Below are 286,815 nucleotides of genomic sequence, written 5' to 3' on the forward strand. Positions count from 1 at the left end.
GTGCGGCGCCAGACGCAGACCTGGAGAGGAGGACTCTGGAGCAGGAGTTTATCTGGGTGGTGGAGGCAGGGGGGTTGGGAAGTGAGAGAGGGAAGAGGTGGGGGCTAATAATGGCTCCTATGGGCTGCCCAGCACTGTGGGGCCCCGCTCTGGACACCCACCACCGTGGGCAACAGGAGCTCGGCCCACCAGGGAGCCCTGGCAGCCGGGGCAGAGCAGGCCGCTCAGGGCTCTCCCACTCAAGGGGTGAGGCAGCTGGGGTACCGGCTGAAGGTGCTCCTGGGGGACAGCAGTTTTCCACACTTGAGCCTGTCACCCAGGGGGCCAAGGAGTCTCCAGCGGTAAGGAAAGTCCCAGCCAGACAGAGCTGGCAGCTGGAAGCCAGGACAGTATGCACTGTGGAAGCTAGGGTGAGGCGCTCTGAGAGCCAGTGCTCCCGGGACCAAGAGAGAGCCACTCGCTCTCCTCCTTGTAACACAGTGGATAGCTGAGCCTTCCCATGGCCTCGAGAAGGTCAAGGGTGCAAGTGATCATTTCTGTCACTCTTATTTCACACCTCTGGTGGACCCTGCAGGCTGACTCATTCCACCAGTGTGCCAGCCCCTCCTTCTGTGCTTGGCCGCATGGGAGTCTCTGGAAAAACTGCCATCGACATCTCCGTGACTCCCTTGCAGCCAGGGATCTGCCAGTGGCCTCAGCTCCTCTGGACAGATGCCTGCCCGAGATTTAAAAGGTGGAAGTGAGCCACCCAAGGTGGTGGAGGATGGGGCTCCTGGTGGGCAGGGAACAGGGGGTCTGGTTGTCCCACAGCAGCACGCTCCAGGGTCTGGGCCTGAGTATCACAGGCGGTGGGGTTTCCATGGCAACGTTCTGGGGCGGGGAGAGTGATTGTCCAGGTCATTGTTAGTGTTGTCCCTGGCCATGGGGCATCCAAGCTTGGTCCCCTGCTGGTCCTGGCTTCTCAGTCCTAGCACCCATGGACAGATTCTCCTCAGCTCAAACCAGAAAGAGTGTTCTGTCGTCTGCAACTAATCAGTGAGACTGGCCCACGTTCAGATTTTGAAATCACCTCTATTGTTTGTCTTGTGTGAAAAAAATACAGGAATGCTTAAGAAAAACAAGTAAAAATCGCACGTAATCCCACCGCCCGGAGGTCATCACTGTGATAATTTTGCATGTTTCCTCCCGGACGTTGGGTTCTGTCCATTTTTTTATACAGTCAAAATGACGGTTTCTAGCACTCTGTGTGAGCTTTGCTCACTTGACACGGATTGTCAAAGTGGCCCAATCGCCTCGTCCACGAGGCCTGCAGCAGCTTCTAGACCAAGGCAGTTTCCTCTCCACCCACTCTTACTGTTTTTTAAACCACATTCTTGAGGTGTAATTGACAAACAGAAGCTGTATATATTTAACACATACAATGTGATGACTTTGGAGACGAGCATACATCGGTGAAACCAGCACCACCATCTGTGCCATAGACACATCCGTGACCTCCAAAAGTTCCCTCCACCTTGTTAGTCATTGTTTTGTGAGTGTGTGTGTGATAAGAATACCTAACATGAGACGGGCCCTCTGAGCAGAGTCGTAAGAACACAGCCCAGCACTATGACCCAGAGGCACAGTGCTGCACGGTAGGGCTCTGGAACGCAGTCAGCTTGAGACGTGGAGGCTCTTTAACATGAGCTTCTTTAACATGACTGCTTAGAATTTGCTTTCAGGCAATCTGCAGAGCTCCATTTCCTCAGGGTCAGCTACTAGAGCTTTCCTGTGTTTGTTTCGTGGTGGCATGTACCCCATCTCCAGCCACTCTTGTAACACTCTGCACTCAGAACAAACCCAAAGTCCACCCACAGCCTACGAGACCCGAGGGGTCTGGCCCTGCTCGCTTCTCCAGCTTCCTCAGCTTCCAGCTTCTCCCGGCTTCTCCTGCTCCAGTCTCACATCCTCCATCGCATCCCTCACACCGCCAAGCTCCCCAGCTCCAGCATCTTGTCAGTCCTGTTCCTCCTGCCCGGAAGGTCTTCTCCGGGCTGCTCGTTTCACTGGCTCCCTCATCCGTTGGATCTCACTTTGAATGCCAGCTCCTAGGACAGGCTCTCCCCGTATCCCCCACCTGAATAGCCCTCCCCGACTCCCCTTGATCCTCTACCACATTATCCCACTCTTCCCTCTGCGTCCTTGTCACCATCTGAGACCATCTCATCTGTCCACTCGCTCATTGTCTGTCTTCCCCAGGAGAATGTCAGCTCCCAGGGGCAGGCAGGGTGTCTGTCTTGTTTATGACTGTACTCCCCGCCATTCCCTGCAAGTTCTTTTAAAAAGACATTTTACATCGTCACGTAACAGTCGATGTATACCGTGCCATACTTGACTTCACCCTTTACTGTCTGTGAACATGCCGCAGTTTCTGAGTACAAGTAACACTGCAGTGAACGTCTCTGTGCGCAGCATCCTTTGTCCCTGCCTCTGATGATCTCGTTAAGCAATAGTCTCAGGAGTGGAAATACTGGATCGAAGAACATGAATATTTTTCAGCCTCCTTCATACACACTGCCATCCTGCGTTCCAGAAAGTCTGAACCCAAGATCTAACGGAAGTCCCATCGTTCCTGACTGTGAGGGCTCAGAGATGGGTCCTTTAGACTAGTGGTGCACGTGGGTCATGTGGGGTCTGATTCATATTCAGATTTTGATGCAGGAGGTGTGGAGCGGAGCTCGAGAAGCTCATTTCTAACCAGCTGCTGGGAGAACTCCTCCAGAGGCCTCAACATCCTGGGCTCAGTGTCCCCATCTGGGCCCCGGGACTGACCCCTGCCCGGCTCTCAGGGCGGCTCTCTCTGAACCCAAGACCATGTAGGACCATCCCAGCACTGCAGGCCAAGGCTGCCCTGGGGACCCTAAAGTCTCATCATCTTCAGGAGGCAGGAAAAACCTCGAAGGGTTTCCTTGAAAGGGCCCTTGAAGGCAACTTGCTGGCATTTTGAGATTTTTCCTCCTAAGATGAACATGGAAGGAACTGCCTAGTGCTAACAAACTTTGGGAAACTTTCCCTTTGGGAAAGCTTTCCTTCACCACGCAGGGGTAGCAAAGCAAGAGCCAGGGCCCCCCAAATTGCTAGCTCCCCGTTAAGAAACGGGTGGGGCTTTTGATTTGGGGCTTTAGGTAGAGGAGGGTACCGTGGCCTTCCTGGTCAGCGTTTTCCCATGGGCCTGCGTCTGGGGCTGCTTCCAGCCGAGGAGACAGAGGGTTTCTCAGATGAGCGTCCTCGGCTGTTTGTCTCCACGGGGGAAGGTGCACTCTGACGTCAGGGAGCCGAGGAGCTGGGCGTGGGAAGCCTCGGTTTCTGGATATTTTCTGGACGCTAGTTTCTCTGTAAAAGGACTTCAAAGTCCTGGGATCAGCATGACTTTAGTGGGAGCCCAGCGGGAGCCCATCTGGACTTGAACAATTTGCTAATTCCATTTGGCTCTAGAGCTCAAGGGGTCACAGGTCACAGAAACAAGCCTTTACCTATGAGTGTCACTAAGGACCCAGGGCCCTGGGGATGTGGGCCTTGAGTTTTAGCCCATCTCTGCTGGGTTCTCTAAAGGGGAACCGACGGCGGGGCTGATGTGAACTCAGAGCCGGTCCCACCTTGGCCCGGCCAGGCACCCCATCTCCCACCTGGGAAACGGGGAGCAGTTAGGGCTGGAATCCTGGGGAAGAGAAGTTCTTTTTCTGTTGGGCTGCTGATGGGTGCTGAGGCCAGCCCGGGAGTGGCGGTGGAGAGCTCCCCCTGAGCAGGACAGCAGCACAGAGGGCAGGCAGCCAAGCCAAGAGGCTGGGAGGGCCGATCCCTGCTGATGGCGTCGAGCACCCAGGTACAGCCTCACCTGAAGCTCTCTGCCTTTAGACGGCCTAGTTACAGAAATCGTTCTCTCCTGCTTTGTTCGTTTGCTAGTTCAAGCCCCTTGGGTTTCTGCCACAGGCTATCAAAAGAATCCTGGGGCCGGGTCGGCGAAATAGTGGTTAAACTCCTGCACTCCTCTTCAGCGGCCCCAGGTTTGCAGGTTTGGACCCCAGGTGCAGACACTCACATCGCTCATCAGCCCATGCTGTGGCAGGTGTCCCGCCCAGAAAATAGCGGAAAATTGGCACAGATGTTAGCTCAGGGCCAATCTTCCTCACAACAAAAAAGGAAAAGAATAAAGCTTCTGAATGAAGGGGCACCCTGACCTCCTGCCCGTCTCCCACTGAGCGGGTACTGAGCGGGGGGCCTGGCTCTGAACGCAGTGAGGGGAATGAAAGGGCTGACGTGAGGGAGACCGGGGTGGGAGGCCGACACTGTGGACACAGGAGGCTGGGAAGGCTCCTCTGAGGAGGTGACGTCGGAGCTGAGCCTTGTCTGGGCCATGTTTGTAGCTTCTGGAAACCTGAGGCTTTAACCTCTGGGCTGAATGTGCATATGGGACACGCCTTGTCCCAAGTCCCCTCGGCTCAGCCTCCTGCCTCCCTTGTCGCACCCCCACCCCAGGAAGAGCCCTCCTTCGTGGGCCCACATTCCAAATACAAACCGACCCATCCAGGAGCCATCCACACCCCAAGCACCTCCTTTCTTGGACACTCACACTCAGGGCCACGGGCCCCCTGCCCCAGCTCCTTCTTGGGTATGATGTTTAGAGCGCCGCCACTGACAAGAGACTTCTGTGTGAAACCCAGGGTCTGGCGAGATTGTGTCACCCCCATATTTTGAGGCTGGTGGAGGTGATGGAAAGCGAGGAGACACTATTCATCATCAGTGAATATGTGCGCGGAGGCAACCTGCTGGACCACCTGATGGAGCACGGCGCCCTGACGGAGGAGGAGGCGCGAGGCCGGTTCCGGCAGCTCGTCTCTGCTCTCCAGTACTGCCACCGCCGGGGCGTCATACACCGGGACCTGAAGCCGGAGAACGTGCTCCTGGACCCGGCGGGGAGCGCGAAGCTGGCCGACTTCGGCTTCTGCAGCCTGGACCCTGGCGGGCCGCTGAGCACGTTCTGCGGCACCCCCGGCTACATGGCCCCGGAGGTCATGCGGCTGCAACCCTACGCCGGCCCCCCGGCCGACGTCTGGAGCCTCGGCGTGCTGCTCCACGCCATGCTTGCCGGGTCCCTGCCATTCTGGGGGGAGGACTTCGACGCCATACAGCGCAGCACGCTCAGGGGGGCTTACTCGCCGCCCAGGCTGGTGTCGTGCCAGTGCGCCCAGCTGCTCAGAGGCCTGCTGACCCTCGACCCTGGGAAGAGGAAGACTTTGGAGGAGGTGATGTTTGACCCGTGGGTCAACTGGAGCCAGCCGAGGCTGAGGCCTTACAGGGAGCCGCCTGCTGACACGATGGCCACCTGGGGGACCAACGAGATGCTGAAGGCCTATCAGCCGCAGGGGGGTGGCCACGCCAGCCCCCCGAGCTCCCTCCCATCCAACAAGGCCCAGTGCTGCCGTGCTTCACCACACTGCACGGCGTGGCGGAGGGCCTTGGAGCCCCGCGGCCGGCGCGCTGGCAGTGAGCCAGTTCTGCCTACCTGGCTCCGGGAGGCTGGCCGTCAGCAGCCCAGCAAGAAGCCGCAGTCAGGGCCGAAGGCCGCCGAGCCTGATGGTACTCTGCCCAGCCTGGACTGGGGCCCCGCTACCCCCAGCCCGGCCCCCCCATGGGACCCCGGGGCCGTCCCCCCATTGACAGCGCCCGCACCACACGTGGGGCCCAGGAGGGAAGCTGCCGAGGAGAGTCCCGGCAGGCGGGGCAGCCCCACGGTGTGACCCCGGCCTCGCCATCTGGCCACAACCAGGGCCGAGGGGGCGCCTCCTGGAGACTGCTCAAGGCGCTCCGAGGTCTGTGCTGCTGCCTGCCAATCAGGATCGGGTCTGGCAAGCGGAACAGGGTGTGGCCCCAGTGAGGTCCCAGCAGGTCCGGTCCCAGCGCAAAGGTCCAGCTGTCCCCTGCATTGTCCGCGCACAGTGAGCAAGTCGCAGAATCCGGAGCTGGCCCCGGGCGTGGGGCTTCGGCCAGAGGGAGACGCCTTCTGCTGTGAGTGGGGGCCGTGCAAGAAGGACACGCGTGTGTGCCAAGACGCGGGTGAGAGGACTCGCTCCAGCAACCGGGGAGCTGTGCCAACCGCGGCGGCGCTCTCTGCAGAGATTCAACTCGGAAGGGACTTGGCCCCTCTGGGACCCTCCAAAGCATCGCGTCCAAACACTCGGGGAACCTAGAGGACGGCCTGGAGCCACCTGGGGGACACGAGGAGAGGCCACCCTCGCTACCGCTCTGCCCCTTGGCCCCACTGAGGTGGAACCTCAGAGCCTGGACTGCTTTTCCCAGAGGACAGCTTCCCTCCCCGTCCTCTCCGTCTCTTCTTCCACGTTGAGGGGCTGACGGTCGGGTCTCGGAAAGTCCTCGGTTTTCCAAGTCTTGTAATAAACTTGCTGCTGCAGAAAGCTGTGTCACAGATGCTCCGTTTTGCACCCTCCTTATGCAGAGCGGCGGCTGGGCGGGCTCCAGGTTGAGACGCGTGTAGGGATGTAGCACGAGGAGGAGATCAGAACAACTAGGTGGAGAAGTGACTCAGAATTCTTGGGGTAACGCTCCTAGCAACTAATGCGGGTCTGAAGGGACACGGCTGGGAGCCACAGTGGAGGGCAGAAAGGCAGTGACCGTGGCTAACACTAGCTGACGTTTCCAGAAGCAGCACGGGAAACTTCGAGCCTGTGGCTTTTATGACTACAAGCAAGAGGTCCAGATAGGGTAACCGAGTCCGTGAGCCACCCTTGGGGGGTCGGGGTGGCAGGGTGTGGGCCCCCGAGCGGCCTCAGGTCACTTCCACGTGCAGATGGGTCTTCCGACTGTATCGCAGGACTTGGCCCTGGGCACTGGGACGATTTCTCCTTTTGATGACGGTGATGCGGAGCAGGCCCCTAAGAGCGCTAACAAGGTGTGGGCTGTTCGGACAGCTGCAGGTTCCAGGGGAGGTGACAGGAAGCCAGACATCCTGGGGCTCCAGAGGGAGGGTCAACCATCAGGGAGCTTCCGCAGGGGCTCCTCAGAAGCCTGAGGATGGCCAGGAGGCCGCTGGCTGCTGCTCGCGAGGCCGGTGGCACTGTGTGCAGTCTTTCCACGTGCTCACGAGACGGCTCGGGACGGTCCCAGCAGGAGAGTGGGCAGAGATTTCCCTGCGCCCACGGAGTGCAGGGCCAGGGCCAGGAAGAGGAGGGCTGCGGACATGCTGGGAGGCTTGTTGCTCCCCGTTCGGGTCCCCCGCTGTGGTTTTCTTTACACCTAACAGCCCAGAGTTTGGTCCTCCGGTGGTGCTCTCCCGGCATCTGTCCAGGGCCCCCCTTCCCTTCAGGGCCAGTCCCACTGCTTCAGTGGGCTTTCGGACCCTCTGTGACCTCTCCCCAGCGGCCCTTTGCACTCCCACCTCCTCCCTGGGCTTTACTCACACTGACTGGTTCGGTTTTCCACAAATCCTCTGCCCGTGAGGCTCCCCCTCGGTGAAGCCCACATGCTGGGCGCTTGGCCAGACTCACGGGCTCCCCGAGGGGAATGAGGCATGGATCCCGCTGGAAGAGCACAGCCCAGCTGGGAAGAGAAGGCGGGGACCCAACAGGAGGACAGTCCCCTGTGCCGGGGACAGAGGCAGGACGTGCCCAGCTCAGCACACGCTCACCCCCTGCTGGCAGTCTAAAGGGAGGTGGCACCTAGTGGGGAGGGCTGCAGGCTCTGACCGCAGCAATCGGAGGAGGCGTCCCAGACAGAAGGAGGCTGCGGTGGTGGGCACGTACAAGACAGAGGCAGGCGCGAGGCTTGGGGGGACGTGGACCAGCACCCCCTTGTTTCTGGGACCACTTCCGCTGGTGCATTGTGCTCTGCGTCTCCGAACTTCGATATCCCCCAGCTCAGGCCTGGAAAGCAGTCAGCTCTTACAAAGGGTGACTTCTGTTGTTCAGAGCTTCTCCAATGTCTGCAGTGTCTGAAAGCAGCCAGCCCAAAATAACCCTCATGCCAAAGAGACGTATCTTGGGGTGGCCACTTCAATTCCCCCACAGTGGAAAAGATTCTTCCTGGGCTAACGTCTCTCCACTCTTCCTTTTTCCTTTCTTCCCAAAGCCCCAGTGCGTGGTAGTACACTGTAGTCATAAGTCCTTCCAGTTCTGTGTGAGCCACAGCCTCAGCGTGGCTCCTGACAGACGGCTGGTGTGGTTCTGAGACTGGGAAATGAACCCGGGCCTCAGAAGCGGTGAGATCGCTGAACCTGAACCCAACGCGTCAGGGCTGCTCAGAGTGCGTGTTGTTGAATGAAGAGGCAGATGACCGAGTGAGTGGCTGCCCCCTTCCCTCCTTTCGCGTCACGACGAGACTCGCGTGCACTGAGTGCAGACGGCATCTCCTGTCTTTGCCGAAAGGCTTCCCCAGAGAGCTTTGTGTCCCAACAGGAGGGGCTCCGGGAGCCCTCTGCAGCAGGCCCAGCGAGGAGGGACATTCCATGTGACACGACCAGGCCATGTGCCCCAACAGCCAGGGTGGCCACCGTGGAGACAGTTGGCAACGGTGCCAGCACGTGTCATGACACGGGCAGTGCCGCTGCCCGCTCCAGGGCGAAGAGGCCCAGAAGGTTCCTTCCGTGAATGTTCCCTCGTCAAAGATGTTCGTGGCAGAACAGTCAATGCGCTCTGGATCAGGCAGAAGGCAGCGAGCGTCCTCCAGAACCGTAGACACGGTCCCACCGGAGCCGCTGGCCCTCTTTACACGCTTCTGCTGTGCCCTTGGTGACAGTTACGAACTCTTGGACAGAGGATTTTCAAAAAGGGAGGACGAGCTTAGGATGAGAATCACGCATCCCAAAGGCTCCGTGGATCCTGCATGGTGTGAGTCCTTGGTGGTGCTGAGTCGGGGCGAGTCCATGCTCCCACGTCAGGCAGCTCACCTGCTGGGAACTGCCCAGCCTCCCCTCCCGGGAGCACCAGGGGTGGCCGTGGGGACGCCCCTATCCGTGAGATCCGGAATCCTGGAGCCTTCATTCCCCTGAGGCATTTCTCAGCCTCCACAATGAGCCCAGCCTGGAGCAAATTCTCCCACCTGCCCAAAAAATGAAAGGGGTCAGGTCTCAGGGGGAGGGAAACCAGAGTGTGTGCAGGGAGACAGCCAGCCAGGAGGGGAAGGGGCAGGGAGCAGGGGGAGTCAGGGCCCCGGGGAGGGCGGAGTATGGCTCTCCACCACAACCGCTGAAGAACTGCGGGTTTCTCAGGACGGAACGGCGGAGCCCAAATGACAGAGCTCCTGTCCCTGGAGTCTGGGCTGGTGGAGAGGGCGTGCAGCGCAAATAAGGGACTGGCCTGTCTCCAAGGCCCTTCAGCCATCAGGAGACGCCAGGACCCTGAGATCTGACTGTCCCTCTCTGTTAAGGCAAGTCCAGAAACTCCTCCTGTGGGGCAGTGCGGTCAGCAGAGTGAGGAGTGTCCTGCAGGTGACACAGCCCCAGGACGCATGCACTTCTGTTAGTCGGTGCTTGTCCTTCCACAGGAAGCACCCACACAGCTCAGCCCGCTGCCTGGTCCCGGGACGGATGTCAGCAGAGTTCAGCAGAGAGCCGCTTGCTCAGGGCTTGGTGTGTGCGAGGCTCCTGGAGGGGAGAAAGCGGGGGTCAAGAGACCCAGGCCGCAGCGTCAGGGAGGCAACCGGAGAGGCTCCTGGGAGGAGGCCTGAGGGCAACAACTGCCTGGATGACAGCACAAAACGTGTCTCCCCTCCTCCAGAACCTGGGGTTGGCTATGCAGGCCCCACCCACACGACTGCAGGCACGGAGAAGTGCCGCTGTGTGCAGGACACAGCGTATAGAAGCCGGGACGAGGGACGGGACACATGCTTCCTGTCCAAATGACATTTTGGAGGGAAATGTTTGACACTTTCTTCTTCCCTCCTTCCCAGCTGAGCCTCAGAGGCCAGCAGCGCCTCAGCCTCCAGGCTGAAGTTCACCGGGGAGGGTGGGGCCTGGGGAGCAGCTGCGGCCACGGCCAGGAGGTGCTGGAGCAGGGCCAGCACACAGTGGGTCTGTTTCCATAGAGGGCTGTGGAGTGAGGACAGAGGGGAGAACGTGATGGCGTGTGTGGGACTTCAACAGAGAGCACTGACAAAGAACGTCCAGGCCACAGGGAGCCACGGTGGGAGCCGGAGCAGAGGAGCGACAGGAATGGACACGGGGCTCCCCCACACAGTGCTCCAGCCCTCTAGCCAGGTGTGCACAGCAGAGCAGGATGACAAGAACAGACACTCTACTGATGAGCACTAACTGAGAGCGGGTGAGGGGCCAGGCCCGTTTTCAGCCCTTGGTGTCGATGACTTCATTCTGTCCTCACGCGATAAGTCTGCGTGGTGGGGACCACCACTGTCCTGTTTGTGCAAACAGGCAAAGCGACCCCCCGAGGTCACCCTGCTGGTCGCAGTGTCCCCGGGTCCCTGTGTAGCAGCTCTGGGCCGTCGTGTCCAGCGGGCCGGTGTGCTCGCTGCCTCCTGGTGTGTGTCTGGGAAGATCGTCAGCATCCCGGGCTCACTGTCCCCATCTGTGCCCCGGGAGTGACTCCTGCCCGGCTCTCAGGGCGGCTCTCTCTGACCCCAAGACCATGTAGGACCGTCCCAGCACTGCAGGCCGAGGCTGCCCTGGGGACCCTCATAGTCTCGTCATCTTCAGGAGGCAGGAAAAACCTCGAAGGGTTTCCTTGAAGGGCCCCTTTAAGCCTACGTGCTGGCATTTTGAGTTTTTTCCTCCTGAGATGAACATGGAAGGAACTGCCTAGTGCTGACAAACTTTGGGAAACTTCCCAGCACTTTGGGATTCCCCTTCCCTTTCAGTCCTGGATCAGCCTCTCACCTTGAAAGGACATGCAACAGTCCCTTCGGCCAGGCACCCCGCTGGGGACATTTAATGTCCCTCGGCCACATGCAGCAGGTCAGGAAGAGGGCAGAATCCCTGGCTCCATGTCCCATGTCCCTCCCCAGACCCGGCTGAGCCGCTGGTCCTCACTGCCCCCAGGGTCCCCACTCTGGACAGAGGCCAGCCTCGGGGCTCCCAGGGCCCTCCAGCCTCTGTGCCAGTAGCCCTTTCTTACCTGGGCCATCGCCCCACAGGGTGGGGGTGGCTCCACTCCTGGGTCACTCCTGGGGACCAGCCCCCAGCAGCCTCCTCTGTTGGATGCTAGGACCCTCCTGCCCCCAGAGGGAGGCAAACTCCAGGAAGGGTGGTGCTCAGGCCCTCCTCCGGGCTCAGCACGGCCCTCGGAGCATCCCTGAGGGCTCTGAGGACAATCTCAGAGGCCTGGACAGGCAGGGCTCACCAGCGGCCACCTCGCCTCAGCCCAACTCCAGAAGGTTCTGCTCCTGTTTCAAAAGGAGGGTTTCCACCTCCAACAAGAATCAACAGGGGCTGGAAACCAAGTGCATGTAATCAGACCATCTCCCTCCCAGACCCGAGCCTGGCAGGTCCACCTGCCTTCTCGCTCATCTGCCCAGCTGCCTGTGGATGTCACAAACTCACCTGGCCCAAGGTGTCTGTTTGTCTGTCGCCGCGTCTCTCCACCCACATCTCATCCCTCAGCTCATCCTGGTGGCTCCACCTGCAGAATCGCCCAGAATCTGCTCTTTCCCCATGCCCCACTGCCCCCACCTGGGCCAAACCACACCAGCCCTCCCTCTAATGCCTATGGTCCCTTGCTGCGCCCGCACCTCCAGTCTGCTCTCCACACACCACAGCCTGACCACGTCAGCTCACATCCTCCTCTGCTCCACACCTTCCGTGGCCACCCTCCAGGCAAAGCCCGGCCCTGCCAGGCCCTGATCACGAGCCGACCTCATTTCCTGCCACCCCGCTCCCTCCTGCCCATCCCACTCCAGCCGACCGGCCTCCCCATCTTCTCTCACACACCAAGACCATTCCTGCCCTTGCTCTTGCTGGTCCTTCCTCTTAGAACACTCTTGATGTCCACACGGCTCCCTCACCTCCTCCAGATCGTTGATCAAATGTCATCTCCTCAGTGAGGCTTTCCCTGACCTCCCCTTCTCACCACCTGAGCCCTGGGCAGGCTCAGTCTGTCTGCATGTGACACGTTCCCCCCACCACCTGTGAGCCCCCAGGAGCAGGCCAGAATGCCAGGGTTTGAATCCTAGCTCTGCCACTTACCAGCTGTGTGACTTTGGACAAGGTGCTTAACCTCTCTGTGCCTCCATTTCCTCCTATGTAAAATGTACCTTCACTCTAGGTCACTGTGGAAGCTAATGAGTTAATACGTACAAACTGTCTGGAATGCAGAGACGTCCGTTAGCCATTATTCGAATCGTTATGGTGTGCTGTGGACCAAGGCTTCCTGGCCAGTGGTCCGAAGACCTGGGCTGTGATCCACCTCTGCCGCTACTCTCCACGTGGCCTTGGGTGAGTCCCTTTCTGTAAAAGCTATTTCCTACAGCTGCAAAACATGGGGATTGTCCCGGCGGTGGCCTGAGCCCCTGGGACGGTTTTAAAACATGTCCACATGTCTCCTTTTTTCAAAAGGTGGGGCTGAACGCCCCTTTTCTGGACACAGTGACTTGTTTGTAAAGAATAGGATGTGGCAGAAGTGATGATGGGTGATTTCTGGTTGTGACATTGCTGCCCGCCTTGCTCTCCTAGACTGCTCCCTCGGGGAGAGGCCAGCAGTCATTTTGTGAGGATGCTCACATGGCCCACGGAAAGGAGGTGTGGGAGGACTGAGGCCTCCTGCCAGCCGCGTGAGGGTGAACCAGCTCAGGGGCAGGTCCTCCACCAGCAGCCACAAGGGCGAGCCAGCTCAGGGGTGGGTCTTCCCACCCCAGTCGAGAGTTCAGATAATGCAGCCCCCACTAACAGCAAGCCTCACGGATACTCTCGGCCAGGCCTCCTCAGCAACTGCAAACACAGTAAATTCTTATTAAGGCTCCAAGCCACTCATCTGGCTGATTTGCAGTGCAGCCACAGACTACAAACAACCCCTCCCCTCTGACCCTGCAGACTCCTGTGAGCCCCTTCTTCCGCCCCCAGCCCCAGCCTGAGCCCTGGGCACCTCCACTAGATGCCATTTTGTGCCATGCTGTGGTGGTGACCTACATGTAAAGTGGAAGACGATTGACACAGACGTTAGCTCAGGGCTAATCTTTCTCAGCAAAAAGAAAAAACAAACAAAAAATGTGCAATTGCCATATAACCCAGAAACTCCACTTGTACATACATGCCCAGGAGAAATGATAACGTATGTTCAAGACAAAGCAGAGACAGAGAGCAGGTTAGTGCCGCCAGGGGCAGGGAGGGAGGGAGCCAAGACCGCTGAGGGGTGGGGTTCTTCCCGTGGTGATGGAAACTTTCTAGAAGCGGACAGTGATGATGACTACACAACATCGTGAAGGGACCATAGCCACTGAATCACACATCTTAAAATGTTTTAAATGGTGGGTTTTATGTTATATGAATTTATCTCAATATGAAAATATATTGGAAAAAAATCAGTGACTTTAAAAATAAAAATCTGAAGCATGTAGTCAAGCACAGAAAGCCGGGACACGGGGGAGGGGGCGGGATTAGCAAAAGGAACACATAGGCCCAAGGAACCAACCAGACAGCAGGCCACGCCCACAGCCACGTGGGAGGTGGCACCTGATGGAAGGGCGCTCTGCCCCAGAGGGCACAGGCAGACGGTGAGCGCGCGGGGCTGGGGCAAGAGTGACTCACAGTAAAAAGTAACCTTAGGTTCCAGCCTCACACCATTCACAGAGTCAAATTCAGATACACAAATGAGCTCAACGAGCAAACAAAGCTGCTAAACGAGCAGAAAACAGGAGCGTCTGTCCGTGTTCCTGCGCAGGGAAGGCCGAGGACTGCACTAAGACCAGGGACCCGCTTGCAGGCCTCGGCCCCTGCAGTGCCGGCAGGCAGCTGAGCACGGCTGGGTGCCGGGCGTGTGTGCCCAGGACCTGACGGCCCTGCCGCCAGGGGACACTTCTGAGGAGGGAGCAGAGCTGCCAGAGGTCCTGTGGGAAGCAGCAGAAACCAAAATTCTCTGACCTGCTGTCGGATAAGGTCAGGTTATATCACCCAGCTCTTTTGTGAGGATGCTCACATGGCCCACAGGGCCCACCCCAAATGCATGACTCTGACCCTGTGGTCCAGCCCAAACCTCCAGGTCACAGGCTGGGTGAGCCAGCCTTCAGTTTGTCTACTTCCAGCCCTCCCATACCATCAACGGTAATGTGTAGGAATCCTATGTTAGCTGTTTAAACAGGGCTTGAGACCATGTTTACATTCCCATATCAGGGGCACAAAGCTCAGACAGGTGAAGCAATTTCCCCCATGTCACACAGCTGGCTGGTATCACAGTGAAGACTATAAACCTCCTGTCCTGTCTTTTCGTATGCCCGGCCCAGCCCCATGTTCCAGATTTGGGCGTGTGGTTTGTCAGGCAAGTCCTAAGAACTCACATGCCCGAGTGTGCTTCCCGTCACACTGGGCACACGGCAGGCAGGGCACTCATTCCAGACTGAGCCCTTCGGTTTGAGTGGAATTGACCTTTGGAAATGACCAAAAACATCCAAAGCCTAGTCTGGTAAATGCCGTGGACAATCAATCATAGCTTGCTATTTATTTTTACCCTGCTCTCGTTGCAAATGGGTTTGAGGTGATTTTAAAAAGGTACGTGAACAGGAAAATATAAAGTAAACGAGGAAAGGGGGAAATGAAAGTCTGAACTGAAACAGGGCAAAGTCGGTACATAAAAAGCTTGCGCTATAGTGCTAGAAGTGGGCTGCAGATGTGATCCTGAGCTTCCTAGAGGCCAAGGCAAAGAGGGAAAATGGGCAGCCTTGAGGTGCTCAGATTCCACAAGATAAAAACAAGCTGACTGTCCAGAAGCACAGGCTTTCCTGAATTTGAGATTTGAAGGTAATTTCTCTTGTGGTTCCAGATAAAGGGTCTTATGGAACAAGGGGACAGTGTGCTGACATCATCCCTACACAGTGAGCTTCTGCAGCTCGTTTTTGAACGGCATCCTCAAAGCACACAGTTGGTATCACACCAAAATGTAGTTCAGTAAACTCACTCCGCCAGGCGGGGTCAGTCTGGCAATACTGGTTTGTCATGAAAAAGGGGTGATGAAGGAACAAGCTCATAGTGCAGAAATTCGACAGCAAATTCGACAGACACCGCTGGAGGCAAGATTGTCCTGCCCCTGGAGGAGATGCCTGGGAGGAGGGGCAGTGTGCACCTGGATGAGAAGTTTCTATCATGTTTCTTTTTAGAAAAAGAAGGTCTTAGCTTATGATGCTGTGTCTCTTGTCTGGGCCAGCGCCTGTCATGGTCACTGACCCTGAGGAACTTCCGGCTGTGTAGACCAGGCAGCCAGAAGAGGTGAAACACTTGGGTCTGGGAGCCCAGCAGCCCGGGGCACAAATCTAGCACTGCAGCTCTGTGGCTCGGGCGAGTTCGATCGCCGCTTGGAAGTGAGTCTCCTCCTCTCTAGCACGCAGGCTGGTAACAGCAGCACCTGGTCCGCGGGTGGACAGGGAGCCCAGAGATGGAGCAGGTGGTGCCAGTCCATCGTGGGTGCTGGAGAGGCTCAGGCTCTCACAAAAGCACAGGAGACTGCAACAGGAGTCTGGTGGAGGAAGTCTGACCTGTGTCCTGGCGTGGACCCGGGACACTCTCTCTGAACCAGGATCCTGAGCTCAGTCCTGGGATTCCTCGGGTCCTCAGGCCCTGCAGGAACCAGCCCTTTCAGGCCTGCAGGCTTCTCTGAGCAGATCAGGGGCCACCTGCCAGACTGACAAGCCTGGGAAGGAATTTTACTTGAAGTTCATTAACATTTTTCTCCCACTTCTTGAGGATTTGCTTTGCCAGTTGGGAGGAATGTTATCTCTGGTGAGATGAGAGTGGGGCCCCTGGGTGAGCTGAGCCCCCTTGCTCCAAGTGATCCCTGTGAAATGCTGAGCTTGCACACACACACCGACCAGGCCCTGCACCCCCTCCGGGCCCAAGGCATCGGAGCCGTTGGCTCAAGCCCCCAAGAGCTGTCCTCTCGGTGCCTTTGTGAGCTGCAGAGGTGGGAAATCCCAGTGCCTGGGCTGCCTGCAGGGCCCATGGTGATAGAGCCACACATGTTCAACTTGTGATACAGCTGCTCACGGCTCACCTGCTGGCTCATCCTCAGAACACTTGCCAGGGATCACAGCCCTATCAAGTCAGCACTGCACCTGCCCGATTTTACAGATGAGGAAACTGAGGCACGCCTGCAGCCCAGGACTCAAGTGCAGGCAGGTGACTGGCGGCCACCCCCCCCACCCCCCCCACCCCCGCTCTGGATCTCCACACCTGTGTGCAGGAGCCGGCCTGGGCTCTCAAACTGGTGTTGGCTGCTGTGGGGGCCTGTGGGATGCACTTACGTGGGCAGGAGTGGCTCGTAGCCATCGAGCGAGTGAGCTGGCCCTCAAGCCCAGCTCCGCCCATCCACAGCGCAGCCCCTCTGTCCTCCCAGGGGCTCCCATTCAGAGCTGTGCCACCCACTGGGGCAGCCACCACCTTCCGGGGCTATTTGAATTCAGCTTTAATTAAATCAGATGATAAATCCAATTCCGTGGTCGCACCAGCTCTGTTTCCTGCTCCATAGCCGCCTCTGGCCACCCTATTGGGCAGTGTAGTTGTAGAACGTTTCCAGCATCCCAGAAAAGCTCTGCTGCATCATGCTGGCTGGGATGGTAGGCCTTTCTACTTGCTGGAGGGGGTTGGGGGCAGTGGGCTTGGTGACAAGGGTACTGGGTTGGGGGGTGACCTGCTCTGCCAGGGGCATCCACAAGTGGAGGCTGTCGAGCCCCAGGTGCATCTGGGCCTCCCCAGGCTTCCTCTGCCTTCCGGCCCTGAGCCAGGCTCACCTGCTAAGCCCTGCGCTTGCCCTCCTGGCCTCAGGGGGTCAGAGTTGAGCAACTGGTTCCAGCAATGCGAGGTCCGCAGTGTCCAGCCAAGCAGGGCTGGGCTGGGCCTCCTGTTTGCAGAGCTCAGCTGCCCCTGCGGCCCCACGGCCAGCTGGGCCTCCCCCCTGTGGAGGCAGCCACACACCCCAGCCTATGCTCGACTCCGTCTGCCCACCCGGGACCCTCCACCCCTTTCCCAGCCAGAGATGGGAAGCTGAGAACAAGGACGTTGGCCCTCCCTGCCCACCCCCCCACCGACAGAGCATCAGCTCTGACCTGTGTGACAGCCTGGCAGAGCCCCTGCTTCCGCAGAGGCCTCCACCTTCTGTGAGCAGGTGTGTGCATTCGCATGTGTGTTTTCGTATTTATGTGTGCATGCATGTGTGTGCCTGTGTTACCCTGGGCTGAGGCTGCCAGGGCCCGGGGCACCATCCTCTTCCTCCCCAGTGTGCGCTGATGGCAGAGGGACCATTTGCATCCAGTGCTGCCCAGCAAGCAAAGGCTGGTTCTGGCACTTTGAAGAATTCATGGCGTAACCTCCAGCAGGCGACACCTGATGGTCCTGGCTAGGGTCCAGCTGTCACTCACTGAGGCCTGGTTTTCTCTTCTCTAAAATGGGGACAGTAAAGGCACCTGCTGCATAGCCCGTGGTGGGATTGAGTGTCAGGCTCTCAGGCCAGCGTCTGCACATGGCGCGTGCTCAGGAACTCTTGGCTGGTGTTGCCTTCTAAGATGCTGATACAGAAGAGCACCTTCCATTACTAAACCCCTCCTGTGCGCTGGGACTCTGCCAGCTCTTGATCTCCTGGAATGCCCCCTATGCCATAAGAGGTGACGCAGCCTTATCCTCGTCAGGCTGAGGAGGAGCCAGAATGTCAGAGAGGTTAACTGGGGGGCCACTCCCATGAGGCTGTCTGGGTTCCCACCCTCGGCACAGCCTCTCCTGGCGTCCCTCAAGGCATCCGAGGCCACGTGGGAAGGACGAGGCCCAGAGCAGACACGTGACTGGTGACTGCCCAGAATGCAGCCTGGAGGAAAGGGCGCTTGGGTCCTTCTCAGTTCTGTGACCACCATGGAGCCCCTACTGTGTGCCAGGCCCCCAGGCTCCCAGTGGGGGAAGAAAGACTCATCCCCGAGACGGCCCCGGGAAGCCCACTGCTGACGGGAGAAGGCAGGGGAGGGACCAGGACAGCCCTGCAGTCCATGGCGGCCGAGAGCACGGATGCCTGGCCGGCCTGTGTGGCACAGGGACAGGCAGCAGGAGGGCCGGGGCCAGGCCAGGCCAAGGGAGTGCACGTGAGGACTCGAGCACTCCGACGTCCTTCTTCTCTAAGATTCTCTACTGCCGCCACCCAGGACCCGAACTCCACAGCCTGAGCCACCGCCTCCTGCAGCTGGGGGAACTCTCTCTGGTGGCACCTGTCTCTCTAGAGGCTCCCATCCTCTGGGGCTAGAGCCACCCCCACCTGGCACTGCCTCGGAGAGAGCTGACCCCTGAGAGAACGAGATCAGGGCTGGATAAACTTTGATGAGATACGGAGAGAAAACGGCGGGTAACGCCGAGTCGGGGCAGCTCGGGGCCCAGGGCTGGGGGCCAGCTGCCCTGCTAGATGCAGCCCCTGCAGACCCTCGGGCTCCCATGGCAATGCTGGCAGGCCTGCGGGGGAGCACGATGCCTGCATTTTCAGATTATTAGCGTTTAAACACGGAAAAGTGAAGGCAGACAAAAGGAGTTTGTTTTGGCATCTCTGACTTTCAGCTTCAGGAAAGTCACAGCCGGGGTTTTCCCAGCATTTGATTCCCCAGGGCCTTGGCCCCGGGGTGGGGGTGGGGGGGGCCTGCTGTGGGGGGGAGGGGCCACAGAGGGGCAGCACCAGGGGCACTGGGTGCAGAGGGAAGGGGGAAGTCACACGACCACTTGTTTTGCCTACAAGACTCCGAATGGCTGGGGTGGCTGAGTTTTATTCACTGCACTACCTGGCGGCCTGAAATACTGCTTTGGGTTTTTCTCTGTTTTGGGTGGTTTTCTTGGCTGTGATTCCTGGTCTAAGAACAGTGGTTCCAGCCCTGGCTCTGCCATCAGGGTGTGGTGTGGCCTTCAGCAGTGCACTTCCCTCTCTGGGCCTCGTCTCACAGCACGTGTACAGTGAGGGCCACGTTACAGAAGCCCCGCCATGTCATTGCAAGATCCTGGGTCATCGTGCGGCACCCGCCGTGGCTCAGCCCACCCCCATGCCAGGAAGCCGGTGGTGCTCTCACCTAAAATGCCCTCTCTCCGCCCCCTCACCTTCAGTTCAGATGCACGTACTTCCAAAGGCTTAAGCTCAGTCCTCCCTTCCTGGGAGAGCTGGCCTGGACCCCTCCAGCCTTCGGCCATCCCTGTGACTCTGCAGCCTGGCCCCACGTTCTGCAAAGAGCAGAGGAGAGGGTCCCCCCGTGGCCTCTCTCTACTTCTGTCAGTTCTTGGCCAGGCCACTTGCCCTCTCTTAGCATCGATCCCTTCATCTGAGGACTAGGGGGACTGTCGTCACCGTGACGTCACAGGAGGAATCTACAAGCTGGTCTGAGACAGCCCTGGCACACCCTCAACGTGTACATGTCGGCACCCATGAGCATGGTCCCCCACCTGCCTCTAGATGCCCTGATGGCCTGCTTGGTCCCACACTCAAGTGGAAGCTCCCAGGACAGCGCCCGCATCTCCTCAGGGCCCTGGGTCAGCAAGAATTCTTGGCGAGGCCCGGCGCCTTCTCTGAAGGCTGCAGGAGCGCTTGGGCAGAGCCAGGACTTGGGTGAGGCAAGCAAGGGGCCGTGGGCGCCCCTTGAGGGGGGCGCCCGCTCCCAGGCGCATGCCTCGCTTGCCTCACCCCAGGTCTGGGCTTGCATTTGGGACCAGAACGAGGAGGTGCAGCCATCTGCTACAGTTGTTCGCTCTGGCTCTGTCCCTGAAGGAACAGGGGTTCCCCATGGAAATGGGGGTGGGCACAGAGCCCCCTCCCCCTGTCAGTTACCCACTGGCTGGACTGGGAGACCTCAGAGCAGGCGCTGTGCAGTCTTGTGCTCCACGCGCTGGCAGAGCCTGGAGCAGAGCCTGCATGCAGTAGGTGCTCAATAAACAAAAGCTGAGCCAACGCACGGGTGAATACACACTCAACTGCTCTTCTATCCATCTGTCCGTGCATCCTTCCACTCACCCAGGGCTCAGGATGCAATGCCCTACCCTACCAAAGAGAGGGACAGCAGTGCCTCTGAGCCCTCACAGGGAGTATGAGTGTGTGTGTGTGTGTGTGTGTGTGTGTGAGTCTTGGCCCCTCTCCCCCACTGCTCTGCAGAAAGGTGACCTGGCAGCCAGGGGCCCTGCCACTGGCCCATCCTGCAGACACCAGCAGGGATGGGGCACGGTCACACCCCGCACAGAGGAATTTCCCCATAATCCAGGAGTACCCACCAGTGGGGCCCGGACCAAGTCAGTTCTTTATCTGTCCCAAGCATCTCTGAGGAAGGCCTTCTTGGGAGTGGACAGTCTTCAGCCTCCAGGGACTAAAGGGCTGCGGTGGGGAATCGCGGCCACTCCTCCTGCGCAGGGAGAGTGGTGAGGGCCCCAGGGGGCCAGCCTTCCCCACTGTGAACTCGGTCCCAGCAAGCCACAGCAGAGGCTGGCATGGGCAGAGGGCGGCCTCAGCCTGCAACTGGGCTGCGTTGCCACCCCCAGTGTCCCTCTAGGTGATGAAGCAGGCAGGTGGCACGGCCGTCGTGGAGCTTTGTGATAATAATAACAAATTACAGCACTGGCTATCCTGAGTGAGTGCTTCCCAGCTCTGCCCCTCGCCCGCTTTGAGCTGGGCGCGCCGACCAGCCTTCGGGGTGGCTCTGAGGAATGTGTGAGACAGCCTATGTAAGGGGCCAAGCATGCTCTGACAGCAGATTCCTTGACGGAACAGGTATTTATTGAGTCTCCTATGTGTCAGGTACATGTCCAGGGGTGTCGATACAGTGAGCAACACATACAGGATGTGACATGGTAATGGGGAGAGTGACCCAACGGAAAAGATCAACCCAGTAAATGCCAGGTGGAGACGGATGCTCCGAGGGCTAGGGAAGGGAGAGGGGCCAGGAGGGTGATGTTCGGACCAGGTGGTCAGGGAGGGCTTTCCTGAGAAGACGACGTGGGAGCAGAGCTGCGAAGGTGCAGAGATCTTGGTGGTGATGAAATAGCTCTGGATCTTGGTAGTGGCGGAATAATTCTGGATCTTGGTGGCAGTAGTTATCTGAACTTATAGTTGTGATAAAATTGCATAGATACACACAAAGTCACACACACAGGTACACAGTGTGTAGAAATGGTGCAGTCTGAATAGATGGGTGAATTGTACCGACGTCGATTTCCTGGTTTTGATATCACTTAGAGTTACGTGAGATGTTGCCATTGGGGAAAACTGGGTGACATGTACATAGACGTCTCTGTACTATTTTTGCAACGTCCTACAAATCTATGATTATTTAAAAATAAAAAGTGTTTTTTTAAAGGGCGATGGGACTGAGATCTTGTCGCTTCAATCTGAGCATGAGCTTCCCGAGGACAGAACCGTCACAGCGAAGCCCGACTCCGCCACACCTCCGCCAGGGCGGGCCACCCCACAGAGGACAGTCAGTCCTCGAGAAAGCGCAGCTGAGTTCAGGGGCAGAGCAGCGTGCAGATGTCCCCAGCGAACACAGCTGGAACAGGAGCCAATGGGCGGGGGAAGAGAATTAGGGGAAATGAAGAGTATGGGTCCAAACACCTCTGAAACATGCAGGTAAACTGCCGCCTGCGTTTCCGTGTCAACAGAGCGTTTTTGGTGCCAGGTCCTCAGTTCTGGTCTGAAAAGCATTGGTGAATGAGGTTGGGATACAAAGCGACAAAGGAAGACGATGACCAGCAGGTCCCCACGGGGGCCAAGGGCTGTCGGCCTTGATGATCATGGGAGCAGCTGGAACTCCAGACATTTGGCAAGAAGAACCGGTTGGAGGTCAAGGCCAAGGACTGTCCCTCGACTCTTCCTCACGCTCAGCACAATAAGGCTGCGATGAGTCGCAGAAGGGAAGGGGCCAGGAGCTGGGATGACCCTGGCTGACCCCAAGGGCTGGGCTAAGTGTACCCTCTCCCAAGGTGGCAGGGAAAGCTGGGAGAGGAGCCAGTCCTACGTGCCAGGGAGGCAAAGCAGGACAGGGACAGAAGGAGAGCAGAGTGGCCTGCCCCGGCCACCGTTTGGGTGCAGAGAGGCCCCCGAGCTCCTTTGCAAGGGATGAGACCACAGGGCATCGCCAGCTGCGCAATGGGGAAGAGAGAGTGCTGGGCAGTCGGCTGCCCCAGGCCACGGGCAAGAAGTTAATGGCTGACCTGCGGCTTCTCGGAGTCCTCCTGACCCCGAAGGGAGGCTGAGTTTTCAGTCATCTTGACGGAAGGACGTGTACCCGGGCCAGGAGAGAGAGCTGCAATTCCCACTGTTCCGGGACAGCCTCACCCACTGCCACCGGGACCAGCTCCGTCCGGGTCCTGCCACCTCTTCCCAGGACCTTCAGCAAAATGTGGGGTGAGAACCTGACACGAGCCAGCCCTGTGACTGTCATCAGCCTGTGCCTGCTCATCATCCCACGTAAGCTGAGCAAACCCCCCGCCTCTGTGTGGAGAGGCCCGGTCACCTGCTGCCCTCGCGCGTCGCTCCACTGAAGGCACTGAGGAACAAAGCTGCATCACCGCTGACGCCCAGGAGATGGAACAGATCCCGCCAGCCTGGGCAGCCCGCTCTGGGCGATACCAAGAGGAAAATCAGATCCCCCGCTGCGGGCTGCAGATGCTCCCGACCTCAGCCCATGCTCTGCCGCAGCATCCCTCCTTCCCTGAGAGGTGTCTGTCCTCGCCAGGGTCACCGCACGTCCACCGGTGTATCAGCACTCGGGCCTAGGTTCCCTCCTGGCTGCGAAGGCAGTGACGTCTGCACCATGAACACATCTTGCCACATGTTTTAAAGATCACCAGGGACATGCATCACTGGGGCCGTAATAACATTCTAGAGACTAAGCAAACAGAACAAGTCAAATTTTCTCCTTTTCTGATGTGTTCTCATGACAGACTGGCTGCAAACAGGCTTTGAAATCCTAATTTTCACCCTCCTGGGATTCTGGGACTTTAAAAGGCTTTGTCACTAACTCCAAACTCAGACACTACACACTGACACACAACTTAAATTATGAACAACACGGGCCCGGAGGATGGACGGCTAGATAACAAGCCTCAGAGGCCTCTGCCCACTGGCCTGACGTTGTTCACTTCACAGCAGCCCGGGGCCTGTTAGCTCACAAGCCTGCGGCACCAGACTCAAATTTTACCCATCCGATAGTTTTAAACACAGCTCAAATAAGCAGATTTTTAAACCATTTACAGGCTGTCTGCTTCATACCCCGGGGAACCGCACCCAACGCCTGGTAGCCGCAGATAATAAAATAAACACAGGAGCTGTAAAGGATTCCAAGTGGCTGCTGCCCTTCATGGCCATGCTCCAGACTCCCCATCCCGCTGCTGAGTGACGTCATCGGACCCGAGCCCGCTCCCCGGCCTCTCTCCTCCCTGGGTGGCTGGACCTCCCTTAGCTGCCAGCCTGTCCACTGCCGTCCAGATGAAGCTCAGTGTGTGCTCCTGCCACCTCTTGATCATGTCTTCTTCTGTGATTAGCCCCCAAATTCCTCAAACTCACTATAGGCTGCCTAGACATTTCTTTTTAAAACAAGTTTTTGGTTTTATTATTTTTCTCTATTGTTTTTCTGTTTTCCATTTCATTGGTTTCTGCTCTTATCTTTATTATTTCCTTTATTCTACTTAATTTGTATTTCATTTGCTCTTCTTTACCTAGTTTCCTGAGATAGAATCAACAGTCATAGATTAGATATCTTTCTTCTTTTCTAATAGAGGTGATTAGTGTCATAAATTTCCTTCTAAATGCTGCTTCGGCTGCATCCCACAAATTTTGATATTTTATGTTTTCCTTGTCATTCAATTCAAAATACTTTCTAATTTCCCTTTTAATTTTTTGACTCACATGTTATTTAGGAGTGTGTTATGTAGTTTCCAATATTTGGAAATTTTCCACTTACTCTTTTGTTATTGATGTATAATTTAATTCTGTTGCAGTCAGAGAACATACTTTGTATGGTATGAAGAATTTTACATTTATTGAGCTGTTTTACGGCCTAGAATGGAATCTTTTTTGGTAGATGTTCTGTGCGCACTTGAATAAAACGCGTCTTTGGCAGTTCTTGGAAGACTGTTCTGCAAACGTCGACTAGGTCACAGAGGTCGGCAGTGTTGCTCTAGTTTTCTGTATCTACTGATTTTTCTTCTACTTGTTCCATGAAATATATATTTTTATGATTCCATTTTGTCTCCTTTGTTGACTTATTAGCTATGAGTGTTTCAGGCGTTTCTGTAGGATTCAGCGTGTGTATCTTTACCTCACCACAGCCTACCTTCACGTGCTCTCTAACGGATGCTTCCACTCCCCTTCTCCCAGCCTTTGTGCTACTGTTGTCGTTCGTTTTAGTTTTACATGTTCTAAACGCCACGCACCAGTTTGGTGGGACCACCATAATAAGGCGCCACACACTGAGTGGCTGACATCACAGAAATGGAGTGTTCCACAGTTCTGGAGGCAGAAGTCCCGGATCAAGGTGCGGACAGGGCCAGGCTCTCCGGAGGCGCTGGGGAGGGATGCGTCCCAGGTCCCTCTCCCAGCTTGTGACGGCTCCTTGGGCACGCCAGCATCACGCCAGTCTTCAGATGGCGTTTTCCTGCGTGCATGTCTTCGTCCAAATCTCCCCTTTTTATAAGGGTGTCAGTTGTGTGGGATTAGGAACCCACCCTGCTCCGGTAAGTCCGCATCCTAACTTAACTAACCACATCTCTCTATTTGCAAATAAGATCGCATTCTGAGGTGCTGGGGGTTAGGACTGCAACATGCGAATCTGAAGGAACAGAATCCAACCCATAACACCACGCAACATATTTTATTACGCTGCTTTAAATGACTTATCTTTCAAAGAGATTTAAAAATAAAAAATAGTCTCTTATACCTGCATGTATCAGTAATTCATTTCTATTGTTGCCAAATACTCTATTATACGGATATATCACATTTTATTTGTTCAAAAGTTGACAGATGTTTGGGTTGTTTCTACTTTTTGGTCATTATGAATAACGCTGTTATGAATATTTGTGTATGAGTTTTTGTGCGGACATAGGTGTTTTTTTCTCTTGGATAGACTCCTAGGAGTAGGACTGCTGGATCATGTGATTTAGCCACTGAGGAGCTGCCAGACTGTTCTCTCCAGCGGCTGCACAATGTCACGTTCCCACCAACAGTGTGTGAGGGCTTCAATTTCTCCACGCCCCCGCCAACAGTTCTTATTGTCTGTTTGATGTTTTTGCTTTGCGTTTTCACGCTGGATAATAATATTGGGCATCTTCATGGACTTATTGGCCATTTGTATATCTTCTTTGGAGAAATGTCTGTACAAATAATTTGCTCATTTTTAATTGGGTTGTCTCTTTTATTGAGTTATAATAGTTCTTTATGTATTCTAGATATCAGATAGATGATTTGCAAAAATGTTGTCCAATTCCATGTCAGTTGTCTTTTCACTTTTTTGTTGATGTACTTTGAAGCACAAAAGTTTTTAATTTTGCTGGAATCCAGTTAATTTGTTCTTTTCTTCCTTGTGCTTTTGGTGTCATTTTGCTTTATATAGGCACAATATTGGGTTTGACTTCATGATCTAATCTGAAATCTTTTTCTTTTAATTAATGAGTTAAGTCCATTTATCTTTATTGATATGACAGATATTTTTCTTTTTATCGAAACTCTTTTGATATTAATGAAAGTTTTGGCTATTGTTCTATTTGCTTCCTTTATATTAAACCTTTATATGATACGCTAGTCTTCTCTTCCATTGGGAAGTTCCAACGTATCTTGGATCACACAGTTTTCTTGTTCTTGGTTTATTTTGCCAGAGTATACTAACTTTTTTTTTTTTTTTTTTTGGTGAGGAAGATTGTCACTGAGCTAACATCTGTGCCAATCTTCCTCTATTTTATGTGGGATGCTGCCACAGTGTGGCTTGACAAGTGGGGCTAGGTCTGCACCTGGGATCCGAACTTGTGAACCCTGGGCAGCCGAAATGGAGTGTGCAAATTTAACCACTACACCATGGGGCTGGCCCCTAGTAACTTCTTTAAGAAAAGGTCATGGGAAGAAAATTTTGAGACCTGCACGTCTGAAATAACTTTAGTTTGCCTTCAAATTCGATTCATTATTTGGCAGGTTTTAGAATTCAAGATACAAAATTATTCATCCTCTAAATTTTGAAAACCCTAACTCTATCTCTTCCAGCATCCAGTGTTCTGAAGAGAAATTTACTTATTCCTTTGAAGGTGACCTCTTCTTTTCAATTCTCTAGAAGGTTTCTGGATTATCTATTACCTTTGACCTGAAAGTTCGCAAGTGTCCGTGTAGGTGTGGGTCTTTTTCTATTCATTTGCTTGGCACTTGATGAGCTCTTTCAATTTAAAGATTCATCTCCTCAGTTCTGGGACATTTTCTTCTATTATTTCTTCAATAATTTCTACTCTTTCATTTTTTGCTATTCTATCTTTCTGGTATACCTATTAGTCAGATGCTGGACATCTGTGTTCACACTTTATTTTCTCTATATACATGGAGATTTCCTCAACTTTATTTTTCAATTCTTTACTCATGGTAATTGTTTTTTTTATTTCTAAGATCTCTTTCTTGTTCTCTGTTTCATTTTTTATGAATAGACTTTATTTTTAGAACCATTTTAGACTTACAGAAAAACTGAAACGCAGTTTCTTATATACCCTACACCCGGTTTATTAACATCTTACATTAGTGTGGTCCATTTGTTACAATTTGATACAATATCATTGCCTTAAGTTCATCCTTTGTTCAGATTTCCTTAGTTTTTACCTAATTCCTTTTTCTGTTCCAGGATCCTCTCCAGGACCCCACACTACATGTATTAATCCTGTCTCCTTAGGCTCCTCTTGGCCGTGATTGTTCCTCAGACTTTCCTTGTCTTAGACGACCTTGACAGTGTTGAGGAGTGCTGGTCGGGTGCTTTAGACTGCTTCTCTTTTGGAAATTGTCCGCTGTTTTCTTCAAGGTTCAACTGAAGTTATTGGTTTTGGGGAGGAACGCCATGGGCGTAAAACACCATTTTCATCACATCATATCAAGGCAACATATTATCACCGTGACCCCGGGTTGAGGTAGAATTTGTCAGTTTTCCCCGCTGTAAAGTGATTCTTTTCCCCCTTTTCTGTAGTGGACTCTGTGGAAGAAAGCCACTATATGCAGCTCACGGTGAAGGAGCGGGAGTTACGCTCCGCTTGCTTGAGGGTGGAGTAGCTACAGAAATTGTTTGGAATTCTTCTGTGGAGGAGATTTGTATCCCCCATTTCTGTATTTATTCAATCATTTATTTCTATCAGTGTGGACTCATGAATATTTCTTGTATATTTTGGATTGTAATCCAATCATTTTTTATTTATTTTTTTTGTTCAAATTGATCTCGCTTTGGCCTTTGGGAGCTCTTTCAGTTGGTTCCTGTGTCCCCTTGACATAGCCTGATCATTGTGTGTGTGTGTGTGTGTGTGTGTGTGTGTTGAGCAATTCCTTCCTTCCTGGCACTAGAAAATGCTCTAGGTTCATCTTGTACGTTTCCCGCCCCAGTCGTAGAATCTGCCATTTCGTGAGAGATCCCTGGTTCATTTTGTTGGAAAATTGTATTGGAAACCAAGATTTGGGCACTAGGTGTGCTTGCTGCTACTGGAGCGTTGTTGCATCCTGGCCCTCTCAGCTGACAGGGCAAAGACATATATGTGTGTATACTAACCTGTGTATATAAACATATCTGTAAATATTTCTATATGGAACCATCTGTACCTATGTTAAGCTAAACATAAGTCCATACTGATGTTTTCAACTCTAATCTGTTACCATATGGGTTATTCTAGCCTCCTCCCCTTGCTTTTCTGTAAATTCCCATTCCGACAGTGAGAAACTTAGCTTCCGCTCTCTGCCATTCAGACACTGTTCAATTCCATGTATGTGTAGAGTAGTATCAGAATTGCTGACCCATATACGTATGGAAAACAACTTTATCAACTAGGTTATGGTGCTTATATGCAATTCGTTTTTCCTTTAGTCTTACAGACTCTACTCGTTTCCAGAGTTATTTAGGTCAGCACCTTTACCCCAGCTGCCTTCAGTGTCGTTTCATATATTTGTAATACATTGGATTTTTTATGTCACAGTCTGCATTCCATTGTAGGATTTCACCAACCTCCTAAGTGATTTTTTTAAAATTTGCATACAATAAGTTTCACTCTTTTTACTGTAAAGTTTTATGGGTTTTGACGAATGAATAATATTGTTTCCATCATTACAGTATTATATAGAATAGTTTCACAGCCCTAAAAAAACAATCCCTGTGTTTCACTCATTCAACCTCCTTTTCTCCCCCTAAACCCCTGGTGATCACTGCTCTTTTTACTGTCTCTATAGTTTTACCTTTTCCAGAATGTCATATAGTTGGACTCATGCAGTAAGTAGCGTTTTCCGACTGGCTTATTTCAATTAGCACTGTGCATTTAAGGTTCACCCATGTCTTTTGGTGCCTTGATAGCTCATTTTTAAAATCACTGAATAATATTCCATTAACAGATACAGCACAATTTGTTAATCTGTTTGCCTGTTGAAGGGCATCTTGGATGTTTCACTTTTTGGTAATTACAAGTAAAGCTGCTACAAACATTTCTGTGTAGATTTTGTTTGGATGTAAGTTTTCTCATCAGTCGGGTAATTATCTAGGAGCACAATTGCTGGATCACGTGGTTAGGCTGCGTTCAGCTTTGTAGGAAGCTGCCAATCTATGTTCCCCAGAGGCTGCCCTGTTTCGCCTCCCCTGCAGCAGTGAGTGAGATTTCCTGCTGCTCCACATCCTTGACCACTTTGGGCGTGGTCAGTGCCTTGGCTTCTAGCCGTTTCTGATGGGCGTGTGGTGGTGGCTCATTGTTGTTTTAATTTACAGTTTCCTAACGGCATATGATGTTGAACGTCTCTTCACAGATTCATGAAATATGTCTCTAACCCTTTCATACATACGTGCTTATTTGCCACCTGCATGTCTTCTTTGGTGAGCTGTCTGCTTAGATCTTTTAGCCACTTTTGACTTGGGTCTCCATTTCATTTTTATTACATTTTGTTCTTGTTTAAGGATGTAACTTTTTTTAAATCTCTTTGAAGAAATTAACTTTTTCTTTTTAGGTTCTCTTCGGTTCCCGAGTTTCTCTCTTTCCTCTGGAGTCAGTTTTTCTGTTTCTCTATTTGGGTCTTTTACTTTCACGTCATGGATTTTCTTCAAATATCCAGTGAGTTCTAGTTCATATTTTTCCCTTTAAACCTTCTCATTGTGGAAAACAAATAACACTGTACTGAAAGGAAAATGAAACACACACGTTCAGCTAAAGGGATTTTTGTCAAGATCGAGAAATAGAACATTGCCAGCACCACGCAAGCCCTTGGATGCCTCCTGTCTGCCGTGTAGTCTAGCTTCCCGCCTGCCTCCCCACCCACCCAGCTTATCACTGTCCTGACTCATCATAATCATCTCCTTTTCTGAAAAAATAGCTTTAACACCATGCAAATAGGCCTCTGTAAACACTGTAGTTGAGTATTCAGCTATCTCTTTAAATTTAAGAATGAGGTAATAAAAAAAAAGCAGGGAAAGATGTATGTATTGGCAGAGCCCTTTGACTGGTCTGCTTCGCTTTGGGGTCATGACACAGGAACCAGCCTTTACGCTGGGAATGCCGGAACAAGGAGGACTTAAATCCCAGGTGACTGCCCGAACCCTCCCCAGAGGGTTGGCTCGGTTTCCTCAGAGCAGCTGCCTCTCAGGACTATCACGGTGGCACCGCGCTGCCTGTCCTCTAGAGGGCACCAGTCCTCTCCCCAAAAGGCCGCCCCGCCATCTCATCTCCCCTGGGAGTTCCAGCTCCTGCCCCCTCTGCAGTGGCATCTGAGGAGACAGTGTCCTCGGGAGAAGCAGTGGCAAGCAGAGCCCAACAGGTGTCTTGTCTCATGGTTTGGAGGACCTATAGGACAACCACATCCTCCAGAGTTCTGGGAGGGGCAGGAATATAAACTTCCTTGCATTTAGTCACTTTAAGTGACACATTAGCTGGCTCAGCATAAGGGCGGGCACCGCAGATGCAAGCAGCAGGGGTACACTAGCTCTTTACAAAGGCGCCTCCCCAAACCGTGCTGAGGAGGCGAGCCTCGGTCTGACGTCTCTGTCTCACGGGCTCTTTTACCTGCCTCTCGTCTCAGGAGTTCCCTAAATCTCCCGCCTGGCTGTGGGGAGCTCTTCTTGCTACAGCCCGTTATGGAGTCGGAAGTAGCCCACCCTCTGTCCAGGGGCATTACCCCTCCTTTACTACCCAGAAGTCTGATATCGTCCAGCTCCTGCCAAGTGGAGGACCAGGTGGGTGGACTGAGCTCCCTCTCAGGGCAGCTCAGGGCCTCTGGCCCCAAAAGTCAGTTCCAATGTCACAGGTTCATTCAAATACTGGTAGTACCATTTGTCCAAGCTAATGAGGCACTGGGAGAAACCCACAAAAGATATGTACAATACGGCAGAATGTAACGGCATGCCAGCTGAAGTGGGGATGTTCCAAATTTTGAGTCTCAACCACTTAAGGCTGTCCAGAATCATTTTGCCAATTGATTGTCCTACTCACTAGGTGGACCCCACATTAACTTCTGCAGCATTTCCCAAATCCTCCCTTTCCTCATTGCTACTTGCAGTGAGTTCAAGGGATGTGGTGGCTGATCGAAAAAAAGATATGGCCATGAGGCAGCAGTGGCGCACTAGGAGCTTTATTTGGGCGACACCGACAGGGTGGCCTGCGGGGAAGGGCTGCGCGCACGAGGCCAGCCAGAGGCTGCAGCGCGGGACCTCCTCCCAGAGCGAGGATTCCTGAGGAAGAGGCGACTTACGCGTCTGGACGATGCTGCTCAGCAGCACAATGGAGAGTATCAGGATGAGAGATTTATGGTTTCATCTTATTTATGGCTAACAGATGTTGGGTGCAGTTTCCTGGGGGAATACAAAGCAGACAGGCTCTAAAGAGCTAAAAGTCTGCTTATTTGAGCTGTGTTTAAAACAACTGGGTATGAAAAATTGGAGTTTGGCACCAGCAGGCTTTTGAGCTTTTGGACCCAGCGTGCTATGAAGATGTAAACAGCAGAGGGTCAACATACAGAGGCTATCTTTGGCTCATTTCTATGGAACAGCCTGATCAGGAAACACAGAAAAGACACCAACCAGCATGTCAGAAAGGAGAGAAGGAATAGCACTATTTTGTCTAGATTAAAAGGATAGAAAGGGAATATTAGAAACAATTTTGTGCCAATAAATTCGACAACTTAAAAAAATTCCTTGTAAAACACAAACTACCAAAGCTCACTCAAGAAGAAACAGATGACCTGAGTAACCCGAAATCTATTTTTTCTCTTCCATTTTTTTTCTTCTCCCAAAAGTCCCCCAGCACATAGTTGTATATTCTAGTTGTGAGTGCCTCTGGCTCTGCTGTGTGGGACACCATGTCAGCATGGCCTGATGAGCGGTGCCATGTCCACGCCCGGGATCCGAACCGGCGAAACCCTGGGCTGCCAAAGGGGAGCAAGCAAACTTAACCACTCGGCCACGGGGCCAGCCCCACCCTATATCTATTTTAAAAAATTGAATTTGTAACTAAAAACCTTCCCACAAAGGAAACTCCAAGCCAAGAAGTCTTTACTAGTGAATTCTAGTAAACATTTAAGGAAGAAATAATGTTAATTCTACACAAACTCTTCGAGAAAATTGAAGAGGAAGGAACACTTGCAAACAAATTCTATGAGACAGCATTATGCTGATACCAACACCAGAAGAAGAAAAAGATGTGAAAATAAGAGAAAAATGAAAATCGCCACTCATGAACTAAGTGCAAACACCTACATTAAAATTTTAGCAAAATGTATCTAACAATGTGCAAGAGGACAGTACATCATGACCAAGTGGAGTTTACCCTAGGAATCCAGGCAGTTAGCATTTCAAAATCAATATAAACCACCATGTTAACAGACTAAAATGGAACAACCATGTGATGTTCTCATGCATACAGAAAAAGCATTTGACAAGATCCACCATCCAGTCCCAATAGAAACTCTCAGCAAATTAGGAAAAAGAAGGGACTTCCTCAACCTGATACACAGCATCTAAAAAACCCTACAGCCCATGCTCTCCTCGATGGAGAAAGACAACGCTTTCCCCTAAGATCAGTGACAGGGCAAAGTGTTTGTTCTTACCACCTTTATTCAACATTGTGCTGGAGATTCTAGCCAGTGCAATAAGGTAAGATAAAAAAAAAAAAAAAAGTCACTCATATGACTTGGAAAAGAAGAATAAAATGGTCTTTATTCACAAACAATGTGATTATTCATGTAGAAAGTTTCATGGAATCTACAGAAGAGCTCTTAGAACTAATGAGTGAGTTTAGCAGAGTTGCAGGACACAATGTCAGAATCAACATCCAACCGTATATCTTTATACTAGGAACAAACAATTGGAAACCTAATTTTTAAAAATAACATTGAAATTATTGCATTTTTACAAATAGCTTTGAAAAAGATGTCTTTTACAATGAAAGCTAAAATTTCTAGGAGAAACTAAAGAAGACCTAAGTTAATCGAAAGATATACTATGCTCATGTTTCAGAAGACCTTCTGTTTTTAAGATATCAATTTTCCCCAAGAGCGATCTGTAAATTTATTGCAATACCAATAAAAATATCAGGAGACTTTTTGCAAAGTTTGACAAGCTGCTTCTAAAATTTACATGGAAATGAAAAGGACCTAGGATAGCCCAAACAACCTGAAAAGTAATGTTGAATTAATTTTTCTTTTTCTTTGAAAAAGGAGAATGTTGGATGACTTACATCAATTAATCATTCAAAGACTTATTATAAAGCTTATCATAGACTTATTAAAGACATTATAAATCACAACTGTGCTATTGACATGGAAACAAATAAATCAATGGAGCAGAACGGAGAAACTAGATAGGCTCACGGACGTATGAATTTTGCCAATGATGCTGAGGAAATTCAAGGAGGAAGGATAATCATTGCAAGAAAGAAATCTTCACAAGAAATCTTTTCAACACCTGGATATGCAAAAAATTAAACCTCTGACTTTACCTCGCACCACATTCAAAAATAACTCAGATTGTAGGCCTAAATGTAAGAGCTAAAACTATAAAACTTCTAGGAGAAAGTCTTAGTGACCTTGAGTCTGGCAAAGATTTTTAAACATGACACAAAAAGCACACACTATAAAAGAAAAAAAATCAGTAAATTGAAATTCTTAAAAACTTTTCCTCTTCAGAAACAGTTTTCAATCTGACATGTAAGGAGTAAGAAAGTCATCACTGCTGACCTCACAAGAAAAAAGAAGAAAGTGAAAATCAACTCTTCTTGGAGCCATGAGTTTCAAGATCACAACTGCTGCCCCCTGAAATTAGAGACAGAGAGGCAGACACAGAGGACCACCATTTACAGGAGCAGAAGCTCCATGGACCTGGCACCAGGGAGGAGCAGTGCACTGGAACTACGGATGCCGGCGGCTCAGAGTGGACAAGATGGAGCGTTAAAACTTCAAGGAGGCCACTCTTATGGGGTCCCTCACACTTTTCTAAGTGTTATCTTCAGAGGCCCTGCCAAGTTGTCACGGTTAGAAAAGAATTCCCTCCTGCCTAAGTCAGGAGGATGGGAAAATTGCCATTTTAAAATATGCCCAAATCACTAGGGCAACTTAAGAAGACCTATTTCAAGAGAAACTGTTTGACAAAAGCGAAAATAACGTGGGAGGAAGAGGTGCCTAACAGGAGCCTGCTTTATGCTTCTGTGTGGAGAAGGGACATCACCGCCGCCTTCTCCAGGCTTCCGTGTGGGGAGGGGAGGTCACCGCCGCCTTCTCCAGTCTCCCGTGTGGGGAGGGGAGGTCACCGCCGCCTTCTCCAGGCTCCCGTGTGGGGAAGGGAGATCACTGCCGCCTTCTCTAGCCTCTGTCTCACTTAAGAGGCAAAAAACAACTAAGAATCAGTTTTCAAGATCGCAGCCCTCGGTCACTGTCTCATTAAAAGACTGAGACTCAATCATACGACTACAGAACGCTCCCCTCTCTCCACACCTCGGAACCACATCAGTAGTTCTCCTGACTAATAATGGAATACAACAAAACAATTCCATGCCTCAGCCATAATTTTAGAAGTACCGTCTTTCGAAACCCGAAGACAACAGAGGAGACAAAAACAAAGACAGCAGAGGAAGTTTTATCCTTGACTTCCACAGCAAACAATAAACACAGCCTCAGCCATTTCAGATCAACACTAAGCCTCACCTAAAGGCCTATTTACCTCAGTTCATCTTTACACAGAGCATCATGTTGGCTCTCAACAAAATTTTCTAGTCATATTACAAACATGAAACACATTTTGAAGAGACAGACCAAGCACCATAACAAGACTTGGACCTGGCAGCAGTATTGAATTACTAGATTTGGAATTTAAAACAACTATGATTAATGTTCTATGGTCTCTAATAAAAAAAATTGACAACATGTAGGAACAGATGGGTAATATAAGCAGAGAAGTGGAAACTCTAAGAAAGAATCAAATGAAATACTAGGAATCAAAAAAATGCTGTAACTGAAATGAAGAATGCCTTTAATTCATAATATACTGGACACCAGTCTAGGAAGGAATCAATGATTTTAAAGATATGTGAATAGAAACTTCCAAAAATGAAATACAAAGAAAAAAAGAATAAAAAAGATGGAGCAGAATATCCAAGTTTCTGTGAGATAATTTCAAAACGTGTAACACGTGCATAATGGGAATACCATAGGAGAAAGAAAGAAACTGAAGAAATATTTGAAGTAATAAGGACTGAGAATTTTCCAAAATTCACTTCACACACCAAACCATAGTTACAGGAAGGCTAGAGAACACCAATGTTGATAAATACCAAAAAATCTATACCCAGACATATCATATTCAACCTGCAGAAATCAGAGACAAGGAGAAAATCTTGAGAAAACCAGAGGGAAAAAACACCTTACCTACAGAGGTGCGAGGATAAGAATTACATCAGACTTCTCTTCAGAACCCATGCAAGCAAGAAAAAGAGAGGTGTGAAATATTCAAAGTGTTGAAAGAAGAAAGCCACCAACGTAGAATTATGTGTCCAGCAAATTATCCTTGAAAAGTGAAGGAGAAATACTTTCTCAGAAAAAAATTGAGGGAAGGTGTCACTGGAAGACTTGACTTGCAAGAAATGTTAAAAGAAATTCTTCAGAGAGAAGGAAAAATATATAGGTCAGAAACTCACACCTACATAAAGAAAGGAACAGAAGGAATAAATGAAGGTAAAATAAAATCTTTCAATTTTCTTATTTTTAATTGATCTAACAGATCACACACACACACACACACATACACACACACAAAGTAAAGAGGGGACACCATTACTGATCCCAAAGACATTAAAAGGATAATGAAGGAACGCTATGAACAACTCTATACCCACCAATTTTATAACTGAAATGAAATGGACCAAGTCCTTGAAAGACACAATCTGCCAAAACCCACACCAGGAGAAACATAATCTGAATAGGCCTATGTCTAAAAGAAACTGAATCAATAATTAATAACCTTCCACAACAGAAAGCACCAGGCCCAGATGGGTTCACTGGTGAATTCTATCAAACATTTAAGAAATAAGTTATGCCAGTTCCCTACAATGTATTCCAAAAATAGAAGCAAAAAGAATACTTCCTAGCTCGTTTTATGAGGTCAGCATTACTCTAATACCAAAACCAAAGACATTACAGGAATGGAAAACTACAGACCAATATTTCTCATGAAGTAGATGCAAAAACCCTCGGCAAAATATTAGCAAATCAAATCCAACAATGCATAAAAAGAATTATATGCCATGACCAAGTGAGATTGATTCTGGATATGCAAGTCTGGTTCAACATTTGAAAATCAGTTAATGCAATCCACCACGTCAACAACCTAAAGAAGAAAAATCACATGGTCATATCAATAGCTAGAGGAGCACTTTACAAAATCCAACACCCATTCATGATGAAACTCTCAGTAAACTAGGAATGGAGAACTTCCTCAACTTGAGAAGGAACATCTACAAAAAGCTAAAATTAGCACTGTACTTAATGTTGAGAAACTACTTGCTTCCCACTAAGATCAGGAACAAGGCAACAATGTCCCTTCTCACTACTCCTAGTCAACATTGTACTGGAAGTCCTAGTTAATGCAATAAGACAAGAAAAGGAAATGAACAGTGTGCAGACCGGGAAGGAAGAAGTAACACTTAATTTGTTTACAGATAACATGATTGTCTATATAGAAAATCGCAAAGAATCAACAACAAAAAAAACCTTCTGGAATGAATAAGGAATTATAGCAAGGTTGTAGAACACAAAGTTTATGTACAAAAGTCAACTGCTTTCTTATATACCAGCACTGAACAACTGGAATCTGAAATTTAAAACACAATACCACTTACATTAACACTCTCCAAAATGAAATACTTAGGTATACATCTAACATATAGATATGGACAAGATCTTTAGGAGGAAAACTATAAAATTCTGATGAAGGAAATCAAAGAAGATCTAAACAAATGGAGAGATGTTCCATTACATGAATAGGAAGACTCGATATTGTCAAGACATCAGTTCTCACCGACTTGATCTATAGATTTGACACAATCCCAATCAAAATCCCAGCAAGTTATCTTATGGATATTAACAAACTGATCCTAGAGTTTATGTGGAGAAGCAAAAGACCTAGAATATCCAACACAATATTGAAGAACAAAATTGGAGACCATCACTATGTGACTTCAATACTTACTATAAAACTACAGTAATCAAGACTGTGTGGCAGTAGTGAACAAATAGACAAATAGATCAATGGAACAGAAGACAGAGCCCAGGAGTAGATGCACAAATGTAGTCTGCTGATCTTTGACAAAGGAGCAAAGGTAATTCAATGGAGAAAGGATAGTCTTTTCCACAAATAGTTCTGGAAAAACTGGACATCCAAATGTAAAAAAATGAATCTATACACAGACGATACATCTTTCACAAAAATTAACTCAAAATGGATCATAGATGTAAATGAAAAACTCAGAACTGTAAAACTTCTAGAAAATAATTTAGGAGAAAATCTAGGTGACCCTGGGTTTGGTGACAACTTTTTAAATATAACATCAAAAGCTCAATATCCGTGAAAAAAATTGACAACTTAGTATTCATCAAAATTAAAAACTGCTCTGCAAAAGATATTGCTAAAAGAATGAAAAAACAAGCCACAGACTTGTGGGAGAAAATCTTGAAAATGCATATCTAATAAAGAACAGGTATTCAAAATATACCCAAAAAACACTCTTAAAACTCAACAATAAGAAAATAAACAATCCAAATTTTTAAATGGGCAACAGATCTGAATAGACACCTCACCAAAGAAGATATACAGATGTCAAATAAGCATATGAAAGATGCTCAACATTATATGTCACCAGGGAATTGTAAATTAAAACAACAGTGAGATACCACTACACACCTATCAGTATGGTGAAAATCTAACACACTAACAACACTAAATGCTGGCAAGGATGTGGGGCAATAGGAACACTCAGTCATTGCTGGTGGAAATGCAAACTGATACAACCACTTTGGAAGACAATTTGGCAGTTTCTTACACACTAAACATAATCTTACCATGCAACCCAGCAATCATATTCCTTGGTATTTCGCCAAAGGTTAACTTATGTTGCCATAAATCGAAAACTTAGGTTCACGCAAAAACCTGCACGTAGATGTTTTTAGCAGCTTTATTTATAGTTGCCAAAACTTGGAAGCAACCAAGAAGTCCTTCAACAGATGAATGGATAAACAAACCATGGGACATCCAGACAATGGACTATTATTCCGTAATAAAAGGAAATGAGCTATCAAGTCACGAAAAGACATGGAGGAACCTTAAATGCATATTGATAAGTGAAAGAAGCCACTGTGAAAAGGCTACCTACTGTATGATTCCAAGTATACGACATTCTGGAAAAGGAAAGCTATGGAAACACTAAAAAGATCAGTGGTTGCCAGGGGCTCAGGGAGGATGATCCTACCGGTGGATCACAGGGGATTTTTAGGGCAATGAAACTATTTTGTTGATACTGTAATGTTGGAAAAATGTCATTATACATTTGTCAAGGCCCATACAATGTACAACACAAAGACCGAGCCCACTGTAAACTGTGGACTTTATTAATAATAACGTACAGTAAGACTTATCAGTTGTAATAAATGGACCACACCAATGTAAGATGCTAATAATAGGGGACACTGTGGGGAGTGGGGAATATACGGGTACTAGCTGTACCTTCCATTCAATTTTTCTATAAAACTAAAACTGCTCCTAAAAATGTCTATTAATTTTTTTAAAGTGTGACAGCCATTCTGTGCCCCCACCTCCCTGGTTAATTTGCTGATTGGCTGCATCTAGAGGCTTCACAGCAGATTGGGGAGTTTCTTAGTGGCAGGGCCTAATCTCCCCAGTCTTAGGTGCCTGGGAAACAAGTCCTATGCAGGAAAAGGACCTGCCTCAAGTCTCCTTCTTAAGACATTTGCCAAATTTGGAAGAAGCATGGGGTGGGAAACTGAAGAGCAGAGTTTAAAACTGCCAAAGGTGGGGCCTGCCCCATGGCTGAGTGATTAAGTTCCCGTGCTCCACTGTGCCAGCCCAGGGTTTTGCTGGTTCAGATCCTGGGCCGGGACACAGTACTGCTCATCAGCCCATGCTGAGGCAGAGTCCCACATAGCACAACCAGAAGAACCCACAACTAGAATATACAACTATGTACTGGGGGGCTTTGGGGAGAAGAAGAAAAATAAAAAAGAAGAAGATTAGCAACAGGTGTTAGCTCATGTGCCAGTCTTTAAAAAAAAAAAACTTCCAAAGGGAAGAACAACTTCCTACATCATTAGGGTGGACAAGACAGACCCGTTGGTCTCTCAGTCCAAAGCTGAGAGTGTATCCTCATTGAGCATTTGAAACCAGATGGTGTCTGATTCTAACTAAAGGGGCAGTCAGCTTCATCCCAGCTTAGTTCTTGATTGAACCAGAAAGGGAAAACATTTTCTGAAAGGGAAAAAATATAATCTTCAGTTACTCTGGTTCCTTCATAAACAGTTTTCAGCATACTGTAAAATTACAATACAGGCAAAGAAACAGGAAAATATAACCAGTAATCAAGAGAAAAAGAAGCCAATATATGTAGACCCACAGATGATCTAGATGTTAGAATAAAGTGACAATGATTTAAAATAACTGTAACGATATGTTAAAGAGGATGAAGGAAAAATGGGCAAAATGGGTGAAAAGAAGGAGAATTTTTACAGAGAAATGGAATATGCAAAGAAAATTCATATGGACATTCCGAAACTGAAAACTTTAATATCTGAAATTAATAGCTCATTGCACAGGCCTCACAGGGAGTGGACACAGGATAAGAGAGAAAGAGTGAACTTTAAGAAAGATCAAATCAGCAGAGAGAGAAAAACAGGAATCAGTGAGGAGGGAAGAAATGGCAGACTACGACTGCTCATGTTAATAACGTCTTCTGTGTTATTTGGTTCTTCTGTGCCATCCATATATAACTCTGAGCACTTGAACACACCTGCTCCTGCCCGACGAAGGGTCCTGTGGGAGCTCAGTGCCCACCTCCGACCCTTCTGCTCATTGTACAGTGGAGGGAGTGTGCGGGGAAAAGAACATGGACTAGAAACCAGGGGCCCTCGGTTTCAGGCTTAGCTCTACCACTAACTTCTCATATGATCAATTTCTTGCCTCCCAAATGAGGGACGATTGATGAGTGCTTTGGCCCAGTGGGGTGAGGCGACTGGCTCTCAAACAACGCAGATTCTCTGGGGCCAGGTTAGGCTTGTTACTACCCAGTTACTACCACCCAGTTCCAGCACCCATACTTCACCTCGGGAGAGCTGTTGTCCCTCCCTCCTACACCCCACTTTGTAATAGAATCAGAACTCCATCAGTGGAGATCATGCAACAGGGATGTGTCAGCCATTAGGACCCTGCGTTCCCATGGCTGGCCCCATTCAGCTCCAGCCTCAGCCAGCACTTGGGGTACACACCCCACCTGCCCCCCCCCCGCCCCCGTCTGGTTCCTGCTGCAGTCTCTCCAGGCCTGGCATGAACGAAGGGTCCTCACCTGCAGTCTGACAGACTTGGGGCAGATCTTCCTTCTCCCCACACCACTGTGTGCATTTGAAAAGTAGTCTAACCTCTCTGAGCCTCAGTTTCCTCATCTGGTAAAATGAGACAGCAACAGCGTGTATCTCTTAGGATCACTTCAAGGATTCAAGCAAATAATGTGTACAAAGGGGCTTGAAGAGCCCCGGCCCTTAGCACAGGTCCAGGCGAACAGAGCCTGATGTAAGAGCTTCTGGGCACTGGAAAGACTATGGTGTGCTCCCCTTCCTAAGTAATTTAAAATAAAAACAATACTAAAGGGGCTGGCCCCGTGGCCTAGTGGTTAAGTTCAGCATGCTCTGCTTCAGTGGCCCAGGTTCGTGGGTTCAGATCCTGGGTGCAGACCTACACCACTCATCAGCCATGCCATGGCAATGATCCACATATAAAGTGGAGGAAGACTGGCACAGACATTAGCTCAGGGCTAATCTTCCTCAGCAAAAACAAAAACAAAAAACTCATTTTTCAACTGTTTTAGAGTCCTAAATGCTTGCTTGTTCAGCTCTGAGACAGGCCTGCAGCCCTGTGAGTGGGGACAGGCAAGGGATGCCTACCTGGGAAATCTGAGCAGAAAGGGCAGGTGCTGCCACCTGCCCCCCTTCCACATCCAACCCTGGCTACCACCCATGGAGCCCCAGAGGGAAGCCAGGGTGGGGCTCAGGCAACCAGTCCCCACGGGCTACAGCCAGTGCCAGGCCCAGCTCAACACCTACCCCAGGGGAGCCTGCCAAGGGACAAGGCTGAGGATGGCTAATGACTGAACCAACCCAAATATTTACAGAGCCTAGGTCCTGCCACTGCCCAGTGACCATGACTCTCTCCCTCACTTGCAACCTGGCTCCACATCACAGAAGACAGAAGAGGGACTTTGGAGCCTACCACACTCCCCGGGGCACTCCTCAAACCGGGACAACTTAGGGAGCCCCTCTGAGGCGCTTTCCTCCTCACCAGAAAGGAAGGAGTCAGCAGCTCCCTCCTCTGGTTGCTGTGAGAAGACTGCCACTGACTGGTCAGCGGCAGTGAAGGTGCTCAACTCGCCTCTCCCAACCCAGCCCTGGGCCTGCGGCCACTCTGGCCTCCTCCTCCGAGACAGCCCTGGGGCTGGCCAGCGGTCTCTTTCCTGGGGCTGGCCAGCGGTCTCTTTCCTGGGGCCATCTCTCTGCTCAGGCTCCCTTGGCCTCCCCTGGCCTCCCCTGAGACTTGGCCCGCCTATTCCAGACCTCCGCCCACCAGCCCCTCCCACTACCCCGCATCTCCCCCAGCTCCCTCTGGTCCTCTTGGCCTCAGTTTAGTCCTCAGCTTCCCATCTGCCCTTCCAGGTTAAGCTGGGGGAGGGCTCACTCAGAAGAAACCCCACCCCTCGTGCCGGCAGCCCCAGCGCAGGGCTCTCTGCATTGCCGGCTTCCCCAGGGGACTGAACTCTCCCACTTTCACAGATGACTTCAGCCTGCGCCCGTCTCTCCCTTCTCTGAAGAGGTTTAGTTACTGTGACCATCAGTGCTGGACTCTGCTCGAAGGCGGAAGGAAAGACGGGGGGAGGAGCTTACCGGGGCCCTGCCCTCGGGGCACAGGGCAGCGCAGGTTTCTACTTTGTTTGGGCCTCACAACCACTCTGGATGGAGTGCGTCTGAACGCACGTTCTTGGACAAGGAACTGACGGTTCAAGAAGGTCAGGTAGCAAGCCTCACCCCACCATCTGGGAAATGACTATGGCAGTAAAGATAAAACGAACTGGGCACCTGTTGTTCCGTTTCGTTCTTTTTGTTTATTTCGCAGAGCAAACTTGTTTAAGATGGGAACTGGCTGTTTAAAAGTTTGGTAGGACGCACACACACAAAACAACACGTGGTGAGGCTTTTGGGGGAGCGGGAGCGGCTTGCGCCACCGCTTAAATTTTCTTCTTGCATCATCATTAGTATTTTGTATTTTTTCAGGAATGTATCTATTTCTCCTACCTTTTAACATTTGTTAACTTATAATAAAATAGTTCCTAATTCCGTCTCTTTTTTCACTCTATTTTATTTTTTATTGAGATATAATTGACATATAACATTAGTTTCAAGTGTACAAAATAATGATTCAATATTTGTATATATTTCGAAATGATCGCCACAATGTCTAGTTAACATTCATCACCATGCGTAGTTACAAAATGTTTTTCTTGTGATGAGAACATGTAAGATCTACTCTCTCAGCAACTTTCAAATATACGATACAGTGTTCTTAACTGTAGTTACCGTGCTGTACATTATCTCCCCATGACTGACTTATTACTGGAAGTTTCTATCTTTTGACCTCCTTCACCATTTCGCCCATCCCCGCTCCCTACTTCTGGCAACCACCAATCTGTTATTCTCCATACCTAGAGTTTGTTTGTTTGTTTTTTAGATTCCACATATAAGTGAGATCATAGTATTTGTCTTTCTCTCTTTGGCTCATTTTACTTAGCATAACGCCCTCAGTGTTTATCCATGTTGTTACAGATGGCAAGATTGTCTTCTTTTTTATCACTGAATAATATTCCAGTGTGTGTGTGTATTTATATCCCCCACATTTTCTCTATGCATTCATCCATGGATGAATAGGTTGCTTCCATATCTTGGTTATTGTAAATAATGCTGCAATGTGCATGGGGGTGCAAATGTCTTTTCAACTTAGTACTTTTGTTTCCTTCAGATAAATCCCCAGAAGTGGGATTGCTGGACCGTATGGTATTTCTTTTTTTAACTTTTTGAGGAAGCTCCATACCGTTTTCCACAGTAGCTGCACCAATTTGCATTCCCACCAATAGTGCACAGTTTCCCTTTTCTCCACGTCCTCATCAACGCTTGTTATTGCTTGTCTTTTTGACAATAGCCGTTCTAGCATGTGTGAGGTGATACTTCACTGTGGTTACATTTCTCTGATGGTTAGTGATGTTAAGCACTTTCTCAGGTGCCTGTTGGCCATGTGTATGTTTTCTTTGGAAAAAAGTCTGTTCAGGTCTTCTGCTCATTTTTTCACCATATTGTTTGCTTTTTTGCTATTGAGTGGTATGAGCTCTTTATGTATTTAAGATATTAAATATATGAGAGGTGGTTAGCCTATCAGATATATGATTTACAAATATTTTCTCCCATTCAGTAGGTTGCTTTTTCATTTGTTGATGGTTCCCTTTCTTTGCAGACACTTTTTAATCTGATGTAATCCCACCTGTTTATTTTTGCTTTTCTTGCCTTTGCTGTCGGTGTCAAATCCAAAAAAATCATCACCAAGACTGATGTCAAGGAGCTTACTGCTATGTTTTATTCTGGAAGTGTTAGGGTTTCCGGTCTTATGTTCAAGTCGTTAATCCACGTTGAATTAATATTTGTGTGTGGTGTAAGATAATGGTCCAGTTTCATTCTTTTGCATATGGCTGTCCAGTTTTCCCAACACTATTTATTGAAGAGACTCTCCTTTCTCCATTGTATATTCTTGGCTTTTTTTTGTTGTAAATTAATTGATCATGTAGGCATGGGTTTATTCCTAGGATTTCTATTTTGTTCCATTGATCTTGTATCTTTTTTTATGCCAATATCATACTGTTTGATTACTATAGCGTTGTAATATGGTTGGAAATGAAGGAGTGTGATGCCTCCAGCTTTGTTTTTCTTTCTCAAGATTGCTTTGGCTATTCAGGGTCTTTTGTGGTTCCACACAAATTTTAGGATTGTTCTATTTCTGTGAAAAATGTGATTGGAATTTTGATAGGAATTGCACTGAATCTGTAGATTGCTTTGGGTAAAATGGACATTTTAACAATATTAATTCTTCTAATCCATGAGTGTGGAATCATAGCTGCCATAATATCATAACACAACACATTACTGATGTGTTTGTGGTGATGCTCGTATAAACAATCCTACTGTGCTGCCAGTCATATGAAAGTATAGCACATACAATTATGTACAGTATATAATACTTGATAATGATAATAAACAACTATGTTACTGGTTTATGTATTTACTATCTATACTTTTTATTATTAGTTTAGGGTGTACTCTCTACTTATAAAAAATGTTTACCGTAAAATAGTATGTCATGTTACACCGGCAGCATCCTCATACATCTTGTGTTTACTGCATCTCTTGATTGCATCGTTATCTATTGTGCTTGATTTAATCTCAAGTTGTTCTGCTCATCATGGCCCCTAAGCATACAAAATCCACTGTTAATGTTGCCAGTAAGAGGCCACATCAAGCAATTGCCCCGGAAATGAAATTAAAAGTGATTAAGGACTACAAAGGTGGAAAATCCGTGATGTTTATTGCTGGCTAGTTAAGCATGTCCCTTTCCACCATAGCTACGATCTTAAAGAACAAGAACAAAGTGACAGAAGCCATTAATGGATCTGCTTATTGAAGGAAATGAGACTAACAAAAACTTGAGAAGGGCCTATACGAGACATGGAGAAACTTCTAATTACCTGGCTTGAAGACCAGACACAGAACTATATCCCTTTCAGTACCACAATGATCACAGCCAAGGCAAAATGTTTGTTTGTGATGTTGAAAGAAAAGGCTGGACCTGACTACGATGTTGAATTTACTGCCAGCTCTGCGTAGTTTAAATGATTCAAGAATCATTATTCATTACATAACATGAAAGTGAGAGGTGAGTCTATGAGTGCTGATGTGAAGGCAGCTGAAGAATTTTTGGAAACTCTGGAAAAGCTGGTTGTGGAGGAAATTACTGCCAGAGCAAATATTCAATATAGGTGAAACCTCCCTATTCTGGAAATGGATGTCATCCATAAAGAGGCCAAGTCAATGTCAGGTTTCAAGGATTTTAAGGACAGGATAACAGTCTTGCTTGGAGGCAATGTTGCAGGCTACAAATGGAAACTGTCATCTGGCACAGTGAGAAGCCCAGCGCCTCCAAGCATATCAGTGAGCACACACTGCCAGTGAACTACAGGAACAGGAAGCAGTCACGGATGACCCAGCTGCTCTTCCAAGACGCCCTCCTGAATTGCTGTGCCAGCAAAACGGAGAAGTACTGATTGGAGAATAACATACCTTTCAAGATTTTGCTTATTGTTGATAAAGCTCCCAGACATCTTCCTTTTATTTGTGATGTTCATCTCAATATCAAAACAATGTTTCTCCCTCCAAACACCACCTCTTTGATCCAACCAATGGATCAAGGAATAATAGCAGTTTTTAAGGCCTGCTATCTGAGGAAGACCTTTGTCCAGGCCATTGCTGCAACTGAGGAAGACACTAAGACACTGATGCAATTCTGGACAGATAACAACATCTATGTCTGCACCAAGAACCTTGCTTGGGCTTGGGGTGATGTCACCAAGGAGAGTATGAGTGACATCTGGAAGAAGATACTCAAGAAGTTTGTCTGTGACTTCAAAGGTTTTGCCAAGAATGATGAGGTTGCAAAAATCAGCAAGACACTTTAACCTGGGTGTGGATGAGGACGATGCTGAGGAGCTCCTAGAGGTGGTTCCTGAGGAGCTGGCTAATGAGGAGTTGTTGGAACTGGAACAGGAACACACAGCTGAAGAACAGGCAAGAGAAAAGGAAATTGCAAAAGAAAAAGAAGAAGAACCCAAGGAAATTCACAGTGAAGGGGTTAGCAGAAGGTTTTTCAACCTCAACAAGCCCCTTAAAAACTTTTAAAACATGAACCCCAATACCAAAATGTTTTCACTAATAGAGAGGAATGTTTATGGTGCATTATCTGCTTATAAGCAAATCTGTGATGAATAAAGAAACAAACCAAGCAAACCACCATGGACAGATTTCTGAAAAGAGTGATACCTCCTCAACGAGAGCCTCAGGCAGGTCCTTCAGGAGATATTGTTATTATAGGAGATGACAGCTCCATGCATGTTATTGTCCCAGAAAACCTTCTAGTAAGACAAGATGTGGAGAGGGAAGGCAGTGATATTGATGATCCTGACCCTGCGTAGGCCTAGGCTAATGTGTGTGTTTGTGTCTTAGTTTTTAACAAAAACGTTTAAAAAGTTAAAAAAAAAAATCTTAATAGATAAAAGCTTATAGAATAAGAATATAAAGAAAGAAACTATTTTGTACAGCTGTACAATGTGTGTTTTAAGCTGTGTTATTACAAAAGAGTCAAAAGTTAAATTGAAAGGTTTATAAAGTGAAAAAGTTACAATAAGCTAAGGTTAACTTATTATTGAAGACAGAAAAATAATGAAAATAATGTCTTTGTAAATTTAGTGTAGCCTCAGTGAACAGTGTTATAAAGTCTGCAGTAGTGACAGTGATGTCCCAGGTCTTCTCATTCACTCACCACCCACTGACTCACCCAGAGCATCTCCAGTCCTGCAAACTGCATTCATGGTAAGTGCCCTATACAGGTGTACCATTTTTTATCTTTTATACCATATTTTTACTGTACCTTTTCTATGTTTAGATGGAAAAAGACTTGTCATTGCGTTAGAATTGCCTTCAGTCTTTAGTACAGTAACAGGATGTACAGGTATGTTATCCCATACAGCCTAGGTGTGGGGTAGCTGTATCATCTAGTCTGTGTAAGTGCACTCTATGATGTTTGCACAACAATGAAATCCCTAATCTCAGAACATATCCCGTCATTAAGCAACACACGACTGTACTTTCATCTTTTAATGTTCACACTAGCTTTATAATTGAATAACACACCACTTTTACAATTAGATTATTTTAAATTTTACTGTATATTTGCCTCTACCAGTGAGACTTATACTTTCATTTGTTTCCCTGTTACTAATAAGTGCCCTTTCATTTCAGCTTAAACAAGTGCTTTCAGGGCCAGCCCCAGTGGCCTAGTGGTTAAGTTCAACGCACTCTGCTTCAGTGGCCCAGGTTTGATGCCCAGGCACGGACCTAACACCACTCTGTTAGTGGCCATGCTGTGCTGCTGGCCCACATACTAAAAAATAGAGGAAGACTGGCATGGATATTAGCTCAGGATGAATCTTCCTCAGGAAAAAAAAAGACCTTTTAACATTTCTTGTAAGGCTGGTCTAGAGGTGATGAACTCCTTTAGCTCTTGCTTGTCTGGAAAACTCTATCTATCACTCAATTCTGAATAACTTTGCTGAGTAGAGTGTTCTTGGCTGGAAGCTTTTTCTTTCAGTACTTTGAATGTATCTCGCCACTCTCTTCTGGCCTGCAAAGTTTCTGCTGAAAATTTGCTCATAGTCTTATGGGGGGTTCCCCTGTACTTCAGTTATCTTTTGCTGCTTTTAGGATTCTCTCTTTGTCTTTAACTTTTAACACTTTAATTATAATCTGTCTTCGTTTGGGTCTTTTTGGGTTCATCTTACTTGGAAATCTCTGGGCTTCCTGGATCTGGATGTCTGTTTCCTTCCCAGGTTAGGGAAGTTTTCAGCCACTATTTTTTCAAATACGTTTTCTGCCCTTTCTCTCTTTCTTCTCCTTCTGGGACTCCTATGATGCAAATGTTGGTCCACTTGATGGTGTCCCATAGGTCCCTCAAGCTATCCTCACTCTTTTTCATTCCTTTTCCTTTTTGCTGCTCTGAGTAGGTGAGTTCCATTGCCCTGTCTTCAAGTTCACTGATCCTTTCTTCTGCTTTATCTTGTCTGTTGTTGAACCCTTCTATAGTACTTTTTACTTCAGTTATTGTATTCTTCAGTCTGTGACTTCTATTTCATATTTCCTTATATTTCCTATTTCTTTGTTGAAATTCTCACTTTGTTCATCCATTCTTCTCCCAACCTTGGTGAGCATCTTTATGACCATTATTTTAAATACTTATCAGGTAAATCGCTTATCTCTATTTTATTAAAGTCTTTTTCTGAGGTTTGATCTTATTCTTTCATTTGGAACACATTCCTCTATTCCTTCATTTTCCTTGGCTTTCTGTCTTGGTTTCTATGCCTTAGATAAAACAACCACCTTGTGCAGTCTTGAAGGATTGGCCTCACATAGGAGATGAAACTTATTGTTCAACCCTGCCCCAGCCCTCAGTTGTCTCTCAAGTCTTTGTGATTGTCTACACAGCCTACTTTATTCTTAGTGGCTCCCAGTAGTTGAGGGTGTGCCAAGACTTGTCAGTGTCCCACAGGGGAGGATCTCAGTCAGCATCTCGATTCAGGCTGATTGGAAGCCAGGTCCTCAGGCAGAAGCTTTTAAAATATGAAAATATACCTCTTCTAGGGAGTGACTGGGAGACCAGCAATTCTGTCTGCTCACTCTGGAGTGATAGACAGTTAAGAACTGTTTCTTTGCTACCATCCCATTGAACCCATGAACACAGCCCCACAGGCCACCAGAGCCAGGCTATCAAGGGATGTGTCCTGTTGGTGGCAGACACAAAAACTGGGGCACCAAACATGTACACAAGCTCTTTTCTTGGGGACACTGATGACCTGGGGCAGGGCAAAGGAAGTGCATGAAGATGGTACCCACTGAATATAGTCAGCTCCTAGATGTGTGTTTCACTGAAGCCTGCCCCTCAGGCCACAGCTATAAAGAAATGCAATTAGGCCTCTCACGATACAGGGGACCCAGAGCTAGGCAAAGGGAGAGCACAAAGATGGTGCCCATTGGCCTCCGTCTCTGGAGCACCTCAGTAGGTCCCTAGCCAACCCAGAAGCCTGCCCCTCAGGCCCAAGTTTCTAGACAAGCAAACAGGCCTCTTTCACAGAAATACTGGGGTGTGTTTCAGTCTGCCATCTCTGCCCTGTGCCCTGGGGGAGAAGCTCAGGCTTGTGAGTTCTTTCTCGATTATGGGTCCCTGCACTGGAGGTTGGGTTTATGATGAGATTGTGTCTCAGACTCTCCCATCCGCTTTGATTTGGGTTTTTTCTCATTTGTTCCATGTGTAAGAGTCTCTCAGATAGTTTTTGTTTTCTTCCCAGAGGACGTTGTTCCACATGCAGCTGTAGATTGGGTATGTCTGTGGGAGGAGGTGAGTTCATTCCCATCTTGAAACAGAACCCCAGTTCCCTCTCTTCATTCTTACATTGTTACTCTGCATTTCCCACTTTTACCCTTGATAAAAGTCTGCCTCTCGTTCATCTTTTCAAAGCATGGGTTTTGGTTTGTTTCTTTTCTCCATTTCGTCATTTCCCCTTCTGTTGCTGTCACTGACTAATTGCCCTGAGGAACTCAAGAGAGGTTTTGGAAGCATTTAACTGTTTCTTGAAATTGTTTTTTGTTGTTGTTGTTATGTTAAGAAATGCAGTGGCTGGCCCAGTGGCATAGTGGTTAAGTTGAGTGTGCTTTGCTTCCGCTGCCCCAGGGTTTGCAGATTTGGATCCCGGACATGGACCTAGCACCATTCATCAAGCCAAACTGTGGCAGCATCCCACATCAAATAGAGGAAGACTGGCACAGATGTTAGCTCAGTGACAATCTTCCTCAAGAAAAAAGAGGATTGGCAACAAATGTTAGCCCAGGGCCAATCTTCCTCACACACACACGAAAAAGAGAGAGACATGCAATCACCAACCACTCTGAACCAGACTGAGCCCCACCACAAGAGCAACACCTGTGCAGATGGGCCAAAAAGTGCCCAAGAGATGATCTTCGCCTCACTTTTAATGTTAAGATCTCTGCCCTGAGAAGAGTTTAGGCCTTACCACCATAACACACAATGTGTACGGAAGCATGTTTTCTAACTGAGCCTGCGCAAGCAAATACCACTTCTCCTTTTTGAATATTCATTTCCCGTCTGAAATAAAAGGCCCCTGCTCTCCTGTGTTCAGAGAAAGCCACGACTTTGGAGATGACTCTTACTTCTGCAAATAAATGCTACTTTGTATAACAACTGCTTCCCGCGGAGAGTCTGATTTTAACTCACCAGGAGGAAGCGAATCCACGTTGGTTTAGTAACATTGTTATGCTGATTTCTGGCCCCTGATCTTTACATCCTTCCTTCTTGTTTGTTTGGGTTTGTGTTATTTTTGGTATGTGCTTAAGTAGAATTCTTGTGTCACTTGCTATGTTAGTTTTCTAGGGCTGCTGTAACAAAGTACCACAGACTGTGGGGCTTAAATGACAGACACGTATTGTCTCACAGTTCTAGAGGCTACAAGTCCAAGATCAAAGTGTCAGCAGGGCTGCTGCTTCTCTTGGCTGTGAGGAGAACCTGTTCTGTGCTTCTCTCCCAGCTCCTGGTGGTTTCTAGCAATCTCCGGAGCTCCTTGGCTTGTGGACACATCACCCAGATCTCTGACTTCATGTTCGCCTGGCCTTCAACCTGTGTGTCCACATCGTCTGCCTCCTTGGTGTGTCTATATCCAAATTTCTCCATTTTTATAAGAACATTAGGCTATTAGGGGCCCCTCCTACTCCTGTATTACCTCATCTTAACTAATTACATTTGCATTGACCCTATTTTCAAATAAGATCACCTTCTAAGGTTCTGGGGGTTAGGATTTCAACATATGAATTTTGGGGGAGCATGGTTCAACCCATAACACTTTGGTTTTTTTGGTTTTTTTTCACAGAGATGTGTTACTCTTTTTTTTTTTTTTTTTTAAGATTGGCACCTGAGCTAACAAGTGTTGCCAATCTTTTTTTTTTTTCTTTTTCTGCTTTATCTCCCCAAACCCACCTGTATACAGTTGTATATCTTAGTTGAAGGTCCTTCTAGTTGTGGGATATGGGATGCCGCCTCAACGTGACCTGACGAGCGGTGCCATGTCTGCGCCCAGGATCCGAACCCTGGGCCGCTGCAGCGGAGCACGCGAACTTAACCACTCGGCCACGGAGCCAGCCCCACAACCCATAACACTTTGTGATGGTTGATTTTATGAGTAATCTTGGCCATGGTGCCCAGATATTTAGTCAAACATTATTCTGGATGTTTTCTTTGAAGGGCTTTTTTGGATGAGATTAACATTTAAATCAGCAGACTGAGTAAAGCAGGTTAAGCTCCATAACGTGTGTGGGCCTCATCCGATCAGTTTTATTGTTCTATGAAGGCCTCAAGAGAGCAAAGACTGACCTCCGCTGAGCAAGAAGGTAATTCTGCCAGCAGACGGCCTTTGGACTAGAACTGCCCCTCTTCCGTGAGCCTCCAGCCTGCCAGTCTATCCCACCAGATTGTGGGCTGGCCATGACTCCACAATTGCACGAGGCAATTCGCTAAAATCAACCTCTCTCTCTCTCTCAGATATGTGTAGGAGATACACATATAGATGTAATCTCCATCCTGTTGGTTCTGTTTCTCTGGAGAACCTGACTAATACACACTTGCTTTTAACTTTTGTTGCTTGATAGGTGTATTTAAAGATATAATTTTCCTCTATGAATGGTTTCAGCTGTGTCCCACAATTTAACATTTAATTCTTACTATTCTTAAATTCATAATTTCTCTTATGATTTCTTACTAATATGTTAGTTTGAAAATATATAAGATTTTGAACCTATCTTTTGCTATTAATTTCTATTTTCATTGCCTTTGGGCTAGAGGATATATTCTGTATCATACTGGGCCCTTGGGATTTATTAAGGCTTCCTTCATGGCCCACTATATTTTTGTAAATGCTCCCAGTTTTCTGAAAAAGAATCACTCAAGCATATTAATTTTATTGTCTTGACCTTCTATATATCCACTTATTTTTTTAATGTTCAATATTTTGGTTTTCGAGAGTGTTTTTAAAAATCTCCAAATACAATTGCTTATTTCTCTCAGCACCTCTGTTAACTATTGATTCATATATTTTGGGTTATACTGTTGGAGGCACATAATATTGTATGATAATTCTATCTTTATACATGATTGATTCTTTTCTCAGTATTTAATGTCCATCTTTATTGTTTACATTTTTCCTTGATTTCCATTTTACCAGTTATTAAAATCACTATCTTAGCTTTCTTTTCATTCAAATTTATAGAGAATTTCTAGCATTCTTTGTTTTCAATCTTTCACTGTTTTGAGTTTTCAAGTTGTCTATAAATAATATATTGTTAGGTTTATTTTTTTATTCTGAGAGTTCTCTCTTTTAATTGGTAAGTTTAACTTAAGTACATTTATTATTTCCATCTTATTCCATAGTTTCAATTAACTGTACTTTCTTCTTGTTTAATTTATAGTTTTACGTATAAGTCCATTTTCAGTTAATTATTTTTACCGACAGTTCCCAACTTATGATGGTTCGACCTATGATTTTTCGACTTTATGATGGTGCAAAAGCGATACGCATTCAGTAGAAACCGCACTTCAAAGTATGAATGTGGATCTTTCTCTGGGCTGGCAATAGCTGGTACATCCTCTCTCGTGATGCTGGGCAGCGGCAGTGAGCACAGCTCCCATCAGCCACATGGTCACGGGTGAGCAGCTGACACACCTGCAACCATCTGTACCCAGACAATCATTCTGTCTTTCACTTTTTGTACAGTATTCAATAAATTACACGAGATACACTTCATTATAAAATAAGCTTTGTGTTAGATGATTTTGCCCAACTGTAGGCTAATGTAAGTGTCCTGAGCACGTTTAGGTAGGCTAGGCTAAGGGATGAAGTTTGGTAGATTAGGTGTATTAAATGTTTTTTTGACTCACGATATTTTCAACTTTCTATAGGTTTATCAGGACATGACCCCGTCATAAGTGGAGAGAGATCAGTATAAGCTGTGAGACATAGGTTGAGGTTCATTTTCTAGCCTATGGATGCCCCGTTGTACCAGCACCACGTGTTGAAAAGGCTCTCCTTCCTCCATTGAATTGCATTTGCACCTTTGTCAAAAATCAGATGGCCGTTGCTGTCTGGGTTTATTTCTGAATTCTCTATTCACCTATGTGTCTCTCCCTCCACCAATATCATAACACACTCTTGATTACTGTAGCTACATTACACGTCATGACACTGGTAGAATGATCCCCCCTAATATATTCTTTTTCTAAAGTGTTTTAGCTATTCAAGGTCCTTTGTCTTTCCATACATATATTTTATAATAAGCTTGTCTGGTGTATGAAAAAAACATGCTGAGATTTTGACAGGAATCGTGTTAAACTTATAGATCAATTCTGGGAAAATTGACATCTTTACTATGTTGACTCTTCCAATATCTCTCCATGTATTTAGGTCTTTAATTTCTTTCATCAGCATTTTGTAAATTTCATCACACAGCCCTGGTACGTGTTTTGTTAAATTTATATCTAAGTACTTCACTTTCTTTAAAGTGACAGGAAGTGGTATTGTGTTGTTACTTTTGGTTTCAGCATGTTCATTGTTAATATATAGAAATGCAATAGATTTTTATGTGCTGCTTATTTATTTTGATGCTCCTTCTTTGCTTTCTGTTAGATCAAGCTTTCTTGGGCTGGCTTAAAAGTTTTGTTCTTGTTTTTTTTTGCCCTTAAGACCATTTCCAGAGACTTTAAATGTTTGTTTTTATAATTTTCACAGGTTTCACTGGGGAACTTGTCAGATCTCCTTACGCTGCGATGCCAGAAGTCATCTCGCCTGAGCTAGTTAACTATCTTGACAGAAAACTCACCTGGGGAATCTTTCACAGGGGCAAAGATGTCCAGCATACTGTCCCTCTCTCAATCCATCATGTCGCACTGCAAGTATCCGGGACACTGGCCTATTACACTAATGGGCAGACGGTCCCAGCCCTGGGCCTGGCTTCCTCCCAGTTCCAAGCAGCCCCACCTGTCCCTTTGCCGGGTCTGTAAGGAGATGGATCCTGCAGGCCCCTCTCAGGCATGCCCCTTTTCTTGTGCTTGCACGTGGGTAACTCAGAGGGTCTGGGTGTCTCCTCTGGCCTGTAAGCAGCAGCCATGGTCCCGACAAGCTGAGTGTAATCACACGTCAGGGCCCCCTTTTCTGCTGACTGACTTGTGCTATACTTCCCGAGACTGCTGGTCTTCATTCTCACGGGCCCTGAGCATCTCAGAACTAGCACCCACCCCAGCAGTAAAGGTCCTTAAAGATCATTTAGTCCAGTGGCTTTCAACCCCAGTCACACATTAAAATGACCTGGGGAGTTTTTAAAATATCAATATCTGGGTCCCCAACCCTAAATCAATTAAACCATCATGTCTGAGGGTGAAACTGGACATAGCTGCTTTGGAAAGCTCCCCAGGAGATTCACATGTACAGCCAGGATTGAGGACCAGTGCTCCCATCTAATCCCTTCATTCTTCTGATGCCCAGAGAAGTGGCTTGCCCAAGCCCACACAGACTTAGATGAAGTTTGACTTTAGACTAATTGTCTTGGCTTTGTCTCGCCGCTATCCCTCTTTATCAGGTCCATCCTAACGTATTTCTGTGTCTCATCCAGTAATGCCTATAAGGCTGGGTCAAGACAGTGCCTCTTGATTACTGCTATTCATGATTATGTAACATCGTTCTTAAACAGCTTCCCCAGCTACACTGTGAGCTCCTTCTGGGCGGAACCAATCTCCTGGGTGCAGCCAGACCTTCTGGGCCTCTGGCCACTTCTGCCACAGGGCCAATGATGGCTCCACACCAGCAGGTGCTCAAAACAGCTGTTCTCCAGGAACCGCGGAGAAGAGACAGCAGCACCCGAGGTGGGGAGTCAGATTTAGACTTGAATCCTGGTTCCACCCAGTAAACCTTCCTGAACCTCAGTTTCTTCCTCTGTAACATGAGCTAAAAACCTCTCCCTTCTCAGCGGGGTTTACCGTGCTGCTCCAGCTTCGGGATCCCTGACTTGCACAGGCTCCTTCCAAGGCCCTGGGAGGGGCTCTCACAGTTTGTAGTCACATTTTTTATTCTTTTCCATAAAGAGAGCCCCCCCCCCAGATGTTGTCAGCTTCAGACCCCACAAAACTTGGATCTGCTCCTCCCCACCCCAGAGTCGCTGTGGGGGCTCCATAAGATTGTTTGTAAAGTGTGGGACATGCAGCAGATGCTCCATAAACTTCCCTCCAGGAAAGTCTAGAAGACGGATGGAGAGACAGAAGCTGGTGTGCTTGTTGCATGCCCCATTTAATGTCCCATACACTGCCATTCAACAACCCAGCTGCCCTTCAAGAGTGGCCTCTGGGGTCCAGACACAGGAGGGAGGGAAGCTAAGGCACCTGGCTCTTGAGGGAGGCCTCGGCAGCCCTGATGTGGCCATGGATCCAGTCGAGGTAGCGGCTGACTTTAGTGTAAACGCCGTAGTTGTGGAGGCGCCCACAGCCTTCACCCCAGCTCACCAGGCCCACCAGGAACCACGTGCCACGGAAGGAGGCGACCATAGGCCCCCCACTGTCACCCTCACAGGCGTCCCTCGTGTCCCCGAGGATGCCGGCGCACAGCATGTTCTCAGAGACTAAGTTGTGCATGGTCCGCACGCACTCGCTATGCGGCACCACAGGGACCTTGATGAAGTTGAGGACGAAGGTGCGGTTTCTCTTGGTCTCACTGCGGTAGCCCCAGCCCGTCACCACTGTCTCCTGCCCAGCTTGGGTGAGCTCGCGCTCTGAAAGGCCGCTGTCCGGGAGGCAGATGGGCACAATGGTCTGCGAGAAGGTGGCAGGCCGGGCCAGGCGGAGCAGTGCGATGTCGTTGTCGCTGCTGCTCTTGCTGTAGTTGGGGTGCATGATGACCTCCTGGATGTCCAGGTCCACCTCCCCATTCTCCCGGCGCCGCAGGTCATACTCCCCTGCAGGGCAGAGGGGCGGTCAGAGTGGGCTTGGGGGAGGCCAACAGGATCACTGCACTCATGCAGGCCCTGGTGGGAGGCAGGAAGTGGGTCCACAGCTGAAGTGGTCACTGCGTGTCCCAGGGACTGTCACGGGGGCCACTTGTCTGTACCTCAGATCCCTATCAAGGGTAGCAGCCCATGGGTGTCAATCCCAAAGGGGCAGTATGCTGGTCTGAATTCAGGACTCGCTCACAGGCGGAGAGTAGGGCCTGGGAAGTAACCAGCAATGGGCAGTGAGCAAGGAAGCCCAAGGCTCCTAGAAACCTAGGACACAGAGCAGAGCCACACAGGAAGGTGGTGACTGCAGCTGGAGAGACACAACTCTCCTGCCAGCAGAGACATGGCCTGAGCACAAGGCAGGGGCACGCCATGATGGGGTGCGAGGTTAAGAGCAGCAAGACCCAGAGAAGAGGGCCAACAGGACCCAGGCAGACTAGGGAAGAAAGATCCGGACCCCACAAAGAGACAAGGTCCTCTCAGGCAAGGCCGATGGATCCTAGAAGGGGCGGGGGGCAGGGAGGAGGCACTGGGAATTCCAAGTGGAGCCCCACTGGAGGCCACTGGCCATTGGTTGTGCTGGAGGTAACAGCAGAGAGTGAATTTGGTCATTCTCAACACAGCTTTTCCTTCTTTTTTGCATAGAGAGTGGAGTGAGAGCCCCTCCAGAAGCTGGTGTAAAGCGGGCTTGGCCTGGGGACCCTGGACTACTGCAGGGAAGCAGCCGCTGTTGTGGCAGACGCCAGGGCCCCGCCGCATGGCTCCACCCTCATCAGTCTATGTGAAGCCTGGCTCTGAGCCGGCCATGTGGCCACCTCGTGGGTCTCTGTGCCTGAGGGTGCTGGAGGCCCACACACGCAGCCTGCCCCACCAGAGAGTGAAGAGGCAAGTGTGTGTGTAACCCCCTTGCCTGCAAACACGTGTGTGTAAGCACCAGGGCCCAGATTGGACAAGGGCACCAGAGAATGCCCTGCCTGCAAGATACCAGGTGTCCCCGTGTCTGGAATTCCACCGCAGCAGAGGCGGGGTGGGGGCACTTGGGCCTCTTCCCCCAAACACCATCCGTAGAGCTCAAGCAGCCCAGAGACCAAGGTCCCCAAACCTGCCACCCTGTCTCTGGTGGCCCTTCCCGCCTGGCTCCAGCCCGCACCGAGCCTGACGATGAGCTTCTTGGAGTCCTCCATGCAGTGGGCCGCTGTCAGCACCCAGGAGGTGTGGATGAGCACCGCCCCACAGGCCAGCTTCCTCTTGGAGTCCAGCAGGATCACCTGGAATGGCGGCGGGGGGGGGGGGGACGTCACAGCACTACCTTCTGACAACTCCCAGTCCGGGCTGGGCCTCACCACAGCCCCTCGCACGGTTCTCAAGCCTGAGTCACTGGCTGCAGAAGGAGGTCTTTCCTGGGTTCCCTGGACATAGGTATGGGAACCATGGGCATGGACTTACAGCCCTCTTCTGGTATCTTCTATTTCTGCATGTTTTACAGAACTGGCCTGTTCCAAGGCATCCCCTGCCTTTGCCCACACTGTCCTGCAGTCATGCTCAGCAGCACCCAGAGACTTCTTCTCACCCTTGGGGTTCAGGCCGAGCCTCGGGTCCTCTGAGAAGCCTTTGAGGCCCCCAGGCTGCCTCGGGTGTCCCCCTCGGGATTCCCTCAGCCCCTGTCCTGCTGGCCGTCCTGGCTCTGGTCCCTCTGGGTTGCTGTGTGTTTAGGGGCCTGTCCCTCCCAGAGCCTGGTGAGCTCCCCAAGGCCTGCCCATCCCCCGCTTCTTGATGTCTCTCCCCCCCAGTGCCCAGCAGAGAGGGGGCCAAATGAGTGCTAGTGCCCATGGTGAGGCTGGAGAGGAACTCAGGGGTCGACCCTCCCTCCCAGCCTTCGCCCACGCAAAACACTTCTCCCATCAGCAGGGCCTCTGCCTGAAACCCCACCAGCAGAGCAGCGTCCGTCCAGCTCTTTGTAAACTACAGCTCTCCTTCCTGCACATTCGCCAAGCACCGGGCCCCCTGCCATGTACCTGGGATACCCCGGCACCCCACCCTGCCCTGGCTGCTCCTCTCCCAGTGGGTTCCCTCCAACTTTCTCTGAATGCCCCCCTTGGCACTCTCCACTCTCCCTACCCAGCAAAGGCAACACGTCCCCTCCCCATCTGTGCATCCTGAGCAGGAAGGGCTCAGTGACCCCTGACCCAGCCGATGAGAGGCGGCTGCCGCCTCATCTCTCACCTGCCAGGGGCTGTCTCCCCATCCGGTCAACTGCCCATTGACGAGCCTCGGATCTATTTGGTCTGCTTGTTCTGTGTCACGTTTCAGGTTCTTGCGCCTCTTCTCAGTTCGCTTGCCCGGCCTCCCACAAGGGAACATCACTGAAAGTAGGGGGAGCTGGTGAGTGCCTGCCGGGCACTACTCCCAAGGCTGCCATCCCATCCTTGTCCACCTCTGGCCTGCAGGCTAGTTGGCCACATTGTAGGGTTAAAGGGGTAAATGATGCTTAGATACTCAATTATATTAACCTGCAAACCCCTCGAGTTAGTCAGTCAGTCAACAAACAGTGCCACCTAATGGCAAAGATCAGACACTGCCTTAGTCACAGCATCATGAGCTTGCTGTGTCTTTGGGCAGGTTGTTAAACCTAATGGAGCTCAGTATACCTCAGGGCTGTTGGGAGCATTCTCTGAGATACATAAGTAAGGTCTCATGCTGGGATGCTGCCAAGCTCCTAACAGAGGTGAGAAACTATGGGGAGGAGGAGGTGGGCATTCCTGGAGAGCCTCAAAGTAGCTCTCAGCATGGTTACGAGGTCCTCTGCCAAGAGGAGAGAGCACATGACAGAGCCCTGAGGGCAGGGAGGTCTGCCAGGGGCTGCCCGTGAGGGGCCCTTCCTGCTAGGCTGAGAGTTGGAGACTTGTTGTAAGAGCAATGGGAAAGCACCAGCCAGGGAACTGCACCGTGCAGAGAATGGAGACACGACAACAGCAACAAAATTCCAGGAGCTGGACAGCAGGTGGACATGGCAAATGACTTGGCCGACTGAGAACGCAAAAACTCCAGCCAGTGACAGGGGATGCCAGAAGCAGAGCTCTGACCACAGGCTCCCAGGAAGCCTCAGGGCTTCTGAAGGACATGGTATGGGGGGCAGGGAGGTGCAGACAGGAATGGTGAGAGTTTGTAAAAGAAGCTGCTAGAGCCATAGACCCCTGTCCCAACCCCTCATCAGTAGCTTGACTCTCCTCTCTCACCCCTGCAGAAGACCACAGGTGTACTCCCTGCAGAGGGTGAACCAGAGACTGTGACCTTGGGACTCCAGGCGCTGCCACAGGAAAGAGTGGCGTGCAAGGCTGACCAGAGGGAGTCACGCAGACATCTGCAGCAGACGCCAGCTCCCCTTCCCCACCCTGCTCCGAGCGGCTGGAAGCCAGGCCAGAACCACCCAAGCCTGAGCTTGGAGGATTCCTCTCCGAAATCGGCCTAAAGTAAAGACCTAAGGGCCTGGGCAGCAGAGGCTCGCCAGTGACCCAGGCCTGCGGGGCCTTGCAGGAAAGCCCACAGGCTGACAGGTCCACCAGGCATGGCTTTGCAACTTCCTGAGAACCTCTACTTATTTCAAACTAAAAAGTTAGAAATTTTTTTCAGTAAAAGGATTGGAACATAAAGTTGTGGGAAGTTCCCCGAAAGAAGAACAAGTCAAAGAGATGGAAAATAGAAAAGATAATAAAAGTAGCAGATCCCCCAAGAAAAGAGATCTGAATACAGGAGGTCCAGAAAGAGAAGAGAGAAAGCAGAGAGGAGATCATCAAAGAAGTAACTGAAGAAACACTCCTCGAAGTGGAAGACACGAATTTCCACATTACAAGGGTCCACCCAGGGCACTGCACAACCAATGAAAGAGACCCCCGGCAAGGGACAGCCCGCTGAAACGCATTATAGGAACTGGAAAACTCTGATTTCTTTGTACATATATAAATTTGACAAAAATTAAAACATATAAAAAGGAAAATAGAAAAGAAGGCAGAATCGTGGGTCCTATCTCTTCTCTGAGAAGCCAGGGTTCAAGGGGGAATGGGTGCTGTGATGGACAGGTGTCTTAAGGAAATGAAGCCATACAACATAGATGGAGGAAGGGGCTGGAGGCCTGGCCCCCTGCATCCTCTCGGAGTTTGGGAGGCGAGCTATGTATGGGTTCAAGCTCCAGGAATTGCCCAAGGTGAGCAGGGGCACCTAGAGGAAGGTGGGCAAGCCGGGAAAAGAGCAGGCGGGATGCTGGCCGGGCGAGGGCAGCCTCCCTCCTGCCGGCTGGCCGCACTGCAGGGGTACCTGGGGGGGCAAGCCCGTCTCCCTTGACTGGGACTCAACCCCGTTCCTCGCTCACCCCCCCGGAGCCTCCCTGCGCCCCGCCGTCCCTCCCGCTCGGGGCTTACCTTCAGGCTCGCACTGCAGGTGGTCGTCCCCGAGCCGGTAGCCGGGCGCGCAGCCGCAGCTGCGCCTGTCCGCCTCTTCCAGGCAGTAGTGCGCGCAGCCGCCGTTGTCCACCGAGCAGTTGGAGAAGCGCGCCTCTGCGCGGACAAGGAGGGGGCGCCGGAGGACACCGGGCACGGGGGCACGGTGGCACGGCGCGCCTGGACCCCCGCCCGGCTGGCCCCCACTCTCGCCGCGCCCCGACGCCCGGCCAGCCCCCGGGACCCCCGCGCCCCCGCCGGGCCGGGCCCGCCCTCTCACCGTGCACGCAGAAGCGGCCCTCCCAGCCCCGGCTGCACTCGCAGCGGAAGCCGCCGATGCCGTCGATGCAGGTGCCCTGCCCGCAGCACGGACTGTCGCACGGGTGCTCCGGGGGCGGCGCCTCGCACTGGTCCCCGTCTGCGACATGGGGTGGGGGTGGGGTGTCACTGCTGTCACCAGCCTCCTCCCAGTCCCCACAGCGGCCCAGAGACCCCGAGGGGGGCGGGTGCCGAAGCCAGCAATGAAGAGCGCACTCACCGTAGTGCTTGGACCAGAAGGCCAGCTGTGGAGAGAAGGGGCAGCGTCAGGGGCGGTCCACCCATCTGCGTATATGGGGAGCCCGCCCGGCGTCTCCCGGTCTGGCTCAGATGGGGCAGGGGAGCCTCTAAGCGGGCAGCGGAGGGAAGGGCTTCCAGACAAAGAGGGATCAACCCCTGCTTGTCGCCAGCCACTGGTACACCTGCCCCCTGAGTAAGGCGAGGCTCCTCGCTGCCCCCTGCTGCCCATCTCCACCCCACATCCTGGGCACAACCTCCCTCCCCTGTGTGGCTGGAAGCCTGCTGTCTGGGCTGTGTCTCCTACCGCAGCAGACTCTGCAGTGGAAGGGACCCAAAACTCCGGCCCAGGCTGCTCTGCCTCCTTCCAGCCCCCATGACTCCTCCCGGCTTTTCCCATCTCAGGCACCTCTGGTCTTTCCCTAAGCCAGTGTTCTTGAAGTTGAGCGAGCACCAGGATCTCGCTGGGGAAACACAGACTGCCGGTTCAGAAGGGCTGGGGCAGCAGGGTGTCTGCTTTTCTAACCAGGTCCTTGGTGGTGCTTCTGCTGCTGGTCCGGGACCACCACACCCTGAGATCCACTGCTTTGCGCCTGTGCCATCAAGCCCCCCCATGGCAGCAGCCCCGTGCATGACATTCACGCCCTGGGAGACCTGGGGTAAGGCGGGGAGCCTGGGAGGGATGCAATGTGCTCAGGTTGCTCCTCAGAAAGTCTTTGTGGCATCTGCTGAGGAGGCCATTTGTGAAAAGAGGCAGTGCGGGGTCTGGTCAAGGAGGAGGCAGCTGAGGGCAGGATAGGAAGCAGACCAGCATTCCCCCTTCAGGCCTGAAAGCCCTGAACAGGAAGGGGACCCCAGATGGTGGCACAACTCCAGGTTCTAGTAGCTGAAGTGAGCCCTTGGGGATGGAGAGGGCCTGAGCCTCATATGAGGAAGCCACCTCCCTTACCACTGCCTCTTTTCGCCTCCACACCCCAGGGCCACCCCCATAGGGCCTGGGGGCCAGAGAGGACACAAACCCTTTCTTCTGATCCCCCGAGCAATCAGATTTTTGTCCCCTGAGAATTTGAACCGAGGCACAGAGTGAGTGTAGTAAACAGACCTCGGGGAGTCTTGGGTCCCTTGCACCCTGATCAGCAGGTGCGTGGGTGGAAGCAGAGATGGCAGCCTTTTGGTCACAGCGAGAGAATGGGGGAGGCAGTGGTGGCCAGGTGGGGTGGAAGGCGGACTGAACTGCCTACAGAGGAGCTGGGTGGGAATCTCAGCCTAAGGCTTCCCCAAACTCTCTTTCCTGGAGCTCATTGCAGAGTTGTTACTTGCAGTCGCGTGTGTCCTGACCAAGACCATAGGGCCAGTATCCTGGTCATTCCACTCGCCCACCCCCAACAAGCTGGGAGGAGAAGGGGCCGGCGCCCATTGCCTCCAAGGACTCCAAGAGGCCCTCAGCAGTCGGGCCCCAACCTCCTCCTCCAGGTCCAGCTGGCCCTCAGCCCACCCCTGAACCTCATCCTCTGAACCCAATTGGGTGGCCTTACTGTGTCGTCCAGATTTTGGAAAATCTCCTGGGCCTCCTCGAAGTCACAGACTTCTTCCCGGCACTCCCGCTCCAGGTTGCCGTCCCGTAGCTCCTCCAAGAACGAGTTGGCGCGCTTGCGGATGCGCAGCACCTGGTGGGCACGCTCACTGCTGGCGAACACTGAGTCTGCTGGGGGAGGGAGCGCACTTTGGTGGAGGGGCCTGGGGTGAGCCCGGCTGGGGAGAGCCTGGGCGCCTTGGGACTTATGACTCCAGGTAACGATGCGCTCCCCTGCTCCTCTGCTCTGCTCTCTTCCTCCACACGAAGCAGACGGCCAGCCATCGGAGGACAGGAGACTTGACCACTGAGGCCTCCCTTTGGACCCCAGCCTGACCTCTGTGTGACCTTGAGCTAGTGTCTTTACCTCTCTAAACTTCAGTTTATTCATCAAAAAAGTGAGGATGAGATAATCTCGTAAAACACAGTACAGTGCTGGCCCAGAAGAGAGCGCCACATGACACGTGCTGTTGTTAAGACTGCAGAGCGAAATCAGGCTCATCCTCCCCTGATACACCTGTGCAGCCCCTCTTGACACCGCCCCTCCACCCTCCCTCCCCTTCCCTCATGGAGCATTTCCCATGCCCCTCCCCTTGGCAGGTACACCTGCAGAGCAGCAGACCTGTCACCTGACATCACCAGATGTCTCCTGGGCTCTGAGCGCTGTCTGTCTTGGGTACAGGGGCACAGCTAGGATGGAGGGAGCAAGTTGTGGGGTGAGCAGGAGAAGCTCAACGGGGGATGCAAAGGCCAGGAAAGGAAGGTATGCCTGAGCAGGGTCCGGACAGATGAACCAAGTGGCCTACAGGTGGGTGTGGGGGGAAGGGCCCCCCAGGCAGACAAGCAGTTCGAGAAGAAGCACAAATGTAAGAAACAGCTGGGTGCGGCTTGGGGTGGACGGGGGGCTGCAGAATAAGCCAGACAGCTGACCCCCCTGCAGCCTCCCCGAGCATCCTGGCCTCCTCGTCTTGGCTATGAGGACCAGGGAAGGGTTGGGGCCGCGGCACCACACATGTGCGTTTCAGGAGGAAAGGCTGTCCTGGGGCAGTGTGGGTGGCGGCCTGGGCCGAAGCTTTCACAGTGGAGGGAGGGAGTGGGTGGAGTGGATGGCCCAGGGGACTCTGTGCCCCACTCCCTAGGGTATAGGAAGGAGCTTAGGAGGACCTGGCTCTGCCGTCACCAGGTCCTCTGCGCTGAGGCCTGCTGCTGTGTTCTGACAGCTGGCCCGGAGCCGGGACTTCTCAGTTACTTCATCCCTGAGGCGCTCTCTCGCCCTGAGTCTCAGAGGAGATGGTGCAAGGTGTGATGGCCTGGGGAGGGTCCTGGGCGAGGAGAGTGGCCTTACCCGGAGGAGCTGGAATGCCGGAAATTCCCCAGATGGTCGTAAACAGTAAGAGGCTTGCGATCTGCCACATTCTGGAGTTGCTGATACCTGTCTGAGGAGGATGTCTGAGCTTCCGGCAGCCCCACCAGCCCCTGCTCTGCCTTCCGCCCCCCAGATGGGAGCTGAATGAAAAGGCCTCCCATGCGTGCTGATTGCCAGGGCCAGAGCTGGGGCCAGGTCCCTGGTCCCTAGACAGACAGCCACCTGGCGCCTCAGTCTCCTTCCCTGTGCGGGGCTGAGTCATGCCACCCAAGTCTGAAGGGTGCAGAGAGAGGGTGGAAAGGCCATGGAGTCCTGGTGTGGAGCAAAGGGGATTGAGCACAGCCGTCCTCCCTGCCCAGCTTTTCGGCCAGGGCTGGGGGCAGGGCCGTTGCTGATCTAATGGCCAGGCTAAGAGAACACTAACATTTACCAGACACTCATGGTGTCTTTCCAGCAATCTGTACGTGGTTCAGAGGGCAGGCCACCAGGCCAGACCGCCTGGTGCAAACCCCAGCTCCAGGACAGCAGTGTTGGGCAAGAGGCCTAACTGCTTTGTGCCTTGGTTTCCTCATTTGTAAAATGGATAGAAAAAAACTGTATGTCTGTCTTACAGGGTTTTTGTGGGAATTAAATGAAGTAATCCACATAAAGCTCTTAAGATACGATTAGCACATAGCAAACACTCAGTAAACATTAGCTATTATTCTCTCAGTTAAGGCTCACAGGCACTCAAGAGGTAGGTATTAATGTTGTCACCCCATTTCATAGCGGGGAAAATTGAGGCTCAAAGACTCCTCTGAGCCTCGCTTATTAAAAACCCACAACCAGAAGGTGGCAGAGCGAGGACTCAAGCCCAGGCCTGTATGGCTCCGGGCCTGGAACCTTAACCCCTGCCCCAAACCACGGGGTGCCGGCAAGGCCACAGAGGTAGGCCTGCAGGCGGGAACCCGAGCAGCCCTCCACTGCCTCCAGACCCCGGGAGTGGGTAGGCCCATCTGACCTCGCTTTCCACCTTCGCTGACTCCCTCTGAGGCTGGTTCTGACATTTGTTTAAATCAGATGCCCAAGGTTTTGGGGGAAGGTGGGGAGATGGAGGGCCCCAGGCTCCAAGCTGCCTCTGGTGATGCCCTGCACCCTGGAGGCCCTCGGCCGGCTCCCACTTCCCTCTCAGGCTGGAAAGAAGGAAGGAGGCGCGTGATGAGTGGGCCCCGTGGGACTGGGGACTGCCCACCAGTGCCTTGACCTGGCCGGTGGCAGAGCCTTGATGTCCCTTTACCCCCAGCTGCAGCCAGCCTCTCAAACCCTGGCTCATGGATCTTCACCTCTGCTTAGCCCTCCTCCGGTCCCCTCACAGACCTGCCTCGAACGGGACTTACTGGGGTGGGCCAGGGAGAAACTGCAAGGTCGCCCTCCTGCCGCCATGACAGCCTGGAACTCGAGTTAATCCGTAACCGCAAATATTTGCTTGTCCCTCAGAACTGAGGCCTCCCTCTCCACAGATAAACAAACAAGCTCCCAGCTCAGGACAGCTTGGTCTGCTCGGAGCCTCCCTCCGCCCAGCAGTGGTGCCATCCAGGAGGGAGGGAGGGAGGGAGCGACAGGCACTGTCAAGACTCTGCACATATGGTCTTGTTTTAACCTCATAGTGCCTGACTGCAGGAGGGACATTGTCCCCATTTTGCAGATGGGGACATTTTTACCCAGAGAGAATGCAGTTTGCCCCAGATCAGCACAGCTGGTAATGGTCCATATTTCACCAAATCCAGGATGCCATTAATTGTAAGGTGCACCTATTTTATGTGCCAGTGTGAAAGAAAAGAAACATAGTCAATTACACAATGACACACCATCCTGATTTCTGATTTTCGTGATGAAAAGATAGGCCTCTCAGGGTCCCTACCATATGTGTGCCTGGCCCTCAGTTGGACTCTCAGCTCAGTAGCTCCCAGCCCTCCCCCGCCCCCACCACCATTCCTGTAACCGCTATTTGCAGATGAGGACACTCAGAAATCTTTTACTCGCCCAAATTCACCCAGCTGGGACGTGGCAGGCCTGGAATAGAACTCAGGTCTTCCTGGCACCTTTTAGTGAGCTTTGTGAACAAGTGAGAAACATAAACGGGGTGCCAGGAAGGCCGCACTCAGTTCACGGCCAGGATGCCAGAGAGGAGGAGTGAGAAGCAGAGGGTCGCCTGGGGTCTTTGCCGGGCATGCCTCAGGCACCTTCCTTCCCGCACCCTCTGTACAGGGGATGCCTCCACCTCTTCCAGACCCTGCCCCCTCCTTGGCGGACTTGACCACACTCCTCAAAGTTGGAGCCCCTGCATGGGTCACGTTACCCCGCCCCACTGGCCTCTGGTGACTACACCGTGAAGTCACCTGACCCAGGGGTCACTCCTCAAGCCCAGCCTCCAGGAATAGGGCCTCAGAGACCTCATTCAGCTGTGAGCACTGGACTCAGGAGATTTTGAGGCCAGGGCCTGGGCATCCATGTTTGGGCTTAAAGCAGAGGAAGCTGATGAGGAGGAAGATGCGGACATGAGAGAGAAGCTGAGACCACCGAGACCTGGAAAGTCCGAGGGAGCAGCAGGGGCGAGCCCCTACCTTGTGATGATGGGGGCACATCCTGGCTTTGGGTTCATGAGAGTCCCCCTGCCCTCCTGGGAAAGCCCCTCTTTCCTTCATTTCCTTAAATTGACTGAAGCAGCTTGTGTTCCTTGCCACCAGACGCCTCCTATTGAGGTACAGCACGTGCCTGGGCTGCAGCCATACAAGACCCTGTGCTGCCCACGGCCTACTCGAGGAGGCCAGAGGAGCATGGCGAAAGTCTGACAAGGCAGGCCCACAGGGAAGAGGGCAGGTGCAGGTACAGAAGGCCATGTTTCCAGAATTCAGAGGAGAGGGAAATCAGCACAAGCTGGGCTGGCCAGGGAAGGCTGCCTGGAGGAGGTGGAGCTTCAGGTGGACATCAGAGGGCAGGCCGGACCCAGGTCATAGAGGGAGGGCCCTCAGATGGGTAGGGAGCAGGAGGCACAGGAGCGGTGGCGGAGGTGTTGGAGGTGGGGAGGCATGGTGGGGGAGGAGGCGGTAACAGAGTTTGGAATGGAGCCTATGGGAAGTGGGGAGGCAGTGGCTGTCTGTGAGGGTCTGCGGCAGCTGCCTAGAGAAGGGGGGACATGGCTCAGGCAGGGAGCACGGAGACTACATGCACGACCAGGCAAGAGGGGTGGCTTACACAGCTGAAGAACTTGTAAAAATGCCTCCTGTGCCATGTTTTTGCTCCAGGTGTCTGCCCCGGTCAGTGTGCCACAGGCATTGCTCTGGGCTCTCCCCACCTCCACTTCACCTCCTGCTACCCCCTCCACCTCGCCTACCAAGTGCAGGGTGTTGTGGGTGTTCCCTGGGACTCGCTCCCTTCTCCCCCTCCCCACCGAACTCCTCACCGTCCACTGCTCCCCAGCCCAGCACAGCTGATCAGTTCCATGTGAAGTCTGCGTAGGGTGCACACACTGAGCCTGAACCTGAATGAGAGACTTTGCCGGAGGCACCCACGTCCACACCAGTCCAGATGCCCAAGCACTGGCACTCAGAAGAGCCAGGGCAGCTGCAGTGGGAGAAGTGGCCAGTGCTGGGTGCCGACCAAGGCCTTGAAGGCAGCCCAGATCAGGTCAGGAGGATTCCTCTTGCAGCGCTCTTCCTGCTTGTCGCCTGCTGGGGCACTGCAGTCGGGGGTGTGCATCATGGCCTCCTCATTGGCTGGCCGGACGGGAGACCCAGGTCACCTCCCTGAACCAGGGAAGGTCCCCACCACCAGCTGTTCCCATGGTCTGCTGGCTCTGAACGGCCGGCATCACCTGGAGAGCGCTGGGGGAGTCCAGGTGTCTCTGCTCACCTGCAGCAGGTTTCCGGCAGGGGCGCCACTCCGCCCGCAGAGGGGTCCAGGCGCTGTTCCAAGGGGTGCCTGTCCCCTTCTTGGTGGACGCTGCTGACTGCCCTTCGCTGCTGGGGTTTCCCTTTCCAGATGTGTCACCCCAAGCGGGCCCAAATTCAGTCAGGCCGACTCCAGAGGCCAGCGCAGGGCCTGGGCCTCACAGCTGGCTGTGATTTAGAGAGAGGAAGGGCGTTTGTGAGCACGGAACTTGCTGTATTTGTGAGGACGCGGGCAAAGGAATGAGAACCCAGGGCGTGGGGTCAAGAGACAGAAAGCCAAACTATCGGATGGCATCGAGCAGTGGAGCGTTCACACCCTCGCCCTGGGGTCTCGCTCACAGGGGTCTAAAGCTCAACTTGGCTCCTTCCTGGCTGGGTTATTTGACTTCCCTGGGCCTCCATGTCCACGTCTGTAAAATGAGGCCGAGAATCACACTCACCTCAGGTGGCGGTTACGAGGATTAAATGAAAGTTTGTACGAGGTGGACAGGGCCTGAGACGTAAGAGGTGATGAGGCAACAACAGTTTCCTCTCTTGGCTGCCCAGATATCCTGGAGAGAAGTGAGGACTACACCAGGCATCTTGGGGATCAGACCCGGGGAAAATGGGTGTCCACTTTCATAAATGCCTGTGAAGGGTGGGAGGAGGTTGACCAGGAAGGAGCAGAGAGGAGAGGACAGCTGCCGTCTGTGTCGCAGCTTAGCAGCCACCAGCTCTGAGCAGCCAGAGTCATCCCTCATCTTCCAGTCTGGGCTGTGTTGGCCCCAACTGTGGAAGTAGGTGCCAGGACCCAACCTGAGCTCCCTTTATGGTTGTGGGCTTGGGGTGAGAGCTGACAGCACTGCCATTCCCTCTTAGGCCATGCCCGCTCCCCTGTGCTGTGCACGCTCTCTGGCATGGAAGCCACGCTGTTCAGGGCTCCCCCTGGGTAGTGCAGGGAGGAGAGAAACCAGAGGCCTTGGGCAGCTCCCAGGTAAGAAGTGGAGATGGATGGATGCAGTCCATGTCAACAGCACAATGACATATTGACTTGTTTTTTTTAAAAATCAGGCTTGAGGTGTAATTTACATGCAATAACATTCACTTCTTTTCCTTTTTTTTGGTAAGGAAGATTGGCCCTGAGCTGACATCTGTGCCAATCTTCCTCTATTTTGTATGTAGGGCACCACCACAGCATGGCTTGATGAGTGGTGTATAGGTCTGTGCCCAGGATCCAAACCTGCAAAACCAGGGCCGCCAAAGGGGAGCACCTGAACCTAACCACCATGCCACCAGGCTGGCCCCTAAAATTCACTCTTTTTAAATGTACAGTTCCATCTGTTTTGACAAATATAAGTACAAGTGTAACCACCACCAGAATCATGATATGGGATATTTCTATCACCCTCAAAAGTTCCTCTGTGCCCTGCTCCCAACTCTTGGCAACCACTGATCTGATTTCTGTTGCTTTTTCTAGAATGGCACATAAATGGAACAGCTTTCTAAGACTGGTTTCTTTCACTCAAGGTAAAGCTTTTGAGATTCACCTGCGCTGATGTGTGTGTCAGCAGTTTCTTTCCTTGCATTGCCGAGTTGTCTCCACGGTATGGATGCACCACAACTTGTTATCTATTCATCACTTCCTGGCTATTATTACATAAAGCTGCTAGAACAGTGCTGTACAGGTCTTTGTGTGGGCTTATGTTTTCATTTCTTTTGGGCAAATATCTAGGAATGGGATTGCTGAGTCATGTGGGAAGACATGTTTACCTCTGTTAAAAAAAGCCAAACTGTTTTCAAAAGTGGCTGTACCGTTTAGCATTCTAACCAGCAACGTATGAGTATTCCAGTGGCTCTGTGTCTTCTCCAGTACTTGGTGCTTTATTATTTTTTTATATTATTTATTTATAAATTATTATTTTTTTCGATTTTTAGCTATTCTAATAGTGTGTGGTAGTATCTCGTTGTAGCTTTAATTTTCGTTTTCCTAATCACTAATGATGTTAAGCATCTTTTCATGTGCTTATTTGCCATTCGTATATCTTCTTTGGTGATGTGTCTGTTTAAATCTTTGGCTTATTTTTTTTTAATTGAGTTTTGAGAATTTTTACATATTCTGGCAACAAGTCCTTTGTTACATAAGTATTTGGCAAAAATTTTCTCTCAGCTTACGCTTTGTCTTTTATTTCTTAAGTGTCTTTTGATGAGCAAATGCTTTTAATTTTGATGAAATCCAATTAGCAATAATTTTTTATGGTTCATGTTTTTGTGTTCTACCTAAGAAATTTTTGCCTCACCCGAGGTCACAAAGATTTTCTCTTATGTTTTCCTCTAGAAGCTTTACAGTTTTAGCTTTTACATTTAGATCTCCAACCCATTTTGGATTTATTAATTTTGATATATGGCGTGAGGCAGGAGTTGATTCATTTTTTCTATATGAATGGTGGCTCCAGCACCGCTTTTTGCAAACACTAAGCTTTCCGCCATGGAATTGCCTTGGTACTTTGTCAGAAATCAATTGACCATACATGCATGTGTCTACTGCTGTACTCTCTTCTGTTCTGTTGATCTATCTGTTCATCCTGTGCCCATATCATCTGTCTTAATTGCCCAATTGCTGTTATAAGCCTCCAGTAAGTCATGAAATGAGGTAGTGTAAGGCCTCCAACTTTGTTCTTTTTCAAAATTATTTTGGCCATTCTAGGTCTTTTGCATTTCTATACACATTTTGGCTTCTATACATATCAGCTTGTCAATTTCTACAAAACAGTGCTTGCTGGGATTTTTATTAGGATTGAGTTGACTCTACAGAACAATCTGGGGAGAAGAGACATCTTAACACTGAGTCTTCTGATCTATTAGCATGGTGTTTCTCTCCATGTATTTAGGTCTTTGTTAGTTTCTCTCACCAATGTTTGGTAGTTTTCAGTATACAGGTCTTGAACATATTTTGTTAAATTTATCCCTACCTACTGCATGTTTTTAAAATGCTATTGTAAATGGCATTTTAAAGATTTCAATTTACAATTGTTTGTTGCTAGTATATAGAATTACAATAGAGTTTTTCATATGGAGGCCTTTTGTCAGTTTTATCGAGATACAATTAACATATAACATTGTATTAGTTTAAGGTGTACAACATAATTTGATATATGTATATATTGATTTGTGTATGTTGATATATGTGTATATTGATTTAATATATGTATATATTGCAAAATGATTATCACAAGCTTAGTTAATATCCATCATCTCACATAGCTACGGTTTTTTTTCTTGTGATGAGAACTTTTAAGATTTACTCTCTTCACAACTTTCATATATATATAAAACAATATTGTTAACTATAATTAACATGCTGTACGTTCCATCCCCAGGACTTACTTATCTTATAACTGCAAGTTGGCACCTTTTGACCACGTTCACCCACTTTCCCCGCTCCCCATCCTCTACCTCTGGCAATCACCAATCTGTTCTCTTAATCTATGAATTCAGATTTTTAGATTCCACATGTAAGTGAGGTCATACTTACTTATTATTTCATGATTCTACAAGCGTGTGCTAGGATGACCACCATCCCAGCTTGTCTGAGGCTATCCTGATTTTAGCAATGAAAGTCCTACATTTGGTAAACTCTTCCCTGGGATGAGACAACTCCCAGTTTTCAGGGATGGGTACAGAAGGTTAGGAGAAAGGTACAAAACTCAAAGCTGACCCCAAAAAGAGGGGCTGAAAACAGCACTGGTTTTAGTGCCAGATGGACACAGCACTTTCCCTAGTTTCTGTTGCCAAGGATGACAACCATGATTTGCAGTTCACGACACAGTAATGGATCATCCATCATTACACCACTCCTATGATGCAACTTAAGTGCACTGTCATCTGGAGCATGAACATCCACGCGGCCTGTGGATTAACTGTTGTGTTTTGTATCAAGACAGTGCTAGTTTAATTTTTAACATGGTGAATATTGTGACCCTGTTTTTTAAGAGTTCAGATAATGAGAATGACTACAATTCCAGTGCCAGCATAAACCAGACATCGTGGTCATTTAGAAGGCTAAATGACTGTGTTATTTTAATGACAGCTGGAATAACACATACACTGGGTTAGGACAGTAAATAATCAAAAAGAGCATACTGCACAATATGCAGGAAAGAATCTGGGACTGGGCATGGTGGAGAGAGGAATATGAAAGCACACGTAGAAACTGATTCTCATGAGTCCCCAGTGAGACAGGCAAGTGCTTCTAAATTAATCAAAAGGATTTTTTTTGGTCTCCCTGAAAGACACCAATTCTCAGTTGAAAACAGTAGCCACCGAGTTCGCCTGTGCATACCACATGAACGAACATATCGCTCCTTTGACTGTTCTCTGAAACTGAGTGAAATTACGTTTCCTCACTCAGAGGCTGTACCTGACATATCCTAGGGGTGAACAAAAGACGACATGTTGGTCACAGATGTGTTGGCCCGTTACAGTGTGGAGCTGATTCTGTCAGATTGTGCCAACAACTACACTTTCTACAGTGTACCACATGCTGAGTCAACTTGTGGCCATAAAACAATGTCTGCCTACCACTCAAGGACTTTGATTGGAAAAATGGAGTTTTAAATTATCTTCCTGATTTCTGCAAAGATTTTAATGAAACTTCAGAAAAAATAAAAGAATGTAGATATCTGAACACAAAGGAGACTTTGCTCATCTGACTGCACAGCTGGCAGAGAGTGTATGTGTAAAGTTTTGCAAATTCTGTTCAGTCTGTGAACTCTAACCAAAGAAAATGAAAAGATCTTACCTGCTGATGCCCTGCACACCTGTACACCACACGGCTCACGGTGTGTGGTTTCCTTCCTGCGGTATTGAGGCTTGCATTGTGACAGGTTCGGTTACTTCTGTTTTCTCCAAACATGCAAAAGCGCTTTATGAGATGTTTGACCTTCTGGAGATGAAAGGAGCTAGTCTCCTTTCGGTGGGTGCCCGCGGGATGACTGCCGTTGCTGCCAGTCGTAGAAGAGATGTGAACAAGCCAGCCTGCCATAAAATCACATTTGCCAAGTGTGGGACAAGAAGAATGTCCCTCTCTAATTTGGAAATATATTGAGAATGAGAACGGAGCGAAGGATTGTAGTCAAACAGAAATTTATAAACTTTTCCTTCAGAACTGTTCGATGATCTGCGAAGAGGCCAGAAGGATCCTAAAAAAGGGTGAACTGACTGCACCTGAGTTGTTCAATGTTATGTGTAGTAGTGACAAAAACTCACATAACGGAAAATGGCTGGGAGAAATAAAGCAAAATATCACTAAAAAAGGACAACCAATTTAAACACAACTCTCTCATTTCTTTACTAAAACTGGGACTTATTTGTAATCCAACTTTAATTTCACAAGTTCAAATGTCTCTGTGCTTTAAAACCATTTTCCCTGAGAGAGAGGTTTAACTTATGACATCCAGTGTGCTTTGAAATGTTTTAAAAGGATGGACATTTTAGACGTGGATATCCTACATGCCAAGTTTATGGATGGGAAGGAGCCATCTGACAAACAGCTGGCCTACCAAACCAGCCTGTAGATACAAAGTAGATGAACACCTTTGGTGAGCTGGAAACTAATCCCTACAAGTATAAAAACTTGCTGTGTTAGTAAGATGCTAAGTCTCCCAGGCCTGGACGATTCTATTGAGATGCCATCACATGGGACTGACAGCGGGAACCAGTGTAATGTGGGCCTAGTGGGAGCAGAGCTGCAAGTGAAAGCCTTTTACGTTTGACCACATTCAGTTTGCTCAGTCCGTAAAAGTGTTTCCTAAAGCTGCAGGTGACGAAACAGAAAGAGGTGAAAATAGCCTCTGTATCACAGAAGAGAAATGTCATGGTTGCTTTTTATTAAATGTTGGTAACATCTGTTTAGTCCCGTTGTATTTACATTCTTTTAAAAAGTCTTACAAGTATGTTTCTATTTTTTAAAAAAAACCTTATTTTTGTAGAGCAGTTTTAGGTTCACAGCAAAATGGAGGGGAAGGTACAGAGATTTCCCACATACTTCCTGCCGCCACACTGTAGTGTCCCCAGTTATCAACATCTCCCACCACAGTGGTACACTTGTTATAATCCCCAAGTCCATAGTTGACCTTAGGGTTCGCTCTTAGTATTGTATATTCTGTGGGCTTGGACAGCTGTATAATGACTTGTACCCATCATTACGGTATCATACAGAGCATCTCCACTGCCTAAAATCATCTGTGCTTTCCCTATTCATCCCTACTGCCCCCCCCCCCCCCCCCCCCCAGCAACCTCTGGCAACTGCTGATCTTTTTGCTGTCTCCATGGTTCTGCCATTTCCAGAATGACATATAATTGGAATCACGCAGTATCATACACCCTTTTACATGGAGGTATCTTAATACAAAATTTGAGTAGCCAATAATGAGTTAAAATAAATTGCTGTATCAGAGGACAGAAAAACACTCCAAAGCTATTTTTATATTTTTCACACATATTATTTGTTTAATTAGTCTATTTATTCTTGCCATTGTTACTAATCTTGTGTTTAAATAATAGCATTTATGTAACAGAAAACTAAATACTACAGAATATATAATTTCAAATAAACACCTTTTTCATATTTTAATATGTGTAATTCTAATATATATGATTTCAAATCAACTGTTTTTTCACATTTCTACGTTAAAGTAACACACGCATACGTATAATTATTTTTACATATTATACTATTATGGTGTAAGACGTGTGTAACTATTTTTTGCATATTACACTATGAGTGGGTTTGGGATCTGGTATGGCTGTGTCCCAGGCTGGATCTCTAAAGTCGGTCCCCCGAATGCGTGTTCTCCCCCCTCCTCTGCCGCGGCTTGTTTAAGCCCCGACAGGCGGAGCCCACTAAGAGCCGATGGCCGCACTCAAGGGGCTCACAGTCTGATGCTGAAGTCAGACGCAAAACAGGCAGGCGGAGAGCAACGGCGAAGGTGCGAAGACGGAGGCTCCCCCGGCTCCCTCTGGGCCAGTCCTCCCCCAGCGCCGAGGAGGCCCTCTGGGCAGGCTTCGTGGAGGAGGCCAGCCTGGCCGGACCGCTGGGCGAAGGCGGCGGGGGTGGCGGTGCTTGGAGTTCCAGGAGGGGCGTGCGAAGAGGGGGCCACACCGGCCCCTGGGCCTGGCCTCTCCCGGCAGGGGACCGGCCCCACGGGCCCGTGCAGACGGGGCTCCCTCCTGGGCCCTCCCTGCGTCCCGGGCCGCCGGCCTCCGGGGTCCAGCCTCCCGCGAGGCCGCCGCGCCGCTCCCACGGCTCCGCGGAGGTCCCGGCCGGCGGGGCTGCTCCCGCGGCGGCGGTGCGCCCAGGTTCCCGCCTCGCCGTGCCCCCTGCCCCGCTGCCGCCCCCGCCGCGATCCCCCACCCCCGCTCCCGCCCCCGCCGCGACCCCCCGCCCCCGCTCCCGCCCCCGCCGCGAACCCCCGCCCCTGCTCCTGCCCCGCTCCCGCCCCCGCCGCGACCCCCCGCCCCCGCTCCTGCCTCGCTGCCCCCGCCGCCGCGCCCCCCTCCCCGCTCCCGCCGCGACTCCCGCCCCCGCCTCCGCCCCCGCCGCGCCCCCCTCCCCGCTCCGGCTCCCGCAGCGCCCCCGCCCGGCACCGCCCCCGCCGGCGTCTGCTGGCCGCGCGCCTCCCGCTGAGTCAGCCGGTGAGTCAGCGCCGCCGCGCCGGCCGCCGCGGGAGCGGGAGGGAGAGGAGCGGGAGGGGCCGGGGAGGAAGGGCAACTTCCAAAGCAGGGTTTGCGCCCTGTGGCCTGCAGGCCACATCCAGCACGACTTACGGTTTTGTTCAGCCCAGGAACTAAGAGTGGTTTTTACATTTTTTGATGGTTGAAAAATATTAGAAGATGAATATTTTGTAACAAATGGAAACTGTATGAAATTCAAATTTCAGTGTCCACGGAAAGTTTTACTGGAACAGCAAGCTCCTTTGTTGCCTAGGTCCGCGGCTGCTTTGCACAACGACAGCAGAGTCGAGCCATTGTGAGAGACGGTATGGCCCCCAAACCTAAACCGCCTACCGTCTGTCCCCTTCAGAAGGTTTGCTGCTGCCCTCCGCAGGGTGCCCTGGCCCCGGCTGCTACGGAGGCAGCTCTGCCTGTGCAGAGCACGTGCTGGGGTGGGCTTCCCACCCTGAGGAGCCCTTCCAGGCCCTCTCAGCTACCCCAGGGTTTGTCAACTGGCAAGACAGCCCTTCTCACCAGCGCCCTCTGTGGGGCTGACCTTGCTGGGCTCTGGGGCAGGGCGCTCCCGGCTGCAGCCTGGGGACCCAGGTTTGTCTCATACTGTCTCTGGGAGCCCTACGGTGTGTGGTGTGGCTGGGTCCCCATGGGGCACATGCTCCCAGCTGAGGGCTTGTTGCTCCTGGTTACTCGCTAACCGGCCAGTCCTCACACAGAGTCTCAAGGAGCTCTGGCCTGCACACGTGTTGCCTGGTGACTCCCAGGAACGTGACATGCCCCATCGTCTGCCGCCTGGGGTAAAGTGTCTTGGTGATCCAGGTTCCAGCCTTATGATAGTTGTGGTTTAAGGCAGTGTTTTTCAAACTTTTTAAAAAAACCTCAACCTTCAGTAAGAAACACATTTTACACGGCAACAATGTTTCACCAAACTATCCACCCCTATTATACCTGATGGACTCTTGCCATTGTCTATGCCATTTCTGTTTTTTAAAAGTGATGATCATGAAACACTAAATTGATTTTGTGACCTACTAACAGGTTGCAACCTATCAGTAGGTCATCCAGACGTGCCTGTTTCTTCTTTTCTTCACTACAAAGCACAGCGGCAGGAAAGGGCCTCCTTCACTTCTTGCCAGGGGCTTCCTGCCTCTCAGTCCCGGTGACTCCACTTGACTTCCTCTGACCTAAGACAGAGCCCCCAACCTCAATGAGCGATAAATACACGGACCTGTGTGTTTGTCCCTGGTGTGCATGAATCCTGTTAACTGTGATTACCTGGGGTGGGGGAGGGGAGGAAGCGGGGGTCCGAAGAGTACTGACTTTTCACTGTACTTTGGTGCTGTTTGAATTTTGTGGCATATAAATGACTTTAAAATGTTTGTTTAAAAACATTTCAAGCCTACAAAAAAGTGTCAGGAACAAATGCAACAGTCCGGTACCCACTCATGCTCCTGCCCCTTCTCTCCCCCAGACTCTCCAACCAGCCTCGGCACCTCCCCCTGGGAGTGGATGAGGCCTCAGAATTCTTAAGATTCCAGGCAGCCCTGACAACTGGTCATGTCAAAACTTGGGTTGAAAATTATAGACTGTCCCCTCCTGACACTGTCTACCAGCACCCAGTCTTTTTATTTTGAAAATCTAGACTTACAAAAAAGTTGCTAATCTAGCACCCTTCACTCATACTGCCCCAGTGTTATGTGGTATAACCGCAGTCCAAGGATCGAAGGCAGGAAATTAACAAGGATAGAATACTATTAACTCATCTACTGACCTATTTCAATTTTGCCAAATGTCCCCCTAACATCCTGTTTCTGGTCCAGGATCCCATTCAGAATCCCACACGGCATTTAGTTGTCACATCTTCGTCTCCTCCAATCTGGGGTGGTTTCTTGGTGTTTCCTTATCACTGCCACACTTTGGCCAGTTATTTTGGAGGACATTCCCCACTTTGGGTTTGTCTGATGTGTTTTCGTTACTAGATTGAGGTTGTGCATTTTGGGCAAGAATACCGCGGAAGCGATGCTGTGCCCTGCTGAGGTAGTGTTGATGTGTCTGGTTACTGGTCATGGTGCCGTGAACCTCTTAGAGTGGGATCTCCCTGAAGTTTCTCCACTGTAAAGTTACTATTTTCTTTTGTAGTTAATAAACATCCTGTGGGGAGATGCTTTATGACATGTAAATATCCTGTTTCTTATACTTTTCCCCGCTCATTTTACCATCCATCAATAATTCCTGCTTGCAACAATTCTTACTGTGTTTTTTAATCAAATGATGATTTTTCTATTTCCATTGTTCTTTCTGCATTTATTAATTGGAATTCTACTGTAAAAAAGAGCGCTCTCTTTCCCCCACTTATTTATTCCATTATCTTTATATCTGTATGAACTCTTGGATATGTATTTCATTCTATAGATTACAATCCATTATTATTACTTATTTGTTTTTGCGCAGATTGTACCAGGTTTGGCTACTGGGAGTCCGTGTGTCCTTTGCGTGCCCCCATCATCCTTTGAGCACTTCCTTACTGTCTAGCACAAGATGTTCCAGGCTCCTCTGGTACTTTCCCTGCACCAGCCCTGGAATCAACTGTTTCTGTAGAAGCCCTGGTTTGTTTCATTAGAGAATGGTATTTAGAAAGGAAGATATAGGCACAGTCAGATTGAGCTTGATAAAATGAAAATGCAGAACTGGGCTGGCCTTGGGGCAGCTCCGGAAGGCACAGGGCAAGCTGTGCATGGCTGGGGGAGGGGGTCTAGGCAGGGAGGGCAGGCTGGCTGCCCCATGTCCGGCTGGGAGCACTGTGAGGTGCGGCCTCCATGCACATACAGGGTGGGTTCAGAGCAGTACTGTCCCTCGTCCCTCGGTGCCCTGGGCTCCACACACAGCTTGCCTCCGGGGTGTGTGCCTGGGCCTCGAGTTGGGAGGGAGAGGACGACGTATTTTCTCCCTTGCATCAGTACTGTGTGATTTTTTTTTTTAAACCATAAGTGTCTATTTTAAAGATAGTAAAGATCTACTTTGCTATTTTTTTCTTTAACAAAATCTATATTTATTGTTTCCTTTTCTCAAACCGAAAGACAACATGGATGGACTGTTGCAGTGGAGTTCACCCACCCCAAATGGGTCTTTGCATGGGGGTCCAGCTGCACTCCAGTTTCGAATGATGAAGGCCTTGGGAGCGCCAGAGGGAGAGGCGCTTTCAAACTCTCCTGATTGTCACCTACAGTAAAAAAATGTATTTTACAACATGTCCTAGCATACAGACTCATATTCAACTTGAACAAAATTTCACAACACAATATTCATTCTTGTTATGTGTGACACTTTCTATTTTCTATTACCCGCTAGTTTGATTTCACAACATACTAATGAACGCAGCAGGACCTGCAGTTAGAAAAACACCCCTCTGGGCCAACCTCTTATTGTGTGAACAGGGAAAGTGAGGCCCTCAGAAGGGGAGTGAGAGCCCAAAATGCTGGGGCTTTTCAGGATGTGTTGACATATGACCTTTAAAACAGTGCTGCATTTTTATAGTTATTGGGGAGAAGTAGGTCTGAATAGTAAGAGTAGATTTTTAAAAAGTCTCAAAAGCTGGATGAAATTTGGCTAAAGGTCTTGAGCCAGAGATTTCTGCCCTTATTCAGCAGCCCCAAATTCCTGATGTTGGAAGGCCTTGGCTGTTTAAAATGCAGTAAGTGTCTCGTCCTTCATCTGTCATTTACCATTACCCAGCAGATACTCACAGATGGTGCCGGGCAGAAGGAGGCCTGCAAGATGGAGGTGTGAGGGCCTGGCCCTCAGAGTGCTTTCATCTGCCAGGGGCAGATGTACAAGCCGCCATGGAGGACCCTGCCGTTACAGAGATGTACAGGCTGGGAGTGGGGGTACTGAGAGGAGCCTGGGGGTCTAGGTCTGGCAGGATGGGAGTGTAATCCTAGGAAAGTCATCTTGCTGAGCCCCAGTTTCCTCCCCTGTCAGATGGGGAAGGTACGACCTGCCTCCCTGAGTGGCAGTGAGGCTGGGGAGGGCCTCCGCGCCTCAGGAGAGCCTGGCGGGGAGGCCTGCAGGAGGAGGAGAGGGGGAGGCATCCTGCAAGGCCTGCAGGCCTGGAGGACCCCAGGGGCTCCTGAGCTGGGTCTGCCTGAGGACTTGGGGCCTGGAGAGCAGGGAGCCATGAGGATGACAAGGAGGGGCTGGAGGCGCACAGGCCCCAGGATGGAGCCTTGTCTGCCTGGCCACACAACAGTTTAAACTTCACCCCATGGGCAGTGGGAGCCACTGAAGTGCTCTCAGAAGGGGAGTGACATGGCCAGGTTTGTATCCTTTCCACTGACTCCAACAGGACAGTCCTGTGGCCTTAAGGAAACTGGCAGTCAAAATCTGACACCGCACAGCGCTTGGGAGATACCCTGTGAGGTGACTCAGGCAGTGAAAAGGGAAGCTGGGGTCTCCAGGGAGCGCCGGAAGCGACAGCGGGAGCAGGCAGGCTGAGGCATGAAGGTGGCCGGCCAGGCGCTGACGGCAGGCCGAATTCCCCCCCGCCCCCCACCCCGGGCTCCGTCCTCGTCCTCGAGGGGCGCCCTGCAGAACCACAATCCCCGCACCCCTCAGGTGGGCCATGCGCTTGAGCACATGAGGTGGGGTGTCAGCGTGAAAAGACATCCGCGGGTGTGTACCAACAGACCCGGGTTCCAGGTATAAATTAGGTGACTTTAGCAAAGTTAGTTAACTTTGCCCCGAACTACAGTCTCCTCACTGTCAAATGGGGGGAGGGGGTGAGAAGGAAGGAGTTAATCTTTAAAGGCTGTTGTAAGCCCCCAATAAGGAGTCACTCTTAATGTGATCTCATATTCTCCTTTTACAGATGAGGAGACTGAGGTCAGAGAGGTTAAGTGACTCACCCAAAGCTACACAGCGGGCAGAAACAGGAGCCCAGTGGTGGTGTGACTCTCTGTGGCCCATGTTCCTTTGGGAGGGTGGCGCTGCGGCAGGCAGCGATCCCCCGGCAAGGCGAGCCACGGCCCACACCCAGCCTGAAGCTACATGTGCCTGTGAACCTAGTCCCAGGGGCCAGAGTGCGCAGCGATGAGTCACCCCAGCCCGCTCCCACATGGAGACCCTCCTCCCCAGCCCGCACGCAGGCTGAGACCCGGTTGCCAAGCAATAAGACACAACATGCATAAATACAATGCCATCCCTTGCTGGACCGCGGCGCAGGGCGCTTGTGCTGCGGTCTTTTCCTTGCTTCTCCCCTCCGCTCCTCAGCCTTCCCTCCAGCTTCCCCTGGGACAGAAGGTTTGATCTTCAGGCGAAGCGCTTCCAGACCCGAGTGAATGCGGACTGCAGTGTGGACTCGAGGGTGGCTGTGGAGTCTGCCTGGGCGATGAATGGGACAAGGCTGCGCCGAGCGGGCGGCAGGAGTGTGGGCTGCAGACAGGGTGGAACGTCACCATTCCGGGTGGGTGGGCGCGCCGAGTGGGGGCATGACTTCAGAGCTGGCCTTGGAGGACGGAGGAAGGCTCCTGCCATGGGAGCACGTGCCCACTGCCCAGGGACGGGAGGAGCTCCTGCTGCTTTGGGAACCTCAGGATGGCGACAGGATCCCGTGGCACCTCTCCTTGAGCCTGCACACCTCGCTTACCTGTGAGTCGGTTTAGCTGCACAACGCCCTGAGGGCGGCTGCCGGAGTGGGCCTCCGCTTGCACACGGGGGGGCTCATGCACCCACTGCGCGCAGGGTAACAACCGTTCGTTTAGGACTCCTCTCCTGCTCAGGCACCGGACCTGGGGCTGCATATCTATCATCCCGTTAACCCTCACAAGGACATTGTATTATTTTTTCCTCAGCAATAAAATTCACCAAATTTTACGTGTACAATTTGATGAGTTTTGACAAAAGTATACAATCTTGCAACCACCGTTGCAATGTTCGTGACATAGAATGTTGCCATCACCCCTCTGTAGACAGTCCCTTACCCTTGGCTCCTGGCAACTACTCACCACGAGTTTTACCTTTTCGAGGCTTTCATGTAAATGGGATCATATAATACGTTAGTTTTCTTGTCTGGCTTCTTTCGCTTAGCATAATGCTTTTGAAATTCATTCATGTTATCATTGGTTTGTTCCTTTCTTTGCTAATTAGTTGATGAATATTTGGGTTGTTTTCCAGTTTGGGGCTATTATGAAAAAAGCAGCTATGAGGTACAAGTCTTTGTGTGGACATGTGTTTTCATTTCTCTTGAGGAAATACCTAGGAGTGGAATTGTTGGTTCATTCAATAGGTATTATCATCATCTCCATTTTATAGATGAAAGATCGAAGCTCAGAGAGGTTAAACAGCTTGCCTGAGCTCACACAGCTTGGCAGAAATTCAAAGCCAAGTCTGACCTCTATGCCAGGTGGTCACCCAGAGGAAATATTTGAGTACATTTTTGAGTTGAAAGTACTCCTTTGGTCAGTAATTACTATAGTACTGTGTACATCGGCTGAATTCAGCTGTGTTCGGGTTGACAGCTTGCATAAATAGACTGACACTGAGCACAAGCTGCTGAGCACAGCATGTGCACAGGGACAGAGGTCACTCTTTGAGGGCATTTCAGCAGTGACTTCAGGAAGCTTAAGGGGCGGGGCTGCAGGGTTCTCATTTGTTTTGTTTTGTTTTGTAAAGGTGGTGTTAGCAAGGTTTCCCCACTGTAAGGTACCATTTTCCCTGTGTAACGAGTAACTCGAGAGGAGAGACTTGCAGAGTATGCATAGTAGTCTCCCCTTATCCACGATGGATGCATTCCAAGACCCCCAGGGGATGCCTGAAACCGTGGATAGTGCTGAACCCTATATGTACTATGTTTTTTCCTATATATACATACCTATGATAAAGGTTGATTTGCAAATTAGGCACAGTAAGAGATTAACAACAATAACTAATAATAAAATAGAACAATTATAACAATATATTGTTATAAAATTTACCACAGATCTTAGCAACCTCAGCATACGATGTTCTTTCCTTAAGTTGAGAACTTTTACCTTTTCACTGAAAGAAAGCACTTTTTTTTTCCAGGTTTTTTTTTAATTGAGTTGATAGGTTACAATCTTGTGAAATTTCAATTGTACATTAACGTTTGTCAGTCATGTTGTAGGTGCACCACTTCACCCTTTGTGCCCACCCCCTACCCCACCTTTCCCCTGGTATCCACTAAACTGTTCTTGGTCCATAGTTTTAAATTCCTCATATGAGTGGAGTCATACACAGATTATCTTTCTCTTGCTGACTTATTTCACTTAACATAATTCTCTCAAGGTCCATCCATGTTATTGCAAATGGAATGATTTTGTTCTGTTTTGCAGCTGAGTAGTATTCCATTGTATATATGTACCACATCTTCTTTATCCATTCGTCTGTTGATGGGCACTTAGGTTGCTTCCAGGTCTTGGCTATTGTAAACAGTGCTGCAATAAACATTGGGGTGCACAGGACTTTTGGGATTGCTGACTTCAGGCTCTTTGGATAAATACCCAGTAGTGGGATGGCTGGATCGTATGGTAGTTCTATTTTTAGTTTTTTGAGGAATCTCCATACTGTTTTCCATAGTGGCTGCACCAGTTTGCATTCCCACCAGCAGTGTATGAGGGTTCCTTTTTCTCCGTAACCTCTCCAACATTTGTTGCTATTAGTTTTAGATATTTTTGTCATTCTAACGGGTGTAAGGTGATATCTTAGTGTAGTTTTGATTTGCATTTCCCTGATGATCAGCGATGATGAGCATCTTTTCATGTGCCTATTGGCCATCAGTATATCTTCTTTGGAGAAATGTCTGTTCATGTCTCCAGCCCATTTTTTGATTGGGTTGTTTGATGTTTTGTGATTGAGTTGCGAGAGTTCTTTATATATTAAGGATATTAAGCCTTTGTCAGATATATGACTTGCAAATATTTTTTCCCAGTTAGTGGGTTGTTTTTTTGCTTCAATCCTGTTTTCATTTGCCTTGAAGAAGCTCTTTAATCTGATGAAGTCCCATTTGTTTATTCTTTCTATTGTTTCCCTTCTCTGAGAAGGCATGGTGTCCGAAAAGATCCTTTTAATACTGATGTCAAAGAGTGTACTGCCTACGTTTTCTTCCAGAAGCCTTATGGTTTCAGGTCTCACCTTTAGGTCTCTGATCCATTTTGAGTTTATTTTGGTGAGTGGTGAAAAAGAATGGTCAATTTTCATTCTTTTACATGTGGCTTTCCAGTTTTCCCAGCACCATTTGTTGAAAAGACTTTCTTTTCTCCATTGTATGCCCTCAGCTCCTTTGTCAAAGATAAGCTGTCCATAGATGTGTGGTTTTATTTCTGGGCTTTCAATTTTGTTCCATTGATCTGTGCACTTGTTTTTGTACCAGTACCATGCTGTTTTGATTACTGTAGCTTTGTAGTATGTTTTGAAGTCAGGGATTGTGATGCCTCCCGTTTTGTTCTTTTTTCTCAGGATTGCTTTAGAAATTCGGGGTCTTTTGTTGCCCCATATGAATTTTAGGATTCTTTGTTCTAATTCTGTAAAGAATGTCATTGGGATTCTGATTGGGATGGCGTTGAATCTGTAGATTGCTTTAGGTAGAATGGACATTTTAACTATGTTTATTCTTCCAATCCATGTACATGGAATGTCTAAAAGAAAGCACTTTATGGCTTCTCTTTGGCATATCCAAATTGCCAGCATCACTACTCTTGTGCTTTGGGGGTGGTATTAAGTAAAATATGGGTTACTTGAACAGAAGCACTGCGATACCGAGACAGTTGATCTGATAACTGAGATGGATACTAAGTGACTAGCAGACAGGTAGCACATACAGCGTGGATCCACTGGACGAAGGGGTGAATCATGTCGGGTTGGGATGGGGTGAGATTTCATCGTGCTACTCAGCACAGCTTGCACTTTAAAATTTATGAATTGTTTATTTGTGGAATTTTCCATTTAATATTTTCAGATCACAGTTGGCCACGGTAACTGAAACCCGAGAAAGTGAAACTGCGGATAAGGGGGCTACTGCTTCCTGTTCCTCATCAAGCTTTCACCCACTGGTGTGAATATGCATTTTGAATTTCCCAACTCCACCATTCCTTTTTCATTTGCTAGCTGGCATTCTTCCGTCAGGAAGAGCTTTCCCTTCTTCCTCATGTATGCTTCTATCAGTATACTTCCTGAGTTATTTTATTATATGGGATATAATCCACTGCTACCATTGTTTTAATGTTCAACACGTCCCTGATTTGGCCAGAGGCAGTCCCTTTAGGCTGACTCCTGTGTCCTTTTAACATGCCCCCGTGACTTTCTGAGCACTTCCTTACTCAGTGTAAGATGGTCCAGGCTCTTGTACTTCTGCACCAGCCCTGGTCTCTTTCAGTGGAGAATGGCAGTCAGAAACCAAGACTGGGGCTCTAGATATACTCGTAGTTCCTGGGCTGTCTGACTCCGAGGCCCCCTCAGGCTACAGGGTTTGAAGGCAGCAGGTTAGGTGAAAGGCAAGGGCATGAGACCGGACTTGTAAGGAAGGGCTTAGGAAAACCTCGCCTCGGCCCGGAAGGGAAGCTTTAATAAGCGCTGGGTTCACTGGGTGGGTGAACCTAGACTAGGCCAACCAGGCAGCGCAGTTTCTCGGCTCAGAAATATCTCTACAAACCTGATACATTTATAAACCTCCTGGGGGGGGGTCACATCTTTGAGCTCTTCTTGCTTTGGTGTGAATTACTTCTGGGGAAGAGGACGTGAGAGGCTGGTTTGCAAGGATGGCGGTGGAGGGTCAGGGAGAGTAGGGGCAGGCGTGGCAGGGGAAAAGCGGTCTCAGGGGCTCCAGATGGCAGATTCTCTCCCACTGCAACAGAAAACTGCACAGATTTCTCCTGGCACAGACCCTGCGCTGTGCCGAAGCCTAACTGGCCAGCTGGCTCATAAAGAGCCTCATCATCCGAGTGAACTCCAGGGATGGTGACTCACATGGGGCCACGATCTCAGAGTTGGTCTCCCTGAAAATAACTGTGCCTTCTGGTGGTGTTCGGGCACCCTCCGTTCTGAAGGACCTGCTGGCTCCACCGCTGACTAGGGGAGGGGCAGCGCTGGGCCTCTTGTGGGCACGGTGGGGGGACAAGTGCTATCTGTCTCTAATGGCTTTCACATGGCTTATCCTATCGGTGCTCACTGCAATCCTGGGGCAGAATGCCTTTTTTTTTTTCTGTCTTCCAGATGAGGACGCTGAGTGAGCCAGGCTGAGAAGAGAGACACTGGCCTCTGCTAACTTTAGTGTTCTTCCTGGTTCAGCCTGGCCATGGCAAGGTGGCTGCTGATTTGAGGGCACAGGCCTCACTGTCTGAGACGGTGTGAGCAGCCTCTGCTGTGTGAAGGGGCCACGGGGTCAGTAGCACTGCTGCCTCGCAGAACACTGAAGCTGGCCCTGCCAGCTTCCGCCAGGGCAGGCATGATGGAGAACCAGGCCTTCAGATGAAGAAAGGACGCCAACCCTTGTGACTTGACTTGTAGGAACCAGCTGCAGAAGGAGCTACATGACACTGGGTTGAGGAGTATGATGAGCCTTAAGGATGAAGATCACTAACTCTTTACCCGTCTCTGCTGGTGTCAGCCCACTGGATGGCGCCCTGAGGGGCTTAGGGTCCTGCAAACCAGCTCTGAGACGAGGCTGGGAGGGCTTGGAGTGAAGGAAGCCAGTGGTTTCAAGAATGACAAGGCTGAACCTGAAGGGTAGAGCACCTGGGGTGCTGGGAGAGGTGGGAGACGCACAAGGCAGGGAGTGGTGGCGTAGGCATTTGGCCACCAGGGAGAGGCTCTGGGACAGAGCATTAGGGAGAGACCGTGAGACATCGGGCAGCAGGGAGGGCTGGCCAGATGGACCCCTGTGCAGGGCCGCTCCATGAGGTGTCCCAGGAGCCTGGTGACAGCAACCCAATCTTTCTCTGCCACTTTTTCCTCATATGCAAATAAAAATAATCCCACTGACCTACTTCTCAGGATGTTTGTGAAAGATAACTAATAAAACATGGTAAATTAAAGAGAGAGGAAGAGACAGAAGGAAAAAAGGGAAGAGGAAGAGAATAAGAAGACAATATAAACAGGAGAAAAGGAAGAAAAGATTATTCTCGTTTTGCTGTCAAGACACAGAAATCAGAAGCTAGGAGCGGACTATGACGGGGATGCTGCAGTGGCGGAGACCGCCAGGAGGGCCCAAGCAAACGGCCAACTTCTAAAAAACAGGTTATTACTGTTAACAATTTGATGTTTTAAAAGCATATCTTTTACTATAAGTCTTAGAATGCACTAATTCAGATAACCCATATGATTTAAGCACGTGTGGGTCTTTTTCCAAAATAGGAAGTTCTCCCCCAACAGCAATCTATAATCTTCCTTTTGCATTGTATCATGGAAGTGAGCAGAATCAGCTCCTGCTGGGACAAGGGCTAAGGAAATGAGAAGGGGCCATTCCTCCCCTGCATGCGTCGCACTTCTCAGAGTGAAGTGAGCATTGCTATCCCACGTGGGCTTGCTCATTCTCCCTCAAACACTAAGGCAAAAGGAAATCTCTCTACTGTGTTCCCCAGCAGCCAAGAAGCCGTCATTAGCTCTATATCCCTTTTGTGAACATCTTTCATTAAAAAGAAATTAGAATAAAGTTAAAATTTTAAGTATAGATACAAGCTACTCAAATTTATGTTTGTAAGTATGAGGGAAGATAAAGCAAAACAACTTATGCTGTGTAAGTGAAAAAAGCAGGATACACAATTGCATGTAGAGGATGATCACAACTATTGAATATCTAAAAATAAAAAACACCAGTACAACAAAGATCCACACAGACAGAAAAGACTGGATGGCAACAGAGCTACAGAAGGAAGGAGGGATGTTGTTCTTGTGTTTTCCACATTTTCTAATATTAATATGTATAATACAATGAGAATATGTAACAAACAATTTAAAAAAATATACGTACTAGCGACTGATAAACGAAAGAATTAGAGATGATCAAGATCATAGAAGATTCAAGACAATCCTCTGTTAGAAATCTATTCATATGGCCTCTTTCCATGCTCAGAAAACTTCTGAGGCAATTCCAAACAGCAGAAATCCCAGAAATGCCTTTTCTTTGGTTGCGGAAGCACTGTGGACTTTTTATCAGAGGACTTACCTTATTAATGTTTTGTTTTTTGAAACAGCAAAGTGAGTTTCCACCCCACCACCTTGGGGATAACAATAACAGACTTTCCACAGGTCCTTGTACAGCACATGGAATGCCTAAGAGGTCCCGCTCCAGCTCCCCAAGTCCTGACTCCATGCATTTCTCAGGGCAGAGGCTGTTGGCTGCTTCACAACAGCCATCCACCCCTCAGCTCCCTCATAACCTGACCTGGATTTCTGTCCAGACATGGCCTGGTAGTGTGCCCAGCCCCGGGGCAAATTTCCTCTGGGCTGAACCCATCACGGTAACGCTGATCCTTCGCAGGCACAGGCATGTGGCCCAGCTCCAGCCAATGTGATGCTATTAGGAGTAGGTTTAGCTACCAGTGACACTTAGCCCTCTCTCATGTGAAAGTACAGAAGAAAGTGGTCCAGACGGGGAAGGGGGTTCTGCTTCCAGCTCCACCATTCCTGTGTGGCCCCCTGTCCTCACTCTTCAAGATGGCCTGTAGGTGTTTCAGGATGGAGGAAAGGATGAAGACAGAGGCGCAAAAGCAGTGGTCCCTTGAGCAAGGGTCTCTCAAGGAAGGTTCTTCGACTGACACCTCCACTGACACTCCCTTTGCCAGTGCTTGGTCACATAGCCCCATTTAGCTGCAAGGGAGGCTGGGAAATGAACTCTATTATGGGGGACCTATATGCTCAGCTAACATTTGATTACTGTGGAAAGAGAAAAATGAACTTGGGGGCACCAGTAGCAGACTTGGCTGCAAAATCAAAAGGGGAGGTCTTCTGGGAGGCTGATGTGAGATTGTCCTCAAGGAAAAGAGAATCCCAAGCACACCTAGCCTCAGACTTTGGTTTCTAATGTCATCCTCCAATAAAAGGAAACAGGGTCCCGTGGAGAAGTGGCTGATTCTAGGATTCGGGCAGGAAATATTCAAGACGAATCTGGTATCTGATGATGCCAGAAAGTAAGGAAGTGCTCAAAAAATTTTAAAAAATTAAAACCCCACAATGATGGGGGTATGTCAAAGGGTCACAGGAATCAATGGAAGGAGCTCCTAATGGCCAAACCTGGAAAAATTTGAGCAAGAAAATAAATAATGTAGTGTTGGATTACAACCCAAACTATAAAACCAATATCTGAGTTGATATTAATTTAAATAAATAATGGCATAAGTAATTGAACAAGAGACAAATTTCCCATGCAGAAGAATTCCAAGGAATTTCTTAGATCCCCTACAGAGTATCTGCAGTGGAGCATAACTCCTTGGGTGCGAGCACAGTGACTGTGCAAAGAGTAGAGTACGGAAAGGGGGAAAGGGAGGGGAGCAACCTGACAAACGATACCTCAAAAGGCAATCGAGGTCAACTTCGACAGTCATAATTCATGTTGACAGTATGTACCTTTGGTAGGCTGTGGTGACAATGACACTTTACCCCTGTGATCTTCATCCCCAAAACCTATAACCCCAGTCTAATCATGAGAAAAATATCAGACAAACCACAGTGGAGGAATAGTCTACAAGATACCTGACAGTGCTCCTCACAAATGTCAAGGTCATCAAAAACAAGGGAAGTCCCAGCAAGAGGCGCATAAGGAGATATGAGGACTAACTGTAATGTGGGGTCCTGGATGGGATCCTGGGACAGAAACAGGACATTAGGTAAAAACTAAGGAAATCTGAATAAAGTATGGACTTGAGGTAATAGTAACATATCAGTATTGGTTAATTGTGACAAACGTACCATACTAATGTAAGATATTAATAGTAGGGGAAATTGGATGTGGGGTGTATGGGAACTCTCTGTACCACTGTCTGAATTTTTCTGTAAGTCTAAAACTGTTCATTAAAAGTTTATTACAGAGAGAGAGAGAGAGAGAGAGAGAGAGAGAGAGAGAGAGTGAATCCTTCTCCTTCCTGTGTGGGAGGTCATATTTTGGAGCTGAGGTATCTTCTGACTGCAGAGATGACCATTCACAGCTCTCAACACCTCTGGACCCATCTATTGGAGTTTTGTTATGTGAGAAAATACACTTTAGTGTTTAAGCCGTTTTGGGTGAGGTGTCCCGTTCCTTGCAGCTGAAGGCATCCCAACTGACAGTGCTCCTAGCCCTTTCACAGCCACTGCTGGGCTCCGGACTTCATCTCCTCACTCAAGGTTTTCAGCCTGCTTCCACACTCTTCCTTCCAGATCTCCTGGTTGCTCTCTTCCTTCTCTGGCTTTGCCCCCTCCCGGCATCCCTCCCAATACCCTGAAGCTAGCAACTCTTGCTATTCCCAGGACAGGGCATGTTTTCCTACGCTTCCAAACTGTGCACACTTGCTTCCTCCTGCCTGCAGTGCCCGCTCCTCCATCCTCATTTCTCTCAGCAAATCACTAGCCCTGACTGAAGTTTCCGCTGACCGTGTGTGGTAGGCGGAAGAGCCCTGCCTGCTGCTAGACATGGCCTGCATAGCCCTGGGTACTGGGAATGCAGTGAGTTGCACTCCTGTGATTAGGTTATATTGTACAACACAGTTGACTTGAAGATGATCTGAGTGGGCCTGATTTAATCATATGAACTCTTTAAAGGCAGAGAGCTTTGTTCTGGCTGGGAGCAGAAGAGGAAGTTAGACAGAGATTCATGTGTGAGGGGTATCTGATGTGCAAGAAATTCTCTGTTGTTGGCTTTGAGGAATGCCGGAAGGCTCTAGAAGCTGACAGCAGGCCCTGGCTGACTGCCTGCAAGGAAATGGGGACCTCAACCCTACAACCACAAGGAACTGAATTCTGCCAACAAGAATGGGGCTGGAAGCAGACCTTTCCCAGGCCTCCAAATGAGAACCCAGCCCAGCTGCCAGCTTGACTGCAGCCTTGTGATATCGAATAGAGAACCCAGCCATGTTGCTGTGCAAACTTCTGACCTGTGAGCTAACAGATAGGAGTTGTTTTAAGCCACCGCGTCTGTAGAAGTCTGTTATGCAGCATTAGAAAATTAACAAACCATACCTCCTCTCTAAGTCCTCCCTCATTCCTTGAGCACACCTGTGACATCTTCCTCTCTGCTGCTGTGGCACCTCATACACATCCCTGCTGCAGGACAAGTCACTTGGTATTATAATGATCCACTTACCAGTCTGCCCTCCTCACAAGATTCTGAGTTCCGGGGAGGTGATGGGGTCTACCACTTTATCATTGCAATCCCAGGCACAGAGTAGGAAGGCAAAACATATCTGTTGAATGAAGGCTTCATCAAGAAAGAGAAAAATCCCAAGGTCACTAATTTGTAATCATATATACTGAAATAACCAAGGATGCTAGAGATTTAATGTGTAAGCAAGAGGAAAGGTCACCAATGTAAAAAGCGAATGGAGGAAAAAAAAGACAATATTATTACTATACCTGTGGGTGTTTCTAAGGAACCAGCATGAATGAAGTCCCTGGTATGGTAGGTGAGCGAAGGAAGGGAAGGAGTGAGCAGAGCTATGAAGAAAAATCCATCTCTATATTACCTAGTAAACAAGCATTTATTGAATGCCTGCTATGTGGTCAGGCCAGGAACTGTGAAAACCAATCCCTCCCTCAAGGATATTGAGGTTCTCCTTTCTGTGGCATACCAGACTTAGAACATTAGAACCCAAAGGAATCTTAAAGAGCTTGATTTTAGGGGCCAGCCCTGTGGCCAAGTGATTAGGTTCCAGTGCTCCACTTCGGCAGCCCAGGGTTTCGAAGGTTTGGATCCTGGGCACAGACATGGCACCGCTCATCAGGCCATGCTGAGGCGGCATCCCACATGGCAAAGCCAGAAGGACCTACAACTAGAATGTACAGCTATGTACTGGGGGGCTTTGGGGAGAAGAAGAAAAAAAGACCTTGATTTTATGTGTATATAAACTTAAACATCTTCCACTTTTTAAACTGGTGGGAGCAAACTGATTTTCTATTTAGCTCTCTATTTTTGTGGTCCTTCGGTATTGGCCCTTTTTCGTGTTGGCTGCCTAATTCTTTGCAGAGCAGATGAACTGTTATTTATCAGCTCAGCCTGATGGTCACTCGGGCTGTTTTTAGGCTTTAACCACTACAAACACCTGTCAATGAACATCTTCCTTCCGGCACCTTTGACATCTCTGCTAATGGGTCTGCAATAAAAATTCCAGGAAAGGGACCCAGGTCTTTTGTTATTACACGACACTCTCTCCCTCAGTTCCTGCCCCACGGATGCCAGCTTCCCTGACCCGCTAGGGCACCTCAGTTAGGGCAGTTGCTTACCTTTGGGCCCGGTGGGTGCCGCTTCCATCTCTCGCATTTCAACTGTTGTGGTCTGGAACAGGCAGGCAGGGAGTGGGATCCATAAAATGTACCAAGAAACCAAGCAGCCATTGAATGAGAGAAAAAATGGTACGGGAAGTTCTAAGGGGTATTGACGGAAAGAGGAGATGGGGCGGGAAAGACGCTTTCTGGATAAGAGTAGGACTGGTTAAAGGCAATCGCAATGCAGGTTAGTCACAACACGGAGGACCTCCAACGCGAGCGCGACGAGCTCGTACTTTATCCTGTGGGCGACGGGGGCCGAAGGAAGGATTCCGTGGAAGAGAATCGGGTTTTAGACTCTGCCCTAGATCCGGGGGTGGAGTGTGAACTCCCCTCCCTGGGCCGAGGTTTCCAAATCGGCTAAACTGGGAAAGTAAGACCTGCTGGGCCCACCTAGAATGGAGGTAAGAACTAAACAGAGAACACCTGTAAAGCTCAGAAGGCCAATCTCCAGGCAGGAGGTTTACGCTTCGGTGACAAGCCGACAATAATTTCAATGTCCTTTAGAAAAGAAATTCTGAAACGAGATCCACAAATTAAGAGGCAGATGGCTTTTCGCCTGCAAACGCCTTGCCACGGGCTCGGAGTGGGCCGTAGCCACCCCTTGCTCGCCGCTCGGCATCTGGACGCCCCACGGGACACCCTTCGGAAGACCTGCTCGGAGCCTCGGCGCCGAAGACTGCCGCAGACGCTGGAGGATCACGGTGCGCGTGCGCGTGAGCGGCGCAGGGGCCCGGAGCCGGCTGCGCGGAGCCAAGGGCGGGGCCGGCCAGGGGCTGAGCCCGCGCTGGGAATCCCCGCACCACCGAGCTGGCGCGGCGACCGAAGCGCAAGGGCGCAGCCAGCCACTGCGCAGGCGCGGACACGCTCCCCTCGGCCTCCGCGCGGTGCTCCAGGCCGGGCGCGCGCCCGCGGCGGGTTCGCCCCCGGCGGGCGGAGGGCTGCGCGCGCTCGAGGGGGCCGGCCGTGACGTGCGTCGCTCTACGCTCGACGTCACGGGTCGGTGTGTAGTGGCGGCCGGGCTGCCCTCAGCGGCGGCGCCTGAGGAGGGCGGTGCGGCCGCTGGGTGCGGCGTTCGGGGGTCGCGCGGCCCGCGGCGGCGACGACGACGAGGACGACGACCGGGAGGCCCGGCACCCTAGCCGCGGAGTCGCCGCCCCAGCTCCTTCTCCGGCCTCCGGCGGCGCCCGGCCTGCGGCTTCCTCCTTTCCTGCCCAGCTTCCCGCGGGCCTCGGGCCGCGGCGGCAAGAAGCACCGGCCGGCTGCGACGGTCCGCGCCCGCCCCCGCCCGGCCCGGGCTGCATGTGAAGGAGGGACGGGCCTGGCCCGCCGCCCGCGCCTGACTGCTCGCGCGCCCCTCCGGCCCCGGGCCGCGGCCTCCCCCGCCCGGGGGGCGCGGTGACAGGCCGCGCGGGGGCGGAGGGGCGGGCTCCAGGCGGCGGCCCCTCCTCGGGCCTGCGGCTGCCGACGTCCCCGCGGAGCGGCCGGTACGTGCCCGTGTGGGGGGCGGGGGTGGGAGCGGGAGTTGCGCGAGGGGGTTGCCCTGCTCCGGGTGGGCGGGCCTCGGGCCCCCTGCGTCGGTCCTGAAGGCCGGTCTGAGCGAAGTGGACGGACTGCTGGGCCGGTGGCTGTCAGACGCGCTCTCGGCAGGGCTTTTCGCGGGGGGACTGCTGCTGGTCCCTGGGAGACCAGGGCTCTTACCTGCTGTAAGCGAACGGGGCTCGTCTGTGCGCGGCCGCGGCGTGGTCGTCTGTTGGTGAGGGTGATTCCCTCCTTTCTGTGCGGAACGCTTAGCTAGCGCTTTCCGCTTACTGCGCGCCCGGCGGGGGTCGTGCATTGTGTCGCTTCGTCTTAGCCCGATGAGGCAGGTGGGTACGGGCCTCCCCATTTTACAGATGAAAAAATGAGGCTCAGAGAAATTAAGGAACTTGCCCAAGGTCATGCAGCTGGTAATCTGAGAGGCCTTGATTTGAATGTGATGTCTTTTCTGTAGGACTGTATTTCTGCATCTTGCAAAAATAAATATTTGAGGAAAATGAGGATGGATGCAGAGTTTCTTCCTGGGAGTAAATTCTAAATTCATAGGTAGATATAATTTACTTGCCTCTGTTTTTTTTTCAATTACTTTTAAAAGATGGTTCCTGGCACCTTTTCCTATTTTGCAGTAGGACTGAACAGAAAAATTTCCCCTCTTATCACAAAGAAATATATTTGATAACACTGCGTATTTCTTGAAAAGTTTCAATTTTACTTGTGCAGTTTGTTCTTAATGCATACAGGGAACTCGCAGTTGGGTTATTTGCTTGAGATTTCCTTATTGCAAAATTTGTTGCTGGATTATGTGGCAATGGCAACACACTTAGTAATTTGTGCGTTGTGTTATGCAATATTTCTGAGTTGTGTCAAAATTTAATGTGTACAATATTGTGTGTGATTACAATATTAATGTGATTTTTTTTCTTTCAATTGTGTGTAGCGACTAATCAGTGTTTATAAACTAACCGACAATTGTCATTTTAGCATTGGCGTGTACTGTTTCTTTGATTATGGTTAATGAAAAAGTAAAGAGCCTTTACCTTTCTCTTTACAAAAGAAATTGTTGATAAATTCCTTTGAGTAATTGAGGCTGTATGCATTGTTGCAAATGTTTAAGAAATCTGTTGGTGACCAATTACTCTATAATTTTCTCTGGTATATTATCAGGTTTAAGGAAATTTGTAGTTGAATGTCTTTGTAATGGCTGTAGACAGAAGGTCAAATTATAGAGTTAACAAGTGGATAGGGCACAGATTTATTTGTTTGGTTAAAAATATAAACATATGTTGAGTCTTGAATTATGTTGAATATGATATCATTATAGAATGGTTATCTAGTCATGCTCTCCATGTGTCTCTTTTAAGAGAACTAGCTGTTAAAGGCTTAATCTTAAATAATTGCGTTATAGACTTAATCTTTTAAGCAGTGTTTTAGGTGGAGCTTTCATTCCTAGTTTATCTTATTGCTACCAAAAGGGTAAGCTATATTTAATAGATGCTGTATTAAGATGAAGTCATGTTTGGTTCTTTACAGTTCCCACAGCTTTGGGTTCAGGTTGACCTTTTTTCCTTGTAGAATTGGAAGTCTCTGGGCTCCCCCTCACCCCTGACTTTTTATTATGAAACAATTTCAAGCATATAGGAAATTGGTAATAGTGAGCATCCATATGATGACCCTCTGGATCCAACAACTGTTGACATCTTGCCATATTTCCTTTATCTGTAAATACGTGTATATTATTTTTGGCTAAACTAGTTGAAGCTAAGCTGTAGACATTTTGACACTTCACCCCTAAATAGGTCAGCATGCATCTCCAAAGGACATTTTCTTATATAGCCAAAATACCATTCTTGTTAAGTTTTTTAGTTAATATTTTCTTATTTATAATTAGTTAATAGTTTCTTATTGATAATTCCTTAATGTAATCTAGTATCCATCCATATTTAAATCTCCCCATTTGTACCGAAAGGTCCTTTATGGCACTTTGCACCCAATCCCACCAAACCAGGATCCCATCAAGGTTTATTCCCTGCTTTTGGTTAAGTTCCTGATCTCTTCTAATCTAGAACACCCTCACCTCCCCCTTTTAAAATGACGTTGATATTTTTTTTTTTTTTTAAAGATTTATTTTTTCCTTTTTCTCCCCAAAGCCCCCCGGTACATAGTTGTGTACTCTTCGCTGTGGGTTCTTCTAGTTGTGGCATGTGGGACGCTGCCTCAGCGTGGTCTGATGAGCAGTGCCATGTCCGCGCCCAGGACCCGAACCAACGAAACACTGGGCCGCCTGCAGCGGAACGCGCGAACCCAACCACTCCGCCACGGGGCCAGCCCCGACGTTGATATTTTTTAAGAGATCAGGCCAGTTGTCTTATAAAATAAGTCACATTCTCAGTTGGTCTGAATTTTTCTCCTATGGTGTCATTTAGTGTGCTCCTCTGTTAACCCTTGTATTAGCTAACTGTGAACTAGGTTTAAAAGGTTGATTAGTTTCAAATTAAATATTTGGGCAAGAATAACTGCTTAGTGATGCTGGTACTTCATATTGCTTCCCATCAGGAGACACATACTGTCAAGTCCCATTTTTTGTGACGCTGAGTTTGATCACTTGGTTATGGGGGTTAAGGTAAGGAATATTTTCCCCACTGCAATTAGCAGGTAATCTGTGGCATGATAAATTTGCACTGTGGTGCTAGCCTATTCTCTGATAATCTTTCACCAATAATCAGCATCTGTTGCTGATCCTTGTCAGGCTAACTTTTGAATTTCAGTGTTAATCTTTTGTTGGTCTATAGATAGAAACACAATCACAGGAATGTAAAATAGCCTATGCAGCTATATTAATCAGATTCTGATTTTGCAGATTTTTAAGATTTTTAGTTATGAATTCAAGTATTTTCTTTTACGAATATAAGTAAACCTGGCTTGAGAAAAATAGGCAAAATTCAATGCCTGTCTTTTCCTGTACTCTCATTCAAGGCACGTGTTTAAGTTTTTCTTAGCCAATATTTGTTGCACAGGAATAACCAGAAATACAATAAGAGAAGAGTGGATTTACTGAAAAACATTTTGAGAAAACTATTTTCTGGTGTCATACAAAGAGCCCTGGCCTGTGAGTCAGAAGATGTAAATTCTAGTCCTAATTCTACCACTATGTGAAGTTCAAGAATTACAACTTTTTAAACTTCACTGCATGTTCTCATTTCATAATGATTAATTTAATATACATTTATGAATTTCTGATAAGGAGGCATGTTGGTTACGTTTAGAGGTGAATCTCATTTTAGTTAAGCTAGACAGAAATAAATCAAATATGTATAATACAAAATTGAATTTATTTCCCAAGTAACTATCTGACACTTAGTTGGTGATTGTTTTATACAAGGGTTCATAGTAGAATTTACTTAAGTAACACCTTCTCATTCATTAAAAATACGATTTAATTCATGGAATAGTTTACATGAAGTTTTTCCATACGTCTCCTTTGTAAGTCAAGATGGACTGTATATATGGAAATAAAAAAGCTTTTTCCTTATTCTCGAGTGTTGTGTGAGGTATATCTCTGTATCTGCTTACACACACACACACACATTTATATGCATCTTGTCTGTGTAATTTTGTCTTTTGTCTTGAATATCCCTGAGATTTATTGGAAATGTTGGTTGACTGCATTTCTCATGGTGGTTAATCACATATTTGTTTTGTAACATCTCTTGTATTGTTGCCTTTATTGTTACTTAACTCTTAGATTGTGCTTAATTTTTTTGTTATGCTTTGTCTTCCCAACTGATAGGATAGAATAAAATCTTGTTTTGAGTCCTTCCTGTAAGTAGCACAGTGCCATTCTTATAAGTTCTCAAGAGTGCTTTGCTTGATAGTCATAGTACCATAAATTTAAAAAGCACTCTGTGGTTTATAAACTTCAGCAGTTTTTTCTAAAGGTAATGTTTCCCCCTATTTCTGCAGTAGTCATTTAGTGTTGACTTTAATAATTAAATAATGACAAATTAAAAGAACAGTTTAAGATATGACTGTATCGTTATTCTTTTGATAATTCCCAAATTAGGTCCCCTCTTTGCCACTACCTCAGGCAGGATGTTCCACAAGCACTGTGCACCTGCCTCTACCATAGTACCTACTGCATTGCCCTATAATGATGTCAGTGTCTTCCATTAGGAAGTTAGCTCTTCAAGGACAGAGGCAGTGTTTTGTGATTTTGGTGCCCCAACACCTAGCACAATGCCTGGAGCTAAATATTTATTAAATGAACAGAGAGTTGACAGAAGGGACCTCCTTTTACAGTGTTCTAAGATTCTTGAAAGGTGATGCCTACCAAGTCACTGATGATTTACAAAATTTTTCTTCTGAATTTACGGTTGAGTTTTCTTTATTCTTTCTTCCGGTATTATTTGTTTTATTTTATTTTGCACACTTAAGCAATTTCTCTATTCTAGGCACTGCTTAAGTAGTACTTTGAAGATATTCATTTAATTCCTATTAACAGCCCAATGAATTAGTTACTATTGTTATACCCATATTACAGATGAGGCAACTGAAGCACAGAGACAATAAATACCTTGGCCATGTTCACACTCGTGCATGGTAGAGCTGGGACAGAATGCAGGCATTCTGGCTTCAGAATCTGTACTCCTAACGACTGCACCCTGCCACCTCTCTGCTTTATCAGGGCAACCAGAATCTTGGATATGCTTTACCAAAGTAATATCATCATCATTCATGGAGTACCGACTATGTCCCAGGGTGGGGAGGGCACTTCCAGCAGGCCCTGAAGAGGAGGCAACAGTTGAACTCAATTAGCAAACCCTATACATTAACTGATTGTGTTTATAATGTTTATTGAAAAAAACATAGAAAAGATACAGAAGAAAATAAAAGTAGTAAGCAGTTAAAAGTATGAACTTAGGAGTCAGAGCTGAATGTGAGTCCCAGCTCTCCTGTTTAACCTCTCTAAGCCTCGTTTTCCTTATCTATAAAATAGATATTAGTACCTAACACAGATTTGTTGTGAGGTTTAAATGAGATATGTTTAGTGTAGTGCCTAGTGTGTAATGTGTTCAAAAAACATTATCAGTTATTGTAAAATCTCCCATAGTCCACAGAGTTCACGTCTATTTTGATGTACATGGAAGCCCTCTTATTTAATGTAATTATATGGTGTTCAGTTTAATTAAAAAAATTAATATGAGAGGAATAAAAATAGCATGTTTTTATCTTAAATACTTTATTTTGTTTAAAAAAACATGGAGGTATAAAGCAGTCTGAGTACATGATCCATCTAGAGTTGTATCATTTTTCCCCTAGTCTTTTACAGTTTACTCACCTATACCTACTTTAATAACAATTTATTTGGTAACTACTTTAATGACAATTTTTTTGGTAACTAGTCTTTGAGTCTAAACATTGAACTTCATTTTCATAGAAATAACAACTCGTTTCACATAATTTCATAGGTTTATGTACTATTAAACTATGTAATTATTTTAACAAGTGTATAAACATATCTAGTTCTTGGTAAGTTGATGGGAGCAGAAATGCACTGGTTTGGTAAAAAATAAGCTTAACTAGTGGTGAATGTTCAGCAGTTTATCAAGACTCTATAGAAAGAATGGAGAGTGCTGGTTAATTTGCCAAATTTGTTAAGGAATTTGGATAAGAAAATATTGTTTCCTTGCCTTCTATCTCTGAGTATATGGATTTATGTATTATACAAATATTTAAACAAAGGATTCAAAGCTACGTAGTCATAATATCTCAATTTTATTTCAGCTCCTTCAGGTTTTTTTTCCATTTGTGTCCACCTCCTGCCCCCCCCCCCCCTTTTTTTTCTTTCAATATTCTGGTTCCTTGGCAATGTGTATAGTTTTTAAATTAGATCTCATTCTCCGTCTTCCATATTTGTCATCGTCTAGCAATATTGTCATCTCTTTGTTATTTTATTTTGCATTCTAGGAGAGATTCTTGGGTTTGACCTCCATAGCCACGTTGAAAATTCTGTTCTTTATACCCTCCAATATGTATTAAAAAATATTTTTCATCTCATGGGTATTTTATTTCTTCAATTGAATCTCTGTTATCTTGGCAATCCTTGATCTTGCTGATTTCCTTTTTCCTCTCATCCTTATTTTGCGTCTCAGTCTGGTCTCTCCTTTGGCTTCTGTTTTTGCTTTATAAAGGCATGTCTTCTGGCATTGAGGCTACCATACAATTTTCTATAAATTTCAAAATGTATCTTGGAAGGAAGGAGAAGTAATATTTGAGCATCTCTTATGTGCCAGAAACTTGACACATTAATTTCGTAGTAATTATGGTAGATTATATTATCCTCACTTTACAGGTGAGGGAACAGGCTCAGAGGTGTTAAGAATCTTGCTCAAATCACAGAGTAGACTTGGGGATTTTTTATGGCTCTTCTAGTTAGAGCAAGGGTTTGCTAGCCTTCTCTTTTGCCTCCACATTGCTTACATACTGTCATTGTATACAGCACTCTCTATGGAACTGTGTGTACTAGAATCTTCCTGGGGTAGGGCCAACATGATTAAAGAAAATATATACTCAATTTCAGATATTATTCTCACCTCTCATCCTTTATAATCGCTAAGTCAAAGAGTTCTGAAAAATACTTGGTTAACTTGCATGATTTTATGTGTACACTAGTGCCCCCCTTATCCTTGGTTTCAGTTACCCACGGTTAACTACAGTCTGAAAATATTAAATGGAAAATTCCAGAAATAAACAATTCATAAGTTTTAAATTGCAAGCCGTTTTGAGTAGCATGGTGAAATCTCGTGCCATCCCATCCCAGATGTGAATCATGCCTTTGTCTGGTGTATCCATGCCATATATGCTAACCCACCTATTACTGAGTAGGCATCTTGGTTGTCGGATCAACTGTCATGGTATTGCAGTGCTTGTGTTCAGGTAACCCTTATTTTACCTAATGGCCCCAAAGCACAAGAGTGGTGATGCTGGCAATTCAGATATGCCAAAGAGAAGCTGTAAAGTGGTTCCTTTAAGTGAAAAGGTGAAAGATCTCGATTTAATAAGGAGAGGAAAAAAATCGTATGCTGAGGTTGCTGAGATCTGTGGTAAGAATGAGTCGTCTATCCATGAAATTGTACCTTGGCTTTGTATCCTGCAACTTTGCTGTAGTTGTCAATTATTTCTAATAGTTTTGCGACGCATTCTTTAGGGTTTTCTGTATGTAAAATCATGTTGTCTGCAAAGAGCAAGAGTCTCACGTCTTCAGTGCGTATTTGGATTCCTTTCATTTCTTTTTCCTGCCTAATTGCTCTGGCCAAAACCTCTAGTACCACGTTGAATAAGAGGCTTGATTATGTTGAGGTATTTTCCTTCTATACCCATTTTATTGAGAGTTTTCATCATAAATGGATGTTGGATCTTGTCAAATGCTTTCTCTGCATCTGTGGAGATGATCACGTGGTTTTTAAATTCCTCCTTTTGTTAACATGGTGTGTCATATTGACTGATTTGCAGATGTTGAACCATCCCTGTGTCCCTGGTATGAATCTCACTTGATCATGGTGTATGATCTTTTTAATTTATTACTGTATTGGGTTTGCCAAAATTTTGTTGAGGATTTTTGCATCTATGCTTATCAGCAATATTGTCCTGTAGTTTTCCTTCTTTGTGTTGTCCTTGTCTGGTTTTGAGATCCGGGTGGTGTTGGCCTCGTAGAATGTGTTAGGAAGTGTTCCATCTTCCTCAATTTTTTGGACTAGTTTGAGAAGAATAGGTAATAAATTGTCTCTGAATGTCTGGTAGAATTCTCCTGAGAAGCCATCTGGTCCTGGACTTTTATTTTTGGGGAGGTTTTTTATTACTATTTCAATCTCTTTACTTGTGATTGATCTATTCAAATTCTCTGTTTATTGTTGATTCAGTTTTGGGAGGTCGTAAGAATCTAAGAATTTATCCATTTCTTCTACATTATCCAGTTTGTTGGCATATAGTTTTTTATAGTATTCTCTTATAATCTTTGGTATTTCTGTGGTATCCGTTGTAATTTCTCCTCTTTCATTTCTAATTTTATTTATTTGAGCCTTCTCTCTTTTTTCTTAGTGAGTCTGGCTAAGGGTTTGTCAGTTTTGTTTATCCTCTCAAAGAGTCAGCTCCTTGTTTCATTGACCCTTTTTGCAGTCTTTTTTGTTTCAATTTCATTTATTTCTGTTCCAATTTTTATTATTTCCCTCCTTCTGCTGAGTGTGGGCTTTGTTTGTTCTTCTTCTTCTAATTCTGTTAGGTGTAGTTTAAGATTGTTTGAGCTTTTTCTTGTTTTGTTATTTTTCTCATTCTGTTAGGTGTAGTTTAAGATAATTTATTTGAGCTTGTTCTTGTTTGTTAACGTGGGCTTGTATTGCTAAAAATTTCCCACTTAGGACCACTTTTGCTGCATCCCATAAGAGTTAGTATGGTGTGTTCTCATTCTCCTTTGCCTCTAAATATTTTTTGATTTCTCCCTTTATTTCTTTGACAACCCATTGGTTGTTCAGTATATCCGTGAAATTGTGAAGAAGGAAAAAGAAATTCATGTTTCCTGTTGGACCTTAAATACATATGTATAGGAAAAAACATAACATTCATGGGGTTTGATCCTATTTGTGGTTTCTGGCATCCATTAGGGGTCTTAGAATGTATCTCCTTTGGATAAGGAGAGACTATTGTATTATATACACTTTTCAGTGGGATGAAAATAAATTGGTTTATTTTAAATAAATGATATGAGAAGTGTGTTTATTTTTCTGGTTTCTAAGAGAGGTAATATGGAAGAGTTTAATGTACTTGATCAGATAGTTGATGAAATTTCTTGAAATAAATATAATGAACATTAGGGATTTTCAGTGTGACTTTTTTAAAATTAAATTTTAGACTGTATCATTCTGAATAGGCTATGAACAATAACCCCCAAATCTCAGTGGCTTAAAATAACAAAGCTTTATTTTTTGCTCATGCTGTGTGTTCATTGAGCGTTGGTTGGGGGACTTCCACTCAACATGTGTCAATGAGTAAGAGGCATAAACTGCAAAAGAGACAAAAAGTTTATTTGAGACACAAATTTAAGTAGAAACTCAGATGTGCTCTGAGGAAGACAAAGGGTGCATGGGTTTATAAAGGCAAAGGACACAGGCCTAGGAAGATTTACGTTGAACAGCTAATGATCGGTTCTGCCATGAGGTGAGCTGACTCGCCAGCTTGTAGTTGGTGCTTGGGTTGTATCTAGGCAGATTGTCCATTCGTGGAATGAGGATGTGTTTCAAGATGTGAGCTCTGCTGTCAGGTAAAGTTCACAAGTTCATTTAATATCTGGTGGTGGACATGGTATGTGTACGTAAGCCTCACTTTCTTAATGGCCTCCCAGCTCCATTTTAGAAGCCTTGACATATGTTACTCTATTTTGTTATCGTCATCCACATTTGTCGTCCTTACTTCGGGTCCAGCTTTGCATCCTCCATTTGGAACCTCACTGTCTGTAACATTACTGGTTGCCAGATGTAAAGAAAAAGACACACCATGTTTTTTCCTTTATCTTATACTCAATACTTCTGACGCTTCTGGTCACCAAATATGTGTGTGTGTAGTTTTCCATCCACCAGGCGATTCTGTGATACCAGCAGGGTGTGCTACAATTTAACTTGATTCTGACACTACCTGGAGATTGTGTCTGATCACACAGGTTAAGGGCTCAGTCCCACAAGACTGCCCTCCTCTTCAGACCCAGTTGGAAGGCCAGGTAGTAACCTGTGCTTCTGACCGACTGGCTATAAATCAGAGGTTCCCATCACTCCCGCCCCCGCTTGGCTTCAATTAATTTGCTCGAATGGCTCACAGAATTCAGGAAAACAGTTGCTAGATGACCAGTTTATTAAAAAGGACATAATTTACTAACAGCCAGATGGAAGAGATACATAGGGCAAAGTATGGGGAAAGGGGTGCAGATTTTCCATGCTCTCTCCAAGTGTGCCACTCTCCTGATGTGCCACTCTCTCAACCCCTCCAGGTGTCTGCCAACCCAGAAGCTCTCTGGACCCAGTCCTTTTGGGCTTCTAAGAGAGGCTTCATTACCTTAGCATGGTTGATTAAATTATTGGCCATTGGTGGTTGAACTTAATCTCTAGTCCCTCCTCCTTCCCAGAGGCCAAGGGATGGGGCTGACAGTTCCAACCTCTAAGCATGTGACTGGTTCCCCCTGGCAGCCAGCCTCCATCACTAGGTGCTTTTCACAAGTCATGCCATTAACTTAAACTCAGGTGTGGTTTAAAAGAATTTGCTATGGATGTCAAAAGACACCTACATTGTTCTTACCACTTAGGAAATTCCAAGGGTTTTAGGAGCTCTGTGCCAGAAATGGGGATGAAGACGAAATACATATTTATTATAAATCACAGTATCACACCAGGACAGAGGGAAAATAGAACTTGTCAAAGCATATGCTGGCTTTTAAAGCTTTAACTTGGAAGAAACATTCACTTCTTCACCCAAAGGTATTGGCCTAAAGAAGTCTTGTGGCTGTACCTGAGTTGAACAGTGAGCTAAGTTCAGTATTTTCATATGCCCAGAAGGAGAAAATCAAGAATTTGTGAAGAGTCGTACCACACAGGCAGTGCTATGGAAAAGGTTTTGAAAATTATTTTTGAAAATTAATTAATAGGAGCCAGTGGGGAAAATATGTAGATATCAGCTTAGCCTAACGAAAACATGACAAAAGCAACAGTTGGCAAAAAATTTTAAGAAATTCCAAGTTGGATACATAGGATACCATGCACAGAATTCGGGGAAATGGAGTGCAAAGTGGTCAGAGGGGCAATTAAGTTAATTGGAGAAGGTTTCCTGAATAAGTTGTTTTGAGATGGATGTTAGGAGTAAGAATTCCTAAAGAGGAGAGAGAGGTGGGCATTCAAGGGATACACAGGAGCCAAGGCTCAGGAACTGGGATCTGTAAAGTCCCTTGGGAAAGCAAGAAGGTTAGATGGACTGAAACGCATGTGTGCCGTGTTATGTTGTGGTCATAAGGAGAGTCAAATTTGAGATTTGTTTATTTAGGTACTTGTTAATAGGCTAGTGATGTACAAAGTGCTTTTAGGTGCTGTAGAAGATATAAAGATAGGTAGGTACTGTTTCCTGCCTTCCAGGAGCTTCCTGTATAATGAAGACACAGCCAGGCACACATGTAATGTTGTTACAAAGCATGTAGATGAAAGAGGTTATGGAAATTGATTTGATGAAAATTGGCTAGCCTTAAAGGTTTTATTTTGAGGTTTGAGGTTCTGGCAATATATACTAACTTGGGAGTTCTGATTAAGAAGTACTGTGTTTGGGCTGGCCTGGTGGCGTAGTGGTTAAGTTCACACGCTCTGCTTAGGCGGCCCCGGGGTTCCCAGATTTGGATCTCAGGAGTGGACCTAACACCGCTTGGCTGTGTCCCACATAAAATAGAAGAAAATTGGCACAGATGTTAGCTCAGGGCCAATCTTCCTCACACACAAAAGAAGTACTATGTTTGATCTTATTTGGGAGTTTTGATTTATATGATAAGCAACAGAAAGTGTTCAGTCCTACCAGCAGAATGAGTGTGCTCAATATGATCCTATTTTGACTATAACCCTGGTCATGATTTTATTATATCAATATTAAAGTATAACTATAGTTTGATATTTTGTCATTTTTAAAATCCAGGGGATTAGTGAGGGGAGCATATTGGTACACAGTAGGCATGCGTTAAATGTTGGTTGAATAAATAAACACATGAGAGGCAATGTAATGTAGAATGTAAAAGTAGATTCTGAACAAGATTATCTGGGTTCCAATCCTGAACTTAATAAATGATAGCTCTTATTATATTTTTTGAGTGTTCACTATGCACTCGTATTGTTCTCAGTGCTTTACAAATATTTCATTTAAATCTTGTAATAATCATTTAAAGTGGGTACAGTTACTGTCCCCATTTTACAGATGAGGAAATGGGCACTGAGAGCCATTGTTATCATTATTGTCAGTGAATGTGGAGTAATGTTTTTGGTAAACCAGTTACGAGTTTTTTCTTTCCAGTGCCTGATAGAAATATTAGAGAGTGATGATCAGGGTATGAAGACCATATTTATATCAGCCTACAATGATTTGAGAGTTTTAAAAAAAGCCTAAATTTGTTGAGTATTGATTTAAGAGCTGCCCTCTTCTCCTTTAAGATAAGTTAATAGGATGTAGAAAAGAATTAAGATTTATAGGCATTTAAAACAAATTCCTCAGCTTCCTCAGTTACGGATTAAGAACTGAGAGGAAAAAAACACAAAACTAAATAGATCAACTTAATTTTTTTGTGTTTATTTATTTATTGAGATCATAATAGTTTATAACGTTGTGAAATTTCACTTGTACATTATTTGTCAATCACCATATAAATGCTCCCGTTCACCCCCTTTCCCCTGGTAACCACTGAACTGTTCTCTTTGTCCATTTGTTTGTTTATCTTCCACATATGAGTGAAATCATGTGGTGCTTGTCTTTGTCTGGCTTGTTTTGCTTAACATAAGAGCCTCAAGGTCCATCCGTGTTGTTGCAAATGGGACGATTTTGTCCTATTTTAAGACTGAGTAGTATTCCATTGTGTATATATATATATACACCACATCTTCTTTATCTAGTCATCAGTCGATGGGCACTTGGGTTGCTTCCACGTCTTGGCTATTGTGAATAATGCTGCAGTGAACATAGGGGAGCATAAGTCTCTTTGAATTGTTGATTTCATGTTCTTTGGATAGATACCCAGTAGTGGGATCGCTGGGTCATATAGTATTTCTATTTTTAATTTTTTGAGGAATCTCCATACTGTTTTCCGTAGTGGCTGCACCAGTTTGCATTCCCACTGGGAGTGTATGAGGGTTCCCTTTTCTCTGCATCCTCCCCAATGTTTGTTATTTTTTGTCTTGGTGGTTATAGCCATTCTAATGAGTGTAAGGTGATATCTTAGTGTAGTTTTGATTTGCATTTCCCTGATGATCAGTGATGATGAGCATCTTTTCATGTGCCTGTTAGCCATCTGTATATCTTCTTTGGAGAAATGTCTCTTCATATCCTCTGTCCATTTCTTGATTGGGTTGTTTTTGTTGTTGTTGAGTTGTGTGAGTTCTTTATATATTATGGAGATTAACCCCTTTTGGATATATGATTTGTAAATATTTTCTCCCAATTGTTGGGTTATCTTTTCATTTTTATCCTGGTTTCCTTTGCCTTCTAGAAGCTCTGTAGTCTGATGGAGTCCCACTTGTTTATTTTTTCATTTGTTTCCCTTGTCTGGGTAGATAAGGTATTTGCAAAGATTCTTTTAAGTCTGATGTCAAAGAGTGTACTGCCTACATTTTATTTCAGAAATTTTATGGTTTCAGGTCTTACCTTCAAGTCTTCTCTCATTTTGAGTCTATTTTTGTGTATGGGGAAAGATAATGGTCTACTTTCATTCTTTTGCATGTGGCTGTCCAGTTTTCCCAGCACCATTTATTGAAGAGATTTTCCTTTGTCCAGTGTATGTTCTTGGGGGGCACCTTTGTCAAAGATTAGCTGTCCGTAGATGTGTGATTTTATTTCTGGGGTTTCAATTCTGTTCCATTGATCTGTGTGCCTGTTTTTGTACCATGCTGTTTTGATTGCTATGGCTTTGTAGTATTTTTTGAAGCCACGGATTGTGATACTTCCAGCTTTGTTCTTTTTTCTCAGTATTACTTTAGCTATTTGGGATCTTTTGTTGCCCCACATGAATTTTAAGACTCTTTGTTCTATTTCTGTGAAGAATGTCATTGGGATTCTGACTGGGATTGCATTGAATCTATAGATTGCTTTAGGTAATATGGACATTTTAACTATGTTTATTCTTCCAATCCATGTGCATGGAATATCTTCCGATTTCTTTATGTCATCCTCAGTTTCTTTCAGTAGTGTTTTGTGGTTTTCATTGAATAGGTCTTTTACTTGCTTGGTTAAATTTATCCCTAGATATTTTATTCTTTTTGTTGCGATTGTAAATGGGATGGTGTTCTTGAGTTCTCTTTCTGTTAGCCCGTTATTAGAGTATAGAAATGAAACTGATTTTTGTAAGTTGATTTTTGTACCCTGCAACATTGCTGTAATTGTTGATCATTTCTAATAGTTTTCTGATGGACTTTTTAGGGTTTTCTATAAATAAAATCATGTCCTGTGCAAAGAGTGAGAGTTTCACTTCTTCATTGCGTATTTGGATTACCTTTATTTCCTTTTCTTGCCTAATTGTTCTGGCCAAAACCTCCAGTACTGTGTTGAATAGGAGGGTTGAGAGTGGGCATCCTTGTCTTGTTCCTCTTCTCAGTGGGATGGCTTTCAATGTTTCCCCATTGAGTATGATGTTGGCTGTGGGTTTGTTATATATGGCCCTTATTATGTTGAGGGACTTTGCTTCTATACCCATTTTATTGAGACTTTTTGTCATAAGTGGATGTTGGATCTTGTCAAATGCTTTCTCTGTATCTATTGAGATGATCATGTGGTTTTTGTTCCTTATTAATGTGGTGTATCACATTGATTGATTTGCGGATGTTGAACCATCCCTGCATCCCTTGTATAAAACCCACTTGATCATGGTGTATGATCTTTTTAATGTATTGCTGTATTGGTTTTGCCAAAATTTTGTTGTGGATTTTTGCATCTGTGTTCATCAGCAATATTGGGCTGTAATTTTCTTTCTTTGTTTTGTCCTTGTCTGGCTTTGGTATCAGGGTGGTGTTGGCTTCATAGAATGTGTTAGGAAGTGTTCCATCTTCCTTAATTTTTTGGAATAGTTTGAGAAGGATAGGTAATAAATCATCTTTGAATGTTTGGTAGAATTCTCAAGGGAAGCTGCCTGGTCCTGGACTTTTCTTTTTGGGGAGGTTTTTGATTATTGTTTCACTCTCTTTTCTTGTGATTGGTCTAGTCAGATTCTCTATTTCTTCTTGATTCAGTTTTGGGAGGTTCTAAGAGTCTAAGAATTTATCCACTGCTATGTTGTCCAGTTTGTTGGTGTATAGTTTTTCATAGTATTCTGTTATAATCTTTTGTATTTCTGTGGTATGCGTTGTAATTTCTCCTCTTTCATTTCTAGTTTTATTTATTTGAAACTTCTCTCTTTTTTTCTTAGTGAGCCTGGCTAAGAGTTTGTTAATTTTACTTATCTTCTTAAAGAAGCAGCTCTTTGTTTCATTGGTGCTTTCTACTGTCTTTTTGTTTCAGTTTCATTTATTTCTGCTCTAATTTTTATTGTTTCCTTCCTTCTACTGACTTTGGGCTTTGTTTGTTCTTCTTTTTTGAATTCTGTTTGATGTAGTTTGAGACTCTTTATTTGGAATTTTTCTTGTTTTTTAAGATAAGCCTGTATTGCAGAGAATTTCCCCCTTAGGAGTGCTTTTACTGTATCCCATATGAGGTGGTATGGTGTGTTTTCATTTCCATTTGTTTCCTGATTTTTTTTTTTATTTCTCCTTTAATTTCTTCAGTGATCTATTGGTTGTTCAGTATCATGTTGTTTAGTCTCCACATCTTTGTCCCTTTCCCAGCTTTTTTCATGTAGTTTATTTCTAGTTTCATAGCATTATGGTTGGAAAAGATGCTTGGTATTATTTCAATCTTCTTAAATTTATTGAAGTTTGCCTTGTTTTCCAACATATGGTCTATCCTTGAGAATGTTCCATGTGCACTTGAGAAGGATGTGTAATCTGTTTTGGTTGGAGTACTCTGTATATATCTATTAAGTTCATCTGGTGTAGTTTTTGGTTTAATTCCACTATCTTCCGGTTGACTTTTTGTCTGGATGATCTATCTATTGGTGTAAGTGGGGTGTTGAGGTCCCCTACTATTATTGTAGTGTTGTGAATATCTCCTTTTAGATTTGTTAATAGTTGCTTTATGTACTTTGGTGCTCTCGTGTTGGGTGCATAGATATTTGTAAGTGTTATATCTTCTTGATGGAGTGTTCCTTTTATCATTATATACTGCCTTCTTTGTCTCTCTTTACCTCTGTTGTCTTGAAGTCTACTTTGTCTAAGTATGGCACCTGCTTTCTTTTGTTTGCCATAAAGTTGGAATATCGCCTTCCATCTCTTCACTCTGAGTCTGTGTTTGTCTTTGCAGCTGAGATGTGTTTCCTGGAGGCAGCATATTGTTGGGTCTTGTTTTTCAATCCATCCTGCACTCTGTGTCTTTTGATTGGAGAATTCAGTGTATTTATATTTAAAGTGATTATTGATAGATGAGGGCCTAATGCTGCCATTTTATCACTGGTTTTTGGTTCTTCTGCATTTCCTTTGTTTCTCATCCTGTGTATTTCAGACTACCAATTTGGTTAGGTAGTTTTATATGCTTGTTTTCTTAGTTTTCTCCTAATTTAAACATTTGTATCTCTCTTCTGATTATTTGTTTCGTGATTAATATGAGGTTTGGATAAAAAAATGTAGATGAGATAGTCCGTTTTCTGATAACCTCTTATTTTCTTAGACTAAGGCATTTTTACCCCTTTCCTCTTCCCCTTCTAAGTGGTTCTTGTCACAACTTATTCCATCTTGTGTTGTGAGTTTGTGTTTCAAATGAGTGTATTATATTTATTTTTGGTGTCTTCCTTCCCTTTATCTTTAATGTTATAATTAAGTGTTGGCTAACCTTTTCTTGTAGAGAGCTGCAATTTTATGATTTTGTCTACCTATTTATCTCCTTTCTGAAGGCTTTGTAACCCCTTTTTATTTTTTGTCAGGTATGAGGGCCTTCATGAGTATTTCTTGTCCAATGAACTCCCTTAGTTTTTATTTATCTGGGAAATCTTTTATTTCTCCATCAAATCTGAAGGATATTTTTGCTGGATAGAGTATTCTTGGCTGAAAGTTTTTGTCTTTCAGAATTTTGAATATGTCATTTCACTCTCTCCTAACTTATAAGGTTTCTGCTGAGAAATCCACTGAAAGATTGATACAGGTTCCTTTGTAAGTTATTTTCTTTTGCCTTGCTGCCCTAAGTATTTTTCTTTGTCGTTGACTTTTGCCAGCGTTACTGCTATATGCCTTGGAGAAGATCTTTTTACATTGATATAGTTAGGAGGTCTGCTGGTTTCATTCACTTGTATTTCCAGCTCCTTCTCCAGGTTTGGGAAGTTCTTAGCTGTTATTTCTTTGAACAAGCTTTCTACTCCATTCTCCTTCTCTTTTCCTTCTGGAATACCTATAATACTTATGTAGCATTTCCTAATTGAGTCAGATGTTTCTTGAAGAATTTCTTCATTTTTTTTTAGTTTTCCCTCCTCACCTGAAGCATTTCTGTGTTTCTGTCCTCCAGACTGCTTATTCGCTCCTCTATAAATCAGCTCTGTTATTCAGGGAGTCCAGATTTTTCTTTGTCTCATCCATTGTGTTTTTCATTTCCAACAGTTCGGATTGGTTTGTTTTTACAGTTTCAATCTCTTTTGTCAAGATATTCCTGAATTCATTGAGCTGTCTTTCTGTATTGTAATTTGTTTTTTATGATAGCTATTTTGAATTTTCTGTCATTTAGATTATAAATTTCTGTGCCTTCAGGATCGATTTCCTGGTGCTTGTCATCTTCCTTCTGGTCTGGAGAGTTAATATATTTTTTCATACTGTTTCATGGTGTGAATTTGTGCTTTGGCATAGTGATAGTATGTGGTCAGAGCTTCCACCTGCTTCCACTGGGTGGGGGTCAAGAGCTGTGTATTCTGAGCCTGCTGTGATCCACGGCTTGCTCACAGCTGCTGCTTCTCTGTCTGTGTGGGTGCTCTGGCTGGCCGGCTGAGCTAGAGCACTGGGCCGGGGGAGAAGCACTTTCTTTTGCCTACTCAATCCCTGGGGTGTTCTCGCTGTGCCCTTGCTATCTGCTCCCCTGGATGCTGGCTTGATGAAGTCACCCTGACAATAACTTCATCATCATCTTTGTGTGGGGCTTTCCCATGGGCTCTGAGGGAACTTGGAGAGCAAAGATGTTTCCATTGAGGGCTGCCCCTCCCCCCTTTCCTCTCAGAGGTGTGCACAGTCCCAAGCCCAGGGTTGCTGCCATTGGGTGAGGGAGAGGAGATTCTCCTTACCTCCTTTCACTTCCTCTGGGCAGTTCAGCACCTCCACCTTCAGATGTATGACTTAATAGTTCTCTCAGACATCTTTTGTGTTGTGTGAGTGTTCTCTGTTGCTTTATGAATATCCTTGTCGTTATATCTTAGGCGGGAGAGTCTAAGGGGAGAGCTCACTCTGCCATGATGCTGACGTCACTCTCCTATATCAGCTTAATTTTAACAAACATTTACATAATTATCACTGTATGTCAGGCATCTTTTAAGCAGTTTGTGACCACTTACTTGTTTAATTCCCATGGCAATTCAGTGATGGTATTATATGAATATAAATCTTCATTTTACAGATAAGGAAACTAAGGCAAAAAGAGGTTGAGTCATCTACATAAGGTCACACAACTAGTGAGTGGCAGATGCAGATTTCAGACCCAGGCACTTTGGCTCCACAGTCCGAGCTCTTAACCACTATCCTTGCTCTTTTTGTTTTTGTGGGGAGCATGACCCATTGAGAGGTAAAATGTGCATGAGTATGAAGTAATCTTAGAGATCACAAATATATTCAATTTCTGTGTAATACTTTAAAAAGGAGAAAAATCAGAATTTATTATTTAGGGCGTAATCTGCCTTTAGCGCTGAGCTGTTTGGAGGGAGAGAAGGGAACTGACATTTCTTAAGTTAGAATTTCTATGTGAGGTCTTTGTGCTGGTGCTATACATATTATCTTATTAAGTGCTTAAAGTAAACCTGGAATATAATTTCTGATATCTTCATTTCATAATCAAGGATATGGATACTCTGCATTCTGAATGGCCAGAGTCACACACAACTACGGCCAGGTTTTGTATACAAGTCTCTGTGTGACTCTAAACATTGTACTGTAATCCTGTGCTTCCCAAGGAAATGTGAAAACTGAAATATGATTTGCCAAATAAACCACGTATTCTTTTGAAATATCAATTCAAGAAATGATAAAACATTTTATTAACTAAAAAGTCTTGTCTTTTAGAACTTGATGAGAGAAAGGAAGCAAATACATCTCAAATATGATGATTATCATAACAACAGGGACCACTAGATGGAAATTAGATTTTTCTCTGCTTTTCTGAGGATGTGTACGTCTGTTTGCAAATGATTGCCACTTTACATGAGGTGTGATCATTCAACCAATTTAAAATTACATATGAGTTATGGCTATTAAGTTATTACTAAGAATTAACCAAATCTCTTATATCTAGGTAACCATTGTTTTCTTTAGTCATTTTAGAAAACTATATATTTATTGTTGTTATTACTTTTATTACTACTTAAAATGTTTTGGGAATACTAAAAATTTGAATTTTATGTAGTTTTGAGTAGAAATTGTGGTACAAAGTTCAAAAAGGTCTCAAAAGATACACAGTGAAAGTCTCTACCCAGTGACCCAGCTCTTAGCCAGAGGTGACTAATGTTATTACAGAAATACCTCTTTGAAACTGTCTTCAGAGTTTTTGAATTCTCCAATTAGGATATGTCTGATCAGTGATGACAGATTTTATTTTTTTCAGAGTCAGAATTTGTTTATAGTCTGGCAAATAAAGGGGCTGCCATTCAGGATAATATCTTTAAAAATCAGAAGCAAGGGGTGGCTGTAAGGTAGTGAGACTTGTGGTGTGTCTCATTAATTGGCTTAAAGTCAGTTGTTAGAGTTGTAGTGCTAGTATCATAATAGAATAAAATTTTTGTAACTTGATTGAGCTTCTTGGATCTGTAGATTGATATTTTTCATGAGATTTGGGAAGCTTTCAACCATTGTTTCTTCAGGTATTTTTCCTGCCCCTTTTAATCATCTCTCCTTCTGGGACACCCATTAAAATATGTTGGCCTTGGGGCCAGCCCCGTGGACAAGTGGTTAATTTTGTGCTCTCCACTTCGGTGGCCCAGGGTTTTGCTGGTTCAGATCCTGGGCGTGAACGTGGCACTGCTCGTCAGGCCACATTGAGGCAGCGTCCCACATGCCACAACTAGAAGGACTCACAACTAAAATAGACAACTACGTACTGGGGGGATATGGGAAGAAAATGCAGGAAAAAAAATATGTTGGCCTGTTTAATGTTCATTTTCCTTCAGTCTTCTTTCTCTCTGTTGTTCAGGTTGGATAATTTCTGTTGATTTTTTTATTGAGTTTAATTCTTTCTTCTGCCATGTGAGAATTATTTTTCTGTCCGTGTAATACATTTTATGTTTGGATATTGTACTTTTCAACTCTAGAATTTCCATTTTAGTTCTTTTTTTTTTGTAGTTTCTTTCTCTATTGAGGTTTCCTATTTGTAGAATCATTTTCATCAGATTTTCCTTTACTTCTCTTAAATATGTTTATAATAGCTGCTTTGAAGTCTTTGCTAATTTCATCATCTGGGCCTCCCCAGACTCAGTTTCTGTTGACTGCTTTTTTATCTTGAGTATGGTTCACACTTTACTCTTTCTTTGCATGTCTTGTAATTTTTTTTCTTTTTTGAGAACTAGACATAATAGATAATATATTGTAGCAGTTCTGGAATTGGATTTTTTTTTGAACCAACTTGTTTCCACTTAATCTGTGGAATGTATTATTCCCACTGCTTGGTTTGCTGCTCTTGTGTTTGCTTAGTTATTTTTGTTTTTCTGTTTGTGTTTTTTTAAGTCAGGTTTCCTAGGGGTTACCCTGTGATCTCATAACTTAGTGCTCAGTCAGTGATGAGGCAGAGGTTGCACTCAAATACCTTAAGCCTGTCAGACTTTACCTGTCTTCTCGTGGATATGTATGAATTGGATGGTGCAAATTTAAGGTAATTTCCAAGTGTGCCTCAATTTTTACTTTGTACCTGGCCCTCTTGGATCTCTACACATGCCCACAGTTTCCTGCTCAGCCAGGGATTTGTAGAGAGTCCATCTAGCACTTTTATGGCTCTCTCATTTTCCAGATCTTTCCATTAAATTTCTAGTTGGTCTTCCTCTCACTACAGAGATGCTGTCTTCCTTCTAGTAGAGCAGCTGGTTTTCCCCATTCGTTTTTGCCCTTTTATGGACAGTGTCATTCAGTGTGGGTTTTCGTCTTTCATACCAAATCAAGTCAACCCCTCTAGCAACACAACTGCTAGGTTTCCAGGCTACCTCTGCCCTGTTGCAAGTTCTTATGCAGACCAAGCTGGGCTAGTGGTAGGAGCATCCCAGGCAAGAAGTCCACAGACTCCCGTTGCCTTACCTGAAGTTCTGGTAGTTTTCCATGAATAAATACTTCTCAATTTGTTGTTTATCTTTTTGGCATTTCCAAATCCACAAAATGGTTATTTTTGGCAATTTGTCCAGTTTTATTCTTATTTGGGGGAGAAGATTTACTGTTGTCTTTATTCTGCAGTAGCTGGAAGTCCAACCAGTAAGTTCTTTTTATTCTGTCTTCAAAATATACCTTGAATCCATCTTTTTTTCTTCATATTCCCTGCTGCCGTGTTATTCCAAATACTTTAATACATCATCATCTCCTTCTGAACCTTAAGTAACTTTATGACTAGCTTTTGCTTCTTTGCCCTCTACCAGTTCGTTCTTTTCTTTAAATAATTTTTTTAGTTTAGAAAAGTTTTAGATTTACAGAAATATTTTAGATAGCACATAGAGTTCTTGTACTCTATGCCTAGTTTCCCTGTTGTTAACATCTTACATTATTATATGTTTATCACAACTATTGAATCAATGTTGACACATCATCATTAACTAAACTCCGTAGTTTATTCTGATTTCATTGTCCTTTCTCTGTTCCAGGGTTTTATCTGAGATGCAGCATTACAGTAGTTTACACATCCCTTTAATCTTCTGGATTGTGGCAGTTTCTCAAAACCGTCCTTGTTTTTAATGACCTTAACAGTTTTGAGAAATATTGATCAGGTATTTCATAGAATGTCTTTCAAATTTCATTTTGGCAGCTATTTTTCTCCTATGTTACTTGGTTTATGAGTTTGGGGAGGAAGACCACAAAGTTAAAGTGCCATTTTCATCAGATTTCATCACATCATATCAGAAGTTGAGTATCAACATGATGTACCACTGTTGGTGTTGGCCTTGGTCCCCTGGCTGAGTGTTTGTTATATTTCTCCATGTTAAATTTATCCTTTCCTCCTTTTACAAATGAAAACACACTATAAGCATTCTCTTTTTGCTTTTTTCGCTCATGTATATATTTTTTCTTTTTCTTTCTTTTTGCTAAGGAAGATTCACCCTGAGCTAACGTCTGTTGCCAGTCTTCCTCTTCTTTTTTCGCTGAGGAGGATTCTCCCTGAGCTAACATCTCTTTCCAATCCTCCTCTTTTTATATGTGAGCCACTGTGACAGCATGGCCGCTGACAGATGAGTGGTGTAGATCCGCGTCTGGGAACCAAACCTGGGCTGCTGAAGCGGAGCAGGCTGAACTTTACCACTAGGCCACTGGGGCTGGCCTTCAAAATAACGTTTTTAACTTTAAGCATTCTTTGCTCAACGTGAATAAATATCCATGTTTTATTACGTGTATCTGTAGTAGTGCAAGTAAATCAACTAAATAACATTCACTGTCTCAATTTATAATGTATTTATCCATTCTATGATTGATGCACATTTTTGGCTATTGTGTTTATTCAGCAGCCACAGTGATATTTAAAAACATAAGACATATCTTATCTCTGCTTATTTATTAGCTTTCCATTGTACTACATATGAAATCCAAACTCCTTTAAGAACATTCTTGCTTGTGACACCAGCTTACCTTTTCAGTTTATCTCTTGCCACTCTCCCTTTGCTCTGTAAAGTATTAACCATACAGTCCTTCCTACAGTTTCTGGACCATGCCAAGCTTTTTGGGCACTTGTATGTGTTGTTTTTTAACCCTGAAAGGTTTTCTCCTGTCTCTTCTTATGGCTGGTACCTTCTCAGTTTTTAGAGATCTTACCTGTTTACTCATTCACTGAGTTTATTTTCTTCATTGGCACTTTATAGTTACTTGTATGTCTTTCTTATTAAAGTGTAAGCCCCAAGAGTAGGGGGACTTTGTTTTGTTTACTACTGTATTTGTGACGTATAGTAGGCGAACACTTAATAAAGTTTTGGGGTTTTGTTTAGAAATTAGTGAATAGTAGTCCTCAAAGCGCATGAAATGGAGGTATTTACAGTGTAAGTAGATCATTTAAGAAACAAAATGAAATCCTACATTTTAAAAGTAAATGGTTGCATTTGAAAGAAAGCACAGTGTAGGATCAGTAAATTTTAGATTTGATTCTTGTTGGAATTTTGCAAAAAGTGAGGGTTTTTTGGGCATTTTTTTAAAATTGTAGTAAAATACAAATAGCATATAATTTACCATCTTAACTATTTTTAAATGTGCAGTTCAGTGGCATTAAGTATGTTCACAGTTGTTGTGCAGCCGTCACCACCATCCATTTCCAGAACTCTTTTCATCTTGCAAAACTGAAACTCTGTACCCCTTAGACAATAACTCCTCTTTTTCCCCTGTCCCCAGCCCCTGGCAGCCACCTTTCTACTTTCTGTCTCTATGAATTTGGCTACTCTAGGTACTTCATATCAGTAGAATCATATAGTATTTGTATTTTGTTGGCTGGCTTATTTCACTTAGCAATAATGTCCTCAGAGTTCATCCATGTTGTAGCATCTGTCAAAATCTCCTTCCTTTTCAATGCTGAATAATAATCCATTGTATGTGTATACCATGTTTTGTTTATCCATTCTTCTGTTGATGGACACTTGGTTTGCTTTCACTTTTTGGCTATTGTGAATAATGCTCCTATGAACATGGATGAAAAATATCTGTTTGAGTCTTTGCTTTCAATTCTTTTGGGTATATACCCAGAAGTGGAATTACTGGATGATATGGTAACTGAATTTTAAAATTTTTGAGGAGCCACCATACTGTTTTCAGTAGTGACTGCACCATTTTATATTCCTACCAAGAGTTTCAATTTCTGCACATCTTTGCCAACATTTGTTATTTTCTGTTTTCTTGATAGTAGTCATCCTAATGTATGTGAGATGGTCTATTGTTGTGGTTTTGATTTGCATTTATTTCTCTAATGATTAGTGATGTTGAGCATCTTTTCATATTCTTATTGGCCATTTGTATATCCTCTTTGGAGAAATGTCTGTTCAAGTCCTTTGCCCATTTTTCGATTGTCTTATTTCCTTTTTTATTGTTGAATTTTAAGAATTCTTTATATATTCTGGGGGCCAGCTCCGTGGCCAAGTGGTTAAGTTTGCGTGCTCCACTGTGGTGGCCCAGGGTTTGGATCCTGGGCGTGGACATGGCACCGCCCGTCAGGCCACGTTCAGGTGGCGTCCCACGTCCCACAACTAGGAGGACCTGCAGCTAAGATATACGACTATGTACTGGGGGCGGGGGTTTTGGGAAATAAAGCAGAGAAAGAAAAAAAAAAGGAAGATTGGCAACAGTTGTTAGCCCAGGTGCCAATCTTTAAAAAAAAAAAAAAAAGAAAATTCTTTATATATTCTGGAAATTAACCTCTTATCAGATAAATGATTTGCAAATATTTCCGCTGATTCCATGAGTTGCATTTTCACTCTGTTGATTGTGTCCTTTGATACACAGAAGTTTAAAATTTTTTAACAGCTTTATTGAGGCATAAGTGATATAAAAAGAACTGCACATATTTAATGTGTACAATTTTATGAGTTTGGACATATACAGACACTTCTCATTCCATCACTACAATCAAGGTAATAGACGTCTCCAACACCTCCAAAAGGTCTTTGTGTCCCCCCCTTTTTTTTGGTGGTGGTAAGAACACGTAACATGAGATCTACCTTCTTAACAAAATTTTAAGTGCCTGATACCTTATTAACTATAGGCACTGTGTTGTACAGCAGATTTCTAGAACATAATCATCTAGCATAACTGGAACTTTATACCCACTGAGTAACAGCTCCCCATTTTCCTCACCCACCAACCTCAGCAACCACTGTTTTATTCTCTGATTTTATGAGTTTGGCTATTTTAGACACCTCATGTAGGTGGAATCATGTAGTAATTGTCTTTCTATGACTATATTATTTCACTTAATATAATGTCCTTCAGGTTCATCCATGAAAAGTTTTTAATTTTGATGAACTCCAGTTTATCTATTTTTTCTTTTGTTGATGGTGATTTTGGTGTCCATCCAAGACATTGTTGCAAAAATCTTGTCGTAAAGCTTTTCTCCTACATTTTCTTTCTTTCTTTCTCTCTCTTTTTTCTTTTTTTTTTGCTTGAGGAAGATTCGCCCTGAGCTAACATCTGTGCCAGTCTTCCTCTATTTTTTATGTGGGTCCCCACTTCAGCATAGCCACTGATGAGTGGTGTAGGTCGGTGCCCAGGAATCAAACCTGGGCTGCTGCTGTGGAGCACGCCAAACTTAACCACTAGGCCAAGGAGCTGATCCCTCCTCTATATTTTCTGCAAGAGCTTTGTAATTTTACCTCTTACATTGAGGTTTATGATTCTTTTTGAGGGAATTTTGTATTTGGTATATGGTAAGGTATGGTCTAACTTCATTTTTTGTGCATGTGGCTGTCAACTTTTCCCATCACCGTATGTTTAAAAAACTGTCCTTTTCCTGTTAGTCTTAGCATCCTTGTTGAAAGTCATTTGACCATGTATGCAAAGATTTAATTCTAGATTCTATTCCATTGGTCTGCCTTTATGCCAGTACTACACTGTTTCGATTACTGTAATTTTGTATTAAATTTTGAAATCAAGAAGCGTGAATCTCTAGTTGTGTTCTCTTTCAAGATTGCTGTGGCTGTTTGGGGTCCCTTGAGACTCCATATGAACTTTTGGATGGGTTTTTCTCTTTCTGCAAAAAATGTCGTTGGAATTTTGATAGGGATTGCACCAAATCTGTAGATCACTTTGGGTAGTATTGACATCTTAACAATATTAAGTCTTCTAATCCATGCATGGGATGTGTTTCCATTATTTATGTCTTTTTAATTTCTTTCACCAATGTTTTGCAGTTTTCATTTTACAAGTCTTTCACCTCCTTGGTTAAGTTAATTCTTAAGTGTTTTTTTTTTTTTTTTGATACTATTGTATAGTCATGCATCGCTTAATGATGGGGATACATTCTCAGAAATGTGTTAGGTGATTTCACTGTTGTGTGAACATCATAGAATGTACTTAATGTAAACCTAGATGGTATAGCTTATACACACCCAGGATATGTGGTTTAGCCTATTGTTCCTAGGCTGCAAACCTGTATGGCATGTTACTGTGCTGAATACTGAAGGCAATTGTAACACAATGGTAAGTCCTTGTGTATCTAAACATACCTAAACATAGAAAAGGTACAGTAAAAATATAGTATAAAAATCTCCATAATATATAAGGAACTCACACAACTGAACAATAAATAAACAACCCGATCAAAAAATGGGCAGAGGAGATGAACAGACCTTTTTCCAAAGAAGATATACAGATGGTCAATAAACACATGAAAAGATGTTCAACATCACTAATCATCAGGGAAATGCAAATCAAAACTACACTAAGATACCACCTTACACCTGTTAAAATGGCTGTAATCACTAAGACTAAAAATAACAAATGTTGGAGAGGGTATGGAGAGGAGGGAACCCTCATACACTTCTGGTGGGAATGCAAACTGGTGCAGCCACTATGGAAAACAGTATGGAGATTCCTCAAAAAACTGAAAATAGAAATACCATATGACCCAGCCATCCCACTACTGGACATCTACCCAAACAACTTGAAATCAACAATCCAAAGTAGCATACACCACCCCTATGTTCATCGCAGCGCTATTCACAATAGCCAAGACATGGAAGCAACCCAAGTGCCCATCGACTGATGATTGGATAAAGAAGATGTGGTACATATAGATAGAATGGAATACTACTCAGTGGGAAAAAAAAGACAAAATCATTCCATTTGCAACAACATGGGAAGACCTAGAGGGAATTCTGCTAAGCGAAATACATAGACAAAGAAAGCAGTTCAGTGGTTACCAGGGGAAGGGGGGTGGGGAGTGGGCTCGGGGGTGAGAGGAGCACTATGTGGACAGTCAAAGAATGATGTACAACTGAAATCTCACATTGATGTAAACTATTATGAACTCAATAAAAAAAAACGAAAGAAAAAATATGGTATAAAGGATAATAAATAGTACTCCTGTATTAGGGCACATGAATGGAGCTTGCAGGACTGGAAGTTGCTCCTCTGGGTGAGTCAGTGAGCAGGTACTGAGGCGGTGTGAAGGCCTAGGACGTTACCGTAACCACTGTGCACTACTGTAGACTTTGTAAACACTGTGCACTTAGGCTGCACTCAATTTATAAACAAATTTTTTTCTTCAATAGCAAATTGATCTTAGCTTACTGTAAGTTTTTTACTTTATACACTTGTAAATTTTTTTAACTTTTTGACTCCTTTGTACTAACACTTAGCTTAAAACACGACCACGTTTTGCAACTGTAAAAAATATTTTGTTTCTTTATATCCCTATTCTGTAAGCTATTTCCCATTTTAAAATTTTAGTTTTACTTTTTTAAACTTTTTTGTTAAAAACTAAGACACACACACACACACGTTAGCCTAGGCCTGCACGGGGTCAGGATCACCAACATCACTTATTTCCACCTCCACATCTTGTCCCAGTGGAAGGTCCTCAGGGGCGCTAACACACATGGGGCTGTCATCTCCTATGCTAACAGTGCCTCTTCTGGAATGCCTCCTGAAGGAACTGCCTGAGGCCCTTCTTGAGGAGGTGACACTCTTCAGAAATATGTCCATGGTGGTTTGCTTGGTTTATTTCTTGTTTTATCATAGTTTTGCTTGTAAGCAGATAATGCACCATGAACATTTCCTCTCTATTAATGAAAACCTTTCAGTGTTGGGGTCCATGTTTTCAAGCTTTTTAAGGAGCTTGTTGAGGTTGCAAAAGTTTCTGCTAAAGCCATCACTGTGAGTTTCCTTGGGGGTTCTTCTTTTCCTTCTCCTGCGGTTTCCTTTTCTCTTGGCCTCTTCTTCAGCTTTGTGTTCCCCTTTAGTTCCAACAACTCCTCACTAGTCGGTTCCTCGGGAAGCACCTGTAGGAGCCCCTCAGCGTCGTCCTCATCCACACCCTGGTCAAGGGGGTTTCCATCTCAACCGCAGCCTTGTTGATTTTTGCAGCCTCCTCATCCTTGGCAAATCCTTTGAAGTCATGGACGAACCTCTTGAGTTCTTCTTCCGGATGCCATTCATACGCTTCTTGGTGACATCACCCCAAGTCCAAGCAAGGTTCTTTGTGCGGTCACGGATGCTGTAATCCTTTCAGAATTGCATCATTGTCTTCCTCAGTTGCAGCAATGGCCTGGTCGAAGGTCCTCCTCACGTAGCAGGCCTTAAAAGCTGCTGTTACTCCTTGATCCCTTGGTTGGATCCAGGAGGTGGTGTTTGGAGGGAGATATCAGAGACGCCACTCTGATGCTGGGATGAAGATCACCAATAAAAGGAGGATGTCTGGGAGCTTTATCAACAGTAAGCCAAATCTTGAAAGGCATGTTATTCTCCAAACAGCACTTCTCCGTTTTGCTGGCACAGCAATTCAGGAGGGCGTCTTGGAAGAGCAGCTGGGTCATCCGTGACTTCTTGCTGTTCCTGTAGTTCACTGGCAGTGTGTGCTCACTGATAGGCTTGGAGGCGCTGGGGTTCTCACTGTGCCAGATCACAAAGGGTCCATTGCCCCCAAGCAAGACTGTTATCTTGTCCTTAAAAGCCTTGAAACCTGGCACTGCCTTGGCCTCCTTATGGATGAAAGTCCTTTCAAGCGCCTGTTTCCAGAGTAGGGAGGTTTCATCCGTACTGAATATTTGCTCTGGCAAGTAATTTGCCTCTACGGTTAGCTTATCTAGAGTTTGCAAAAATTCTTCGGCTGCCTTTACATCAGCACTGACCGACTCAGCGCTCACTTTCATGTTATGTAATGAATAGGCGATTCTTGAATCACATAAACTATTCAGAGTCAGCAGTAAATTCAACATTGTACGAGTCTAGCCTTTTCTTTCAACATCGCAAACAAACTTTTTGCTTTGGCCGAGATCATCATGTGCCAAGAGGGATACACTTCTGCGTCTGGTCTTCAATCCAGGTCACTAGAAGTTTCTCCATGTCTCGTATAGGCCCTTCCCGAGTTTTTGTTAGTCTCCTTGCCTTCAATGAAGCAGATCCTTTAACAGCTTGTGTCGCTTTGTTCTTGTTCTTCAAGATGGTAGCTATGGTGGAATGAGACATGCCTGACTGGCGAGCAGTAACCAGCACTGGTTTTTCACTTTCGTAGTCCTTAGTCACTTTTAATTTCGTTTCCAGGCCAGTCATTCCATGGGGCCTCTTACTGGCAACATTAGCAGTGGAGTTTGTTCCCTTAGGGGCCACGATGAGCACTGGATTAAATGGAGCAGAAGAGCAAATGATGCAAGGCAAACATGGGATGGATGAGACTGCTGCCAGTGTACCACGGCATACTATTTTACAGTAAACTGTTTTTTATAAGTAGAGAATGCACTCTAAAATAACAACAAAAAGTATAGTCAAAATATAAACCGGTAACATAGTCATTTATTATCAGGCATTATGTACTGTACACAATTGTATGTGCTATGCTTTTATACAAGTGGCAGCACAGTAGGTTTGTTTACACCAGCATCACCACAAACATGTGAGTAATGTGTTAAACTACAGTGTTATGATGGCTACAACGTCACTAGGCAATTGGAATTTTTCAGCTCCATTATAATGTTGTGGGACCACCATTGTATATATAAAATGTTGTTGACCTAAATGTTGTTATGTAACACAAGAGTGTAAATGAATTGTTTTCTTAATTTTGTTTTCAGATTGTTCATAGTGTGTAGAAATGTAACTCATTTTTGTGTGTTGATTTTGTATCTTGCAGCTTTGCTGAATTCGTTTATTACCTCCAACATTTTTTGGTGTGTGTGTGTGTAATCTTTAGGCATTTCTACATATAACATCATGTCACCTGCAAATAGAGATAATTTTACTTCTGTCATTCCAATTTGGATTCTTAGTTTTTCTTTTTTAGCCTAATCGCTCTTACTAGAACTTTGAATACAATGTTGAATAGAAGTAGCAGAGTGAGCATCCACATTTTGTTCATAATCTGAGCAAGGAAAAGCTTTCACTGTTTTACCATTGAGTGTGATAGTAGGAATGAGCTTTTCTTATATGGTGTTTATTATGTTTAGGAAGTTATCTTCTCTTGTTAGTTTCTTGAGTCTTTATCATGAAAATATGTTGTATTTCTCTGTATCAATTGAGATGATCATGTGTTTTTTTCCCTTTCATCCTATTCATGTAATATGTTACCTTGATTTTTCATTTGTTGAAGCATCCTTACATTTCGGTAATCAATCCCACTTGGTTGTGGTCTATCATCCTTTTCATATACTACTGAATTTCGTTTGCCGGTAGTTTATTGAGGATTTTTGCATCGATATCCATAAGAGATAATTGGTCTATTGTTTCCCTGTAATGTCTTTGTCTGGCTTTGGTATCAATGTAATGTTGGACTCACCAATGAGTTAGGAAGTGTTCCTTACTCTTCCGTTTTTTGGAAGAATTTCTGTAAGTATTTGATAGAATTCACCAGTGAAACCATCTATCCTGGGCTTTTCTTCTTGGGAGGTTTTTGGTTACTGATTCAGTATCCTTGCTAATTACAGATCTATTCAGATTTTCTCTTTCTTCAGTGTTCAGTCTTGGTAGATTTTGTATTTCTAGAAATTTGTCCATTTCATCTAGGTTATACAATTATTTGTGTATAGTTGTTCATACTACTCTCATGTGATCCTTTTTATTTCTGTAATGTTCCCTCTTTCATTTCTGATTTTAGTTGTTTGAATCTTTCCTTTTTTCTTAAGGGTTTGTTTTGTTGATCTTGGTGAAGAACCAACTCTTGGTTTTATTGATTTTTTTCTTCTATATTTTATTTATCTCTGCTCTAATTTTTATTATTTCTTTCTTTATGCTAGCTTTGGGTTTAGTTTGTTCTTTTTCTAGTTCCTTAAGATGTAGTATTAGGCTTTGATTTGAAATCTTTTTTTAATGTAAGCATCTACTGCTATAAATTTCTCTATTAGCACTACTTTTGTTGCTTCCCATAAGTTTGGTATGTTGTGTTTTTGTTTTCATTTTTTTCAAGATATTTTCTAATTTCCCTTGTGATTTCTTTGACTCATTGGTTATTTAAGAATTTCCTGTTTAATTTCCACATATTTGTGAATTTTCCAGTTTTCCTTCTCCTGATTTCTAGTTTATCCTGTTGTGATTGGAAAAGATACTGTGTCTGATTTCAATCTTATTAAAACTTTTTTTGTGGCCTAACATGGTTTATACTGGAGAATGTTTCATGTGAACTCGAGAAGAATATAAGAATATATATTTTGCTGTTTTGGGGTTGAGTATTTTGTATATGCCTGCTAAGTTCAATTGGTCTATAGTGTTGTTCAGATCCTCTATTTCCTTATTAATCTGTGTGGTGGTTCTATCCATTACTGAAAAGTGAGGTATTGAGTCTCCTATGGTATTGTGTAGCTATGTCTATTCTGTTTAATTCTGTCAGTGTTTGCTTAATACATTTTGGAGCTCTGATATTTGGTGCACATATGTTCATAATTGTCATATCTTCTTCATGAATTGACCCTTTTGTCAATATTTAATGTCCTTATTCATCTCTTGACAAAGTTTTTGACTTACAGTCTGTTTTATCTGATATCAGTGTAGCCATTCCAGCTCTTTTCTGGTTATTATTTGCATGGAATATCTTTTTCTTTCCTTTCCCTTTAAACCTGTTGTGTCCTTAGATCTAAACTGTGTCTGTTGTCACAGCATATGATTGGTTCGTGCTTTTTTAATCCATTCTGCCAACCTGTGCTTGTTGATTGGAGTCTTGAATCCATTAACATTTAAAGTAATTACTGATAGCTAAGGACTTACTTTTGCCATTTTGTTTTCTGTATGTCTTATGTTTTTTTGTCGCTCATTCCCTCCATTACTGTCTTTCTTGGTGTTTAGTTGATTATTTTATAGTGATACATTTTGATTTCTTTGTCACTTCCTTTTTGTATATTCTGTATTTTCTTTGTGGTTAGCGTGGGATTATATATAACAGTTTATTTTTAATTGAAATGAACTTAACTTCGGTCACATACAAAAACTCTATATCCCTGTACAGCTCTGTATGTATGTTCACTGTGTTTGTTATCAGCGTCACAAATTACATCTTTATGCATTGTTTACCCATTAATGTAGATTTATAATTATTTTTGTGCATTTGTCTTTTATATCCTGTAGAAAATAAAAAGTGGAGTTACAAACCAGCATTGCAGTGATGTTGGTTTTTATGTTTGTCCATGTAGTTACTTTTACTGGGGATCTTTATATCTTCATATGTCTTAGAGTTACTGTCTAGTATTCTTTCATTTCAACCTGAAGAACTCCCATTAGCATTTCTGTATGGCACTTCTAATGGTAATGAACTCCGTCAGCTTTTGATGGATATAGAATTCTTGGTTGGCAGTTTTTTTATTTAGCACTTTTAATGTGTTATCTCAGTGCCTTGTGGTTGCCAAGGTGTCTACTGATAATCTTTTGAGAATCCATTGTATGTGATGAGTCACTTTTCTCTGGCTGCTTTCAAGGTTCTCTCTTTGTCTTTCACCAGTTTGATTATATTGTGACTTGGTGATGATTTGTTTGGGTTTATCCTACATAGAATTTATTGAGGGGCTGGCCCACTGATGTAGCGAGTAAGTTCACATGCTCAACTTTGGTGGCCCACGGTTCACAGTTTCAGATCCTGGGTGCAAAACTACACACTGCTCATCAATCCATGCTGTGGTGCCATCCAGCATACAAAATAGAGGAAGATTGGCACAGACGTTAGCTCAGTGACAATCTTTCTCATGCAAAAAAAGAGGTAAATTGGCAACAGATGTTGCTCAGGGCCAATCTTCCTCACCAAAAAAAAAAAAAATATATATATATATATATATATATATATTTTGAACTCCTTGGATTTGTGAATCCATGTCTTCTGTCACATTTAGAAAGTTTTTGGCCATTGTTTCTTCAGATAATCTCTCTTCCGCTTTCACTCTATCTTTTCCTTCTTGGACTCGTATAATGCTTATATTGGTCTGCTCATTGGTGTTTCGTAAGTTCTTAGGCTCTGTTCACTTTTCTTCATTGTGTTTTCTTTCTTTTTCGCAGTGTTGATAATTTTAAATGTCCTATCTTCAAGTTTGCTGGTTCATCTTTTTGCTTAAATCTGCTGTTGAACCCCTTTAGTGTATTTTTCAGCTCCAGAATTTCTATTTGGTTTCTTTTTACAATTCCTATCTTTTTGTTGACAGTCTTATTTTGTTTATATATTGTTTCCCTTGTTTCATTTTTTCTTTGTGTCTGCCTTTTTTTGGTTTTGGTTTTGGTTTTGGTTTTTTAGCTCTTTAAATGTATTTAGGACAGTTGTTTTAAAGCTTTATCCAGTAAGTCCATTGCGTATTCTTCTCTAGGGCTGGTTTCTGCCAGTTTATTTTCTTCCTTTGAATGGACCATGTTTTCCTGTGGGTTTTTTTTTTTTTTTTTTTTTTTGGTATACTTTGTTTTTTTTGTTGAAAATTGGTAATTTGGAAAAACAACCACTTCTCTCCATATTTTCAGACTCGTTCTGTGTCAGACTAGTTCTTCACTAATTAGCTCATTGTGGTCTGGGGCTTAGGATTAGCCCAATGTGAAGTCTTCTGGTCTTCTCAGACCTTTTCTGGGCCTGCCTCTTGCCAAATCTCTGTGTGGCTTTTTGATTCTCCCGTAATCACAGCTGCATTTAGAGGTCTTAAATTCCCAAAGAATCTTACCCCAACTTCTCCTCACAGCCCTAGATGTTCTACTGTATGTGTGTCTACCTGTAGCTCTCGTTCCAGGCACCTGCAGGTCTGTAGGCCCCCTGCAGTTCTCCTGAGTAGTCCTGGCATCTTTGCCATCTGAGCTCCCAGTTAGGTAGAGAGCAGTCCTTCAGGCAGCCCTCAGCTGCTTAGAGCTTTGCAAAGGTCTGCTCTGCTCCCTCTAGGTTGAGGGAGGGAATTGGGAACTGGGCTGCTGCTTCCTCCAGACCAAGACAGCACAGGGAGGGGTGGAGCAAGGTCAAGTAACAAGGCCGCAAAATTTTCTTGTATTTTGAGTGTAGCTTTTACTTGATTTATTTGGTTATTCTAGTCATTTGACTGTTTTCCAGAGTTCTTATAAGGTTATTTTTGTCAGCCTCTGGTTGTTTTTAAATGTTTCCATAGGGGAATGACGGCTTGGAACTTCATAGTCCTTCATGTTGCTGACGTCACTCCTGAGTGTCTCGTCTCTTCATATTGCCTCATAATAGTCTACTATATACATAGACCACATTTTTCTTATCAGTTCCTCAGTTGACGGACATTTGGGTTGGTTCCATTTTTTGGCTTTATAAACTATGCTGTAATTAATCCAGTCACTTTTGAGGGAAAGATACTCTATGCATCAAAAATGCCCTCTCCATTTTATGAAGCATAAGTAATATTCTAGTAAATGTCAATATAAAGATATATATATATTTAAAAATATTTTTATGTATATATTTAGCCATACTTTGGCAGAATGGCATGTGTATTATTAGAAGTGCATCACTTTGTAGCACATGCATCCATGTTTAGTTGTTCTTCATTTTGTCTGGAAATACCAATTGACATTTACAGATATATAAAAAGTTAATTTGTTGCTTTCTATGTTAATTGTCTGTTACTACGTAACTAGTTTCCCCAAAACTCAGGGTTTAAAGCAGCGATCATTTATGATGTTACAGTTTATGTGGAGCAGGAATCTGGGCACAGCTTACCTGGGTGCCCTTGGCTCAGGATTTCTCACAAGGCTGCAGTGAAGGTTTTGGCCAGGCTGTACTCATTGTAAGGCTCAGCTCGGTGACCTCCCTCCCAGTTCGTTCATTTGGCTGTTGGCAGGGCTTAAGTTCTTGTTAGTTGTTGGCTGAGACGTCAAATCTTTGCCATGTGAGCCTTTCCGTAGGGCACTGTACAACATGCTGTCTGGCTTTGTTCAGAGTGCGCCAGTGGAAGTCAGTCTTCTCGTAACATAATCTTAGAGATGACATCTCATCATTGTTTTCATGTTTCTTTTTTTGGAGAAGCGAGTCACTAAATCCAGCTGCACTTCACAGGAGGACCTTGTACAAGAGCATGAATACCAGGAGATGGGGTCATTGGGAGTCCTTCCAGAAGCTGCCTACCACTCCCTCTAATAAATTTTCAATATGCCATCTGGTTGAAATGAATGCTTATAATGGAGGTTATGGACAGTGAGGAACATTGTGATATAAAGGCTTTTTCTTAGTCTAAGCCTAAATTATCTTGGATAAATGTTGTAGGTTGTGGATGACGTGAAGTGCGTGGCCAGTGTAAATTATTTTCTCTTTTGAAAGTTTCAAAAGATGATGGAGTGTTAATGACATTTCACTGTAAAGTAGTTTTCGTTTTTAGCATATGTGAAAGTTGTTTGAATTAGTGAGTTTTAGAAATAGGTTACTTTGTTTGAAGTGTGTTTTGATTAGATCCTGGAATGAGAATGATTGTTACTTTTCAGAAATAAAACCACATATAATCAAAATTTAAAAAAAAATTTAGTGATACATAGAATGTAGGTCATCTTTGCTTTAGATTGAGTTTTTATAGGCTGAAATGTCATGAGATGCTCTCAATTTACTGTTGATTTCTCAGAATGTTTTCATAGCTCTCTTTTAACTTGTAATTTACTCATGTCGATAGAATAGAATGCATCTTCTAATCATTATTACTTTCTTATAAATGTGAAAGTCAGTATCTTAAAACAGTTTGACAAGTTTAGATTGTGTTCCAGTTTTGACTGTCTTTTGTAGGTGAAGACAAAGAGACAAATAAGGTTTGGTTTGTTCTCAGTGGATTCATGATCTACTTGTGGAAAAAGGTGGGCTTAATTGCAATGAAATACTTATTTTAATAAAACAAATAATTTTAGTACAGTATGGTAAATGCTACAAATAGTTGGATATTTCTTTTTCTTTTTTTTTTTTTTAAAGATTGGCAACAGATGTTAGCTCAGGTGCCATCTCTTTTTTAAATTTTATTTTCTATTTTTACTTTTTGTTTTTCTTCTCTTTCTTCTCCCCAAAGCCCCCCCACTATATAGTTGTGTACTCAAGTTGTGAATGCCTCTGGTTGTGCTGTGTGGGACGCCGCCTCAGCATGGCTTGATGAGCCATGCCATGTCCGCACCCAGGATCTGAACCTGTGAAACTCAGGGCCTCTGAAGCAGAGTGTGCAAACTTAACCACTCGGCCACAGGGGCAGCCCCTGGGTATTTCTTACCTATGTTTTAAAGACATGTCTCTGTTAATATCCGTGACACTACAGCAGTGTCTTTTTCTTTTCTAGTCTCTGGGCTTCGTGAGTGTAAAGTGCAAGACTTGGTCTTAATGTCTTACTAATTTTCTTAGAGTCTGAGCCTTTGTGTGGACCTTTTCCTTCCTGTTCTTTTAGCTTCAGTTTTCTATCTTTGCAAACTATTTCCTGTCCTGACTCCCATCCCCCACCCCACTTTGTTGTCTTCTGTCATGCATTCTAAAATACTCAGCACCTTCCATGAGCCAGGCGTTTTTCTGAGCATAAGAGGTGTAGCGATCGACCCAATCAACAAAATCTCTGCTCTTAAGGCACTCACATGCCAGTGGGGGTGGAGGCACAATAAATAAGTAAATTAATTAAGTTAAAAGTATCTTTATATCGTGATAAGTGCTGTCAAGATGCAAAAATAGGATGATAAAATAATGCAGTGAGGAGGGAAATGTTTTAGGTTGGATGGTCAGGAAGTTCTCCTGGAGATCTGAGCAGCCATTTAAAGACCATTAGGTGTAGAGAAAGCAAGTGCAGAGGCCCTAGGGTGGGTGTTGTGATTTGAACTAAGTCAGATTGGTTGTGCTTAATTGTGTTCTTTTAGGTAGATAAAAGTAGCTACTGGGGCTGGCCTGGTGGTGTAGTGTTTAAGTTCACATGCTCTGCTTCAGCAGCCTGGAGTTCACAGGTTCGAATCCCGGGTGCACATCTACACGCTGCACATCAAGCTATGCTGTGGCAGCATCCCACATACAAAATAGAGGAAGACTGGCACAGATATTAGCTCAGGGCCAGTCTTCCTCACACACACACACACACAAAAGCTACCAATAGATAAAGTTAAGGGAAGATCAGCTGCTTCTTTAAAATCTGTTAGCTTATAATGAAAGAAAACCTTAGATTAGATTCTGCCAAATGTAATAGACACTTATTCACTAACAAGTTCAAAAATAATAAGTGCCATTTATTTTATAAACTTAACTTCCCAGCTTTCTTTCCTTTAGGTACTTACACCTAGCTTGAAAGGTTCACTTGATATACAAGATGCAACAAAATTTTAGAGGCAGGAGTTGGTTAATCTTATAAGTGGCATCAAATAACCAGAATCCTCAAAACAAATGACTGGCCTTGGGGTACTATCTTTAAGAATATATAGGCTTTATACCTTGTTCGTGCAAGGTATTTTAGCCAGTATGATATTTTAGCCAGTCCATATATTTGAACCCCACCAATTTCATGAATGAAAACTCATTTCTAGTATCTTTTATGCCAGTTAAAAACATATGCCAGCCAAAAACACACAGGTACATTTTTATTCATAATGCAAATACCAAAGGCTCTGATTTGGGAATAAGGGAATAAAGATGGCAGAAACAGTAGTAACTGGAATATAGCCTTTCTGAATAAATAAAAACTGTTCATATTCCAGTTTTGTCAGTTGGCCCAATAATGGCCTTTAGAGCATTGTTTCCCTCTAGTACAGGATCCAGTCTAGGGTCAGGATCCATTCAGTCCTTGTCTCTCTTTACTCTCCTTGAGCCTGCAACATTTCCATAGCCTTTCTTTGACTTTTGTCTTATTGACATTTTTGAAGAGTGCAGTCTCCCTTTTTATTTCAATATAGTGTCTCTTATTGTGTATTTGTCTCAAGTTTCTTCTATAATTATATTTAGATTGTGCATTCTCAGAAAACTGCTTAGTTGATGTTATGTCCTTCTTAGGGTATTACACCTAGAAACACAGATGTCCATCTGTCCTTCATATGTGACGTTAATTTTAAGCACCTTGTTAAGGAGTTTCCCAAATCCTCCACTGTATATTTACTGACTGCATTAAACTTGTTTGAGTAAAGATACCATAAACAAAGTGTAGGGATGAGGCACAGACCATAATGGATCTGTCCGACAAAGGTCTTGTATCCAGAATTTTAAAATGTGCAAAAAGACTTAATCACTTTACAAAAGAGGATATCAAAGTAGCTGGTGAAGCAATGAATTGGTACTCAACATCATTAACATCAGATAAATGTAAGTTAAAACTGTAGTGAGATACTACACAACCAGCAGAATGACTAATTGAGTTGATGAGGATGTGGAATAACTGGAACTCTCTTACATTGCTGGTGGGAGTATATAAATTGACATAGCCACTTTGAAAAAATGTTTGGCCATATCTGCTAAAGCTAACTATATATGTGTCTCAGAGACCTAGTAATTCCTTCCTGGGTATATATCCAACAGAAATATATATTTATGTTCGCCAAAAGTTGTGTTCAGGGAGGTTCATAGAGGCTTTATTTCTCATAGCCAAGAACTGGAAACGACTTTCACGTCCATCAGTAGTAGAATGAGTAAATTAATTGAGGTAAAGTCAAATAATGGAATATTATGCAGCAATGAAAATGAACAAAATACCCATACAGATAACGTGGGCGAATTTTAGAGACATAATAGATATTGAGTGAAAATAAGTTCAAAAGAATATGTCTTATATGATTTAATTAGTAAGTAATTTAAAAAGAGGCAAAACTAATCTATGGTAATAAAAGTCAAGATGATGATTACTCTAGTAGGGAAAGGGTGAACTGACCTGGGAATGGGTACAGGGGAGCCGTGATTGGTGCTGGAAATCTCTGTATTTTTATCCTTTTGGTGGTTATTTGGGTGAATGCAGATGTAAAATGTATATTTAAAATTTGTGCACCTTATTTTTTATTTATTTTTTGCTAAGGAAGACTCACCCTGAGCTAACATCCATTGCCAATCTTCCTCTTTTTGCTTGAGGAAGCAAAGCTGGGCAGCCGAAGTGGAACACCAAACTTATCCATTAGGCCATGGACCCAGCCCCTACAATTTGTGCACTTTATAGTAGATAAGTTCTGCATTCAAAAAATTGGAGTGGTAGGTAGAAAAATGGCCTTTACCTTTTTCTGTATGCTTGAAATACTTTATAATTAAATGTTAAGAATAAAATTATACTGTTAATTTTTGACTGTCAATACTAATAGAAAAATTTGAATTATCAAAAAACATGGTAATAGTCAAGTACTTGTTTGGCTTTGGAATATGTTCTTATTGTAGGCTTGAGATGTAATTCAATCCAGAAAACATTCGCTTGTCCAAAAGGGATGCGTGGTGTTCCTCAGACTGTCCTGGCTGTTACATCCTTTTTGTTGCAACTAGTTTGGTCCTTGTATGTAAATATGTTGAGCCTACATTAAACCTATCCTTTTTGTCATAGATTTTTTCATAGATTTCATAGAGCTCATAGTTCAAGAGCTCGTGTTTTTATATTATTGTGAATACTGAGAAAATGAATCTCTCTCTCATATCTTTCCCCAGAGAAAGATGGGAATAGGTGTTTTAGTTCCTGAGGTTTCCCTGCATGTGTGTGCACTCACACACATGTGTGTTTGTGTTTGTTGGGTGAGTGGTGGGGTTTAGTTTCAAGCTTCAAGGGAAAAAGCAGAAAAGCAGAGCGCCAAGGTTCAATAAAGCAAGTCACTCACAAAGTATATAAGCTCTCAGGAGAGTGTGCTGACAGAATGACTGAGTAGGCCGGGCAGTGAGTTCAAAAATATGATATAGCTACATGTGTAGCAGTTAGACTGTGTTAACCATGGACAATTGACAAAAGAAAAGTTAAAATAATTTGTGGATAAGGCCTTTCAGGTATAGATGTGAGTCATCTTTGCTTAGCTTTTCCTATTAATTTGTTTGTACATTTAATTTTGTAATTTCTTCATGTTGTTGCCTATTTTGGTGTCAGAATATTGTTGAGAGTACCATAGTTGTTTACACGGATGCAACTTTGAGCTGATTTCTGTTAGATTTGTGTTTCCCTAACTGTTGTGGTTTGGGCAATTTCTGTTGCTTTTCCTGAAAGGGATGTTAATGGTTTGTTTATTTGAAACAGTTTTAGTTTTTACAGTACTTTATTTCTGAGATTTGTCTTAAACATTTTAAGTTAAAAATTCAGTTGAGAATTTAAATTTGTAGACAGAAAATGTAGTGAATAAAACCTCCTCCACCACTTTGTGGTGTTCTCTGTGTGTATATTGTTTGGGAGGAGAATTTCCCATGCTAGTCATTGTCCCTAAAGGTGAGCTGGAATGACATAGAGTATTAGAGAAAGTTTACTTAAGGGAAGGAAACAAGAAATGGGTTTTCAGGCCCTAGCTTTGCCCCGCCTTAGGACATTGAGTGGATTATATTATCTTTTTGGCCCTCAGGTCTCTCATTTATAAAATATTCTTAGACTAGATCTATTTAAAATTTAGCCCTAAATTTGCCTTGATTAAAAAGCCCTAATAACTCAGATAGCATAGTGGTTGCCTTTAGCTATGGTACTGATAGGGTGATGAAAAGAGCATTTTCAGGGGGCTGGCCCTGTGGCCGAGTGGTTAAGTTGTCGCGCTGCACTTCGGTGGCCCAGGGTTTCGCCGGTTTGGGTTTGGGTGCAGACATGGCACCGCTCATCAAGCCATGCTGAGGCGGCGACACATATGCCACAACTAGAAGGACCCACAACTAAAATATACAACTATGTGCTGGGGAACTTTGGGGAGAAAGAAAAAAAATAGAGTATTTTCATGTTTTATGTTGTATTCCACGTATTAATGTATTTAAAATTTTTTGTTTGATAATCCTTTGATGTTATTTGACATTTCAAAATAATACTTAAGCTAAAAAGAAATTAAAGCAGTGGTAATGTTGAGTTTGGATTTTCAAACTGTATGTAACTCATCCCCCAGTAGACAATTACTAGAATATGTCAGTGGTTGCAAAGTGGCAGCATGAAAGGAACATAACACACAATGGTTTTTGTAAAAATATGAATTTGCTAATATTTGAAGATGAGGAGATCTCACATTAAATTAGTAGCTTTTCGAAAATCAGCATATCTGATAAGAACTGAGCCTGAATTCCTGTAGGCAGCTGTTGACTGGAACTGTTGCTGTTGCTCCCCTAGGTGGGCAAATGATCTCGTTATTCACAGAATCTGCCACTTCTATTATCTCTTTTCTTTCTTCTTCCCTCCCTTTCTTCTTTCCTCCCTCCCTTCCTTTCTCCCGAGATATAATTCGTATACCATGAAATTCACTTTTTTAAAGTATACAATTTAGTAGTTTTTAATATATTCACAGAGTTGTGCAACCATTACCACTGTCTGATTCCACAACATTTGATCACCACTTTTTGTACCTGTTCGCAGTCATTCTCTATTTTCCATACTCTAGCCCTAGGAAACAACTAATCTATTTTGTCTCTATAAGATTTGAGTGTTTTGGACATTTCATATAAATGCAGTCATACATTATGGTGGCCTTTTGTGTCTGGCTTATTTCATTTAGCATGTTTTTAAGGTTTGCAACATTTCATTCCTTTTAATGATGGAACATGACTGAATAATATTCCATTGTGTGCATATATACCACTTGTTTATTCACTCATCAGTTAGTTGATGGACATTTGAGTTTTCTCTTTTAGGCTCTTATAAATAATTCTGTATTGAATGTTAGTGTACAAGTTTTTGTGTGGTTATATGTTTTCAGTTCTCTTGGGTATACACCTAGAAGTGGAAATAGTGATTCATATGGTTCCAATTTGTCCACATCTTCGCCAGCAGTTATTATTGTCTGTCATTTTGATTATACCCATCCTAGTGAGTGTGAAGTGGTATGTCATTGTGGTTTTGATTTGCATTTCCGTGATAACTGATGATATTAAGCATCTTCTCAAGTGCTTATTGGCCATTTTTATATCATCTTTGAAGAAATCTCTATTGAAATCCTTTGCCCGTTTTATAATTGGGTTGGTTGTCTTGTTATTGTTGAGTTGTAATAATTCTTTATATATTCTGTATATTAAACCCTTATTATCAGTTAGATGATTTGCAAATGCTTTCTCCCATTTCTGTAGATTGTCTTGTCACTATCTTGATAGTGTCCTTTGCACAAAAATGTTTAATTTTGATGAAGTCCAATTTATTTTTTCATTTGTTGCTTGTGCTTTTCGTGTCACATTTAAGAAACTATTGCCTAACCCAAGGCCATGAAGATTTATATCTCTGTTCCTTTCTAAGAGTTTTATAGTTTTAGCTTTTACATTTAGCTCTTTGATCCATTTTGAATTAATTTTTGTATATTGTCTGAGGTAGGGGTCCAACTTCATGCTTTGGCATGTGGATATCCAGTTGTCCAGCACCATTTATTGAAGACTATTCTTTCCCCATTTTCTTGGCACCCTTGTCAAAAATCATTTGACCATAGATGTTTGCGTTTCTTTCTTGACTCTCAATTATATTCCACCAGTCTTTATCCTTATGTCAGTATTCCCACTATTTTGATTGCTATAGCTTTGTAGTAAATTTTGAAATCAGGAAATGTGAGTGCTCCACCTTTATTTCTCTTTTTTAGTGTTGTTTTAGGCTATTCAGGGCCCCTTGTAGGTCTATATGAATTTAAGGATCAGCTTTTCCATATTTGCAAAAAAGGCCATTGGAATTTTGATAGAGATTGCATTGACTGTGTAGATCACTTTGGGATTGTCGCCCTCTTAAAAATAGTATCTTCCAGGGGCCATCCTGGTGGTGTAGTGGTTAAGTTCATGTACTCTGCTTCAGCGGCCTGGGGTTTGCGGATTCAGATCCTGGGCACGGACCTACACACTCCTCATCAAGCCATGCTGTGGTGGTGTCCCACATACGAAATAGAGGAAGACTGGCACAGATTGTAGCTCAGGGACAATCTTCCTCAAGCAAAAGAGGAAGATTGGCAACAGATATTATTAGCTCAGGGCCAGTCTCACTCACCAAAAGAATATAAGAAGAAGAAGAAGAAGAAGAAGAAGAGTATCTTCCAATCCATAAACATGGGATGTCTTTCCATATATTTAGACGTTTCAATTTCTTTCAGTAATGTTTTGTAGTTTTCAGTGTACAAGACTTGTTTTTTTGTTAAATATATTCCTAAATACTTTATTCTTTTTGATGCTATTATAAATGGAATTTATTTCTTAATTTCATTTCCGTATTGTTCATTGCTCGTGTGTAGAAATACAACTGATGTTTGAATATTGATCCTGTATCCTGCAACTGTGCTGAACTCTTTCATTAGCTTTAATAGTGTTTTTGTGAACTTTTTAGGGCTTTCTGTTTACAGGATTGTCACTTGCACATAGGGATAGTTTTACTTCTTATCCAATCTGGATTCCTTTTACTTCATTTTCTTGCCTCAGCTTCTGATTGCAACCTCCAGCACAATGTTAAATAGGAGTGATAAGACTGGACATCCTTGTCTTGTTCCTGATCTTAGGGAGTATGCATCCAGTCTTTCACCATTAAGTATGGGTTTTTCATGGATGCCCTTTATCAACTTGAGGAAATTCCCTTCTATCCCTAGTCTTTTCAGTATTAAAGGCAGTTGGATTTTGGCATGTGCATTTTCTGTGTCTACTGAGATGATCATATGGTTTTTGTCCTTTATTCTATCAATGTGGTTTTTTGCATTGATTGATTTTTGTATGCTGAACCTGCCTTGCTTTTGTGGGGTATATCTCACGTGTTTATGGTGTATAATTCCTTTTTCTATGTTCTGGATGAAGTGTGCTATTACTTTGTTGAGGATTTTTGTATCTATATTAACAAAAGTATCAATCTGCAGTTTTCTCTTCTTGTAATGTCTTTGGTTGGTTATCAGAGTAATACTGGCTTTCATATTCTCTCTCTCTTTTTTTAAATGATTGGTGGTAATTCTTCCTTAAATTTTTGTTTCTGGGAAGATTTTCATTTCTAATTCAATCTCTTTACTTTTTATAGTTCCGTTCAGATGTTTAAATTTCTTCTTGAGTTGTTTTTGGTCATTTGTATCTTTCTAATAATTTGTCTGTTTCATCTAGGTAATCTAATTTGTTGTTGTACAGTTGTTCATAGTATTCCTTTATCCTTTTCATTTCTGTAAGGCTGATAGTAATGTTCCTTTAATTCCTGAGTTTAGTTATTTATGTCTTCCCCCTTTTTCTTATTTAGTCTAGCTATAAGCTTGTCAATTTTATTGATCTTTTCAAAGAACAAATTTGTTGTTTCATTGATTTTTAAAATTTCTATTTTTATTTTTTAGTTTATCTATTGCCACTCTAATCCTTTTTGGGTTTTTTCCTTCTACTTACTTTAGGTTTAAAATGCTTTTCTTCTTCCAGTGTCTTAAGGTTCAAGGTTAGGTTATTGATTTGAGATCTTTCTTGACTTTTAATATAAACATTTACAGTTATAAATATCTCTTTTAGTTGCACTTTAGGTGCATCCAATAAGTTTCAATATGTTTTGTTTTCATTTTCATTCATCTCAAAGTATTTTCAAATTTTCCTGATGACTTCTTTTTTTTGTTCTTTTTTCTTTTTAGAATTTTTTTTTTTTCCCTTTTTATCCCCAAAGCCCCCCGGTACATAGTTGCATATTCTTTGTTGTGAGTCCTTCTAGTTGTGGCATGTGGGATGCTGCCTCAGCGTGGTTTGATGAGCAGTGCCATGTCCGCGCCCGGGATTCGAGCCAATGAAACACTGGGCTGCCTGCAGCGGAGTGCACGAACTTAACCACTCGGCCACGGGGCCAGCCCCCCTCATGACTTCTTTTTTGATCAACGTTGGTTCTTTAGGAATGTGTTGTTTAATTTGCACGTATTTGTGAATTCCCCAAATTTTCCTCTATAATCAATTTCTAATTTCATTGCGTTGTTGTCAGGGAACATACTTCATATCGCATCAGTCCGTTTACACTTACTGAGATTAGTTTTATTGCCTAACATATGGTGTGTTCTGGAAAATGTTCTTCATGCATTTGAGAAGAATGTGTATTCTGCTGTTTTGGGGTTGAGTATTCTGTAGCTCTCTATTAAGTTTAGTTGTTTTCTGGTGTTATTCAAGTCTTCAGTTTTTTCATTGATTTTCTGTGTACTTGTTTTACTCATTATTGAAAATGGGACATTGAAATCTATTATTTTCAAATTGTCTATTTCTTGTTTCAACTCTTATTTTTTTTCTTTATGTACTTTCAAGAGTCTGTTGTTAAGTGCATACATGCATATAATTACTATATCTTGATGACTTGGCCATTCTTTCATTATAAATGTCCTTCTTTGTCTCTAATAACAATCTTTATATTATATTTTATTTTGTCTGCTATTAGTATAGCCGTTCCATGTCTCTTTTGGCTACTGTTTACGTGGTATGTTTTTTTCTGTCTTTTTGCTTTTAGCCTATTTTGTCTTTGAATCTAAAGTGTGTCTATTGTATACAGCATATAGTTGGAACATATTTTTTATCTATTCTTCTAATCTCTACCTTTTTACTGGTTTGTTCATTCCACTTATATTTAATGTAATTACACATAAGGTAGGATTACATCTGCCATTTTAAATTTGTATTAGGTCTCTTTTTTTTTCTTCACTTTTTCGGTTTCCTTATTCCTCCATTCCTGCCCTCTTTTGTGTTAAATAGATATTTTCTAGGGTGCTATTTTAATTTTCTTGTTTCTTTTGCTATTTTTTAAAAAATTTATCTTTTAATGGTTTACTTGGGGATTAAAATTAACTTCTCAACTTAGAACAATTTATTTTGAGTTAATACCAACTTAATTACAGTGGTATACAAACACTTTTCTTTTATATAACTCCTTCCTTCCCCTTTCCTTTGTGCTATTATTAATATACTAATTATATCATTATGTATTAGATTCCCAAGAACATACTTATGATTATTGCTTTATGCAATTTCTTTAAACCTGTGTATTAGTCCCCTGTTGCTGCTTGTGTAGAAAAGAGTTAATGTAGCAGGCTTACTGCTTGTCCTTAGAATCAACCACTTATGAGGTCCATCCTTGGCTGGCATTTCAGGAAGGCCCACCTACCTGACTGATAAGAATGGTATACTGTGCCTAAAATGCTTGTACAAAGAATATAGTTTATTCTGAACACTGTTTTTTCTGGGAGTCTGGACTTTGGGTTTGTGCTGGGCAGAGGGTACCTGTATGATCAGCCCCTAGTAAAAACCCTGGGTGCTGAGTCTCTGATGATCTTTCCTGGTTGGTGACATTTCATACATGTTGTCATAACTCATTGCTGGGGGTGGAATTAAGTGTGTCCTATGTGATTCTACTGAAGAAAGGTCCTCGGAGCTTGCCCTGGCCTCCCCTGACTTTGCCCCGTGTGCCCTTTCCCTTTGCCGATTTTGCTTTGTATCCTTTCACCATAATAAATTATAGCTATCAGTGATTATATTGTTGAGTCCTCTAGTAAGTCATTAAACAAGTCTTGAATACTCCCTACATACTGCTGTAACAGCTTATGGCAAATTCAATGGCTTAAAACAGCATAAGTTTATTACCTTACAGTTTTGGAAGTTAGAAGTCTGAAATCACTGGGTCAGCATTGCTGTGTTCCTTCTGGAGGCTTTAGGGGAGTATCCATTTTCTTACCTTTTCCACCTTCTGGCAGCCACCTGCATTCATTGGCTCATGGCCATCCCATCCCATCTTCAAAGCCAACATTTGGTCAAGCCTTTCTCATGCAGCATCACTTTGACACTCACTTTCCTGCTTGTTCCTTTCATTTATAAGGACTCCTGTGATTATCTTGGGTCTAGCCAAATAATCCAGGATTATCTTCCCATCTTAAATTTCTTGATTTATCATATCTGCAAAGTCCCCTTTGCCACTTAAAGTAATATATATGCAAAGGTTTTAGGAATTGGGACCTGAACATCTTTGGGGTCGACTATTTTTGGACCTACCAAGTTGGATAGAGAAATATAAAGAACTAGAAACAAATATATTTATGCTGTCTTTTATCTTTACTTATGTAATCATCCTTACTGGTGCTCTTTCTGCATGTGGATTGGATTTACTGTCCAGTGTCCTTTCATTCCAGCCTGAAGGACTCTCTTGTTATTTCTTGTAGGGTAAATTTGGTTGTGAGGACTTCTCTGTGTTGGTATATCTAGGAATGTCTTAATTTTGTCTTCAGTTTTGCAGGATGCAGAATTCTCGGTTGACAGTCTTTTTCTTTTAGTACTTGGAATATGTCATCCCACTGCCTTCTGGCCTCCTAGGTAACCAGCCGGAAATCACTTAGCATCCTGGTACATGATGAGTTCCTTCTCTCTTGCTGTTCTCAAGATTCTTCGTCTTTCAACAGTTTGATTATGATGTCTCTAGGTGTGCATCACTTTGATTTTATTCTACTTGGAGTTTGTTGAGCTTCTTGGATATGCAGATTGTTTGTCACCATATTTGGGAAGTTTCTGGCCATTATTTCTTGAAATATTCTTTCTGCCCATTTCTTTTTCTCCTTTTGTCTTGGGACTCCTGTTATGTATTTGTTGGTGTGCTTGACAGTTTCAGTTGTACTTTATAACTTCAAAATTTCTATCTGGTTCCTTTTATAATTTCTGTTTTCTTTACTGATACTGTTTGATGCAACATCATTCTCATAGATTCTTTAGTTCTTTAGACATGGCTTCCTTAGTTCCTTGAACATATTTAAAATAGCTGATTTAATGTCTTTGTCTAGTTAGTCCAACAGTTGGGCTTCCTCAGGGTCAGTTTGTTGATTACTTTTTTCTCTGTGTATAGACCACCCTGTCTTTACATGTCTCATAATTTTTTCTTAAAAACTGGACGTTTAAAAAGTTATAATTAACTACCTCTGGAAATGAGATTCTCCTCCCTCCTCAGTGTTTTTTGTTTATTGTTATTATTTGTTTGTTTAGTGACCTTCCAGAACTGATTTTTTTAAAAGTCTACGTTCTTTGTTGTGCGTGGTCATTGAAGACTGGTCAGTTAATTTAGTTGGCAACTAATGATTAGACGGAGATGTCCTTAGATGCCTGGAACCAGAAAGTCTCTCAGTCTTTTTTTGAGAGGTTCTCTCTGTATGTGTTGGGGCTGGTCTTCAACATTCATCTAGGCATTTACAACTCCATCTTAGCCTTCACTTACTGCTGCACAGAGCCTCAAGGTTAGCCAGAAGTGAAAGCCTCAGGCCTTCTTATGCCTTTCTTAAGTATGCAACAACGCCGGGTATTTATCTGACTTCTAGATTCCCAGGAATCTGTTGGAACTTTTCAAAACTCCCTGTTGACATCCCTGTTGACAAAATAAAAGCATTTTCCATCTTATTCCTCAGCTTTTCTAAAAGAATTTTTTATTAACCTATTGTTTACCCTAACTGTTCTCCCCTTTCTCAGACAATTGAGATGTGCAGCAGTGCCTGTGTTTGGTTTCAACAAACGCCCCAAGCTCTTTGCACTGTAAGAGCTTTGAGTCAGATTAAATAAAGACACTCGTTGAAGTGGAGTCTACCAGCCAACCACTAGACGGTCAAATAATGACAGTTTTTTGGGACTCAGACTTTGAAGGTGTTCCCATCCCGTTCTGCCCTCCCCAGTGGCTACAAGGCTGTTCATTTTCACTGTGACTGTGGACTGTTGGTTTACCTTGCAGGGGGCAGGGGATAGAAATAGGGAACGTCAGACTACCACAAGGCTCTCTCTTTTTATCAGGACTCTTAAATGCTGCCCAGATTGCTGTAAGCCTTTGGTTAATTCCAGAGTCCTAAAAAAGTTGATTCTGACAACTTTTTTCTTTTATAGAAGAGAGATTTTCTGTAGGTCTTTACTGTTTTTGTTGATGTCCTCCCTTTTCTCGCAAACATGACCTTTTCTACTCATCTTTGTATCTGCTATTGCCCTGTAGGAATTTGAGTTTATTAGATTAACTCTTAAGATTTTGACTCTCAAAAATTCTGAATTTTTTTTTCCAGCTTAGATAGACAGAAGCCTAAAAAATACTGAGTTAAATTTAATATAAAATAGTAGTGATCTTTAGTTTGTTTTCAATAATTGAGTATCTGGGAAAAATAAAGCATCTCTCCCCAGCAGAATGTGTGAAGTATTAATATTGTATATTTCTCATTAGTGTTATTTATACTTTTTCTTTTGTGGCTGCCTCTTCTTTTTATTGTTAACATGTTTGTCTTTTTACTTCCTAAGGCAGTAAAGAATGCTGATGGGAGAACTATTTCCCTAATTTTCAAGTTGTCAAGCTGGTTGCCATAATGGGTGAGTTCAAACTAAAAGCACTTTTCGTCTATAATTAAAAGATGAGAGAGAAAGATTTTTCTCTGTGTGTATGAGAAACGTTTTTATGAAGAAATTTTATGATGTAGTAGATTTAAGTAATGTTTTGTATTTATTTACTTAATAGATTTTCAGTTAAAGCACGTTTTGTGTTAACTGTTAGGGTTTTGGGATGACCGTTTTATGTAGGACATAGTAGGGATATTCAGAATAAATTGTTAAGATGGATTGTGATTTTTCTTAGGATCTTAGGATGGATTGTAATCAATTTTCTTTTGATGGCCAAAGAGAATACTTGATAAAGAAGCCTGACTTTTAAAAGTTGAGTAAATGCTGAGGAATGAATTTTTGTAATGACCCAACAATGTTATAGATAGACTGAAGAAAGTAGCAGCATTAAAATAATAAATTAAAATTTTATAACAGAACAGAGCAACATATCATTGGTACTCAGGGAGGATATGTTTTACAACTCTCGTGAATATCCTGTTATCTTGTGAGTATCCTGTGGTATCATCATGTTAAGGTGAAAGGGAAGCTAAAGTATGGGAATAGGTTGTGGGTGTTCAGTTTACATATCATTTTGTTTTCTTCTTTATCTCCTTTTCTTTTTTATTTTTTGCCTTTTCTCCTTGGGGTGGAGGGTTCCAATGTGAGGCAGGGATTGGAGAGGGAAACATTACAGAGAAATGGAGCCAATGGCCCACTCTATCCTACATGGGGAAAAATGGACTGAGTAGTTGGAAGCTAAGTTTTTAAATTAGACTCATTCTCATGTCTTAACTGACACGTACTTGCCAGTGTTTGTCTTTGTCACAATTTGTCACACTTTTCCAAACACTTGCTTAACAAATGTATTATTTACTCTTATATGTGTATGTATGACATTATAGGCCAAAGATCTTAAATTTGTCCATCATCTTTCGTGGAAGGTCTAGCACACTTTCGTGTGTCTACTTGTGGCAGATGTGTAAGCCAAAACTCTACCTTCCTACTTTTTACATTTCTCTTTTTGTAACCATGAGTGCAGTGCTGTCATGTAGTCCAAATTCTCCACTCTTTTCAGCTTCACCTCTAGTTCCAAATTGGATGTCCTTTTACTGAACTCCTGTCAACTTCATTTTGGTTATTTTCACTTATGATCTGAGCTGTGTATTATACAAATTGATTTCTACCTTACTTCTCAAATAATGCTTCACTATAGTAAGCCATAAAGCAAAGAACAGTTATTGCTTAAAAACATATACAAAGGTGAACACAGAAAACCATGAGTATTTAAGAGTAAATCACAGATAGCTGAATTTTTGATTGAGGATGTTCTCCTGTATTTTTTTTTCAAATATAATTAATAAGCATATAACGTATCTAATTAACTATTTCTAGTAAAAGATTTTATTTGAAATTATTTCCCAAATGTTTTCTGTGTTTGTGCTCAGCTAAATGTTCTTTCAGCATGTGTCAGAAACCCACTGCTTCTTCATTGTGACTTGGTCAGACTCTGGGATCCTCTGGGCATCCTCACTGCCTTTTGGATCAACTCATCATGTTTGACATTTATAACCTCCCTAATCTGCCAAGCACCTGTGACCACCACAGAGATTCTTAATAGAGCAAAACCATCTAAGAACTGTTAAAAACAATGCTAATAGTGTGTGTTCACTACTTCGCTTGATCTTTCGTGGATTTGTTAGCTTACATCTTGTCAGGCTCCTCAAAGTAAGTTTCCTGTTGGGTACTTATCTACCATGTGATGCTTCTTCAAGCCAGAAAAAAGAAGGAACTCTGTTAAGTTGCCCTTCATTTGTATGTCCTCTCCTTAAGAAGTTACTTTTATTCAAATTCTTTACTTTCTTACATCTACAATAGAAAATACTTCTCATTTTTTAAACGAGGAAATTAGTATATGTAAATATGATAAGAAATTTAAGCCAAAGCCTTCCCAGGCATTTATTTATTTAGTATTTTGATATTGAACGTATGAAAATGCCTAAATTCAAGTGTTTAAGTTTCTAGTAATGAAGGAAATAATTGGAAAATAAATACACTTAAATATTAGAGTTCCTCTCTCCCCAGTGTAGAATTAAGGATCTTACCTTTCTTAAGAAGGTTACATCAGATAATTTTATTCCAGTTGATATTATTCTCAGTTTAGTCTTTTTTAAGGGAAGATGTATTTTTGTCAATAAATGACATAGTCAGGCTTGGAGCCATGGACAGTATACATGTTGTAATTACATTATGCTTGACTGGTGCAGTTACTATTTGGCTAAGCTAATGTTATGATGAAATTTTGTGTTACAAAGGATACTTTGTGAAGGATTATAAACATTTCTCTAAAAATGGAAATTAATAAAATCTTTAGAGCCGTTAATTTTAATATGCAAATAGTTTCACTATATAGCAATATATTGAGTGATATAAAAACTTAATATATTAGAGAAGTCAGCTGTTTGTGTATTTGAAAGACTGATGAAGCCTTTGAATTACCACATTCTTTTTAATTATTTCCCCTTAGAGTATAAAGCATGTTTTAATTATTACTACTCTGGAACATAAATTATTGCTCACCAAAATGGTTGCATTTTAAAATGTAAGCAGTAAAGTCCCTCAATTCCTTTATTTATCGGTTGTTGATTATCATTAGTAGAATTGATTTACTAGTGAAAATCAATTAAATTTTTCCTGAAGTTTTCCAGAGAGCGTATAATTCGTATTACTAGGAGGCTCGTACTTATAGTCTTGCAAAGAAATCTTTGATGTATTTGGAAGAGATGAAAAGTTCATAGTTCATGATCCTTTCACTCAGTTTTATAGATTCAGTACTTTGAATGGATTTTTCTTGCATTGTTACTTTTTAAATTGTTACTGGCTGAGGTCATTAAATAGTCTGTTAAATGTGTGTAGTCATGTTGAGCCTTATGGTGAAGAAGTTCAAGAAAACACTTCCAAATATCAGTAGTGCATTATCCACAGATAAAGATTTTCTTTGTTTCTGACTTGAAGTACTGATAAAAGAGAACTCTAAAAGGAATTCTGTACTTTGAATATACATGCTAAATAATGATGATATTTATAGAAAGTTGTTTATTGTTTTAATTAAGATTTTAGGTGTCTTGTTGGTGTTTTGTTTAGGAGTCATAGAAAATAACACACGGCTGTTTTGACCCATATCCTAGGATGTTACATCATTAGAAGAATCAGAATGACTTTTTCTTGCCTATAAATGTCTCATATGTGGACACCTAGTATGTTGCTAGTGCTTGGAGTATAGTGCAGTTTTAATGTTACTTGTTTTCAGTTTTTAAAGAATTAAAATTTTATTTCACCAGAATAACAGAAGTGTAGGCATTGAGAATGTTCTAGATGCAGTTTTGCGTTAATTTTTGTGTGTGTATGTGGTGAGGAAGATTGGCCCTGAGCTAATGTGTTGCCAATCTTCCTCTTTTTGCTTGAGGAAGATTGTCACTGAGCTAACATCTGTGCCAGTCTTCCTCCGTTTTATGTGGGATCCCGCCACAAGGTGGCTTGACAAACAGTGCTAGGTCTGTGCCCGGGATCTGAACCTGCGAACCCTGGGCTGCTGAAGTGGAGTGTGCAAACTTAACCACTATGCCACTGGGCTGGCCCCACATTAGTGCATTTTTTGCATTAGATTTCACTATAAATTTTGTGTTTGATGTCTATGATAAATACATATTGAAATTACAATTCTGTGTGTATGTTACTTTAAAAATACGTAGATGATCAGCAAGCTTTGAACTCAATCATGCAAGATTTGGCTGTTCTTCATAAGGCCAGTCGACCAGCATTATCGTTACAGGAAACCAGAAAAACAAAATCTTCATCACCAAAAAAGCAGGTATTTGTTTCAATAATATTTTAATAAATATATATTGTTGTTTTGTAAATTATTTTCCTTGAATATTGTGATCTTATAGAGAGTTTGTTTACAGTGTTTAGCTTTTACGCTTTTGAATCACATATTTTGTTGTCTGTCATGCATTTTTCCATAAGAGTGTATGTTTTTAAAAAACGGTAGTTTTATTTAATGTGCTAACTGCTCTCTAAAACTGATATTTCATCCATTCTTAAAGCACTTAAGATAAGCAAATGATTTTTATTTAAAATAGTCTATTATTTTGTATATTTACAAATGAGGATCATTTTGATTCTTATAAAGATAATTTGTTTGGGATGTCCACTATGAAAAGTGGAAATATACTATTCTACATTTCCCTTTAACAGTATTCTCAAATGTCTTCTCGCCGTGATGCCGTCGCTGATAGGTCTTGGTGCTTTCCTCTTGAGCCCAGATTCAGCAACTTGGTTCTCAACTCGGCTCTTTGGCAGACACTATCAGTCGATTGGAGTTGACACTGAAAATGAAACCTCCCTCCCCTGCTTTAAAAATAGCTCTATTTTAGATGAGTGACTAAGGAAAAAATGATTTGGAAATTTTATGTGATCTCTGAAATGATTTGTCATTTCATTACAGAATGATGTCCGAGTCAAATTTGAACATAGAGGAGAAAAAAGGTAAAGAAAGAGACACTACATGCCGGTTTGTTGATGTAATCAAATGTGCATCCTAGTTAAAGCCATTAGAGATTCTTTCTAAATTTTAATGAAAATTCATGGGTTGCAAGTTGAGAGTGGAATAATAGTCCTTGGTATTGTGTAACATGCACTTAGACTTAAGATAGAATCTGTCAAAATTCAGGCTAAACATTAAAAATTACTGATGTTTTTACTTCGTAATATTAGGAAATACATAAGATCATCACCTAATGCACCCTTTAAATATTACCATTTCCTTCTATTTTACTCAGTGGAAATTAAATATATTTCTCCTCATCATAATTATATCATTCCTTCAGATGCTCTACAGAATTTATGTATTTGGACTCAGCATTCACAGTTTTGATTATTCTCAGATGTCGATCATACGACATGTATTTAATTAGTAACATTGAGGAAAGAGAGTTGGAATGGTGCTGTAAATTATTTAGCACAGGTGTAAGCCTAGCCTTCCACTGGATATCTGTGTCTCAGTGCATTGGTGGAGATGGTGGTAGTGGTTGACAACAGAATTGCTAGCAAGGCCTAATAGGAGTTAGAGAAGATAGGATTTCATTTCTGTTATTAGTATCTCATTAAATTAATTTAATGAAAGATCTATCCATTTTAGGGACTTTAAAAAGGCTCACAAATGATATAACCTGAAGATGTAAAAATGTTTTACACAGATGTTTAAAAAATGGGATATACCAGATACACCTTACAAGTGTTGTCAAATCTTCTTTTTTCCTATTACAATTCTTCTATGGATATTTTCTCAATTGTAATTTATTTTTTGAGTATTTACTATATGGTGGGCCATGAAGGAATAAAGTGAGTGAAACAGACATCATTCCTCCCCTTAGAGAGTTCACAGTCTAGCTACAGTAGTCTCCAAGCTCAGGTGCATGCTCCCCAGGGGCTGCACAGGCCAACCCTTTGCAATATAGGAAGAAAATACTAGAATTTTAAAATTTTAGTCCTCTAAAGATATTTATTTTGGGGGTATGCTTACATGATGTGCTCAAAAACATGGAGTTGATAAGGGTACAGAAATCAAAATTTGAATCCCCAAAGAATGGCTTTATTCTTCTTAACAGTTTTGTTGCATTCCGTTTATGGATGTCACATAGTTGGGTTTAATCACTCTCAACAAACATTTTAGATTGCTCTGTAATATTCATATAACAGTTTCAGTGAGAGTTATAAACTACAGAGCATTCTGAGAATTTCTTTTTTATAATTTTTATTAGGATAGAACAAACTTGAGTTTTTTAACTTTGTGTTAAGAATTAGTGCACTTGATCAAAATTGAGCTGTTGTAGTGTTCAAGTAAAGTGAATGTTAACATTTTTGCTTAATTTTGTATTTCTCTACACAAGAGATAAATCTGATATGTTATTTAACTATACCTAAAAAAATAAAATATCTTAAAATTCTGTCTCTATAGAATCCTTCAGTTCCCCAGACCAGTTAAACTGGAAGATCTGAGGTCTAAAGCTAAAATTGCCTTTGGACAGTCTATGGATCTCCATTATACCAATAACGAGGTAAACACATATAGTTTAACTTTCAGTAGTTCTTTGGAAAGTAGTGTGTTCATTTAAGAGATTGCTTTAAGACTGTTGTGCTTTTATTTAGGGATTGATAAGGATAGAAAAATAATCACAAGTAAATTTGTAAATTTTAACTTATTAAAGTGAATTTTTCCATTGTGGAAAATATTGAAAGGTGCTACTCTGCAAATAATTGAATGAGAATCTATTAAAGGAGGAAATATATGTATTACTAAGAAGTTTGCTACTTATTTATGTTTTATTTTTCTCTGTGTACTTTATTGATGAACTCTTTTTTTCTCATACTCTACACTTGACTACAGAGACAATAGAGCTTTGGTAGTTGGCCAGTTTCGTTAAAACTTAAAGGATTATTTTCATGTTGTAGACATGTTTAGATCAGTATGTTTATGTTTGGGAGTCAGTACACGTGATCTTAGAGCTCACTCTGGCGCTGAGGAGCTCTGTGTTCTGGGGAACCTGCTTTTGAACCTTCTGTAAAATTCAGTTTGGATTACATCACCTCTGAGGTTTCTTTCAGGTCCTATGAGATCTCAAGATATTGAGATCTTGAAATTTTCAGGGACGATGTAGTTAATTGGTTAATTTGTTGTTGGGTTTTTCTCTCAGAAAATACTTGTTGAATTTGCCAGGTATAATGCTGTCATTTGTGAATTGCAGCTCCTCATGGAGTTTATAGACTTGTGGTAGAAGCAGATAATTAATAAATGAATTGTATAAATATATGGAGTTCTTTGAAGGAAATGCATGAAGTGTTGTGATAGAGAATAAAGGCAAGGGCAGTAGTGGCCTATTTAGATAGTACTCAGGAAGAACTAACTGTGGTGCTGATATTTAAGCACTGAGACGAAGTGTGAGAGACCAACCCTGCAGGGAGTTTAGGGGAAGACCGTTCCTGGTAGAGAGAGCAGCTTGAGAGCAGTGCATACCAAGATCCTAAGACAGAAAAGACTTGTGCTTTTCAGGAATGGAAAAGGTGTGCAAGTGGGAATGGAGTGACACTGGAGAGCTCAGTAAAAATTAGTTTGAGAAAACATGTGAAAGTGCTTTGCAAATGTTAAAGCATTGTGCCAATAAAAATATTTGAAAATATTATATTTTCAAATAAATTCTTGTTAATTTAAAGCAAAAGAATATGCTAATGTAGCTTGTCTGAAGAAACCGCTTGCAGCTGAAAGTGGAAAATATTTTGATAAAGTAAAAATCCATATCCAAACAAATAATATCCCTGAACAAAGTGATGAATACCATCCTATAGTAATACCTTAAAATTTTATTTTTCAAATACTTTTTGGGTTTTCAGTTAGCCATGAACACCTCTTGTTGCCTGGCCCTGTCTTGGTACTTATTATTTCTGTTTGTGCTGGTCTGATTTTCAGCTGCTAGCCCCTGAGACTCTGAGGGCGTTTCAGAGGTACAGCCGTAGGATTTAGGCTGAAGTACATATGGGGGTGACAGGTGGGAGATGAGGCTCAAGGAGGGGGTGTGGGTGGGAGGTGGGGATGGATGGCCTCCACTTACCCACAGTGGTAACTTGCTGGATAGTACACCCTTTATAGGCCTCCTGCTCTTCCGTATCTTCCCCATTCCCCTACCAGTGCTTCCTAGTATTTTTTTCCCACATAAACAGACTTGAACTTGAATCTTTATCTCATGGTATGATTCTATGGGAACTCAGATATATCTTTGTTTCTGTTTGTTCTAAAATTATATCATGGAAAACTTTTAGATGCCAAGATACCTTAAGACTACAATATTGTCTTGATCTACCAGCCTAGTAGGTCTATCAAGAAAACTGTTAGTTTGACGTGATTTGTTCACATATTTTATGTATTCTAGCTCCTAGAGTTGCTGTTTCTTTTCTGAGTTCTCCCAATTTGTTTATATAATTTTTGTAGTGTTTTCTTGAGGATTGACATCAAACTAACTGATCTATAGTTTCAGGAATCCTCTCCCATTTTTAAAACTTGGAAAATTTCTCCATTTTCAATTTCTTTTGCTCATGATTTCTGAAAGATTTTTGGGAGTGATTCTACCATTATATATGGGTGGCCTCTTGGCAGGAATGTGGTAGAGGAGGCATTAGGGTAAGATGATGATGTTTAAAATTTCTTGCAATTCAGACATCCTGTGAGAGTCTGTGATTCTGTGAGTTACCCATGTCCTGATTCACATCATGACAAACCCAGTGCATGCTCTTGGACATTGAGGGTACTGGGGAAAAACTTAGAAGGGGTGTTAGTTTTGTGGACCTGTGGACAAACAAAAAACTTATTTATACTGCTTGTTATTCCAGTTCTATAAATATTTTTTCTAGTGTAATATAAATTCCAGTGTTCTAAAAGAACCATTATTCTATAAACTTCTAGTTTGCCAGAATCAAAACAACCAGGAAATTTAAGCTGGGATTGGTTGGATTTGTTAGTTGAGTTCCTCTTTAATAAAATGTTGAGTGTGTATGTGTTTGTTGTCATGGAGGATAGATGTGGGAGTGTGCAGGCAAAGTAAGTGGATGTTCTGAGATCTTTCCCACTTTAGATGAGAGAGGAAGGAAACTTTCTTAGGACTCTTTTCATGTTTTAATATGTAAAGTCAGGAAGATAATTTACTTCTTTCCAATTTAGGTTCTATTTAATGGGTTTTGGGACTCAAGTTTTAGTTTCCTTTCCAGGAAGGATTTATATTAACATATTACTGATCTATCAATAATAAGCCAGAGGGAAATAGATTTCATGAATGAGGCTGAAATGAATTCACCAAGCAGGAAAACATTATGTGGTTTATATAGTATACTTTAGACAAGCTGGGACTTGTTCTTGACTGTTAGTCCTCATTTTAAAATTTGTAATAGGTGGCCTTAGAACATACAAGGGATCACATTAGAACTGGAGGCAGTAGTCTAAGCTACTGCTCCAGGCACTCCTCCAGAATGTCCAGATTTCATGTTAGCAAACTGAAGAAGAGCAGAATCATTTATGTTAGTATTTTGTTTATGTGATTTAAACTAGTGTCTTTTCCCCCCCAAAGCAACAGTATCTTGGAGAAGTAGACAATCCAATTTATAAAGAAAATGTGTAGTAGAAGTAAATATTCAGGTTTTCCCCCTTAAACAAAAAATTGGCAAAACAGTCCTCATCATTGCTTTAAAATGTTTTTAGCGCTTAAAGTATAATAAAAGAATGTTGAAGACATGAACAAGATGTACCAATATGGTTCATTATTGATAGGAAAATGAAATGAATTTAATTAAGTAGAACAGGCTTGTTTTATAATACCAAACAGTTATTATTCTTTTTTTATTATAAGAAAATTCTCATGGGGAAAAAAAGGGCCTTGTTAGTAGATAGGTTGTAGTAGTATAAAATTAGCTACAAACAGGAATTGGGGATATAATTTCAAGTACAGAGTAAGTAAATGTAAGCAGATTGTAGGATGGAATTCACATTAGACCTGCTTTCTATTTGTGTCTGACAGCCTTTCTTAAAACAAGGAATTTTTTAAATAAAGAAATCTGCAGAGAATGAATGAACATCACGTCAGCTAGTGGGTTTGGGTACAGATGAAGCTTTCACCTTATCATATTTGTTGAACAATATTTACCAAGTGATTTCTCTTTCCTGTGCTCTGTGTTAATTGCTGGGGGGGCGGGGGGGGGGCGGTCCTTGTCCTCAAGGAATTTATACTGTAGAGGACCCAAAACTAACTAGGCCTTTACATTTGAGTGACTTATGTACTGTGCTGTAGGCTAACAAGTGTGAAATATGTTCACTTCTTAGTCTATCCTTCTTTCAATGAAATGGAATATACTTTGAAGATTATTGACTGAGTCATCTTAAACTTACTAAAGTTTACTTTTTTTTTAAAGAAGAAAAAAGTATTTTGATTTTAAGTTGTGTGAATCATGCTTTTTCTCATAGGTGCTTTGTCCTTTATAATCTCTGATTCATGAGAAGACTAATGAAAGCAGATTTCCACATTTAAGATTTACTATGGGATTTTTAGCTTATTTGTTTTAGAGTGTAGTAGTCAAATCACCAGGGTCAAAGAAGGAGCCCCAGGTGGTCTGTAGATTGCAGGCAAACTATTAATGGCACCCCTCCATGGCAGCTGTCACAGATGCTCATTGTATTTGCTGTGTTGATAAGCACACTGGGTAACAATACAAATCCATGGTTACTATTAAAAAAAAAACTGAAAGTTTCATCAATACAGATGGAAGATAGTACCTTTATTTTATACGGTTTTTGTATGTACTCCTTAATGCTGTTTTGGAGTGAAGATACTGTAACTTAAGTTCAGCAATATTATGGAAATATCCTAGAAAATTAATCTTTAATTTTTAAATATGTTTTCTGGAAGAATTTAATGGTTAATAAAGAAAAAACATTTCATCCAGATTCATTTTATGATTTCAGTGGTGGCAGGATGGCTGATCTAGTGGTTAAGATTTGAAGCTCTCACGGCTGGAGCCGAGGTTCGTTTCCTGGTCAGGGAACCACACCATCCAACTGTGGGTTGTTATACTGTGGCGGCTGCCTGTTGCTGTGATTCTGATAGCTATGCTACCAGTATTTCTAACACCAGCAGGGTCACCTGTGGTGGACAGGTTTCAGTGGGGCTTCCACCCTAGGAAGAGGGACCTGGCCACCCACTTCCAGAAAAAGTGGCCATGAAAACTATCTGAGTAGCAGCAGAGTATTGTCTGATATAGCACTGGAAGGTGAGAGGATGGTGCAAAAGACCAGGTAGGGTTCTGTTCTGCTGTACACAGGGTCACTAGGAGTTGGAATCCACGCAAGGCCACTAACAACCAAGGGTGGGAAGAGCAAAACATTTTAGATACATATATTCATGTGGAATTTCATTACACTGACAAAGAGCAAGGTATTTTGAGATTTATAATTTTGTAGTAATGGAGATGCTCCTGGAAGGACTTGACTGGGTGAGATGGCTGCATGATTCCTTGTGTTCCTTTTTGTTTAGTTGGTAATCCCATTAACTACCCAAGATGACTTGGACAAAGCTGTGGAACTGCTGGATCGTAGTATTCATATGAAGAGCCTCAAGATATTACTTGTAATAAATGGAAGTACACAGGTATGAACTGGGACTTTTTTCAGTAAGGATTATAGGCTTTATGCTTGTAAAAGCCAATATATGAAAATGGTTCCATTCTATAATCATCGATCTATTTTCAATATGATTAAATATAAATGTACACATTATAATTGCTATAGTTTAATATCCTTACTCCTTACAACTTTAGCCAAAATTACAAATAAGTATAATATACTATACATAAGAAACTAATAGAAACTGAGAAATTAGGAAGAATTATGTTAGAATTAAAATTCCCAAGAGTAGATTTGATGAGACCCACAAACCATATAGAATATCTAGGTTGTATTTGGTAGGGGAGAGGATTCTGTTTAAAGCCCTAAAGCGGAAGAAGAATAGCATTGATCACCCTTTTTCCTTTGTAGGCTACTAATTTAGAACCACTGCCATCACTAGAAGATTTGGATAACACAGTATTTGGAGCAGAGAGGAAAAAACGGCTTTCTATAATAGGTAAGAAAGCTAATGTTTGAGTCATGAAATGGAATGGATGATTTCTCAGTTTCTTCTTCATCCTTTAATATAGGGTGACACTAAACATAACCCTAATAAATAGCCTATCTCTGTGCTCACTGTAATTTACCTCAGTTAATTATGTTCTAGTATCTGAGGTCCCTTGAAAAGTTATGTCAAGTATTGCAGGATTCATAATCTCCAACTTACATATTTTCTTTCTTTAAATATCCAGGGTATTTTAATGTTTAACAAATTCAAATAAAACCTCAAACAGATAGACTGAAGGGAAAAACTTAAAAGAAATAATTCTAATATATTAAAATTAATGGATGGACTTAGTTCATAAGCCTTTCTCTAAGTTTTAGTTATTGCCAAGAATGCTATCAAAATAAAGATTGCCAAGAGTTTCCAGATTATGCTTTATTATTACTTTATTAGTATTCAGTTTTTATTTGTCATTAATAATACACTGTTATAATGAAGCTTGTGGTATAAAGAAAAATGGATCCTGTGTGCTGTTTTTATAGGAGGTCTATTAGAGAGGCATGGGCTGGGCAGAGGGGCGCTCTACTGCCCAGTTGTGTGTATCTTCTTCAATTTGTACAAAACATTGATAATCTACATTTTTATGTGATAAAAGCATTACGTTGCTCAAGCGCCACTGGTATAAATATTTTTAACAGGGCAGCAAGTGTGATCATTAAAGATAGCATGAAAACATGCGACGGATGGATTTGAAGGGGAAAGCTGGAAGAGGAAGGCAAAGCATGAATAGGGAAGAAGTAGGAGAGTGGGACAAAATAAGAGATGGTGTGGGGAACCTAAGACCAGTAAGAGAAGAGGCGTGTTAGTAACAAAAGAAAAGAGCCAATTGATCTGTGAACCACCAAAAACTCTGTTACTCATCTTCTGTTTTGGTCCCTAGAAGAAGCTATTTTATGACTACTTCCTTCCAAGTGTGTGACTTATATAAGTCCTACTTTTGGTTTCAGAAATGCTGGAAATGTGAGCAGCAGAGATAATATACAAATAAAATAAAAATTTCTTTTCTTCCTTTGGATATATTTTGATATAATTTAAAATTTTGGTGAAAAAACATGAGAGATATCTGAATTCAAATTCCGGCTAATTAACCTGAGACTAGTGACTTTGTCCACATCTTTAAATCATGGGATTGTTGTAGCAGTAAATTGAGAGAACACTTTTAAAGTACATTCTACTTTTCAAACTAGAAAGCATGACTATTATTAATCACACATTTCTTTCTTTATTTCCCTTATCACATTATAGTATCTATCATTTTTTTTTAAAAGATTTTATTTTTTCCTTTTTCTCCCCAAAGCCCCCCAGTACATAGTTGTATATTCTTTGTTGTGTGTCCTTCTAGTTGTGGCATGTGGGACGCTGCGTCAGCGTGGTTTAATGAGCAGTGCCATGTCCGCGCCCAGGATTCGAACCAACGAAACACTGGGCCGCCTGCAGCGGAACGCGCGAACTTAACCAGTCGGCCACGGGGCCAGCCCCTAGTATCTATCATTTTAAAGTAAAAATTGCCAATTCACTTTAGTTGCATTAGACAGAACAAGCTAAATGCACTAAATTGACGTTTTAAATTCATTTTGAATTGAAACTGTACTGAGTACCTCACTCTTGTTCTACTAATAAATATTCTTATTGTTTGACTTCAGTGCCAGAAGAAGAAGAAATTGGAAATTATAAAGTATAAAATTTCTGGTCTTTTATTGGCACCTCCTTAAACTTGGAATGGCTTTGATAGATAGGACTATTATCTTTTTTCCTAATTCACTGACAGTTCTTCCTTGTAATTATTGTCATAAAAGACAGCTAGAGGAAAAACTTCCTTTGGGCTTGGAGTATATGCTGGTGTGGAGGTTGCAACCAAGAGTGCATTGGCATACCCAGTACTAACAAAAGTTAAGAAAAATGGGGTATCAAGTAAGGAGATGAAGATGTTTTCATAGCCTTTTTCCCCCCATCTCCTTTTAGTAATGAATATATTGATCTTCTTTTATAAACAAGGGTATATGGAAGGAATAAAAATATTAGGGGCCATGTGATCATAGTTGTTACAAAGCCTAAATCAACTGCTGGCTCAAAGTTGAGTTCCTAATCATTTTAGAGTCAAGTGTAGAAAATTCTCTCTTTTATGCACATCTCTTGGTAATCATTTTGTTCTCTTTCTCTCTGTCTCATCACTAACAGGTGCTGGCATATACTTAAAATGACCCCTTTTACATAAGGCAAAAGCCTTGTTGGCTTTAAATCTGACCAGAACTTAAATGCCCACGTAACTGCCCCTATCTTTTTTATAGTTTAATTTCAAAAAATTAGGAAGAAAGGAGAGAAACTGTGTTAATAAACATGGCATTATTGCTGTAGAGCCAGGTAAAAATAAAGTGAATTATTGTCTCATAAGAAATGATGTGATTAATTAGATGAACTATATTAGATTCTCTGATTTTCCAAACTATGAAGAAATTTAATTCCAGGAATATGGCTTGCCACAGAAAAGCTGAATTTTTTTTTTAACTCTTTATTGGCTCTGTAGTGCTCACAGATTCATTTTTTTCCTTGTTAGCATGGCATGTGTGGTTCCTGCCTGTTGTTTTCCCTCCTGCCTGAGAAGTAAGCCTCTAATGATGCACAAACTTTGTGTTTCCTTGCACACGCTACACTGTTTCAATTCTCAAAGACTTTGCTAGCACCACTCTCTCTTTTTTTTTTTTTTGAGGAAGATTAGCCCTAAGCTAACATCTGCCACCAATCCTCTTTTTGTTGAGGAAGACTGGCCCTCAGCTAACATCCATGCCCATCTTCCTCTGCTTTATATGTGGGATGCCTGCCACAGCATGGCTTGCCAAGCAGTGCTGTGTCCGCACCTGGAATGCGAACCAGCAAACCCCTGGCCGCCCACATGGAACGTGCTCACTTAACCACTGTGCCACCAGGCGGGCCCCAAAAGCTGAATTTTAAGTACCCAAGAATAAAATCCAGGATTCCAAATTGAAAACAGTTTAATATGGACTAAATGACTAAGAAGTAATCTCACCTTAGGTTTCTAAAGATTAAAGAGAGGGAATGGAAAGAACATCATGGAGCCAAATGTGCATAGCACGTGTTCATTATGAATCATTTCACCATCACAACACCCTTGCAAAGGGGGCATTTAGTCCCATGTTTACAGATGAGGAAACAGGTTCTTGGAGATTGGATAACTTTCCCACAGACACACAGCTGGTAAATAACTAGAACTGGGATTCAAACTGAAGTCTGACTCTAAAGCCCGTATTCTTGCCACTACATCCTGATGCCTTCCATAAATTACAGTAAAAGATAACGTACGTTTGGGTACAAATGACCTCTGGAACTTCAGAAGCAGTGACATTTATCTAAAAATCTTCATTGTATTATCAACCCCATAATGCAGTTGTCAGCAGTCAAAAGAACATACCGCTTAATAAGTAGAAAGGAATATTACAGTGAGGTTAATAATAATAGTAGAGTGAGAATTTATAAAGGTATAAAAACATTTGAAGTTTTACAGACATGACTGTTCTGATAAGTTTTAATAAAAACTGGATTTTAGTTGCTAAAATTATTCATACTCTAGTCCAGAAATTCTGTGTGTATATATTTAATTAAAACAAATTGGTTCCCTGCTGATATTTATAAAATCATATAATTTTTCTCCTATGAGGTCCCACTAGTAGAGATAGAAGCTCCCCTCCCCCAGGATACATTCCGGATGAATTACACCAGGTTGCCCGGAATGGGTCATTCACCAGTATCAACAGTGAAGGAGAGTTCATCCCAGAGAGCATGGACCAAGTAAGCAAAAGCTGGATGTGGTTTGTCATTTCATTTAAAGGGATGTTGTGTGGTTTGGCAGGTATCTCAGGTGTGTGTGTGTGTGTGTGTTTTACCTCTTCTCCAATTCTATATCTTCTTTCGTAAATGAACAAAACAATAGAAAATATAGGAAAATGCCCACTAGTTTTCATCTGCTTTTGTGCATTTATGTATAAAGAAAGCCGGATTTTCTTATATTGCTCATCCATAAATGAAGGAATGCATTTGTTCATAATCCTGCAATTAACATTCAGACCTTTTCATTAACACTTGAGACTACAAATATTTAACTTTTTGAAACTGGGGTTTGTCAACTTTCTGAAACATTTTTAAATGTTTTTTAATTTTTAAAATGTTTTGAAAAGTTTTTTAGCGTGGAAGTATTTTCATGGAGTTGTTTCCTTACATTACCTTGGCTGCTTATACTATTGTAGGAGTTTACATTTTCTAATAATGTAGCAGTCACGGTGTCATTAGTCTCAGTTTGAGTGGGGCCATTGTTCAGTTTTCAGTAAGCAAAATTATGTGAAATCTTTTAGCTTTTAATTATTTAGCTAATAGACCAGATAGAGAAAGAATATATTTCTCTTAGGAAAATTTGAAGTTATAGCCTACCTAACAAGGGACAACTACATTTAAAACATTTAAAAATGAGTAATTCTGGGGGGTGACTGCTGTTTGATAGGAGGTTTCTTTTTTGAGAACTATAAGTGTTTTGAGATTGTGGTGAGGGTTACTCTCAATATACCAAGAACTATTGAATTGTATGCTTTAAATGGGTGAATTTTACGTTACATGAATTATATCTCAATAAAGCTGTTTAGATTAAAAACAGTAACTTCTTGGTATATCACATTGAATCATGTTGGAACTCTTCATTTTTCTAGATGTTGGACCCATTATCTTTAAGCAGCCCTGAAAATTCTGGCTCAGGAAGTTGTCCATCACTTGATAGTCCTTTGGATGGGTAATGTTGATTGTGGTTTTTGTTTTTAAATATATGTAGGTAAATAAGCGCATATATATATATATATATATATATATATAGCATGTTGAATTATCAACTGTTTTGTGCTACATTCAGAGGAATGTAATTGATACTAGTCTATACTTATGGCAAATGAATTTTTGACAGTTTTGACAAATCCCTTAACCTCATGGGACTGAGTATTTGTATTAGTTAAAATGATATCTGATTATAATATTCTGAGTATTCCTGCTTGCCAAAATTGTGTGTTTGAAGCTAAATGTAAACTTAGAATTTATGTACATTTTACTTTTAAAACTGTATTGGTGAAACCACTATCAAATTTTTCGTTACTGTGTTTGATTTTGGAGATTTCTTGAGTTGTTCACCTGTTCAGGATTATGTTCATCCTGGTACTAAATTATAAATAACTTAACATTCTTGGAAATTGCGGCCCAGTATGTTGGTTGTCGTTTAAAACTTAAGGGCTTTTGTGAAGTAGCTGTTCAGGAATATAAACTGGGTCAAGTTGCAGGGTGAATTTTTTGTTAGAAGTGATTCCTCTCTCCTGGTCTCAATAGGATAGTGTTCACCTGTAGCACACAAAATTACCCTGTAGCACACAGAGTCAAATCTTTATTAACATCTTTACCTGTTTAGTCTCCTCTGTGATTGCTTTATGAAAGCAAATTCTGGAAATAGAACTAATGTTGTATGGGGATATACATTTAATTTTCTGTTACCTGTATACATGAAGTCTTTGTGCCCCTGTCTACCTCAAGATAGATATTTAAAACACTTAAATTCAGGGAAATAGTAATGTGAAAGCTGTATGTCGAGTGCTTAATATTTGAAAAACACTGTCCTGAGCGCTTTACATATGTATACGTATATGTATATGTGTGTGTTTGTGTGTATATGCATACACACATATATATAAACCCATATATATATGTACTTGATGAGTTAGAAATTATCTTTTGTGTGTGTGTGAGAGAGGAATATTTGCCCTGAGCTAACGTCTGTTGCCAATCCACCTCTTTTTGCTTGAGGAAGATTGTCGCTGAGCTAACACCTATGCCAATCTTCCTCTGTTTTACGTGGGATGCTGCCATAGTGTGGCTTGGTCTGCTCATGGGATCCATACCTGCTAACCCTGGGCCACCGAAGCAGAGCATGCAAACTTAAGCACTACACCGCTGGGCTGGCCCTATTATCTCTTTTTATAGATGTGGAAACAGTCTCAGAGAAGTGATTTGCCAAGGTTGCAACAGCTAGTTAAGAGACAGAGCTAGGATTGAAACACTGGTGTTTCCAAACCTCTCTAATTCCAAAATATATCATTCTTACCACTATACTCTATGGGTTAATTTTAAAAGCCAGGCTCTTTGCCCACATGTACCAAATAAGTGTTTAAAGAGGTTTCTCTTTTTTCACTTATGTTAACATTTCAGAGTGAGCTCCTTTATATATATATATATATATATATATGTATCTCCACACATACATACAGATCAATATTGATATTGCATAAAGATTTTTTTAAAATGTCTTATGTACATACTTTCTCTTAATTTAATGTGACATTTTCTTTTAGAGAGAGCTATCCGAAATCACGAATGCCTAGGGCACAGAGCTACCCAGATAATCATCAGGAATTTTCAGGTTAGACTCTACATTCTAAATGTTTACGTATTGAATAATGTTTTGGCTGGGAGGGAGAGGGAAATTAAAAAATAAAAATGTGTAAATGTGTTTTTCATCATTAGAAATATTTTTTATTTTTTTTAATAAAATATAATTCTCTCATATGTCTTAATAGACTATGATAACCCTATCTTTGAGAAATTTGGAAAAGGAGGAACATATCCACGAAGGTATCATGTTTCATATCACCATCAAGACTATAATGATGGTAAGTTTCTGGCAATTAGACCACAAGAACAGTTTGTTAAAAATATCAAAAGTAATCAAAATAAAAATAAATTTTAAAAAATTTGGTATTTATTTAATACCGTTAGAAATAAATTGTTCCTAAATCACTTAGTTTTCAAGGGTGAAGTGGTGCACCTACAACATGACTGACAAACAATAATGTACAACTGAAATTTCACAAGATTGTAACCTATCATTAACTCAATAAAAAATAATAATAATAAAAATACGAAAAACAAAAAAATCACTTAGTTTTCTACTTAAAAAAATTTATTTAGAGAAATCGGATAACTAAAACTATAATAACAGCTTTATGCCAACTTACCTCATAATACTTAATTTCCCTTAGATGAAAAGGAGTAATTAAAAAATGATATTAAGTAGAAAATTACTCCTTGATGATGAAATTCATACTTGAATTATCTTTTTAAGGGAAAAAATATTATTATGTATAAACTTTCTAGTTTTTGTATTATATTTTAAGTCATTATTGGAAATGAGAATAAAATGTATATAGTTTTCTCCTTTTTATCCAAAAGTGAGAGAATGCTATGATTTTATGAATGTTTGTGTATTTTAATATAAGAGATTATTTGAATTTGTATTCAGATCCTTTCTTTTTCCCCCACTTTTCTCTTCATTTCTGTTTTCACCTTTTCTCGTATTTTCATTTATGACTTCATGATTCAATGTTGACCAGAATATTTCCTTGAACTATTTTAAAAAATACTACTCATAAGTTTAAAACGTATAATTAAATAATCATTGCTATTTCAGTTTTTTAGCCTGGTCACAGGACAAATTTCTGCTCCTTATGTTGCAAGTTTTAAATACTTTCAATACAACATACTAATAAAAGTTGTAAGGTAATTCTGTTTTCATCTTGTAGGTCGTAAAACTTTTCCAAGAGCTAGAAGAACCCAGGGGACCAGCTTCCGGTCTCCTGTGAGTTTCAGTCCTACTGATCACTCCTTAAGCACTAGTAGTGGGAGCAGCATCTTTACCCCAGAGTATGATGACACTCGAATAAGAAGAAGGGGAAGTGACATAGACAACCCTACTTTGACTGTAATGGACATCAGCCCGCCCAGCCGCTGTAAGTCATGGAAACTGGCACAGTGAGATGCACAGCAGCACTTCTACGGAATTTTATGGTATTAAAGAGAGTAAATACCAAGCCAGTCCTCAGGGTGATACCATCTTCTCAAAAGAGGCAAAAATAGTATTTCTAAAAGTGGTTGGAATGTCAGGTATAGGCATGGTATTACTGCTAATTCTGTAGATGATTCTGTCCTTGGCTTTTATTAGGAAAATTGTTGCCAGTTAGTCTTTCATTCATTCATTCCACATATCCTTGTTGAGTGCCTAGTACTAAGATTTCAAATATGATCTCTAAGATATAGTCTAATGGGGAGAATGACGTGTGGAGAAATAATTATAGTATGGCATTTAATCTAGATCTTGAATGTGAATGGGAATTCACCAGTTAAGGAGGTGACATGTGCAAGAGGCTGTGGCATGTTCTGTAAATGAGGAATAGTTCATTTTTGGCTGAAGTGGAGGATGTCTTACTTGAAACAGTGGGAATAGGACTAGAATGGTAACTAAGGCCAGACTGTGAGGGATTTGGACTTTATCACGTAAGCAAAGCATAAAGAGATTCATGCTCAAGGATATTTATTGCAGCAATATTTCCATACTCTGGATTCTTCCCTTTTGTGCTAGTGTTGTCATATTTTATTTTTACATCTGTGACTTCACACCACATTGCTGTTATTTTAGCTTTAGACAGCTATCTTTTAAAGTGGTTAAAATAAGAGAAGAATGTCTTTTATGTATACCTTCAGTTTACCTTTTTCTATAGCTCTTTGTTTATGCAGATCCAAGTTTCTGTCAGGTATCAAATTCCTTCTGCCTCAAGAATTGCTTTTAACCTTTCATATACAAGTCTACTGGTAATAAATTCTTTCAGCTTTTGTTTGTTTGAAAAAGATATTCATTTCTCTGTTTTTGAAAGATTTTTTTTTCTGGGTATAGACATCTGGGCAGTTTTTTTTTCCTTTCAGCACTTTAAAATTATTTCTCCATTGTCTTCTGGTTTGTATACTTTCTGAGAAGTCTTCTGTAATTCTTGTCTTTATAACTCTGTCTGTAGTATGGTTTTTTCCCTCTGGCTGCTTTCAAGGTTTTCTCTTGTTAGAATGAGAGAGTTGCTCTTTCTGGCTTTCTACATCAGAGGCAAATGAAAAACTTTCACATATTGCTGCAATAAAGATTAGAAATAGTGCATCTTACAATCAGTGACGTCTTAGATTGAATGAGAGATGCTATTACATTTGTAATCGGGGGGACAAAAGTGAATCATGGGGATAGGAACATTGTTTGGGTTTAGAATTCTTGGAAAATTGCCTAAAGAGGAAAATTTTCAAAGATGATGATCATTATTAGTTTGGATGATCTTGATTTTTCCCTGTATCCACGCATATTCAATTAAGGATATCACTACTGCAGTATACTCATTTAGTCCTTAACCATTTGTGTGCCATCTGGCTTTTCCATTTTAAGAAAGTGTTCTTTTTTAGCACCTCGTGCTCCAACCAACTGGAGATTGGGCAAACTGCTTGGCCAGGGAGCCTTTGGCAGGGTCTACCTCTGTTATGATGTCGATACAGGAAGAGAATTGGCTGTTAAGCAAGTTCAATTTGACCCTGATAGTCCTGAGACCAGCAAGGTAAGAATCAGTACACAAGCTACTCTGTCACATCATTAGAAGCATTTTTACTAAAATATAACACACAGTAGAATTTTTTGTTTTTCCTTAATACAAATTATTTGCAAAACAGATAGTAAGATATATTTATCTACTTTGTACTGTGGATTTTTCTCTTTTAGTACTCAGTTATATTCCTAATCTGGTTTAGTGTTGCTTTAGCATACCATCAAGGACTGCTATAGAAATATTATTTTAGAGATTTTAAAATGCTTATTCCTTGGGAAGTAAAATTTCAGAATGAAATCACCCAATGGTCCATGAATTTCGAATTTTTTGCTTTTACCAATAGTGCTGTAAAGACTTAACAGTGAGTTCTGTCTTTCAGGAAGTAAATGCACTTGAGTGTGAAATTCAGTTGTTGAAAAACTTGCTGCATGAACGAATTGTTCAGTATTATGGCTGTTTGAGGGATCCCCAGGAAAAAACACTTTCCATATTTATGGAGTATATGCCAGGGGTAAGTTAGTACATCCTCTGAAAATAGACATATTCTATTTAAAGTTTTAGTTAAGGAAAGAAAAACAACAAAACTTTGATTATAAAATGTTAAACCTAGTTAAGGACATTTTAGAAGAATTTTAAATTAGAGTTGGGTAATATAATTTTATTTTCTATCCTTTTCATCTATCTTTGTATTTTTTAACTCATTTTTTTAAATTGCTGAAGTATACTAAAATAGGTTACAGCCATCATAGTAGTCCATACTCAGATTTCCCTCAATACCCTAGAAATATCCCTAATAGTTGGTTTACCCAAACCAGGATACTACCCAGGACCACACATCACATTTAGCTATTATGTCCTTTACTCATCTTTTATTCTAGAACAGTTTTTGCATGACATAGATTTGACAAAGAGACCAGGCTAGTCGTTCTGTTGACAGTCTCATCTCATAGGTTTCTCTAATTGCATCCTCATGGTGGTGTTTAATTTGTTCCTTTCCCCTCATTTCCTGTAAACTCCAAGTTAGATCTAAAGTCTAAATCAGATTCAAATTCAGCGTTTTTTTTTAATTAGAATGCACCATAGATGATGTGTGCATTTCGTGTTGTATCCCATTAGGAGACATACAGTTGCTGATTGTGCCACTGTTACTGATTCTAAGATTGAGTGCTAGATTAGGGTGATCAACATCCCAATTCCTCTCTTGTGAAGTTTTGTTTTTTCCTGAAGACCAGAAAATAATCTGAGCTACAGCAGTGGCACATAGGCATATCTAGTTCCTTTTCAACGGTCTACCTAATGCTTTTTAACACAAATTGATAATCATTGCCTGAGTCATTAATTTCATTAGGAGTTACAAAATGTGATTTGCAAACTCTGTCATTCCTTCTATGTTATTTTTAGTATCTACATTCTAATACTAATGATTTTCAAGATGGTGGTATATTTACTCACTTAAAAATAACATTCACTTGCATAATTTAATACGCAGTATGTTAGAAAAAAGGTTTGATTTATGGGTCTTTAAGGGAGAGTAGCTTATTAGAATTGTATGTAGAATGTACAAGGTTGCAATTTAAGCTTATAGATCAATAAAACTGTGGATCAGTATCTGATAGTAATGGTTTTAACCATTCTCAGTGTCACAAGAGCAACAGTAAACTTTGTTTCTTATCATCATGAATAATTAATTGTTTATAATGACGTCATTGTTACTGAGTATTGCACTTTTTTATTTTCAAAGATTATGTTGGCAATGGAAATTGGTTTTTTTTAAAAAATCCCCTTTGGAAAACAAATTGGTGGGATGTATTAAAGAGCATAAAAATATTGAGGCCTTTTGACCTGGTACTCTCACAGAAATTTATTTTACAGAAATAATTCAAAAGACAAAGAAAACTGTGTACATTTTTTTTTTAGTATTATCTGTGATGGAAAAGAATGAAAATATCAGTGCCCACATGGAAGTAAATTATGGTATTTTCTAAGAGACTATATATTAAAATTAAAATTGTGAAGGCTATGTAGAAAAGTTGGAGGAAGTCCTTATAATAAGAGAGAGAAAAAGAATATACATAAAAGTCTTTTTAAATGATTATATTTTAAAAGTATCTGTATTTGGACAAGGATAGAAGAAACAGAAAAATGAAAATGTGTTATGTTGGGATTGTGATTGATTTTTGTCTTTTATTCAGATTTCCATTACTGTTTGTCCAATGAATATTTAAATTAAAAATAGAAAGTAATTATGAATAAGGGTGAATAGTGATCCAGATTGTGAAGATAAGATTAATTGAAATTGTTAATTGGTTAGAACTGATTTACATCACAGATGGAGATGGGTAATCTTTATATATTTAGCTGTCTTAAGACTAAACCAGGACTTCAGGAAGAGGCATTAGATCCTGTTTCTCATTAGCTACACTTGGTTTTCTAAGGGCAGCTGTGTCTTCAAAGTATGGGTCATCCTTCCTGGAATTTGAAAAGCATGTTACTAAATGAATAATAATTCATCGACAATCTAAATAAATTATACATATGGCAAGCCCAGGGCATTTATGGGCTAAACATCTATGTTCCTAGTCTTTCGTGAATCTCCAAGTTTGTGAATGATGCTATATAATTTCTCTCATTAAATTTAGTATGATGGACCCCTTTATGCCCTAGCTTCAAGCTTTGCCAAAATTGTCATTCCATTCTTCATTTTCCCAAACATAATATTCCATTCCTTAGTTTATCTAGAACTACTTTCAGACTAGAACCATAACTTTCTTTTCAGTACCTGGACTGTTGATTACACACACACACACACACACACGGCAAGTTTGGGTCAGCAGAATTATATCCTGCTTGTTCCTTCAGGGATTGCTTATGAATAGTGGAAACGGCAAATGGTTAAACCTATAAAATCCAATGATCTACTTTTATATGACAAAGTACACAGTTTACCAACATTCAAGGAAAAGCAGAAACATTTGGATATAGTCTCGATTTAAAAGAAAAGATTTTATCCTTTATAAAGCACTTTATGTCCATCTTTTAAAGTGGTGATTATGCATCATATTTGCACATTGGAATCAGTAGGGAAGCTTTTTCAAAATTCCAGTGCCTATGTCTCACCTCACATGGATTCAGCAACCTGAGATTGCACTTCATCCTGCCCTAAAAAAGCACGGCAGGGCCAGCCGTGGCCACAGTGGTTGAGTTTGGTGCTCTCCACTGTGGCAGCCTGGGATGTTAGGTCAGAGCAAACTTTCCTCAGCAAAAAAAACCAAACAAAACCACTTAAGAAAATTTGAAATTTCTTTTTAATATATTTTCTCATGTTTTGAACTAGAATATTGCGTATATAAAGGAAAAACTAACATCTCATATAAGTTCTTAATTTTCTAATTATACCCATTCTTTCTTCCGAGAAGTGAATTAACAAATATCAATAAAACACTGTTTTAAAACCAGAATGAGAACAAAATAAATAAAATTAAAGTAAGACGTATATAGAAGAGCAAGTAGGAAAAACAAAAATATATTCATGGCAAAAAAGCAAGATAAAAGTACTGGAGAATTTTTAAAAACATGATTGCAAAGGAATAGGAAATAGAACTAACATATTCATAGAAACAAGATGATCTATCAAAAAATAGTTCTGAAGACTTCCTTCAGCTGTGACCCGTGCTCCTCCACAGCTCTAGTCAGGGAATACGGTAGAGCTGTGTGTTAAATTAGATGGTAGATAATGTCCTCGCTGAGAATTCCTGTGTTCTCCAACCAAAGCCTCTCAGTCATGAACTAGGATTCTTTTAAAAATAAAGATTTAATAGTCGCTTTCATTTCAGACCATATCATAGTTTTTTTTTTTTTAATCTTAGGGTTCAATTAAGGACCAATTAAAAGCATATGGAGCTCTTACTGAGAATGTGACTAGGAAATACACTCGTCAGATTCTGGAGGGTGTCCATTATTTGCACAGTAATATGATTGTTCATAGAGATATCAAAGGTAAGTAATGAGGTATTTTTTATTTTAAGTACACGGTTGTTTTTATGTGAATGAAACAAGTGATATGGTTAAGGAATTTAATATTTAAATTAATATATCCACCTTTAAAATGCCATAGGAAAACAATTCTGCATTCTTACGGACTCAGTCAATATTTTGACTACTCCTGATGTTTGGGTCTCCACAAATGAGTGCTCCCCTGTGGGGGTTCACAGAATTAATAAAGTTCAAACCATCAGAAGAATGACACAGTGTTTTCATAGAGCATAGGCATTTGAGTATAGTGGCTAAGAGTAGGGGCTCTGACATCAGATGGCCTGATTCAAAGTCAGTGCTCTTTCCATCACTAACTGTGTGTGACCTTGGACAAGATACTTCATCTCTTTATGCCTTAGTTTCTCATTTTTAAGGAGGGTGATAATAGTATCTAACTCATAGGATTCTTGTAAGATTGTTAGTTAATGCATATAATATGCTTAAAACAGTGCCTACACCTAAAAATCACTCAGACATTGGCTGCGATGATGATGTCCTTTATGGTCAGATCATATTTAAAGCTATGGGAATGGATCTTCTTAGCTAGGGAGAAAATAAGAAGAGGGGAGGAAGAAGCCTAAGACTGAGCTCTGATGAACTCCAACTCAGTTAAGCTCACTGTTTAAAACTCAAAAACTCAGCTCTTTTCAGGGATCCAGTGTGTAAGGTAAATGCATGAAGTGAGACAAAAGTGAGTGGTGGAGATGTGTAAAATTTGAGAGTGCTTAAAACTGTACTGCAAAGCATACCTGGAGGTTAGATTCTATAAAAATGGGGTTGTGACCCCAAATTTAAAGATCACTTTATTCAGTCAATAAGAATAATAAATACACACATATATAAATAAGTATATTTTTCATTGGTCTTTCTGGGGGCTCTTATGAGTTACCAGGTATTTACTTCCTTCCTCTTGTGGTGTGCCACATCCTGAATTTGGCCATAGTCAGGCCAAAGAGAACATCCCTAACCAGTCTCTGGTGAATGAGTAGAATCTGCTGCAGAATGCCTGAGCCAGATCACATGTCCTAGAATGGAGCGTACTAGTGAGAAGTCTGAGAGGATGAGGACATGGTTCCTGATGTAAAAGAAATAGGAGGGGCCTGCCCCGTGGCCAAGTGGTTAAGTTCGTGTGCTCTGCTTCACTTTGGCAGCCCAGGGTTTCACTGGTTCTGATCGTGGCTGTGGACCTAGCACCACTCATCAAGCCATGTTGAGGTGGCGTCCTACATGCCACAAGTAGAAAGACCTACAATTAGAAAATACAACTATGTACTGGGGGCCTTTGGGAAGAAGAGAAAAAAAAGAGCAAGATGGGCAACAGATGTTAGCTCAGGGCCAATCTTCTTCACCAAAAAACAAAAATGAAAAGAAACCTGTGAAAAGCACTGAGTATATGTTTAATAATATTAAGGAGTTCTTGTCCATCCTCTTAGGTGTGATAAGAGTTCCTATCTTTTAAAGATATATACTGACCTGTTTATTGATCATGATGTCTTAAATTTGCTTCAATAATATGAGAGAGGAAGAGGGAGTGGCTGGCAGTATGGTTGGGGAAGATAGTCCAGATGGTTGTTGGAGCTGGGTGATGGGTACATATACTATTCTATTTGCTTTTATGTATGTTTGAAAAGTCTCCTAAATAGCTTGCTTTTAACGTATCCAAAATAAGTTTTAAAAAATTAGAAAACTCTGTTGGAACCTGGGCACACATTTTGTCTTCTTCCCTTTATATGGATCTGCATTGGTTCAGCATTGGTGATTACTCCCCAGAGATAGCTCTCCCTGTCTCTGACCTGCCCAGGACTATTCTTCCAAGCTCACGGCCAGTAAAAACTGGCTTGTTCGTTGTCCTTCCCCTGGTTAAATATTTTAGAGACAGTAGCTTTTTTGACAGAATCCATTAAGTATTGGACAGTGGGAAGTGTTAGGTGGGCAGGTGTCGTTTAGAGAATCGTTGGTGCTGTGGCACACTCGAGCTGATGGCATGCAGAAGGGGTCCTGGAGCCACCCCTGCGGAGAGGCCTGGGGAGCCTTCACTGACGAGGCTGGGGATCTGCAGGGAGAACAGAAAGACAAGTGCAGAGCTCACAGTGGGGATGGCAGTCTACATTCTCTCCGACCTGTTAGAGAGATTTTCTCCACTATTCACTCCCCTTCTTAGAGGCATTTACCAAAAGAAGGATAAGAGGCCAAATAAGGACTTTTCTTTTTTTTTTTTAATACAAAATGTGGTTAGGGTTACGCAAAACTTAAAAATAAGAGTTGAAGTTCGATAATTAAAATCAGATAAGTTAATAAAATAAATCACTTATTTAAAAAGTTTATAGAAAAAGCTAAAAATGAGAATAGAAACAATTTATATAAGATAGAAACTAGACTTAGAATCCCAAGAAAAAAGATTGAGTTTAAAAATGATAAATAAGTGGGAAAATAGAGAATGAAAAATAAATGAACCTAGCATCTAGATCTTGGTTTTTGATACCATTCTCCACTAAAAGGAACCAGGGCTCCTTGGAGAGAAATGGCTGATTCTAGGACTGATGCAGGAAATACACAAGTTGAACCTGAAGCATCTTCTAGTGCTAGAAAGTAAGAAGATGCTAAAAACATCCCCCAAACCAAAACCAAACAAGAACACAGTGATCACGGTATGGCAAAGGGGCACAGGATGTCGATGGAAAGAGCTCCCAATGCCAAAGCTGGAACAACGTGAGCAAAACAAATAAAGTCATATTGGATTATAAACACAAGTATAAATAAGTATCCATGTGTTCCTACCGATACCAATGAATGGTCAAATAAATAAATGAGGGAATAATATTCCCTCGTGCAAAATAATTCCAAATAATTATGTAGCTACTCAGCCTGGAGCATAACTCCTCACTCCTTGATTGTGGGCTGCACATGATGAACTTCTTCCAAAGAGTACAGTATAGAGGGGGGAAAGAGCCACCTTACAGTGGAGAGCTCAACAAACACCACTGCAAACCGGGCCACCGAGGTCAGTTCATAAGAAATAAAATTCGAAGTTTATTATAAAAGCAAATGAAATTTTAAAACAGAAAGCTCAAAGCTTGCTTAGAAGAGATTTAAAATATATCTGGAAACTGGGAAGTAAAATCAATATAAAGCAAAACACAATATTAAGAAAAACTATCAAATGAAGATAACTAACAATTAGGTTATATATAGCAGGGAGAAAAAAGTGCTAGAAGTTTTTGATTATGAGGGTCTCTGGAAGTTTCTGAGGAGAAGCTAACTTCTCAGGGGACTAAGCTTCAGGCATGGGCTTCTTGCTTTATGACAGAGAAACTGGGGCCTAAGAGCCTCTTATCACTTTCTTCATCCTTTGAGCTTCGCATTCTTAGCTGTTTTCCCCTTTTTCTTATTCATCCTCATCCCCCTCCCCCCGCCACCAGTCCTTTTCAAAAGTGGGAGAACCTTCTTAGGTCCTGAAGCACACACAGCTGACTCTGAAAAATTGAGTGTTCATGTAGTAAATCCTTAATGAGCACTGACTGTGTGACTGGTGAAAAGCAGCTTAATTTTGGAGACGGATTGAAGAGTGTACCATGTAATTCTCTGCCGTTGTTCTTTTGTGTTATATTCCAAACTGCCAGTAAAAATAATGCAATGAGGATGTTTTTTATTTTTAGGCGCAAATATTCTGCGAGATTCAACAGGCAATGTCAAACTAGGAGATTTTGGGGCCAGCAAACGGCTTCAAACCATCTGTCTTTCGGGGACAGGAATGAAGTCTGTCACAGGCACACCATACTGGATGAGCCCTGAAGTGATTAGTGGGGAAGGCTATGGCCGAAAAGCAGATGTCTGGTAGGTTTTGATGCTGGGTTCACCTGAAAACACTTGTCTTCTCAGGTATTTCCACCCAGAATGGAAATTCCTGAGCCAGATTTAAATTATCCTCTGTATTTTTAAAATAGGATGTCAGGATTACAAAGATTAATATCATTTTAATTATGCCTCTTTGAGGCTTAATAATTGACCAAATAAATAGAGTCCTTGCACCTGTCTTCCATTCTTTAGGAAGGATTTCGTCTTAAGCTAACTTCAGCATTAGACAGCTATCTTCATTTTATTTCCCTGAAGAACTTTAAAAGTAATTAATCTTTATTGTTAGTCTCTTATAATTCAGTTGATGTTTAATTGCTTCATAATTTTAAGTTAGAACATAAAAGGGCCATTTCCTGCTTTTCACCCAGAAAAGTGTTTAATAGATATTCATTTTAGGCACCTAAAGGCAAGCAAAGAATTTCTAATGTTTGTATTCTTTGTAAGATAAAGACAAAAAATTATATTTAATGTCAGATTAGAGAATTATATAAAGCAAAAATTATAAAATTATAAGAAGAATATGTTCTTTGCCTAACCATTTGAGTCAATCATTAAATTGTATTTTCATTGATTTTTATGTTTAAATTACAGTTTTATATAATTATAACCTTTTAATGAAACTTTAAACTTGAAATCAAGTTGTATTTAAATGTTTGTGGACTTTGCTTCTGTTTCTCATTTTGTAGTTAACTTGCTTTCTTTCATCATGATATTGTTTGTGTAATGCATTATTATGTTTTCTTTTTAGGAGTGTGGGCTGTACTGTGGTAGAAATGCTAACTGAAAAGCCTCCTTGGGCAGAATTTGAAGCAATGGCTGCAATCTTTAAAATTGCCACTCAGCCAACAAATCCAAAGCTGCCACCTCATGTCTCAGACTACACTCGAGATTTCCTCAAACGGATCTTTGTAGAGGCCAAACTGAGGCCTTCAGCTGATGAACTCCTACGGCACATGTTTGTGCACTATCACTAGCAGCCGGTAACCTCGCCTGTGCCTCTCCCCAGCTCCCGGCTCTTCATTCACCTTCTCTCTGACTGCACTTTTCTTCTTTATAAACAAGAGAGATGGGGGAGAAAAGAAGACAAGAGGGAAAGTGTTTCTCTTGATTCTTGGTTAAATTTGCTTAATAATAATAGTAACCTAAATTTTTTATATTTAATCTTTTTTTCCCCTTGCAAGAACTTGAAACTTCTTTTTTTTTTTAATTTTTATAATGTACTGATGTGGTTCAGAGAGATAAAGCACTTTAGTACATAGTCACTCTTTTTAGTACAAATCGTTTGGAATACCTAAAGATTGTAGAGTCTTTCCCTGTGTCACTGACAGAATGGTGGTGATGGGGAGACACGAAAAACAAGGAGAAGAAAATGATGTATAATTTGTAGTTTTTAGTGATAGTATTTAAAGTAGATCCTCATTTATGGGGTTGAGCCCTAAACTTAAGTTTAGGGTAGGTACTCAACTTAAAGAATATAGGTTCCTTCTTATATCTGTATTCTTTAGATCCTAACCTCTGTCTACCAAGCTTTTTGCTCAGTAGGAATCTTGATAGAAAATACCATTCTCTAAGAGGTATGTTTATTTGTTAATCCTAACCAGTATAATAAGCAAATACACTATAATAGATCCATGTTACTGGAATCTATGAACCTTGAGGGATAGCTTTCTGATTAAAAAAAAAGAGAGATACTATTTTATTTTAAAGCAGATATGGGAGTCAGTGAGCAAATCTAAATTAAAAGACAAAAGGAGATTGCTCTAATTAAATGTGTGAGCAGTAGAAGAGACCACATTTGCCAGTCAACAGAAATAATGAAAAAAAGAACTAAATGTTGTTTAGTATATTTTAAACTATGTTCATTACTTGAGGAGGAAAGTCCCAAAATTAAGGGAAAGGAGAAATAATCAAAATCATGTATACTATATCTTCCTGTTTCTGGCTCCTGAATTCTCCAAAAGTAACATTCTTCAGGAACTAAGAGTGTAACCCACAGTGTCCATGTATTAAAGCTAGTGTCATGAGATACCCTTGTTCTCAGGATCGCAAAATACTAAAGCACCTCAAAAAACAGTTATGATGTAAAACAGTGATTCTCAAGGGTGGGCTGGGGAAAATTTCACTTGGCATTTGGCAATGCCTGGAAACATTTTTGGTTGTCATAACTAGGAGGATGCTAATGGCATCTAGTGGGTAGAGGCCAGGGATGCTTCTAAACAAACTACAACACACAAGGACAGCACCCCCCGCTGACCCTTCAGCAAAGAATTATCCTGCCCAAAATGTCACAAGTGCCAAAGTTGAGAGACCCTTATGTAAAAAAATAGCCCTGCTTTAAAATTGAAAACAGCCATTTATAAAAGCAAGTTCTTTGCAAAAACTAAATATGAGAGAGAAAGTGATATAATACATAATGAGGATTTTACAAGAGCAGATACCTCTGCTTCAAGTCAAGGGTGAATGGTCTCAACAAACAGCAAACAGCGATCCTGTCCTTAGCAGCTGCGTATTATACCTGAATCAGTAACTTCCATTGTAGAAACAAAATGAATGTAAACATGGAGCCTATGGAACTCAACCGTCTATATATATTATTTCCTCAAAAGTCAATTCATTATTGTGGGAAAAGAAAAGCATATCAAAACAAAGTATAACTACTTCATAGGAAGATTAAAAACTGCCAGTTATTTCTAGGACATATTAAGTGCAAGGAGACAGCTGGGAAAGTCCCAGTATCTCTGCTGGACTTGTGCTACTGAAAAACATGAATGATATCAGTAATTTGGCCACTTGCAGTTTTTTTCAGCATATTAAAGCAAGTGCTAAGTACTTTGTTTTTAAAGATTTAAAAAATAGTAGTCTTCCTAGAGGCCCTAAATGTGATGCCTTGATTCATAAGGGACTCAGGTATTTTATTTCCTGCTAAAAGTTAGGCTCCTTTAGGGACTCTTTTAAAATACTTTGTTTCTGAAGTTAGGTAGATCTTGGTTTACTGCATCAAGGTTCTATCTGGCATTCCCTGTAGGAATATTTGAAATTCCACTCGCTAGTCTGAGAAGAAGTCAAAGCACAAATATAGTCATCAAAGGTTCTCCTATACCCTTATACTCAAAGGAAGCAGCCTGCAAGGAAGGATATGAATTAGAGGCCGCCTCCCCCTGGAAAATCAACTGCCAAATCTTGTGCTATACACATAGTCCCCAAGGATGTGGATCTATTATAATTTCTCTTTTATGAGTGAAGCCATCTCTTCTACTTGAGCAAGATCATGGTATCTGGACTAGTGGGCTTTTCCTTTGTTTCTTTGTCTTGTGTGGTTGTGATTTCCTTTTGGCTCATTTTTGGTGTGTCAGGGTAACCAGCAGTGCAGAATATGAGACAATGCTCTTTAGAGAGAAATCTTGGGAGACTGTGAAGCCCAAAGCAAAACTGTTTGCTTTTTTCAGTCTCTTTTTTCTTTTCTAAATGCTACAGAAAATAAAATCACCTGAAAAGAAACTACTATTTTAACACTGCTGCAGAAGACTTTGTTTTATAAGAAAAATATTATTAGCTATGGGAAAGTATTGTTCTTTATGTAAAGATTTAAAAATAGACTAATAGTTTACAGAGTTACTATATAAAATGTGATGTGAATTTATTTCAAACAAGTTGTAAAGGTACCAGAAACCACAGTAAAAGTTAATATATATAAGAACTACTAAACAAAAAAGCTTGAAGTGGGGTGAGGTATGGAAGACCAAAAGTAAATTTAAAAAAGAAAATTTGAAAGGAAACACCTCTATTAGGGGCAGTTAAATATAACACTCCAGTTTTTTCTAATAATGGTATGGATCAACAAATGAAATTTGAACTTTTAAAGATGACTCTAAGTGTATTTTGTTTTTTAAATGCACAACTGATTCTTCTATACTGTAATGTTTCTTTGCTGAGGCTGGAAGATGGCCAGACTGCTGACTTTGTGCCTTTAAAATGCATTCTGCTTTGATAGTGGCAGACTTTTTTGGTGCTGGAGAAGATTCATTAGCAGTCTTATATGTGCTTTTCAGGAAATAATCTTTCTACTTAGGCCTTGAGAAATTCAAAATGGCACGATTTAGGCTTGGACCAAATATAAGATCTTTTACAATGCAAACAAAGTGTATTGAATAAAGGGTTGAAAAATATCATAATGACAAGTGGAAATTTTGATGGTTGGTAATTCTTTAAAATGTATTAAAAAATATACAGAGTTTGAAATTTTCAGTATGACTATCTTGAAAATTTTCAAATTTTCCTCATTTACAGAATGTTTCTAACTTGAAAAATGGTTAAAGACTATTGCCTTAGAAAGTTTTCAGAGGCACAGTCAACCTTACATAATTTATATATGAGATTGAAATGTTTACACACAGTTAACTATAAAAGAACAATTAAAACTTATTTCAGAGTAAATTGAATTGGCTTTGACTTGAGAGAGTCTATCTTATTCCCAATAGAAACTACATTAAGAAGGTGACATTATTTCTTTAGCTTTCTGCTACTTCAGCTCTTAGATATGTCAGGTCTGGTCTATAGTATTGCTGAGATGGAGTTGTTATAAGATACGTGAAATCACTAAGAAAATCAAATCTGAATAGTTTATAGAGACGACCAAGCTTGGGTGCAAAAACCAAGATGTTTGCCAGATGCAGACTCCTTGGCCCACGGCAGAGTTCTGTGCCAGTGATTTCATTTCGGGTCTAGGGACCAATGGCTTAATATAAAATCACCGGGTGTCAATCAAGTATAGGAATCTATCAATTTTTTTTAAATAGGGTGAATCTTTTTCATTTGCTTATTCAACAGTTGTGGCTTATTGTGTCAGGTACTAAATTAATTTACCCTTAAGGAGGTCACAGTCTAGGAGGAAACATGGGCAAACAGATAGTTACTTATTCAATGGCATACCCTAACTCTGAGAGTTTAGCAATGATATTTTAAAATGCTCTTATTTTTTATGAAGTAAGGGGAAAGCAATTTTGTGTAATCATTGGCTATTAAAAACTAAAATGTCATTAACAACAGGAATTAAAAGTATCCCCAAATTGGAGGAACCCCCATAGGTCAGGCAGCCTCTCTCTCAGGACTCCCTCTTACAAAACCCAGCCTCTGCTCTAACAGTCCCAGTAATGGGGGGCATTTATTACATAGCATAGTGGTTTTTTCCTGCTGTTTCTTTTAAAGAAAAAAAAATTTTCTTTTGGTCTAAATTGTTAAAATACCCAAAGCATTTGATAGAAATTGAATTCTGTCAACAGTATTATTTATACTAAGATCAGAACAATTTCTTGAGACCTTATTGTCTTATATTAAGTTTGGCCTTTGTTGCGAATGTAATGTTCATATTTATTTGAATTTTAAGATTGGTTAAATGTTAATGAAAAGCAATTTAATTGTTAATTTTTGGCAGTGCCTTTTTCTCTGTATGCCTTAATTTTATTTTATATCAATAATAATTCAAGTTACCCACCGAAATGAAGGTTTTTCCAAAATCAGGAGGCTTCAAGAGGTCATTTGGCCTTAGGCTGTGTGTTGGCCCTTAAACATTTTTTAATGCCTGCTTCCTCCTCCTACCCTTTTCTACCTCTTTTTTTTTTTTTTTTTTTTATGTTAGCATTAGTCTGTGATAGACACACTGCAGTCTCCACTAGGTGTGAATTCCTAAGATAAGGAGGTATTCTAATTCTAAAGAGACATAGTAAATTGCTTTTCAGGTTGATTACTTGATTTTCAGTCCCATTGGCAGTGTCCAAATTCTTTGTATATCATGTCAGTTATGATTTTCATAGCAGAGCTGGAATGGTTGTTTTTGCCCTCAAGAGATCCTTTAAATGGTTTACAGGTGTTAAGGCAATGAGACTTAGGGCAATGAGCAAGAAGTACAGGGATAGCAAATTCTAATCCTTACTTTTTAACTAACATCTTGACTAAAACTCTAGCTTACTTCTCTGTGAAGTGTGTGTGTGTTTGCAGTTGGGGCAGGGGTGGGAAGGAAGAAAAGATATGAATGTTCAATTAGATTAGTCTCTGTTCTTGGAAGAACAACTCAAATGTGTATGACCTACTGATGATGGATGAGTGTAATTGTCCTCGGGTAGGAATGCCAGCACATTTTCCACAAGTAGCTAGTACAAATGATTGTTTAATAAAGGTATTTATTGTAAATTGCCAAGCTCTTGGTTGCTAAAAGTAGATTAAAATTGAATTTGTATGTGTGTATAATAGTGAGCTTATATATAATTCCTCAATAGAAAGTAAGTGATTTTGCATAGCTCTTCATGAACTCTTTGGAATAGAAATTCTGCCAGACATTATCAAAACAAGCTTCCTTAGCTTACCAAGTGTTCAAAAGGAAATTGTCTTATACCTCTTTTTGGTTGGCTAGGGAAGGCATGCTGTGAAGCCACTGTTCCTTCTTCATAGTCGTCTTTAGCTTTGCTTTGGCTTCTGCCACAGTCTGGACAGGATGCCATAATAGGTGTGAGAAGTGTCAGGGCCAACTATTCTCCTTACCTTTCAGAGCTGTAGATGGTACTGAGCTCTCAGGAGAGTCTAGAGAATCTTCTCTTGGTGATAGTGAGAGTGGACATGGTTTAGTTTCAGAAAGTTGAGGGAGAAGTCTTAACTATATAAAGAATAGAATAAATTTTCTGTATTGCCTATCTCATGTAAATTCTTCATATTTTTCATAATTGTGCATTTTAATTGACAGTAATGATATTTTTGTTAATAAGAGCAAAGACATTAAATCAGTGAGCACTATTATTCCCTATGACTGATGACTTCTTGTTTGTATTCACACTCTGTATTATCAGAATCACTTTAAAACCAAAGCTTTTATATTCCCTGTACACATAGCCAAAATGATTAGCACTGTTACTTCTGCCCACCTGTAAGCTAATAGTATAAAAATGATAAAGCAGGTACTCGTAGAATTTGTATCTTAATCTATCCTTCAAGTAAAAGGACAGGTGCTCAGTGTTTGCATTTAGACATGCAGAATTTACTTCAACTCTTACAGAATCATATAGACATTACGAACTTGAGCTTGCACATGTGCCAATCTTACCAACGCCACTTGGCCACAGACACTTCTACATATACATTGACATATGATGCCTCAGGTTGGTGGCATACTTTCTTCCTGGTGTCTTAACATTTATGAACTTGTATTTGACTTGAGGGGCATTTCAGGAACGCTGTGAAGAAAAGTAGGTTATGGATAGACATCTGCTTTGTGCCATAGACATTTTGGAACATAAGGAAGGGTCTGCTCTCCAGTATACATGCAGAATTTGTCCCAAATAAGGATTTTTGAGTCCATTAATGCCAGTTGAGAACAGTAAAGTTTGTGACTATACTCAAAAGCACCTTTGTGTTCACTTACTTATATTTTTTTAGAATTTATTTTTTAAAAGCATATGTAACTAGTGATTTTAGCATTAGCATTACTTGGAGGGGAGAGATAAGTAACAAAATTACATCTTAAACTCTATTAGATACTTAGGTTCCAAAATGGATTTGACATATTCTCATTTTTCCAAAGACTTTTTTCCACCAGGAACAAGAAGAGAAGATTAGTGGAAACATTTGAGCTGGAAAGGCTTATGGGCAAAAGAAAGTGGGCCAAACCCTTGCAATATACCCTATTCAAGTGAAGGTACAGTGTCTAAGGATAAGAATACTTCTTTAAAAACAAACAATTGTTTTTAATACAATCTTAATTAGTAAGTAAAAGGTTTACATTTTTTCTATTGCTATTGGTTTTAAAATTTGCTACCCTGCATTCTGAAATATTATAAAAGAGTTAATACCAAAAATACTTTTAATGTCTGACATCTCTTACATTTCACATGGTTTTTTTAATTCAAGTATCATTGTAAATAAAAGTAAACTTGGATAAATTTGAGAATAAACTTTTAATTGTTGCAAACTATGATTATCAATTTGTAAATTTACCCTTTGACCTAATGTACATTTTTAAATGTAGCCATTAAATTCTCTATATTTAATCTATTAGTTTCTCTCTGTAAATGTTTTTAATCTCAGTTGAATGCTGGGCAGTTTATAATTATGTACAAAGGTGTTTTTTTCCTATCAAGGTTGACTTTTTTGCACATTTTTGGAAATGTTTAATTTGTACACTGATTTACTACTCTGACCAATAATTGTTGATGGGTGTATGAGCATTGTGAATGCGTGCATTGAACTACTGTCTGTGTCTCTATGTTTTAACTTTTTTCAAGATGTAGCCATCAGTAACTGCACTGCTATTACTGACTTAAATGGACCTTCTTGCTTTTACAAAGTCTACTTCTCTATGGTTCTATCTTTGTTGAAGAACTCAGGAGTTCAACATCACTTTCTCATTTTATATGTATTCTAAAACCCATGACTAAGTTGAAAGTATGCTTCTAACTCTGTGTATCAGGGGATGTGTGTATGGAGATGTCCTTTTCTGTCTGTAGGCACATGTATATATCCCAGTAATTTCTTATTTTCATTTCATTTCTACATTTTTATGAACTTGTTTTATAAGGGTACTGTTTAGTTAGAACAATTAAATATATATAAAAGCTTTCTGAGAGATTATTTACTATATGAATATATTTTCAGCTGGCTGATCAAAACTATTTTTTTAATTTTGTTTTTAACCATGGGCAAAATGTATTTGTATTTCCACAATTGGAAGCAAATTTACTTATATATCAATTAAAATACTCTTGCAAGGAAGAGCATTGAATTCTCTTGAGGATTCTATGAAATGCAAATTAAGAGGAAAAAATAGGTTGTAAGCAGTAGCAAAAACACACTATCCACTAAAATGGCCTCAATTCTCAGAGCTGTGAATAAATGTGAGAAACTAAATTGTCTTCAAGAGATATCAAGACTTTTATATCTCCAGTTGCTGTTGGCCTGTCCTCCTTTTGTTTTTGAATATTTTCTTTATTCTACCCCAAAGATTTCAACTTTTAGTTTTTCTCTTACTGGGCAAGGTCAGACTGCATTTATACAACAATACATTGACGTATTGTGGTTCTCTGTAATTGACTATAAATTGGTTTAGAAATGTCCAAACATACATTTGTTTTGTCTTTATACTTACTGTACTGTGTATTTTAAGTAACTGGCAGAAAAAGCATTGGCAATTTCCAGTCTGACAATGTTGTTGTACCTAAGAAAAACCTTGCTTTTAGTATGCGGTACCATGTAAAATTACTTGTGTTAGGAATAAAGTCCACTGTTGAAGTTGAATGTCACTAAGTTTATTATGTTACAAGGAGCCAGTATGATTAGAAAAACCTACCAGAAGCCAGATACAGTGTGGTATGTGCCACATTTCATGCACATTTTGACTTTGTGTTGTTCATTCAAAACTGTGCTTGTAAAAATGTATAAATTTTCTGAGTTTTACAATTTTTATGTACTTGTTTTTTCTTGCTGGTAAATAGCTTTTTTTTTTTAATCTAATGTGAAAGAAACCATGTTTATATTTTGTTAGTGATCAATGAATTTGTTTATATGGAAATTTGTATATTGTTGGCACACGTCTTCGTTTAGATTTATTGTGCATGAAGGCCTGCAATAATTAGCACAACGAAAATTGCTTTTTCCTACATGTTCATTTTTTTGAAAGATTGTGGTGCAAAGGCTTACTCTAAGTAACCTTCTGGACTATGGAATGAATATAAATGAATGGCACTTTGAGTGTTAATAAAGCTGATATTTATTTCCACTGTGATTGGTTTGTCCAGATCTGCTCTTGGACACAGCGTGTTCACTGCTGTCCCTCCTTTGCCTGCGCCAGTTACTTTCTAGGAGACCAAGAACAGACTGACCTGGAAACACTGCAGCTACATCTTTTCAGGATGTAAGTCTGTAATGTCCCACCCAACACGCTCCAGCATATCTTTCTGGACACTTTGATTACGCAAATCAGAAATGAGCAATGATTAAAAACAAAGCCTGCTGTCAGAGTTTAAGGAATGGATGCTCCCACAGGACTGGAGATCATTTAAATTAACACCTTCATGTAGAGGGCAAGTTATATATCCTCTTACCCAGCAATTCTCTACCTAGAAATTAATCCTGTGGAAATGATTGCAGCTATGCTAAGACATATGTATAAAAGCCCAAAGTGGAGGCTCTGCGTGTCCAACAATAGGGGCTATTGTAACAAAGTACCACAAACTGTGTGGCTTATAACAACAGAAATATATTGTCTCAGCTTCTGAGACTAGAAGTCTGAAATCAAGGTGTCAGCAGGGCCATGTTCCCTCTGAAACTTGTAGGGTACTCCTTCCTCACTTTTTTTTTTTTTGGTATTTTATTGAGGTCATATTGGTTTATAACATTGTGTAAATTTCAGGTGTACATTATTGTATACCAGTTTCTCTATAGACTGCATCTTGCACACCCCCAATAGTTTAGTTTTTATCCATCACTATACATATGTGCCCCTTTACTCCTTTCACCCTCTTCCCTACCCCTTTCCCCTCTGGTAACCACTAATCTGTTGTCCTTATCCATGAGTTTATCTTCTACATATGAGTGAAATCATACAGTGTTTGTCTTTCTCTGGCTTATTTCACTTAACATAATACTCTCAAGATCCATCCATGTAGTTGCAAATAGGACGATTTTGTCTTTTCTTATGGCTGAGTAGTAGTACATTGTATATATATGGCACATCTTTATCCATTCATCAGTTGGTATGCACTTGTGTTGCTTCCACATCTTGGCTGTTGTGAATAATGCTGCACTGAACATAGGGGTGCATAGATCTCTTTCTACTGTTGATTTCATGTTCTTTATAAGATTGAAATCATATCAAGCATCTTTTCCAAGCACAATGCTATGAAACTAGGAATCAACTACAAGAAAAAACCTTGGAAAGTCACAAATATGTGGAGACAAACAACATGCTATGAAACAACTGTTGAATCAATGAATAAAACAAAGGAGAAGTCAAAAAATACCTGGAGACAAATGAAAAATGAAAACACAATGTACCAACTCATGGGATGCAGCAAAAGCAGTACTAAGAGGGAAATTTATAACCATACAGGCCCACCTCAACAAACAAGAAAAAATCTCAAATAAGTAATTTAAACTACACCTAACAGGACTAGAAAAAGAAGAACAAACAAAGCCCAAACTCAGCAGAAGGAGGGAAATAATAAAAATTAGAGGAGAAATAGAGACTAAAAACACAGTAGAAAGGATCAATGAAACTAAGAGCTAGTTCTTTGAGAAGATAAACAAAATTGACAAACCCTTAGCCAGACTCACTAAGAAAAAGAGAAGGCTCAAATAAGTGAAAGAGGAGGGGGCCAGCCCAGTTGTGCAGCAGTTAAGTGTGCATGTTCTGCTTCAGTGGCCTGGGGTTTGCCGGTTCGGATCCTGGGTGTGGACATGGCACCGCTTGGCAAGGCATGCTGTGGTAGGCGTCCCACATATAAAGTAGAGGAAGACGGGCACAGATGTTAGCTCAGGGCCAGTCTTCCTCAGCAAAAAGAGGAGGATTGGCAGCAGATGTTAGCTCAGGGCTAATCTTCCTCAAAAAAAAAAAAAAAAAGTGAAAGAGGAGAAATTACAACAGATGACACAGAAATACAAAGGATTATAAGAGAATACTATGAAAAACTACATGCCAACAAATTGGATAACCTAGAAGAAATGGATAAATTCTTAAACCCATACAACCTCCCAAAACTGAATCAAGAAGAAATAAAGAATCTGAATAGACCAATCACAAGAGATTGAAACAGTAATCAAAACCTCCCAAAAAACAAAAGTTCCTGCCTATTTTCTAGCTTCTGGTAGCTCCAGGCATTCCTTGGCTTGTGGCAACATAACTCCAATCCCTGACTCCTGTCTTCACATGGTGCTCTGTGTGTGTGTGTCTGTCCATTTGTGTGTGTTTCCCTTTTTTATCAAGACACCAGTCATATTGGATTAGGGCCCACAGTGATGGCCTCATTTTTACTTGATTACTTCTGTAAAGACCCTATTTCCAATTAAGGTAACATTCTGAGGTATTGGAGGTTTAGACTTAAAAATATCTTTTGGGGGGAACACAAACCCATTACAGTCTGCCCTATGGCCCCTAAAATTTCATCTCCTTCTTGCACGCAAAATCCATTTATGCCATCCCAACATCCCCCAAAGTCTTAATCATTCCAGCATCAATTCTAATATCTCATCTAAGCATTATCAACTCAACTCTCATCATCTAAATCATGCAAATCAATTATGGGTAAGACTTGGAATATAATTCATATCGGAGCAAAATTCCTTCCCATCTATGAACCTGTGAAACCAGACTAGTTTACTGCTCCCAAAGTGCAATGGTGGGACAAGCAGAGGATAGACATTTCCTTTCCAGAATGGAGAAATTAGAAGGAAAAAAAGGGCACGGATCGCAAGCAAGACAAACTGGCAGGGCAAATTCCATTAGATTTTAAGATTTGAGAATAATTCTCATTGGCTCCATGCTCTGTCCTGAGAAACTCAGTGGGACAGTGGCACTACCCCCTCAGAACCAAGGAGGTGGCCGAAGGAGTCAGCAGACCTGCACCCTAAGCCTGTCCCTTCTGGGCTTGTGGTGTCAGCAGAAGCCCTGCGGGCCTCTCAGCTGCCCTCAAGTCAGTCTTGTCTTGTCTTTAAAGAGAACACGTTTGCAGCTGAATAGCTCTTCAGTCCTTTTCCTGCCTGTACAATCCCAGGAGGCCAACAGCCTGCCCTCATTTCATCCCATCCCTGTCCCCTTCCAAGCTGGAAAGCTTGCCGCTGAGATGACTGATTGGATCCACAATCATAAGCCTAATTTGTTTTCACGCTGTTGTCCAGCCGTACCCTTTGTCTTTTCTCCAGAGCATACTTTCTCGTTATTGGCAATATGGGTAGGCTGAGAATTTTCCAAATCTTCACCTTCTGGTTTGTTTTTTCTGAACAATTCCTTCTTTTGTTTATCTCTTTACTCTCACCTTTTACTTTTAGCAGCAAGGAGAAAGCAGGCCACACCTTCAACCTTTCCTTAGAAATCTTCTCAGCTAAATATCCAAGTTCATTGCTTTCAAGTTCTACTTTCCACCCAACAGAACACAATTCAGACAAGTTCTCTGCCACGTTATAGCAAGGATCACTTTTTCTCTAGTTTCCAATAACATATTCCTTATTTCCATCTGAGTGCTCAGCAGAATCACCTTTAATGTCCATGTTTCTACCGACAGTCTCTTCAAGGCAGTTGAGGCTTTTTCTATTATACATCTCAGAGTTCTTCCAGCTCTAACTATTACCCAGTTCCAAAGCCACTTCCACATTTTTAGGTATTTGTTACAGTGGCACCCCACTTCCCCTTACCAAAGGGGAAGTCTGTGTTAGTCAGGGTTCTCCAGAGAGGCAGAACTTCCGTGTTGCATTCTGGAGGCAGAATTCCTTTTTCTTTGGGAAACCTGTCTTTGCTCTTTAGGCTTCCAACCGATTGGATGAGGCCCACCCACATTATTGAGGATGTTCTGCTTTACTCAACTTCTACTCATTGTAAACGTTAATTATATCTTAAAAGTACCTTAACAGCAACATCTAGACTGGTGTTTGATGAAACAACTGGACACCACAGCCTAGCCAATTTGACATATAAAGTTAACCATCACAGGGACTGAGCAAATAAATTTGGTATATCCATAGAATAGACCTCTTCACCATGTATTACCGACTGAAAGAAAGCAAGTTACATGAGATGCATAGTATGATCCCACTTTTCGTTTAAAAAGAGAAACAAATATTTGAGTGGCTATTATTTTTGCTTATCTATAATTTTTAAACTTTTATAATAAATATGGGTGTTTTTGCTTAGTACAGAATTTTTTCCCAGCTTTATTGAGATATAATTGACATATAACACTGTGCAAGTTTGAGGTGTACAACGTATTAATTTGATACACATATACTGGAAAATGATTACCACCATAGCAATATCCATCATGTCACATAATTACCATTTCCTTTTTTTGTGGTGAGAACATTAAGATCTACTCTCTTAGCAACTTTCAAGGATGTAATACAGTATTATTAACTGTAATCGCCATCTTGTACGTTAGATCCCCAGAGCTTATTCATCTTCTAACTGGAAGTGTTACTCTTTGACCAACATCTCCCCATTTCCCCCACCCTCCCAGCCCCTGGTAACCACCACTCTATGTTTTTATGAGTCCAGATTTTTTTAGATTCTACATATAAATGAGATCATACAGTATTTGTCTTTCTCCTTCTGAACTATTTCACTTAGCATAATGCCCTCAAAGTCCATCCATACTGTGGCAAATGGCAGGATTTCCCTACTTCTCATGAGTGAATAATATTCCATTGTATATATATCCCATATCTTCTTTATCCATCCATTCCCTGACAGGCACTCAGGTTGTTTCCATACCTTGACTATCGTGAATAATGCTGCAATAAACATGAGAGTGCAGATAATTCTTCAAGATCCTATTTTCATTTCCTTTGGAAATATACCCAGAAGTGGGACAGCTGGATCATATGGTAGCTCTATTTTTATTTATTTTATTTTATTATTTTTTGGGGGAGGTCAGGAAGATTGGCCCTGAGCTAACATCTGTTGCCAATCTTCCTCTTTTTGCTTGAGGAAGACTGTTCCTGAGCTAACACCCATGCCAATCTTCCTCTATTTTGTACGTGGGATGCCGCCACAGCATAGCTTGATGTGTGTAGGTCCATGCCCAGGATCTGAACCTGCAAACCCCGGGCCACCAAAGCAGAGCACACGAACTCAACCACTACGACACTGGGCCAGCCCCCATATTAATTTTTTGAGGAACCTCCATACTGTTTTCTGTAGTGACTGTACCAATTTACATTCCCACCAACAGTTCACCAGGGTTCCCTTTTCTCCACATTCTTGCCAACACTTGTTATCTCTTGTCTTTTTGATGACAGCCATTGTAACAGGTGTGAGGTAATATCTCACTGTGGTCTTGATGTGCATTTCCCTGATGGTGAGTATCCTTTCATGTACCTGTTGTGCATTTGTATTTCTTCTCTGGAAAAATGTCTATTCAGTTCTTCTGCCCATTTTTAAATTGGATTTTTTTTTTGTAATGACTTGTATGCGGTCTTTATATAATTTGGATATGAACCCCTTATCAGACATATGGTTTGCAAATATTTTTTCCCATTCCATAGGTTGCCTTTTCATTTTGTTGATTATTTCCTTTGCTGTGCAGAAATTTTTTAGTTTGCTGTAGTCCCACTTATTCATTTTTGCCTTTGTTGCTTGTGCTTTTGGTGTCATATCTTAAAAATCATTGCCAAGACCAATGTCAAGGAGCTATTTCTCTGTTTTTTTTTTTCCCCAGGAGTTATATGATTTCAGGTCTTATATTTAAGTCTTTAATCGATTTCAAGTTAATTTTTGTGAGTGGTGTTAGGGGTCCAATTTCATTTTTCTGCATGTGGTTATCCAGTTTTCCCAACACTATTTATTAAAGAGCCCTCCTTTCCCCATTGAAGTTTCTTGTCAAATATTCACAAAATATTTTCTTAATTATGAAAATGTTAGATTAGCCATTCTTCCTCATCATCTCCTTCAGTAAAATTAACCAGATTTGGCAGAAAGAGCTTTAAAAAAAGGCCATATGTTTAATCCAGTATTTCTACTTCTCAGAATTTGCCTTAAGAAAACAATCCAGGGGCTGGCCCCATGGCCGAGTAGTTAAGTTTGAGCACACCGGTTTGAATCCTGAGCACGGACATGGCACCGCTTGTCAGGCCATGCTGAGACAGTGTCCCACATGCCACAACTAGAAGGACCCACAGCTAAAAATATGCAACTATATACTGGGGGGCTTTGGGGAGAAAAAGGAAAAATAAAATCTTTAAAAAAAAAAAAAAGAAAACAATCCAAGATGCAGTTAAATATTTATATCCAATGATATTCATCACAAAGCTATTTATAATAGGATAAACTGGAAATATCCTAATGCCCCCAAATTAGGGTTTGGTTAAATAAATTATAATATTGCCATACAATGGAAAATTAAATAGTCAATAAACACTCATTGTAATGAGGGGTGAATAAAGCTTATGTCATGAGGATATAAAATCATACCTCCAAGTAACATCTTCATGGTGTAAAAACAGCGACTCACAGAAAAAGAAGCCTGGAAGAAAATAAACCAAAATGTGGGTAGCTAGGGATGGTGTTATGTATGATTTAAATAGCCTTCACTATGCTCTTCTCTGTTTTCCAAGATTTTTACACGGCCATGTATTGCCTTAATCAGAGGGAAAATATAAAAATGCAAAAGCCAGTTTTAAAGGTATGGTTCCTCCACTTCTTGAGTAAGTGAAATTCATTTACAGCAGGGGCCAACAAACCTTCAACTTACTGAAGCCCATTTAGCTGAGAACTGATCTCTGCATTGCCTGTGGCTGAGTCTCAGTCCTCAATTTGCTCAGCTGATCAGCAGCATCTAACACAGCTGATCACTTCCTCCACCCTGAAATGAAATGAAATAAAAGCAGGCCTTCCAGGACTCCTGATTTTCCTCTCTCGCTGACTGCTCCTCAGCTGGTGTTGCCAGTTCTTCATCTTCCAGCCTCTTCACTGTGAAATGTTGTAGACTTTTTCTTTACCTACATTCATTCCCTAGGTTCCATGGGAACCCTAGGTTCCACTCAGTTCCGTAGCTTCAGTACCACCAATATGCTGACAATTCCCAAATTTATATTTATAGGTCCCTGAACTTTAGACTGTCATCCAACTGCCTTCCTGACACTTCATTTAATTGTCTAATAGGCCACTTCTATACAGAATTGCCTCCTCCCCCAAACTCATGTTAAGGCTCTAAGCCTCAATGTGACTACTTGGAGACAGAGCCTGTGAGGAGGTGGTAAAGGTTAAACGAGGTCCTAAGGGTGGGGCCCTAATCTGCCAAAGCTGGTGCCCTCATGTAAAGAGGAACAGACACCAGAGAGCTTGCCCTTCCTTTAACTCCCCTGTGAGGACACAGCAAGAAGGCAAGAAGGTGGCCAACTGAGGCCAGGAAGAGAGAAGGACCTTGATCTTGGGATTCCAGCTTCCTGGCAGTGAGAGCTGTGAGAAAATAAATTTCTGTTGTTACAGTCACACAGTCTGTTTTGGCACTCCAGCTGACTAACACAGCCACTCACATTCAGTAAGTCCCAAACACCGTTTGATCTGAACCTTCGCTAAGGTACAGCATTTCTGCAGTTACTCAGGCCAAAAATCTTGGAATTATCCATTAGTCCTCTCTCTCACTTCCATATCTAGCCAGTCAGCAAATGCTGCTCTGTCTTCAAAATAAATTCAGAATGGAATCACCGTTCATCACCTTTGCCCTACTACCCTGGTGGAGCTAGCAATTTCTCAACTGGAGAGCAGGATTAGCTGCCCTTGACCTTGTAAAGTCTATCTTCAACACAGCAGCCACTGTAGAGCGATCCTTTAATACTAAATCAGATTACCGTTTCTCTGCTCCAACCTCTCCAGTAGGTTCCCATTTCATAATAAAATCCAAAGTTTTTGCAATGGCCTGCAAGACTCCACATCAGTGGTTCTCAAACTTGAGCATCAGAATCTTCTGGGGCAGATACTCTGCATTTGCGCCTTTCTAATCAGTTTTAACCAGTTTCCACATGACGTCGACGTAGCCAGGGGACCCCACTTTAAGAACCACAACACTGCACGTACTGTCCTATGTTCTCTCCCCCACGACTCCCAGCCACACTGCTCCTTCTCAGCTTCCTCTTCGACGACCTCAAACCTGTGTCGGCCTCACATCTGTGCCCGCACTGCTCCTCCCTGGTTCTCACATAGGACACGGTCTCACTTTCTTCACGTCTTTTGCTCAAATAACACCACTTCACAGGTATTCTGGGACCACTCCATTTAGAATGGCACTGCCTGTCACTGCGGACTGTTTGATTTCTCCTTAAGAGCACTTAACACCGCATTTGCTTACTGTTCACATCTCTACTAGAATTTAACAGCCAGGAGGCCAAGCACTTGACTTTGTTCACTGTCCTATCCCAGCCGCTAAAACACTGCTGGGACGACGATAACAGGTGCTCAGCCGGTCTCTCATTGACTGATTATAGCAAAGAAGTGGGAGAAAGGTGCCGCAGCAGGCTCACACCACGCCGCCTGCTCAGTCGCCACGCTCGGTCGCCCGCCCCGCCCCACGGCACGCAGAGGCGGGACTTCCTGTGTAGGTGCCGAAAGAGCTTCCGGTGTGAAGCGGAAGCCTCCCTGAGAGCTGCGGCGGCGACGGGCGGGCTGCGCCGGGGGTCTGACGCTGGAACCGCCATGGGCAAGAGAGACCGGGCGGAGCGCGGTGAGCCGCGGCGGGGGCGCGCCCGGGCCTGCCTCGCTCGCCGTCCCCGCCGTCCTGTGGCAGCTGCTCCGCGCTGCTCGGCGGCGTGCGACCCCGCGGGCTCTCGCGGCCTGCACGCCTGTGTCCCGCGGGGCCGCGGGGCGGGGGCGATCCCTGACCCTTGGGCAGCCCCGCGCCCTACCGGGTGGAAGGTGTGAGGGAGAGTCGCCCGCGGCTGCGGCTGGCTCCTGGCGAGGAGTGCGCGGCGCTGGTGACAGCCGGCTTCGGCCAGGTTCCACCGGAATGCCGCCGGGCGGTGCGGAGGGGACCCTGGGCTCCTGCCGGGCTCACCTCTGTGTCCGCACCTGCAGATAAGAAGAAGTCCAAGAAGCGGCACTACGAGGACGAGGAGGAGGAGGAGGACGATGCCGCCGGGAACGACTCTCAGGAGGCGGTGCCCTCGGCGGCCGGGAAGCAGGTGGATGAATCCGGCACCAAAGTGGATGAATATGGGGCCAAGGACTACAGGCTGCAGATGCCGCTGAAGGACGACCACAGCTCGCGGCCTCTCTGGGTGGTGAGCAGGCCCTCAGCCAGGCCGGGCGCGAGGGTTTGGGCCCATGTAGAGATGCGGGGTGGCGCCGGTCAGAGCTGCCTGGGAGGGCGCCTCCGTGCCGGGGCGGGAGCCTCCGTGCGGGCGGGAATGAGCAGGGGTGTGGCGCACGTGCACGGCTAGACCCGCGCTGCCTTCGTCTCCAACCCCTCCCTTTACTCCCCTTCCCTCGCCAGTTCTGCCGCAGTTTGGGGAATTTTATCTACCCAATAAATGACATTTGTTACGTAACATCTTAATGCTCCATTTTTAGAAATTAACGGAGACATCTATATATTTGGTAGGCAGCTTTTTGCTCATTTGGAGTAATTAATGTTCCGCATTCATTTGAAATCTAGCCCAAAGGGAACTTGAGGAGAGCCAGTAAGGCGGCCTTTCCCTGTGAAGAGTAGTGGGAAGCAGCCCCCGACTTTGGAAACCTTTGCTTCTGTTCTCTCTGCTCCTCGTATCTGATTGAGTAAGAGGCCCCACAGTTGACTGAAAGTGCTTACAAAAGTATCGCTGGTGATGGATCCCTTAGAGATCGCTTTTGGGGCAGTGTATCCCTTCTTGATGATGATATGCGAAAGACTCCAGTAGTCTCTGCATCTCATTAGATTCCTTGTCTGTTGTGTCTGTTTGGTGTTTCTCAGGCTCCTGATGGCCACATCTTCTTAGAAGCCTTCTCTCCGGTTTACAAATATGCTCAAGACTTCCTGGTGGCTATTGCAGAGCCAGTGTGCCGGCCAACCCACGTGCATGAGTACAAACTAACTGCCTACTCCCTGTATGCAGCTGTCAGCGTGGGACTGCAAACCAGTGACATCACTGAGTACCTCAGGAAGCTCAGCAAGACGGGAGTCCCTGATGGGATTATTCAGTTTATTAAGGCAAGTGGAGGCTGAGGCTGGCTCTTGGCGCTCCTTGTCAATGGGGTAGTAGCTGAGACAGGTGTTACCCATTGTTAATCTGTGGCAGTCGTGAAAATACCATTCAGAGCTAGTGTGGGGAGCACAGTAACAGATTACCCCAACTGCTGCTCCTTTGGATCCGGCCTTGTGTTCTTGCTGAGGCCGTACTTCTGCTAGGCTGCTCTTAGCCAGTGGCTACTAACACGCGGGGGTACCAATTTAGGCCCATTCTGGCCAGGGTTATTTGGGAATACAGCACAAAGTGAATGGTGTTATGGACTGATTTGGGTCCCCTCCAAAATTCATGTTGAAGCCCTAACCCCTAATGTGATTGTATTTGGAGTAGGGAAGTAATTCAGGTTAAATGCGGTCATAAGAGTGGGGCCCTGATCCAATAGGATTAGTGTCCTTATAAGAAGAGACACCAGAAGGCACATGCGTTCTCTTGCTTTCTGCACACGCGCACAAGGTAGAGGTCATGTAAGCACACACCAAGAAGGTAGCCCTCTGCAAGCCAGGAAGAGAGCCTTCACAGGAAACTGAATCCCTGGCATCTTGATTGTGGACTTCTAGAAATAAGTTTCTGTTATTAAACCACCCAGTCTATGCTGTTCTGTGTGGTAGCCCCAGCAGACTAATACGGGTAGTAAACTCCATCTAAGGCTGAATACCTGCACCAAATAGTCACCAGTTTCTGTTAGGGAAAGTCTAAAAGAACTTCAGGTATTGAAGTGCATGGGTTCCATGAGGGACAGGTGGATGCCATTCAGAAGAGATGGACAGTGGCTTTCGGTGCTCTCTGCTGATCTAAAGGGAGCTGGATTCAGACTCCCAAGGCTGCAGTGGCAGAAGACGAGTGCCATAGGCATCCAGCACAGTAATGTAGCCAATCTCAGAGAAGCTGGCAGGAGCCCTGGAGACAGTTCTGTCTTCTTGTGGTGGGGAAGGGTGCCTCAGAGAAGGGCCTGCACCTTGCTGAAATGAGCCCGCATCAGCACCCTGTTGTGCTCAGTCGTGGCTGGCGGCTGCTGTAGGAATGTAGGTGTTGGTGCGGTGCCATGGTGGATCCCGAAGGGCAGCAGTGGAGGCAGGCAGCAGCCCGAGGTCTGAGTGGTGAGTGTTCATGCCGCCACACAGCCTCTGCTGCATCCCTTCCTAAAGATTGTTGGGGCCCCGGGCAGATTTAAGTTGTATTCTCTACCATCAAGAAGCTTACATTCTGGTTGGGGAAATAGGAGCATTGGTGAGGAGGCTAGGAGGCTTTGCATTTAATTTATGCAGCAAACAGTTCCGGAACGCGTGCTCTGTGCCAGCTCTGTGCTGGGAGCTGTGGTCATGCTGCTGTGGCAGGCTGAACCTCTGGGTTAGGATGGGGCCTGTGGGAATGGAAAAGAAAGGGAAAGGGAAAATAAAAGAAAGACTGTAAGCAGTGGTATGTACATCAGAATTAGCCAGGCAAGAGGAAGGTTTTGCTCTTGTAAAGAAGAGGGTAATAGAAAAGCTCAATTCAGGAAGCTTTAATCCCTTTAGGTTCGCACGTTGGGTTTTCCTAAAGTACAATGAACGCTTCACTTGGTGGGTAGGTAGTAAGATGGGCCCAGGAGTGAACATGTGCTGAGTGAGCTACATATTGCTAATTTTGCCTCTTTGCTGTTGTCACTTGCAGTTGTGTACCGTCAGCTATGGAAAAGTCAAGCTGGTCCTCAAGCACAACAGGTAAGGGATTCTGTGGCAGGCCCGTCCAAGGCACTTTTACCCCCTGCACACCAAGTGGTGAGTAGCTAACATTTGTGGCCTGTCTGTTCTGCACCAACACCTACTCCCCTGAATAAGAGGATAAAAGGAATAAGTGAAGTGATGTGGCCAAACTGGAAATTTGTTAACTGGACACTGTGTTTCCCTTAGCAGTGGAGCTGGGCCTCAGACCCCTGCATGTTTGACTTCCAAGTGGGGTTCCGCTCATAACTTTCGTATGTTATATCATGGTCAGGAGCTTGTAGCTTAGACTTGGCAAACAGTTGTGGGAGAGCAAGAGAATGGAAAGAGTCATGAGGCCACTATTTTTGCATCATCTAATTGAAGAGCAATGGAACCTTCTGGAAATGGTGTACTGGTTAGCAGGCACCTCCTTCCTCCTCTCTTGTAGGTACTTTGTTGAAAGCTCCCACCCCGATGTCATCCAGCATCTTCTGCAGGATCCAGTGATCCGGGAATGCCGGCTGAGGAACTCCGAGGGGGAGGCTACTGAGCTCATCACAGAGACGTTCACAAGCAAATCTGCCGTATGTGGGCTCCTGGGTCACCCTTGGTGGGGTGGGAGCATTTGGCATTTCAGCGCTCTCACGTGCTTTAGTCCAGCATTTGCAACCTAGTTGCCCTGAGGTTTTGCAGCTTCGGCTCTCGCTTGGTAACAGTAGGGTTAAATGTCGCGTACAAGCCCAGATCCTGCCCTTCTCTTACAGATTGCTAAGACTGCTGAAGGCAGCGGTGGGCCCTCCACTTCCCGGGTGACAGATCCACAGGGTAAATCTGACATCCCCACAGACCTGTTTGACTTTTATGAGCAAATGGACAAAGATGAGGAAGAAGAAGAAGAGACACAGACAGTATCTTTTGAAGTCAAGCAGGTTAGTGAACGTACCTCCTTCTGGTTCCTTCTCTGAGCTGGCAAAGAAGCTGGTCCAGTCTTCCATGGACTCTGTAGTCTGTGTGCGAGAAGGGAATCCCCATCTCTTCCCAAATTGCTGTCTCCCTTACGGCTTCTCTGAGCCATAGCATCTTTCTGCCTGATGGAGTTAGATTTGAGTGTCCTGTTTCCTCAGCCTGGTGGGTGAGTCTTCCCAAGTTCCTGGGGAGGTGTGAGAAATGCTGCCTGAGGGGCATTTTTGGTGGCTGATGGGATTTAATTTTGTGTGTGTCCTTAGTTTGAGTTGCTTTTCCAGCTTTAACCCAGTTGTTATCAGGCAAGATCTGAAATTGCAAAAGTCTAGATAAACTTGTTTTTTTGACCATTTAGGCCCCTTAGAATATGTGCTATTTATGAGCATGCTTCGGCCTTAATAAGATTGTAAAATCACCTTCATGCTCACTCCCCAGGAAATGATTGAGGAACTCCAGAAACGTTGCATCCACCTGGAGTACCCTCTGTTGGCAGAATACGACTTCCGGAATGATTCTGTTAACCCTGATATCAACATTGACCTGAAACCCACAGCTGTCCTTAGACCTTATCAGGAGAAGAGCTTGCGGAAGATGTTTGGGAATGGGCGTGCACGCTCAGGGGTCATTGTTCTTCCTTGTGGTATGTGACACCTGAATGAAGAAGATGGCCAGGTTCTTTTGTCTGGATCTACCAGCTGCCTTCCGCTTTCCCTCTGTGCCTTTCTCTACCTCACACCTGGCCAGGGATCAGCCAGGGTCAGATGACTCCCTGATCCATGACTTGACTTGTACGTGAGTGCTTGCTGTGTGCACAGCTCTGGCCTCAGCACTGGGATATAATGGTGGATAGAATGACATTCCTGCCTTCATGGTGCTCATTCTGGTGGGATGTAGAGAGATAGTAAATAGATCAGCTAAGCAATGTATAAAACCTTGGGCAGTGAAGAAAAATAAAGCAGGGGGCTGTGGCCGAGTGGTTAAGTTCACTCACTCTGCTTCGGTGGCCCAGGGTTTCGCCGGTTTGGATCCTGGGCTGGGACCTAGTACCACTTATCAAGCCATGCTCGGGTGGTATCCCACATGGCAGAACCAAAGGGACCCACAACTAGAATATACAGCCATGTACTGGGGGGCTTTGGGGAGAAGAAGGGAAAAAAAAGAAAATTGGCAACAGATGTTAGCTCAGGTGCCAATCGTAAAAAAAAGAAAGTTTAAGAAAAGAAAAAGAAAGAAAAGAAAAAGAAAGCGAGGTAAAGGATTAGACGATGTGGGGGGAGGGTGCTATTTTACATACTGGGGTGCAGTCTGTTTCATGAGTTATGTGTATTTGGAGGCCACCTAGCACAGAAACTTTGCTTGTTCCTGACAGCCTACAGTGTGCACATCCAAGAAGGGGCACTAGCAGCCCCCTTGGCACCTGTCTGATATCATTTGTCCTAAGTCATGTCAGGTCCTGGCCTAGGTCCTTGGCCAGTGGTCACAACACATTCACCTGAGGGCCCTACCCCAAACTTAAGGGGCAGAATGTCTGGGGGAGAGGCCTGTGCCTTCAGGGTTTTTTTTTTTAAAGCTCCTTGGGTGGTTTTGGTGCACATTCCCGGTAAAGGAAGACTTGCTGTTTAAAGAGGAGTAGCTTGATCTTTTTTTTTTTTTTTTTTGAGGAAGATTAGCCCTGAGCTAACATCCATGCCTGTCTTCCTCTACTTTATATGTGAGACGCCTGCCACAGCATGGCGTGCTAAGCGGTGCCATGTCCGCACCCGGGATCCGACTGGCAAACCCTGGGCCGCCGAAGTGGAACGTGCGAACTTAACTACTGCGCCACCAGGCCGGCCTCAGGAGCAGCTTGATTTTTATCTTGATCTTCAAATGGTGGATGGTAGTAAACTTGGGAGCTCCTGGAATTTCTCCTTTTCTGTCTGCTGGTAGTGTACGTTCCGGAGTTCTCAGCGCAGTTTGTTGTGTAATCAGCCGTCTGTTGCTGAGTCCTTCCTTCATGCCGGATGTGCACACCGTACCCGGCAGTGCCCAGCAGTGCTGCTTTCCCATGGCCTTGGGCAAGTTACACCTCGGCTTTAGTTTTCTCCTGTTTAAAACAGCGATAGAATGTCTCTTATCTCTGGTTTGTTTTGAGTCTTCAGCATTTAAACAAGATGCATGTAACATGTTACAGTAGGGCTTGGCACTTGTCTCTTAATTTCTCACATTTATGTGTGAATTGGGCATCTCCATTTTGTAAAGAAGAAAACAGAAGCTCTGGAGCATTAAGTGCCTCACACTGTCAGCTGAGGATTGTTACAGATAATTTGCCTAGATTTGCGTGCTGATGAGTCATTCTGTCTGTCCCTATCCTTCATTTCAACCTGGCCTAGGGTAGGACGCTCTTTGATTTCTTGTAGGTGCGGGGAAGTCTCTTGTTGGTGTGACAGCTGCATGCACTGTCAGAAAACGCTGCCTGGTGCTGGGCAACTCAGCTGTGTCTGTGGAGCAGTGGAAAGCCCAGTTCAAGATGTGGTCTACCATCGATGACAGCCAGATCTGCCGCTTCACCTCTGACGCCAAGGACAAGCCTATAGGCTGCTCCATTGCCATTAGCACCTATTCCATGCTGGGCCACACCACCAAAAGGTCCTGGGAGGCTGAGCGAGTCATGGAGTGGCTCAAAACTCAGGAGTGGGGCCTCATGATCTTGGACGAAGTGCACACCATACCAGGTATGCAGGCTGAGAGCTGAGCTGCCCACTCACTGTGGACAGAAAATGATTTCCAGTTGTTGGGTTGAGGGAGAGACTGCTGTGTAGCACACCCATCTTGGTAGAAAGACTTCCTGGGTCAAGCTTTTAAATAAGTGCTAAGCATATGGAGGGGTGGAGTTGGTGAGGGCAGGTGGTGGATGGGTGCAGGCATTCACAGCTTCCTTAATCACTGGCCTGGAGTAGGCATTTAGAAAATGGTATTTCTACCTGCATCTTGTTGCAGCTCAACTTACCCTTCACTCGTTTTTTTATAGTTCTGTGAAAACTAGAGCTAGGAATACTCCCAAAAGTCCTTGCAGTGGTAGTGTTTGTTTTAGGCTAAAGTATCGATCCCTAATATGTTATCAAAGCTGTACTTCTCCATATGTTGCAGGCAATCCTTTGTTTAAACGGCTATATAGGTATAATTTATATACTATAAAATCCACCCATTTTAGGTATACAATTCAAGATTTTTAGTAAATTTATGGAGTTTTACAACCATCAGCATGATCCAGTTTTAAAACATCTCCCTTATACTCATTTACAGTCAGTATTTTCATCGCTAGCCACAGACAACCACTGAATTGCTTTCTGTCTCTATAGACTTGCCTTTTGTGGAAATATATTAACAGAATGATATAATACGTATTTTCTTGTACCTGGCGTCTTTCACTTTGCATATTTGTTCATCCATGTTGTAACATGTATTGATAGTGTGTTCCTTTTATTGCTAAGTAGTATTCCAGGCAAACCTTTCTTGATAAAACAAATTAAGGGAGCTCCCTGATAAATTAAGAAGTGTAAATTAGAGATTACTCTGAATGAAATGAAATCAGAGGCATTTTCACATAGCGTAGTCAAAATGGCCCTAGCATCTGTTTTTTTCCGTGTAATGAGAGCTCCTCCACACCTCTGGATGCCTGAAGATACCTAGAAATGTTCACAGCAAGCCAGGTAGGGATCTGGGGTCTTGGGTGCTAGTCCTGAGGCGGGAGGGTATTTGGCAGAGTCCGACAACAGCAAGGTGGCCTCATGGCCAGAGGGGGCTGTGGAGGAGAGCAGTCAGTGCTGAGGTCGGAGAGGGGCAGGCAGGTAGAGTGGTGGGGCACCTCCTGTAGGACTCTGAGGGCACTCAGTGGGAAGCCATTGGAGGGATGAGCAGATGTGACATGATCTGATTTAACACTATAAAAAGATCACCCTGGCTGCTGTGCTGGGAATAGACTGAAGGAAGCAAGGGTAGAAGCAGCCAGATGGTTTTGTTTGCGGATCCCAATAAGAGGCTTGAACTGGTAGGAATGAAGGTAACCTAGTTCTGGTGTGTTGTGAGGTTAGGCTGACAGGCTGTATGTGGGGATCAGAGAGAGAGAAATCAAGGCCAACTATCAGGTTTTTGGCTTGAACGATTGGAAGGATGGGGTGGACGTTAATTGAGATGGGAAACTATAGAAGGAGCAGGTTTGTGGAGTGATGATCAGGAATTAGGCTTTTGACGTGTTAATTTGATTGCTTGTTAGACATTCAGGCAATGGCAAAAATGTTAGAAAATGGGCAAAAGATGTGAATGGACATTTCACCAAAGAGAATATACAGATGCCAAGAAGCATTTGAAATGGTGTTTAGCATCATTAGCCCTCAGGAAATGCAAATTAAAACCACGATGAGATTCCACTACACACCTGTTAGAGTGGCTAAAATAAAAAATATTGACAATACCAAGTACTGACCAGAGTGCAGAGCAGCTGGAACTGTCATGTGTTGCCAGAGGAATTGCGAGATATAAGTGTCTCTGAAAAAGTGGGGCAGTTTATTCGAAAATTACCATATGATCCAGCAGTCCCACCCTTGGGCATCTATCCTAGAGAAAGGCAGACTTAGGTTCACATGGAAACCTGTACATGAATATTTGTAGCAGCTCTAGTCATAATCTCCAAGACCTGGACACATCTGCACTGCCTGTCAGTGGGTGCTGGATGGACTGGTCCATCATCCATTGGAGCACTACTCAGTGAGCGGGAACACACTGTTGCTGCAGCAACTGGGATGAGTCTCAGAGGCAGTGTGCTGAGTGAAAGCAGCCCTCTCAAAAGATTACGTAGTGAATGTTGCCTTTGCCAGGCCTTCTTGGAAAGACAAAACCACAGTGATGGAGAACAGATCAGTAGGTGCCAGGGGTGAGGGTGACTATAAAGGGAGAGCACAGAGGAGTTTTTTGGGGTGATGGATTGGTCTATGTCCTGATTATGGTGGTGGTTACACAAATTTATAAATGTGTTAAAATTTATAGAACCAATCCCCCCTTCCCCCCGAAGAGAGTCAGTTTTACTGGGTCTGCTTGGATTAGAAATTGCTGATACAGAGAATCATTTCCTACAAATGAGTTTGGAATTGCTTTACAGCAGTTTAGTCGGAGGCTGTGTTTGAAGCTTGGGAAGGCTTGAGGCTTTCTGCCTGAGTCTGTGTCTAGTGTCTGTTTCTGTTCCCAGGTCCCAGAGCATGGCAGCCAGGCTTAGGATTGGTTGTCTGGTGATGGGGATGTAGAAGCGTACCCCACACAGTTCACACCCACCGTGTGTGTCCATTTGTCTGTCTCCTCTGTTCACAGGATCACTTTGTCTGTGGCTGGGTACAAGAGTGAAATCAAACAGCTCTAAGGGATTTTGAGTTCAGTCCTTGTAAGCCTCATGGCCTGGCCATGCTCACTGGGCCAGAGAACAAATGTTAAATAAGGGAATTCTAGCAAATCAGAGTAAGTTTTTTGACTGTTAAACATTTACCATGTTGCATTAGATAGAATGGTAAATCTTTGAGCTTTATCCCATATGCTGAAGATTGCTGTGTTCTTTTATAGATCTTCCAAAAGGAGCCTTACTAGGTCATTATATTATAAGATATTCTTATTACAGTACTTGTGTATATTAAGTGCTTACTGCATACAAGGCACGGTGCCAGTTTCATTATTTTAACGAGTATTTGTTGAGAACCCATTAAGTACTATGCACTGTGCTTGGCACTGGAGACAAAGTGGGAGGGACAGAGAGTCAAAGAATCACAGAGATCAATGTCAAGTGACAACTGTGACATCACATCCAGTGATGCAAGCCAGACGCAAAAAGTCTGTACCTTGATTCCATTTATATGAAGTTCAAAAAGGAGACAGACCTCCTCTCTGATGACCGAAGTCAGAGTCGTGGCTCCCTTGAGGGACAGTGCTGGTATTGACTGGAGGGGTCAGAGGAGAGACTTCTGGGTGCTGAGAACACTTGTATCCTGACCTGAGGGGTTTCACAGGTACGTACCTGTGTAAAAGTTTATGGAGCCGTGCGCTTCATTGCATGTGAGTTCTTCCCCTGTGACAGCCATTATGGATGGCAGTGAGAGAATGTCATAGCTGGATGTGACTGGTTTGCAGGGCAGAAGCCACAGGGAAGACTTGTTTCTGGCTGCAGTGTCCAGGTGGGGTCCTGACTCATGCTTCCCTTGTGTTGATGGAATCCCTGGGCCGTCCGCAGTGCTGGCTCCCTGGGGCCCACATTGGGTTGATAGCTCCATTGCTTTGGCTGCCATGTCCTTCCGACATGGGGATCCTGGTCTAGGTCCTTGGCCACCCTTTTTTGGAGCTGGCGCAGTCTGGAGACAACCCTGATACCAGTTTTTTGTTTGTTTGTTTTCCAAGTGTATGTGCAAACCATGTTAGGCTTCAGTATGTGAAACTCCGTAAGGTCCGGACATTTACTTGGGGTTCGACAACCCTCTGTTATTTTACTGTTCTTATGTTTTTCATTTGTGTTTTGGTTCAGTCTGATCTCTTTCCTCAGATTATGTCTCTCTCTGAAGTATCATTAACCTTACCTTTAATTGGGTTATAAGATAAGCATGATTCAGACATTTTAACCTTCCTTCAGAGTATTAGAATTTTTAAAAAGTAAGCCATGGAAACTCACATTGAGTCTTTTAAAATGAATAGCTCATACCCTTTTATAAGTTTGTTTAGTTCAGTAAATCAGAAGGAATTATAACATTCAAAAGAAGGGAAGACAAAGTGGCTGGTTGATGAGAATGAATCCAGTTGGGAGAGTTTGGGAGGCAGTTTGCTGAGGTGGGCAGGGGTGTCTGGGGGTTCCTCTCCCCCTTTTCTCCTTGGTTTCTGGGAAGATGGTGGGAAGCTGAGCAGATCTGGCTCCTTTGTTCCTCTGATCCCCCAGATACCCAACCATCTTGCTGGTAACCTGGGTACGAGTCTCAGGGGGAGCAAATTCCTTGTGTAATTTAGAGCTCAGTGGCATTTTAAGTGTTGTAGATCATATTTCAAATTACCATTTGTGCTCCAGCTGATAGCTTAGCTGTTATGAGGAGAATGCTGGGGTTCGCTAACTTGGAGCTTCCTTAAAGCCATCTCCCCCTCTTGTCCTCCTTTTCGTCCTTCTTTTGAACAGGTCTAAAAGTGATGATGAAGTGTTCTCGCCTAGTCATTCTTCTCTGGAGCCAGGTTCCCGTGATTTGGAGACCCCATGGGGTAGCCCATGTAGTGTCATGGGCCGGTGTTAGATCACAGGCTGTGTGTGGTACTTGAGCATTTAAAAAAGTGACAATGTGAATGCACTGATTGTTTCCCCAGCCAAGATGTTCCGACGGGTGCTCACCATCGTGCAGGCCCACTGCAAGCTGGGTTTGACCGCAACCCTCGTGCGGGAAGATGACAAAATTGTTGACTTAAATTTTCTGATTGGGCCTAAGCTCTATGAAGCCAACTGGATGGAGCTGCAGAACAACGGCTACATCGCCAAAGTCCAGTGCGCCGAGGTAGCTGTCCCCTTCCTGGCACAGTCTCCAAGGGAGAGACTCTTTCCTGGTTAAGGGGAAACGGGTCAGGTGAATTCCTCATGGGCAGATGGACAGGTCAAGACCTGAGCACACGTGCTGCCCCCTCATGCAGTACCCTCAGTCCCCCGCTGAGGTGGGCAGTGTTCTACCACTTCCTGGACGGTGAGACAGAATCTTTTGCTCAGGGCACGCAGTTGGCGAGTGGTAAAGTCATGATCCTAATTCAGGCTGGCTGGGCTTCAAAGCCCATGCTCTTCCTCCTTTCTGGGAGTGAGCACCTCAGGGTGCTCCTGCCCACCCTCACCCCTGAGGGATTCTTGAGTATATCTGTGTGGGCAGTCACCCAGGCCACCCCCAGTGCCGAAGCCTGTTGGTTTTGATGCCCCAAGAAGGCACCTGTGGGCTTGATGATTTTATTTCTAAGAATGCATTTTCCCACTGCTGTTCTGTAACGGATACCTGCACAGGTATGTATTAAAGATACATGTTCAAGGTAAGTCTTCTCAGAAGAAACAACAAAAATCCTTTTTGGCGCCATAAAATGACTGTCACTCAGTGGCTAGATTAGGGTGGCCTTTGTCCTGAAAGGGCAGAAAGGGTTCACTTGGGTAAAGGTGAGTGTGGGGAACCTGTGCAGGTAGACTTGCTCTGTTAAAAAGCTTCCTTACCCCTTAGTTGCATCTTCATCATCACCCCCATCTTTTGAAAGGGCACTGCAGAGCCTGTGCGGCCTCAGGCCCTCGGGCTCCACCCCCAGCCCCTGCCAGGCTAACCACCATCTTGGACTTAGGTTTGTCATTCTCTTCTTTTCTCTGTTATTTTACTTCCTATTTATAGTTCCCTAAACATATGTCGTTTAGCTTTGCCTTTTTTTCTTTATATATATGTAAATAGAATCAGGTTATATATGTTCTCGTATGACTTCTGTCTTTTGGTCAGTATTTCTATTCCTTGCCTAATGTATTTTATTTTTTTTTTGATGAGGGAGATTAGCCCTGAGCTAACGTTTGCTGCCAGTCTTCCTCTTTTTGCTTGATGAAGATTGTCACTGAGCTCACAATTGTGCTTCTTCCTCTATTTTTTTTTTTTTTGTTTGGAAGAGTAGCCCTAAGCTAACTGCTGCCAGTCCTCCTCATTTTGCTGAGGAAGACTGGCCGTGAGCTAACATCCGTGCCCATCTTCCTCTACTTTATATGTGGGACGCCTACCACAGCATGGCTTTGCCGAGTGGTGCCATGTCCACACCCGCGATCTGAACTGGCAAACCCCAGGTTGCCAAAGTGGAATGTGTGCACTTAACTGCTGTGCCATTGGGCTGGCCTCTTCTATTTTTTGTATGTTGGACACTGCCACAGTGTGGCTTGATGAGCGGTGTGTAGGTCCACGCCTGGGATCCAAACCCATGAACCCCAGGCTGCCTAAGTGGACTGTGCAGCATGTGAACTTAACCACTATGCCACCGGGCTGCCCCCGTGTTTTTCTGATTATGTGCATAGCTGTAGTTCATTCCTTTGAATTGCTCTGTAGAATTCCATTGTACGAAAATACCGCAGTTTGATGTATAATGGAGTATTATACAGCAGGAGAAATAAAATCTTTTCTAATGTTGACAGACATTTGGGCTAAGTTATTTTATTTTATTTTATTTATTTTATTTATTTTTAAAGATTTGATTTTATTTTATTTTTTCTCCCCAAAGCCCCCAGTACATAGTTGTATATTCTTTGTTGTGGGTCCTTCTAGTTGTGGTATGTGGGACGCTGCCTCAGCGTGGTTTTGATGAGCAGTGCCATGTCCGCGCCCAGGATTCGAACCAACGAAACACTGGGTCGCCTGCAGCGGAGTGCGCGAACTTAACCACTCGGCCACGGGGCCAGCCCCATGGGCTGTTATTTTTTTTAATAGCTTTATCAGGGTATAGTTTACATTCTATAACATTCGCCTGTTTTAACTAAATACTGTGATTTATGACTTCTCTGATATTACTAAACATAAAGGGTTGTGCAGCTTTCCCCACAATCTAGTTTTCAAACGTTTGTTTCCACCACCCTGAAAAGTTCCCTAATGCCCATTTGTAATGAATCCCTTCTCCTCCCAGCCCTAGGCAGCCACTGGTTTATTTTCTGTCTCTATAAATTTGGGGCTTTGTTTTTTCACTATTATGAAAATATTGCTGCCAATCCTTTTGCACCTGTTTCCTGGGGCCCTGTGTCAGTTTGTCTAAAGCAGTGTTGTTCACATTGTGGACTGTGACCCCCATAGTAGGTGGTGATGTCACTTCAGTGGGTCGTGACCATGATAGGATAGAATCTGCCAGAATGTGTAGTATGTATTAAGGGTATATATTGTTTGCTAAAACTGTGTTTATGAGTGTGAATATTTAACTCCTGATGTAAAGCGATCCCAGTTTGAAGGCCAGTGCTCTGGCAGGTACACCTAGAAGGAGCGTTTGTGGGTCAGGGGCTCTGTGGATGTTCACTTCCTAGTCATGGCGCAGAAGACTGCCTTCTAAAGTGATTGTACCAGTTAACACTCATCAAGAGTGAGTGAGGTTGCTTCGCATTTCTTCTAACATCTAATATTGAACTTCTTTCTTTTGATTTTTGCTAACCTAATAAGTGTGAAATTGTATTCCTTTGGTCTTGTTTTGTGTTGTCCTGGTTACTAATGACATTGAGAATCTTTTTGCATGTTTTTGGCCATTTGTGTTTCATATTCTGTGAAATGCAAGATTTTAAAAATATTACTGGGAAAAAAGAGTTGGTTTGGCTATAAAGAACTAGGAACTCTAAAAGTCATAATAGGATATGGCCCAGAGGGAACTAGAAAACATAACAAAAACCTATGAATTTGAGCTCAGCACAGAATTTGGCATATAGAGAAGGCAGCTAACTCTACAGTGGTGGCAGTGTGCAGAAATGGTCTGTGATGATCACACAGAAGTGGCACCGGTCACAACCAAACTCTCAGAGCCCGTCAGTGCAGGCTTGTGGCCTGTTCCAGCGCAGAGTTCCCAGAGGGTCCTTCTTGTCTCTACACAGCCTTGAGACCTTTAGAAGTCAGGGCACCTAAGTACATTTGCCCGAGCTTCTTTTAGCTTGTCAGTAGCCCAAGCACAGGCCTAGCACAGAGGAGGCCCTCAGGAGTGTTGCTGTCATTCTTCTTTGGATGCTGTAATTATCTCAGATGTGACCAGTGGGACTACCTTCAAGCTGGCTTCTATGTCCATTTGATGGGTTGCCATCATTTTTTGAGTACTTCCTTGCTTTCTGACACAGCAAAATATTTCTGGCTCCTCTGGTACTTTCCCTCCCTTGGCCCTGGAATCAACTGTTTCTGCATGGAGCATTTTTAGTAGAGAATGTAATTTAAAAACCAACATCTGGGTGCTTAGTGTGTTTGTTACTCTAGGGTGTCATTACGAGGAGGCTCACTCAGCAGACAGAGCTCGGCGCTGTGTGCAGCCTCGGTAGCAGTGCTGTGTGTTGACTCGTGTGTGGAGGTGTGATCTGAACGGGAGGAGGTGCTGCTCCACTGGTGGAGAATCTGGTTTCCCTCACTTGGAGCTGGTGTGAAAATAATTCTCTAGATATTGATATCGTTGAAAAATCTTAGTTAACTGATTAACATTTGAGTGTCCTAGTTCAGCATTAGCTCTTAGGTCTTGTGTTTTTTTGTTTGTGTTTTTACAGTTTTATTGAGACAATTCACATGCCGTTGGTTTTTTGATTTGTTTTAAAGCTAATACTGCTAAATGAATGGTCTTCGAAAGTTGCCAATTGTGTGATGTTTAAGCTTGCAAACTGAGTGCTGGTTCTCACTACATCACAGGTCTGGTGCCCGATGTCTCCTGAGTTTTACCGGGAGTATGTGGCAATCAAAACCAAAAAACGAATCTTGCTGTACACCATGAACCCCAACAAATTCAGAGCTTGCCAGTTTCTGATCAAGTTTCATGAAAGGAGAAATGACAAGATTATTGTATTTGCTGACAACGTGTTCGCCCTGAAGGAATATGCCATTCGGCTGAACAAGTAAGAATCGAGAAATTGGAGTACCTCCAAAGCCATTTATCTTCTCCATGTGAGGATGCAGAAGGTGCCTGCTTTTTTCTCGAAGGCCTTGGGAACTTCTTAGGATCTAGAGGTGTGGTTCTGTGGCCCCAGTTGCAGGAACCAGGTGAGAGAGAGGAGTGGGTGGTCTGAGTCAGAGGTTAGAGCACATAGAAAGGAAGCCTGGTCTCCCTGAGCCCAGGGAGCAGGTTAGAGTTGTGCTGCTTTGGAGCTGGGCTCCAAAGCTAGGCACGAGTTGGCATCTGGATTTCATCCCTAGTGAACACTGGGTGGAGACGAGGTCAGACTGTATGGGCCAGAGGCCAGGAAGGCAAGGCAGGCTGGGCTAGCATCCCAGGTATGGTCCTGCATCTAGAAAGAGCTTCTCAGGAAACACCAGAGTCCTCACCAGCCTGCACCGCCCCCCAGATACCTGCGTTTAAACCTGGCTCTTGTAAATCCCCTGCCAAGTAAGGAAGAAGAGACTTGGCTCCCTGCTACAGCGAGGCGAGGCGTCAGGCGCTCTGAATGTAGCAGAAGGCAAGCTCCTCTGCGGAGACGGGCCTTAATTCTTCCTGTGGGGTAGGGATGCAGGGGAGGCATGGGTACAGGCCAGCTTCTCTTTAGCACGCTTTGATTTAATCCTCACCTCAGCCTCACGAGCTCCTTGTGTTATTCCCATTTATAGATGAGAAAACTGAGACTCAGTGTTTCTCAGGTTTCTAAAATTGTATGTTTTTTAATTTAGGAAATATTTTATTTTTTATCAAAGTAGCAGATTACTATGAGAAACAGCAATTCCTTGAACAGGAACCCACAAATTCCTCTTCCCCAAATGTAGCCACTTCCAACTTTTTCTCTGTTACCTTCGTATTTCTAAGTAATAACTTATATAGCAACTTCTTGACTAATTGTAGAAATTGCCTGTTAACTTTCTACCCCAGTAGTTGAGGATTTAGCTCTCTTACATACACCGCTTCCCACCCCTCTCCCCCCATCCTCCCAGGCTGTTTGGGGTTAAGTTAGTATTCAGTGTTACATTATTTTGACTGTATATTCTTCAAGCCAAGGCCTGTAGGGTAGTATGATTACATTTTCTTCTCTGTAAACGTTTGTTTTTCCTGGAGTTAATAATTGCCTTGTCAGTGCTTTTGCTGGGTTTTCTATGCACTCATGATTACTCCTCTTCAGACTCTTCCTGCACCATAAAGTCTCAGTACGGTCAGACCCGTCAGGTAACCTCTCAATTCCTTTTCTCTTTCTTTCCCTGGTGGGATCCCCCCCAGCACGTATCTCCACTAGTGCTTCCGCCTCCTGCTCTGCTCTGGCCTGCTTGCTCTCTAGGACTTAGGATCCTGCCCAGCTGTTGCCTTTGCTTTCCCTCGGACATCACCCTGTGAATCCCTGTGTTTCTTCCCTGTGTCGGGGGCCCTGTTTCCGTGTCTCAGGTCTCTTTCTCGGTCACTCATTTTGATGGAGCACGTCCTCCACTAGACTCCTGGTAGAAGGTCTGTGGGAGGAAAATTTTTGAAGACTTTGCTTGCAGATGTGTTTGTTCAACCTCATGCTTGATCAGGCTGGACCTTGGCATGTTAAAGGCAGGGCTCAGTTTTCTCGGGGCTTCCAGTGCAGCTGCTTGGAAGTCTGATGCCTTTCTGATTCCTCTCTGGACGTGGTCTGTGGTCATGCTGGTCGTGTGTTTTCCTTCTCTCAGGAAGTTTTGAGGATCTTTTTTTGTTTTTGGAAATTTCAAAACAGTGTATCTTTTTTTCACTGTCAAAATGGTGTCTTTTTTGTTTCATTGTAATGGGCACTCAGTGGACCCTTTCAATCTGGAAACTCGTGCTCTTCAATTCTGAGAATTTCTTTGTTTTTCCTTTGTTCCTCATCGTCTCTGTTTTCTCTGCTCTCTCTTTTGAATCTCTGCTTGTCGGATGTTAGATGTTCTGAACAGCTTTCTAATTTTCTCATCTTTTTTCTCCTATATTTTTATCCCTTTGTCTTCCAGTCCTTTTAGTGAAGCTTTTGTTAATTTCCAAGAGTTCTTAATTGCTAACTCTTCTTGTTTCGTGAGCACGGTGTCTTCTCTGAGGCACTTGAAGCCTTGAAGCTTTCTTCTGTGCCCCACACTGTCTCTTTTCTTCCGTTTTTTTTGTTTTGATTGTTCCACCTCTGTCTTTAGAGCCCGTCTTCTGATTTTTGGTAATCCTTGCTATATTTTCTTGTGAGTTGGTCACTGAAAATATGATGGGCCTTTCTGTATTGCTTAGCGGGTTTGCCGGCCTGTGGACCTCACCACAGTGTGGTCAGACAGGGATCTGGCTATTTTGTCAAGAGGTTGCCAGATGCCAGTATCTCTAGGTCCTTTCTCTTGGGCTGGACAGTTTCTCCAGAGAGGTATCTGCTGGCCCCTGGCTCCCGGCATGTGTGGCTGGGGACGGGGCAGAGGGTCTCCTCCATCTTCATTTGTAGTCTCGTTTTTGCCCTCAGCTCTGCCTGAGGTCCGTTAAGTACCACCCTCCTGTTTAGAGTCTGGAAGATAAGCCTCCAGCTTTCTGGCAGGTGGGAGGAGGCATGCCTGGCTGCTAGGAGGCGTGCCAGAGCATGCTAGAGAGACATGTTCTGACCCTGCCCCTCATACAAATACTCTGCCAGCCCATCTGTCTGTGATCCTGCGCCACCACCCACCTTCTGGGAAACTAGTGACTAGTTCCTGAACCCTTCTGTGTTCTGCATAGAAAATTGGCTTGTTCTGTATTGGCTTTCCCTCCTGCTGGCTTGGGCTTCTGCTTTTTCTCAGTTACTAGCTCAGTTACCATGGCCGCATCCATCTGCTTTTCGACTTCCGCAATGTTAGTCACTTTTCTATTCTGCTGTTACTTGTTCTCCTTTTCTCTTTGCCCTTGTGGGTTTGTGTCTTTTTAATCTTTTACTGTCACATTGCTGTTGATTCAAGAGGGGCAACAAGATAATGCATATATTTATTGTTTCGTATTAAGAACCGTCTTCCATTCCTCTTCCCCCTCCCGTTCCAGGACTCCCTCCAGAGTCTTCCTGGGGCCTCCCGCAAGTGGCCTTCCCCACACCCACATTCAAACCCCCTGAGGCGCGTCTCCTGGTTGTAGCCTGAGCATCTGCCTGGGTGGGGCATTCCCTTGCCTGGGACTATTGAATCTGAGCCAGTTTGGCACAGTGAAGGGCAGCGGGTTGTGGCTCTCTTATTGATGCTAGAATGATAACTGCAACTTTTACTTATGACTGGTTTTATACTTCTGGCCTTTAACTGTGTGAAGTGTTTTTGTTTGTCTTGTTTTCTGGCTTTACAATGATCCTCTGGATCCTGGATATTGCTGTCTTCTGTAGCTTTGGACTGGTGTGTGGCGGGGAGCCTCCAAGCTCCTGCTTCGTCCCGGCCTTCCTTTCTAGGAATAGGTGTCACTGAAGGACTATGCAGGAGAGATTCTTTGGGTTATTTGGTAGTGTGGGGTAGTGGGCAGAACATCACCTTTGGCGGCAGACACACTGGATTTGACTCCTAGCTCCTCCTTTTGTTAGCTGTGTGACCGAGGGAAAGTTGTTTACCTCTCTGAACCTCCTTTTGCTCTTCTGTCACATGGAGTTACCACCACCTCCCTCACAGGATTCTCATGCCTGGCATCTAGTAAGTGTTCACCAGATGTCAGGTTCTCTCTCTGGAGGATGGTTGCCTTCTGTCTCGTTTCCTGTATGGGGGAAGCTTCAGAAACTGAGGGCTCATCATTGTGTGAAGAGTTTGTCCTGATGCTGGGGGAGGAGGAAAAGAACCACCTGACAACCTGGGTATTGAGAGACAGGCTGTTCTGAAGAGTGAGTTTCATGACCTTCTTCACAGAATGACACACTTCGAAAATAATGATTGGTGTGGTGCCCTGAACACTCGTAGAACAGGCTTGAGTGGTTGGGGGCTCCGGCTTCCCCACAGGCAGGGGTTTGCTCTCTCGGGTACAGTGTGACCAGTTGTGGCACAGTGCTGGGAAGTGCTGTGTGCAGTATCAAAAGCAGTGCTTCCCGGGCCTCCCGCGGGTGCTGCCCTGGGGCAGCCTGTGCGCTGGCCCACCCGCACTTGGTGCAGCCTCCACACGCTCCTGAGCCTCAGCTCCTCAGGTGGAGATTGGGAACGTGAGACCTACCTTTTACACTTGTGAGGAGTACAGGCAGGGACATATGGAGTTTTTTCAATGTGATACCCAGCTCAGGGTTTGACATGGGTAACCCCTGCATACTTGGTAGCTGTCTTCATTGTCGTTGTTGTCATTGTCATCATCACTGTTATTACTGACCTTTGGGAAGCTAGAAAAATCAGGAAATTCTAAGAAAGGTAGAGGAGTGGCATTGCCAGATGCCAAGAGGTGATAAGCATTGAGGTCATCAGACAGGGTTGTGCCCTTCGGCAGAGAGCTGGAAATTAAAGAGAAGTGTTTGAACTTAGAGTTACAGGAGGTCAGTGAAGAGCAGTCTGGAATGGGCTCTTTTGCTCCTTTCTTGGAGGGTACCTGTGTCGTTAGGAAACAGTTGCTTCCAAACTTTTGTTTGCAAATAACAGTGTTTTCTTCCCCACTCCCATTGGGTTTCACGAAATGCAGGGGTCCTCCTTGTGTAGACACTAAGCTTAGAGTGAGAAATTTTGAAGCAGGCAAGAACCCAGTCCAAAAGCAAAGAAAACAGTAAAGGAGGGAATCCTGAAGAGAGTGCTGACCTGAACTTCGGCTTGGCGGGGAAGGGGTGGGCTGTGTGTGAGTTGTAGAAGGAAGGTGGGGAGGGTCTGTCACCACTCACTTTTAAGGTCTCCTCCTGATATTCTTGCATCACACAGAGCTTCCTGGGGGAGAGAGAAACCTTGCTGGAGCTCCCTTTCTGACGTGCTTTCAGGATAATTGAGGAGTGATTCTGTGGTCTTTCTGACACAGCTCTGTTCTTCTCTAGACCCTATATCTATGGTCCTACATCCCAGGGAGAAAGGATGCAGATTCTCCAGAATTTCAAGCACAACCCCAAAATCAACACCATCTTCATCTCCAAGGTCTGTGTGGCATGCAGGGTGGTGGTGAGGCCCCAGTAACTCCAGGGCCTGGGGACACTGTATGTTTTCAGGGCAGTGAATTGGTGTTTGATGAAGGAACGTCATGTGTAGTTGTCATTCCCATGTGTCCAATATCTGGGGGCAGGGGAATGCTGCCTGTTGGGTAGTGGGAGAAGCAGATTTAGGGTCTTAATGTATTTAATGTTTTAATGTATTAAACATTTAATGTAGTGTTTTAATATATTTAATGTACATTTAATGTATTTAATGTAACCTATAAAGTCCTTTTGCTTTCTAAAGTTTTTCCCACCTATTTTTGGGATACGGGAATTTTAAGTTGTATTTTCTTTATACAAGTTCATTACCTACTTTGGCAAAGTAGGCGTTTGGATGCAGTTCTCTTTGTGGAGTTGCAGATTCCTGCAGGTCATGGGCAGCTTTTGTTCTGGTTCCTGGTGTGCCTTGGTGGTTGGTCCTGATTGTAAGCACAATGCACACTCACATGGGCCCATCTCGGTGATGGTTTTAATTTGCACTTGATTGCTGTGACCCAACGGTTTAGAACAGACCCAAAGCCCAAAGGAAATGGGATTTACCTATAAAGTGGTCGTGGCTAGGTCAGTAAGTACCTAACTGTGATGTCTGTGGCTGGGAACCTTGACAATTGGAGCCTGCAAGCTGAGGCAGCTACCCTGAGTCAGAATCCAGCCCAGTGCAGGCAGTGGCTCCTACCAGGTCACGTGTCCCGTACGTGCTGCTGGTCTCAATGGCCTCCAGTTAAGAGTGTGGATAATTTTGTGCAGACCTGTTTCTGTAGCAAAAAATCACTCACAGAGCGTCTCTCTTGATAGGGCCCTCTTGTCTTTGGGCCCCAGCAGCCTGCTCTGGGAATGTTGCTGAGGGAGCTGGTCCTGCTATGGTCCTGATGGCTTCTTTAGGGCAGCTCTCAGGAGAATTCACACTAGGTGCTCAAGGCCTGCCCGATCCAAAGGACCCTGGTACAGAGCGAACAGGCTAGTGATTGTTTTTCTACATTATCTACAGAGTTTATTTAGATTTGAGGCCAGTTGATTTTTTTCTTTTTTGTCTTATATAAAAACCTTCCCAAACTCACAGCTGCTTCATTTCTGTAGGTGGGTGACACATCGTTTGATCTACCAGAGGCCAATGTTCTCATTCAGATTTCATCTCACGGTGGTTCCCGGCGGCAGGAAGCCCAGAGGCTGGGGCGAGTGCTCCGAGCCAAAAAAGGTAAAGGTGGCCTTCTCCCTTCTGCTCCGGGAGGTCTCTCCTGTTGAACTGCTTCGGTTAGGAAGAGGGTTGGGTTAAGCTGCCTGTGTGTTCGTGAAGGTGAGTTTGTGCTCCTGGGCTAGGTAGACTCTGAAGGGAGGGGGTCCCAAAGCAAGGACCAAGGTCTCCTTGGCCCTTGTTATTTCTCATGCTTTGGAGGTGAACATGTGGGTGTTTTCCATGGCCCAGAATTCACACAGATGTCCTCTAAGTGGAGCACTTGGAAGAGGAGCCAGGACAGCAGTATTTAATGGTACAGACATAGAAGGGAGAAAGCTGAGCTGAGCCACCGGTGGAAGCATAGGTGCTGGCAGCTGTGCCCTGGACCTTGAGTCAGGAGTAAGGAGAGGGCTTGGCAGGAACAGCTTTGGCAGCCACAAGATGGATGCCACTCATAACCTGTGAAGGGTGGTGCCCTGAGTGGCAGCTCGTGGCAGGGGTGTCACGAGCTCAGTGAATGAGGAAACGAGAAGTATGCAGTCTCTGCTGGTTAACTGTGGTGGAAGGGCCCAGACTCAACTGCGGGCAGGGCCTGATGTTGCTGCTAAGAGATGGCATCCTCCTGGGACCAGGCAGGTCCTAAGACAAGGGCCTAGGTCCTGTCCTCAAGGAATTCACTCATCTTAGGAGGCATCTGGACTGCTAGGATGTTTGAAAATAACAAGATTAGTGAGTCCATGTTGGAATTATACTGTATTCAAATATGTTTAAGAAGCAACTAATTGATTGTGTTTAAAATGGAGACAGGGCGAGTTAGTAGAAATAGCAAGCATGGACTTGGATCCCACAGACCAACTGTGTGAACTTGGGCAAGTAATTTGCCCCTCTGAGCCTTAGTTTCCCATCCAGAGTGGGAGTGACCATCCTATTCTCCAGGACTACTGTGAGGAAAGAGACTTAGATAAGAGAATATAGTAGGCTGCTGGATAAATTGTGGCTTTTATAAACTGTCAAGAATATAATCTGACTAGCATATTTGAGAGTAATTCATTACTGATTCCTTACTCGTCACTGCATTAAAAAAAAAAATCTAATTTAAAAACCCCTTTGCATTTGATTAGCACTTTGTTTTTTTAAAATACTATTTAACTCTTTTTACAAGGCCGGCATTACCCTGATAGTCAAGCCAGAAAAGGACACTACAGAAAAGAAAATTACAGCCCAATATCCCTGATGAATGTAGATGCAAAAATTCTCAATAAAATACTAGCAAACCAAATTCAACAGCACATAAAAGGATTATTCACCATGATCAAGTGGGATTTACCCCTGGGGTGCAAGGATGGTTTTAACATATGCAAATCAGTAAGTGTGATACATGACATTAATAAAATTAAAGAGAAAAATCATGTGAAAAATCCTATTCAACATAGTACTGGAAGTCTTACCCACAGCAGTCAGGCAAGAAAAATAAATAAAGGCAACAGAATGGGGAAGAAAGAAGTCAAATTGTCTCTATTTGCAGACGACATGATTTTGTCATAGAAAACCCTAAAGACTCCACCAAAAAACTGCTAAATCTAATCAAGAAATTGAGTAAAGTAGCAGGATACAAAATTAACATACAAAAATAGTAGCACTTTTATACACTAACAACAAGTCATCTGAAAAAGAAGTAGAATGATCCCATTTACAGTAACATCAAAAACAATAAAATACTTAGGAATAAATTTAACCAAGAAGATTAAAATGGCTACACTGAGGGGCTGGCCTGGTGGCGCAGTGGTTAAGTTCGCACGCTCCACTTCTCAGCAGCCTGGGGTTCACTGGTTCGGTTCCCAGGTGCGGACATGGCACCGCTTGGCATGCCATGGTGTAGTAGGCATCCCACATATAAAGTAGAGGAAGCTGGGCACAGATATTAGCCCAGGGCCAGGCTTCCTTGGCAAAAAAAGAGGAGGACTGGCAGTAGTTAGCTCAGGGCTAATCTTCCTAAAAAAAAAAAAGATGGCTACACTGAAAACTACAAGATGTTGATGAAAGAAATCAGAGAAAACACAAATAAATGGAAAGGTATCCCATGTTCATGGATTGGAATAATTATTAATATTGTTAAAATCTCCATACTCCTAAAGCCATCTATAGATTCAGTGTGATCCCTATCAAAACTCCAATGACTTTTCTTTTTTTGAGGAAGATTAGCCCTGAGCTAACATCTGCTGCCAATCCTCCTCTTTTTGCTGAGGAAGACTGGCCCTGAGCTAACATTTGTGCCCATCTTCCTCTACTTTATATGTGGGACACCTGCCACGCATGGCTTGACAAGCAGTGCCACGTCCACACCCAGGATCCAAACCGGTGAACCCCGGGCTGCTGAAGTGGAATGTGCGCAATTAACTGCTGTGCCACCAGCCCGGCCCCCCAATGATATTTTTTACAGTAGTAGAAAAAACAATCCTAAAATTTAGGTGGAACCTCAAAAGACCCCAGAGAGCCAAAGCAATCCTGAGAAAGAAGAACAAAATGAGACGCATCATACTTCAAGATTTCAAGCTATATTACAAGGCTGTAGTAATCAAAACAGTATGGTACTGGCATAAAAACATATAGACCAATGGAACAGAAAGCCCAGAAATAAATCCATGCATGTCAAGTCAGCTAGAATTTGACAAGGGAGCCAAGAATGCTCAATGGACAAAAGACAGTCTTTTCTGTAAATGATGCTGGGAAAATTGGATATTCACATGTACAAGAATGAAACTGGTCCTTTATGTGCTACACCACTCACAAAAATTAACTTGAAGTGGATTAAAGACTTAAATGTAAGCCCAGAAACCATAAAGCTTCTAGAGGAAAACAGGAAAAAAGCTCCTTGACGTCAGTCGTGCTGATGATTTTTTTGGATTTGACACCTAAAGCAGAATCAACAAAATAAAAAATAAATAAGTGAGACTGTATCAAACTAAAAAGCTTCTGCACAGCAAAAGACATGATCGACAAAATGAAAAGGCAACCTGTGGAATTGGAGAAAATATTTTCAAATCATATATCTCATAAGGGGTGAATATCCAAAATGTGAGACTCATATAGCTCAATGGCAAAAAACAATCCAACTGAAAAATGAACAAAGGACCTGAGCAGACATTTTTCCTAAGAAGATATGCAGTTGCCAACAGGTACATAAAAAGGTGCTCAACATCACTGATCATCAGGGAAGTGCAAATCAAAACTATAATGAGATATCCCCTTGCACCTGTTAAAATGACTGTCATCAAAAAGACTAGAGATGACAAGTGTTGGAGAGGATGTGGAGAGAAGGGAACCCTCACACACTGCTGGGGAGAATGTAAGTCAGTGCAGCCACTATGGAAGACGGTAGGGAAGTTCCTCAAAAAACGAAAAACAGAGCTATCATAGGATCCAGCAAAGGATCGAATGTCTGGTTATCAAAGGTAGGAGGTGGGGGCATTGGATGAACGTGGTCAAAAAGTACACAAACTTTCAGTTTTAAGGTAAGTAAGTACTGGGAATGCAATGTACAACATGATGACTATAGTTAACACTGCTGTATGGTATATAGGAAAGTTGCTAAGAGTAAATCCTAGAAGTTCTTATTGCAAGAAAAAGTGTTTTTCTTTCCTTTTTTTTGCATCAATATGAAATGATGGATGTTAGCTAAATGATGGTCATCATTTCACAGTACATATAAGTCAAATCATTATGCTGTGCACCTTAAACTTACATAGTGCTGTGTGTTAGTTTTATCTTGATAAAACTGAAAGGAAAAAAACAGTTTGATATAAGATATTTGGCCCTTATCTTTGCATCTCTGAGCTCTTATAAGACTAGGAAACAGTTGAATTCAGAGGTAGTACACAGACAGTTAGCCTACTGACATTTGAACTGTGAAGCAAAAATTGTCATATTTTCCTGAAGGATCAGGTTTCATAGGCTAAAATATTTTCTGTCCTAGTTTCTGTGATAATTCTGTTCTAGGTTTTCTCTCTGAGCTGTTTGGTTTTTTTAGCAGCTTTGTTGAGATGTAATTCACGTGCCATACAATTGATCCACTTAAAGCGTACAATTCATTGGTTTTTAGTATATTCACAAAGTTGTGTAACCATCACCACAGTCTATGTTTAGAATATTCTTACCACCCCAAAAAAGAAATCCTTACCCTTTAGCAGTAACTCCTCATTTCCTCTTGCCTTCCAGCCCCTAACCCCAGGCAACCACTGATCTATTTTCATCTCTCTAAATGTGTCTATTCTAGACATTTCATATATGTGGAATCATAATTGGGGCCTTTTGTGACTGGCTTCTTTCACTTACTGCTTTCAAAAGGCTTATCCATGTTGCAGCATGTATTAATACTTGATTCTTTTTTTTCTTTGCTGAATAATATTCCACTGTATAGACATACCACATTTTATTTATCCATTCATCTAATGATGAACATTTGGGTCGTTTCCACTTTTTGGCACTTAGAATAATGCTGCTGTGAAATTCATGTGCAGATTTTGTGTAGACATATGTTTTCAGTTCTCTTGGGTGTATATCTAGGAGTAGAATTGTTGGGTCATGTATTACCTGCGTTTAACGTTTAGTAAACTGCCAGGCTGTTTGCAGAGTAGCTCCCCTATTTTCCATGCTCACCAGCAGCGTACGAGGCTTCCAGTTTCTCCACGTCCTCGACGACAACTGTCATTATCCGTCTTTGTATTCTGGCCAGCCTAGCGTATGCCAAGTAGTATCTTGTTATGGTTTTGACTTTCATTTCCGTGATGACTAATGATGTTGAGCTCTTTTCATGTACTCATTGGTCATTTTTGTATCTTCTTTGGAGAAATGTCTGTTCAGGTCTTTTGTCCTTTTTATAATTGGGTTATTTTTTCATTATTGAGTTTTAATTTTATGACCTAGATACAAATCCCTTATCAGATATATGTTTGTGAATATTTTCTCCCATTCTGTGGATTTTCTTTTCACTTTCTTGATGGTGTCCTTTGAAGCACAAAAGTTTTCGATTTTGATAAAGTCTGTGCAAAGTCAGGGGGATCACCTCCCTGACTGCAAAGCTCTCACTGTGTTACTTGCTTTTGGGCCCTGGACTTAGTTCCTAGCATTCTAACAGGTAATGTCCTTTTTCCTGCCCTCTCCCCCAGGGATGGTTGCAGAGGAGTACAATGCCTTCTTCTACTCGTTGGTGTCCCAGGACACACAGGAAATGGCTTATTCAACCAAGCGGCAGAGGTTTTTGGTAGATCAGGGTTATAGCTTTAAGGTATGTATCTCTCTGGTCCCTAGTCAGTATAGGACCGAGGGCTTTTTTGTACTCAGGCCTCCAAGAGAAGTGGGAGCCGCTGTCAGCACCAGCGTGGGACAAAGCTCAGGCAGGCACAGAACATAAGGGGACTGGAGGCCCTGTGTCAGACTCCCTTTGTCTTTGCATGAATCGTGGGGGGCTTTGAGGAAAAATATTGTGCAGGATCCCCTCTTGCCCCCAACTTCCTACAGTGAATGGTTGAAGAATGGGGCCTCTGAAGCAAGAGGCTTGGAATCTCTGCGTGTTAACTTTTTACGGTTGTCTTATTAGATGTTGGTGGGAAAATGTCTAGCAGGACTTGAGATGCCAAGGGATTGTGTCCGTGACTGTGTTAGTCCAAGCCCCTTGGGGTTGCTTCCTTAGTGAGGGCCCCTCCAGGTGTCTGGGAGAGCTCTTCCTTTACTCACTGGGTGAACCTATGCCTCAGTGGGCCTCACAGACGTCAGCGCCATCGTGTGCTGCAATAGGCGTTAGAAGGGCTTGGGGAGTGCTCACTCTTTGCCTGACGTTCACTTGCTGAGGCGTTTGCTTTCTTTCCTGTGGACTTCTTTCCAAATGGAAGTTTATGGCAGGATTTAGTGTCCCAGAGGTTTTTATTTGTGGTGGTGGGTAGAGAGTGCTGGAAGAAGGGACTAAAAGGACTTCGCTAGAATGTACCGGTTCCCAGGATTTCGATCTGTAAGAGGCACAGGCTCACAGGCTCTCTTTTCAGACGCTCGAGCTTGAGTCTGTTTGCAGATGGTAAGTTCATGTTCTCAGCCTCAGAAATGACGACACGCTTGTCTGACCCCTCCTCTGTTAGCCAGAGGCAGGGCTCTTTGCAGACTTCTCGTGCTGGCCTAGAGGACGGGACACTTGGGACAGTTTTTCGAAGGATTTGCATTGTGACCTTTTTATCCGTCTATAAAAAGTACATGCTGATAATAACAGCATTCATACCTCCCAGTTCCTGGGGGATTCATCAGGGCAGGAGGAACCCTGAAGCAGGAGGTGCTCTGGGCGCCTCAGAAGGTGAGCGAGGGAGGGAGGGCGCTGGGCGTGTGTGTGCTGGTCAGAGCTGCCCTCGCCTTCCTCGCCTCCCACACCACCCGCCGAGAGCAGCGGGTTAGAGTGCCCAGGATCATGACCGTGGAGTTCAGGGAGAGTGAGCAGGCCAGGGTAGAAGTGTCCCATATCTGTGCCCCGATCTGTGGCCACCTGAAGGGCCCAGCCAATCCTCCCTTCTAGGCATGCTCTTTTAATTAAAATTACGAGATGAGTTAGAGAGGGGGAACCTTCCCCTTACGTAATCGGCAATGCCAGCTTTCTGCAGGGATGGGTGGACCTTGTAGGAAGTTATCCCCAAAGAAATGACCAAATCTCCACTGTGCTGGGATCTGCTCTTTTAAAAAAATCTTGTCAATCCGTTCTCCACCTCCTGTCGTTTGTAAGTGCTCCCTCTTGCTGGAAGCCCTGGGTGCCAAGCCCGGGAGGTTGAAGGCCCTTCTCGAAGGGCAGCAGGCTGTGCTTTTCCGTTGTTGGTCCCTTCCTTTACTGACTTGGTGCAAGATGGGAAAACTGCCAGCATAGGTGTTTTAAGTTCACCACGGTCCCCAGTGATCTTCTGGAGGTGCTCATGTTGCTGCCAGGAGACGGGAGCTGATTTCTCTGAAATTCCCAGTACCTCTCCTGCCGTGCAGTCACTAGTTAAGCTCCTTGTTAAAGGCGGCTGCTGAAGCTGGTCTCTGGGCTGTTCCAGAGGAGCTCCTCACTGTTAGCCACCTGCTCAGCTGGGCCTGTGGGGGCAAAGTGACCAAGTGAACCCAGGAGAAGGTGGGATAGGGCCAAGGGAGAGAAAACAAAAGGGGACACGCTGCCTGGGGTTTTGGCTTTGTAGGTGATCACGAAGCTTGCTGGCATGGAGGAAGAGGAGTTGGCATTTTCAACGAAGGAAGAGCAGCAGCAGCTGTTACAGAAAGTCCTGGCGGCCACTGATCTGGATGCTGAGGAAGAGGTGGTGGCAGGAGAATTTGGCTCCAAATCCAGCCAGGTGAGTGAGTGGGTGAGCCTCCCCATGGCAGTTCTCCCGAAGGACAGAATCCTTAGACACGCACACACCTGCACATAGTTGATTTTTTGGGGCACACCGGAAACTACAGAGAAGAGAATAATAGAAACATCCCCTGTTCACTTTTTGGCGTGTATCCTTTCCTCCATGCATCTTGTTTTACAGGGCCGAGCCCACAGTGGCTGTAATTAGTCTCCTGCTCTGCTCGCATGGCAGTCTGGCATGAGTATTTGTTAGCATTTTGATGTTGGAGCCCAGGATGGCAAACATGACCCCAGGCTCTCGCTGGGGTGGCCGCAGGAAGGGATGTGGCGGGCGTGGGGCTGCCACTCCTGGCCTTGAGCAAGTCACTTCATCTCTAGCTTCCTCCTCGCTAATAGAGCTGAGCCTTCCAGGCTGTAAGACAGGTCTGAGGATCAATTCATATTGTATACTTATTTTGAAAAATTTAGAGTTCTCTGAAAATACTCAACTTTGCATTTATTCTGCAAATACTTATGGAATGCCTGCCATGTGCCAGGCAGATATAATATGGTATAGTTAATGAGAGTACCCTCATGGGAATTCTTACCAGGCCCTTCCCAGGTGGGGGGGACGGTTTAGTCAGGTGCTTTTGAAACTAAGTTGGTATCAGAGCCACAAGGTGAGCAGTGGCTGGGACAAGGAAAGAAAGAAGCAGTGTCACCTGGGGAGGTGCTGCTGTCCCTCAGCCTGGGACCTTCCCCCACACCTGAGAGTTAGGGGCTAGGTCTTCCTCTGGGCACTCTCCGTGAAAGCCCCAGGGAAACGTCCTGCCTCTGCCTGCATCCTGAGGTGACGTCTAGTCAGGCCCTCCTCACAGTGGCTCACTCAAATCAGGCTGTCGAAGGCCTTGCTTCAGTGCCCGTCTGCATGTTTCACTTGTACTCTGGTGTGGGTGGTGTGCCAGGCTGTGGGTTCGACCCTTGACCTGTGCAATTTCTGTTCACACCACGTATGTCAAGGCAGATGATGTTGTCTCCATTTTACAGATGAGTTCACTGGGGTGCAGACGTTCAGTATTTGCCCAGCGTCATCCAATGAGGTATAAAGCCTAGATTCAAGCCCAGGGCTTTGTGGCTTTCCACTTGATTCAAAGCCTATGGTGGAGTCTCAGGAGACCCTGAGGGACTTCTGCCCTCACTTTTAAAAAATTTTGCTTGGAAATGGTCATTAAGAGAGGCAGGGTAGCATTACGGTGAAGTACAGGGAAGCTGAAGTCAGACTGCTGGGTTCAAGTCCCATCTCTTTAAGAGTTGTGTGATCTTAGACAAGGTACATAATGTCTTGTGCCTCAGTTTCCTCTCCTGTAAGATGAGGATTATAATGATTGTGAGGATTTGATGAGTTCGTACATGTAAATATGTGTAAACTGCTTAGAACAGTGCCTGAGACGTGGTAAGTAGCCAGTAAATGTTATTTTAAAATTAATGAAATTTATTAAACTTACAAATTTTATAAAAGTTACAATTATGAATGTTATAAAAGGAGTGCCCTTCCCCTTGGAAACTAATGGTGGGCTGGGTCCCCTGGCAGGTCTCTCGGCGCTTCGGCACAATGAGCTCCATGTCTGGGGCCGACGACACCGTGTACATGGAGTACCACTCCTCACGGAGCAGGGCTGCCACGAAGCACGTGCACCCACTTTTCAAGCGCTTCAGGAAGTGACGTCCACGGGTCGTGCTGGTGAAGGCTGGTGCTCAGTGTTGACGTTGGAAAGGGGTTTTCAACGTGACCTTTTCTTTCCACATCCGTGTCCTTCAGCATTGGCCAAGCTGATCTAGAATCAATAGCTGCCGACTGTGTTGAAGAAAATGCATCAGGAGCTTGCTTCTGTCTTCGTGGATCATCCAGGGTCTTAAAACAAGCGAGGCGGGGATATATTTTTTGGTCTTTTCAGATCGCTTTTCAAACTTGTTGAGGAATGGTCATTCCTGTATATAAAAATTTGTAATATTTAAGGTGTATTTATCTTAATGTTCTCCTGCATAAACAGGAGTGGAACATTGAACCAGTCTTCGTTGTAGGCCTGGGTTCTGTCTAGATGACAAACCCTCATCAGGGCCCCACTTTGTAGCAGGCACAGAGGAGTAAGATGGAGCCCATCCCCAGGGAGCTACTGGGGAGACAGGAAGAAAAGACTTGCCCCTTGGTGTGGAAGTGCTGATGGGGAAGGGCCCTGGGGAGCTTGGGGAGGATGGTCCAGCCAGAGGGAAGAGTGTGAGGCGTTGGCAGTCCTGTCTGTTCACTGCTTAGCTCAGGTGGATTCCATCGCGTGTAGGTCCTCTGGGTCCCCTGAAGGCCATCAGGTGCACACAGCTCTGATGGTTGATCTGTGAGAAAATGATGTCTTATTTCTCCCCCAAAACAGCATTTTTGATATTGCTGGGGGGCTGGATTCCTCTTCTCATAGCAGTTTAGTACCCTTGGGTCTTTAGTGGCTGGTTCCTCTGTTCTGAAAAAAGCCTTTGGGCTTTTTTTCTCTTGTTTTTGGTATGAAAGAAAATATGTTAAGGAAAAGACACACAAGGCAGGATTGCTCTATAAAAGACACACAAGGCATAGGTCATGAAGAAAATTGTTATTTTCAGGACTTATTGTCATTCTAATAGGCAACAGTGCTCACACCTGGGGAGTGTCGAAGGCCCGTGCTAAATAAGGCCTCTACATTTGGAGTCCCTGCCCACCTCTGCCGCTCAGCAGCAGCACGCCATGTCCCGTGTTGTCACTGCCCACACGCCTGCACCAGTGCTGCCCAAAGCAGCCGCAGACCAGCCCTGGGGAGAGGACAGTGTCCATTTTGTCATGAGTGCTTGGAAGCAAGAGCCGCCTTCCCAAATTCCACTTCTCTGAGCTCACTTTTTGGGGACAGACACGTTCTCATAGTCTGGCCAGTGGTTGGTGCCGACAGGCAGCTAGCCACTCTGGCTGTGCAAACCCCAGACATGGCCTGAGCACCCGGAGGCCTGTGCTCAGGCACGCACGCAGTAAGGCCTGCAGAGCTGCCCATCACTCACCCCGGTGGGCTGGCACCCAAATGTCTCAAACTTGATTCTAACCATTCTTATTTCCAGATTCTCATCTCCTAGCACACCTTTATGCTTGAGCTACTCAAATAATACCAAACGCGTCTTCTATTTTCACACTTGTCTTTGGTGCTTGTTGTTTTCTTGTTCTCTAACCTGTCTACTGGCAGTGTTGAATTTCACCTGAGCCCCGTGATGCTGGAAAACAGGCAGTGAAATCCCCCATCATCTGTGTTCTGGAAACCAGCTTACTGCAAAGAACCAGCCTTCCGCCTGTGGCTTAGATAAGACTTACGGGTGCCCCCTCGTTTACTCGTGACAGGGCCAGACACATACCCTCCAAATTCCCATTCTTTACCTCAAGCGATTAGCTGAATTGCTTGTTCCTAGTGATCAGTTGGAACAAATTGCTTGTTAACCAAACCTCACTTAAGATTTTTTTCCCTCCCCCAGGCCCCTGAACTTTGGCGCACCCTCAGCCTACAGCCCCTCCTGAGAACAGGCTGGACTCAGGGAAAATGTTGTCTCATCTACTCTCTGGCCATGCCATTCCCACTCATGCCATTTTCTGCCGCTCTCTTTCTACTTGTTTCCTCCCTATGAGAGAAAAATATTTTTGCCTCAACCTTGAGACACTCACAGACCTTACAGTCAGCACGTTCTCCCTATTGCGATAGCTGCCCCCACCCCCCCCTTTGCAATAAACCTTTCAAATAAAGTCTCCGTACAAGTCTGGATTTGATTTTTTTTTTTATTGAGTTAATGATAAGTTACAATCTTGTGAAATTTCAGTTGTACATTATTGTTTGTCAGTCATGTTGTAGGTGCACCCCTTCACTCTTTGTGCCCGCCCCCCACCTCACCTTTCCCCTGGTAGCCACTAATCTGTTCTCTTTGTCTACATTTTTAAATTCCTCATATGAGTGCAGTCATACAGAGATTGTCCTTCTCTATCTGGCTTATTTCACTTAACATAGTTCCCTCAAAGTCCATCCATGTTGCAAAAATCGTCCCATTTGCACTACCGCTGAGTAGTGTTCCATTGTATATATATACCACATCTTCTTTATCCAATCATCTGTTGATGGGCACTTAGGTTGCTTCCACGTCTTGGCTATTGTAAATAATGCTGCAATGAACATAGATGTGCATAGGACTTTTGGAATTGCTGACTTCAAGCTCTTTGGATAGATACCCAGTAGTGGGATAGCTGGGTCGTATGGAGTTCTATTTTTAATTTTTTGAGCAATCTCCATACTGTTTTCCATAGTGGCTGCACCAGTTTGCATTTCCACCAGCAGTGTATGAAGGTTCCTTTTTCTCCACAACCTCTCCAACATTTGTTACTATTAGTTTTAGATATTTTTGTCATTCTAATGGGTGTAAGGTGATATCTTAGTGTAGTTTTGATTTGCATTTCCATGATGATCAGCGGTGATGAACATCTTTTCATGTGCCTATTGACCATCCATATATCTTCTTTGGAGAAATGTCTGTTCATGTCTCCTGCCCATTTTTTGATCGGGTTGTTTGATTTTTTGTTGTTGAGTTGTGTGAGTTCTTTATATGTTATGAATATTAAGCCTTTGTCAGATGTATGACTTGCAAATATTTTTTCCCAGTTAGTGGTTTGTTTTTTTGTTTCAATCCTGTTTTCCTTTGCCTTGAAGAAGCTCTTTAGTCTGATGAAGTCCCATTTGTTTATTCTTTCTATTGTTTCCCTTCTCTGAGAAGACATGGTGTCTGGAAAGATCCTTTTAATACTGATGTCAAAGAGTGTATTGCCTACATTTTCTTCTAGAAGCCTTATTGTTTCAGGTCTCAGCTTTAGGTCTTTGATCCATTTTGAGTTTATTTTGGTGAATGGTGAAAATGAATGGTCAATTTTTCATTCTTTTGCATGTGACTTTCCAGTTTTCCCAGCACCATTTGTTGAAAAGACTTTTTTTCCTCCATTATATGCCCTCAACTCCTTTGTTGAAGATTAGCTGTCCATAGATGTGTGGTTTTATTTCTGGGCTTTCAGTTCTGTTCCATTGATCTGTGCACCTGTTTTTGTACCAGTACCATGCTGTTTTGATTACTGTAGCTTTGTAGTATGTTTTGAAGTCAGGGATTGTGATGCCTCCAGCTGTGTTCTTTTTTCTCAGGATTGCTTTAGCCATTCAGGGTCTTTGGTTGCCCCATATGAATTTTAGGATTCTTTGTTCTAATTCTGTAAAGAATGTCATTGGGATTCTGATTGGGATGGCGTTGAATCTGTAGATTGCTTTAGGTAGAATGGACATTTTAACTATGTTTATTCTTCCAATCCATATGCATGGAATGTCCCTCCATCTCTTTATGTCATCATCCATTTCTTTCAGAAAAGCTTTGTAATTTTCATTGTATAAGTCTTTCACTTCCTTAGTTAAATTCACCCCAAGGTATTTTATTCTTTTTGTAGCGATTGTGAATGGTATTGTGTTCTTGAGTTCTTTTTCTGTTAGTTTGTTATTAGAGTATAGGAATGCTACTGATTTATGTAAATTGATCTTATACCCTTCAACTTTGCTGTAGTTGTTGATTACTTCTAAAAGTTTTCCAATGGATTCTTTGGGGTTTTCTATATATAAGATCATGTCATCTGCAAACGGCGAGAGTTTCACTTCTTCCCTCCCTATTTGGATTCCTTTTATTACTTTTTCTTGCCTGATTGCTCTGGCCAGGACCTCCAGTACTATGTTAAATAAGAGTGATGATAGAGGGCATCCTTGTCTCTTTCCTGTTTTCAGGGGGATGGCGCTCGGTTTTTGCCCATTGAGTATGATGTTGGCTGTGGCTTTGTCATATATGGCCTTTATTATGTTGAGATAGTTCCCTTCTATCCCCATTTTGTTCAGAGTTTTTATCATAAATGGCTGTTGGATCTTGCCAAATGCTTTCTCTGCATCTATTGAGATGATCACGTGGTTTTTATTCCTCAGTTTGTTGAGGTGGTATATCACGTTGATTTGCAGATGTTGAACCATCCCTGTGGCCCTGGTATGAATACCACTTGATCATAATGTATGATCCTTTTGATGAATTGCTGAATTCGGGTTGCCAAAATTTTGTTGAGAATTTTTGCATCTATGTTCATCAGCGATATTGGCCTGTAGTTCTCCTTTTTCATGCTGTTCTTGTCAGGCTTTGGTATCAGCGTGATGTTGGCCTCGTAGAATGTGTTAGGAAGTGTTCCATCCTTCCTAATTTTTTGGAGTAGCTTGAAAAGGATAGATATTAAATCCTGTCTGAAAGTTTGGTAGAATTCCCCAGGAAAGCCATCTGGTCCTGGGGTTTTATTCTTTGGGATGCTTTTGATTGCTGTTTCAATCTCTTTCCTTGTGATTGGTCTCTTCAAATTGTCTGCCTCTTCTTGAGTGAGCTTTGGGAGATTGTAGGAGATTGTAGGAGTTGTGAGTGAACTGCTCACTGGTAGACATCTGTTCTGTTACCCCTTCCTCCTGCATTTTCCCTGAACCAGCCCTTACACCCCATGGCAGGTGGAATTTGCAGGACGAAATACCAAATAGGAGAGCTGCACAATGAGCTACCGAGGTTTGCTCAGGGTCCTTTGAGTCTTCCATTGCACACTGGTCAGCATATGCCTTTGAGGAAGCTACCCGAGGCTGAGAAAGGAACCACACGAAAGGATTATGGGGTCTTACCCAGGGCCAGGACTTTTCCAATTCCCACCAGCCAGAGTGACACACCTCAGTGTAAATTAACGTTACATCGGCCCTGTTTCTAGCAAAGTAAAAGCAAGACCCCAGAGGATCAAAGTGTTTCCAAGTAACTTACCACATCCCAGAATAAAGCTAATTGTTGCAATACAAAAATATCCAAAAATTGGTAAAGTAGAACAATGTCTGACATCCAATCAGTAATTACCAGGCAAGCAAAGAGTTGGGAAAATACAACCCATAATGAAAAAGAAAGTTAAAAGGACCCAGAAATGACCCTGATGATAAAATTAGTACACAGGGCATTAAAAGTTGTAACTCTGTGGGGCTGTCCCAGTGGCATAGTGGTTTAGTTCACATGCTCTGCTTTGGTGGCCCAGGGTTTGCCGATTTCAATCACAGGCATGGACCTATCCACCGCTTATTAAGCCATTCTGTGGCAGGCATCCCACAAATAAAATAGAGGAAGATTGATACAGATACAGCTCGGGACCAATCTTCCTCAGCAAAAAGAGGATTGGCAGTGGATGGATAGCTCAGGGCTAATCTTCCTCAAAAAGAAAAAGTTGTAACTATTCCATATATTCACAAAGCTAGAGGAAAGACTTAACGTGTTAGGTTGACCCAGAAGGTATAACAAAGACCCACATTGAATTTCTAGAGATGAAAACTACAATATCTCAAATGAAAAATACATTTTGTGGGTGTCTTGGACAGCTTCTGAAATGGCTCCCAATTATCCTGCCTCCTGGTATTCAAGCCCGTGTGTATTCCTCTCTCTTGAGTGTGAGCCAGAAGTACAGACTTGGCTCTAATGGACAAAATCCATCAACAGTGATGGGATATCCAAAGGCTTTGACTTCTGTCTTGTTTCCATACTCTCTCTAACTCTTCTCATTTGCTTGTTCTGACAAAGCAAGCTGCCCAGTGGAGAGGCCCCCATAACAAGCATCTGAAGGGGGCCTTGGCCCAATGGCCCATGATGGACTAAATCCTGCCAACAACCACATGAGGGAGATTGGAAACAGATCCTTTCCTGGTTGAGCCCTAAGATGACTGCACCCCTGACCTGCCCCTTAATTGCAGCCTGTGAGAGACCCTGAACCAGAGGACCCAGCTTCCTGGATTCCTGATGCACAGAAACTGTAAGCCAATAAATGTCATCATTTTAAACCACTGGATTTTTTTTTTTTTTTTTTGAGGAAGATTAGCCCTGAGCTAGCTACTGCCTGTTCTCCTCTTTTTTGCTGAGGAAGGCTGGCCCTGAGCTAACATCCATGCCCATCCTCCTCTACTTTTTATGTGGGATGCCTACCACAGCATGGTGTGCCAAGCGGTGCCATGTCCACACTCGGGATCCAAAATGGCAAACCCTGGGCCGCCAAGAAGTGAAATGTGTGAACTTAACTGCTGCACCACCAGGCTGGTCCCAAAACCACTGGATTTTTAATTTTCAAAAAATTTTAGATTTTCTTATTATTTACATCTCTTTTTTAAAGAAAGAGAATTGATTGCTAAGTTCTGGAGATGGATAGTGGTCATGGTTACACAGCAATAGGTAATGAATGCAGATTTTGGTACCAGAGTGAGATGCTGTTTAACAAATACCACTAAATGTGGGAGTGGCTTTGGAACTAGGAAGTGGGCAGAGGCAGGAAGGATTTTGGGGAACGTGTTAGGGAATGCCTAAACTGCCGTGAACAGATGGTAAAAATCCTGACCTTGAGGATGCTACCAGTGAGTGCACATGAGTGAAAAGGAGGTGAGGAACCTGTTAATGGAAACTGGTGGCAGGGGGATCTCTGTTCCACAGTGGCAGGAAACTGAGTGGTGCTGTCATCTGCAGTTATGTGGAAAGCAGAATGTGTCCAATGGACTTTGTGATCTAGATTTGCAAAGATTTGCAAGCAAAATGTTCAAGGTGCCTCCTGATTTTTTCATGCTGCTTAAATAGTAAACTGTGAAAGGAGAAAGAAAAAGGGCAGAACTATTTCTAAAAAGGAGCCAGTTCTCAATGGTTTCAAAAATTCTCAGACTGTCTAACAGTAACTGATAACTAAAACAGTGGGATTATTGGAGATTAGATATCGTAAAAGGAAAGATTAGTGAACTTGAAAATATATCAACACAAATGTCCAAAGTGAAACACAGAAAAAAGACTGAGACAAAATGAGCAGAGCATCAGTGAGCCATGGGGCAGCTTCAGGCGGCCTAATCTGTGTGTGTTCTGAGTCCTTGAAGCAGAAGAGGGAGAAGCAAAGATTGAAAAAAAAGGTTGAGGAAATAATGGCTGAAATCTTTCCAAACTTGATTAAAACTATAAATTTCCAGTTCCAAGAAACTCAGTGAACCCCAAGCACAAGAAATACAAAAGAAACTACACCAATGTACATCATAATCAAATTGCTTAAAATCAGTGATAAAAAGAAAATCATAAAAAGGAGCCTCGAGGACACTGTGCAGGGGAAAACAGATCGAGAACATCAGATTTCTTATCAAAAACCATGCAAGCTGGAAGACAGTGGAGCAGCATCTTGAGGTACTGAAAGAAAAAAACAATGACCTAGAATTCCATTCTAGCGAGAAGATCTTTCAAAACCAAAAGTGAAATTTTTTCAGATATGGGAGTGCTGAAAGAATTCATCACAGCAGACCTGCACTACAAGTCATGTTAAAGGAAGTCCTTCAAGGAGAGGAAGTAATGCTAGTTAGAAATCTCTATCTGCACAAAGGAAGGAAGACCACTGCAAAGTGCAGTGGTAAATATAGAAGATTTTCTTAGTATTTACATCTTTCGTAAAAAGGAAATTTAATTGCTAAGTTCTGGAGAGGGATAGTGGTCATGGCTGCACAACAATGTGAATGTACTTAATGCCACTGAATTGTGCACTTAAAAGTGGTTAAAATGGTAAACTTTATGTTGTGTATATTTTACCACAATAAAAGAAGATAACTGTTTAAAGCATAGATAATGTATTGTGGAGTTTATAACACGTAAAAGTAAAATGTATAACAACAAGAGCACAAAAGCCAAGAGGGTAGAAATGGAAGTATACTATTGTAAGGCTCTTGTGTTATACATGACGTGGTGTAATATTACTTGAATGTGGCCTATGATAAGTTAAAACAACCACAAAAGCAACCACTGAAATAACACATCAAAGAATTATGGCTAATAGGCCAACATAGGAGTTCATGGAATGAACTCATGGACTCATGAACAACATGGAATTGTGAAAACCCTCAAGAACGCAGAAAGAGAGGAAGGAGGACACAGAGCAGATGGGCTAGAGAATAACCAGAAATGGTCTAAACACTCTCAACTAAAAGGCAGAGATTGTCAGATTTTGAAAAGAAGAGCCAAAGTATGCTGCCTATAAGATTAAATATTAGGATGCAAATAGGTTAAAAGTAATATTAAAATGGAAAAGTGTGTACTACACTAACACTAAGCAGAGGCTGGAGTGGCTATATTAATAGTGGGCACAGTAGATTTCAGAGCAAAGACTATTACCAGGGTCATTTTATAATGCTAAAAAGTGGTCAATTCATAAATAGGAAATAATAATTCTAAACATTTATATCCCTAATAGTTTAAAAAATGCATGAAGCAAAAACTGATAGACCAGCGAGAAGAAATAGACCAATTCACAACTATATTGCGAGATCTTAATACGTTTCTCTCAATCACTGATAGAGTAAGTAAACCAAAAACCAGTAAAGATACAGAAGACTTGAACAGCGCTATCAACCAACTTGTCCTAATGGACATTTGGAGAAAACCACCTAGTAAGAGCATAATCCACTTTTCAGGTTCACACAGATCATTTGCTCAGAGAGATGCAATTCTAGCCCATACAACAAGTTCTAATAAATTTAAAAGGATTCAAGTCATACAAGCTACGTTCTGTGACTACAGTGGAATTAAATTTAAAAAGCAATAAACGGAAAATCTCTGGAAAACCCCCAAATATTTGAAACCTAAGTAACACAATTCTAAATAAAAAAGAACAAAATCAAAGGGAAATTAGTATTTTAAATTGAGTGAAATTGAAAACTGTTTTTTTTATTTTATTTTCTGTACATTATGATGTTTTGACATCTTAAAAACCTTTCTGGCTGGGGAGAGACTTTTCCTTGCTTGGCTAACCAATTTTTTTTTTTTAATTGAGTTCATAATAGTTTACATCACTGTGAAATTTCAGTTGTGCATATTTCTTGTCTGTCACCACACAAGTGCTCCCCTTCACCCCCTGTGCCCACCCCCACTCCCCACCCCCTGGTAACCACTGAACTGTTTTCTTTGTCCATGTATTTGTTTGTATTCCACATATGAGTGAAATCATGGTGTTTGTCTTTCTCAGTCTGGCTTATTTTGCTTAGCATAATACCCTCCAGATGTTGTTGCAAATGGGATGAATTTGTCTTTTTTTATGGCTGATTAGTATTCCATTGTGTATATATATCACATCTTCTGTATCCAATCATCAGTCGATAGGCACTTGGATTGTTTCCGTGTCTTTAGCCAATTCTTGAGATAACAAAGGGCTCAGTGAGGAGCATGTCTTTGATCTGAAAACTAACCAGTCCAGAACCCTGCCTCCTCTATCTGGTTGTCCCATACACCCCAGGTGGCAATATTCTTCTGCCTTAATCATCCCAGGGCCAGGTACCAGGCAACTAGGGACCACTGTTATAGTTTAGAGCCTGCGGAAATTATTCAAACCAGCCAATCCTAAACTGTTCCTCCTGCCCTGTCTTGCCTGTAGCACAGAAACTCCAATAGAGGTTCTAGTCTCAGCTTTCCCCTTCTCCTGCTTTCTGCCTGCCTACCACCCTGAGGCTTCCCCCTGTGACCTTGCATGGCATGGTGTGCTGTGCCTCCTGTTTCTAGGACCTGTAAACATACTAAACTTTGTTCCCCTGAGCCTCTCTTGTGTCTCCTTTTGTGGTCGCACCTGACTGACCATCACATAAAGAACACAGAACAAAAACCAACATATCAAAATGTGGGGTATGCAGCCAATGCCGTACCTAGAGGGAAATGTGTAGCATTAAACTATATTAGAAATGAAGATCTCAAACCAATGACCTCAACTTTCAATTTAAGAAACAAGAAAAAGAAGAGCAAATAAAACACAAAGCAAGCAAAAGGAAAGAGATAAAAATCAATGAGAGAGGAAACAAAACATGATACAGAAACTGACAAAACTGAAAACTGATTCTTTGGAAAAAATCAATAAAATTGATAAACTTTTAGCCAGACTGATCAGGAAAAAAAGAGAAAAGACACAAATTACCAATATCAGGAACAAGAGCAGTGACATTACTATAAATTCTACAGATATTTAAAGGTGACTAAGTGAATATTATGAACAACTGTATGCACTCTTCCCCCCAGAAAATCAATCTATGAAGAGAATGTTACTTTGATGATAAAAGCAAAGACAGTCTAAGAAAAGAAAATTACAGACCGATATTTCTCACAAATGTAGATGCAGAAGTTCTTAACAAAATTTAGCGAATCAAACCTAAAAATCTATAATAAGGATGTTACATCATGACTAAGTGGATTTTATCCCAAGATTGCAAAGTTGGTTTAACATTTGAAAATCAATCAGTGTCATTCACCATATTGAAAAACCATATGATCATCTCAATAGATAGAAAGAAAGCATTTGACAAAATCCAACATTCTTTCATGATAAAAATTCTCAGGAGACCAGGAGTAGATGAAAACTTTCTCAAACTGATGTAGGGCATCTACAAAAAACTTACTAACATCATACTTAATGTCAAAAGATTGAATGCTTTCTTGCTAAGATCAGGGACTGCAAATATGTCCATGTCTCTTTTATTTGACATTGTACTGGGGGCTCTAGCCAGTGTAATAAGGTAATAAAAAAAATAGTAAAAGTCATACAGATTGGAAAGGAAGGAATAAAACCATCTTTATTTGCAGAAGACATGATTATCTATGTAAAAAATCTCATTGAATCTGCAGAAAAAGCTCCTAGGACTAGTGAGTGAGTTTAGCATGGTTGCAGGATATAATATCAACATACATAAATCAGTTACATTTTTATAAACTAGCAGCAAACGATTGGAAATTGAAACAAAAATACTATTTACAATAGCATAAAAAATGAAATGCTTAAGGATTATCTGCCAAGAGATATTAATTCTGCCTATATTAATATTAAATATTAATATTTTAAGTAAAATATTAAATCTATTTTAAATCAAACTCTTATCCAGGCTTTTCATGGAAATTTACAAACTAATTGTAAAATAAATATCAAAGAGTAAAGAAACAAAAAGATTAAAGATGATTTACAAGAAGAGTGCTGTAGGCACAGGAACAGAAAAATACACCAATGGAATGGAATAGAGAGCCTAGAAAACTGTTGCCAATCTTCCTCCTTTCTTGCTTGAGGAAGATTAGCCCTGAACTAACATCTGTACTAATCTTCCTCTATTTTGTATGTTGGTCTCTGCCACAGCATGGCTGCTCAGTGGTGCTAGGTCTGCAGCTAGGATCCAGACCCGTGAACCCTGGGCCACTGAAGAGGAGCACACCAAACGTAACCACTATGTCACAGGGCAGGCCCAAATTCCCTCATTTTTATTTGTCTGAGAAAGTGTGTTTCTCTTTCACTTTTCAAGAATAATATTCTGGATACAGAATTCTAGGTTAGTGGTTCCCACCCACCTCAACGCCTTAAATATTTCACACCACTCTCTTCTTGCTTGCATGGTTTCTGAAGAGAAGTCCGATGTAGTTCTTATCCTTGATAGGTAAAGTGTGTTTTTCCTCAGGTTTCTTTCAAGATTTCCTCTCTCTCTTCAATTTTCTGCAGTTTGGATATGATATGTCTAGGCATAGATGTCTTTGGTATTTATCCTGCTTGGCATCATCTTAGCTTCTGAATGAGTAGTTTGGTGTCTGTCACTAATTTTGGAAAATTCTCAGTCATTGCTTGGAAAATTTCTTTGTTCATTTCTTCTTTTTCCTGTATTCCATTATGCATATGTTATACCTTTAAAAATTGTCTTATAGTTCTTGGATATTCTGTTCTGTCTTCTTCATTCTTATTTCTCTTTGTGTTTCAATTTTAGAAGCTTCTATTGACGTTTATTCAAGCTCACTGATTCTTTCTTGGGCGTGTCCAGTCTATTGATAAGATGATCAAAGGCGTTCTTCACTTCTTTACAGTGCTTTTTATTTCTAGCATTTCCTTCCAGTTCTTTCTTAGAATCTCCATCTCTCTGATTTCACTTCCCGTCTGTTCTTTCATGTTGTCTACTTTTTCTGTGACAGCCCTTAACATATTAGACATAGTTATCTTAAATTTGTAGTCTGATAACACCCACATCTCTGCTGTATCTGAGTCTGGTTCTCATGCTTGCTCTCTCATCAAAGCGTTTTTTGTCTTTTAGGATGCCTTGTAATTTTTTGTTGGCAGCCTGACATGATGCACTGGGTAAAAGGCACTGGGGTAAACAGGCTGCTAGTGCAAGGCTTCCTGTTTATCTGGCTAGGAGTTAGGCTGTGTTTACTATTTGTTGTAGCTGTAAGTGTCAGAGGCTAAATGTCCTCTCATTTTCTTGGGTTTTTTTTGTTTCCCCTTATCCACAGGAGCCCTACTGAGGTGCTGGTAAGATATCGGAGAAGGGGAAACATTCTCTAATCTTGTGATTAGGTCTCAGTCTCTTGGTGAGCCTATGCCCTGTGCTGTGACCTTCTCAAGTGCTTCTCAGATTGCCCCCCCTTAGGTAGGACAGGAAGGCTAGAGCGGGCTGTAGCTGGGTATTTACCTTTCCCCAGGTCAGTTAGGCCCTAGTGAAACCTCAGTCAGTCAGGCTTTGGTGAAACAGTTTTTCCTGAAAGCGGTCCTTGTGAAGTCCTTGTGAAGAAGAACAGCGTGGTCCCTCCCGGAAGCATGGGCCCATTGTTCTCCGATCTGCGTCGTGAGAACCTGGTAGAGCTCCTGGGGGTAACTCAGCCGCGTGTGAGGGCTTCCTCAAGGCTGGAGCCCTGGTGTTTCTGACTCTCAGGCCTGCACGCTGAGCCTCCAGCAGCTCATCGCTCGCGGTTCGCGTCTCCCCCCCCGGGACCGGCTCCACAGAGGTTCTGCTCTCGGCTTCCTCTCTGCTAAGCTGTGATTTTCTGTCTCCCCCTGTCGTTCTCACCATTTACGGGGCAGCGCTGTGCCCTGTGACCTCAGTTCTCTGCTGGATCTAAGAAAATTGTTGTTTTTTAGTTTGTTAAGCCTTTTTCTTGTTGTTAGTATGAGAATGATGACTTCCAAGGTCCTTACATGCCAAACTGGAAACTGGAAGTCTAGGTTGTCATTTCACTTTCTTGATAATGTCCTTTGAAGCACAAAAGTGTTTAATTTTGATGAACTACAACTTCCTTACTTTTTCTTTTGTTGTTTGTGCTTTAAGTGTCTTATCTAAGAAACCATTGCCAGGGGCCAACCCCGTGGCCAAGTGGTTAAGTTCATGTGCTCCATCTTCTGTGGCCCAGAGTTTCACCAAGTCGGATCCTGGGCGCAGACATGGCACCGCTCATCAGGCCACGTTGAGGCAGCATCACACATGCCACAACTAGAAGGACCCACAACTAAAAATATACAACTATGTACTTGGGGGTTGGGGAAGAAAAAGTAAGGAAAAAAAATAAAGAAGAAGATTGGCAACAGTTGTTAGCTCAGGTGCCAATCTTTAAAAAAAAAAAAGAAACCATTGCCTAATCCAAGGTCATGAGCATTCAGCCCTATGTTTTCTTCTAAGAGTTTTATAGTTTTGGCTCTTACATTTAAATCTTTGGTCTATTTTGACTTAATTTTTGTATGTGGCATGAAGTAGGAATGCAACTTCATTCTTTTGCATGTGGATATCCAGTTGTCCCAGCACATTTGTTAAAAAGACTATTCGCTCCCCATTTAACTGTATGGTCACTTTGGTTGAAAATGAATTGACTATAGACGTATGGGTTTCTTTCTGGACTCTCAGTTCTATTCCACTGATGTAGATGTCTGTCATTATGCCAGTACCACCTCATCTTGATTATGCAGTAATCTTGATTATATAGTATGTTTTGAAATGAGGAAGTACGAGTCCTCCAACTTGGTTCTTCTTTTTCAAGATTGATTTGGCTGTTCTTGCATTTCCATACAAATTTTAGGATTAAGTTGTCAATTTCTGCAAAAAAGACAGCTGAGATTTTGATAGGGACATTAATTTGGGAAGTATTGCTATCTTAATCATATTGTCTTCTAATTCATGTGTATGTATGTCTTTCCATTATTTAAGTCTTTTAAAATGTCTTTCAGCAATGTTTTATAGTTTTCAGTGTCCAAGTCTTGTACTTCTTTTGCTAAACTTATTAATAAGCATTTTATTCTTTTTGATGCTATTGTAAGTGGAATTTTCTTAATTTCATTTTTGGATTGTTCATTGCTAGTGTATAGAAATACAACCAATTCTGTATATTGACCTCGTATCCTGCAACTTTTCTGGACTAGTTTATTAGCTCAGACAGTTGGTCTGTGTTGTGTGTGCATCCCTTACAATTTTCTATATATGCGATTGTGTCATTTGAAGCAGGGATAGTTTACTTCTTTCTTTCCAATATGAATTCCTTTTCTTTCTTTTTTTTGTCTTATTGCCCTGGCTGGAACCTCCAGCACAATGTTGAGTAGATATGGCAAGAGCAGATATCCTTGTCTTGTTTTTGATATTAGGGAGAAAGCTTTCATCTTTTTTCCTTAAATATGAAATTATGCAGGGTTTTTTATGTATGCCTTTTACCAGGCACCCAGTTATTATCATCTCCATTTTTCACATGAGGAAACTGGGGCTCAGAGACGTTGGCTAAGTTGCTGGATCACATAGTTAGTAACTGGAAAACTCAGGATTTGAACCTGTTTGGTGGTCTCCAAAGGCTCCTGGTGCCTTCCACCTCTGCCTGGGGGTGGCCAGCAAGGGGAAAGCCCAGGAAGAGAAGGGACATAGTGAGGGCTCAGTGGGTAAAGGAGAGGATTTTCTCCATACTGCGAGTGACTTTGGAAATCATCCGTTCCAATAATTCTGCCCACCTCCCACTGGGCCCTCCTACCCTGAGACAGCAGCACATTCACTGTGTGGCCTGTCTGCTGCTCTTTTGCTGTACACAGACAACAGTCGTTGTCATTTGAGGCGGGTCCTGTCCACTGTCTCTACTTCTTCTCCAGAGGGCTGGGAAGTCCCAGGGTAAAAGCATTTGCTAGAAAAGTAATATGTTGGGTACAAACAGATGATCTTTTGCATTTTGCTTTTTCCTTCTCCTTCCAGTTTCTTATCTGAATTCTTTTTTTTTCTTAAAAGATGTCCACAGGGGCTGGCCCCGTGGCGCTGGTTAAGTTCGCACGTTCTACTTAAGCAGCCCAGGGTTCACTGGTTCAGATCCTGGGTGTGGACCTACTTGCTGCTTGGCAAGCCATGCTGTGGCAGGCGTCCCACATATAAAGCAGAGGAAGATGGGCACGGGTGTTACGTCAGGGCCAGTCTTCCTCAGCAAAAAGAGGAGGATTGGCAGTGGATGTTAGCTCAGGGCTAATCTTCCTCAAAAAAAAATTAAATTAAATTAAAAAAAAGACTTCCACAGCAGATCTCCACTAATAATTATTACTGCTCCTTCACAAATTTCTCACCTTAAAGGTTTTCTCAGAGATCTATGAGGATCTCATTTTATAATTTAGATATGTTCTTCAGGCCATCCTATGTTCTCACCTGATAAATGAAACGGACAAATATGTAGTGGAGGTAAAAGAGGTTTGGGTGAATTCCCCAAGGTCAAAAGGGAAGGTGCAGGCCTGGTCAAAACTGAGATCTGGACCATCAGCACATGCCACAGTCAGTACTGTCCTTTCCAGCCAGACCGCGTTGCTTCACAAAGTGCGGGGGCACTTTTGAGAGACTGTTCACTCCCCCTGCCTCGCCCTCTGGTGCTGTGGTGTGGAAGCTCAGCTGGGCACGCAGCGCTCGGCTAACTCTATGGGCTTGGCGCCCGAGGCCTGGTTTGAATGTCGATTGCACCGCTTACTGCCTGTGTGTTACTGAAGCTCTGTGAGTGTCAGTTTCTTCATCCATAAAACAAATACTTTTATGAGAATTAATTGAGAAACTGTGTAAAGAGCTCTGTATAGTGCCTGACATATAGTAAATCCTCAATAAATAGTAATTATTATTATTTTGACACTTTTCCTCCCACAGTTCAAAGAGCAGTTTGACTTGTAGTACTTCTGTCTCACACTGAATACCTTGCTGGCGGCTTACTTTCACCAGCGTGTATTCAGTGCCTACATTCTCCTGACTTTAGGGCCCACTCTACCTGCTGAGAAGACTTTCACGGATAGTGGAAACCTATACAGCTCTTCCTATTGGCCTAACAAGGGCCTCAGGCCTCCGTGGAGTCAGGGCGATTTTGTGGGGAAATAGCAATTCTCACTCTAGCTGGAGAGCTGCGGATCTTCGAAAAGAATTGCAGGTGAAACAACAGCAATGCGACGGTGGAAACCGAAGGCCTGCACCTCCGAAAATGACTGTTGAGAGTCAGCCAGAGCATCCGCTTGTCTTCCTGTTTCCAGCAGGCACCCCTGTCCTGGGAGCTCCCGCACGATGAAACGCTGAGGCTTCCGGGTTGCTGCTCTGCTCCCCTGGCAGCCCCGCCCCTGGGCACGTGGGAGAGGGAAGGTCGTGCCTGCCACACCACAGCTGGGTGGGCACCCCCGGGCCCTTGCCCAGAACATCGGTCAGCCTTTGTACGCTCTCTGACCTGGAAGGCGGGGAGAGCTCAGGTCAGGAGCTAGCCCAGATCCTGGCTGAGCTGCCTGCAGGGCGTGGGGGCCAGGCCCTCCAGTTCCAGGACCACTGTGCTGTGACACTGGGCCGTGTGGTGCTCCGAGCCCAGACTTGTACCACACACAGATGGGAGTTTGAAGACAGATGAAACCAGGTCCCAGTTCCTAGCTGTATGACTTGGACAAGTAATTTCTCCTCTCTGAGCCTCAACTTTCTCATCTGAAGAGGAGGGGACAATAAAATGCTGATGGAGACCTTATGGCAGACGGTGGTGCGTGATCAGAAAATGTTACCTCATTCTTAGTCACTTAGCTTCTCTGGGCCCCATTTCCACATCTGCAAAACGGGGGTCATTGTCCTCTACCTACAGTCCCCACTGGGTGTAACACAGAAAAAGTCAGAGGCCAATCTACAGATGTCCCAGGCTGGATGTTGTGGTAGGAGACAATGCAAAGTGGTATGGAAAGAGAGGGAAAGCTCTGTGGTGTGAGGGGGCCAGAAGGAACTCCACGGAGGAAGTGGAACTTGAGCCGATCCTTGTAATGAGGAGCGATCGAATAGGCAGAGAAGCCAGACGTTACCTGTGGGATGAGGAACGAGGCAGGAGGGGGTGGAAGCCAGAGCAGTCCTGGCAGAGAGCACACCCTGTTTTGGGACTTCCCAGGTGTACTTCATGTTGCTGGAAACCATGTTGCCCACTGAGGGCTCTCTGCTTACAACCCATTGACTGAGATGAGACTAACACATGATCACATCAGTCCTAAAAAGGGCAGGAAAGTGTTGAGGACATAGGAATGCACTGTGGATCCAGCATTCTCATTCCTATGTATTTATTCACACAAAACCCTGTTCGTGAATGTTTAGGGTGACTTTATTCATAGTCGCCAAAAGCTGGAAACAATCTAAACATCCTTAATTGATCAGAATGATTAACAGACTAGAGTACATCCCCATAATGGACTCCTGCCCAGTAATAAAAAGGGACAGACTACTGGTAATGCCGTGACATGCTGAGTGAAAGAAGCCTGGCTCAGGCGGCCGTCTGCTCTGTGACTCCACTTGCGTGATATTTTGGAAAAGGCAAAACGATAGAGGCCCAGCTGGGGCTGACTATAAAGGAGCATAGGGAATTTTTTGAGGTGATGAAACTATTTGACATCTCCTCTGTGATGGCAGTTACACAACAGCACGTGTTTATCAAGACTCATCAAACTGTACACCAAAGAGAGTCAATTTGAAATTACACCTCAGCGGACAAAGGGCATGAGAGCGGCGTCCAGGAATGCAAGTCCCCACCTCAGCCAGCTTCTCTTTGTGTCTCCCAGAGCTCCTGGCCTAGTGATTTCCACACAGCAGGAACTCAACAGTCATAGATCACAACAGATTAACTGTAGCCTCATCCAGTGCTGGGCTTGATGAAATACATCAACACGGTATTTCCAAACCCAGCAGTGATTGCTATCAGGGCGTACGGGAAGAGGCAGGGCAAGCGGGTAGGAAGCGGGCTGGACTAGAAGTTGGGAAAACTAGAATTATCCTGGCCACATGCCTGCTGTGTGACTTTGGGTGAGTTACTCTCATGATCACCAATAATCAGTCACTGATCTGAGAGGGTCAAATGAAAATAATGTATGTTGTAAACTGTAAAGTATTGTGCATGAATCAAGTATTAGTATTGTTATTGTTGCTATATTTTCAAATAGGGAAGGTAAGTATCAGGATTTAAGTGACATGTCCAAGAAAAGAATCCGAAAGTGAAACCCCATCCTCTACCCTTCTCAAGTTAAAAGAGAAGTTGATGCTCTTAAAACAAAATGGAAAGCAAGCCTTGAAGCAGCCATGCTAGGCAATTTAGAAGCCATCATAACATGAACCTTGCAAGTACTGAACCCGTAGAAGCCTCTGTCACCTATTGGTTCCAGGGAATTCATCTGTTCAACAGCAGCATGTTAATGTATGAAGTGCCTGTGGCCCGTGTGCCATGGCTTACGCGAGGCATCAGGACCCGTAGGGAGCAGACAGGATCTGGGAAGCAGAGCTCCTCAGGAAGGAGGCAATGGCACCGTCGTCCTAGAGGATGATAGAGGGAAGCACCTAGGGCTTGGCAGTCTGTACCAGTCTCTTCAGTGGACAGCGGGGTCACGAGTTTGTTTAGCTGCTGGGAAGTAATTTGGCTAACGTTAAAGTCGTGTTTACCACTGCGGGGAAATTTCCATTTGGCAAGTAGGTGGTTTGCGGTTTATCCCTCTTAGAAGTGGTGAGTGACTGCAGCAGAAATCTGTTTAGACATTCAGAGTGTCACTGTGTGCCCGCTCTGTGTTAGGCTTGGGGGAGTGCGACCCTGAGTCAGACACCATCCCAGCCCTCAAGACGTTTACCGTTCTGGACTCAGGCTAGGGAACTGTTGGGGAGACAGGTGAGCCCAGTCAAGGGTTAAAGACTACAGATGTGGCAGACCAGAGTACTGGGCATGCTCACCAGGCAGCCTGCTGATAATCTCATTCCCAGGGTCTACAGGGAGAAAACAGGCTGGTGAGGTCTATTTAAATCTTTGATGCTTTGAGAGTTTTCTCTCTTACAGTAAATTAAGCATTTAAGTTATTAAGAGTTGAATCATAAGGAAAGTTCTGATTCCTATCAGCCAGGTATTGTTGTTAGGGAGGCTCTGACCGAAGTGAATCTGAATCTTCGAGATTGAGGACCTCCCCCTGAGCCGAGATTAACTCACCAGGTAAGTGCCACTTTGTAGAGGAAGGAAAGGAAGGTGCTGACTCACCTGAGAATGCGAGAGGGGGCTGGGGGGGTGGACACTTCTAGGAACCCTTGGACCCAGTGTCTCAAATGAGGGTGCCAGGGCCCTCCATCCCCTCCTCCTTTGAAATGAGATGTCAGGCCCTCCCTCCCTCCCTCCCTCCCTTCCTCCTTTGAAGTGAGGGTGCCAGGGCCTCCCTCCCTTCCTCCTTTGAAATGAAGGTGCCAGGCCCTCCCTCCCTCCCTCCTTTGAAATGAGGGTGCCAGGCCCTCCCTCCCTCCCTCCTTTGAAATGAGAGTGCCAGGCCCTCCCTCCCTCCCTCCCTCCCTCCTTTGAAATGAGAGTGCCAGGCCCTCCCTCCCTCCCTCCCTCCTTTGAAGTGAGGGTGCCAGGCGCCCTCCCTCCCTCCCTCCTTTGAAATGAGGGTGCCAGGCCCTCCCTCCCTCCCTCCCTTCCTCCTTTGAAGTGAGGGTGCCAGGGCCTCCCTCCCTCCCTCCTTTGAAATGAGGGTGCCAGGCCCTCCCTCCCTCCCTCTGAAATGAGAGTGCCAGGCCCTCCCTCCCTCTCTCCCTCCCTCCCTCCCTTCCTCCTTTGAAGTGAGGGTGCCAGGCCCTCCCTCCCTCCCTCCTTTGAAATGAGAGTGCCAGGCCCTCCCTCCCTCCTTTGCAGTGAGGGTTCAGGGCCCTCCCTCCCTTGCTTGTGGAGCCCCCATAGAGTGCTCTCTGTGCGATGCGATGCGACAGTTGGCTCTAAGGGACCTGCAAACTGCACTCCCCGAACAAGAGAGCCTCTGCACCAATTGCTCCAGCAAAGTCCCTTGGCAACTCTGGCCACCCTGAGGTGGGAGCCCTGGGCAGCCAGCCCCATCCAAACCACTTGGAACAAGGTGGGCAGCTTTGAAACGGGGAGTGTGGGGGCTCTCCAAGAAAAGGAGAGTGAGCGAACAGACTCCCCTCCCACTGAGGCGTTCTGGAGCCCACCAGGGGCCTCTGCCCCGTGTGGCCTTTCTCTTGGAATTCACTACAAAGCCTCATTCTTTGTTATCTGTCACATCCTTAGTACCTAAAAATGATGGATGCTAGGAAGCGTGTCCCCTACTAATGCAAGCAGCACTGGCCTGCTCTGAAGTCTTTTCACTTATATGCAGAGCAGGTGGAGTAAGTGTAGACTTAGAAGCCGATTTGGATTCAAATGCTGACTTTGCCCCTAGGAACTCGCTCTTTGGAGCAGGTCACTTAAGCCTGTTTCCTCCCATAAAATGAGGATAATGTGCCCCTGGCATCGAGCGTTGTAAGACTTCAACGGATTAAGGGGCAGACGTGCCTGGAGAGTGCCTGATGCTGAATACACGTTTACTGAAATGCAAACCAATATTTTATAACGCCATTCAGGGGCATGGGGAAGTTAAAACTATTTTGGCAACTAAACAACCACATATAAGGCTTTGCTGGGGGCTAGGCCCCTGGAGAAGCCCACACCTCTGTGGGGAGAGGTGGGTCTCCTCTCTGTCTCAGGTGAGGGGCTGTCCTGGAGTTCTGGGACATGTGAAGACTCTCCTGGTTTCACTCCCACACACGGCTCATTACTGTGTGTCGAGTTTCTTCCTGTAACTTTTAGAGGGCACCTTTCTTCCTCCCCTTTTTGGGGGTAAGGGCAGCTTACTGTTTCCCTAGGTACTGCCAACAAACTGGTTTTCTTGAGGGAAAACATCTGTACAAAATCTTCTGGTTTCAGGTCAGCCGGGGACAGATGGTGCTGGCCCGTCCACCTGAGATCACAGCCTCATTTTTCTTTCTTTTGTTCACTCGAGGAGAAAAGAACAAACACATGGATGGTATTTTCTCATTTGGAAAAAAATTTGTTCAGTTATTTTTTACTTATGTTTAAGATTCTTATAACATTCCATTCTTTATTTCCTTTCCATTGAACTTCCCCACAACTATGAGAATCATTTATTCTGAATAACCTTTTGGTTTTTTTATTATTCTAAAAGCAATATTCATTAGAAAAAACCTAAGCAGAGACCGAAGTGTTACTTTTATAACTTGTTTTTGGTTAGAGTAAAAGAAATTCTCCCACTCAGAATGATTTATTCTATTTCTGGGTTCATGCATGTTTTTCACAAAAAATAATTAGCTACAAAACAGTAGGAAGAAAACAGTTTACTGTTCTATTGCAGAATTTCAGATTGATAATTTAGACCAATGTACTGAGCCTCTAAAATACCCTTCAGCTGAATTTCACGAGGGCTTGAGGCAAATCTCAAGAACTGATAACTTTATTGTATGCACAACTATGAAACTAGCTTCATAAGTCTCCAGAGATGATATCCTAAGACACAAGGGAGCACGGGCACTCTGTGAAAACCTGTTCCTAGGTCTGATGAGATCTTCCTTCCTCCTCGTCTTACATCCCTGTCTTCTTTTACTCTCCTCTCCCTTCCCCTCTTTACCACAGTCTTTGTCTTAATTAGCCCTAAGTCATTGTGTATATAAATCTATCTGTAGCAGTACCCTTGTCTAGAATGGACTGAATTGCCTTTTACAGTATATGGTTCTTTAATGACTTCTTTGTTCCTGCAGACCAGTAACCCTCAGAAATCCTTTAAAAAGTCTCTAGGAACAAAGTTACTGTGCTATTCCTCATTCTCTGCCTTGTAGGCGACTTACTACCCCACTTCTGCCTATTGAACTTGGGCCCTTTCTCCAAACCCTGCCTAATAAGGCTGCTTCTCTCAGGGCGTCTTTCCTCTGCACTGCCCCTTCCTGCCCTCTGGCTAGATGTGGTCTCTTCCTCCCCCAAATCCCCGTCATGCTCTGGACCAGTTTCATGACACTTGTGTGAATCTGGCTTGTGCTTGTGCATCTCTTGTATTCTTCTGAGGGGTTGTAGCTCCTTAAAGGCAGGCTTAATGCCTTACTCTGCATCCCTTGCAGCTATAGAGCCTTAGAAATAAGAGTTGCTGAGTACTTATTAGCCAAATTCTAGAAACTGAACAACTATGGTCTTCTTTGCTTCACTTACATACTTATAATTATTTAAATGAAGTGTATATTTAACAGAGTTGTAAAGGTGTAAACTAATCAAAAACAAAATACTTTTGCTTAACAACAACACCTTGTGTTTGTAGACGTTTTTCTTTTTAACTTTCGATTCTCGAGCACAAACTGGATGAAGTCTTTAAATAATGCTCTCAGTTTTCAGAGTAAGTTGCTGAGCTCCTAACTCAGAATCTGGGCTCCCTTCCCAAAACCAGATGACATCCCCCCGCCCACATCAAGGCCCTCCCGTCTTGGCCCACCTCCTCTCCAAAGCTAGGCACAGAGATCTGAACTGTGTGCACAAACCGTTCTCCCTTCTCACCTTGACATGAGGCATGCTCTTCCCTCAGCATCACACAACAGGGCCAGTCCTTGGGAGAGAGCGGGCAGCCAAACGCTCTGAGCAGTCGCTCAGCCAGCCCCACTTCCTCACTGCTCTCAGAGCTGCGCTGGGGTAGAAGGAAGGAAACCCATAAAAGCCATCAACAGAAACATCGTCATTATCATTACAGAAACTTGTGCTAAAATAATAATGTGGTCATTTTACAATATTGTGAACCACCTGCCAAGTCATCTAGCATTTTTGTTCTCAGTTTGCATGTTGATTATAATTGTATAATTGTAATTGTATTATAATTATAATTGTATAATTATAATTGTATAATTGAAATCATGAAGAACTATTTCTAAAGTACAAAAAAGGCAGATTAGGTTTCTTTGGTGTTTTCTCTACAGTAATTTTTAAGGAAGGAAATAATTTTTAAAATCTGAGTACACTTTTCTTTTTTTTAGCCACTTTGGAAATCGGGTTGATCTTAAAACTTTGTGGTGAATTAATCCGATGTGAAGAAAAACAATAACCGCCTCATTCTGTTGCAGTCTAATCACAGACCACCCCTTTCTCCCAGCCTTAGGGGAGGGAGCCTTTAGCACCGGTCTGTGTAAACTGATGCCAGGCGGTATGAGTTCGAACAAGCGCTGCTCCTGCAAGTTAAAACAGAGCCAAGAGCCACCCCAAAGGGCAGCCCCCGAAACAAACAAACCGCTGAAAGCAGCCCGCCCCGCCAGCGATTGCCATGGCCCTGCTGGCGCGGCTGCTCAGAGCCCGGCCCAGCGCGCCGGCACAGCGCGCAGGGCTCCCGGGCGGCGGGGCCCCGCGGCTGCCGGCGGGGGCGCGGGCCGAGGACAAAGGAGCGGGGCGGCCGGGGGCGCCGCCGAACGGGGGCCGCGCAGAGGGGCCCCGGAGCCTCGCCGCCATGCCGGGGCCCCGGACTCTCAACAACCTGGTGGAGTTCTTCTGCAAGGACGGCTTCAGCCGCATCCACGAGATCCAGGTAGCAGCGCGCGCGGGCCAGGAGGGCGAGCGGCGGGGGGCTGCTCTTCCCAGGGCAGCGGGCTGGGGGGAGGGGGTGCCCAGGGGAGGGAATCCCGGGAGGGGGCGCCGGGGAGGGGATCCCAGGAGGGGCGTAGGGGAGGGACGCCAGGGAGGAGGAGCCAGGTCCGGCTGGGGAGGGGACGCCCCGGGGTGGGGGCCCAGGGAGGAGCACAGGGCAGGGGTGTCCGAGGAGGGGGCGGCGGGCAGGGGCTCCGAGCGGGGCGCGCGTTGCCCGCGGATCCCTGCCCGAGGGAGGCCGGCGTGTGGCTGGAGGAGCGCCCGAGGCAGCGCCCTCCCCGCCGCGGGCGAGCCGCGCCGGGCTCTGCAGGGTGCTGTGCCTGTGTGGCCGAGGTCGCGTTGCGTTCGTTTCTGGTGCTTTTTATTTGTTTTATAAATGAAAAGAACTCAAAAAAGAGCGGAGGTTCGGAGGCTCTGCGTTAAGTAACCTCTAGGAGACGGGGTCGACAAGGGAATAAGTGAAGCTCGGCGTCCAGCCAGGCCCGAGGCAGGGACCCGGGACGAGCGCACCGCTCCGACAGCCCTTGGAGAGAGAGTTGGGACCCGCTCCTTCCGCAGCTCTTGTCGTGACCCTGGCTGCTGCGCTTCCCGTGCCCGCCTCAGACTGCGTCCTTCCTTACAGGGTGACCCTCTGCCTTTACGAGTCCTCAGATGCCCCTCCGTCGCGCTTGCGGTGGCATCTGCTTCCTCCACTTGCCGTCTCCCCTCTCAGGGCTCCCGCCTCAGCACACCCTGCTGTTTCTGGGACTGGGCTTTGGGACCTCTTCCGAGGACACCCTCCTTCCTCCCCACCACCTACTTCCTTTTGTTCAAAACTTCCCCTCCATCCGTCAAAGCCTCCTCAGAGGAAGCCTGCTGTCAGCACCCACCTGGGGTTTCCTCATTGCTTTGTTGCTCAACCATTAAGCATCCATGATGGTGCAGAGGCCCCGACTGCAGGTGAAGGAGAAAGGTCATTAATAGAAAGAACAGTGGAGCATGAGGAGGGATTTTAATTCCACTGCAAGTCCAACTGGCTGCCCTCTCCATCCCCCACATCAACCGCGCACAGTCTTTTGCCCAGACATGCTTCTAGGGGTCAAAAATGATTTTCTCTCTTTTCCGTGTGGAATCTGAATATAAGGTATCAGGGTGTTAGTTTTCAAATATGGTAAAAACAATATTTTGTTGACAAGTTCAGTACAGCCTCAGCTTTTGTTTTGGTTTTTTACGTTTATCCACCTCTGCTTCCACCTACTTTTATCCTCACACAATTAGTTCAAAGTTTGTTCCACACACGGCTTTCTTTGAGAAGCCATTAAAACCTGTATCTCTGGCTGGATCCACCTCTCCACCAGCAGGAAGTGTCTCAGTTCACGTGGCTGTTTTCCCTGCTCCCAGACCCAGCGCTGCTGCCCAAGGCTCAGACGACGTCCTTCACCAGGACTGTCCAAGATGGCCCTGCCAGAGGACATCCGCCTGACTCAGCTGGTGCTGTCTCAGTGCACTCTGCACTCGGCAGGGCCCCAGGGCTCCCTCTTTATCCCCCCTGAGGCTCCCCTTTTCCTTCACTCTCCAGGCACCCTGATGCATTTGCAAGAGTGCTCATCCTTCTGCCTCCCCTCTGAGGACCCCTGGCGACTGCTTGATGGGTTGCCCACTCTGAAGCCTGGGCTGCAAGCGAATGCAGGTTGCTCTAGACTGGATAAGGTTCTAGTAAGACCCTCTTGCCCGGCTCTCCAGGTTGCTCATCAGGCCCTTCTAAGATAAGAGGAAGAGGATTATTCTGTTACCATCACACCCAGTTTACTTTCACTTGACTTGTAATTCAGAATGTTAGCTCACAGGGGATCTTAGCATTCATCTATATGGTTCAAGCTTTCATTTTACAGGTGGAAAACGCCCAAAGTGAGCTCACACCTAGTTAGTGACAGAGTAGACACCATAATCTGGGTCACCGGAGGCTGTCTTAGGTGTGACAGCGGAGGAGAATTGCTGGTACCAGGAATCCTGTGTTCAAATGCTCGCCTTCTGCAAGCTCTTGGCTAATCTCTTAGTCTCTTTGGAACTCGGTTTCCTCCTCTATGCAGGAGACCAACACTTCTCCTCCGTCTCATAGGTTATTGTGAGGTCAGATGAGATTAGGGTGTGGAAGGGCTTTGTAAGCTGTATTAATCTCAAAAAAACTAGTAATGAGGGTCCAGCCCCGTAGCCGAGTGGTTAAGTTCAAGCGCTCCGCTTCTGCGGCCTAGGATTTCACCGCTTCGGATCCTGGGCACAGACATGGCACAGCTCATCAGGCCATGCTGAGACAGCGTCCCACATGCCACAACTAGAAGGACCTATGACTAGCATATACAACTATGTAGTGGGGGGCTTTGGGGAGAAGAAGAAGAAGAAGAAAAAAGATTGGCAACAGATGTTAGCTCAGGGCCAATCTCTAATACTACTACTACTACTACTACTAATAATAATAATGAACATTTCTAAAATTCCTTTCATGTGCCAGGCACAATTCTAAGTCCTATATGTGAAGTACATTCTATTATTTCTCCATTTTGTAAGTGAGGAAACTGTGGCACAGTGGGACCAAGCGGGACCACAGTGGGACCAATTTTCCAAGGTCACCCAACTGTGAGCCAAGATTCACTCCAGAGTCTGTGCTCTTAATGTCTTCACAAACACTGAGTACTATGACTGACTGTATCATTCCAAGGTCCACCGCCAAAAAGTGCCGTAAGCGCTCTGGATCATCTCTCTTGTTCTCCTGACCGCCTGCGCAGTGGCTCCCTTGTGCTGGTCATGCCCGTCCAGTAGCTGGATTTGCCTGAGAAGTGGCCCATGTTCCAGTAGTTCCTGTTAACAGTCCTCTCATCAGTGGTCCCCTTCAGAGACCTGGAGGAACACTCTTTTGGGGCAACTTGTTTGTTAGGCAGAAGTGACCCCTTGGCACCTGACGCATTCCAGCTGAGTCTGAGTGCCTTCATCTCCAGGCAGGGAGACTTCACTCATTTCTGGGGCTGAGTAATAAGAAGTGTTGGCAGATGCCAAAGAGGGCCCTCGTCATTTCCCCATGCTCAGCCTTGGCTGTGTCATGCTGAACCATGCTGAAGGGTGTTTTTCTTTCTTGCTTTCTTTCTTTCCTTCCTTCCTTCCTTCTTTCCTTCTCTCCTTCCTCCCTTCCTGTATTATTTAACTGCATAGTTTAACCCATTTACATTTATTGAGATTTCTTTTTTTGGTGATAGCTTTATTGAGATATAATTTACATACCATACAATTAACCCATTTAAAATGTACAACCATCACCACAATCAATCTTAGAACATTTTCTTAATCTCAAAAAGAAACCCCCTATTGCATCCTTTGCCTGTGACTCCCCAACTCTCTTGTTCCCCCAGCCTTAAGCAACCACTAATTTACTTTCTGTCTGTGTACATCAGCCTACCGTGGACATGTAAATGGAGTCACATAATATGTGGTCTTTTGTGTTTGGCTTCTCTCACTGAGCATCATGTTATCAAAGTTCCTCCATGTTGTGGCATGTGTCAGTACCCCATTTCTTTTTATGGACAAAAATTGTTCCAGTGTATGGATATAGCACATTTTTTTGCTTATCTATTCATCAGTTGGTGGACATTTGGATTATTTCCACCTTTTGGATTATGAGTGATGCTGCTGTGAACATTTGCTGTAAATTTTGGTGTAGACATATGTTTTCATTTCTTTTGGATGTGTATCTAGGAGAGGAATTACTGGGTCAAATAGAGACTCTGTATTTAACCTTTTGAGGAACTGGCAGACTGTTTTTCAAAGTGGTTGCACTATTGTACATTCCCAGGGTTCTGATTTCTCCACATCCTTGTCAAAACTTGTTACTACCTGTCCTTTTGATTATAACCACCCTAGTGGGTGTGATTTTGGTTTGCATTTCCCTAATGACTAATGATGTTGAGCTTCTTTTCATGTGCTTATTAGCCGTTTATGTAGCTTCTCCGGAGAAATATCCATTCAAATAATTCCCCAGTTTTTAACTGGGTTATTTGGTTTTTTACTATTGAGTCATAATAGTTCTTTATATATTCTAGATAGAAGTCCTTTGTCAGATATGTGCTTTGCCAATATTTTCTCCATTCTGGGGATTGTCTGTCACTTTCTTGATAGTGTCCTTTGAAACACAGAAATTTACAATTTTAAGTCCAATTATCTATTTTTTCTTTTGTTGCTTGTGCTTTTGGTGTCATATCTTAAGACACCATTGCCAAATTCAAGGTCATGAAGATTTACCCCTATGTTTTCTTCTAGGAGTTTTCTGGTTTTAGCTGTTACATTTAGGTCTTTGATCCATTTTTTTTTTTCAGTTTTTTTTTTTTTTATTGAGTTAGTGATAGGTTACAATCGTGTGAAATTTCAATTGTACATTAATGTTTGTCAGTCATGTTGTAGGAGCACCACTTCACCCTTTGTGCCCACCCCCCACCCCACCTTTCCCCTGGTATCCACTAAACTGTTCTTGGTCCATAGTTTTAAATTCCTCTTTGATCCATTTTAAAGTAATTTTTGTTGATGGTGTGAGATAAGGGTACAAATTCGTCCTTTGTCTGTGGCTATCCAGTTGTCCCAGCACCATTTGTTGAAGAGAGTATTCTTTCCCCATTTAGTTGTCTTGGCGCTCTTGTTGAAAATCACTTGACCATGGATGTATGGGTTTATTTCTGGACTGTCAGTTCTATTCCAGTGATTTAGATGTCTGTCCTTATGCCAGTACCACATTATTTTCATCACTTTTATAGTAAGTTTTGAAATTGGGAAAGGTGAGTCCTTCAACGTTGTTCTTCATTTTCAAGATTGTTTTTGCTATTCTGGGTCCCTTGCATTTCCATATGAATTTTGGAAGCAGCTTGTTAGTTTCTGCAAAGAAGCTGGTTGGAATTCTGATGGGGATTATGTTGACTCTACGGATCGCTTTGGGGAGTATTTCTGTCTTAATGGTTCTAAGTCTTCTGATCCTTGCACGTGGGCTATCTTTCCATTTAGTTAGGTCTTCTTTAATTTCTTTCCACGATCTCTTGTAGTTTCCAGAGTATAAGTTTTGCACTTCTATTGTTAAATTTATTCCTAAGTATTTTATTCTTTTTGACGTAAATGGAGTTGTTTTCTTAATTTTATTTTTGGATTGTTCATTGCTAGTGTATGGAAATACAATTGACTTTGTATATTGATCTTATATCCTGCACGCTTGCTGAACTTGTTTATTAGTTCTGATAGTTTTTTAGTGGATTCCTTAGACTTTTCTGTGTGCGAGATCCCGTCATCTGCAGAGGGAGAGCTTTACTCCTCCCTTCCCAGTCTGGATGCCATTGCTTCCATTGGTTTGCGGGGGGCCGTTTTCACAGGTTCCTGCAGAGTGCTCACCGAGGGCTGTGCACAGAGCAGGCTGGGGGCGCCGCCGAGGGCCTGCACGAGGAGCTGGCAGAGCCTGTGGCTCGGGACGGTTAAGGCTCTGCGGTTTGTCCACGTCCACATTCCTCTCTTGTCGCTTCACATAGCTAAGGTATTTTTTAAAAAAATATTTAAAGAAGAGGAGAACTTCTATGACTATGATTAATGATGTGAAAATGTTTTGTCGTTGTTCGTGCTGTGGGGTCAGTTCCAACTGTAGTGGCCTGTGGGCAGCAGAGTGGAACCCTGCCTGGTCTTTTGCGCCGCTCCCCCCTTTCCTCTCTGGCGTGATATCATTCGTGAGGTTTTCATGGCCAATTTTTCCGGAAGTGAGTGGCCGGCTCCTTCTTCCTAGCCTATCTTAGTCGGAAGCTCCGCTGAAACCTGTCCACCATGGGTGACCTGCTGGTATTTGAAATACCGGTGGGAGAGCTTTCAGCGTCACAGCAGCACGCAGCCACCACAGTCTGACAACCGACACATGGGTGGTGTGGTTCCTTGACGGGAAACTAACCGGGTCCGGGGCCATGAGAGCACCGCATCTTAACCACTAGACCGCCGGGGCTGGCTGAAAATACATTTATCTCAGGAGTCCTCAAAGTTACTACTCCGATTCCGCTCTGTATAATGTAGAGCTTCTCTCTGCCCCAATTTTCTGCTCCCCTAACACACAGGAATGTTTATGTCAAAGGTATATCACATCTGTGTATTTTTTCCTTTTTGATTTCTCCACGGTATTGCAGCAGAAGCACACACGGGAATATGGAAAAATCTTCAAGTCTCACTTTGGTCCTCAGTTTGTAGTATCTATTGCAGACCGAGACATGGTGGCTCAGGTGCTCCGGGCGGAGGGCGCTGCGCCCCAGAGAGCCAACATGGGGTCCTGGCAGGAGTACCGAGACTTACGAGGGAGATCCACCGGGCTCATCTCGGCGTGAGTATGTGGGGCCAGGCTGCGTCACGAGGGGGCCGAGGAGCTCCAGGAGACCTCCTCCCTGAGTGCCGGGCTCCTAAAAGCCGGCTTTTAATGCCGCACAGAGCTCCCCGTGGAGTAGGGTCAAAGTAGCCTCATTGCGTGACCTCCTAAAGGCCGGTGCCTGAGGGCCGGTCTGGGGCTCTCGCGCTCCTTCTCTGGGAAGACGTTGGATGGCAGGGATGAGATGGGGGTGGTGGTGGCCACGTCATGGGGAGGAGCTGTTTCTCAAGCGAGGCTTTGTGGCTTTAGGTGTCCATTCAGTGACAGCCAAGAGAGCTGAAGCCCACGCAATCTGTCGTGGACAGGGATGAGGGCGCTCAGCTGTTTTAGGAGACCTCCGGGAGGGGCTGAGCACCTCCAGCATCGAGCGTCTCGTAACAGATTAGGATTGTTATTTCTAAACAAGGTTCACTGACACCTTTGTGTCTTCCAAGAGCTCGCCAGCACACTCCCAGGCCTGGAGGGGACACGGAGCAGCTACAGATCCCCGGTCCAAATCCCTAAGGTTTAGAAATTCTATTTGTGGCTCTTGTGATATATCTGTCCTTATACATGAATTGGAGAGAAATACAACCATCAGTTTCTCAAATATGGTAAATAAAAGTTGTAACTGGATGTCACCAAGGTCCCTCAATTTCTGTCTTGAGGGAAATATTCAAACAACTCCTCTCCTTTGTCCAGCCCCAGAGGGCAGCGGCCGAATGATGACGCACAGCTCCTGCGCCCTCTCCGGGGCATCCTGGCATCAGCCGCAGCCTCGGAGCTCAGGAGTTCAGACGAGCTCAGGGCTCAGGAGTTTGTACATGTAAACTCTTGTCTTATTTGCTAATCAGAGCAGTCCCGTGTTTTTCTATTATAATATCATTGCAAGGTTTTCAAAGGAAATCATTTCACTTTTATAAACAGGATTCCCACTGGCAATTTTTTCCCTTCAAGCTTGCTTCAAGGGCAAGAGCTGGCGCTCTAACGGGCGCCAAGGCCGAGTCGCGCCCTCTCCCTGCAAGGTGTCTCCCTGTCTTCATTCCGTTTGGATTAGCAGATCTGGTTGATTCTTTATTGCTGGGAAATTTTTCAGACATTCCCTGATTTCCTTTCCAGAATGCCAGTATAAGTAAGGTTATTTGAAACTCACTTTGTTCTTCTAGGGAGGGTGAACACTGGCTCAAGATGAGAAGTGTGTTGAGACAAAGAATTCTGAAGCCGAAAGATGTGGCCATTTTTTCAGGAGACATCAACCAAGTAATTGCTGATTTAATTAAAAGAATCTACATCCTCAAGAGCCAGGCAGAAGATGGAGAAACTGTGACCAATGTCAATGACCTTTTCTTCAAATATTCAATGGAAGGTGAGGTGAAGTCAGGAGTCGGGAGGATGGAAGAATGGATATTGGTCAGAAACAGTAGTTTGCGTTCACTGAGCGTTTCCCGGGAGCCAGGTGTGCTGCTAATGCTCCTCTCAGTGCCAGCTGAGCCCGGGGCGCCCATGTGTCACGAGTGGGAAACCAAAAACCTGCCCCTATTTTTAGTGGCAGAAGCTTAGTTTTAAATCCAGGTCTTTTTAACTTAAGACCCATGCTCCTAATTACTACACATTTTCTTTTAGCACAGTTTTTAAAAAGCAACAGAAATTTGGAGGGCATCTACTCCGAAGTCAGTCTAGCTTTTTAAATTCACGTTGCATGGGTCGTCCATTCCCAGGGTTCAAAAATCAACCCAAACAGGTATTCATGGAAAAATCTTCCTCTTTCCTGACCCGGCGAGGTCTCCAGATTCGTATGTATCGTCAAGAAATATTTTATGTGCATACAAGGAAGTACACGGAATACTCTTTTTACTTTAAAAAAGTAAAAGGTAGCATACCAATCGTTTTGTTCTGTACCTTGCTTTTTTTGGAGGACCTTCTGTCGGCTTTCTCATTTTTTTTATGTTTACCTTACTTCAAGTTTAGTTTTTTAAGTTAACTTTTTTAAAGTTCTAATATTGATGTTCTCTAAAAGTATTAAGAGAGTCAACAGAGAAGTGAGTTGTAAGCATGCTGGAGGATCCCGCCCTTGCCTGACCCCTTCAGGCTGTTCCCTCTGCGTCTGCAGCCCTCCGGCCTGGGCCCCCGCTCTGTGGCCGGGGGAGCCGTGTTTCAGTTCCCCGAGCTTGGGCAGGCGGCTGTCATGTGGCGGTTTTGCCTCGTGGGTCTTGAACAAACCCGGGGAACGGAGGTGTGATGGGCAGGGCCGGGCGGGGCTGGAGAGGCCTGCCCTCGAATCCAGCATCCCGTGGAGAAAACCTCGGCGGGCAGGGCACAGGGCCCCCTCGCGAAAGGCACCTAGATCGCTTTAGAAAATTGCTTTTATGGCCAGATGGTGAGTGTTGATACTGTCATAATCTAGAAGACGGTTCTTAAAGTCTCTTTCCCACGCAGGAGTGGCCACCATCCTTTACGAGAGCCGTTTGGGCTGCCTGGAGAGCAGCGTCCCGCAGCCGACGCTGGACTACATTGAGGCCCTGGGGCTCATGTTCAGCATGTTCAAGACATCCATGTACGCGGGCGCCATCCCCAGGTGGCTCCGCCCACTCGTCCCGAGACCCTGGCGGGAATTCTGCAGGTCCTGGGATGGACTCTTCAAATTCAGTAAGAGGAGACTTGAGGGGCACCTTCTGTAGAAGCAGCTTGAGCTGACTTGACCGCTTGTGGCGTATCTAACGCCCACGCAGACGACGGTGTTAGGGAGAAGACCACCCGATGTAGTCACGTGTGGTTGTTTGGACGCATGAACTTTTAGACTGGCTTCTCGAATGAGCAAAAAGCATGTGAGTTCTGACTATAAGTAATGTGACCGATTTCTCATCTTTACATTATTTTTATTTTAACAAACGTGCCAGCAGTGATATATCAAGTACATGTTGTTTGTGGGAGATGATCTCGTTGGTCTGGTAACTCGGCCGTTGCTTAGAAGACGGAGGGAATTTCAGGCCTGTGCACATTCATTTGAACGTTCTCAATTGCAGCTCTTTGGAAAGAGACAAATGCATTTGTTTCTTACCTGGTAAGAAGCTAGGAAAAACCATTTTGCTCAAACCCAAGGTGAAACCAGAAAGCAAGATTTCTCGTGTGGCTAAACCTTGTACTATAAAACGGTTTCCAAAAAGGAAAAAAAAGATTTCCAAAATATTTAGAGCAATGCTAACCTTGAAAGAAGCGTCCCACGGGGTCTTCCGGAGGTCAGCGTTCATGTGATATGTAGCTTTTGCTGCATATAACACGCTTGGATCTTTTTATGATAACATCTCAGATAATATGCGTGGCCCTTTCCTCTCAATTCGTTCTCCCTTCTGGAAACAAAGTGAAAGAAAAAGGAATCTGTTTTCTTGTTACTCCAGACCTTTTTTGGCTGTTTGATTAGGAAAGCAAACATTTGCAAATATCTTATAGATTATTTTAAAAAAGGAAGAGATGTTTAACTTGCCTTTAACTTTTTCGTTTGTTTGTACAAACAAGAGTGTGCATGCGGTTCTGAGGTTGACAATAAGTCGGTCTGGGCTTTGTGTAGCTTCTGGACCTGCCACAGAAGAGGGAATCGAGATGCAGGAGATTATTCTTAACAAAGCTTCTTTCAAAAGAAATGCTGTTTTCAAACAGGCCAAATTCACGTTGACAACAAGCTGAGGGACATCCAGTGCCGAATGGACCGAGGGGAGAGGGTGAGAGGGGGCCTGCTCACGGGCCTCGTCCTCGGCCAGGAGCTCTCGCGGGAGGAGATCTACGCCAACATGACGGAGATGCTGCTGGCCGGCGTGGACACGGTGAGTGGGCCGGCTGTGCTCTTTTCTCATAGGCAAAGCTGTTAAGTCGGGTGGCCTTTCCGAGGTGTCAGCTGGAAGGCAGTACTTTAAGAACACGCTCCTGCTTGCACCAGCTGAGCAGCTGCTTCACTGCCGAGAGGAGAGGCGGGAGAGAGCCCTACCTTGTTGTTTATTCTTCACATGTATAAAACGTGAAACCAAGGTGCACAGGAATTCTGTAAAAAATGTAACTACTGTTCCATTATCAAACACACGAAGTAACAGTATGTTTTAAAGTTTAGAAATCATTCCTGATTTGCAAACATTTGTCCATTGTTTCCTAACATCAGAAATGAAGAGGGCACAGACATTAAAAACCTTCTTATCATTTGAAATATTCCTGGCCATGGAGAGCTCCCCAATTCGTTTTATAAAGGCAGCATAACTTTAAAACCAAACCTGCTAAAGAGAGCATTGAAGACAGAAAAGTTTAATCAGCAGTTTGATCTATGAATATGTGTATCAGCTTGGAATAAAATCCCTGTGAACAGATTCAGTTGTCGCAGCAGATGCATATATGCTGTGGCCAAGGAGGGCGCAGCTTCAGAATGAAACGCAGCGCTGCTGACTGACTTGGAGGGAACTCCATACTCGGTTGTTAAGTGAGAAGTGGAGATGCAGAAAAGTGTGTCTACTGTGTCCCCTTAGGAAAACAGACGGGGCCCCGCCCCACCCGTCCCTGTGCGTGTGCGTGTCTGTGAGGGACTGGGTGACCATGGAGGGGAGGATGGGGGGCGCACACCAGGCTGTTAACATGGCTGGGGGCTGGGAGGTGCGGGGGCACAGGAGCCAAGTTCCCTCCAAAAACGTGTGTAATATGGTACGTTTATTCATGGATGAAAAGTGACATACATGTGGGTGTATGTACAGAGAAATTGTAAGTGTACTAAAAGGAGGTGGTGAAGCAGCACGAGCAGGGCCCGGGTCTGGCGATGCTGGTGGAGAGGCCAGCCAAATGAAGTGGGGACGCTTGCCTGGTGTCTTACGGCCTCTAGCACTTCAGAGCGCAGGAGGCCTGGGACCCACAGCTTCTCCTTTGTGGGGGGCGTTTCCTGAGCTTGAACAAGGCAAGAGCTCCTTCTAAAGGGGGAAACCCTAGGGTTGGCATTTTTATTACAATGTCACTTAAACATGGAAAGGGAAAAAAACTTAGTATATACTATTTATTCTTACCAATCTTCCACGACAATAAAACAAAAAGCATGTAAGTTAAGTGCAGGCTAATGGAGGGAGTCAGTGCAGTCAGTGGAGTCTAATTAGCTGTGTGGCTGTGACGGGTGGTGCGGGTGTGTTCGCTAGTGAAAGCTCGATTCCAGGAACCGCCTTGTCTCTGGGCGGATTTGGACGTACTTCCCCCCTGCCCCCTGGTGGTAAGTGAGAGCATCACCACGGGGTGGCGTGCGGAAAGGACCCGTTCTGGAAGCCAGGAAAGTCACATCAGGAGACGGTCTTACAACTTCATAGTCACTTTTTAAGTGTAATTTTTAAAAATCAACATTATGCAGTATAATTTGTGCACAGTAAACTGCATCCATTTAAACCCTACAATTCAATACAGATTGTTGACAGATGCAATCATTTATGAAACCACCACAGTCACGACCCAGAACGTTTCTACGAGACCTGCAGTTTCCTCCCCCGCGTTTCAGTCCATGCCTCCCGATGCCCCCACCTCAGGCAACCACTGATCTGCTTTCTGATGCTGTATATCGTTTGCATTTTTCTAGAAATTTATATAAATGGAAACAGTATGTATCGCATCTGGCTTCCTTCTCTCAGCAAAATGATTTTGAGATTCATCCATTTGTTTCATATAAACGTAGTTTATGCTTTTTCATTACTGAGTAGTATCCCATTGTATGGATATACCCTGTTTAGTTTTTTTGCAAAAATGTGATTTTAATAGAAATTTTCTGTTCTCAATAAGCAGCATCTAAATTGTTTCCTTATCATTTACAAGGAAGAGATTACACTTTCTGTTGCGTATTATAGGAAAGCTTGCTATCTAAAAACATAAAATACCTATTAAGGGAAATGATATCCATATGGCCTACTTATGTTAGATTTTTTTTCTTAGATGAAAGGGCATTTGTTCTTTGGAATTCCCTTGTTTATAAGAGAGAGAAAATAGTTACTTAGATAGTGGTATTGATTTAAGTGAAAATCTTGGAACCTAGAAGAATAAAATAAAATTATTCTCAATAACCAGAAATGTAATCTTCAGTCTGAGAAGTGGTATAAACAATGATACTGCTTTGCACAAATGAGCGATTCGATCCTCACATGTTGCTTCACTTGATAAGTGTATGGAACAACGGATAACGAGTAACCCTCTCACGACGCCCCATCCCCTCTGGACTGGGGAGAGCAGAGCAGGCCCAGCCCAGCCCTCGTGGCCTGCAGGATGCCAGAAGATCGAAACGGTTCTCAGGCTGATGGGCAGCCTCAGGCCCTTTCCAGCAAAAATCAGGTGACCCTTGCAAAGAAGGTCACGGAAAGTTCCAGGCACGACCTCCAGACTTGACCAGCATCCCTGTATCCTCTCAGGCTCCACTGAGATTGCTCAAGTGGTTAAAAAAAGTTCCCAAATAATTTTCCCTGTGACTCCTCACGGAGGCAGCGCTTGAATCACATAGCTGATGTTACTTTCCAAAAATATTTGTCTTTCTCTGTCGTGAATTAAGGAAAATAATCTTGTGTTTTGGTAAAACATAAAATGCTCTGATAGAATTGTGTGACTGTGGCCCACGCCGCACTGCTTCCCCCGTGACTTCCCGTCTGATGCTGTCGGCGGCTCAGACCCTTCTGTCACTGCTGTGCCTGCTTCTTCCTTAGACGGCCTTCACTTTGTCCTGGGCGGTGTACCTCCTTGCCAGGCACCCGCAAGTGCAGCAGACCGTGTACCGGCAGATACTTAAAAATTTGGGGGAAAGGCACGTCCCAACGGCCACAGATGTCCCCAAAGTCCCGTTGGTCAGAGCTCTGCTTAAGGAAACCTTGAGGTAAGAGGCTCACCAAAATTCACGGCAAAAACTGTGTCCTTTACGTCTGAGTCTTTTTCATCATGACTGCGCTTTTGACTTAAAAACTGCGTCCTAAACAAATGCGCCACTACCCTCAGTGGCTGAAACATTTAGGAAGGAGAGATTCGTAACTCTCTTTATTTCCCTCTGCCTTGGTCAGAATAGCAGAAAGACTCTTCTGTTTTGTGGTTTCAGATGCTAATTTCTTCCTAAAGGTCTTTGGAGCCGTCCTCCAACATCCTTTAGCACTGTGCCTGCTTTAGTCAGTTGGCTCGTCAACTGTTTCCCGAAACACTCCTCTGAAGATAAAGCGGAACAAGGCTGATTTGTCAGGAACGTATTTTGAGCTGTTTGGTGAATTACCAGGCTTGCTTGCAAAATGCCGTGGCTCTTGTGTGAATATCCTAGTTGGGCTGGAGAAACCAAATAGTGACGCTCATTTACTCCGGGTCAGGGCTCTCCTGACGCTTGGAAAAGCTGGAGCCTGACGGAGGTGGCAGCCTTGGGCGGTTGGGGTGGGAGTGGGAGCAGGTGCTGGTGAAATTCCTCCAAGATCAGGGGTCCAGGACACAGCGCTCCTCTGTGGAAGGGACCAGTGACAAGGAGCAAAGGGCATTTACATACTATGCACCGAATGACTTTTAAACCTGACTCGATGGTGCTGCTTCAAGTTGTATTGCACCCTCAAGCTGCAGCATGCTGTTTAATCTCCAAAACCAAACCCAAAAAAGCTGGCTGTGTGTTTACTGTTACCTGTCAATTCCAGCTTTATTCAGGTCTTCTTGGGGTCGCCCTGAGGTGATCGGCATGCTGAAGCAGCGTTCCTCAGAGTGTGTTTCCTGGCCCCTGAGCCCCGTGGACTCTGCCGGCTGGCAGCTGTGCTCACACGGATCCAACGCGAATTCATCCCCGGCCGCAGTGGCGGGGGGAGGGCTCCGCGCCGCGGCCCCCTGAACCACTCTGATGGTGGGACTTTGTCACCTTGCCCTGGGCCTCGTGGGCAAAGCTAAGGAGCCACGGAGGTCCTTGCAAGATTTTGTAGTTGAAACTGTACCATGTGTAACTTTTTAGGAAATGAAAATGGCATTATATCCAGACTTTTAAATGTTTAGTAAAACATTTAAGTCACTGCTTCATTCCCGTTGGCTCCTTTCCAGGCTGTTTCCAGTGCTGCCCGGGAATGGCCGGGTCACCCAGGAAGACCTGGTTGTCGGCGGGTATCTGATCCCCAAAGGCGTGAGTTTCTTGCCCTGGGTGGGCGTTGGGCTGTGCAGGGTGGTGGAAGTGGAAACCTGCTCGTGGGTTTAGGAAGTCCTTGTACCTGAGCAGCTATCAGCGGGATTCCTTCCCTTCTGCATGTATTTTATGATGAAGATGGGGTTCGGGGCAAGGAGGTGAGGTGTGTGATCCAGCTCTGGCAGAAAAAAGCCCGATATTCCTGTAGCTCACAGGCTGTCCCCCCCCCTCTCCTGGGGCCCCCGGAAGTAGCCTGTCCCCCCCAATCCCTCCCCTCCCCCGCCCCGGGAGCGCTGGGTCTGGCAGCCCCTTGGCCCCCAGGGGCTCCTCCTGGCCAGGAGCAGCTCTGGAGGGGTGTCCAGCGAGGGCTCTTGCTTCTGCTCTGCTTTCGCGCAGTCCTGTTTTTTATTGTTTTCTGCTGAAAATGGTCTCCTCAGACCCAGCTGGCCCTTTGCCACTACGCCACCTCCTACGAGGACGAGAACTTCCCTCGGGCCAAGGAGTTCCGGCCCGAGCGCTGGCTGCGGAAGGGAGACCTGGACAGAGTTGACAACTTCGGGTCCATCCCCTTCGGGCACGGGGTTCGGAGCTGCATCGGGCGCAGGATTGCGGAGCTGGAGATCCACCTCGCCCTGATCCAGGTAGGGCAGGCCTTCCCCTGGGCGTGCCTGGGGCTACTCAGGCAAGAAAAGGAACCATGACCCCGAAAACGTACAGCCGGAGCTTCCGTGGCGTCCTCTCTGTATGTAGAAGGCCACCCCCGCCTGGCCGTCTGTAGCCCCCTGGCGCCTGCCTTGTTCTTTCCTCCTTGGAATCATGGGGCGGAAGTTAGAGAGCTGCGGGCCTGAAGAACTGGGAGCTGCATATGTGTGTCGTTGTCGGGGTCTGCAGGGCCCAAGAGCTCAACTCTTTTCATCACAGGGGGCATTCTGCAGAGAGGGAGTGGGAAGATGTCAAACGAGCGGTCCTCAAACACTGTGGAGCCTGGAGTCATCAGGGAACTCCTTAGAATGCAGGTTCCTGGGCCTCAGGCACAGAGATGTGATCTGGTGGGTCTGGGGTGGGGCTGCTGGGCGAGGCTGGCTTCAGTGGTCCGGGGGGCTGTACTCTGAGAAACCTGGAGTCTGAGAGAGTGTCCAGCTGTGTCTGCCCTGTGAGTGCTGGCCTCACAGGCAGCCTCCCGTCAGAGCCGGCCCGCAGGCGGCAGTCACACCTGCCCGGTGCTGGCTGCCCCCGCTGCCTTCATTTCTGTGACTCGGCTGCTGACCTGGTAAGCTGGTTCTTGAGCTTGTTTAGGTTGCAAAACATCAGGAAGGCTTGGTTTTTGCTAGAGAACACCTTATATGCTAATCTCTAAATATTAGAATAGATAATTTGTGCTCATGCGGCATCTGAGTTCAGGCTATAGCAGGAACTAAATAATGTCTGGAACTAAAACACTTTATAAAAGAAAACCCTATCGTAGAGAAAATTCTACCCATTAGTCTTTCTGCAAATATGGGCAGACTATACCACTAACACGTTAGCCGTGGAAAGCCTTGGCCTGAGGTTTGGGAGCTACTGTTATTGACTCAGGCATTGGGAGAACATGGGGATTTCCTGGTGACCCAGTCTCCCCATTTTACTGATGAGGAAACTGAGGCTCAGAAAGTTGGAGCCGCTTGCCACAGTCACAGCGTGGCGGGTGCAGGACACAATGCAGGGTGTCTCGACTCCTTCCTGCGTTCTCCCGCTTGTCATGGAGGTGCTTTCCTGCAGGCTCACAGAGCTTGGAGCAGAGCGCTGAGGGGTTGGGACCTTTATGGTAGATGGCATGAGAAGTGTCAGGGACTGGGGAAGCCTGGCCGGCCTGGCAGGGGGCTGAGAGAGATTCTGGATGGTCAGCCCCGGGTGGGGCCCTGAGGGCTGGGAAGGTGAGGGGCTATTGCCCAGGGGAGGAGGCGCAGAGGGATGCATGGGGAGCAGCTTGCTGGGGTCCGGGCTGCCTCTGGTAGGGGGAGGCTCGGGACCCAGCGGACTGTGTAGATTGGCCATCCCCATCTGTGTCGGCATGCGGGTGGCCGCCGTGTGGCAGGGCTGAAAGGTGTGCTACCAGCAGAGCTGTGTGTCCCAGGGGAGAGGCAGCTGGCTGTGGCAGGGATGGAGCTCCAGGGCCACCTCCAGTCTCAGCTCTGCCGCTTTCTGGCTCCAACACCTCGGGCTGGTCTCTCGGCCACTCTGAGCCTGTTTCCTCATCCACGAAATGGCCAAATACCTGTCTCGTGGGTGTGTGAGGAATAACAATCATCTATGTGCGGAGTCTGTGCCCAAGAAGGGAGAGCTGCTGCCCGCACGCCTGAGCCCAGTGTCTGCGCACGGGCATGTTTTCCGGAAGGTCTGAGGCTCCTTGAAAGGCCGCCGTGTGTTCCACGGCCCCTCTCGGCCAGGTGAGGCCGTGGCTGCCCGACAGCCCTCCATCAGCTGTGGAGGCTTCTGCTTCGTGGCTCCGGCTGCCCGAAGAACTGGAGACGACACCCGGAGCCACAGGGCCCAGCCGGCGCTCCTGCACGAGGACGAGGACGGAGTGCGAGGAGCCTCAGGAATCGGGTGTTCGATGGTGGTGACACGGTTGTTTGCTGCTATTAACACATGAATGTGCTGCTGAAGTTCTCACCTAGAGTCCTTTCTACTGTGTGAGCACGGAAAGGGAGCATCATTGTTTATAACCGCCAAGAAAAGAATGAGAGAAGGCAGAAATGAACAGCACCAAGGATGAGAAAGGAGACATAACTACAAATGCCGTAGAGGATTAGTGTTAATCAAGAAAATACTACAAATAGCTTTTTTGCTAGTAAAGTTGAAGACTTAGATAAAATGTACAGTTTACTAGAAAAATGTAAATTACCCCTTTTGACTCAAAGAGAAGAGACCTCAGATATTAAATACATTGAGTCGGTGGTAAAAAGATCCAGCCCCGAGTGTTGCTGAGCTGGACAGTGTCATCCAGCCCTCGGTGGGCAGGCGGCGGTCATCTTGTGCAGGTAGAGAGTGGAGACAGGAAGTCTCGCTTTTATGAGACTTGCATAACCTTGATATATACAACTTAGAAAGCATAATACGAGAAAGGAAAACCACCAGCTAACCCGATCAAAGATGAAAAATATCCTAAATGAGAGCTTGGCAAACCCAATCCAGCAGTGTGTGAAACAGCACTGCGCCCTCACCAGACCCGGTGTTTTCAGGGTGCGAGGGCGCCCACCTCAAGAGAGTCTATCCATAGAATTCACCACAAGAACAAATTGAAGGAGAAAAATGATGTGGCCATCCTCCCAAACTGATAAATTCAACACCCGCTGGTGACACTTGGCACGTCAGTGACAGTGGTCTCCTTCTGCAGAACAGCGAGCCTGCCTGCCCCCGTGGGGACGGCAGGCGGGGCTTTCGTGGTCACTGTTAACCGCGTTTGTGGAAATACAAACGAGCTGCTCGTATGGCACCGAGCTGCTCGTATGGCACCGAGGATGTTTGGAAGACGGCCCCAGCTCCTTGGGAATTGTGGGCTTGAGGTGGAAGAGGGGGCTTTGTTTTTTGCATTTGTGTCTCCTGTGTAATTTTGGCTTTTCAATGAGCACGTGCCGCCCACTCAGAGGAAGAAAGACCGTGTGGCATGTTGGCCTTGAAGTGGAGAGACCTTCCTGAGTTCTCCTTCTGCCAAGTGGGAATGTGCCAGCATTCTAGGGGGTCAGAACAAAAGGTCAGAAGTTGGAGGTTTAGATGAAGCCATCTCGATGCCAGAACATGATGGAGCTGCCCAAATACAGGTCATTTGGCTTGGCTCTTTAACAGGGACAAAGTGACAAGCTCGGCATATGTCCCCATTGCAGCCCTGCCCCCTGCCGACGCCCCTAGAGCCCCCACTCGCCCAAGGACCCTCAGTGGGTCCTGCTTCATTGCCTGGACCATGAGGCTGGAGAGAGAGGCAGGGCAGGGGGGGGGGCGGCGGCCTGGGTCACGTGACGATAGGCGTTCCCACACCTGACTCCGTTAGGTGGTTGGGCAGGGGAGGGATCAACAGCCAGGCTGCCACCCCCACTGTCCTAACAGGCTAGGGACAGGGCACCCCCTCCCCTCCAGGAACCCTTGGAGGGTTGACAGAGGTCTTCCCAGCAGGCTGCGTCTGTTCCCTGAGCCGAGGGTGACTTTGAACCTCGGGCGGTGGCCAGCTGGTGGGGAGAGGTCGCTTTAGGCTGATGATCCTCTGGCGTTCTTTACCCGCTGTTGAGGCACTTTCCAGTTTTACCCTGACAGGCAGGCCTGGTTCTTCTTTTGAACTGCAGAAGTCAGAAATGGAACAAAACTACAAATGAGGACTGTTTAAATTAAGGCCATCAGCAGACAAAGTCCGTCAGGACGGTTCCTGCTCCCCACAGCTGTACCCGCTGTGTCCGCATCACTTCTGCAGGGGCCCAGGTTCTGGACCCGCCGGGGACCTGGAACTTCGCTTCGTTCCTCTTCTCTCCTTGGCCTTTGACTCCTTCTTTGTCTGCACCTAAAGGGGAAGCAATAGAGTTAGAAGTTTGAAATGGCTGATAAAACGTGGTCGTTTGGACGTTCTGCCTGCGGATCTTTGTCCCGCCGGCTTCACAGCTGCTTGGTGGACACGCCGGGCTCTTGTCCAGGACCTAACGCCCTGCTTTCAGACAGCCGGCATCCCCCTGAGTGAGGGATCTGTCCTCCACAGGGGTGCTCTCCTCTCCTTGGCCGCCTGCAGCGCGCGGCCGTGACAGGAGGACTGCAGGGCCCTGCGAATCCTTTGCTTTCCCAATTTAAATCCCCCTCTCTCTTTCTCTTCTCAGTTGCTTCAACATTTTGAGATCAAAACATCTTCTTGGACTAAAGCTGTTCCTGCAAGAACCCACGGGCTTCTGACGCCAGGGGAGCCCATCCACGTGTGCTTCGTTAACAGAAAGTGAGCCTGGAGTTTTAAACCCAGCCGGTGGACTGACACGCCCTGGGTGCTCGTGTGTCACTGAGCGCGACGGCGGAGGAAGGTGATCGGGCTTAGAGGCTGTCTCGGTTCTGAACTGGCCTCCCGGGTTCTGGGAGACTTGCAAATCTTCACGCAAAGTAGTGTGAAAAGATGGTTGTTTTATTTCTGCATACCAGAGTTGCCTTTCCTTTGGGGCAAGAGCTGTTAAGAACCAGTGGCGCTGAATTCTCGTGCGTCATATGTTGTCTTCCCCTTGCCCCATGCTCCACGTTCCGTGGCCAGTGGTCTGTGCGCCTGTGCGAGGCAGCGTGGCTTTCCTGGTAAATTCAGTGGCGACTCTGTGTTCTCTAACGCTGCCCCGGGACGCCAGGCTCGGAGGCGGTTTCAACTTCCTGGTCCTCACTGCAGACGGGACATCAAGGAAGCCTCTGTAATGCTGTAACCACGGAAGTGTCACCGCCGACGGCACTGTCCTGAGCCCCAGGTGGAGCTCCTGCAGCCGGGCTCACGGTTCAAGGGGCAGATTCTTGTTTTTCTCTCCAGACTTGTACTTTCTTTTCTAGTCATAACTTCTAAAGAAGTTTAATATTAGTTTTTGCCTTTCAGGCCACTTGCTGGTCACTAATAAGAAAAAACACGATTTTATGACGTTCCCTCAGCACCATCAGGCTTGAAACCTATTGTTCCAAATCCCATAATTCTTTTTACACAATCCTTACCCAAAAACCACTTTCCTACTAATATATACCATAAATCTGTTTTCTCCTCTGTAGTCATTCTGCAAAGTAAACCTTAAATAAAATGAAATAATATCCATTTCACATACCGTTTGTGTTAAAGTATATGACAATGTTGAAATCTGTATGTAATGACAGACTGACTCTAGTGTGAGTGCTGTGAAAATATGTGCAGTTAAATATGAAGTTCTGTCGTTAACAGACAAAATGTTGGATCGCTTTGAGGTGGCAGTCTGTACATTAACTTTTCTAACTCGGTACCATTTTCTTCTGTCTGAGACTGAAATGAAAATACATTGATACTAATTAAGCAACTTGAAATGACCTCTTCTTCTACAGCATGACCCTCTAGTGAGGTACAGCCTGCCCAGTGGGGTGCGGGGCAGAGCGCTGAAGTGCAGGTCAGGGGGCCCCCTGCACCCACCGTTCAGACACAAGGAGCTGCCTGGCGGGGTCGACGGGAAGTACATGGCGCCACCTGCAGTATTCTTACCAAAGGACTTGAAGCTGAATTGGAAGGCTCTAGCTCCACTGCCAGTTTATAGGAAACGCAGGTGTAGAGGGACGTGTTAGAACTCCGTGTGGATGCAATCAGCAAAATCCAGAATACAGTGAAGTCTGCAGGACACGGTTCTTTTTCAAGAAATAAGTGACAAAAAAAGAAAAAGAGGAAAGGGAAGCTGTTCCAGGTTGAGAGATTTAAAAGACGTACCTGCCACATGCACTGCTGGACTTGGTTTGAACCTCGATTCAAATAAACCTCTTGTAAAGAGACACATAAGAGCTAATTAGGGAAATTTGAACACTGACTCTGTATTTGACGATATTAAGGAACTGTTAATGTTTTGTGTATGATAAAGGTAGTTGTGTTGAAAAGAGAGAGATCTTGCCTCTTGGAGATCTCTCTTAAAGACATGAATGTGTAATGTTATTGGGCGAAATGTTATGACGTCTTGGATTTACTTTGAAATAACCCGGCTGTGGAGGGTGGTAAAGTGGGTGGAGGGCTGGGGTGATGAGGGGGGAACGGTGAACCAGGAGTGACCAACACTGATAATTGTTGAAGCCGAGTGATGGCTACGCGGAGGATTTATGACGCTGTTCTCTCTACTGTGTGTGAACATTTCCATAATGAAGTGTCTTCAGAAACCATGGACTTGATGGATTAATAACCTCATAGTTCATTTCTTTTTCATTACTGTTCACAAACCAGCAAAACTGACTATAAATTAGGTTCTTCAGGGAGCTGCACCTTCTCGTTCAATAATTGTTGTTAGAAATTATTGGTTTAACTAACTGAAGTAGCACTGTCGTGCTAGGATTGGGGTGACCTGTCAGACAGGGGCCGGCTAGCCTTCACAGCGGAGCACAGATCCAGAGATGTGGGTGAGGATGGGAGGTGCAGGGCCAGGCACCACAACCAAGGAGGGGACTGAAATGGGGAAACCGCTAGGCGGAAGACAACAGAGAGTGGTGGGGCCTGCAGAGGATGCTCCCTGCCTGAAGGTTTTCAAACTCCATTTCCGAAACACATGCTAGTTAAATAGAAAGTGTCAGCAACTGGCCGTGTCTGAGAGATGGCCAAGGCACGGGGTACACCTGTGAGAATCTGGGCCCAGCGTGGGCAAGTGCCCAGCACCATGCTGCTCCATATTCCCCGTCTCAGCCTAGGCAGGGGTGCCCTTGGGGGTGGACACACTGGAGGAGACGGGGCCATTTGCCAAAATGAAGGAAAAGCTGAACAGCCGAGTACCAGGAAGGACTGTCTGAGGGCCTCGGCTGCAGGGTCTCTTGCAACCGCCTTCCCCAGCTCAGGGTTCACTGCCATTCAATCGGTGTGGCCTGTGATTGACAGGTGCTCTGACCAAAGGAGAGGGAGGGGTGCTGAGCTGGCACAGCAGAGCTGCCACCTGGGCAGCATCACCAGTCACTGGCTGGGCAGAGTGCATAGGGTAAGACTGAGAGCGACATGCGCTCTGTCCCAGCTGTCCCCTTGAATTGTTCTGTGGTCATTTCCAGCCTACATTGCCCTGCCCCTCTTTTCCCCTACTTTAGATGAAATGTTGGGCAGTTTCCAATACATTTTAGGTCACTCTTATAAAAGAAAAAATCTCCAGTTACTGTTAGCCACCATAACGTTCTCCTTTAATAATGAAAATATCCAGTCCAGTGTAAACAGAATGTCTCTGAATTAAACTTGAAGTCAGCCCCCCACCCCCGCCCAGTTCTGGAGTCCTCTGGAGGGGAGGGGCAAGTTGGCCACTTCTGTGTCTCCTGCCTTGTCCCCCTCTCCCCTCCCCACCCCACTCCCACCACTAGGCTGTCCGGCCCTTTGGGGTGTGGAGTTGACTGGAAGGAAGCGGGTGTGGGAAGGGTGCTCCGACTGATGCACGAGCTCTGGCTTCAGGCTCTCTGGCCCGGGCGTGTATGCAAAGCTGGCTCTCCTCCTTTGAGATTCCCTTAAATGAGGAACCTCCAACTGTACTTCCCGAGACGGGCAGTGCCTCTCCTGCGGGTGGCATCTCAGGACGGCCACCTCAGCCGTGGGGCATCCAGGGTCCACTTCTCCTTTCCGGGTCGCGTGGCACCTCCCAGCTCTCCTCTTGGGCAGAACCTAACCTGCGCCTGACTCCCGTCCCCTCCCGTGGTGGATGTGGTTTCCTCCCTGTGCCTCCAGTCTTGGGTGGGACTCTTTCATGTGTGAGTTGGGCACCAGTCTCTGTACCCCACAGACTCCAGGCAACGGAGGGCAGGCTCCGTCTGAGTGGCTCTGAAACCCCTTTCACTCCCTTGGGGTGGGTGAGGAGGTAGCCCTCAGGCTGCGCTGGCGGAGTGGTACTTACTATCCACAGCTGTGTTTGCAGCCTCTGCTGGAAAGAGACAGAGTCCCTGTGAGCGTCCTGGTGCCTCGGCCACAGCTCCTCCCGCGGGGCTGGACAGGCCACACTGGACACCAGCAGCGGACATGGAGGGCTGCACCCGTTTCTTGCTCCTTCAGACAAGGGTCCGAGCTGCTGCCTGGAGTGAGCTTCCTGAACCCTGCCTGGAGGTGGCAGTTTCTCACAGCCACTTACAGGACCTGTTGTCACATCTCCTAATCTAGGACCTTTTTATTTAAGTTGCTAATTGAGTTGTATTGTGATCTGTATGACGTTGTTGAGGCCTGCTTTGTGGCCTCATACAGTGTTAATTTTAGAAAGTGTTGCGTGTCTGTGCGTTGGCCGCAGGGCTCCGCGTGTGTCTGATTCGCCAGGCTTGGTGCTGGGTTGTTGAAAACATCCATTTGCTTATTGATGTTTGCCTGTCAGTTGCTGAGAACGGAGTGTTAGAGACCCCCGCCGCCGTAGATGCGGGCTTATCAGTGTTTATTTCCTACATTATCAGGAGCCTCCGAGGGCTGCGAAGCTCTGTCTTCCCGGAGCACTGGTCCATTCCTCTCATCCGCTGACTCTTGATCCCTCCAGGGACTTTTGCCTTAAAGTTGACAAATAAAAATGGCAAGTAATAGGATATATTGGAGTATATGAGGAAGCCATTTTGTGTAAACCTAATTCGGCCTGACCTCGTCTTTCCAAAAGGGCCTAACTGAAGCCGTTGAGCGTGCATTGTATATCTGCTTTAGACATTTCCTATGGCAAGAGCAAAGGCCCTTGAGATAAAGGTGCAACTTCCCTCCCCCTCCCAACCTTGGCGTCTCCTTAAGGATTAAGCATCTTTCCTCAGGCTAGGAACTGATTGCTGGGCTCACCTGTGACCGCCCAGCTCGAGACAAGACACTTGCCTCCTGCTACGTCCCCAGAGAGAGCAGACCCACTACCTGCTGTGTCCATCAAGCGCTGTGCCGACAGGGCAATCTTGTGACTGTTGTGGGAGGGACATTTCAATCACATGTGAAACACCCTGTTTGGGGGTTGTAACCACTCTGTGCACCCCACTTCTTTGGTGCCCTTGCTTCCTTTGGGAAGAAAGGCTCCGGGCCATGATCCTCAGATTTTAGCTCAGAATAAACTCTCCCAGATTTTCATTTATAGATTGGTTATGGATTATTTTCGCCGACAAGGTCCCTTCTGATCTGACACTAATTTAGCTACTCCAGCTTTATTTTGGTTGCTTGCCATTTCTATTCTTTTACTTCCAGTCTTACTGTGTTCTCATGTTTTAGATGTGTCTCTTGTAAACAGAATGTGGCCACATTTAAGAAGAAAGTCCCGTTTGGTGATTTCTGCCATTTAACTCAACATTGGTTGTCATCCCTGAGACAGCAGGATTTATTTTGCCGTTGGGTTTGTGCTTTCTCTTTGTTTTCTTGTTCTCCCTACCCCCTTCTTCTTGATTCTCCTTTTCTGACTTCTCTTTGACTTGACGGAGTTTTCTTTCCTTTCCCGTCCCTGCCGGCTGGGAAGGTAGGCCTTCTGTTCCCACTGTTAGTGATCCCCCCTAAAATGTTAACGCGCGTACTCAACAGAGTCTGCAGCGAGCCTGCGTCTCCACCGCCTGCTTGAAACGCAAGGACTCAGGCGGCGTCTAACCTCTGACTTGCATGTTTTTGTTGTCTAGTACTTTAGTGTGACTTTTTCTATCTCCATGTTACTCATTATTGTAACTGTGGTTTTATATGATAAATATTCATTTAGGTTTTCTCACATATTTACTTATCTCTTTGCTATCCATTTATTTCTTGCATCTCAGATGTTCGTTCTGGTTTTAATTTCTTTCTTCCTGCAGTACATCATTTAGAAGTTCTAGCGATAGAAATCTGTTGGTGGTAAACTCACTTTTTGCCTGGAAGTGTCTTTATTGCATAATCTTTTTTTCGTGTTTTCAGGTTTTATTTAAATAGCGTCACACTGTCTTACTCTGCAGCCCACTTTTTTCTCTCCACATTGTCTTAGGTGATTTATTTGTGTTGTTACAGGTAGCTCTGTTTCTTTCCTTTTGACTCTCCGTGGTGTTTCATTATATTAATACGGCACAATTTATTTATCCATTCTCTTGGAGGAGTCCTTTTCAACTAACAATTTATTTTACTGCAACTATTATTATTACACTTTTATTGTGGAAAACTTTGAACCACCCCAAAAATGGAATAATGAGTCCTCATGCATCCAGCCTCAGTGCCTGTGGGCTCAGAACCGACCTGGTTTTATGTATATCTCCACTCCTGGGTTATTTGGAAGCAAACACTACACATCATGTCACTACACGTGTTAATAGTTCAATGTCTATCTCTAAAACATAAGGATTATATAAAAAAGATAACCATGCTCCCACCATAACACCTAAAAATTTAACAATGATTAATTATTATCATTAAATATCCAGTGTGCGAACTTCCAGTTGTCTCATGAATGTAATTTTTAAGATAATTTGAATCAATTCAAATAAGGTCCATTCATTGAGATCGCCTGATTCGTCTCAAGTATCTTTTAAGGTTCTCCTTTCTTCCTTGTCTCTTTCTTTTTAAAATTCCTTGCAATTTATTTGTTGAAGAAACCAAGTGTTTGTCTAATGGAATTCCCCTTACGGGATCTGAGTGTTGCTGATCTCATCCTGACGGCATCATTTAGCAGGTTCTTCTGTCCCATTTTCCTGTGTATTTGTGGCTGGATCTAGAGGGCGCCCTCTTTCCTGAACAATTTAGTTGAGTAAGAAACTGTGTTGTGGTTGTTTTCTCTCAGCACTTTGAAGATATTATTCTGTTGTCTTCAGGCTTTGGTCATTGCTGTTGAGAAGTCTGAGGTCAGCCTATTCTTACTCAGCAGGCAGTTTTATCTTTTCTCTCTGGCTGTCTTTGTCCTTGCCTTGGAGTTCTTCAATTTCATTATTTTTATTTGTCTTACAGATCATTATAAGCCCTAAATTGGAAGATTCATGTTCTTCATCAATTGTGGAAAATTCTCAGCCATTATCTTTTTGAAAATTTTCTCTCCCCTATTCTCTCCGTACCCTGCTGGAACTTCTATTAAACATAAGTCAGATCTTCTCATTCTGCCTTCCGTGTCTCGTTTTTTTCTTTCAGAATTTCCATCTCTATCACTTCTGAGAGGCATTCTTGGGAATTTCCTCAGACTTATTTTCCAGTTCACTATTTCTTTCTTCAGCTGTGTTTTTTATCTGCTACTACACACGTCCATTGAATTTTCCATTTCAATAACAATTGTTTACCATTCTATAAACACTATTTGGTTCATTTTTAAGCATGGCTGGTAACATATTTTAATAATATCTTGCTCCTTTATTATGCTTTGATTCCTTCCTTTATTCTTTAATAATCTGAAGCATAATTATTTTATCACCTGTGTCGGCTTGTTCTGTTACCTGGAGTTCTTCGGAGTCCCGCTCAGCAGTCACTGACCCTTTGGCTCTCGCCCACAGTGGCTGTCTCCTCACTCATCTGTGGTGTTGGACTGTCCCCCCTCTGCCTCCCTGTCTCTGTTGCAGTTGTGTGCAGCCCAGATCGAGGCTGCTCCACAGGAGCTTTGCGTTTGCTGTTGCCAGACACCTCGGGGGTGATAGCGGCTGGGGACTGCCATTTTATTTTTTCTCAGCCCTGGGGTTCCTGCTCAGTGCATGAGGGCAGGCCTGTGGCTATGTATTCTCCTGGGAGCATTTTGAAACAACCTCTGCCACGGAACAGGTTTTAGTTTATTCTCTGAAAGTGTAGCCCTTTAAGGCTCCTGGATTTGTGGGGCTCCTGGATTTGTGGGGGCCCCAGCGCTAACCTACCCCTGTGCTCAGGCCACCTCTGTTGCTGTCATGGTGTCAAAATGCAAGCCCTTTGCAAACTGCTTACCTCCCTACCCAAGGCAGCCAAGGTGTGAGCCCCACTTACTTTTTTGGTTTTAGTTTTCTCTCTGTGGTAGATGGTGTAACACCCCTGACCTCAGAGACGGCTGCATCCTGATCTCCAGAGCCTGCGAATACGCTCGATTCCACGGCAGAGGGGCATTAGGGTCGCTAGTCAGCTGACTTTAGATTGGATGTGTATTCTGGGTTATCTGGGTGGGCCCAATGGAGTCACACAGGTCCTTAAAAGTGGCAGAGGGAGGTGGGAGACAGTCAGAGGGAGACGTGACTGCAGAGGAGGGTCAGAGAGAGACAGCGTTGCTGGCTGCGAAGGTGGAGGAAGGCGCCTCGAGCCAAGGAATGCAGGTGGCCGCTGGAAGCTGGAAAAGCCACGGAAATGGATTCTCCCCTGGGGAGTGCAGCCTGTGAGACCAGCGTTGGGCTTCTGACCCTCCGAATTGTAAGGTAATAAATTTTGTGTTGTCTTAAGCCACTAAGTTTGTGTTTGTTTGCTACGGCAATAATAGAAAACTAACACACTCTGCAAAATGTTTGGCCCCAAGTCTGCTAACTTTTCTGTGGATTCATCCAGGCGTTTAAACAACACTCGCTGTCTTTCATCAGCACTTCTCGGTGGGGTCTGGTGGGGGCTCTTCCGCCGCAGCTGCCGTGCCGCTGCAGACAGAGCCCTGCCTTCCAGTCTGGAAAGATTCGTTGTGTCTTTTATCCCCAGGCCCTTTTTGTTTGGGTCCCTCCATTGCCCTCCTTCAGTCCACCAGGATGTCATCTCATGGGAGCACACGGAGCAAGGAGAAGAACGACGCCAGGTGCCCGCACGCACGGCTTTTGGGACAGACACAGATGGCAGGCGTGAAGCTTTGAATGAGAATGATGGTGCTGGGTCTCCAGGTCCGTGTCACACACAATGGCCCTGGCCAAAAACCCATGCTATGTATCCCTCAGGGTGACATGTGGAAAGAGGAGAAGATTTTAGTCCCGGCCGCTGCGTTGTGTTATAGAAGGCTCTGGTTCAGCTCTCGGGTCATAAACAGCTTCTCTAGCGCTCTGCTGTGTTCTCTGTCCTTGGATGGGAACCTGCATTCTAAGGAGTTCCCTGATGACTCCAGGCTCCACAGTGTTTGAGGACCGCTCGTTTGACATCTTCCCACTCCCTCTCTGCAGAACGCCCCCTGTGATGAAAAGAGTTGAGCTCTTGGGCCCTGCAGACCCCGACAACGACACACATACGCAGCTCCCAGTTCTTCAGGCCCGCAGCTCTCTAACTTCCGCCCCATGATTCCAAGGAGGAAAGAACAAGGCAGGCGCCAGGGGGCTACAGACGGCCAGGCGGGGGTGGCCTTCTACATACAGAGAGGACACCACGGAAGCTCTGGCTGTACGTTTTCGGGGTCACGGCTCCTTTTCTTGCCTGAGTAGCCCCAGGCACGCCCAGGGGAAGGCCCGCCCTGCCTGGATCAGCTGAGGAGCTGGTCCTGCGTTGGCCCTCGGGTGGGCGGGGACAGCGGGAGCAGAGGTCTCTGTAGACTCCTGCACCCACCGTTGTGTGAGTAAAGGCTGGCCTTCCGGGCGGGTCTGTGTTTGCAAGTGGTGGAAGCCTGAGCGCTCCCCAGGCCCAGCATGGACTTCCACACGTCAGCCCCGTGGGAGGTGGTGGTGGTGATACTACTACATGTGGGGTTTAATTTATAGCCTCAGCGAGAGCCCAGGGTGCAGCGTGGCCTGCAGAGGCCCTCCTGCTTCCCCCGGAGCCTGAGTGTCCCCTCACCGTCGTCTTGACCACCGCCGCGGGGGCCTCCTCAACTCTTCCCCCGCCTGCAGCTGCCCCGAGGCTCCTGAGATGAGCAGCAAGACTCAGGAGACCAAGCTCTGGCACGGACAGGCGGGGCTTGGCCTGTTCTGCCCTCACGCCGTTCAGTGCCACCGTGGCCAGCGCTCTAGGACCTTGAGGTCTTTACAGAAACACAGGGGTAGGAATGCTCTTCTGCTTGCTGAGGATTAAATAAGCTGGTGTACATGAGTGTCTGGCACAGAGCTGGCACTCAGGAAAGGGTGACTCTGTGTCTTTCCCCACGTTGCTGGATGCAGCAGCCACACAAAAGAACTGCTCAGTACTGTTTGCAGCTGATTAAATACGGGGCCACGAAATGACCTGAGCTCTGAGTCCCAGTTTAGTGTGTGACATACGGGATGGAGGATGGGAGCCACATGCACGATTAAGGTTGGTCCTGGGGGACTGAGCCATTACAAAGTCATGGTCCATGAAGGAAAAGGGCAAAGTAACTGCCACGAAGTCTTGGCGCGTGGGAAGCCACTCCCAGAGGAGGGGCGCACAGCGTGGTGGGCCGCCCGGGGAGTTGGGCTGCCTGGGCTGGGGTCCTGGCTTCCCCGCTGACTAGCTGCAGGACCCCGTGAGGTGACTGGATCCACCCAGCCCCAGCCTCCCCGTCTGGTGGCAGTGCTGGCCCCTCGGAGCCCCCTCGGCTCCGCCTGGCCCCGGGACAGAGGTGGTAAGTGTCTGTGTGTCACAGCGCTCTCTGAGTCTGCTTCACTCGCCGTCCCGCTGCGTGCGCATCCTTTCTCTTCCTCAGAGCCTCCGTGATGGCAGCTCCTGCTTGCACATTGCCTTGGCTTCCCACGCCTCTCCCCTGGTGCCTGATGCTCTTCAGGGCTTCTGTCCTGCTTCTGCTGGAGCTGGCTCAGCTCTGGGCCCTCCAGGTCACGTGCTGGAGCCGGCTCGGACAACACCAGTCTCAGGAGCTGACGGTTGCCTTTCAAGCACTCGTGGAAATCAGCCACGGCAGGAATTAGCACCCAGCTGCAGGGGCTTCTGATGCCAACTACCCAGAGTCGGGCCAAACTTCACAGGTGAAGGGCACTGTCCTCCTCCAGCCAGCCCGCACTTCAGACACCAGCTGCAAGTTTGGGGGTCCCCAGGCCTCCCTCCCTTCTGACCAGCTGGCTACAAATCTGGGGGTTCTCCCGACCACTCAGGTTTGGTAATTTGCTAGAACAGCTCACGGAACTCAGGAAGTGCTCTGCTTTTGATTATGGTTTATTATGACACAGGGATACAAATCAGAGCCAGCCAAAGGGAGAGACGCATCAGGGTGCTTTCCCCAGGGACACATTACCTCCCCAGCACACAGATGCATGGCCGTCTGCGGATTGTTGCCAATCAGGGAAGCTCACCTGAGCTCTGGTGTCAGAATTTATTGGGGCTTCATCATGAAGATGTGATGGATTGAATTGTTGTCCACGTGACTCCGTCTTCAGCCCTGCTCCCCACCCCAGGGTTGGGCTGCTATCACATCTCTCAACGCCCCAGCCCTCTAACTGCGTGGCTGGCCTTTCCGGTGGGACGAGCCTCCTTGGGTCACCCTGTTAGCATAAACCACCAGGTGTGGTTCAAGGGATCCACCATGAATTGAGCTCCGGAAATTCCGAGTGTTCAGGGGCTGCCTCCCAGGAACGGGGGACAAAGGCCTAGATTCCCTACTGTGTAACCTCAAGTGAGGGCCCGCTCTCCCCCGCACTGCTCCCTGCACACTTTCCACGGCTCCCCACTCCTGTTTCTGAGAGCCAGCACTGGACAGACCGGACTCCTCCTTTCCCGCCAGGCAATGTCACGGGTTGGCAGCAAGCCTCTGGTCGGGTGTCACTGGCCCAATCAGGGGGGTGAGGTGGGGTGGGGAATGGAGTCTTAGAGTGTAGAGCATGACGGCCGAATCGTGATCTTTAGCCCCAGCTATGTCCAGGCCTTCCCTGGGGTTCCAGGAGCAGTGGGCACCCCGGGCGCTGCATCTGCAGTCAGTGAAGGCGTGTCAGGGAGGGTGTGTCAGATAAGGGATCAGGTGGGCGGTTTTCACTTTGCCCCTTTAAGCCCCTTGACGACGCACTCTTCTCCCAGCGGCGGCCCATCTCATCTCGCTTTCTTTTCTAAATTTCTTCACTGGCCTTCTGGGCTGCGCAGCAGCTGCTCACAGCCTGGCCTGGGGCTCCTCCCCGCTCGGCCTCCCTGTGCTGAGGCTGAGGCCCAGGAGCCTGGATTGAGGGTGTCTCAGAAATCAGGGTTTGTCTCAAAAATGACACGTGTCATGAAGCACCTACCGCTCGCGAGGCCATGGTAGGGAGAGGCGTATAAAGCTTCGGGGCAGTCCTGTCCGACAGAAAGGATGGGGAGCATGGACGCAATTTTAAATTTTCTAACTGCCAGACTAAAAAAGCCAAAAGAAACAGGCCAAATTAATTTTAATAGTATATTTTATTTAACCCAATATGTCCAAAATATTATCATTTCAACATGTAGTCAATATGAAAATTATCAATGAGATATTTTACATTTTTTTCAAAATGTTGAAAATCTGGTGAATGTTTATGCTCACAGCACAGGTCAGTGTGGACCAGCCCCAATTCAAGTGCTCAGTGGCCTCCTGTGGCCCGTGGCTGCCCTGCTGGACGGCATAGCCACGTATTTATCATATGTATATTTTATACACTTTAGAATTATACATATTATATTTTTATATTGAATCTGTGTGTGTATATAAAATATGTTTCCTCCTCTAGAGAAAAGCCACTGGAGAAAAGCATCTTCAGGAGGCCCGAGCTGGGAAGTGGCTGCCCTGCCAGAGCCTCTCTTTGCTCCTCCGGACAGGGGCAAGGACACCGACACGGAATCGTTGGGACGGTTAAAGGAGACACTGTATGGGACATAGTACACAGCAAGTGATTAATAAATGGCTTATGCCCTATTCTCAGGGACTTCAAGCAGCGACACAGGCAGGTTGTTAGGTTGACTTCTCACCCGCCTCGCAGGAATTCTAGTGAGGAAATCCCCGTTATGCATGTGCAGCCAACAAACACCGGCTTTTGCCGTGCATCCAGGGCCTCCCAGTGTGCAGCGGGTGGAACTCTAGTTCTGTGGGCTGCCGACATAGCCCTGTTAATGCATCAGAGTCATCCACGGCCAAATACACCTGGGGAACAAGCAGGTTTCCTCACTCCAGGCCTTCTCAGAGCCTCAGTATGTTAGCGCATTAGTATGCTTTGTGATTCTCTAAAAGTGGGATATGTCCAGATTTATTTGACCACATAAGCTTTTCTACAGAATGTCTCAAGGAGAGATGGGCGACACCCTTCCACTATAAAGAACTGTTTATACTAGTTCTTTAAGAGTCACGTGGAGCACAGCTTGACTTCACTTCTGTATTGCTTTGATTGCATAAGTTACGAGCAATTCATGCTGGAGTGGAAAGATGGTCTCAGAGTGCGTGCTTTTAAGACAGGTTAGATTAGGCATCCAAGATTCATGGAGGATGCGACGTTTGAGCTGGAAGACCCGGAGCAGATGCCTGGTCCCACCTCCACCCCGTCCGGCCCCCTGAGCTCTAAGCACGTGGCTTGACTGCCTCCTTCTCATGACCCGTGGCTGTCCAGGGAGGCCAGCTCCTTCTCTGTGGACCAGCCCAGGATAGAAAGTCCTTCCTTATCCAGGCCAGGTGTGTTGGAATGGATTTCCCCCCTTTCCCCATGGCAGCCTCTCACTAAACACTTGAAGATGCTGCCTCTTGTGTCTCCATGAAGCCTCCTCTTCTCCCAGGGAAACGTCCTTGTTTTCCTGGCCTTGACTCGTGCTGTGGCATTCAGACCCCTTGCCACCGTGGCCCCTGCCTTCTTCCTTTGGTTTTGTTCCATCCGATGTGTCTGTGTTCATCTTGAAGTGTGGTCCTCAGAGCTGGGCTGGGGCACAGGGCAAGCCAGTGACATGGCCAGCTCCGAGGTCAGGTTGGCCAATGCCTCCTTGTCAGGGGTGTTATCCATCCATCCACCCAGCCAGGATGTGGTTAACCTCTCAGCACCCCATCCCCGTTGGCTCTCTGAGAGCCTGAGAAAAATGTAGCCCCGTCTTCCCTCCCACACGAACCAGCCTTCACCAGCGGTCCTCCACCCTGCATTTGTCCCTGCCAAATTTTATCTTTGTTGGTTTTAGCCTGCTGTTCTGCTGTTGGATCGTTTTTACATCCTGGTTTTGTTAACTCAAATGTTGAATGACTCCGCCAGCATTATGCGGGTCCCAATGTTGGCAGCCACATTGCCTATGTCCAGGCGCGTCACTGGCAGAAATACACGGGGGCGATTGCTGCAGACCTCCCTGGCCTCTGGGGGCTGGTGGCTCCTGTGGCCCTGATCCCCACACGTCGCTGCTCAGAGTGCCGGTGACTGTGGGCGTTTGCCGCTCTCCTCCGAGGGGCCTCACACGTGCCAGTAGCAGTTCTCTGAGGCTGTTACTCTCTGGAAGCCTTGTTCAGGCCCCCGGCCTGCGGGCTGCTCACAGCGGCCAGGGCTAGCAATGCTCTGCACAGCGAGTCCCGTCTCCGCTGCTTCTGGCTGCCTGGGTGTCGAGGCCCCGCCACAAGATGCTGCTGCCTTCCCGTTGCCCCTTCGCGGGAAGCCCCGCCAGGTTCGGTGTAGAAGTGGGGAGAAGGCCCCTCTCCCCACTCTGAGCCCGTCTGCTCCCCTCACCCTGAGTCTTTGCCAACGGGGCACAGACACCATGCTTCCTCCATCGCTCCTCCCGCCTCAGGCCCCAGTGACCCTGCACAGAGCTTTCTCCTCCAAGGCTGCGGGCTTCTCTCCAGGCATTTGGTTTGAGACACCGCAATGGAGGAATGGCTGCCTTTTACCACCGCTTACTGTATTCCAGAACTTTCCCCTTCTTTTTCTCTCTTCATCTGCACCACGGCCCCCTGGGGTGCTTTTATTTTCCCCACTTTTCAGATAAGAAAACAGAGGCTCGGAGACATCACACAGCTTGCTGGAAAACCAGAACGAGGGTAAGTCACAGGACTAGGTTTGAATCCGAGCCATACATGCAGGTATTTATTGAGCACCTGCTGTATGCTGTCTGCCTCCAAAGCCCGTGCTCTTTCTATGCTGCCTGCTGCCTCTCCAGGAGTGGGTCAGAGCTGAGGTGCGTGGGTTGGGGGAGGGCTTGGCGAGGGGGGGTGGGTGCCAGGCCCACAGGGGAGGTGCTCGCTGCCCCTGTCCCGCCACTAGATGGGGCTGGTGGCCCGGCTGGTCCCCGCCAGTGCTGGGGCAGACCGTCGTCCACACCCAGTCAGCCCCTCTCTCCAGGCCCAGCTGCGCCTGTAAGCAAGACAGCTCCTGCCGTGCTAGGAGAGCACTATAAAGGGGCCGGGAAGCCGCCAAGAGGAGTTCCCGTTTGTGGAAAGCTGGAGTCTGAGGGGACTTCGAGACTCCCTGTCTCATGACCTGCATTTCGATTTCTCAGAAGTCGCAGCTGTGGAAGGTTCCAGAAGGTGGGTGGGCCCAAGAAAACGCTGGAGGATAGACCTTAAGCCCAACTTCTGGCAGGAAGTCGACAGAGAGAATCCTGGAACTGTGGGATTAATCTTTAGATTTTTTTTTCCCCTGCAAATTTAATTTTGAAAATCTAAGCTTACAGAAACGTTGAAAGAATAGTACAAAGGAACACCCATTTCTACCTCACCTAGATCCACTCCTTCTTGCCTTGCCACACCTGCCTACTCTCTCTCACACTGTGTGTGCGTGTGCATACCATGTGAAAGCCAGCTGCAGACATGACACTTCAGCATGCCTCTCCTAACAACAAGGACATTGTCTGCCATAACCACGAGGCTGTTCTTGGTGGCATTACTTTTTGAGAAAAGAATGGAAGGGAAAATGTACTTGGCTTAAGAGCTTAAAAAGTCCCCAGTGAGATCTGGTTGCCAAGAGTGAGAACATGAGGAAGCCAGGTAAGAGAATCATCCGTCCTTTGCCGGCTTTGAGAGACGTGTCAGGCTCGGCTGTGGCCCAAGCAGGTTGCTCCCGAGCACAGCTCTGTGTCCACCCACCCGCAAAAGGTGAATATACGGAAGACACAGTCCCTGGGGCCTTGGCTGGGCGGGAGCTCCGTGCAGGGCAGACAGCACAGGCACAGGAAGTCCAGCACGGGGCCGGCCAGATTCCAAACCCAGGCATGGCCCATGGCGGGGGCCAGGAGTGGGAAGAGGCTTGTCTGGCCCAGGATTCCAGAGAAGCGACCTGGGAGGGTAATTCTCAGAGCAGACGGTGGCTGCGGGCAGAGCCCTGAGAAAATGTCCTCTTCCATATCAGAGAACTGGGGCAGGGGCTAGTGGTCAAGATGGGGTGCTAAGCACTGCCCTTCCTTACTGAAGTGGGGAGCAGGAGCCCTGGAGAGGGTTTGAAGCCAGATTTCCCTGTGGGAAAGAAGAGCAGAGGGCATGGCCCAGAGCCGGGCTGTGGATCCACTGTTCCAGACCCCAGGCTTGAGCTGGGCTGCACATGAGGGGCAGTGAGCAGCTGCTGTTTGCTGGGAAGGAAAACTTCCATTTAGTACATGTGGACCCCAGCTTGAGTGGAAGCTTCTAGAGGCCACTGCCCTGAGCAGGATGAGTCCCAGGGACCTGGCCTTATAACAGCCGGGCCTTGGCAAAGGACGGCAGGCCCTCGGGAGTTCAGGAGCCCTCTCTGTTGCTGCTTACATGTGCAGGGACCTCTGAAAAGAGGCCCTGGGTTTCTGTCCACTCCCTTCAGCTTGTCCTGGTTAGTCCCTCTCGATCGCACGCCATGAAGCCAAGCCTGGTTTTCAGATCTCTTGACATTTGAATGCAGACCGGGCTGAGTCTGGGCTTGCCACATGGGCAAGGAAGATACAGACACGCAAACTGTTCCAGGAAAAAGAAAAGAATACATAGATACATTCAGTCATGCTCCCAGGTATTACAAAACTTCCAGGAATTAATTCAGACTAACTGGGTGCTGATCTGGCACCCACTGGAAGGGGCCTGGGTGCCTCTGGTCCAAGCCAGTGAGCAGGGGCAGGAGGGCCCTGGTGGCCTGGCCCCGGGGGTGCATGGGGCTCGCTGTGCCTGGGGCGCCTGGCCTGGAACTTTACCCACAGCCTTTCAGATGGTGGTCTCCTCCCCAGGGAGGGGTGGGAAGGGGACCCCTCGCATTCTCCTGGGAGACGCTCTGCGAGGACGCAGGCCTGTGTCTCAGGAGTGTTCTTTTCCGGCAAAGTCACCTGTGCTCTGGAGGCAGGGTTATTTCTGGGGTCCTTTATCTCAGGAACAGCCCAGGGTGCAGAACAGCGGTTGTCTTCCCTTCCTTGGCAGCCCAGCACTCACTTCTTTGGAAGCACAGCACCATTTGCTTTTACCCGCGATGCGTGCTGCCAGCCTGGCAGGGAATCAGCAACAAGCGTGGCTGCACCCGCGCCTGGGCGGCCGGCCCAGCCTGCGAACACAGCCTTCCGCCTCGGGGGCTCGAGGTGAAGCGGGGAAGAATTTTGGTGCCGGCCGCTGCCATGGAGGAGGGAGCTCTCATGTTTTGACCTCAGGAGCTCATTAAACTCTTAAAAATTATAAAAGGCCCAAACCAGCTTTGGCTTATATGGATTGTATCTATAAATAGTCAGTATATTAGAAATTAAAAGAGAAAACTTAGAATCTCAGTTCCTTCTTTGTGCACTTTTGATCTCTGGCCCCCAGCATCCTCGGCTGCGTGGAAGCGTGTCCTCTGCCGGGCAACCCTTCCCTCTCCCCTCTGCAGCGCAGGCTCTCAGCCCGGCTCCCAGCTCCGCAGGTATGCAGGCAGCCAAAGGCCCTCTCCTCCAGGGCAGCTGGTATCAGCGAGGAAAGCTAGAGCTTACCTCAGTATGTCTCACTAAAGGGTGAATGACTGCCAGCCCCACGCCTTCCAGAACAAACCCGATGAGAAGAGGAGGCACATTAATAATGCAAATAATTCTCTCCCTCTTTGGCTTTTTTAGCACCGTGACCACAGGATGAACCTTCTGCTCTCCTCCGTGGGGGTTCACGTGGGGTCCTGAGACCCGATTTGCCAGCCTCTTGCTGCCCCTCAGAGCTGTGTCTACTCTCCACTTCTACATCCTTAAAATGACTCCCCCAACTCGCCAGCCTCGGTGGGGTCTCCAACAGCGCAGGAGGCCCCGAGAAGGTGGGGCTTGTGGACTGCCTGACCCAGAATCTCAGCGTTTAGCACTACTGCTTCCTCTCTGTGGGTCTGTGCCCCCACCTGGACCTCGAGCCCCAGATGTGTCTAGTCATGAATGGATGTCCAGCAATTGGCACCATGCTGGGCACAACGTTGGCACCCAATGTTCAACCCGGGAGCCAATGACCAAAGCACCCCCCGCGTGTCAGAACGGCTAGTGGATTTAGGTTTGCATTAAAGCTGCAGGCCTCAAATTTTTTGGTGTCAGAATCCCTCTTCCAAATTATTGAGGACCCCAAGGAACTTCTGTTTATGTGGATTACAGTCATGTGTCACTTGAATGATGGGGATACTTTCTGAGAAATGTGTCGTCACGCAACATAGTCATTGTGCGAACGTCAGAGCGTACTTACATAAACCTGGATGGCACAGCCCACTGTGCACCCAGGCTGTCTGGAATAACCTCTTGCTCCCCAGCCATAAGCCTACACAGTACATTACTGCACTGAAGGTCGTAAGCGGTTCTGACACAATGGTAAGTATTTGTGTATCTAAACATGTCTAAATGTAGAAAAGGCACAGCAAAGATGCGCTATCAGAGATAAACGACGGTGCACCTGCTAGGGCACTGACCGTAAATGGAGGCTGCAGGACTGCGGGTTGCTCTGGGGGGCCGTCAGCGAGTGGTGAGAGGCCAGGACAGCACCGTCACTGCTGTCACTAATGTAGACTTCGTAAACACTGTGCTCTTAGGCTGCACTAAATTTACAAAAGCATTTTTCTTTCTCCAATAATAAATTAACCTTAGCTTACCGTAACCTTTTTGCTTTATAGCCTTTTTGTTTTTAACTCTTTTGTAATAACGGCTTAAAATGGGAACCATTTTACAGCTTTGTACAACTGTACAAAAATATTTTCTTTCTTTGTGTCTTTATTCCACAAGCATCTTTCTATTTAAAATTTTTAAAATTTATTTTTACTTTTAAAAACTTTTTTGTTAAAAACTAAGACACACACACACACACACGTTAGCCTAGGCCTGCACGGGGTCAGGATCACCAACATCACTGATTTCCACCTCCGCATCTTGTCCCAGTGGAAGGTCCTCAGGGGCGCTAACACACATGGGGCTGTCATCTCCTATGCTAACAGTGCCTCTTCTGGAATGCCTCCTGAAGGAACTGCCTGAGGCCCTTCTTGAGGAGGTGCCACTCTTTTCAAAAATATGTCCATGGTGGTTTGCTTGGTTTATTTCTTGTTTTATCATAGTTTTGCTTGTAAGCAGATAATGCACCATGAACATTCCTCTCTATTAATGAAAACCTTTCAGTGTTGGGGTCCATGTTTTCAAGCTTTTTAAGGAGCTTGTTGAGGTTGCAAAAGTTTCTGCTAAACCCATCACTGTGAGTTTCCTTGGGGGTTCTTCTTTTCCTTCTCCTGCGGTTTCCTTTTCTCTTGGCCTCTTCTTCAGCTTTGTGTTCCCCTTTAGTTCCAACAACTCCTCACTAGTCGGTTCCTCGGGAAGCACCTGTAGGAGCCCCTCAGCGTCGTCCTCATCCACACCCTGGTCAAGGGGGTTTCCATCTCAACCGCAGCCTTGTTGATTTTTGCAGCCTCCTCATCCTTGGCAAATCCTTTGAAGTCATGGACGAACCTCTTGAGTTCTTCTTCCGGATGCCATTCATACGCTTCTTGGTGACATCACCCCAAGTCCAAGCAAGGTTCTTTGTGCGGTCACGGATGCTGTAATCCTTCCAGAATTGCATCATTGTCTTCCTCAGTTGCAGCAATGGCCTGGTCGAAGGTCCTCCTCACGTAGCAGGCCTTAAAAGCTGCTGTTACTCCTTGATCCCTTGGTTGGATCCAGGAGGTGGTGTTTGGAGGGAGATATCAGAGACGCCACTCTGATGCTGGGATGAAGATCACCAGTAAAAGGAAGATGTCTGGGAGCTTTATCAACAGTAAGTCAAATCTTGAAAGGCATGTTATTCTCCAAACAGCACTTCTCCGTTTTGCTGGCACAGCAATTCAGGAGGGCATCTTGGAAGAGCAGCTGGGTCATCCGTGACTTCTTGCTGTTCCTGTAGTTCACTGGCAGTGTGTGCTCACTGATAGGCTTGGAGGCGCTGGGGTTCTCACTGTGCCAGATCACAAAGGGTCCATTGCCCCCAAGCAAGACTGTTATCTTGTCCTTAAAAGCCTTGAAACCTGGCACTGCCTTGGCCTCCTTATGGATGAAAGTCCTTTCAAGCGCCTGTTTCCAGAGTAGGGAGGTTTCATCCGTACTGAATATTTGCTCTGGCAAGTAATTTGCCTCTACAGTTAGCTTATCTAGAGTTTGCAAAAATTCTTCGGCTGCCTTCACATCAGCACTGACCGACTCAGCGCTCACTTTCATGTTATGTAATGAATAGGCGCTTCTTGAATCACATAAACTATTCAGGGCCAGCAGTAAATTCAACATTGTACGAGTCTAGCCTTTTCTTTCAACATCGCAAACAAACTTTTTGCTTTGGCCGAGATCATCATGTGCCAAGAGGGATACACTTCTGCGTCTGGTCTTCAATCCAGGTCACTAGAAGTTTCTCCATGTCTCGTATAGGCCCTCCCCGAGTTTTTGTTAGTCTCCTTGCCTTCAATGAAGCAGATCCTTTAACAGCTTGTGTCGCTTTGTTCTTGTTCTTCAAGATGGTAGCTATGGTGGAATGAGACATGCCTGACTGGCGAGCAGTAACCAGCACTGGTTTTTCACTTTCGTAGTCCTTAGTCACTTTTAATTTCGTTTCCAGGCCAGTCATTCCATGGGGCCTCTTACTGGCAGCATTAGCAGTGGAGTTTGTTCCCTTAGGGGCCACGATGAGCACTGGATTAAATGGAGCAGAAGAGCAAATGATGCAAGGCAAACATGGGATGGATGAGACTGCTGCCGGTGTACCACGGCATACTATTTTACAGTAAACTGTTTTTTATAAGTAGAGAATGCACTCTAAAATAACAACAAAAAGTATAGTCAAAACATAAACCAGTAACATAGTCGTTTATTATCAGGCATTATGTACTGTACACAATTGTATGTGCTATGCTTTTATACAAGTGGCAGCACAGTAGGTTTGTTTACACCAGCATCACCACATACTTGAGGAATGCGTCGTGCTATGACGTAATGACAGCTATGACGTCACTAGGCGATAGGAATTTCTCGGCGGCATGATAATCTTATGGGACCACTCTCCTATACACAGTTCATCGTTGATTGAAACGTTGTTATATGTCACGCAACTGTATAGCTATCAATATTTTTCCTGTTTGAAACTGAGAAAGTTTTAAATGTTTATTAATTCTGTAAAAAAAAAAAGCCATTTCATGTAAACATAAATAACGTATTTTTATGAAAAATAACTACATGCTTCAAAAAATAAATTTAGTGAGAAGAGTGGCATTGTTTTCACATTTCTGCAAATCTAAGAGCTGGCTTAATGGGGGCCAGCTGGATTCTCCCGTCCACCCCTGCGGTCAGTATGTGGCCACAGGTCGTTTTGATGGAAGTGCCCGAAGAAGCACGTGGCTGGAATAAGAGGTATATTTTCTTGCACAGCCTTTCCAGGTAGTGGTGGATCTGCTTCTCGGGTACTGCACCAAAACGTCACGAGCAGTGGCTTCTTAAAGGTTAATTTCCATGTGGAATCTGCAACCATTTATCCTCAGTTTATCCTTAAACCACTGGTCTAATGCGCTTCAAATGGATCTTT

General features: G+C 44.6%; 4 protein-coding genes and 5 long non-coding RNA genes across 41 annotated transcripts; 7 read left to right on the plus strand and 2 right to left on the minus strand.

The window, feature by feature from the left end:
* The first annotated feature begins 3,710 nt into the window (after positions 1 to 3,710).
* On the plus strand, positions 3,711 to 16,630 carry LOC102148874 (uncharacterized). Its single transcript, XR_002801452.2, has 3 exons — positions 3,711 to 3,862; positions 12,264 to 12,433; positions 16,179 to 16,630. It is a non-coding gene; the product is annotated as an uncharacterized lncRNA (long non-coding RNA).
* A 38,756-nt stretch (positions 16,631 to 55,386) lies between these two features.
* Positions 55,387 to 66,973, minus strand: PROC (protein C, inactivator of coagulation factors Va and VIIIa). 28 transcript variants are annotated; one of them, XM_023622669.2, is made up of 10 exons: positions 65,409 to 65,569; positions 65,033 to 65,204; positions 64,012 to 64,098; positions 62,629 to 62,795; positions 61,077 to 61,101; positions 60,819 to 60,956; positions 60,521 to 60,655; positions 58,329 to 58,468; positions 57,256 to 57,373; positions 55,387 to 56,066 (listed from the first exon to the last, which is right to left on the minus strand). In XM_023622669.2, exons 2-10 carry the CDS (start codon positions 65,076 to 65,078, stop codon positions 55,489 to 55,491), a joined length of 1,434 nt encoding a protein of 477 aa, XP_023478437.1. In that variant the 5' UTR covers positions 65,079 to 65,204; positions 65,409 to 65,569; the 3' UTR covers positions 55,387 to 55,488.
* An 8,564-nt stretch (positions 66,974 to 75,537) lies between these two features.
* On the plus strand, positions 75,538 to 78,913 carry LOC111768865 (uncharacterized). The gene is made up of 4 exons (XR_011428676.1): positions 75,538 to 75,632; positions 75,878 to 75,976; positions 78,117 to 78,221; positions 78,743 to 78,913. It is a non-coding gene; the product is annotated as an uncharacterized lncRNA (long non-coding RNA).
* LOC111768864 (uncharacterized) lies at positions 78,690 to 92,924 on the minus strand. The gene is made up of 3 exons (XR_011428675.1): positions 92,085 to 92,924; positions 90,949 to 91,062; positions 78,690 to 78,885 (listed from the first exon to the last, which is right to left on the minus strand). It is a non-coding gene; the product is annotated as an uncharacterized lncRNA (long non-coding RNA).
* LOC138918843 (uncharacterized) lies at positions 80,866 to 86,734 on the plus strand. The gene is made up of 2 exons (XR_011428677.1): positions 80,866 to 81,308; positions 85,887 to 86,734. It is a non-coding gene; the product is annotated as an uncharacterized lncRNA (long non-coding RNA).
* Positions 92,925 to 93,094: 170 nt separating the features above from the next.
* Positions 93,095 to 182,215, plus strand: MAP3K2 (mitogen-activated protein kinase kinase kinase 2). Of its 3 annotated transcripts, XM_023621962.2 has the most exons (17): positions 93,095 to 93,613; positions 143,280 to 143,348; positions 147,107 to 147,225; positions 147,862 to 147,902; positions 149,374 to 149,473; positions 154,484 to 154,597; positions 154,984 to 155,071; positions 158,793 to 158,923; positions 159,832 to 159,911; positions 161,509 to 161,576; positions 161,734 to 161,826; positions 162,736 to 162,942; positions 164,429 to 164,577; positions 164,945 to 165,076; positions 168,432 to 168,561; positions 172,254 to 172,431; positions 173,201 to 182,215. In XM_023621962.2, exons 2-17 carry the CDS (start codon positions 143,345 to 143,347, stop codon positions 173,424 to 173,426), a joined length of 1,860 nt encoding a protein of 619 aa, XP_023477730.1. In that variant the 5' UTR covers positions 93,095 to 93,613; positions 143,280 to 143,344; the 3' UTR covers positions 173,427 to 182,215. The 3 variants fall into 3 exon arrangements, with proteins under 3 accessions (XP_023477730.1, XP_070096662.1, NP_001296183.1); XM_070240561.1 differs by lacking the exon at positions 164,945 to 165,076; NM_001309254.1 differs by lacking the exon at positions 93,095 to 93,613 and having other exon boundaries at positions 173,201 to 173,608.
* An 8,509-nt stretch (positions 182,216 to 190,724) lies between these two features.
* Positions 190,725 to 224,056, plus strand: ERCC3 (ERCC excision repair 3, TFIIH core complex helicase subunit). 2 transcript variants are annotated; one of them, XR_011428674.1, is made up of 16 exons: positions 190,727 to 190,856; positions 191,207 to 191,412; positions 192,081 to 192,317; positions 194,005 to 194,054; positions 194,485 to 194,620; positions 194,801 to 194,965; positions 195,435 to 195,639; positions 197,399 to 197,713; positions 202,356 to 202,540; positions 206,393 to 206,595; positions 211,576 to 211,672; positions 212,806 to 212,923; positions 214,065 to 214,267; positions 218,068 to 218,186; positions 220,105 to 220,257; positions 221,830 to 224,056. XR_011428674.1 is itself a non-coding variant. In XM_023622674.2 (15 exons), exons 1-15 carry the CDS (start codon positions 190,829 to 190,831, stop codon positions 221,959 to 221,961), a joined length of 2,349 nt encoding a protein of 782 aa, XP_023478442.1. In that variant the 5' UTR covers positions 190,725 to 190,828; the 3' UTR covers positions 221,962 to 224,056. The 2 variants fall into 2 exon arrangements, 1 of the variants encoding a protein (XP_023478442.1); XM_023622674.2 differs by lacking the exon at positions 214,065 to 214,267 and having other exon boundaries at positions 190,725 to 190,856.
* A 21,671-nt stretch (positions 224,057 to 245,727) lies between these two features.
* Positions 245,728 to 267,409, plus strand: CYP27C1 (cytochrome P450 family 27 subfamily C member 1). Of its 3 annotated transcripts, none has more exons than XM_023622677.2 (9): positions 245,728 to 246,000; positions 252,224 to 252,414; positions 253,602 to 253,801; positions 254,872 to 255,081; positions 256,090 to 256,253; positions 259,128 to 259,294; positions 260,473 to 260,551; positions 260,989 to 261,192; positions 265,387 to 267,409. In XM_023622677.2, exons 1-9 carry the CDS (start codon positions 245,743 to 245,745, stop codon positions 265,501 to 265,503), a joined length of 1,590 nt encoding a protein of 529 aa, XP_023478445.2. In that variant the 5' UTR covers positions 245,728 to 245,742; the 3' UTR covers positions 265,504 to 267,409. The 3 variants fall into 3 exon arrangements, with proteins under 3 accessions (XP_023478445.2, XP_070098420.1, XP_023478444.1); XM_070242319.1 differs by having other exon boundaries at positions 252,278 to 252,414; XM_023622676.2 differs by having other exon boundaries at positions 245,788 to 246,000; positions 252,297 to 252,414.
* Positions 267,410 to 280,153: 12,744 nt separating this feature from the next.
* Positions 280,154 to 286,492, plus strand: LOC138918742 (uncharacterized). Its single transcript, XR_011428453.1, has 3 exons — positions 280,154 to 280,842; positions 282,882 to 283,601; positions 284,680 to 286,492. It is a non-coding gene; the product is annotated as an uncharacterized lncRNA (long non-coding RNA).
* The last annotated feature ends 323 nt before the right edge of the window (positions 286,493 to 286,815 follow it).

This window comes from Equus caballus, chromosome 18 (assembly GCF_041296265.1).
Source record: "Equus caballus isolate H_3958 breed thoroughbred chromosome 18, TB-T2T, whole genome shotgun sequence".
NCBI classification, from domain to species: Eukaryota; Metazoa; Chordata; class Mammalia; order Perissodactyla; family Equidae; genus Equus; species Equus caballus.

What these genes read in the sequence shown, in the direction of transcription:
- ERCC3 (XM_023622674.2), top strand. Translation starts at nt 190,829, where the DNA reads ATGGGCAAGAGAGACCGGGCGGAGCGCG. An exon ending in CGTTCACAAGCAAATCTGCC is followed by an intron (nt 194,621 to 194,800) that starts GTATGTGGGCTC and finishes CTTCTCTTACAG; the next exon opens with ATTGCTAAGACTGCTGAAGG. An exon ending in TATCTTTTGAAGTCAAGCAG is followed by an intron (nt 194,966 to 195,434) that starts GTTAGTGAACGT and finishes CTCACTCCCCAG; the next exon opens with GAAATGATTGAGGAACTCCA.
- MAP3K2 (XM_023621962.2), top strand. An exon ending in TCCCAGAGAGCATGGACCAA is followed by an intron (nt 158,924 to 159,831) that starts GTAAGCAAAAGC and finishes TCATTTTTCTAG; the next exon opens with ATGTTGGACCCATTATCTTT. An exon ending in GGCCGAAAAGCAGATGTCTG is followed by an intron (nt 172,432 to 173,200) that starts GTAGGTTTTGAT and finishes TTTTCTTTTTAG; the next exon opens with GAGTGTGGGCTGTACTGTGG.
- PROC (XM_070240574.1), bottom strand. Translation starts at nt 66,911, where the DNA reads ATGGCCTTCTGTACCTGCACCTGCCCTCTTCCCTGTGGGCCTGCCTTG. An exon ending in TGTGCCCCCATCATCACAAG is followed by an intron (nt 64,103 to 66,635) that starts GTAGGGGCTCGC and finishes CATCCTCCTCAG; the next exon opens with ACAGGTATCAGCAACTCCAG. An exon ending in CGGCATTCCAGCTCCTCCGG is followed by an intron (nt 62,799 to 64,011) that starts GTAAGGCCACTC and finishes TCCCTCCCCCAG; the next exon opens with CAGACTCAGTGTTCGCCAGC.
- CYP27C1 (XM_023622677.2), top strand. Translation starts at nt 245,743, where the DNA reads ATGGCCCTGCTGGCGCGGCTGCTCAGAGCCCGGCCCAGCGCGCCGGCA. An exon ending in GCCGCATCCACGAGATCCAG is followed by an intron (nt 246,001 to 252,223) that starts GTAGCAGCGCGC and finishes ACGGTATTGCAG; the next exon opens with CAGAAGCACACACGGGAATA. An exon ending in TCCACCTCGCCCTGATCCAG is followed by an intron (nt 261,193 to 265,386) that starts GTAGGGCAGGCC and finishes TTCTCTTCTCAG; the next exon opens with TTGCTTCAACATTTTGAGAT.